This window comes from Doryrhamphus excisus, linkage group LG9 (assembly GCF_037039965.1).
Source record: "Doryrhamphus excisus strain RoL-2023G ecotype Guam linkage group LG9, RoL_Dexc_Guam_v1.1, whole genome shotgun sequence".
NCBI classification, from domain to species: domain Eukaryota; kingdom Metazoa; phylum Chordata; class Actinopteri; order Syngnathiformes; family Syngnathidae; genus Doryrhamphus; species Doryrhamphus excisus.
In genome coordinates, this window is record NC_136365.1 from 16,039,792 (window position 1) to 16,280,616 (window position 240,825).

Sequence of the window (240,825 nt, forward strand, 5' to 3'; positions counted from 1 at the left end):
CTTGGATCTCCTAGCTGTGAGGCCTGCGCTCTAACCACTCATCTGCCGTGCAGCCCTAGTACGTCTTACTTATTTTATATATATATTGAATTGATTATGTAGTAATGGGTGATGGAAATTATTAGAGCTGCAACAATTCTTTGATAATTATTCTATGAACTGTTTTGGTATTTGATAATGTTTCTTTGATTACAAATATCCTCTGATTTCAACCTCTCAAATGTTAATATTTTCAAACATTCCTTCAGACTGATTATCTTTATGTTTTAGGCATATTTAGTGCTGAGCATTTAGTTGCTGACCAAACCACAAACTATTTGTGTTCATATTAATTTGGTCCGTCTGGGGTTTAACCGATTAGTCAAAACACTTCAGATTAATCGACTGGGAAAATAGTTGTTAATTGCAGCAGTAGAAATGATACAACTTTGGAGATAGTGGTTTTAATTCTATCGCCCTATCAGAGTAATGCATATTGATGAAGTAATATAAGTAAACATGGCAGAAAGCGAACAGCAAAAACAGGTGAAAAAGACTAGTCCAATATCCATCATTTGGACTTGGTTCGGATTCAATCAGCGGAAAAATACACAGTGCAGTAGCAATACCAGCAAAGAGTAGTAATCTGACCAATTTTTATGTCTCCAGGATGCTTCCCTGGGGGGGCGGGGGGGGGGTGTTCAGGGCAGGTTCGACCGGTAAGAGGCCTTGGGGTGACCCAGGACACATTGGAAAGACTATCATGCTGTCCACACGGAACGTTTTCAGGTCAGTAAAGTATTTCAGCCTTTCTTCCACACGGAAACAGCATTCTGGGTGGCCTGAAACTGTACTTTTTAACATCTTCCAGAGTGGGAAAATCTGAAAACGCTGACATATCGTTGCAGTGCTGACAAGTCACATGACCAGAAGTGACAAAATGAAAACACATCTGAATACTTTGAGTGGCATGACTCAACCCAGTCGATATTCTCCTGATTTTTTTTTGGTCTTATACCCCAAAGTAACTCATAGAAATTATTCAACTTTGTCATCTAGACATTTTGGTGTCATGTGGTTCTGTCTGCTAATCTTTTTAGAGTGCTATAGGTACATGTTTCTTATGTATTATATCATTTTCACCCAGTGACCCATTCCCTTCTGGATGTAACAATTTACTAATTGAACCTTAATTTTTTCTACTCTCCAAAAAAAAGACAAAAATCCCAGGAACGTTTCCGTGTAGACAGGGCCTATGTCTCTCGGGAGGCGTGGGAACGCTACAGGATCCACCAGGATGAGCTGGATGAAGCAACCGGGGAGAGGGATATCAATCTCAGATAAGCGGAAGAATTTAGATGGGATGAATAGACCTTAAAAAGAGACACATAGTTGACGGTAGGGTTATTTTTAATTATGTGGGTAAAGGTTTGTAGCTTTTGATACAAGAAACATATAACCCTAAACATATCATGCTAAGGTCTATGTCGCCCAACCCTAGTTGACTCTAAACAAAAATACTACATTTAAAACTAAAATTACCGCCGACTGCACTGTTTTGCACTTTTTGCTTGTTCTGAACTCCTATTATGATACCAGAACAAGACTATTTCCCCTGAGGACGTCATGTACTTCATTAGACAGCAAACCGGTAGAGACTGAATCAACAGCGTAACACACTCCATTTTGACTCAGTTGCTTCAAGATGTGTTTAATCCAACGAAGCCAACCTTTCTGAACCCATGGGCCGGCTCGTGTCGTGCCAACCTCCTGACGGACAGTGTTGGTTTGGCTCATTAGGAAGTGATAACCGCCGTTTGGCTCACAGGACCGCCGTGATGGCATGCGTCCAACTTTGACCCCAAAGTGACATCAGAATCAGAAAGTATACAAAAAATGTCCAAATTTGTTTAAATTTGATGTAGTTCTTATACAAAACCGGTGGTTTATTTCAAGTTTAAAATAGCGAAAGTCATGGACAACCTTGGTTCACCTTTCAAATGCAATCCTTTATACCAAGGGTCTCAAACTCAATTTACTTGGGGGCCACTGGAGCTAGGGTCTGGGTGAGACTGGGCCACATCAGGTTTTCAAAAAAAACCCCAAAAAAAACCGCATTTATTAAAAACTGAAAAATATACAAACTTTTTCAGTGCTTTGGTTCCGATTTTCTACAAAAAAAGCGCTGATAAAACATTTCACTGTTCTCAAATATATTAATTTTTACTTTTCTGCACAAAATAAGATGAAAAATAAACAAATCAAGAATAAAGAAAATCAATCAATCAGTAATAAATAAATATAATAATAATAATAATAAAACGGCAAATAATAAAAACTTAAGAAACCACATATAGTTGGTGGGTAGACAAATTATTTTTTTCAGATTAAAATTACCAAAGCATTATTAGAGCCCTGTAGACATGACAAAACACGACTATAGTCACATTTATACTCTTTTTATTTACAACATATTGCGCAACTGCAGGGTCTTGAGACACATGCTATCTCGCAAACTAGAGATCTAGCGACCTAAACGGTAGCCTCCAAGTTATTTCCTTTAAACTTAAAAAAGCAAAAACTTACCACTTCCACACGGATAGGGAGGATAACTATTAACAGTTATTTAACCTTTAACATGAACATTAATCAAACGTAATATTTTTTTCTGGGTACATGATACCATACAGCATCCATATCAAAATTATGTGGGCCGCACTAACATTAAACTTTCATATCAAGGTGGGGGCCTCAAACTATTGTCCTGCGGGCCGCATGTTTGAGACCCCTGCTTTATACTGTATGTCGGCGCATGCAACTTCAAATATGAATTTCATTATTGAATGCAAGCACTTTTAGACACATCATTCATTCTGATTTGGGGTCATATTAGAGGCCCTTGTCTCTCTAAATGCGGCAGTGAACAACCTCCTGCAGGAAACCACTGTTGGCTTACAAATGTTAACCTCTCCAAGAGTCTGGAGTGGGAATGTGATGGGCTGGCAGCAGTCGGATGGGGGGGAAAAAAAGGGCACCCTCCATTTCATTCTCCTGTGCCAGGGTCGAGCATTCCTCACCCCTTGAAAGGCCGCTTAGCAGCTTCTCTTTATTTCCTTTTTCTGCTGCAATTTAGCCTTCTCATTTTGCGCCTGCACTTGCTATATGTGTATTTCCTCTCTTCGCTCTAGTCCACAATTGCTGCTGCTGCTGCTGCTTTACTAGCATAGCCATGGCGAGCGTGCAAAGGGCCTCCCTGTGTCCATCCAGGCCAACATTTGGACATTTGTGATGCTAGACAACACTTGTGCACTGTGCCTGCCCGCCTAGCCCACCGCTAAAACAAAAAGGGCCTTGTTTATCCTCTCATACCTCTTATTGCACTCCTCACACGTAGAAGCAAACATCTTTTAGGCCTATTTTGCCTTACTATGTTGCCGAATTTAAAGGCAACACGCTGGCCATAAGATTAGGTACGGTGCTGATCTGTATTAAAGAAAAATCTGTCTTAACAACAAGAATAATGCTCTCTTAGCATTACCACTTATATGATATATGAGCATATTTTAATCCTCTCATAAAGGTAACCTAAATATTATTTTGTAAATATTTGTACATGTATGATGTGCCCCTTTACTACAATTTTTCCTGTGGTTTACAATTTGTGGATAATTTTGCCACTTTATTTATGCACTCCCATAACATTATTTACATCAGTGCATTGAGAAAGGAATTATTGCTGCACTTTCCCCCTCTATATTACTATACATAATCACAACAGAAGCCATGTTTTGATTTAATTTCCACCCTATGAATATCTGACTTATTCCAGAAAAAGTGAATTGGAACTTTTCTAATGCCTCTTGCTGCAAAATCCCCTCCTCTTCTCGCCCCAGTGAGGTCTGATGGGGTTTGTAGGCCACATAAAACTGCTGCCTGCTCTTTAAAACAGCATGCCTTTAGAAGCTTTATGCTGTGGTGTGATGAAGTGCTTTACATTTCTTGGGGTGAATACTCTGGACTCGTTCAGGCAGCACATTTCACCTCATAAAGCATGCCAATCATTCATGTTATTTTAGGTTTTTATAAAGAGCCCAAATGTCATTTAAAAATGTATTATTTAAAAAAAGGGCAAATCAAGCAGGATTATTGTATATAATTGCATTTGTATGTTTTTATCCACATATGGTGAGGCAGCATACATTATTATTTAAGACACATTCATTGACAAAGAGTGTGTCCTCACTTTTTCGTTAATGATCCAATTTAATGTTTTAATAAACACATTTTTCTAAAGTTAGCAACACACTTTTAATATTCAAATCAAATAGTTTGTGTACTATGATGTTGTCATTTACACCCATTCACGTAACCCTCTCTGCACCATCAACTGCGACTCTATTTATTCATTTTATTGAATTAAACACATTACATATTTCACTTTTAGTTTATGTAATATCATGTATAAAATAAAGAGGCTTATTTAGATTTTTTTTTAAAGAAAGAAATAGTTTCACCTGAGATCCCTGGGCCTTCAGAGGCACACACAACTCATTTTTTAAAAATCTAATAAAAAAATGCTTGAAGTAAAAAAAATGTTTTTATGGTTACACCTCTTTATTTATTACACGTATTAAAAATGTATAATGTTATTCACGTTTTTTTTCTCGATCAATTGGTAATTCCTCCAAACAGGCCAATGTCCATGCAGCAGCTCCCAGTGCCTGCAACGACACAAAAATAGCATTATTATCGAATAATAATAATAATACAGTGTATTATATTATACAATTGATTAAATTTTTAAAATAATATATATTATTATTATTTATTATTATTATTATTATTGCCATTGAATTCAGGAAAATTAAAATTATCCGCTACGAACGGGTTTCTTATATTTTGTCATTACTTAATCTGTAAAAATATCAAAAAGAAAGACAGTTGAAGGTAAAATATCACACCAACCAAAAAAACGACAATATAACGGATTGGGATTGTGTATTTGGCGGGAAAAGACGTGTAGATTTTAATGTGTTGTCTTGACAAAATGCACATGATGATGCTGTATTATTGACACTTGATCTGAATTACATAATATGTCATTTTAAAATGAATAAACATAATCCTATAGCTTTGGTTTTTGTAAGTGAGCTCAATCACATTTTAAAGCTGGATAAGTCTGAAATGTTGCGTGTATGGAGTGTGTGAGTGTGTGTGTGTGTGTGTGTGTGTGTCCATCCATGTCAAATTGGGCCATAAACCAAAAAAAGCAAATAAAAAATTCTATTAGAAAATGAATAATTGAGATAACCAAATGCGAGGGGAGGCCATCGGTGAATTATTCATACATTCATACATCCGTCATATTGCAGGAATGTAACAGACAACCACACACACATCAATGTATAGCTTTTAAAGTCGTTTTAATTACATTTATTTCAGATGTCATCATGTGTTTTTAATATGATTTATTATGTTGCAACACTTTGTTTCCGCTTTTAACACCGACTTTGTGTGTGTTTTTGTGCACTTAAATAAACTAAAGTACGGTGTTGACCTCCTTACAGGTCATGACCCCCCCACACCTTCAAACCCCGGGACAATATTGTTGACATTACGTTCCCGCCCTCATTTATATGAGAATTTCACGTAACATGACCAATAGGCTATAACTTTTGTTTTTTTTTGTGACATATTCTCTTTATTGCGCCACATTGGACCATTCCAGGCGCGCGCACGCACGCATACACAGAATAGAGGTATAGTCTAATCCCCGCCGTCCGTGATTTAACCCCCCCGGTGCTAATAATGCCCCTAAAGCCCCAGCTGCTCTCGGTGGCCGCTCCACAGTCTGCTCACCTCGGCTCTCTTTATTAATAATTCACCCCTCCCTTTATATACATACAGTGTAAAATAATAAAATATAGGTTTTGTGTATATATATGTGTGTGTGTGTACGTGCTCCCTCGTGTGTGCTCTTTTTTTTATGCACTTGAAACGGTTCATTTTACGCACCGATTTACGCATGAAGTTCAGATTTGGAAGCTCTAATCATCTTTAAGGTGGAGGCAGTGGAGGCAATAAGCCCCTCCACCCTATTTCGTCGACTGCGCGTTTCGATACACACACACACACACACACAGAGAGAGAGAGAGATTGAAGAAGCGAGAGAGAGGGAGTGAGAGAGAGAGAGAGAGAGTAAAACAGATCGGACGCACGACTCGCGAAGCAGCCAGCACTTGTTATTTTTTTAAGCTGGCGAGAAGCAGCCAGACAGAAAAAGAACACAAAGGGAATTGTACTTACTTTGCATCCCGTCCGCTTGTCTTCAACGTTTTTTTTTGTGTGTGTCTGTTTCGTATGTGAGAGGGGAGTGAAAACGCGAAAGCAATCTGCAGGACAAGTTTGGCTCTCCTTTTGGACACTTTTTGGCGCGGACGTCTCCGCAGAGCATGGCGGAGTGACGTTAAAAGCCCGAATCAAAAAATCAGAAAAAGGAGCTTTCCTTGTCGTCTTTTCCTGCGATCTTGCAGAGTGGACTCACTTTTGAGAGCGGCTGCTGTTTTTGTTTTGTTTTTTTTTTGTGCGTGTGTGTGTGTGTGTGTGTGCGCGTGTGTGCGTGTGCTTCCGGCAACAGCCAAGAGAGCAAGTCTTGCTCCCTCTCTCACTTTTTTTTTGGGAAGCTGAACTTTTAAAGGAAAATGGGGCATTGAGAGTGTTGGCAGATCTCCTCACACTATAATGGTACGTGCTGTGTAACTCAATAGTTTGTCTTTTGTTGGCTGCATTCAGTGTGTGTGTGTGTGGGCTTGTGAGTGTGTATTAAACTCACTGGTGTTTGCTCTGTTCAAGCATAGCAGGCAGTAAATGCTATAAAGTCTGACATGATGAGAGCTGCATGTCTTAAATGACATTTTCTGCAATGACTGATTTTTGTCTTAAACACAAATGCAGCATGCATGGACCTTGCATCCTCAGCATCAACCTTTCTGGCATTTTTAAATATAGCTATATCAAGGAGCGCTCCATTTGTGAGGCACCGAGTCGTTGTAACCTCCTAAAAAAAATTCAAAACCTCTCCCGAATTATAGATTTGTAAAAATCAGTGTAGCCCAGGGATCATCCCGCACCTCAATTTTCATTTGTACTGCGGTATAACTCAATAATATTTAAAAGTTGTAATGTTACAAGAACTGTGATTGGCTGGCCACCAATCCAGGAGGTACCCTGCCTCTCGCCTCAAGTCAGCTGGGATAGGCTCCAGTATAAGGTTGAAATATTGAACCATACCATAGCTAATTAGTAAGGAACTTTCACATTTATCATTTTATGAAAGACAAAAAAAAAATTGAATTCATGTCAAATTGTATGGTTGAATGAAGTCCTGACAAGAAGCATCACATGATGTTGAAATGTTTATTTATATTTAAATATTTATATAAATTAATATACATTTATATATATTTATTTTTATATTTATATGTTTATTTTATTCATTTTGTTTAAAAAGGACTCATTTATATGAAATAAATCACTGTAATATGGCATGTTTCCAAAATGTTGATCATTTTCAAGAAATACTGTAATCAACAAAACTAGACTGTTTACATAATTCCTGCCATTTTTAATATGAATGGTCTTCTTATCTTTTTGTTGCCTGTATTTGCTATAGATGGCCTCATCTATCATCTAAAGTCAATCAAGACACCAAAAACAGTAGAGCCTTAAAGGCCAAAAAGTTTGACCTCTGGTTTGTTCATATTTAAAATACATCTTCCCATTAGAAAGAGTTCAAATGGAAAATAATCTGTTCCAGAGTCAAACTGCCGCTACCCTAAATCTCTATTAACTCTACAGGCAGTGTTTAAAGTAACAAGCGATGAAAAAGTTTGATGTGAGTGGGGGTGGGGGGGTCTCCAAACATGTCCGGTAAAACCAGAAAAAGTCGCTACTTGTGTTACTTGTTACTTGTGTTTTTTTTGGAGTCACTAAGCCTGGAAACACTGAATTCCCTTTTGCTACGTATTCTTATTCCCTGGCAGATCAGGTGTATGATATGCGTGTTAAGAAGCAGTGTTATGATGCCTATATTGTACGGAGTTGCAACGACATGCTAGAATGTAGCATGTCATTACTCTTTGTCATCACTGGTTAAAAATATGGAAAAAGCCAAAGAAAAAGCAACATTCACTTAATTTCATGGTTGCTGACTGAAGCTGAAGTCACATGCATGTCTTGTCTAGACCTCCCACGTTTTTGTACAATTTTTGATATATTTCCTTAAACTGAATGAGTCTCGGGGCTCCATGGCGGTCGAGTTGTTAGTGCGGAGACCTCACAGCTAGGAGACCCGAGTTCGATTCCACCATTCCATTTCTGTGTGTAGTTTGCATGTTCTCCCCGTGCATGTGTGGGTTTTCTCTGGGTACTCCGGTTTCCTCCCACATTCCAAAAACATGCTAGGTTAATTGGCGATTCCAAATTGTCCATAGGAATGAATGTGAGTGTGAATGGTTGTTTGTCTATATGTGCCCTGTGATTGGCTGGCGACCAGTCCAGTCCAGTACCCCGCCTGGGGCATCCAGCACCCCCCCCCCCCCCCCCCCGCGACCCTCGTAAGGATAAGCGGTAGAAAATGAATGAATGACTCTCGCTAAGCAAAGGTTGGATTAAACTGGACCGTACCATAATGTGTACACAGTGGGAAATACACTTCTATATCCCACTGAAAAATCCAATCGACCATCAATAAACACTTAGCAATATCATTTGTATCACCATGATTGACTGGTTCACTTAACATGAATTCTTTAAATTCCAGTATCCAATACAAGACGTTTTGTGTCTGCATACCAGAACGTCAACAAGAGCATCTGTAAACTAGTCATTTGTAACATCACCCCTCCAATTATCTGTCAATAAAGTCAAGGTAAACGCACCATTACAACGACTGTGTGTCATCGGCAGTGATTTTGCTCCCCGTGGTTGTGTTGTGATTGTACGTCTACGATTTCACACTTGGTTGCACCCACCGTTGTTGTCGAGAACCAACCGCTGAACTTCTCAGGCAAGTGGAGGCCAAGATGTTGGTTGGTGCCAGGGCCGGGAGTGGGTTGGAGAGGAGTGGTGGTGCGTTATGGGGAGGGCGCCACCTCCCCTATTACATAGGATTAAATAAAAGAGTATTGTTTCAACTAAGATGTAATTGAGTGGGACATTTGATACAGGCTTAATGACTTGATTTACTTAGTCGTGCTCTCCGTACGTTGTAATGCAATTCCATGCTTCCTGGCTGTTGTGGTTAACTCTGCTGTATTAGAAGCATAGCCGCAAAAAAAAAAAACACCCCTAGTGACACAAAGGACTGATTGTACCAGCCCCGACCTCATTGTTAAAAGCACTCTGAGGCCGTAGCGGAGTGCGGTTTGGCCTGTGAAAAGGCCCGAGTAAGGCCACATGGAGAAGTAAGGAGGTATGAAGTTCAAGCGGTGTAGTAAAAAAAAAATTTTGCAGCTTAGCTGGAACGCTTTGTGTTTCAATTGGCATGCTATTATCTGAAGGCAGCAGTTATGGATGAGCCTGTCGAGCAAGATCAGTATAGTTTACAGGCGGAGTGCCAGTCTGAGCTGATGTTCAGGTGTGTCACAATGCATGCAAACTTGTCTCCCTGTCAGTTTGGTGAAATACTGCATGTCTTTATTACATTTCGCTTGGAAAAACAAGGTCGGCACAGGTACCCTTTACTGACATCCACTCATAGAATTTACATTTGGTATTTTACACCCCTAAAGGGAAAGTGCAGTCTCTTTAAGGTGTGTGCAGCACAAAGCAGTTTAGTAGGCTCCATGAAAAGGTTCATCCAGCAACATTGCAATAAGAGACATGCTGTACTTGGCACCAATGGCTTTCTACAAATATGGCCGTCATCATTCAGCACCAAAATGCCATATTTAGTCACAAAACTGCAACATTTTGCACCCCTTAAAACATTCTACCTGGAAACTTACAAGCTCTTTTGTTTGTTTTTTTTGTACAATAACACATAGTATCAAAATGAATGATTACAAAATGGATTATTGTTATCTGCACCACAATCCACAGATATGGCCAAATTAGAAACACCACATATTGCCTTAAACAACTCTATTTTGACACACAAATTCACACAAAGGGCTGCACAGTGCTCAAGTGGTTAGCGCGCAGGCCACACAGCTACGAGACCCGAGTTCAATTCCACCCTCGACCATCTCTGTGTGGAATTTGCATGTTCTCCCCGTGCATGCATGGGTTTTCTCCGGGTACTCCGGTTTCCTCCCACATTCCAAAAACATGCTAGGTTAATTGGCGACTCCAAATTGTCCATAGGTATGAATGTGAGTGTGAATGGTTGTTTGTCTATATGTGCCCTGTGATTGGCTGGCCACCAGTCCAGGGTGTACCCCGCCTCTGACTTGAAGACAGCTGGGATAGGCTCCAGCAACCCCTGGAGGGTTACCCTCGCAAGGGTAAGCAGTAGAAAATGAATGAACGAAAATTCACACAAAAACATTAAAATTTGTGATATTTTCTTGTGTAGAATGACGGAAATTATATAAAATATTTACATCTGAATATTTCAGCATAGTGTTTCTAAACTGTCAACATTTTATTACCAGAAATTTGTGGAAAATCTCACAAAATGAGCACAGACATTGGTCCAGATCCGGACTCAGTGATGGCCCTTTACGGACCCGTGACCAATTAAAGTGAATGGGAACTATACCGTATTTTCTGGACTATAAGTCGCTCCGGAGTATAAGTCGCACAAGGCCAAAAATGCATAGTGAGGCAGAAAAAAAACATACATACAGTGAAGAAAATAAGTATTTGAACACCCTGCTATTTTGCTATTTCTCCCACTTAGAAATCATGGAGGGGTCTGAAATTTTCATCGTAGGTGCATGTCCACTGTGAGAGAGATAAACTAAAAAGAAAAATCCAGAAATCACAATGCATGATTTTTTAACAATTTATTTGTGTGATACAGCTGCAAATAAGTATTTGAACACCTGTGTATCATCTAGAATTCTGACCCTGAAAGACCTGTTAGTCTGCCCATTAGAAGTCCACCTGCACTCCATGTATCATCCTGAATCAGATGCACCTGTTTGAGGTCGTTAGCTGCATAAAGACACCTGTCCACCCCATACAATCAGTAAGACTTTAACTTGTAACATGGCGAAGACCAAAGAGCTGTCCAAAGACACCAGAGACAAAATTGTACACCTCCACAAGGCTGGAAAGGGCTACGGAGCAATTACCAAGCAGCTTGGTGAAAAAAGGTCCACTGTTGGAGCTATCATTAGAAAATGGAAGAAGCTAAACATGACGGTCAATCTCAATCGGAGTGGAGCCCCATGCAAGATATCACCTCGTGGGGTCTCAATGATTCTAAGAAAGGTGAGGAATCAGCCCAGAACTACACGACAGGACTTGGTCAATGACCTGAAAAGAGCTGGGACCACCGTTTCCAAGGTTACTGTAGGTAATACACTAAGACGTCATGATGTGAAATCATGCATGGCACGAAAGGTTCCCCTGCTTAAACCAGCACATGTCAAGGCCCGTCTTAAGTTTGCATATGACCATTTGGATGATACAGAGGAGTCATGGGAGAAAGTTTTATGGTCAGATGAGACCAAAATAGAACTTTTTGGTCATAATTCCAATAAGCGTGTTTGGAGGAAGAAGAATGAAGAGTACAATCCGAAGAACACCATCCCTACTGTGAAGCATGGGGGTGGTAGCATCATGCTTTGGGGGTGTTTTTCTGCACATGGGACAGGACGAGTGCACTGCATTAAAGAGAGGATGACTGGGGCCGTGTATTGTGAGATTTTGGGGAACAACCTCCTTCCCTCTGTCAGAGCATTGAAGATGGGTCGTGGCTGGGTCTTCCAACACGACAACGACCCGAAGCACACAGCCAGGAAAACCAAGGAGTGGCTCCGTAAGAAGCATATCAAGGTTCTAGCATGGCCCAGCCAGTCTCCAGACCTGAACCCAATCGAAAATCTTTGGAGGGAGCTCAAACTCCGTGTTTCTCAGCGACAGCCCAGAAACCTGACTGATCTAGAGAAGATCTGTGTGGAGGAGTGGGCCAAGATCCCTCCTGCAGTGTGTGCAAACCTGGTGAAAAACTACAGGAAACGTTTGACCTCTGTAATAGCAAACAAAGGCTACTGTACCAAATATTAACATTCATTTTCTCAGGTGTTCAAATACTTATTAGCAGCTGTATCACACAAATAAATTGTTAAAAAATCATGCATTGTGATTTCTGGATTTTTCTTTTTAGTTTATCTCTCTCACAGTGGACATGCACCTACGATGAAAATTTCAGACCCCTCCATGATTTCTAAGTGGGAGAAATAGCAAAATAGCAGGGTGTTCAAATACTTATTTTCTTCACTGTATGTCACAATTTTGCAGGTAATTTATCTTACAAACTACTTGACCAAAACAGACATTACGTCCTCTTGGAAGGCAAGTTCTAACATTAATAAAAGAATAGATAACAGGCTGAATAGGTGTAAGATATGCTAACACAATGGTTATTCAGCTACACAAAAAATAAACATGAACAGAAAAAGATGTCCAGTGTTTATTTAATATAAACAGTTTTTTCATTTATAAGTCGCTCTGGAGTATAAGTCGCAGGAACAGCCAACCTATGAAAAAAAGTGCGACTTATAGTCCGGAAAATACGGTAATATAATCATGCATGCTTTGCGGGGGCGTGATTACTGTACTTCAGTTATCATGATGACAGCACACGCGTTAAAATGAGCCATTGAAATCGTCTTTATGTGCTTAGCAAATGAATAACATCCATCCGTTTTCTATGTCCCTTAGTTCTCCAATAGAACCATGGCTTGCTCAAAGATAATAACAGTTAATCGAGAAAACCCGTCATTTAAAAGTGACAGGATGGACCAATATATGTTCATTCTTTCAGAATCCAGTGCCAAATGGCTGTGTCTCATGTACTCTGAAACTGTAGAGCCCTGAATGTTTTCCCTGAAAATCTTTGAGTCACAGCACATTCATTTACAGCACAGCAACGTGCAAATGAGTCTTCACTAAGGATTGTATGGATATTGGAGCAACACAACACAGTTGTGGAGCGCTACTGTTGCACAGATCTATCTCAAAGGTAAACAATGTGCTGTTGCAGCTTGTCTGTTGTTAAATTATTTGATATTATAATTTTCAGAGCAACCGGATCAGTTTTATTTAACTTAAAAATAAGCCTTTTGTGTTCATTCATTTCTTGTGTAGTCAACCTTTTTATTATTTTTGGTTTATTTTGAATATTGTAGGGCTGTGGTTCTTGGTTATTTTCTGTCATGCCCCAACAGGGAGACAGAAATATGCCGCCAATTTGAATTAAAATGTAGAAATATAATAATAATAATAATAATAATAATAATAATAATAATTGTTATTATTGTTGTTATTATATAATAATAATAGTTATTATTATAATAGTATAATATTATTAATAATAATAGTTATTATTATTATTATTATTATTGTTATTATTAATATTATTATTGTCTGTACGGAACAGACTGAACTAATATTGAAACTCCTCAGTTTACTTCGTCCCCACTAGTGGGGCCCGCCCCGCTATTTGAAACGCACTTCTTGTCGGGTGATGTGCAAGGTTTCATTACATTTACATATTCAAATGAGCCAGTCTAGTTGACACAATTAAAGTCAAAGTAAGGTTCGGACTTTTGCTGTGGGAAAAAATGCATAAAATGACTTTATTTATTTTTAATTAAAGACGCCTGACCAGAGTTTAACTATTTATTACAATTAGCATCGTTTTGGCATCATTTCAAGCTGAACTCAGCTGAACTGAAGATGCTGATTAGACAGCATGCACAGATGTAACCTAGGTTGGCCACAATAAAAGGCCACTCCAAAATGTGCATTGTTATTACACCGCACAATGGCACAGGTGTCTGAAGTATGGAGGGAGTGTGCAGTAGGTATGCTCACTGCAGGAATGTAAACCAGAGCTGTTTACCAGGAATCGGCTCTTCACTTCTCTACCAACGGCATCTCAGAGGAAATATTCTCAGGGCAATGAATCCGTCACAACTAGGCCGTTCAGGTTGTCTTACAAGATGTTTCGTGTCTCTTCCGAGCAGTCTTCATCAGTTATTGCTCAAATTAGACTGTCCTATCTAGTCTGGATGGTGTCCCACTTAGTGTTTGAGCATGAACTGGTGGTGAAGCCTGGTGAAACGTCTTCTAAGACAGTCTGAACAGTCCAGTTGCTATCGATTCAACCCCAGTTCCCTGAGAATACAATGACCTAGATCAAGGGTCTCAAACTCACGGCCCGTGGAGGCCTTGATATGAAAGTTTAATGTTAGTGCGGCCTGGTCTGTTTGATATGGATGCTGTATTGTATCATGTACCCAGAAATGACAGCTTAAATTGTTTATTAATTTTTTCATCTTATTTTGTGTAAAAGATATTTGTGAACAGTGGAATGTTTTATCAGAGCTTTTCTTGGAGAAAAGCACTGAAAAAATGTAAGGTATATCAGATTATATTATAAAAATATAAATAAATATTATATAAATAAATTATAAAATCTAAATATATAATATTATATACATTATTATATAATATTCTATAATAATTATTATATATAATATTATTATATAATATTATGCAAATTGTATAAATATAATAATAATAATAATAATAATAATAATAATAATAACAATAATAATAATAATAATAATAATAATAATAATAATAATAATAATAATAATAATAATAATAATATTTATTTATTTTTCTGTTTTTAATAAATGTTTTTGTTTTTTTAAACCTGATGCGGCTCAGCCCCACCCAATGGCCGCCAGGTAAATTGAGTTTTAGACCCCTGACCTAGATGAATGAAAATAGTCACAGGCTCAGGGAAAATACATACCAATAAATGCAACACTGTACATTTTACCGTGTTGCATTTACTGGTATGTATTTTTCCTGAGCCTGTGACTATTTTCATAATAAAAGGCAATAAATAAGGCCAAAATGGACAGGCCTTTTATTGTTCCCAGGACACTTGAGTATATTATGTAGGATGATTCGTACACTCAACAAAAATACAAATGCAACTTTTCTTCATCTTTGTGTGATAAACTCAAAGATGTAAACATTTTAATATAATAAAAGGCCAATTTCTCTAAAATATTTTTCAGAAAAATGTCTAAATCTGTATTATTTAAAGGCCTGTTCAAAATGGCCTTTTATTGTGGCCAGTCCAAGGCACACCTGAGCAATCATAGTGTTGTCTCACACAGATTTAGACATTTTTCTGAGACATATTTGAGAGAAATTGGCCTTTTATGATATTACATGTTTACATGTTTGAGTTTCTCGCACAAAGATGAAGAAAAGTAGCATTTGTATTTTTGTTGAGCGTACGAATCATCCTATATGGAGGATGGACATTTAATATACTGAAGTGTCCTGGGGAAATGACAATAAAATCTTATGTACTTACTTTATGAACTTGAGTGAGTAGGGAGGTTGATCCAGCATGGTCATGTTCTTCTCGGCCAGGAACTGTTGGATACTGTTTGATGAGTCACTAGTCATTGTGAGCAGCCACTTGTTGTCCTACCTCCTACCTCAAGATCTCTTTGTAGCCGTACTGGCTGATCGTCTGGTTCTGTGGTAAAAACTGTCAGTGGAACGTGATCACCATGAACAGTCCTAGAACTTTTCTGAAGCACCTCGTATCAGCTAAACAGGATATGGCTGTACTCCTAACCCTAAGACTCACAAGCGGAGCAAAATAATTATCTATGGATCCATCTACACTTTTTCATTCATCCCTTCATCTTCTTTTTTGCTTAATTTTGCGCCCCCACCCCCTCTAGAAATGGCTGTGTGGAAAAATAGTATTTTTCCACCATTTTTCCCTGAGGTAGCTTTGGCAGGCGCTCACACGGCGGCCATGTCTGCCTTTCATACGTCCCCTCGCACTCGATGGAACAGATCGCCGGTGCCGCCCGATGTCTTTTGAAGAGTCTGCCATCTCTCTCAGGTTGGCTGGACTCTCTTTTTTTTTTCTCCATTCCTCCATCCTTACCTTCATTTTTAATCGTGTACCTGAAGCATGGAAGTTTTATGTTCATGGCTAACAAATCAGGCTTCTACGACCAAAATGGTGGTGATGTTAATCGGAGTTTGGTGGATTTGTAGAAATAACAATACTAATTGTAGGCATGTGTGTTGTCCTTTATGGGGAGCATGCATTCATACGTTGTCGTTCATGTGCTTTAAAATGGAGCAATGTATTGGAAAATGTCCCAAAAGGTTCTTCAGTACACATTGCTCTGGCTATTTGGCCTTAAGTGGTCAACACAAAAAGGCAGAGAGGACCAATAAGCCAGGCAGTCACTGTTGGAGTGTAAGAAGCAACACAAATTGCAGTGTCTTTTTTTTATATAATTTGCACTTGAGCTCTGTGAGAGTGCCCCACTGTGAGACTGCAACAAATAACATAAAAGTGCCTAGTCATTTCTTCTTATACAGTCGTCCCTCCTATATGGTGGCTCTTGTCTTGTCATTGTATTCTAATGGGAGCTTGAAATGGCTTTACACTTCTATTACCTAAAGTAGTAGACACAAGTAGAGTAAATAAGCCATTTAAGATCTAAATAAAGCTCCACCTCGTGTGTGTCACAATAAATGTGTTCCCTGGCGGACAGGAAGTGACGTCGGACGCCGACGTTTTAGGTTGTTGTGGGTTATAGCTCCGACAGTATCCCATGTTGTTATTATAATTCTTTGTAGGGCTGTCAAATGATTAAACATTTTAATCAGATTAATCATGTGTTCGAAATGAATTAATCATGATTAATCATGAATATTTTCTGAACAGAGACAGGATTATATATTACATTGTTATATTTTGCCATTGTGAGAGTGCAAGAAACAATGCAAATGGGTAGAATTTTGCATTGGTATTTTGCTGTTATGAGGTATTCAGGTAAGAAATAACTTACAGTAGAGAGAAACAAGAAACAACCTGAGAGTGTTGTTAGCAGACCTTAGTGGCGGACAGGAAGTGAGGTCGGAGCTTCAGAGTTGAGTTTTAGGTTGTTGTGGGTTATGGCTCCAACAGTATCCTATGTTGTTATTATTATGATTCTTTGTAGAGCTGTCAAATGATTAAACATTTTAATCTGATTAATCATGTGTTTGAAATGAATTAATCATGATTAATTATGATGTCTGAATTTTTTAGGTATTTTATGAACAGATACAGGATTATATATTACTTTAACATATATTATGTTATATTTTGTCATTGTGAGAGTGCAAGAAACAATGCAAATGGGTAGAATCTTATTTTGCTGTAATCAGGCATTCAGGTAAGAAATAACTTACAATTGAGAGAAACAAGAAACAACCTGAGAGTGTTGTTAGCAGACCTTAGTGGCAGACAGGAAGTGACGTCGGAGCTTCAGAGTTGAGTTTTAGGTTGTTGTAGGTTATGGCTCCAACAGTATCCCATGTTATTATTATGATTCTTTGTAGAGCTGTCAAAAGATTAAACATTTTAATCTGATTAATCATGTGTTGAAATGAATTAATCTTGATGTCTGAAATTTCTTTTAGGAATTTTATGAACAGAGACAGGATTATATATTACATTGTTATATTTTGCCATTGTGGGAGTGCAAGAAGCAATGTAAATGGGTAGAATCTTATTTTGCTGTTATCAGGCATTCGGGTAAGAAATAACTTACAGTAGAGAGAAACAAGAAACAACCTGAGAGTGTTGTTAGCAGACCTTAGTGGCAGACAGGAAGTGACGTCGGAGCTTCAGAGTTGAGTTTTAGGTTGTTGTGGGTTATGGCTCCAACAGTATCTCGTGTTGTTATTATGATTCTTTGTAAGGCTGTCAAATGATTAAACATTTTAATCTGATTAATCATGTGTTGAAATGAATTAATCATGATTAATTATGATGTCTGAATTTTTTTTTAGGTATTTTATGAACAGAGACAGGATTATATATTACTTTAACATATGTTATATTTTACCATTGTGAGAGTGCAAGAAACAATGCAAATGGGTAGAGTCTTATTTTGCTGTTATCAGGCATTCAGGTCAGAAATAACTTACAGTAGAGAGAAACAAGAAACAACCTGTGAGTGTTGTTTCTTCTTTGGTTATCGCTTTTGCCATTGTGCAAGAAAAATGAAGTTTGGTGTTGTCTTTTGTTATATTCAGGCACTTGAGAATGAGAAACAAAATATGTATACGTATTTATTTGTGTGTGTGTGTGTGTGTGTGTGTACATATATGCGTTATACTCTGCACCACTGAATATTACGCTTGATCAGATGGCCTAGACAAACAACAAAAAAAAAGTCCAATCGCATCCCTTGCATGTTTGCGGAGTGGGAAAATCTGTCTCAATTAACACATTTGCATGGGGCGATGATGACGGACTCCAAATAGGTCACTGACTGAATCTCCTGCCTCCGAATCTTCCCTCTAAAATGTTAATTAAGGACTTTGAGAGTTTTCTGCTCAGGGCTGGCCATATGGGCTGGGCATATGTTATATATATATATAGTACAATCTATAATTCATACACTGCTGCGGGAGGGAGCGTTTGAGGGCCTGGAGTTTTTTTTTTTGGGGGGGGGGGGTGTTACTACAAAGGGAGTCAGTATGTTCTGGCCTCCCAAGTGGCAGGTAGCAGCCTTAGCCTATTTATTAGCTGCATGTTGTTCACTGTTTCACAATGGGATCAACACCTGTTTCTTTGGCTGATGACTTAAAAGAGCATTAGGATGTCTGTGTGTTGCTTGGTTAATAGGAAATGAATACAAATCATCTATTGTTTTGGTGTCTTTTCAATCAGATTACATGATGCTCCATTAAAATCTATATAAAGCTCTCTATGGGCATTTGACTGCACTTCCTCTCATTCTAATCACGAGGCAGAATTGCTCTCTGAATGTTTCCAACTCCTTTTTCAGTGTCATTTTTCTATTATATATTATGATATAGTAATAATAATGATTATGAGTTTGGATGTGAGAGTATTTTGATGGTGTTTTATAGCAGGACTTCCATGTATCATATTTATATTAGTCTTCCAGCGCTGAGATAGACTGGTCGTCATGTTCGACAAATTCAATTCTGTTCTGGGTTATTTTATATTAGCTATATTATTAGCTATTAGCTATATTAGGTTATATTAGCTGCCGTTTGACTGATGATCACATCGTGAGCTTCGAAAACTCAGCATACTGCGTCAAATTAAACCTTTTTAATGTGCTACTTAAAGAAAAAGGCATTTTGCGGCATATGCTTTTTCACGGAAATCAGCCGATATTGATCGGTGGCCGATCGATTTGGAGCATCCCTAAAATAAATCTATTTATACACCACAGTTGCAATTTATACAATTATTGAAAAATGACAAAAAAAATACCCCACTAATTGCAATGTTGTGTCCCAAAACTTTTGTCCTAATCATGTTTTGAAAAGCATGTTCCCTTCCACATGTATTCCCAGTTTAAGCCAGTTGTCCCTGGCACACCCAGAGCCCACATTAATCATCAGAACGAGCCAATGGAAAACATCCATTTTGGGCTGCGTATCAACCAATCAGACAATGCTTGCATGTGCACCTGACCTTGTCTCCGGCTGAGAAAAGCCAATGGTAGAAGCTGCAGCACACCTGACGCGCCGTGCTTTCTTTGGCTGGCGTCAACTCCTGCACAGGTGCCATGCATGCAGGCGGCCAATCAGATGCAAGACACGTGTGGCCCGGCAGAAGAATATTAGTGTTTCTATGTCACTGTCGCAATACAACATCGACTGAACAATGCGTAGTGTGTTTTCCCCTAAAGCAATGTTTACGGACTAATAAAGATGATTAAAGATCACACAATGGCATAAAAATGGAAGGTTTGCAAGTGCAGATTATCTGTAATAAAACGGCAAGGGGAAAAGTGTGTGTGGGGGGGGGGCGAATGGGAGCTTTAGCCGAGGAGGCCTCTCGTTGCAAAGGATATGAATAGCCTTTGTTTTCTCCACAACTCAGGGCTGTGCGGTCTGCCAATGTCTGGCTCTTATTATAGAGTTTGTGTCTGTGCGTCTGCTTAAGTGACACACGTGTGTGTGTGTGTGTGTGTTGCTATGTGTTTTTGGGGACAGGTGATTATATTTTGTCAGATTGTATGCACACATTTAAACATATGAAACACTGTTTTCTTTCCCTGCTTGTATTCTTGCTGAATAAATGTGTCACGGGGTCCCGGGCTGGCACAAGAGCACGTGTTTGCTTTTTTATCCGTTAAAGTTGTGAAATGAAATAGGATTTTGCAGAACGGCGTGGCGGCGGCGGCGGCGGCGGCGGCTCTGGGATTTGGGCTCCCTTCGGCTCAGCAGAGAGGGATAGCTTGATCCAATCAACGGCAGAACTGCGAGGAGAGCCCATTTCACAGCTCCGGGCTCTGCCAGAACCCTGCCTTGCTCGAATTAGAATACAAATGAAGCTCGCTCAATGCATGCGTGTATGTATACAGAGCGTGTGGCTTAGGATGGGCCTTTAGGAGAAAATATACACTGGGTTATCTTTTTTTTTTTTTTTGTAAGGTTGTCTACATTAAAAGAGAAGAAGCTTATTATAATTATTATTAGTATAATAGCCTGGACTTATATTCTTCTAACTCTGTTTTTTGTGGATGTTTTAACAGAAAATTGTACAAAAACAAAGCACTGTGCTATGTTCATGACGGCACTATTTGTGTGCGTAATCTCCATGCTCACACCACCCCCCAAAAATGTTGACTACTCCTGCAACACTTGCACAAATATAGCTTTCAAAACACAATATTTCGACACAGAAACACTAGATTTTGTAATTCTTCAAAAGCATTTTGTGTTCTCAAAAAAAAAAAAAATACCTCAAACAATTCACTATATCATTAAACACAATTTCTCTCTTCTTAATATTCTGCACTTGTATGCCAGTGTTGTATAAAGCAGACTAATGCCGCCTGATGGAGTAGTGCCATGGCTCAACGGTGCATAGGATGGCTTCATGTTGTTCCTCTTTTAACTACAGACTAGCCCACACCGCATCAACAGCGCCTCTGCTGGTTGAAGCCATGCAATGCACTATTTTCTTTTTTTGCTTCAATTGCTTCACTACCTCCACTGAATAGATAATAAATCATCCATTTAATCCTCTTTTTCTATTTTACAGGCTACCGACACTTACCTGGTGAACGACGATCCTTCCAGAGGCCCCGGGGTGCCAGAATGTTTCCTTGTGTCCGATACATACAGGGTATATATACACACACACACACACACACACACACAAATGGATGGCAGGTGATTCATTTTGTGGTCAAACAAATGTCCATTAAAATGAGCCATTGTAGACTTATGGGTGTGTTTTGGAGATTTTCTATTAAAATAAAATAAGAAATAATGACAATGCTAATGCAGGTTGATGTTAAGCACAGTAACAATAACATTTGATATGGAAGACTACATACGAAGAAGAAAATTAAAAATAAATAGATACTAAACACTACAATTGGCTGGTGACCAGTCCAGGGTGTACCCGCCTTCTCGCCCAAAATCAGCTGGGATAGGCTCCAGCATGGGACGGATGGATAAATACAGTAAATACAGTAAAACAATAAGCATAAAACCATGTACAGTTGACAGAAGTGCTTATGTGCTATAATATCAGAACCCGCTGATACATATTTTACATATTTTTGACATATTTCTTACACACAAAAAATGTGCCACATAATTATATATATATTTACTGTACGTAGTGAGAAATAGGTTGTAATTTTATGAGATTTGTATGAGATTAAAATCACATTTTAATTTTATTGTAATTTTAAAAGAGAAAACAAAATGTCCAAGGTTTTTTTTTCTCATAATTTGGGTATTTTTCTTGTTTTTTGTAACCCAAATACTGCGATATAATTCATCAAATGTACAGTTTTACCTCTTAGATCAGAGGCGACCATTCAGTTTTTCAAAAACGTTTTTACATTTTAAAAACACAGATTAAACAAGATTTGTTTTAAAGCAGTATTCAGTACAAGAATAAGGATGAAATAAAATGAAAAGGAAAAAAATAACATAAATTGTAATATTTTAATAGTTTTATTGTCATTGTAAAGACAAAAAACAAAAAAAAAACAAAACATCAACTGCTTTATAATAATTTCTAAGTCAAAAGTATCAGCAATACTTGGCCTTCCTTACAGTGTTGCCCACTGCATTTCTGCATGGTTCTGCTGTTTTTTTCCTCTCCTCATTAGTAACACTTCTACGTCTGACTTACGCGTCTCTCTTTGTCTCCTGGAGTCGGGCCTAAACGGCCATCTCAGTATTCAGCACAAGTGCGCTAGCAGGCCAAATAAACAAACTATAGCAACCGCAGGAGGACTTGCACAACACAAAGCTCAGGTTTACATCATAAACTCCCCTTTTCCTACCTTAGACCCCCCCTCCCCCTCCTCGATTGCAATGGGTTTTGGCGGTTTGTGAGACTGTTTGCCACACAAGAAAAACCGCATGGTGTGACAACACTTCAGTGTGTTGTGGTCTCCCGTTGACATGCGCCGCTGGCCACATTTTCTGTTTACCATCTCCTGTGGTCACGCTGTACATTAAAAGCCAACGCTGATACTGGGATTAGGGCGCTAAATGTGCGAGACAGGTGGTTGTGGCTCTTTTTCAAGAGCAAATATTGCTTGAATAAGATGTTTATGTGGGCATGCTCGCCACTTACAGTACAGTACAGTACAGTACAGTACAGGCATATGCAGTCAGACTGGCCGCTATGGTTAACAAGCACGGCCTGCACAGTGTCAAACACCAGAGACGCTATGGATCTGTTTGCAATCTCAGTGTGTGTGCGCCAGCGTGTGGAGCAACGTGTTTGGCCTGCTGCTTTTTAAGTGTTTACTGTGTGCAATGGCAGCGCACATGCTCACTTGGCCTGCTTTAGATTTCCCACTCTGTGCCATGTTTACATTTTAACAGGAAGGAAATGTATAGATCTTCATCTAAGACAGGGGTGTCTAAACCTTTTTCCACAGAGGGCTGCATACAGAAAAATCTAAGCATTTTATTTTTTTAAAACCAAACAATGTCGATATGATCAGACGTTTCTGTATTTAAAGAAAAAAACAGCCTGCATCATAGTTTTGTGTTATCGTTGACACAGAGTATTATTAGTATACTGGAACTTTTTCCTCTTATATTACACTTTTTTACCATCTTTTCGAATTTATTCTCATGATATTCTCTTTTATTTCAATTTCTAAAATAAAAAAAACATTTCTTCCCTTTAATTCCATACAAAACATACATAATGTTTTATATAAATATAACAACATGTAACAATATGAACAAATATGAAAAACACAGATAAAGAGAACTGAAAAATATCAACCTCATTACGCGAATATCCATCCAATATTGATACTAGCCCTCGGTTTCGATGCTATCGATATTTGGATCAGTACGCCCAACCCCTTCATGTATAGCTCGGGTCCTCAATAGGGAGTGCAGTCTACATCTACAAGTAGATACTTTTTTATGCTTATTTTTTTAAATAAAGATTTGGATTTGGATCACACAGACCAATCACATGCATGGTAACTCCTACGTTTTGCGAGTGGAGCTAGTGGGCGAGTGTGTGAGAGAAGTTCAGTATAAACAGATGATTTAGGCCATAATAGAAAAAGGAATTACATTTATTTATAGTCAATCACCTAAAAAAAAGGTGTATATATTTGTAATGATAGAATTACTTTTTTTTTTAGAGAAGTTTTTGCACGATTGCCCGATAAAAGGGTTAAAACAAGAAAAATCTAAGAAAAAATCTTGACTGTATCTACAATTTTGGCTTGTTTTTTTTAAACATTTGTATATTTTTCATACTAGTCAATTCAAAAGCATATCAATTGTTTACACATCCTTAGTGTGAAAATATAATAAAATAAAACCTGAATTTGTATTTGTTTTTTATGCTTTGTGACGACGGTGATACAAACGTTCACCCCGATTAAATATTTTAGGACTGGTTTGTATTATCGTATTTACAACCTTGGCATGAATACATTTTCCTGGACTGGACCACTGTAACTTTTTACTTGAATACTTGTGATGTAGACTGAAAAGGGAGAAAGACTTCGAAAAGGAAAATGTAAAAGGCAGATAAAGAGAAGGGGGGGGGGGGTAGAGGCTGCACAAAAGGTTTGGGGTTTGGACCTGAGCCTTACAGGGGTGTGGTTTGGACGGAGGAGCGACTAATGGAAAGAAATAGACTCAATATCCTTCACCTTTTTGCCTCCCCCCCCCCCGATTTTTCCACTGTTGCTTGCCTGCATGTGTATCTTTCAGCACAACTTGTGTGTGTGTGTGTGAGTTGTGGTGAGGTTGCAAGTATCCCACATAGACTGAGGTCTCATAAAGCCTCGTACCCCCACTGCCCCCACTTCAAGAAAACTTGGCATTGGAGCAACAGGGGTGACTTCAACCTCCAAGACCGCACCCTATATAGCACGCACACACTGGTGCTTCTTGCACAATGTTATTCACACACTACACAATACTCACACACACACACACACACACACACATATACGGGAGGCATGCACAAGGCAGGGGCTTATGTGTAATTGCAGGCACTGCGCCTGCATATATGAGTTTGATTAGGCCAAGAAGCAGGGGAGCGGGCGAGGATAAAGCCAAGCCTGATTAGAACCAGAGAGTATCACTTGCATACAATAGGAGTCACATTGAAATGTAGACCACTCGCTCCAAGTTCAGGTATCAACTGTCTGCCTATACATGCATAGCGTGCAGGAATAGGAGCAAGGCAAAGTCAAAAAGGGGGGGGCCGGGGGGATAAATTACAAGCATCCAAAAAGCGAATGTTCTTTTCACTGTAGAATTGTGGACTTGTTGGTTTCTTCAAAGCATGCCAGAAGGTCCCGTAGAAATAGTTAGAAATTTTTTTTTGTATTTTTATGATATTCTAAATATGATGCGGTGGCGTTGATGACATATACAGACGAAGATAGCGTGGCTCCTCAATCGCCTGGAAACCACGTTGTAAAGTTAATTCACTGCAAATTTGGGCAATGTTAGAGCCAGCGTTTCCTGCTACTGTATGTCAAACGCTGTTTGCTGGTTATGTTTGAACTGAAAGAAAGTTTACCATGGATAAAAATACATTGGCACTTCTAAGGTCAAACGCCATCTGTTTCCCGAATATGCTCAACCTCTGATTTGGTCGTTTTTTGAAGCATTTTTCCAAATACATGTGTTCCAGGCTCAAAGAAAACCTTAGCCAATGTTTCTCTGCAAGTGCATGTTCTCCCTGTGCATGCGTGGGTTTTCTCCAGGTACTCCGGTTTCCTCCCACATTCCAAAAACTATTAACATATTATTAATTAAAACATATTAATATGGCTGCATGGCGGACGAGTGGTTAGCGTGCAGACCTCACAGCTAGGAGACCCGAGTTCAATCCCACCCTCGGCAGTCTCTGTGTGGCGTTTGCATGTTCTCCCCGTGCATGTGTGGATTTTTTTCCGGGTACTCCGGTTTCCTCCCACATTCCAAAAACATGCTAGGTTAATTGGCGACTCCAAATTGTCCATAGGTATGAATGTGAGTGTGAATGGTTGTTTGTCTATATGTGCCCTGTGATTGGCTGGCGATCAGTCCAGAGTGTACCCCGCCTCACGCCCGAAGTCAACTGGGATAGGCTCCAGTATACCCCCGCAACCCTAATAAGAATAAGCTGAAAAAAAAACAAAACAACCTTAATAGTTTTGCCAGCCTTGCTACATGGACATTTGCATTTGCATTCACAAACAGGCTGCATGACAAGAGGGTTCACTACTGGGTGCGTTGATTCTGTAGCGAACTGAATGGAGTGAGTGTCCCAGTTGCTTTGTCCCAGTGGGGAGCGGCATGGCGCACGCTACTGGCTAGCAAGTGCACTGCTTGCTAGATGTACATGTCGTGTGCTGCATGATCAAATATTTCCTTCTTGCCTGTTGTCTATAAAACACATTCATTCATTTTCGACCGCTTATCCTCACGAGAGTGCTGGAGCCTATCCCAGCTATCTTCGGGCGAGAGGCGGGGTACACCCTGGATTGGTCGCCAGCCAATCACAGGGTCGCCAATTAACCTAGCATGTTTTTGGAATGTGGGAGGAAACCGGAGTACCCGGAGAAAACCCACACATGCACGGGGAGAACATGCAAACTCCACACAAAGGTGACCGAGGGTGGAATCGAACTCGGGTCTCCTAGGTGTGTGGCCAGCGCGCGAACCACTTGCTAACCAATCTGATGTTAATTTCCACCAGTTTGCGCATCCACGTTCTGTAACATAAAAAAAATCACCTCATTGTGCAACGGATTTTAGGTTCTTATAAAACAGCAGTGCTTTCCTCGCATGTTGTGACACCGACTAGCTTTTTTTTGCAAGAGGTGACAAAAAACTGCATATCACTCCTACCATATAGAGGATCTTTGACGATAGCTTTTTTGCAGTCAGTTCTTAAAAATAGCACAGCCCCCTGTTATAGAGGGTTTTTCACAAGTGTTTTTGGAGTAGGTGATAAAAAACAGCAATGTGCCCTTGTTGTATTGAGGATCTTAATGTAGCTTTTTACAATAGGTCCTCAAAAACAGCAGCGTGCCCCTGTCATATTGAGGATCTTTGCCAAGCAAGTCGGTTCTTAAAAACAGCACAGCCTCCTGCTATAAAGAGTATCTTTGACTATCTTTTTTGCAATAGGTGACAAAAAACAGCAGATCACTCCTGTCAAAAGAGGAACTTTGACGATAGCTTTTTTTCCAGTTTGTCCTTAAAAACATCAAAGTGCCCCTGTCGTATAGAGGACATTTGACTAGCGAGTAGGTTCTTAAAAACAGCTGAGCTCTCGCACATCATCGACACTTCCTGTCACCAAAAACATTGACGAGTGTTTTTGCCGTAGTCGATTAAAAAAAAAAGAGCTCCCCTAATTTATTATCTTTTTCGCAATATATGATAAAACACTGCAGCTCACTCTTATCATAAAGAGGATCTTTGACAATTTGATTGATTTTGCAGCAGGTTCTTAAAAATAGCAGAGCACCCCTGTCATATAGAAGAACTTTAAGTAGCAATTTTCCAGTTCTGCTGTTTCTTAGTAATCTCCTGTTGTATAGAGGATCTTTGACTAGCTTTTTAGCAGTAGGTGACAAAAAACAGCAGATTGCTCCTGTCATAAAGAGGATCCTTAAAAACAGCAGAGCACCCCTGTTATATAGAGGAACTTTAAGTAGCAATTTTCCAGTAGGTTCTTAGAAACAGCAGAACCCTCCTGTTATATAGAGGATCTTTGACTAGCCTTTTAACAGTAGGTGACAAAAAACAGCAGATTGCTCCTGTCATAAAGAGGATCCTTAAAAACAGCAGAGCACCCCTGTCATATAGAAGAAGTTTAAGTAGAATTTTTCCAGTAGGTTCTTAGAAACAGCAGAACCCTCCTGTTATATAGAGGATCTTTGACTAGCTTATTAACAGTAGGTGACAAAAAACAGCAGATTGCTCCTGTCATAAAGAGGATCCTTAAAAACAGCAGAGCACCCCTGTCACATAGAAGAACTTTAAGTAGCAATTTTCCAGTTCTGCTTTTTTTTTAGTAACCTCCTGTTGTATAGAGGATCTTTGACTAGCTTTTTAGCAGTAGGTGACAAAAAACAGCAGATTACTCCTGTCATAAAGATCCTTAAAAACAGCAGAGCACCCCTGTCATATTGAAGAACTTTAAGTATCGATTTTCCAGTAGGTCCTTAGAAACAGCAGAACCCTCCTGTCATATAGAGGATCTTTGACTAGCTTTTTGGCAGTAGGTGACAAAAAACAGCAGATTGCTCCTGTCATAAAGAGGATCCTTAAAAACAGCAGAGCACCCCTGTCTCATAGAAGAACTTTAAGTAGCAATTTTCCAGTTCTGCTTTTTTTTAGTAACCTCCTGTTGTATAGAGGATCTTTGACTAGCTTTTTAGCAGTAGGTGACAAAAAACAGGAGATTGCTCCTGTCATAAAGATCCTTAAAAACAGTAGAGCACCCCTGTCATATTGAAGAACTTTAAGTATCGATTTTCCAGTAGGTCCTTAGAAACAGCAGAACCCTCCTGTTATATAGAGGATCTTTGACTAGCTTTTTAACAGTAGGTGACAAAAAACAGCAGATTGCTCCTGTCATAAAGAGGATCCTTAAAAACAGCAGAGCACCCCTGTCTCATAGAAGAACTTTAAGTAGCAGTTTTCCAGTTCTGCTTTTTTTTAGTAACCTCCTGTTGTATAGAGGATCTTTGACTAGCTTTTTAGCAGTAGGTGACAAAAAACAGGAGATTGCTCCTGTCATAAAGATCCTTAAAAACAGTAGAGCACCCCTGTCATATTGAAGAATTTTAAGTATCGATTTTCCAGTAGGTCCTTAGAAACAGCAGAACCCTCCTGTTATATAGAGGATCTTTGACTAGCTTTTTAACAGTAGGTGACAAAAAACAGCAGATTGCTCCTGTCATAAAGAGGATCCTTAAAAACAGCAGAGCACCCCTGTCACATAGAAGAACTTTAAGTAGCAATTTTCCAGTTCTGCTTTTTTTTTAGTAACCTCCTGTTGTATAGAGGATCTTTGACTAGCTTTTTAGCAGTAGGTGACAAAAAACAGCAGATTACTCCTGTCATAAAGATCCTTAAAAACAGCAGAGCACCCCTGTCATATTGAAGAACTTTAAGTATCGATTTTCCAGTAGGTCCTTAGAAACAGCAGAACCCTCCTGTCATATAGAGGATCTTTGACTAGCTTTTTGGCAGTAGGTGACCAAAAACAGCAGATTGCTCCTGTCATAAAGAGGATCCTTAAAAACAGCAGAGCACCCCTGTCTCATAGAAGAACTTTAAGTAGCAATTTTCCAGTTCTGCTTTTTTTTAGTAACCTCCTGTTGTATAGAGGATCTTTGACTAGCTTTTTAGCAGTAGGTGACAAAAAACAGGAGATTGCTCCTGTCATAAAGATCCTTAAAAACAGCAGAGCACCCCTGTCATATTGAAGAACTTTAAGTATCGATTTTCCAGTAGGTCCTTAGAAACAGCAGAACCCTCCTGTTATATAGAGGATCTTTGACTAGCTTTTTAACAGTAGGTGACAAAAAACAGCAGATTGCTCCTGTCATAAAGAGGATCCTTAAAAACAGTAGAGCGCCCCTGTCATGTAGAGGATCTTTGACTCGGCAGAGTGCCCCGTCTTATAGAAGAGTAGCGATTTTGCAGTTGATTCTCAAAAACAGCAGATGATTTTTGACTCACATATTACTTGTAATGTAAGTGATGACTTTATTGAAGATATACTAGCAATTTAGTGAGGTAAAAGCATGATTTTTTCTAAATACGCATAATAGTGACAGTAAAAGTCAGTCCCCCAGTCTTGAGCTTTGTAAAAATGTGGTCTCGAACACTTTAGTTGAATAGCCGTCCCCTATACTGTACAATTATTGTTACATAAACACATGTATACATGTAGAATCATGATGGCTATACTTTATGCATGCAATAGGAAATGAAATGACATCTTTGGCCATGTGACTATTTGTTTTTTATTCAGGCATTAAGCCTTACCATTGATTTATGATCTATACATGCATTATTGTATTTTGTATACATAATTGCTAAAGTGGTGGGGTGTTTTGTATACTTTTTTAATGCAGTGCGTTCATTTTCATACATCAATACGTGTATTCGTTTTGCTCAAAAGACGATTCTGTGATATCAACAGCATATTTATAGTAATAAATAAGTATAATGTACAGTTGCTGGGAGGGCGAGTGAGAGAGAGGAAGGGCGCTAGGGCGGGAGGGAGGCAGTGCAGGGAAAAAACTTTCCCCTAAAAGTTGTTGCGGAGCTTGGCTGCACTAGTGAGCGAGGCGGGGTTAGAGCCTGGACCGAGCCACACCACCGATCCTCGGCAAGCCTTTGCAATGCGGCACCGGAGCGAACCTCCATCCAAGTTAACTCGCTACCGCTCCGACCGTCAACTGTAGACTCAGCCATGTACTCACCTTACTGCTTGACACAGGTAAGCACTTTTTGTGTTGTTGTTTAAAAAAAATATATTTTCATCGCATTGGGGCTGCCCTTCTTTTCCGGTCTTGTGCGCCTGTGTGCAGTGTGTACGCCGGGTACAGTATGCAGTTGTGTCGCTTCTTTGCTTTTAACCAAGCTGCTTTCCCACTCATATTCGCATATTCTACTTGTTCGTCATAACAATATTTAACATTTCTTACTCTTCTCTACTGTTCTTTTAATGGCGCTATTCTTGCAGACTTTCTAACACGCTGCAATGCCGCGAAGAGAAAATGGCGCTTCTGCCGAATGTATTTTATATAAAAGTACACTCGGGGCAGTGTTGGCGGTGTTAGTACAACTCGTCACGTACAATAACGTGTACAATAAACACAAAACAAACCTAAATTTCAAACGGACTTGTTGCATTCACGGACGACACCACCACGCCACCCCCCACCCTTCAGCTTCGCACTGCCGAGCTCGTGCTGTCGTGGTGCATTCAGGGTCACAGCGGACGCCTGTATAAACAACTTACGTGTATTTAATTCAATATAATTACAGTTTTAACCTGGATCTTTGTGTGTTATTGTGTGAATAGGTAGGGGCGGTGGTGCCTTGAGAGATTGATTGATCCAAAAATAAAAAAAAAATACACTTAACCTCTATTTGCAAATGCGATACTTAAAGCGTTTTTAATTCGCCAGCAACTCGCTTTAATTAAACACGTCAATATAATCGGCATGATTTATTTATTTGTTTATTTATATGCATGCCATTTCCCAGATAAATTATGTTTAATTATGTTTTTATTATAGTTATAAGCAATAATAATACGGAATATATTTTTTTGTGTTCTTACACATTCACACTGTTGCATTTTGCATGGCTTGGAATGATTATTTGACACAAAAATATATTTTTTTCAAAAACACTGACATATTAAATAATGACATTACAAAATATAATGCGTTTATTTGAAACAAAAGGGGTCAAGCTGCAGTAGCTGTATTGTTTTATTTCACCATTTCAAAATATTTGCATTATTATTTTTTCTAAATAACATACAAAACCCCTGCTTGTTCCATTGTCAATAATAACTGTTATTAAACAAGAAACATCACAATCTAAATGATATATTTATTTTAATTCCGCTTTTTTAAACATCTGACAGTAACATGCTAGAAAAGTGGCGTTGTGATGCATATAAAAGAGAAATTATGATATATGAATGTGTAATTTGATGTGTATTTTGTGTCGAGGCAGTAAATGGCATTATTAAGGTAATGCGTAGTTATTGTATATTTATTAAAGCACTAGTTTTGCACTGTAAGACCACAAGCACATCCATCCATGCCGTATTGTTTTAAAAACATACATATATAAGCCTATATTTATTTGTTCTTTGAATGGTTCAACATATATTTCATAAATCCGAGTATCTGTGATCACTTCTCTTTTTAAATAGGGCAGTGTGTGTGTGTGTGTGTGTGTGTGTGTGTGATCCATGATGGAAAACACGTGGATTTCCTCTCAGGCCTTCCAAGCAGACTTTTAAAGAAGTTTGCACAAGATGCTATAGACAAAAAAATAAAATAAATACACACTCACACACACACACACACACACCATGACTTGTACGTGAATGCATCACATTGCATTAAAACGCCTCCATGACTTCTTCCACGTCCCTTGACCTTTCAGCCGCCTGTCACATTGGCAAAAGTGCGTGTGACACATTTCCTAATCAGTATTCTATTACATTTTTTTGCTTCTGTAAAACGAATCCAGCTGCATATTTAGTGCAGATGATTTTCCAAAGCTTCTGGTGTCAATGTCCGAGTTCTTTCCATTGATGAAAATTAATTGTCAGCAGTCCACGCGCATGCTCCTGAAGCTCACTATCTATCATAATGTCTGCAGAATATATACAAACATATTTAAAGTACTTTAATTCCATTTTTGCGTTTCACCCATACATGCACACTGGGAGTTTTTGTCTTCATTCCTCGATCTCAGCTCGTCAATAATTAATATTTCACAAAAAAACGATGTAAACAACCTAGAATGCATTATTAATAGCGCTAAAAAGCTTTTGTTGCAATGGCCTGGCATGTAGGTGCACGCCAAAAGTGGAACTCTGGCAATGATTCACACACCCTTGTGACGGCATAAAGTATTTACATAAAGTTTTGATGCGGTATGAAGGTTGCGGGGGCGTCTTTAATTAAAACTTTTATGTGCAGCGTTTTCAAATCAATTATCTCGGCTTCCAGTGAAGTCCCCGCGAAAGCTGCCAACTTCCGAGGCTGGATGCAAACTAATGAGATGTTCAACTTGGTTGCCGGAGACGCTAAAAAAGACCGCTTCTTTCGCAGTAACTTGCAGCAAACGTTGATTTTTTTAATATTCTAGCCCATTAGTTTTTTTATAATGTCTAGTTATGATGCGTTTTAAAACATTTTCTTTTTTTAATGAGGTTCAAGTTCTACTTGAAAGCATGCAGCCATCAAGATGCTGCAGACAACCATGCTGTTGCATGCTCCCATCAGGTCAACAAAAGCACTGTTTGAGAATCAGTGTTAATAAGTTAATAAGCATCAAATGTTGCAATATGTGTGACAGATATTGGCCTAAATATTCCAAGAACTGAATCTCGCCTTCTTCCTCTGAGGCTACTTTTTTATTATTCTGTTTGTCCCTCTTTTGTCACACAGACATTGGATTCTGGGCAGAAATGATGAAATGAAAGTGCTACTAAACACATGCATCACAGCATGCCATAGCAATCCCATGTAGCTACTCTACTATACATGGAGTGGGGATGTTAGCGGTATGGATGCAACATATCATGTCTATAATATTGCAGGAAAAAAGTAATAACTGGAGATTGAGCCAAGCAAAAAAAGTGTAATAATAATAAAAATAATAACATTATAATTAACTATATCAACATTTATGCATTATTGATTTGTTTGATTTTAGAAAAAAGACATTGCAGCATAGATGAATATACATTTGGACAATGTGCAATAATTATGTCTCCGATTATTGCTGTTTTTAATTCAATTTTCCTTATTCAGCATGCTTTGCTGCTATTGCAGATACTTTCTTGCGTGCTGCAGATGGTCTTACTGCTATTGGGACCTCATTTTTCTTGACGGCACACGCCCATGGTGTCAATAAAGTTCTATCTAATCAAATGTAATGTAATGCTTGTATCTCAGAATTTATTATTATTATTATGATTTTTGGCACAGTGCAATGGAAATTTGAATGTTTGACATGCAATCCAGACATACTTCACTATGATTGTCTCTTAGCATTCATGCAGTTTGTTTTGGTGCACAAGAAAGCACCAGAAGTGAGTATTTTTGTAAATACACACAGTAAAATCAGTAAACATCAATGTATTTTTTTGTAAAAATTTGAATGCTTGCCTCTAAGCATTCACAGATACATATGAGACACACAGCAGCATTAATATGAATGCTTGTCTTTTAGCATACATTTTCTACAGTTCTCTTTGTGCTCTGTGTGCTTGCTTGTACCTGGATATTGACACCGTGCAGATTTTTGGCTAACAAATGCAGGATTAAGTGTGAATCTCCCAGCAAGTAGACAAAAAAAGTATTTTTGTCTGCAGCAGCATTCCTCTGAATGCTCAATTATACATATTATGACGCTTAATTATAGATTTATGGATACACCATAGCCTGTTTGGACAACAGTGAAGTTGCATGTGCGTTTCTCAGTAGTTTTGGGGCATTTTTTTGATAGATTAAAAAATAAATAAAAGGTTCTATGGTACACATTAATGTGAATAACTAAGTATTTTTGTTGAGAAAAGCCCGTGTGAATGCTTAATTTAAAACTATATTTTTTGACACTCAATACAATTTATGCAATGCTTGTCTTTCAGCACGGATGGATTTTCTGATTTTTAAAATGCTTGATTTACCCAAAAAAAAAAAAAATTCTCAGTGATTAAGCAGTGTTGACATAGCAAAATGATGACACTCACAATTCTAATGACTTCGCATTTACACATCAAAGTGTCATTGAGCAGTGCTTAAAAATAATACTTTGACTCAGATGACTAAAGTAAAAAAGAAAAAGCATTTTTTGACTGCTTCATTCAAAAATCGAGAGTGTTCCTTAGCATCGCCATAGTTTGAATATTTCATTCTTAAATGAAATATTGTGAAACACAGGTTGTCGTACTCATTTCCCATTTTGGGGCTGATGTCTCTGCTTTTGTTAGGCCTCGTATAAACCAAGGTTGGCATACCAAACACACACTGTTGCCTGGTAGGCCCTGCAAATGCAGGGAAGAATGGGTTTGCTGTAGTGGAAGCAAGGCCGGCAGAAAGTGGCTAGGCGGCCATGCCAGGATGCCAGGCAGGCGGTGGGATGTAGTCAGGCAGGCAGGCAGGCAGGCGCGACCCCAGGGGTACATTGTGTTCTTTTATTTTATTCATCCTTCCTTCTGGAAGCAAACCAGGTCCACCTTATACTGCTTGGCCCCCTAAGTGAGAGCTGTTGGGCCGTGATGAAGGGATGGAGAACGACACAAACATGTCACTTAAGCAGATTCGTGGGGAAGCCTGATTTGCCGACAAGAGTTGTTTGGTACATTTTCCAACAAACGGAGGCAGGATGTCTTGGTGTATGTGTGTGCTCATCATCCCTTATCAGCACTGTCTCCCTGACTGCCCATTCAAAATGGATTTATCCGGCTTAACTGAGGCACTTGGCACTATGGAGTAATAGGTAGCTGTCCCTTGTGTGGATAGACGAGGGGTATATGTGTGTGTATTGAAGTTGTGTATGCAGTATGTGTGTGTGTGTGTGAATACAGCCTCCTTTCTTGCCTCCCAGTATGGATTAGGCTGATCTGTGGCCAGTGGAGTCAGGCGTCCCCTATAGCAGTCTTATGTTGTTTTGTGATATACTTGTATTGAGCCGATGCATATGTATTCTAGCATCATGTAAAATTAGACCGAACCACCACATATGTTGCAGACAGATAGATAAAAGTGAGAAAGACCCCCCCCCCCTCCTTTGTTTTAGTCATGCAGCTTTTTGTTATAGTCTATGAAACCACCAAAGCTGACGAGATACTGGTCATCTTCCAATTTGTTGGATATATATTTTTTAACTTTTTGAAATGTAATTCATTGCACCGAATATAATACAGATTCTGTCACTCGTTAATCCAAATTCAAAATATGCCACTTTATTGCAGGTTTTGATAATTTCGTAATAGATACAACGATTCCTAACACAAGCTACTGTTGCGGCCGTAATCAACGACAAACTAAAACTCATCTCTGAACCCCTGACGTCACTTCCTGCCCAATTCCAACTACCACCAGAACACATTTACACCAACACACACAAGCATGGGTCTTATTTTTTTTGTCTTGATTACTTTTTGAATGTTATTATGTCTACTGTATTGGATAATATGAAAGTAAAAGTTAAAAATACAGTTTTTCTTTGTTCATCTTTGACGAGAGCATATGTGTCAAATCCGCCCGGTGGAATAGTATGGAAAATATCCCGCCTTAAGATAGATAGATAGATAGATAGATAGATAGACTCCCTTTATTGTCATTGCACAAAAACACAGTAGTGAAATTGCCAACGAAATGTCGTTGCCTGGCTCCCATATAATAACAGACACAAAAGAAGATAAGTAATAATAAATAATAATAATAATAATGTGGAGAATAAATAGATAGAATAGACACCAAATATGAACAACATAATGTAAAGTGCAGCGTGAACAGTAAATTGCCCAAATAATTTAAATAATTTAAATAAATAATAATAATGTAAGTAAAGGTAGAGCAATTCTTCCCGTATAAACCGTATAAAATTGGCATATTGATTTTAAATGTGGAAACAATATTGTATATATAGCATGAAACCATTCATAATATAGGTGCCAGATTCAGACCAAAAGTCAAAATAATTTATTTGTACATGACTAAAATGGCAGGACTTTAACTATATCATCCTGTCTGTACAAAATAACACATTAAAAAGGCAAAAGACAGTCAAAAGTGATAATTTTAACTCTAGCAAAGCATGCTGGGGAGTGCGTAATCCGCTCATTCCACAGACTCAAACACTTCCAGGTTACACACCTCAAGGATTGTGATGTTTTTGGTCTGCAGACCAAATATTAGACAAAATATAATTAGGATCAAAAGGCACTTCGGAAATTTTGATGTTTAACTCGCCTTATATGTCAGTACAGGCTACAGGCTACATATCTGCGATGCTAAGCGCCGGTTGCAAAAGTGGCGACGCAAACCTCATCTTGCAATGAATTGTTACTTTGGGGCCCATTTTTTGGTTGGGCTCCTTTCCACGTTGGAGTATCAAAAGCGGGGCAGCTCGAACTTTCATTCATTAATTAAATATATCAGCAGCAGATAAGATGATGAGATGGCGGAAACGTGAGTAGCCCACTCCAGTTCATCTCTCCTCTTGCAGCTGCTGAGGGCCGACACTACCCCTCACCTTCGTCCTCCTCCTCCTCCTCAATTAGCTCCCCCCAAAAGAGGAGTGACGGTTACTGCGAGATAGGCATTGTTGTTGTGTTGTTGTTTGTCTCAGCCCAGCTCCTGTTCCTCCTGTCGTCGTCCCCCCCCCAATCACCTATTGGTGTGTTTTGCGCTCCTTTTGATTTTCTCAGAGGGTCTTTTGTGGGGGTAACCCTGCTGAATGGGACAATGCAGCCTAGCGTGAAATTAAAGCTCTTAGTTAGTTTGGAGTTGCTCAAAAGACGATTTTACACATGCATGCATTCATACACCCTCCCATACGCTATAGATATAGCTAATTAGAGGAAGTACGCCCTATGTCGAGCATCAAGGGCCCAATTAAAAGAGTACCTCTGTGTTCAAGATCTAGGCCAAAGCAGCTCTGTGAAAGCATTTCTATGCTGTGTGTGTGTGTGAACCGTATGTGTGCCTTCTTAATCCCGGCGGGAAGAATGTAGTCCAGGCTGATATGAGAACTTTCATTAACATATGCATGCTTCGCACTCGGTAAGTAAGAAGAGATTGCGGTGATGACAGGCCAGCGTCTGATTGGAAACAGACACCCAAGATGTCTGCCATGCGTGCACATTATAGACTTTATGTTGGTGATTTCGAAGTTCCAGTGCAGTTGTGTTGGACGGCTTCTCTGCTTGGTCAAATGATGTAGCATACAGCCAGAGAACATGTTAGAATATACAGACGATACAGTATGTGGCTGTTATTGACTCAATAGCCACGTATACATGGAACCAAATATTCCAATTGCATTCGGTTTATTTGCTTCAAAATAATGTAACCTTTGTATACACCTCATTCCAAAAAAAAAGTGCCAATCCAAATGAATATATAATCGGATTCACAGGGTTGGAATATTCCTTTCCCCAATCCGATTGAAGTATCTTGTACCCGTTCAAACCGAAAGTTGTCAGACTGCGTTCTTTTTCATGGTGTTTTTCTTCTTCTGTTGTTTATTGGCGGTTGGCAAGCAGCTTTCGTGTGCATTACCGCCATCTGTGGAACCGAATCTAAACCCTTCTATACGCCATTCACAAGTCCAGTTTTTCTTTAAAATATATATCTATATAAAACATGTCCCGAGTTTAATTATAAAATATTAGCAAAATTAAATTTGATCTTGATCCCGGGTGAGTTCTTTTAGCGCATGCTCAAATATGACGTAACACGCAGATCGAGACGTTCTTCAGTTTTCAAAATGGAGGCAAGCAATCGCCACTGGACTGCTGCGGAAATTTTGATTTTGATTCAAACTAAATTTCAAGACTGGACGAAGGAAAAACTGGCAATACGGAGTTATTCCAACAAGTGAAAGAAAAACTCCTGGAAGTCGTTATCACATGATGTTGGTGTTTACGCTTTACTGCGCATGCCCCATTGACTATTCTGGTTGATTATAGCGGCGCATGTAGACACGCGATTGGAATATTCCGTTCCATGAATACCATGTTTTTAGAAAGGTCATTCGGAAAGATTCCATTCGGAAAGAGAAAAACTCTTCATTTAAACGTGGCTGTTCTCAGCTTTTACTTATATTGTTTGTTAATGTTCTTGATTGATTGATTTATGATGATGATGTTATGTTATTTTTGTCAGACATTGCATATATCGATGTTGTTCTTCTCCATATCTACATCCGTTGATTGTAGAAAGATGGGCAAAGTTGGTGTTTGGTCCATGCGTTCTCACAGGAAGTCACATCACTATTGTGGCCCACTATGTGTGAGCGACATGAAGAAAAGCTCTGACTCACTCTGTATAAATCTTATCGTAAAATGCTCATTAACATTAATAAGCGGCGTAAACACACTCATCCAGCCTGAGTCGCACACACACACATCCGCACTAGCATGATCTGCTAAACTAAGCTAACCCTAGTAGCTTTCATTTTGCCAAAATTTTGCCAGTAAACAAGCTAGTATTTGTGAATCTGCCATGATTGAGCGATCGGTTAGGGAAATACTTACCCACACAAATGTTCTTTCTAATCACAATGACAGAATGTCAAATTGCGATTCTCCCCTGAATAACGCTGGCCACTGGTTAATGCTGGAACAGATTATTTCCTATGGGAAACGTTTGGAAATCTGAACAAATCGCTCTGTATCAACTTTAGCTGTTCTTCTATCTTTTAATCAAAGCCTGTGCTTCCCCCTGTGTGGAATGACTACCTTAGGTTATTTATTTTTTTTGCCTGGACTGTGTGGGTGTGTGTTTGTGTGTGTAGCAAAGAGAAGCCAAGCAGAAGCAGCAGCAGCAGCGGCGGCGGCGGCTGTCCACACACCCAACCCAAGGGAGGCGGTGGCTGAAATATCAAACAGACCTCATAAATGTAAATGATAAAACTCCACTAACCAGCGTGTACCAGCATGTGTTACTCCCAATATTATGGAGTGATTCACAAGAACGCATCATTTTCCTACGCTGTAACTGGGAGGCCAGTTGGTGAATCGGACATTGTGGAACAAAGTGTGCTGCTCTCTGATCCTCCCCCTTTCACTCTCTCTCCTGTTGGGAGTGCTGGCAGCTGGCCAGGGGTGGAAAAATCTATAACCCGTTGCGTAATATATCATATCTTTACCTCGGCTGAACCCTGTGTAAGATCCACAGTTGTGGGCGCCTGTGTGGTTGGTGTGTCACACACGCACAACAGAGAGCGGCTTGTCTCTGTGGGCCTAGTTAGAAACACACATCCTCATATTAACAGTATCACACCACTTTGATCAAATGTTGCTGACAAATGGTTTCAAACATAGAGTGGCGCTCACTGTTGCATGCCTGCAGGCGAGCAATATGAGACTCTGTGAATGTTATCTGTATTTGAGGCCGTTAAAAAAAACAAAAACATGTGAAGTTTTGCTGTAATGACATGTAAACCCCATGGCAACACAAGTGGACCTCCAAAGCCAGTGGCGTCAGTTATATTCCCAGCAGGATTTACCCAAATCCATGCTTATGAGTAGAAATGAATGTGCAGGGACCATCACAAGAGTAGCATACCATGGAATATATATATATATATATATATATATATATGTATACCATATTTTATGGACTATAAGTCGCTCCGGAGTATAAGTTGCACAAGGCCAAAAATGCATAATTAGGTTGAAAAAAACATACATAAGTCGCATTTTTTGCGGGTAATTTATTTGACAAACTATTTGACCAAAACAGACATTACGTCCTCTTGGAAGGCAAGTTCTATCAATAATAAAAGAATAGAGAACAGGCTGAATAGGTGTAAGATATGCTAACACAATGGTTATTCACCTACACAAAAAATAAACATGAACAGAAAAGGTGTCCAGTGTTTATGTAACATAAACATTCATTCATTCATTCATTTTCTACCGCTTATCCTCACGAGGGTTGCGGGGGGTGCTGGAGCCTATCCCAGCTGTCTTCGGGCGAGAGGCGGGGTACACCCTGGACTGGTGGCCAGCCAATCACAGGGCACATATAGACAAACAACCATTCACACTCACATTCATACCTATGGACAATTTTGGAGTCACCAATTAACCGAAACCGGAGTACCCGGAGAAAAACCCACGCATGCACAGGGACAACTCCACACATATATGGCCAAGGGTGGAATTGAACCTTGGTCTCCGAGCTGTGAGGTCTGTGTGCTAACCACTTGACCACCATGCAGCCTGTAACATAAACAGTTTTTCATTTATATGTCGCTCGGGAGTAAAAGTTGCAGGAACAGCCAACCTATGAAAAAAAGTGTGACTTATAGTTTGGAAAATATGGTATGTATGTATCATTCATTCATTCATTCATTCATTTTCTACCGCTTTTTCCTCACGAGGGTCGCAGGGGCTGCTGGAGCCTATCCCAGCTGTCTTCGTGCGAGAGGCGGGGTACACCCTGAACTGGTGGCCAGCCAATCACAGGGCACATATAGACAAACAACCATTCACACTCACATTCATACCTATGGACAATTTGGAGTCACCAATTAACCTAGCATGTTTTTGGAATGTGGGAGGAAACCGGAGTACCCGGAGAAAACCCACGCATGCACGGGGAGAACATGCAAACTCCACACAGAAATGGCTGAGGATGGAATTGAACCCTGGTCTCCTAGCTGTGAGGTCTAAACACTCGACCACCGTGCAGCCTGTAACATAAACAGTTTTTCATTTATAAGTCACTCTGGAGTATAAGTTGCAGGAACAGCCAACCTATGAAAAAAAGTGTGACTTATAGTCTGGAAAATACAGTATATATGTATCATAGTAAGATAAAATGTATACTTTTGTGGGAATGTAGCCTACTTTACTAACTTTCTAGTGTGTTTTGATACTGTATCAGCTGCATTTTTGCTCTTATCTCATAGACACACACATCCGCACTGACGCTGCTACTCCAACAGGTACAGATGTACAGTAATAATCCAGACATGGCAATATGATCCCCACGGCAACCCGAATATCACATCACATGCTTGGGCTGATTCATTTCTGATGGTGGTGATTATTATTATTAAATGGTCTGTAATGATAATCCTCATGTGCAGCAGAGCATCATGCCCTTGGCTAGCAGGCAATTGTTTGTTAACGCTCCAGTGAAAGCTAAAACACATGCAGATGTTTTGTGGCACAAAACCGCAAGATTGATGCCATCGCATGCTCCCGCTTGATTTTTACCAGCCCCGCTTATGGAAACTTTACAACCAGCCTTTTAGCGCCCGTGCTAAACTCATTTAGCCCGCCTCACGCTAAGCCGCGTCGTAAAGTGTGTTAGTGTGGTTGTAGTGGTTTTGGGGGCCAGTTGTTGAAGAACAGCTGCACCAGGGAGCCTAAGCAGGGTGGGAAAAGGGATGTGCCGCATCACTTTTACCTCATGTACTGTACATTATTTTGCAAGTACGTGTACAGTACCTTACAGGAATGTTTATGTTTATTGACTCAAAGAGAAAGACCGTGGCGGCGTACGGGTGGCAGGGGTCCAGGCTTGGGGTAAACGTGTGTGTTTAAAGTACACGCAGGCCTAATTATGCTGATTTAAGCATTCTTGTGGTTCTCCCAATGGCTTGTGGTGAGTTAACTGGCACAAGGGGGGGCGTCCAGCGGAGAGAAAGGCGTGGTTAAAGATATAACGAAGGTGAAGACAGCCATAGCTGATGCTTTAAAGAGTAGACGGCGAGCTGCAATATGTCGCCCAAGACACTGATACAAGTTGGAAAAACATACACTCAGATACCCCCCCCCCTCCTCTTTCTCACTTGAGGGTAAAGCCCGTTCTGCGTATTTATTTTTATATTCAGATGTTATGGATAGCTCCGGGAAAAGGTCGTCCCTTTTCCCAGCAAGAGGAATTAATACTGTTTGAATGTTCTCTGCGGAGTCTAAAAGGATGAATTTTGCAATGGCGTTTGGGAGGTTTCTAAGTGAAAACCCAACCACTGCTAAATAAACAAACTAGGCATGATTCAATTCGACCCTTGTTTGTTGACTCTGTGTCCTGGCCTGCTTGTGTACACCTGTCTCCTCCATTTTTTTTTTTTTTTTTTTAACATGTGCATGCATGCACCCTGCAGGTAATGTATGCATACTCTCAGTAAAGGCCAAGAAAACTAGAAATGCATAGTAGATGACCACAATACATCCCACTTTGCATCCTCTCTAATTGTTTTTCATACTATTGTTAACCAAGAAAATTAGTGTAATATATATTAATATGGCTGCATGGTGGACGAGTGGTTAGCGTGCAGACCTCACAGCTAGGAGACCCGAGTTCAATCCCACCCTCGGCCATCTCTGTGTGGAGTTTGCACAGATTTTTGCATGCTAGGTTAATTGGCGACTCCAAATTGTCCATAGGTATGAATGTGAGTGTGAATGGTTGTTTGTCTATATGTGCCCTGTGATTGGCTGGCCTCCAGTCCAGGGTGTACCCCGCCTCTCGCCCGAAGACAGTTGGGATAGTCTCTAGTACCCCCCGCGACCCTCGTGAGGATAAGTGGTAGAAAATGAATGAATGAATATATTAATATGGCTGCATGGCGGACAAGTGGTTAGCGTGGAGACCTCACAGCTAGGAGACCCGAGTTCAATCCCACCCTTGGCCTTCTCTGTGTGGAGTTTGCATGTTCTCCATGTGCAAAGGTGGGTTTTTCCGGGTACTCCGGTTTCCTCCCACATTCCAAAAACATGCTAGGTTAATTGGCGACTCCAAATTGTCCATAGGTATGAATGTGAGTGTGAATGGTTGTTTGTCTATATGTGCCCTGTGATTGGCTGGCGACCAGTCCAGGGTGTATCCCGCCTCTCGCCGGAAGGCAGCTGGGATAGGCTCCAGTACCCCCCGTGACCCTTGTGAGGATAAGCGGTAGAAAATGAATGAATGAATATATTAATATGGCTGCATGGTGGACGAGTGGTTAGCATGCAGACCTCACAGCTAGGAAACCCGAGTTTAATCCCACCCTTGGCCATCTCTGTGTGGAGTTTGCAAGTTCTCTGTGCATGTGTGGATTTTTTCCGGGTACTCTGGTTTCCTCCCACATTCCAAAAACATGCTAGGTTAATTGGCGACTCCAAATTGTCCATAGGTATGAATGTGAGTGTGAATGGTTGTTTGTCTATATGTGCCCTGTGATTGGCTGGCGACCAGTCCAGGGTGTACCCCGCCTCTCGCCCCCTTGTGAGGATAAGCAGTAGAAAATGAATGAATTAATATACTGTACCTCATAATAGCGGATTCACTTTTGTTTCAGATTATATTAAATAAAAATAAAAACAAGCAGAAAATTGCCCCTGGGTCACACGTTAGACACCCCCGCCTTTTCATGTTTTCATGAACTGAATGACAGAACGAAAGCCCTCCAGATCTTTCTGGATAGCTCTCCGTGTTCCTTCGTCACAAGACAGGATCAGACAACACCAAAATTCACATGCGCTTTCCTCGGAAAACATGCTCTGCTTACCTAACACCTCCCTGCTTCCCATCTCCTTTTATTATGTGCTGTCTTATATTTGCCTGCACAATCTCAGCTCCCTTCTGTCTCCCTTTGGCTTCCCATTTTGTCTTTTAATTCACCCTCATTCCTTTTTAGCCTCCTCCTCTTTCATTCCCCAAGAAAGCCCCAGTCTTATCTGGGATATGTTGGATTTAGTAGGCTTAAAAGCCACTTTACTTCCTACCTGCCCGTGCTGTGTAGAGCACAAGCTTTCTAAAAATCGCCTCACAATTCAACCGCTTTATTCCTGTTTAATTTGGATGTTTTTTTTATCTGTTTTGTATTCGTCTCTGCTGCCCAGCTGACTAAAATCTTTGGTTTATATTGGGTTTCTTTGATGATGTGAAGGAATGCTAATGCCTCAAACTTGTAATACAGCCCCTCAGAGGAAGCAAAGGATATCTGGAGAATCAGCGTTTCTTTATCCCATACCTGTCATTTTGTTATTCCTCTTCTGGGGGTCATGAAGCTTGAATAATAGTGTTGTTATATGTAAAAATAGATAGTTGATATATGACTAAAAGAGGATAAATTATATTCAATCAATTTTTTTTTTATAAGGAGTGTCAACGGAATGGAATGGAATGGCCTTTATTGTCATTATACAAGATGTACAATGAAATTGGAGAGCTTCTCTTTTCAGTGCAGTATCCTGTGATACCTCAATCATATTTATTTATTTAACAACCCATTACAATACATCATTATTTGCACTATGACCCATTGATCATTGCACTAAAATTAATATATCTGCTCCTGCATATGCTCCTGTGCAATACTATGTGTATATTTTGGATATCTTGTATATATCTTGTTAAATTGTCTTTTTTACTCTACTTTATATACTTTTTTGTTTTTTAAACTTGACTCTACTGCCAGTGTCAACGGCTGAGTGTAAAATCCGTAAGAATTAAAACAGGATACGTGGAGGACCGGGCCGTGCCCCCCTCTGACATGTGGCAGTGGAAAAACGGAGCGAGGGATTTGCTGGCTTTATTATTAGGGCCTGTGAGTGTTGTTGATGGAGCGGCTCCATGTACGTTGACTCACACAGAGACAGCGGTGAATGCTACACTGAGCAGAGGTGTCAGCCTTGGCTGCTGACTCTATGAAAGGCAAACTCTTTAGAAGTCCATGCACGTGTGTGTGTGTGTGTGTGTGTCCTGCACTGACTTGTGTGTGTGTGTATGTGTGTGTGTGTGTGTGTGGGTTTAGTGCTGACGGCCAAGAAGCCTCGGCAGCATCTGACGTGGCAGCTCTTTGCTGCTTGCAGTCCAGCTCGCTCCTTCTGGCGCACTTTCCTGTGATACTATCTTTTCATACAATCACATGTTTATAAATGGAGACTGACTGGTATGTGGCTATTGAGAACTGATAAACACAGCACCATTCACTGGGAAATGACACTGTGTGTCCAAGAAATGCATTGCATAGATCTTTTTTTTTCCAATTAGACAGGAGAAATGTAGATACTGACACATTCTTTTCTTTTTTTTACATTTTGAATGCTATAGCTATTTGATATTTGTCTAGTTGACTGTTCTTTTTATGGGCAGGCCTTTTATACGGGTGGGTTTCCTCCGTTTTCATGTCCTTTATGAGGAAATGTACTTGAGACCGTCTCCCTGTAGTGCTATGGTGCTCCTGAGGTCGGTAGTTTGGGTCGGGGAAGTCAGTCACAAAGAAGATAACGTGACACCCAATCATCCCATCAGTGTCTTGTTTTGCTGCGCAATGTAAGTCTAAAAGGAGAAAGTGATGGTTTGAAAACAAATGTTTCAAAAAGGACCTAGTATTTATACACTGGTGCATGCTGGGTGGCATATATTTGTCTGCATGCTCCGTTCATTTCGGCCTGGCTTACTTACTGCTTGCTCCACGGGGAACGCCGCACAAAATGGACCGATCGACCTTTAACCTGCACACTGCCAGCTCGAGACACGCTGCCATCAAGATCCCCGTCTCCCTTTGACCTCACCCCACTCGAGCTTAACAGAGATTAAGAGACAGCTCTCCGAGAGCCATTTGAAACAGACACCTTATAACCCTAATGGGATCAAAGTCGGCTGGGCGGCTGGTCGGGAGTGACCGCCTACTTTAGAGTCATAAAGCCTCCAACTCGTCACAGACTGACAGACAGACAGACAAGGCAGAGTGCACAGGCAAAGACCCAGCTCATATCATGCCACAGGGAGTGGGCACTGGTTAACCCTCGTGGCGCCAACCCCCAGCAGGCGAGGCTCCAGCTCACATGATAAGCAGAATTAAATCTGCAAGCTTCAGTGTCCCTGATAGGACGCTCTCGCCATGCTCGCATGGTTGGCTTCTCATCTGCTTTGTGAAAAATCACTTACTGTAACATACACTTTTGAGCGGGCGGAACTTGTGGAACTGTAATTGCCATTCAACCTCTAAATGTCCTTGGATTTAGACTCAATTTTTCATAGGAAACATAATAGGTATTCAGTTAATCTGTTCCAAGGTCAAACTGTGGGCATCATAGACCTTAACAATGTCATATAGGTGGGGGGTGGGGGTGTACCACTTTTCATAGTAAAATTATTATTTTTATTATTATCAACATGTTGTTTCTGAATGAAGTCTCACCAGATATGCATAAAGGCAGTTTGAAATATGGGTTTTTAGACAAATATACAAATATGTGTTCACATAAGTATAGTTGAATTACACTTTGCATGAACGTTTCTGTGGTTTTCACAGGAATTTGGTATTTTTACAAGCATTTGGGACATTTTACAAGCAAAGTCATGACCTTTAATGATGGAAAGGGCCAAATTTATAAAATTAAAGTAATTAAAATTATTTTTTTATTATTATCAACATGTTGTTTCTGAATGAAGTCTCACCAGATATGCATAAAGGCAGGTTTGAAATATGGGTTTTTAGACAAATATACAAATATGTGTTTACATAAGTATAGTTGAATTACACAGGAACCTTTGATGACGCAAAGGGCCAAACATATGAATGTATTTAGACTATAACTTATTATAAACAATATGCGTCATCAAAGAAGGTGGTGATTTGTTGACCCGTCAATGGATCTGCTTTACTTTGACTTTCAAAAGTCTGCATTTACATGTTATTTGAGAAAGAAATTTAAATAAAATGGATTCTCAGTCTCCTTTAGCAATAATTGCACTTAAAATTTTTTGCCATGCCTCTGTTACAAAAAACAGCCACTCCAATGAAAAGCACACAACAATAAAAACAATAAATCAAACGGAGTATCAAGTCTCTGTAAACAAAATTGCACTTGAATAAATAATGAACATTGGGTATTATTTCTTAACAGGCTAACAAAGGTAAACAAAAAAATCTGCAGACTTGCCACAGGCCATATGCAAATCCGTAGCCGCTTAATTCTGAGAGATTCCGAGCAAGGAAAACCAACATGTTGACCGTGTATAGTTTAAGGCAGGATCTCTCTGGAGTAGCAATGTAGCAAAAACCAGCTGTGCTAAATATTATCTCAGGGCTGGTGCTTGTGGTGCGAGTCGCTGTTTGTGAGAGGTATGTTCTCCCGGACAGTTTGTACAGTCTGTCAAACATTTCTAACACTTCCTGAAATGTTGGCTTTTTAATTGTATCCAATGTAGCGAGCGACACTGTCTGTGAGCGTGCATCATTTTGTGCTGTTTTGTTTATATTCACTTTGCGGACCAAATGCCTCAATAAGTATTGAATGTCGTGACGAAGGCTCTGCTCCACCTTAATCTGTAGTTTTTTTCCCAGTTGGAAAAACTGGACAGGATGATGTATTGCCCTACTTCCTCGTCACTACTTTCAAACAAATACAACATCGTTTCAGCAGTGTTCACATGCTCACTTTGTTCATTCTGGTTAAAAACAAAATATTCCCACACTGAGACTTTGACATTATATTGCTTTTTTGCCTTTGTTCATATTTGCATTTGCTTGCTCACGATGCTGGCTTACAGAACTCAAGTCGCAAGTTGCCCCGCCTCCAAATACTGAGACAAAGATGGTGAATCTCTGAGAGGAGGTTTCACTCTCAGATGAAGAGTGAACCCATCTTGTGGAAAACAAACACGCATAACAATAACAATTCATAGAGGCCGGCAAAATTAGCAACTTTGTTATTTATTTAATGAGCGATAAAGTGATTTATTGATTAGTATGACAGGTCTAATGCCAGGCCAGTAGTTGGCGTTGTTACTTTTTTGTCCTTTTTTTTTTAATTATTATTGAATGACCAAAACGGCTCTAGTTTCAGTTAAAAGTGGTCCCATATAAAAGGCCTCTCCCTCTCAGTGCATTTCTTTGGGGAGTAGCAGTGCAGGGAATAAAAGTGCAAGTGAGCAGAGTGGGATATGTTAGAGCAGGGGTCTCAAACTCAATTTACCTGGGGGCCACTGGAGCTAGGGTCTGGGCAAGGCTGGGCCGCATCAGGTTTTCCAAAAAAAAAACTAAACGCATTTATTAAAAACAGAAAAATATACAAACTTTTCAGTGCTTTGGTACCAATTTTCTACAATAAAAGCTCTGATAAAAAATTCCACTGTTCTCAAATATCTTAATTTTTATTTTTCTGCACAAAATAAGATGAAAAATAAATAAACAAATCATGAATAAAGAAAATAAATAAATCAGTAATAAATAAATATAATAATAATAATAATAATAATAATAATAATAAAACGGCAAATAATAAAAACTTAAGAAACCACATATAGTTGGTGGGTAGACAAATTATTTTTTTCAGATTAAAATGAACAAAGCATTATTAGAGCCCTGTAGACATGACAAAACACGACTATAGTCACATTTATACTCTATTTATTTACAACATATTGCGCAACTGCAGGGTCTTGAGACACATGCTAACTCGCAAACTAGAGAGCTAGCGACCTAAACGGTAGCCTTCAGGTTATTTCCTTTAAACTTAAATAGCCAAAAACTTACCACTTCCACACGGATAAGGAGGATAACTATTAACAGTTATTTAACCTTTAACATGAACATTAATCAAACGTAATAATTTTTTCTGGGTACATGATACCATACAGCATCCATATCAAACATTAAACTTTCATGTCAAGGCGGGGGCCTCAAACTAGTGTCCTGCGGGCCACATGTTTGAGACCCCTGTGTTAGAGGCAATGGTGATGAAGTACGCAGGCAGTAAGGCCTCAGTGGGGGACTTTAGTAACAATATTTTTTAACTTCAGTAAAGGAAAAAGTGTTAAACTCTGACATGTTTGAGGTGAAAGAAAGAAAGTTGAAGGCGCTGTGCACAGACTGAACGTGTGAGCCCGTCACATTTTTTTGAATAAAAGGGTGAGGGCACTCTGCCCGGCTTTGGAGAGAGGTTGGCATCCGGCCTTGCCCACAGACAGAATGAGGAATAAAAGAAAGGGGGGGGGGGGAGAAAGTCTCTCAATAGTGCATCTCTTGTCTGACGAGACGCGGTCCTCGCCTGCTGCTGCTTGTTAGGAGCTGGGGGGTGTATTGGGTTTCATTATCTGTTTCATTCTCCCAGTATTAGCTAACTATGAGGTCCAAGACCTCAAGGCCCACGGTGCTCAAGCCCGCGCCAATGCGGATGTGGTGTTTGCAACATGCCCTGTAATTGACAGTGAGGCAGAAAGTGTGAGACCAAAACAGAGGCCCTCCATGCATCCATTTTCAATACTAAATATCCGGTTTTAGGGTCACAGAAGGGGTACCCCAATTCTTTATTTTTATGTTTACACCATATTCTTTGTCAAAAAGGTTTGCTCTGCAGAATTAGTTAGCTGACTATTGATTAATGGAGGGAAATTTACTTCTTGACATCTCAATGACTCGGGTAGGCTACAACATTATCCAATAACAATCAAGTTTTGGTGTCTGACCCGGAATATATCGGAATGACAGCTAGCATTGGCTCTATCCATCCATTTCCAATGTGGTAGGAAATGGATGGATAGATTCGAATACATTAGCAATCATGTCATTTTTATAATGTTTTACTTTAAAATGTGAGTTAAAAAATATATTTTATTGTGTTAAAGGTGAACTGCACTTTTTTTGGATTTTTTTCTCGTCATTAGCAATTCTTATGTGAAACATAAACACTATTTCTTTCACTTTTCTGTGCATTATAATGCCAGAAAACAAGTTAATATGAGCTAGCTAACAACGCTGTCATTGGGATACACCTATTTAGACTACAAAGCCCTCTAGCAGTGTTTTATCGTTTTATACGTTGACTGTGATCATGCAAGAACAAGTACGTCGGTGATAAAATGGAATTACTTACAGTCGTTTGCTGTATTTTGATGATTTAAAACATTACAGAAACGTCTTAGGCGCATTGATTTCACATGTGTTTGCTACTTCTGTCAATAACAGCAGCATCGATACAGACTGTACAGGATAGCTGTGTCTTCCAGCACGTGTGCTCCAGTTGGTTATTAAAGAAGTCTTTTATAGTCTATTAAGTCTATTATAGAAGATATATGGAATATTGTTTTGAGTTTTTTTGTGAGTGCTTTAGCATCAAAATGGGTACTTGTCATGACGTCCATTGTTAGCTAGCTTATATTGACTCATTTTCCCATGCAAGGATGCACAGAAAAGGGAAATAAATATGTGTTCATGAATTGTGAATGATGGGCAAAATATTTGTTGCATGGAAGAGCCGTCATTTATCCACCTTTGCCTTTCACACAGAACGCAGGATAGTGACCAGCATCTGACAATTACAAACACAGCAGTGAAGGTTAAGTGTTGAAATGAACAGGTCATGCCAGCCTGTACTGGCAGTGTGAATTAAAACCTTTATGATTATGATTACGAATTGTTCCCATGCCACAGAAAGTACACGACATTGAAGCACTACGCTAGCAATGGCAGAGCAAAATAGCCGCCCCTCTCCCTTGGTAGTGCATCTTTCCGAGGCAACACGAAAAAAACGGAGCATAATGTAATGCAATGTAAACACACATATGCATGTCTGTATGCATTCACTTATATTGTATATACTTTATGTAATGCAACACCAGCAACATCTTTTATTAAGTTGCTTGCAACATGCCGCACCATAATCTCCTCATAAATCTCTAACATTGCCCAGTTGTGTTTGTAAAAAAAAAAAAAAAAAGATACCATCGAGCCTTCAAGAAACACTTCCCTCTAATCTACCGTCCCGCTATCAAGATGAGACGTCAGTTTTGCATTACTGGCGGTAAATGTGTAACATTTCGCTGTAGTCGGCTATTCGCTTCCCACAAAATATTTGGGTGTATAAAGTTTTGACTTTCCATCCACGCAACCAAAGTCAGAACCCCCCACCTTCTATTTATTTAACGATGGTTGCAGATAAATACAATGAAAATATGCAGGCTTATGCTTATAATTAAGTGTATGTGGTGATATTTATGCACAGTAAAACCACACTAACCTCATAAAAAAAAAAAAAAATCCATCGGAATAAATCTGGATGTATGAAAAATGACAAAGCGTGCTTGATCTTATCTTTGATGTGCCTTTCAGAGCGTGCGCTTGCACAAATACGGAATATTCCAAAGTGTGGGGTTACGTAGGGCAGAAGCCGAGGCTTGCTATCACTCCTCGCGCCCCCCCCTTTCCCCTTTACTCCCCACCTCATGCCACAAATGGCTTCCAGACTTTCACACATAGTAACGCTTTCAGTGTTTAAACACGTGTAATTACAAACAATGCGCCGACACACAATTAACATCAATCTGTGCTGATGGGAGGAAGAACGGGATGCTTTTTTTCCCCCTTCCCGTACTTCCATGCAGGGAATTGTATGAATAGGTCGGAACTGGAAGGAAGTAGCGGTGTTAGTAGTGAGGCTAAATGTGTTTGTAGAAGAATAATGTGGAAATGGGGCTTGGAGTGCATAGCAAGAGATGAGAGAACGTTGTATTTCATAAGAGTTTTCCAAAGCAGGAGCTTATGTCAACTTGTCTGTGAGGCCTAAGGCTGTTAAACTCCGGTCGCCATTTCACTGGCCTGCTCAAAGCACACCTTACTTTCCCTGCTCTCCTCGCCGGGAAGACAACATGGAAACTTTGCACAGCCCACAGGAACTTGTTTTTTTTTTTTTTTTTTTTTTCAATCAGGAAAGACTGGAATAGGCCTGCGTTTGTGCTATGTTCCAATGTCCAATGACCCAAGGTGCCTGTTTTATGTGAAATTAAGACCTCATTTGGTGTTCACGTTTAAAAAAAACAAAAAGCTTCCCTGATATCAACACAGCACTTCTCAATATGTGATTTTACGCAGCAGATGTCAAGAGATAAATTCCACTTATCACATGCTCTGACACGCTGAAACCCTCATCAACGATCTGTGTGTGTGTGTGTGTGTGTGTGTGTTTTCAAACTTTGATCTTGATCAGGAGTTCTAATTTTGATCAGTGTGTTACAATGGAATAACCATCCAAGCGTAATAATAACATAGCAAAGTGAAGCGAAAGAAAGTCAATTAGTTTTATTTAAGTAGCAAAAATATAATTAAAAAAAAATATATATTCCAGTGACATATATTGAATCCAAAATAGCAATAAATAATGTTAATAATATGTCTTACACCGACATATTAATGCATTTCACACCTACATATAGTTTAAAATGGCTGCTGTTTTTTTAAGCCTTTTTTTAATATATGTTGTTACACACACACACATATAAAAATGTAATGCATTTTAAAAGACAGATGTTTGCAATACAGTTGAAGTCTGTGAATGCATCATGACTCGGGGAAATGGTGTCTTTTTTTTTTTTGGATCCACTTCACAAGTCAATGAAATGATTTGCCGACAGCGTGCAAACAAGTGCAAAAAAAAAAAAAAAATTATATGTATTTTGGATTTTACATTTTCAAAGTTGTGATAAATTTTAGCCATTTTTGGGAGGCACAATTATGGACATGATCACTAAAATCACCAATACTTTTTTTCCAGGCGAGTAATTTGGAATTTTTCTTTGCAAATGACAATTTTTGTGCTTATTTTAGCAAGTAACGAGCTTGACAGTCATGCAGACACGCGGGTCCGCAATGCTGATTAATTAACGTGCCCCCAGGTCAATGCAAACACAGCTAGCAGTTGTTCAAGTTAGCTAAAACTATGCAGGGATTATGAAATATTTATTTTTTTCCTTGTTATTATGATTATTATGATTATTACGATTAACGTTGTCAGGTTTGACATTGAATGTGCAGAGCAATCATACAGTTTCAGTGAAAGGTCCTGACCGCTTTTTTTTTTTGGTACATTTCTGCATGCGTGCCACCATCGATCTGACTTTAAAAGTGTTCCCACTGTTGCAACCGACACCCGGTATTGGTCTTTGTGGTCAATTTATCATATGACTGTTTATTTAGTTTGCTTTATAAAATAGTAAAAACACCACCACCATCTTTTAATATTTCTCCCAGTGTTGTTCTTGGCTGCTCCCAGTCCGGTGCCTGTGGTGCTTTTCATTGCTTTTCAAGCCTCTGCTCGGCTCTGGGAGTTGAACCCTGTCAGGGCAGGAGGGGAGCTTGTCTTGGCCGGCCTGGTGAACAAAGGTCGTCGTTTGGTGAAACACTGAGCGTGGCATGCGGAGATAAGATGAATGCACCCTCGCTTTAATTAATGCCAAGGTTGCAGATCCACGCAGCCTGCAGTGGTGGAAGCCTGACAGACTGCCACCTGGGTACACAGAACCCTCATGAGGAATTTTTATATCATGAAAAGTCAATGTGCATGATAGATATGATAGGTATGACATTATGATATGATATTATGATATTAATAACAATTCACTATCATTATTAATTAAATTGAATGATAATATATCACTGAAAAATATCACTGTAAATGCAATAGTGAATTTCCTTAGTGATAATATTTTTCCTTATTATATTTTGCCATCCCATTCCCACCTCCATATTCCAAAATAAATGTGCGCTATTTAACACCATTTTTCAAAGCGCCTTTTTTTTTTGTTACGGCTCTCATTCCCAAAATGCAGTCCTCCAGCAAGACTGTGTCGGCAGCCATACGCTAGCTGAAACAATCGGCACGCATCCCGCCTCGGCCCGGTCCAGATGGGTGTATGCGCCTTCCCCTCCCTCCACCTTGCCCGTATTAGCAAAGACGAGCCAGTCAGCAATCCGCCAGCTTGCTACCGACCCAGTTAGCCAAGCAGTCATCCACCCCGCCAGCCAACCAGTCAGTCAGTCAGTCAGTCAGGCAATGGACTGGACCCGCTTGTCCAGACATTCAGTGAGGGAGCAGGGCCAGGCTAGCGCTGACGGCCCTGGGCACCACGGAGAGGACTTTGGACTTTTGTAAGGTGTTCACACAAACACACAGGCAGTCCCGTTGCCCAGTAGGCAACTTGGACCCAAGTATGAAATGTCTGGGCTCTCAACTTTGCCACATGACGAGTTAGCTGTTTGTGTCCGCCCCAGCGCAGAGATTCCCATTCATGTCGCTGTAATCTCTTGTCGACGGAGCGTCACAGCTACACTCAAAACATACTTTTGTCAAAGTTGTTTAATTAATTCATATTAAAAGCAAAATTGATTCAATTTTTTTTAATGTCCAACAGTGATGACAAGAAAATAAGTTGGAAATTTGGGTCAAAGTGGTATATTGTACTTTTGGGCAGGTGCAGCAGCTTGAGGAAAATAAAGAACATATTTTGAAAACGTTTTAACCTAACTTCAGTCATATTCAAAACAAAATGCATTAGATTTGTTATCTCGTACGGTGATCACAAGAAAAAAAATGTAAAATTACATGTCTGTATTGTATAGTACTTCAGCAGCAGCTTGACAAAAATAAAAAAAAAACATATTTTTCACACCTGAAGTTCAGTCACATTAAAAAATATAATGAATTTGATATTTTTGATGAGATTTTTTGGGGTTCTACAGTGACTACAAAGTAAAGGAACGTGAATATAACAGAATACTTCAGGGTAGGTGTGGCAGCTTGAGAAAAATAAAGAAAAAGCAAGAAAATTTTTTTTCAAGAATTGAACAACAAGCTTGAACCAAAACATAAAAAACATAGGCGACATCCAAAACTTCGGCGATATCAGTTCGTACCGTATAGTTCTTTCTCAAGGTCAGACATAAATGTTTGTCGAGTCATATGAATGTGATGAGTATTCACGATAGGCTATTTCACTAATATTTCGTAATTGCGGCATTTTTTTAAAATATTTTTTTCCTGGTATAACGACAATATTCTTGTTATTGTACAGTTTTATACTTGTAAAGGTATTTTTGCAATAACTTTATGCTCATAACATTTTGGCTTAATTTTCGCAATACTCTAAATATGTCTAAATTTGCATAATTTTACATATTCTCATAAAGTTCAGGCTTCTTGTAAAAGTACATTTTTCCATCATATAATTCTAACGTTATTGTAAACATACGTACAACTTTAAGCTAATAAAATTACTATTGCAATATTTTGACCAAAATAGCGCGATTTAACTTAATTTAATAATTGGTGGACTTTACTCTTGAAAAATTATGTTTTTTTTCTGCAAACACTGACATTATTTTCTAAAAAAAAAAAAATAAAGAATATGTCTTCATTCTTCCAATATTTTTTAAAATTTGGCAACTTTTTTATTATGCAGTGGTGGACGACTTCATGCTCGTAAAAGTGCAACTCAATTCTTTCAATATGTTATTTAGTGTAGTTCTTTAATACTGAAGGTACTTTTTAATACTTCTTAATCACAACTTTGTAATGGTAATTGACTTGTATTCCATTACTTTTTTTTTTACTATTTTTGTTACTTTTTCATAGAACTTTCACTACATTTTTTTTATGTTATATGTTTTTCCCATGATGCAATGGGCACCGCTTGCCCTCTCTAGGTTTGTGAGTCAGCCAATGAGCACAAGACAAGCAAATTAATTCCAGGATATAACCTTATTTCACATATAAATTCTATATGCACATGATAATTTCTTAAAAACACGACAAATATTGAAATGAACATGTTGAGGCTAATCACACAAAGCCAATACACATTATTCCTCCAAGCAAATATAGCATCAATGGAATTTTGATGGAATTTTGAATATGGAGGTGATTCAAGTGCAAAAAAACAAACAAAAAAAAAAGCAAGAATGAGTGTTGTTTGGAATAGAGTGTAAGGAGGAGGTTTGGGGGGGTGCAGACATTTTCACCCCCCTCACCACCCCAACCCCCCACTTCGTCTCCTTGTTTGTGTGGCAAATCCAGGAGCAGCTGCTGGTCTCAGGGTCTAGTGGGATTTTGGGCCTGTGTTTTCTCATGCCATCCCATGCCAAGGTGCTGTAATGCGAGTGCAGAGGGTTTGGATGGGGGTGGGGGGTATTCTGGAGAAGAGGGGGTTCAGCTGGGGAACACACTGGTGACGAAGGAGGGGCGGTGGGGTGGGGGGGGTGTTTAGATCCACTCTCGATATAAAAAGATGACATCCTGTGGACTTGGCCTTTTTTTGCAGCAGATTGGAACTTGTCTATTTAACAAACGACACACACACACTTCGCTTGCAACTTGCACAAGAACCTCCTTCTCTATCTCTCTCCTTCTCGCTCTACTTCCACTACCAGCCACCAACCATGCACGATTCCAACCCCCCCCCCCCCACACACAACCCCCACCTGTGCCTTTTTTGCTTCTGCCCCTGCCATTCCTCTTCCCTCCCTTTTCGGTGCGGGGAGCGTGCGTATTGGCTGCGGCACTGGTGACTTGGTGCCAAATAGGTGGTCCCTCTGCATGTTGGCACACACTCAGTCAATGGTTGGAGGAGCAAAGTGAGCAGGAAGAGAGAGGCAGAGTTGGAGGGAAAGAGGGCGAAAAAAGAAGCGTCACTCGGGTTTGCCAGCGGTCGTGCGCTCTCTTCCAACACTAGAGTCCGTCCTCTTGTTTTTTTTTTTTAACCCCCTTGTCCAGCTCTCTCTCTCTCTCTCTCTCCCCCTCTCTCTCTCACTCTCCCCTGCTGCGTGAATCCTATGCAGATTCTACTCAACTGAACTCCACCTGCTTAGAATTTTTTTAATTTTTTTTTTTTTTTTGGCTCAAGGTATTTTTTCTACACTTATTTTTGCAGGCAAACTGACAATTTTTTGACACTTTTATTTTGAAATTGATTTTATCCATATTTTTTTTTCATTTTTTTAGACTGAACTTGTCAACTCTCTCCTTCTGTTGTGCTCTTGAACAACAGCTCTCCAGCTACACTACCGCCTGTGTCCCTGTGCTGGTATTACACTGCACCTACTTTTTTTTTTTTTTTTTTTTTTACTGGACACTTTTGCGTTTTATTTTAATTTTTTTGCAATAAATGCAACATTTCTCCACTGCACACTGACTTAGCCTGTGGTGCATTTTAATAGTAATTTTTTTTTTTGCAATCAGCGGGGTCATTTTATGATGACAGAGGAAAATGGTAACTATCAGTATTTATTTTGTATTTTGCTGTGTGTGTTTTGATTTTGAGATTTATTGTGTTGCTGAAAAATGAAATAATATTTAAAATTGTGTTGCTGCATACACACTTGTGTCCACTAATGCAGTGTTTACACACCCCAGGAAAAGATCATTCATTCTCACCTGCTTACCTGGCTGGTAGTGTTGTGCTGAAGTGTGTCCTTCAATGTGGTGTGTCTGTTGTGTATATAAGGCTCTCTCTCTCTGGCTCTCTCTCTCTTTCACACACACATACACACACACACACACACTCTTACTCTCTCGCTCACTCTCTCTCTCTTTCGGCGCCTCTCGTTCATTCCCTCGCTCCGCTCACACGGAGCAGGCGCCGCTCCTCCATGCTGCGCGCCGGTGCTAACTGCCTCACCTCTCTCTTCCCATCCTCCCCCCCGCTCCCTCTCTCCCCGTCCTTCTCTCCCCCGTTCTCACCCTCCTCGTCCTGCTTCCCCCCCTCCTCCCTGTCCTCCTCCGCCCTCCCCCTGTCGTCCTCCCTCGTCCAGGATGAATTCCACCCCTTCATCGAGGCCCTGCTGCCCCATGTCCGCGCCTTCGCCTACACCTGGTTCAACCTGCAGGCCCGCAAGCGCAAGTACTTCAAGAAGCACGAGAAGCGCATGTCCAAGGAGGAAGAGCGCGCCGTAAAGGACGAGCTGCTCGGGGAGAAGCCCGAGATCAAACAGAAGTGGGCCTCGCGCCTGCTGGCCAAGCTCCGCAAGGACATCCGGCCCGAGTTCCGTGAGGACTTTGTGCTCACCATCACGGGGAAGAAGCCCCCCTGCTGCGTACTGTCCAACCCTGACCAGAAGGGCAAGATCCGTCGCATCGACTGCCTGCGCCAGGCCGACAAGGTGTGGCGGCTGGACCTGGTCATGGTCATCCTGTTCAAAGGCAGCCCCCTGGAGAGCACGGACGGGGAGCGCCTGGTCAAGTCACCGCAGTGCACCAATCCGGGCCTGTGCGTCCAGCCGCACCACATCGGGGTATCCGTCAAGGAACTGGACCTCTACCTGGCCTACTTCGTCCACTCGCCAGGTATGTGGGCAACTCACGTTATAAATGGTGCCAGTGTGCGTACACGTGAAAACGGTAAAAAAAAAAAAAATGGCACACACTCTAACATGCCACGCCAAAAAACCTTCCCGATAAGAAACAAATGAAAAAAATAAAATTATTAAGTCTAAATATCGCAAAAATACTAAATAATATAAAAGAAGCTTAAAATTTTTTTGCTTGTCATTTTTATATTTCCCCCTCTCTTGCCTTGTTTGTTTACATGGCAACGTAGACTCAAAAGTAATAAAAAAAAATTGTGAGTGTGTGTGTGTGTGTGTGTCTCCAGGGCAATCGGCCAACATGCCCAGGCGAGGCCATGCTCCTTTTTTCAAGTGAACCATTTGCCCCCTTATATAAACACAAGTTATGTATTATATCATATATTATTGGACATAATGTGCATGCCTGTGTGTGTGTGTGTGTGTGTGTGTGTGTGACAGGTTTTTACAATATCGCGCTTCCAAATATTTTCATGTGAGGAGCTGTTCACAACAAATTTGTTCTAATTCTCACAAAGTGCATGTGCCACGATAAGGCCATTGTAGCCAGGGATTGTCATTTGGCTACAGCCCAGATTGTGTGTGTATTTATGTGTGTATGTGTGTGTGTGTGTGTGTGTGTGTGTGTGTGTGTAAGAGCCATGAGTCTCCTGCTCTCAGGCCGCAGGCTGCTGCCGCCTTCACCGTCTGCCTGAACGCCTGCGCTGCCTTGGACCCGGCTGCCAAACACACACACACACACACACACACACACAGCCAGCACTCTTGCAGCCACCTTCACACTCCTACACAAACACACAGAGCTAAAGTAGGATACACACATTTTGAATTAGGGGAGGGAAAAAAAAAAAAGAATAGACAAACAACTCATCTTTGTAGCGTACTTTCACACGTCGAGCCAAACATGGTTTTTAGTCACAACTGCGTACACACACACACACACACACACAGTGCTGCACACGCCAAAGACCATCATAGATACATTTTGATACAGCCAAAGTGTGTTGTATCGCAGCCACCAGGATGGATACACACACACACACACACACACATTCATTCAGCCAAACACTGCTCACTGTAGCCTACCGTGCGCACATTTTACAAATACACACACTCAGCCAAAATACTGTGCCGTGTTCTAGTGTTTTTCCAACATTACAATCACACACACACACACACACACACACGTGTGCATACATGAATCACATTTCACAGCCAAATCCTCCAAACACACGCTAACTACTTCACCATGCTACATGCAAACATGGGCTCATGACCTAATATTATTTCAGCTGGATTTTTTTGGGGACACACACACACACACATACACATACACACTTTACTGTTTGCACAAATACACACACGTGCCGAAACAAAACTTGAATGGGGTCACTAATATGAAATGTAGCCAAATACTATTTCAACCTTCTATGCATATCTGCCTTTCTTCTGCTTACACACACACACACACACACACAAAAACGCAAACACACTCGCACAGACCCACAATCTCAGCCCAGGCCAAACCCCTCATGCGGGCCGAGCCAAACCCTGGCAGCTTTGCTCTGTTGGTTTATTTGTGGTGTGTGAGGAAATCTCTCTTTTGCTTCATTTTTATTTTAAAATGCGTCTGTCTTATACAAAATAATACAAAAACTGTATTTTGTGTTTATTAAAAAAAAAACTACTTTTAAAAACTTAATAATCATCATATAAAAAGTTAATACAAATTATGTGTTGGGTAATTAATAGTATAAAAAAATATAAATTACATGTACAAGTACACACATTGTTGAGATTAGTACGACAGTATAGTAAAAGTCGGGGGTACGCCTCATTTGCTGAGCACTTCCAGCGTGCCTCAGCACTTCCCTTTCCTCCTCCATGCAGTCCAGCCCGAGTCGGAGAGAATATTTTGGGGCCTGCAGCGAGGGATGAAAGGGAAGACAAAGGGCAAACTGCTGTCTTCAAACCTGCCCAAAGGTCAAGCGTTTTATAACACTTGGCTCCAGGAAAGTATTTGATGGCCAAAAGTGGCGTATTTGTGAGCCAGGAGTGTTTTGTTTTTTTTTCTGCCACGTTCATTGCATTTTTCTTTTAATGCTTTACTGTCACAATGAATGACACTACGTGCTCATTGTGTGTTTTTGTTTGCTTTGCATTTTGTTGGGCTTTGGCATCTGCGCCTTTGCTGCTTCTCTTTGATCCCGTGCACGCTGTTGTTTTGTCTCCTTAAACATCAGCCGTTATTGTTGCTCTCGCAAAGGTAAAGTCTCTGTTCGTCTCTTTTGTTTGTATTATGGAGGAGAGAGACAGAGACAGAGACAGGGCGAGCGTGCATTTGTGCGTTCGTTCGTTGGGAAAGGAGAGAAGGCTGCGATCGTGATTGTTCCATTTGGCAGTGCCCGAGCTCGCTTGGTGTGGGAAGAAGAGAAAGACGTCTTGTGTTTTGTTTATGACAGAGTGGCAAAAAGCTGCCACGGGGAATCTCCGTGGCTCTCTGTCAGGCTTTCTCAGGCTGTTCTTGAGCCAGCCAGCCAGACAGACTTCGAGATCCTCTCTGTTCCGTGACGGAACAAACCACCACGCCATGATACGCAGAGCACTCGCTTGTGTTTTTAGGCACTTCGGGTGGATAAAGGAACATGTCTTTGAATGGAGTACTGGAAATACTGGTTGGTGGTGCTGCCAAGCTCAAGGAGGCCATTTTTTTAAAGTATTTCCTAGTTTAACTCTTCAAAATAATACCCAGAACTTCACCTGGAAGTGCTTCCATTTTCAGTGACCAGACCAGAGATGGACATAAATCATTTTATCACATTTTATTTAAATTTATTTGCACATTGATTCAATCGGCTATTATGTTTTTTGGCATTTTTATCCCAATAGAACCCTTATGACATATTAGTCAACAAATTACATTGCAGTAGAACCTTGGTTAGTCCAACTCTCATTGATACGCATATTTCCCATAAGAAATAATGTAAATCAAATTAACCTGTTCCAGTAAGCTAACAATGTTATCACACAACACATTTTTATTGTTCTACATGCATAAACAATTAAAAATACATATGGATGATGAATGAAAAGGATACATGATCATTTAAAGTTACTTTTACCTTCATGAATACGGGTTTTTTTTTTTTTTTACATGACTTAGGTTGATCTCGCAACCATTGTGTCACATCTAAACTGAACTAAATGATAATTTATCCATTTAATTTGTCATTTATATACATTTAGGAATCATTTATGAATGTAAAATGATCATCACAGATGGGGGCGAGGTAGCTTCCACTTCTGGTTGCTATTTGGGTGCTATCAAGGAATGTCATTTTGTGATAAAAAATAAAAAAATGCATGATTTTTTGATAATTAAATTAAAATTAAACATCAATATGATATGTGGCGTTATGCGTCATGGTCACATGACATGAAAAGCCTGTATGTAGTATATTACCATTAAAGATTTCGAAGTAAGTCATTTATTGACTTAGTATGACGGCAGTTGATATGTCAACTAATTTGTTTACTACTTTACTTTTATTCCCAAGTGGTATTATAACTAATATGCAGAAAAATGTGAATTGTTTGGAAGTAGTCCGGATCATTATAAGGCAAATTACTGCCGCCCACAGGGCTGGAGTGGAATACCATTTATTGTTTGTTTGTTATTTTTTTGTTATTTTAGTTGACAATTTGTCAAGCCAGGTAATCCAGCTACTACGGCAGCAGCTAAGCTCGGAAGGAGGAGTCTATAACTATCTGGCGCTATTGTTTGGCCGCAGCCGAGGTCTGCTACTGAGTGATCCTGTTAATCCTCAGACTGTTATTATTATAATGGAGATAGTGATCTTGGCCCACAAGTGCCAACGTTCTGCATAATAACCACAAACTGGCTCAGTTCCTGTTAATGAATGAGTGTTTGCTCGGTTGGTGTGCACTGACAACTGCAAAGGTGGGGTGCGCATTATCAGAAGAGCAATCCATTTACCGCTCGCTCTAATGTGTTTGATTTGGTTCATAAAACAATATGCATATTTTGCTGTTTTAGATTAAACGCAGCACATTCATCACTTGTCCAAGCATGGAAAAAAGAGCGATTAAAAAAGCATTTGTCAGTCCCTAAGTTAGCTCATTGCACTTACTCATGCTTTGGAACTCGCTTCCCGTCTTTTATTCCTTCTGCGCAGCGAAAGTGTGATTATGAAAAGATGTTTCGAATGTGTTTCCAATCAAAAAAGTGCAGCACAGGAAATTTGCAGTCACTCCGAGGGAGGTGTGAAATGTGCGCACTGTGCCATTTTTTGCCGTGACCGCTCCACACTGCACGCTCTCTAGTGCCAGATCCCGCCTCCCTCGCGCCGGATTCCCGCGTGGATGGCGCTTGTGAAGAAGGCCGGAGAAACCCCCGGCACTAAAGCCGGCCCCCTGCCTCACTGACCACAGGAAGAATTCCTAAATAGAGTGTTGTGGATATATTAAGGAAATAAATGTTGTTGTCGTATCGTCATGGCTAACAATGATGAATGTCTCACAGCGTGGTGTAAGTTTACTTACGGATTCCACAGCTTCCCACTGTTTTGTCGATCTGTTTTTATTTCTCTGTGAAAGTAATCTGTCCTTAATTACTCCCTGATCCTCTTCTGCGGCTCCCATGACATCACATGACATGGAGTGGCCCGTATACATTTCCGTATGTTACGGCGACCCTCAGCGGTGTGGACTGAATGAGGTCCCAACACTGAGGCAGTCAGTCAGTCAGGTCTGAGGCTTTTGTGTCATGTGCTGTGGGAAGCGGGCCCACCCCGGCTAAGAAAAGCTCTCCACATGCAGAGTGGCTTTGGCATCGGGGAGTGTTCGCCCGGTGGCCTCCGTTCACCAAGGCCTATCCTCTTTTACGCTTCTGGAGCGTGTCGAGGTGCAGCGCGTATCAGGTCTGATAGACGGCGATAAAGGGGGTGAAGCGTGTCACATTAGAGAGGGAGTCTCGTTTCTCTATGCAAGGCCGGAGAAGAAAAGTCTTGCATGGGGTACTTATATGCAATTAACCCTAAAACATAAGCAAACCTTAGCATAGCAAGGTGGCGTGTTGCACGATGCAGTCTTATTGTCCTAGAACGTTTGTGGAGATATCCTGCAAAGGGATTACATTATTTAAGGCAGTAGGCAGTTGCTTTTTTTTTTTTTGAATCCATCTCTTTAATCTTCTGTTGAATAAAGTCAGTTGTCAGATCCACATTTCCCCTTAAGGCTAGTCGATGTTTACTTTAATGGAAGACGGCGATTTCGGTTCAACGAATGCCACATTAATTATTATTAAATTGTTTTATTTACACAGCATATCATTTGGTGTGCGAATGAAAGGTATTTGTTGTTGACAATTTACTCCCACCGCTGTATGAATACATGAATTGAAAAAATTCCCAAATGTTCTCTTCCATATTTATGTGAAGGATAAATTGCTTTCAATTACATATACAATACAATAAAGACATATATAATTAATAATTATTTGAATATAATAATACCCACCCCAAAGGGAATGTATTTGTGTAGTTAATTGCCTGACATTTTGTGCTGCGAGAGGGTGTGTTTACACACGGCGGAACCCTGTTTAATACCTACTGATTAGATTTAATTACACATCAAAACACTAACAATTGTCAAATAAAAATGGGTTTAGGCGATGCTAAGCATTATTGATTAAAAATATGCATTCATGACTTGAGTTGAGGAGGCTTTTTTTTGGGTAGTTTTTAATACGGAACAAAAAGCCTAGAAAAAGAGTGGGGGGAGACAGGAGACAGGAGAGTCAATGGTAAGGAGGGGGTGGTATTGTCTGTATTAATACGGTGTCTTCCCAGTGCCGGCTCTCTTTTCAGGCTTTTGTCGCCGCTCCAACCGTGTAATGTGTCCCGTCCCTAAAATCCACATAGCCGCTCCGGAGTGTTTGCCAGCGTCAGCAGAGGCACAAGGGAGGAGGAAAAAGAGTGCAGTGGGTAATGCTCACGATCAGGCTGGCCTGAGCCAGGGAGCATGGCTTATTCACCAGGCTGCACTCACAAGCGAGGCCCTGGCGCTGAATGCTATACCTTCCTACAACATAGTCCTCCAAATTCAAATCATTTATCATTAAATCCAAAGTGCAAAAATACTGAAAAATATCACTCATTTTATTTTGCACATCTGGCTTGCCGTGTTTTAAAAGTAATAATAACGTGGGCAAATTCAACACAGCAAAGGAGTCTGATGTTCTGAAAGTGAGAGGGAGGATTGTGTCGGCGGCTGTCTTTGGCACGCCACTATCACTTGGACGCAAGATGCCAAATTTTCATATACACCCTCTGCCAACCTCCTCCCTCTGATCCTCGCTTTCTTCTCTTGGCTCTTCTTTTTTTTGTTTTTTTTTGCTTTCCTCCTTTCACACATTCCCCTTTTCTTTTATTCCTCTTAAGGGTTCAAACGAAGGCCCTCCCCTAGCCTCATTAGCACCGAGGATTCCTGTTTTGGAAAAATGTAAAATCATTTGTAAGTGCAAACATTTTAGCAATCAATAGGACCATTATCTATGTTTTTATTGAACACCGGCCATCGCCAGGCACTCACTTTGTTTTAGAATGAAATAGTTTCCAATAATGAATACAGTCACCGCGGCCTTGATTGCAACTTTGATATACAGCAATCCCTCATTTATTGCGGTGAATTGGTTCCGCACTCAACCATGATGAGTGAATTTTCCACAAAGTAGGATTCCTGGAATAAAAAGCAATATTATATTATATTCATTGTTCGAGCATAGAAAATCTATTTAGATCCTTCTAAATATGGTTTCTAAAATATATTAGAGCCTTCTGGACATGAAATAGCACCCCTATATTCACATTTACACTGACATTACCAATATAGTTGGCAATTTAATAGTATAAAATATAACATTCTATTATTGGGAGAGTTCAATTTTTTTCATTTTTACTTTTTTACTTCTTGCAGTAGCTGATGTACATTACTTATACCAAGTGACCAGTGTCAAATATGTCTTTCAATGCATTTTCTGAATGTCTTACATTTGTATTTTAGTTAATTTTGTCATTTTTGTGCTGATTTAGACCAAAGATATGTAATATTTGCTTATAACATATATCAAAAAACTGCGCTACAGTGAAGCCGTGAAACTTGAAACACTCTGACACCAACTTGGTGTTTTGCTATGAGCTATTTCTTAAATTCCAACATGTTTCTCACCGTCTTCATCAAAAATGCTGGCACTTATTTTGCAGCTGTATTCAATATGAAAAACAGAGACGTGTTGTGTAACTGTGTTATAGCTAGCAAAGAACTACGGAGCCAGATACCAATAATATCATAGACGGACGACAAAGCTGGGGGACAATGATGTCCAGTTTCAATGTGCCATATTGTACGCTAACCAGGACATGTACTCGTTGACCTACATTAACCAAGGTATCCACTGCATTAGAAACTAAGTCAGTGAATTTTCCCCCTGATATGTACATAGTATGTTGGTTTTCTATTAGATTGTTATCTGACATTTGCAATTAAGTTTAAAATGAGTTTGTTTGTGGCGCCGGGCCCCCAGGGCTTCATGAGGGGCAACCATTTGATGTTCCTGACACCGCTCGTTCCGAGAAGAGCCGTTTATAGAAGACGGACGGGGTATCGGCGAATGAGAAGCACAACAGAATGCAGAGAATCAAATTTGGCATGCGTCCGTGTAAGCAAGTAAGCTTCAAATCATTTTGGACGCAGATCTAGGACACTAGACGTGGAGAAGAAAGAGGGATGAAACGGGATGGTGGTAGAGGTGGGGGTGGAGGGATGGAGGTAGATGGGTGAGACTGAGTGGGGTGAGGCGGGAAGGTAAGGAGAGAGTCCCTCAATGACGACTTGAAAAAAAACGACGCGGTAAATAGAGTGGAGTGGCGGTAAACAAGGCCTCGGCGCTCCATCAAAAGACGCCATTCATGTTTTCGAACAGGAAAGTCTCTCTTTTCTCTCGAGGAGACGCAGAAAGGAAGCCAGTGACGCTGACGAGAGGATGGCGCTTGTTTAGATAACAGGATGAGTTTGGAGGGGAATGGCATTCGTGTGCGCGTTCTTTTTTTTTTTTGCAGAGGGGGGGGGCAGAGCAGATGGAAGGTGGACTCAGACTTAACGAGTGGGGTAAGGTGGGGGTGTGTGTGTTTTTGTTTGTTCTTTATCACTAGTGTGGATTGGAGAGGGAGTAGACTAGACCAATGACAATATGTGCAGTGTGTTGACGACTAAGTAGTGCAGGGGTTTGTGCGTTTTGGCAACACATATATATGCGACTATGCATGCACAAGTGTTTATAATAGAGAGAACATATGTTCATCCACTTATTATATATTTTTCTACTTTGCCTAGTGTCAGGTTCCCAGGGACATGCCGGTGAACCGGCCAAACCAAGCCGCTTTGCCACTTTCCCCAATGCAGACCTCCATAATGTAAAAATAGATTCCTTTAGTATTAAGATGACTTTCCATATAAACTTTTCAATTAATTCCCGGCAATTTGAATCAGTATGGAGTTACTTCAAAGCACTTAGTGTGTTCTGACTGAAAGAGAACGGGCACACAAGCCAAGGAAGTGGCACATTTTAAAAGCTTGAATTGAGTCAGTACTCATGCAAATGTAAACTCATTCAATTCAATTTAACTTAAGATGCAAACACCTTAAGAGCACTTTGTTGATTGCAGTAGCCTTGTCAGCTCCTTATGTGATCTTTATCTGTCACTTGGGATTTTTACCGATCTGAAAGCTGGATAATAGTGTTGGTTCATCGTTTTATTCGCAATGAAAAGAGCCGTTTTGTGTGTTATCAGCGGCATCCAGCGTGCGCCTACTATCAATTCTTGCTGTCTTTTGTCGGTTATCAAAAATGTCACTTGTTTATCTGTCCAGTCATACATGGCGATCAAAACAGGTTCTTTATTTGCCACTCAATATCCACCCTCCATGCGTCCTCTGTCTTGCCACCCCAAAGAGCGCCCCTCCCAACCCTTCCGCCGCCTGTTCCCCTCACATTTATTGGACCCAAATTTGGCTGGCACCATGGCAACCATGGCTCCCAGGGATCCTTTGCCTGGGTACAATCCAAGGCACCTCCAGGGTGGCACTGGCTGGTGTTGTCTGCATGCATGGGCTGCGGGCACAGTAGGTTGCTACAGCAAGGCCATCGTGGCCACTGACCTCACCCTCACCCCCCCACCCCCCATCCTCTCGTGTCAATGAAGTAACGAGCAGCTAACGTGACCTGCCATATCCAGTCATATTAGCCACCGCTTCCACTGCTCCAGGCATCGGTGACTGCAGCAAAGCATTTTACCAGTACACATATTGATGTGGTATGGCTTGGTGCCCAGTATGTCTCCCACATGAGAGACAGATGAGAGAATGAGGGGAAGAAAGACATGATGGGGGGTGCATTTTTTAAAATGTATAATATATGAGCATGTATATATTTTCTGAACGATACACTTCTTCTCGAGTGTGTGTGTGTAAATATTTAGCGGCACACTCTTCATTCTTTGTGTCCTGATATCTAAATATGTGATTATGATGCATGCAACACTGTTGCGTCTGTTGAGACAATATTGTTTCACAGCGGTCGGTTGATGGAAATTGTGAAATAGATTATGAGCAGCTGATTTGCATTCTGCTTGCATTCTAGAAAATGCATTCTAGATCCCCGCTTTATGTATAATATGGTGGCACACATTTAATAACTATGCACACAGCAACTATGATGTAAAAAAATGTAGAAATCTCAATGCTCAGCAAGAAAACATTATCAGTAACACATAAAGACATACACATGTAAAAAATAGTCCCACAATATTAGTTTGGAAGTGTTTTTGTTGGTCTATAGCTGTAATGCTAATGAGTATGCTAATGCTATTTTTTATATAAATGGCATTTATGTATCCACTGTAAAGGATACCGTATACAGCAGGGGTGGGCAAACTTTTTGACTCGCGGGCCGCATTGATATGACAAAATTTACGGGGGGGGCAGACTACATATTTTACACGTAACAGTCCACCTGGTATTATTGTATCTGTAAAATTGTCATGCAATCTGCTATTATTAGTTATTATTTTATATTTATATTTAAATATTTAAAAAATAATAAAATATTATAATAATTACAATAAAATTAAAATAATAATTATATTATTATTATTATTATGTAAAATATGCAAATATAACAATACTATTTTATATAATTAATATAATAATTAGCATTAATATAATAATTATAATAATCATAATAGTTCTAATAATAATTATAATAATAATAATAATTATTATTATTATTATGTGCTTGTGTCCCTTTTTTCAGGAGCACTTTGTAAACAACAGACCATGTCAAAAAATAAAATTGATAAAACCATCAAAAGGTTGGCTCAGGCCATGATGCCAGGTTGTATGTTGAGTTTAAATGAAATACTTTGGAAAGATTGGGCGGGCCGTATTCAAACACTTGGCGGGCCGGATGTGGCCCCCGGGCCATAGTTTGCCCACCCCTGGTATACAGGTATCACAGACAACAACGCAACATTAAGGAATGGTATTATAGAGTGCATACAGGAAGTGGGGTGCAAATTACAAGCTCTTCAGACTGTCTAGTCTCTACTCTACTAAAAAGATAAATCACTGTTTTATATCATAAACTCCTATACCATCTATCAACTCCAATAAAGTTGGGTTCGGCAGCTATCCGGAAGTCTTCGTGAGCACTTGGGAGTGTGACCAACCACAGCTGAGTGACAATGGGTGCAAATTCTGGAAGATCTAGAAAGGATCGCAAAGTGAGTGTGCGCAAAGTGTTAGCAACATTAGCATTGCTATGTGATCTACAGTGCGGACGTTACAGTACACTCACATTTTAGCAAAAAATATCATGCTAGGTTGCTGTATTTGCTGAAGAAAAACGTGTTGATAAAATATAGAGCTTGGGGCTGCACAACGGACGAGTGGTTAGCACGCTGGCCACACAGCTAAGAGACCCGAGTTTGATTCCACGCTCGGCCATCTCTGTGTGGAGTTTGCATGTTCTCCCCGTGCATGCGTGGGTTTTCTCCGGGTACTCCGGTTTCCTCCCAAAATTCCAAAAACATGCTAGGTTAATTGGCGACTCCAAATTGTCCATAGGTATGAATGTGAGTGTGAATGGTTGTTTGTCTATATGTGCCCTGTGATTGGCTGGCAACCAGTCCAGGGTGTACCCCGCCTCTCGCCCGAAGACAGCTGAGATTGGCTCCAGCACCCCCGCGACCCTCGTGAGGATAAGCAGTAGAAAATGAATGAATTAATTTTACATTATATTGCATCTTTTTTACACATAATCCGTAGTGTTGTTAGGTAAACAAACGGCCAAAACAACAGTTTTTCAATGAGATTGTTCAAAGATGGCACCTAAATGTCACTTGCTCCTGCTGGTGTAGAGAGCAACACTATTCCACCGCAGGGAAGGATTGGGAATCTCATCACCGTGCTTACTGGGAGTATGAGTCAGTATCCGTGATAGGTCATGGGCCAATCTCTGCAGCAGCAGGTCTTGTATTTGATGAGAGTAGCAGTAGACGCTTTGACTGAGCAGGGATTCACATCAACAAACCAGTTTGCTGAAGGATTTATGGACAGTTTAATCACACTGGTATTTTGACTTGTCTCCTGCATGGTTGGCTTTGTTAACCGTTTATTTGCCTGGTTGGGATCCTTTTACTCGCTTCATGTGGACAAAGTCGACACGCACTCATCAGTGAGTGCATTGGTCATGCGAGGTGTGCAAGGAGATATGGTGTGTGATGTATGGTAGTGCTGGCAGCAGCGTGCACGCTCCAGGGCTGCCAATTTAGGAAACCGGCCAGCAGTGGAAAGTTGAAGCTTAAAAAATATGTTGTGTTTTTTTTTTTTTTTTTTTTAAGTCAGTAAATGGGCAATAGGGTATTACATTTAGCATCTTTGTGTAGTCTCTATGTTCCCCCTGACCTGAAATTGGGGGTTAGATTGAGGATCGTGACGGACTAATGAGCCGCCTTTTCCTGCAATTACCCTCGTCTCCTCTATTTGCTCTCTTTCTCTCTTTCGCTCTCATTCTCTGGTGAGCGTTTTCTTTTTTCTCTCATCTTTTCATACGTATACTCATTCAAGAATCGTCATTCTTTCTCTGCCTGCTTTTTAATGTCCCCTAATTTAAGAGTTGTAGTATATCAATGTGACCAAACACAACACCATGGTCAATTGGAAAGAAATCTGCTCCTAATTTGTGGTAGATTATCTGGGAAGCAATGTGGAAGTGCTGCTTGGTTCCGACTTTATAGTGAATTTACTTGCTGAGTGATAAAAAAAAATATGAAATGAATATTTTTACAATAAATTGTTGATCCTGTTTGATGCACACCGTGCCATATTCCCGATACAGTGGCTACAGGCATTTATTTACTCAACTGCAGAGAACACCAGGTGGTTAGTAGGCTAAAATTTGAATTGGCAAACACATGTGCATAACAAACGAACATAATAAAATAAAAACACTGTTTGGCAATGGGTTCAAACCAGCGCCCTCTACTGAAAAGCAGCAGCTGTACCATTACACCACTACAGATGGGCAGATGCATATGTGAATTTTGCAATTTTCTTCTCTTATTCTACTGCGTGGTGTCAATCATTGTAGGGTGGAAACTGAAAAATGCATGTGTTCTGCATTTAGGGAGTGGCAGCATTAGCCTGGAACTAACAAAATGCACCTGTTTAATATTGCTTAGATTGTTAGCCACCGGGTAAGGTGTTTATTGTTAAAATAAAATGGTAAAAACACAAAAAAAAGCCATCTGCTGTAGCAACTCAATCATAATCAGGAAAAAAAGACGAAAGAAACAAACTGTATCTTGGAAACTATAGCCCAGGGGTCAGCAACCTGCGGCTCCAGAGCGCGCATGTGGCTCTTCAGCCTCTTTATTGTGGCTCCCTTTGCGATGCTTGAATATTTTTAACACCCGAGTGGGGAAAATGCACGTCTTTTGTAATGAGTTTTAAAAAATCCAACTTTGTCTGAGACCATGAATGCATCCTGAGTGAGTTCTGACTGCTATCCAGTTCAGTACATGAAGAAAAACAAGTAATACTTACCTACAAATCTAAAAAATAAATTCGAGATAATTTAAAAACAGCGGCATGGGAACTTGTTTTTACGTTTACAGTAGTTTACATATACATTTATGTAAGTTTATCTCCAAAACTAGCAAGAGTACTCCAACTCGTCTTTTCTTATCTGAACTACTTTGATACCCCCAAATTCCCTCCAATGTTGTTTTAAACATAATATATGTTTTGCGGCTCCAGGCTATTTTTCTTCAGTGGGCATTGGGTAAAATGGCTCTTTTCATAGTAAAGGTTGCCGACCCCTGCTATAGCCAATCTGTACTTCTGACTTACTTTTTCTTTATTAATGACATCAACCAAGAAAAATTTTTACTACTTTTGTTCCAGAAACATTTTGCTAGTTAAAGCATAGACAACCTGTTTAGGCACTTCTAAATACGATTTTTAACATGATTGCAGCCCTCCAGACATGAAGTAACACCCCATAGCCACCTTTACACTTGTATTACCCATATAGCACACATAATAAGAGTAAATAGGCCAACATGTACCCATGTATGGGGATTGAACCCCACATTTATTGAAGAGAACTTTTGTTTTTTAAATAGTTTTGTCAACTTGAAGGCAAGGGCGGCACGGTGGTCTAGTGGTTAGCGCACAAGTGGTGGTTCAATTCCACCCTCGGGCATTTCTGTGTGGAGTTTGCATGTTCTCCCCGTGCATGCGTGTGTTTTATCCGGGTACTCCGGTTTCCTCCCACATTCCAAAAACATGCTAGGTTAATTGGCGACTCCAAATTGTCCATAGGTATGAATGTGAGTGTGAATGGTTGTTTGTCTATATGTGCCCTGTGATTGGCTGGCCACCAGTCCAGGGTGTACCCCGCCTCTCGCCCGAAGACAGCTGGGATAGGCTCCAGCAACCCCCGCGACCCTCGTGAGGAAAAAGCAGTAGAAAATGAATGAATGAATGAATGAATGAACTTGAAGGCATGTGAACAAACCCCAAATTTTTTGTTTTTTCAACGCCATGGCAGTGAAACAGAGCATAAAAAAAGAAAAGAAAATGGTAATTTTTTATAATAATATATTAATAATACTATAAAATAATTATCACGTAACCTTTGACCTCACTGTGACAAAGCAGCTAGCGTAGGAATGCTTTACAGGGGATCAGTTAAGCTTGACATAATGAGTAAATCCTTGCATAGCTCTGTGGATAGTAAATGCCCCACACCGCTGTTAATGGGATGCTACCTCTAAGCTCAGTGCCAACTGCCGCGCTTCTTATCTTTCCGTCTTGTGCCAAGTAAAAGTCTCCCTGCACAAGACTATCAAGTCCCGATCTCGACTCAACCTTGCTTGATACCGAATCTTGCGATCAGAGGCTAAAATCCAGTGCCTTTTACCCCGTTACCTCGCTGTATGTGGAAAACGTGTCGCTGTTGTTGATTATAAGTTGCTGCTGTAATGGCGGGGCTTAGAATGCCAGGTGGTGGATGTGCTCTGCTAATCTCCTATCTAATGTCGAGGTCCAGGGGTGAAGCTCTTAATCCGTAACACACACATACGCTCCCACACAGTCTTACACACATATGGACACAGACACAGTGCACCCCCACTACCAACCCCGCCCCTCCCCACTAACACATGTGTCTGTGAGAATGTATTCTCATGAAGTTTTGTTTTTCATGTCCAAATAATCTAATCCATGCTATGCACATGTGAATAGTTTGGAGGCGCACCCTGCAGATTCTGGTGTATCTCTTTTGTTTTGCTTGATGAGCCAGGGTGCGCTCCTGATAGAGGATGTTGTCTGAGTGACAAGATAAGAGCCTTGACTGGTTTCTCCAGTCTTCACCCCACGTCAACTATGCTTTTTCTCGATGCGGTCGATGCTATCTTCATTGGTTCCTTTCTTCGATGTATTGGTTTTAGTCTATGGAATAATTCATAACTATGGAATAACTGTACAGGCTTTTAAAAGTATGAAGTATTTTTTCTTTGTTTGGCGTTGTTTACTATTTAGCGCAATTAGGCTAAATTGTGCCATCTATTCCCTCTGGGCTTTTGTTGTTTTTCCTCTCATGGTGGCAGGTGTGGTGGCCATGTGTTTTAATTTAACTGTGTGTTGCAGTTTGCAGATCAAGCTAAGAGCAGGAGGGAGCGAGCGAGGGAGGGAGGGAAAGAGGGAGGAGGAACGTGTCGCTCCGGGGCATCGGGTCATCTGAGGTGAAGTGTCTCTGCAGGCATGTGGGTGGGGCATGAAGAAGGAGGAGGGAGGAGCTACAGGAGGAAGCCTCAGTTGAAAGTGTCATTAAATATTATGAACTGTTCATTCTGGAACTTTGACTGTAGACTGGCGTCCAATGGAAAGCATCAGGTATGAGAGAGGGAAGAAAGGAAGGAAAGAGCGTCTGATAAGTACGTATACAGAGAGGTGCCTTTTTAGAGAACGTAAAAAAATATACCATCGGTTCCCAAAATATGAGGAAGGAGAGAAACAGAACCACGAAGGGTTAGACCAGGAGGCAGAGAGTGCAAGCGTCTCTGCAGGGCGGGTTTTCTGAGGTTGCAGTACTGAATATCGCAGAGGAATGTGGAATGCTGACATGCTGCCAATGCAAACACACCGGCTGCACCACCACTCTGCCCAATGGCTGTCAAGGCCTGCTTTATATACACACACAAAGACGCACAACATACAGTCACATGTATGTCTGAGCATAATATGAACAGTCACACAGAATGTCCGCTGCAAAAGTAAACAGACCGCAGTGATAATCAATTGTGCACAAATTGGCGTGGCACGCATGCACGCATACTTCCACTTGTACAAACATCTGTGCTGTCAGCACCTTCAGACGACACGACGACTCTCGTAACTGTAGCTTGCTAGCTCACGGTGCTGGTGATCAGCACCAAAGCTGAGGTGTCTTTTAGCACTTCTGCACTGGTACTAGTCAGATGGGATCATTCTTACTGCCGCAACTTTTTGTGTGTGTAAAGAACATGCACATGTATGAAAAAAAAAATGTTTAAACAGACTTGCATTTGTAATAGATTGAGTGTATTTCTATTATATTTTTTTGTTAAGTAGAAATGAAAAAAGTTTCTCCTCTCGTTCCGTGTGGAAGTGGTAAGTATTTGACTTATTCGTCCTTCTTCCCCACTCCATTTCAAACACTTTCTTAAGTAAATTATAGAGATTCGTTTAGCTCGCTTGTGGTCAGCGTCTGTTATGACCCTTCGGTGATTCTGTAGCCTGCGCAGATGTAAACAAATAATGACAGGATTGGCAAAGTGACTATTAGGGTGTTTGTCAATGTTAAAATCAGTATTTAAAAAGTCATAAACAGGTTTTCTGTGCTCATACAGAAAAATTTATACATTTTGTGTTGTAAAAATGCGAAAACCAACCCAGTGTAGGTGAATGCATGCTAAGCTATCTGAATAAAACATCATCACCATGTTTGCTTTATGTTATAGGTGACAAAGCACATTTGTGTAAAAGCTAATTAATATATTCATTCATTCATTCATTTTCTACCGCTTATCCTCATGAGGGTCATGGGGGTGCTGGAGCCTATCCCAGCTGTCTTCAGGAAACAAGGGTACACCCTGGACTGGTGGCCAGCCAATCACAGGGCACATATAGACAAACAACCATTCACACTCACATTCATACCTATGGATAATTTGGAGTCGCCAATTAACCTAGCATGTTTTTGGAATGTGGGAGGAAACCGGAGTACCCGGAGAACATGCAAACTCCACACAGAGATGGCCATGGGTGGAATCAAACTCGGGTGTCCTAGCTGTGTGGCCTGCGTGCTAACCACTCGTCCGCCATGCAGCCTGTTAAGTAGAAATGTTGTGTCTAATAAAGACCCTGCCCAAAGATACTTCTTCATGTATTGGCAGGCCGATTTATAATTTATCACGGATTAATCAATATCGATGAATATGTAACCGATATAGTAAATGTCTTTGCTCCGCGGAGTTTCCCCAGTACTTGACCACGCCCCCCCTGCACACAGATAAAGCAACAAGTATGGCGTCAGCTTACTAGCAAAAGAGTGAGCGAACTACATAAAAACAAGCATATAAACTGAAACTGACGAAGTAAAAATAATACAGTGGGGGTAAAATCATTCTTGTGGATGCATAAAAAAGTGAGAGGACGCACAAAATTAAAATGTTTGCTTACTTTTGCAAAATCACTTCTCACTTTCTGATTCCGTGCTCGCTCACTTCTGCTTCTTTGAGCTACGTACATGACGTCACTGACTTGTTATTATGATATTTTTACCTCTTCAGTTTCAATTTATACGCTCATTTTAATGTAGTTGGCTCGCTCGTACACACTCCACTACAGGAGAGGAACACAAACGACTTTTTTTTTCACCATGGTAAGCAAGTTTGCATGCGAATTACAGTGGTTTTTTTTTTTTTACAAAGGCTGAACCACCAGTTGCTCCTGATGCTGCGTCAGCCGTCGGTAAAAATGCTAACAGTGTCAAAGTGCCTTGGATGTGGAAAAGCCCCCCCCCCTTGTAGAATTATAGTTTTCCATGCATTGTAAAAAAAAAGATTATGGAAAAAGACGGGCGTGTTTTTGTCATGCATTCACGGTGTTTATGAGACCTAATGAGTTATTTGTGTGCCCCCATTCATTGTCCCTGTAAAACTTAACATGACAAATTGCCATGTCTATTCTAGCAGCTCTTCCTTGTTGTAAATTTAGAGGCTCTAGTGTGTATACCACTTCATTCTCTGTGTGTGTGTGTGTGTGTGTGTGTGTGTTCTCCGTCATCCTCCCTCTGTCTTGGAGCATGCCGGGGTCACAGGTCAGAACAACTGAGTCGCTCTTTGAAGTGGTTCGCCACACACATGAACTCACCCCCCCCCCTCTCCTGCACACCCCAATATCAAGTCAAGACAAACAGTATTCTCTCTTAAGGTCTTTGCCACTGTTTGCTCTCGTTTCCGAACACAAACAGGTCAGGTCAGCTGTCAGCCATCATGCACATGATACAACGTAGTTATTTATTATCTTAGCGCACCGGTTGTTTGTTTATACATGCCTCCATGATATCACTCTGTGGGAGTTTATTTTTTTATTTTTTATTTTTTATCCCTTTTCATAAAAGCTGAACTTGGCACAGTTATTCTTAAATACACTTAAATTATGAAAATAATATTAATCAGGGAAAGTTAGTGAGAAAAATATATTATGCTCAAATGCAGGGGAGTCCAAAGTAAAGCCAAGGGGCCATTTCTGGACAGTTATTTATTTTTCTATTGCCCCTCAGCATTATTGTAAAAATCTGCTAAATTAATTATTGACGATATACATAATTAAAATATTGCTATATATTAATGAAATACATGTATTAATTATTCCAAAAACATGCTAGGTTAATTGACGACTCCAAATTGTCCATAGGTATGAATGTGAATGTGAATGGTTGTTTGTCTATACGTGCCCTGTGATTGGTTGGCGACCAGTCCAGGGTGTACCCCGCCTCTCGCCCGAAGACAGCTGGGATAGGCTCCAGCATCCCCACGACCCTTGTGAGGATACGCAGTAGAAAATGAATGAATGAATATATTAATTAGCTTTTACACAAATGTGCTTTGTCACCTATAACGTAAAACAAACATGGTGATGATGTTTTACTCAGATAGCTTAGCATGCATTCACCTACAGTGGGTTGGTTTTAGCATTTTAACAACACAAAATGTATCATTTTTTCTGTATGAGCACAGAAAACCTGTTTACGACTTTTTAAATACTGATTTTAACATCGACAAAGGAAGGACAAATAAGCCAAATACTTACCACTTCCACACAGAATGAGAGGAGAAAATTTTTTCATTCCATCTCAGCCATGACATGTTGTCTTGGTCTCCATGCAGTGTGAAAGATAATGTCATGCCTTGCCATGTCTAATAATAAGACACCATAGTAAACCACAAAACAGCGATCATTTACTCATTAATTACTTTTTGGGAAAAACAGTGATATACATTGTGAGGGAGCGGTATTTTAACCATGATATAGTGAGGGACGACTGTAATAATAATAATAATAATAATAATAATAATAATAATAATAATAATAATAATAATAATAATAATAATAATAATAATAATAATAATAATATGGAGTAATTGACTGCTTTATGTGTCAAAATATCCCTCCCTTAATTTTTTAAAAATATTTAATATTACTCTGTAAAGAACATCAGTGCCTGCTGTCAGACAGTTTCATTCACTTGTTAAAATTACGACTTTATTCTTGCAGGAGTTTTTCTCTCTGCAAAATCCCAACTTTTTTACTGTGCAATATTCTGACTTTATTCTCGTAAAAAAACGTGCATTCCCCCGCTCGTAATTCGACTTCTCAGTGTAGCTCTAATACTCACACTGTGGCAGCACAAATGAGCTCATTTAATTGGTCCCGGTGTTTGTCCAGCATGCACACATGTATTTGTTTATGTGGTCAGTCACAGTCATGTGCAGCCAACATGCATGTGTGTATGTGTTTTTCATTCTGTCCACACCCTGTCATCTCCCACCTTCTCTGTGGCCGAGAGAGAGAGCGAGAGAGAGACATAAGTCAAAAGTGCAAGTGTGCCGCTCGGCTGATGAGTCACTGCGAAGCAGCCCCCCCCCCCCCCCTGCTATTTGTAAATATGCGGTTACCCTAATTGAACGCAGCTCCAGTTCCCAACAACTTTCATTTTTTCTCCTTTATGTGTGGCCACCCCTGGGACTCACACACTGGCATAAAGATCCACTGACAGGCACACCTTGGATCTAATTTATATTATGATGAGAATGATGGAACACACACACACACACACACACACACACACACAGTGACTTCAACGTGTCTCCATAATTACAGGCAGTGAGAGAGGTTGCGGTTTGGCTCCCTCTCCTCCCTTGCTGTTAAGAAACTGAGCAGCGTGTGTCATTCAGCACTCGGTCGGCTCCTCCCCAGAGGTGGCAGCAGGGGGGCGATAAACGTGTACACTGCCACACACACACACACATATTGCCACACATGTAGAGGTGTTGGCAAGGGGTCAGTCAATGTTTTGCCTGAGAACCCGTGTGGGTGGCACCGAACATGGCGGCTGCCAGCAACCGCAACTCATCTTTGACCGTTTGATCTCAACTCTTGATACATTTGACTCATTTTTTTTTTTGTATTTCATTCGCTTCAAAAAGAATGGAGTAAATCAATTTAATTGTATGTGTTTGTGACTGAAATAACCGCGGTTCGCCAAAATACAAACTCAACTGCCAGCACTCTGGAGATGTTTATTTCATATTTTCCCTCCTTGTGTGTGTTTCCTTTTTAATCATCTGGTACAGGACTGAGAATTTGTCAGACCTTTTGTCACGTACAGTATTTAAAATATGATTCCAACCTTTACTAATGTGCACTGATCAACACTTACCACATTTGACTGTTTACCAAATATAAATTGTATCATATATATATTTTTTAATTGTTCAGTTTGTTGCTTTTGATGTTTTTAGTAAAGCTAATAGTCAATTTCTGTATGCTCTAGAACAGGGGTCTCAAACACGCGGCCCGCGGGCCCCCACCTTGATATGAAAGTTTAATGTGCGGCCCACGCAAGTTTGATATGGATGCTGTATTGTATCATGTACCCAGAAAAAATTATTACGTTTGATTAATGTTCATGTTAAAGGTTAAATAACTGTTAATAGTTATCCTCCCTATCCATGTGGAAGTGGTAAGTTTTTGGCTATTTAAGTTTAAAGGAAATAACTTGAAGGCTACCGTTTAGGTCGCTAGCTCTCTAGTTTGCGAGTTAGCATGTGTCTCAAGACCCTGCAGTTGCGCAATATGTTGTAAATAAAAAGAGTATAAATGTGACTATAGTCGTGCTTTGTCATGTCTACAGGGCTCTAATAATGCTTTGTTAATTTTAATCTGAAAAAAATAATTTGCCTACCCACCAACTATATGTGGTTTCTTTAGTTTTTATTATTTGCCGTTTTATTATTATTATATTTATTTATTACTGATTGATTGATTTTCTTTATTCTTGATTTGTTTATTTATTTTTCATCTTATTTTGTGTAGAAAAATAAAAAGTAAGATATTTGAGAACAGTGGAATGTTTTATCAGAGCTTTTCTTTTACAAAATCGAAACCAAAGCAAAGTTTATTCATTTTTCTGTTTTTAATAAATGTGTTTTTGTTGTTTTTTGGGGGAAAACCTGATGCCCAGTCTCGCCCAGGCCTTAGCTCCAGTGGCCCCCAAGTAAATTGAGTTTGAGACCCCTGCTCTCGAACCTGCCGAAGAATAATTGATTGTCTGATTTATTGGTAGAGGCAAAATGGAGTGCACATCATGGCTACAACCAGCAGAGGCGCTGTTGGTTCGGTCTCAGTTACACTTCCTGGACAAATAAAAGGTCACAATCTGATTTTAACAAGCAATCGACTGCTAATCGTCTGGCCCGATTATTGGCACTGCTATTTGGCATTTGACCCCGCCAGCTATGTGGCCCCGCGAAGTATAGAAAATGGACGGATGGATAGTTTTAACTAACCAAATTGGTAACAGTCAGACGCCTGTTACACGATATTATAATCTGGGAAAATTCTGGACAATATAGGATATCGGATCCATCCATCCGTTCATTTTCTATGACACTTATCCTGACCAGAGTCGCGGATGTATGCTGGAGCCTATCCCAGCTGTCTTTGGGCGAGAGGCGGGGTACACCCTGGACTGGTGGGATATTGGTACCGAAAAAGACAATTTCCTCTGCTTTGTAGCCTTAGCGCATTCATTCAATTCATTCTGGTGCACCCTGGACTGGTGGCCAGCCAATCACAGGGCACATATAGACAAACAACCATTCACACTCACATTCATACCTATGGACAATTCGGAGTGGCCAATTAACCTAGCATGTTTTTGGAATGTGGGAGGAAACCGGAGTACCCGGAGAAAACCCACGCAGGCACGGGGAGAACATGCAAACTCCACAAGGGTGGAATTGAACCCTGGTCTCCTGGTCTCCTAGCTGTGAGGTTTAGACATCATTTCAACCTATTTGACTTTCCCACCTGTTGTTTATTTCAGCCGTAAATTTACGTTTGAATTGGCGAGAATGTTTACTAAGCCAAAATGAAAGGCTTCACCCCAAGATTTTGTCTCATTGACGTCAGTCTCTGCAAATCTATGCAGTGGTCTGTGGTGAAGAATCTTACGTGTTTTTTTTTTTTTTTAATGCAGTACCTTCATCCTAAAATGATGGCTTCAGTGACAGCTCATCATTCATGGACATATTCCACTTCCAGTCAAATGTGAGCTTAGTTGTGCTTACAATGTCAGCCACATAATTGAGATACAGTAGTTTGAAGTGTTTGTGATGGCGTTATGACGTATATATGCATACAGATGCTATTTCTGGGAATGTGAGAAGTGACTCCAGGCCAAAATGTGTTTTTTTTCAATAATCCGTTTGACCTATTTTTCCTGCATGAAATAAGCGTAGCGAGACTCTCACCTGTAGCTCCATCTGTACCCTTCAGTGACCTCCCGTTCCCCTTGCATCTAAGTCCAAACTGATTCGATTTACCGCAGTTGACTCTTGCCTCAGCCAAACATTTTCGGGTCATGCCGCTTTCAGCTTTAGCGGTAGTCTGATCTGGCTGTAACCCTGCAAACCCTGACTTAAACTGCGTGTGCATGTGTCAGAGCCATATTAGCGGTAGACTCTCTGGCCGGGCCTGCGTCGGTAATGGCCGATTAATCGACTGGTGACATTATCAAAGCTCCCCTCAGTCCCAAAGCAGCTTAGCCTCTCCAGGGCCCGGCCAGAACACCCTGTTTTTTGTGTGTGTTGTAATGCAGTGGATGTGTTTGTATTAAAGCTCCAGTGTTGTCATAGACCTCCGCATAAAAAGAAAGAAAGTAAAACACAGAAATAACCGTTCCCGCCGCTGCTGCATGACACCAATAATTCCATCACATTCAGAAAAGGAAGCCGTGCTGAAGCCCGCTGTATAATTAGTGGCATGTGATCGAAAAGCAATATGGACAGCAGAGTTAGTGACAGAGGGGAAACAGAAGCAGCTGTGCCGGCAGACTCAAATAAGCACACACAACGGCCATGAGAGTAAACACAGTTTAAATCCACTCTGGGATTACAAATCCACTTATAGTGGGTCAACTTGACTATGTCAGCTGCAGATCCCACACTGATCCCACAGCCTCTCCACACTGCTTCATGTTACATATGTGAAAAATCGCAGATGAATTCCCACTTGATTAGTTGCCATGTTTTGTTTTTTTTGTTTGTTTTTTTTTGCATCATGCACGCACATCCTGACTGTACTTCATTTCAGCCAGTCCACTCCTGCTGTGGGTCACTTATGTTTAGATGTTGCCGTCTGTTGAGCATGTTTTATATTCCTCTACATTGAATTTAACTGGCAATAAATGAATGTAAATGGAAGAGCAAATGAAAGCATGGCTGCCAAAGAGCAGAATGTGTCTGCATGTTTTTGTGAATGACTGAAGGACTGCATCGTCTGTATGAGTAATGGCACATATGATATTGACTTTAATCACATCTGTTTATGTGATTTCATCTCTCTGTGTTCCCATTGGACCTGCGCGAGTTCTTGGAATGGACTGCAGCCCGGCCTGCCAAAAATAATCGCTTGTTTGCTGCTATTTACTTAAATCTGTCAAAGAGGCACTGTTGGAGCCTGCGCTGTTATGCTTCTCCCTTTTAGCTCCGTGGTGTAATCGTGTCGGTGCAAGGTTGTGCCAACGTGTACCATGTTCTATACGCTTCTCTCAGTTGTGTGTTAGAGTCCCGCGTCTCCATGCGTCTCAAGCCAGTGAGTACGCCGTCTCTCTGACACGCACAGCCAGCTCAAGAGTGTGAAACGCCTCAGTCGAAAGCTGGCATAGACGAGTGGATTCATCTCTGTGCGAAACCGGAGGACTGTGAAATAGAAAAATATGCACACATACTAGTGAAAAAGTGTCACACTGGTGTCTCCGGGGCGGATTTGTATGGTGGGATGTTTGCATTTGTAACACGAGAGATGTCATTATTCTTCCTCGTTGACTTGGAGTGGAAAGGTGGTGGGCGGTGGCCAAAGAGCATGCAAGGTGAGATGATGCCAGGCAGATCTCAGCTCACACGTCCCCTCCCGTATTTTTTATTTTTTCTCTCTCGGTCAGTACTCCCTCTCTTCATCATTTCTCCCAACATCTTTTTTTTTTTTTTTCCCTTTCACATGGGGTCGGGAGGCATGACAGACCGCTCCCAGCTGGAGCGAGCTCTGAAAGCATCCAGGGATATATCGGTTATTATTAAACCTGCTCTCAGATTGCCAAATACCTCATCACTCATGTATGCACGCATACTCATATGGACACATTCAGGCACCACCTGGCAGAGGGACACAAACGCCTCCCTCCCTGAAGATAGACTCTAACAAAGAGGAATAAAAAAATAAGTTTCTGATGAGAAGTTATGGGGAGGTTGTCATAAATCTTCCCCTCTGTGATGGCTAAATGGCAAACACATGTCAATGATGTCTCCCTGGATGTTAGCTTTGCAGCCTTTGTAGAAGAGTTAGTGTAATTCTTCCGTTTCATCAAGAACAGCCATGCATATAGGGCCCATGAGAAACTAATCACATACCATACTGATTCTGTATGAATATAGCACCTTGCGCTAAAATGACGCCAGATCGCAGACATCCATCTGGTCCAAACCGTATAACTCATGACAGTCTGAACCAAACTGTCCCACTTTTGCAAGCTTTTTTCACCACAGCTCCATCTGCTGGATCTGCTTTGTCATTACGGCCCCAAAGCAAGACGATGGCAAAAGTGACATTTATGCAAATGCTAAAAGGGACCTGTTATGCTCATTTTACGACCCTTTGTATTGAATTGTGGACTCCTATAGAGCAGCTACACACAATAACCTGCACCTCAATAACCTCATTTTACGACCCTTTGTATTGAATTGTGGACTCCTATAGAGCAGCTACACACAATAACCTGCACATCAATAACCTCATTTTACAACCCTTTGTATTGAATTGTGGACTCCTATAGAGCAGCTACACACAATAACCTGCACCTCAATAACCTAATTTACGACCCTTTGCATTGAATTGTGGACTCCTATAGAGCAGCTACACACAATAACCTGCACCTCAATAACCTAATTTACGACCCTTTGCATTGAATTGTGGACTCCTATAGAGCAGCTACACACACTAAGCTGCACCTCAATAACCTCATTTTACGACCCTTTGTATTGAATTGTGGACTCCTATAGAGCAGCTACACACAATAACCTGCACCTCAATCTAATTTACGACCCTTTGCATTGAATTGTGGACTCCTATAGAGCAGCTACACACACTAAGCTGCACCTCAATAACCTCATTTTACGACCCTTTGCATTGAATTGTGGACTCCTATAGAGCAGCTACACACAATAACCTGCACAGAAAACTTTTTAGATTTTGCAGAATCTGCACCTATTCCAGCTTTTCCTTGCCAAAACGGTCTGTTTTAATTTATTCCACGCATGGCTTTTCTCCAAGCATGGCCACTCCACTGGGATTGGTCACACACCCAAAGTGCTTCCTAACTATGAACCATATAAGGAAGTCTGCCCCTCTGTGACATCACAAAGGGGCAGTTTGAGCGTTTTGAACCATCCCATACTTCTTTCAGGGCTCACTTTCAAATGCGCAAACCTCATGATCTGAAACTTTGGCATCGTTTAACACGAGAATACAACATTCTAACTACATCTTTATGAGGGATGCCTCTGGACTGAACTTCATAAGCCTGCATTTTGTTATCAACCATCCACTGAGAAATTGAGAGCATTTTCCAAAAAAAGCCTGGTAATTTTAACAAAATGAAAGCAAAAACAAATAATCTTGGATCAGCACCAAAATTGAATGTGTTTCTCTTCAGGTCATGCCCACCACTCAACATTTTTTGTGAAAGTCAGTTAAGTAGTTTTTGCATAACTTTGCCAACTAATGAACAATAAAATGGCGGTGAAAACGGAACCATTTGGCGTTGGTTAAATGTAATCTTAAGCCATCAAAGTGGAGAAGCAGACCTTGATTATGACAGAAATTTTTGGCTAGCGTTGTTATGCAAGGTAATGCGGATTTAAAAAAAACGGCAGATGTCTTTTACTACCTGTGTCTAAACAGTATCAAATTGAGTGTCTTTTTCTTTGTTTTTTTCCCATCAGTCCTGAAGCTATAGACCACGGCTAATCAATTAGCCATTAGCGAGACCTGCAAGTTCAGTTCATAGCGTGGTAGCAACTAGGAGCATGACAATATGGCTAACTATGGCGATATTGCGATGGATTATCGATGCACTCTCATCTATTATTCTTAAAATCTAGACACTAGAAAACACTGTAAATATCGATAATTGCAGTACCGGCAGAACTCACAATTGGACCAAACCAAGTTGCAAGTGTCAGGACTTTAGGATTTTCAGTGACGTTAAATGTTCATTTAGCACTTTTATTTGGCATTTTAACTACTTTAAAAAGTGTTTTGGGTGTGCAGAACTGATGAATTGTATTTGTATTATTTCTTATGGAAAAAAGTATTTTTCCGTTTGAGTCAGACCTTCTGGAATGGATTAATGACGCTAACCAAGGTTCCACTGTATTATCATGATTGGGACCAAACTTTTTCCATCTTTTTCCATTTTTTTTTTATTTTGTAAAAATATGCTCTGCAGTAGAACATACAACAGTACATTGTAGTGCTATTATTCCTTTTCCTCCAGTGTCGCATTTACCCACAGTTTAATAGGCCTCTAAAGGGTAAAGAGCTTTGCTTCAACATTGAACTTGAAGCTGAGCCTGAACTTGAGCTAGACTGGGTCAATGCCAGTTGGAAGCCGCCTCCCCCCCGCCCCCCTACACACACACACACACACACACACACACACTACTAGTTGCGCCCTCGCCCTTTCTCTCAGTGTCTGGATTAAGGAGCAGTGGCGGCATCAAAGGCCTGTCACCACTGGAATTAATAGAGCGCCACACGTGCATGAAAGCAAGGTTGTGCAACTTGAGATGTGGCGTTTGGGAGGAGGATGGGAGGCATTTGGAGATTTGACATGGGGGTATTAACAGTATTGAAAGGGAGGCAAGGTTGTTCCAGACAAGGTTATAGGGCAAGCAAGGGAAAGCATGTGTGAAAATGAAATATGGTGTGGTTTTCAAGCTCCGTGGGTGGAACTTATACATGTGTTGAAAAGCCGGGGGCAAAGAGAGGTTATGTTTAAAGGTCAAATCCTTTGAGGGCACATGGGGGGAAGTGTTCAATCAGAACAGGGAATGAATAGAGGCACTTAACACAACTTCAAGCCGAATGTCACGCTTGCTTACACTTCACATGGTCGCTCATGCTTGCTTATCTATATTTTCATCATTCAGACCCACACGGCAAAGAGCCTTACTTTACTTTTGACTCCATCGATGTTTAAAATGGTTCCTGAAATATATACACATACCTCAGCACTCTCACGCATAACGACAGGGGGGGTTCTGTCGCGCTCCGGATCATACAATAGCAGCTCTATTACAGCAGAGAGTGACGGGATGGGGGTGGGCAGAAAGATAGAAAGTGCACTGAAGAAAAGAATCCGTGCGATCCTCTTACATGCAGGACATGCCTTCAAGCCCACACTGAACGATATTTAATGACCTCATTCTGAAATGCTACCTACAAGGAAACATAAAGACGCTCATGGAATTCAGTGATGTATACACATGAACAGAATGAGCCTATGCAGGTTATACCAGTACAATTGTGATAAAGTACAGACCTCCTGTGAGGACGCAACCTCTGCTAGGAACAAGCCACCCCTGTGTTTCCCCTCCTCCTGCATATCCTGCTTGCACCGTCTCTCCAGGAAACGCTCCTCCTCCCTTCCTTCCTCCATCCCTCCCTCCTTTTTCACCCTCCTTGACTGTTGTCAGGGTCTTTATCACAGCTCTGCCCCCTTCCTCTTTCTATCTGTTAGGATGAAAGAGCCAGTGAAGTCCCATTGAGTATTATTCTGTGTGTCGCAGTGTGTACATATATATATGGTTGTCAGTGCAAATGTTTCTTTGTACAACGGGGGACTTGCTAGCTAGCCGTGTGAGGGCTCCCATTGAGTCAGAGCAGGTGGGCTCCTGCTCCTACAGTTCTGTTAATCACTCCTTTCTCTGTGAGGCTGACTGGGTCAGGCTGAGGGCAGCCGGCATACAGACAGCCCACTGTTAATTCCCGCCCGAGCGAGGAGAAGTCAATGGATGACGAGGCGCACGGTGCGCTTATTAGCCTATGTAGGACTGCTTCAGGTCTTGCCTGTAGGGGCAAAAGTAACAAGCCATTGCCTCGCATTCATTCACATTTTTTCATCATCGGTGTGTTTCTTTTGCTTAGACTGTCAACTGATCATCATACCTTGTGGTTTAATTGTTTTTCCTTGTTTTCAAAGGATTGCAACACTTGTTTTGATTCGGTTTTGCTCAAATTCACGCCAAATTTTTGTTTCCGTACACTGTCGGTTGGTGTATAACATTGTGTGTCACAAACTAGTTCCTGTACTGTGTCATGAAGTGGAATTGAGTTGCATTACTACTAAGTAACCCACCATGGGGCCAAAGAAAGTAGCGAATTCCAGCAATTTGATAAAGAAAGTAAGAAAAACTATTGAATTCAATGTCGGCATGGTTTATTATCACAAATAAGTTTATTCCTTTGGTAATTTAGAATTTATATTTATTATTGCATTTTTTTCTCCATTCCAGTTTCCTCCCACATTCCAAAAACATGCTAGGTTAATTGGCAATTCCAAATTGTGAGAGTGTGAATGCTTGTTTGTCTATATGTGCCCTGTGATTGGCTGGCGACCAGTCCAGGGTGTACCCCGCCTCTCACCCGAAGACAGCTGGGATAGGCTCCAGCACCCCCGCCCCTCGTGAGGATAAGCGGTAGAAAATGAATGAATGAATGAATGTTTTCTGCATGTAAAACTCTAATTATTTTCTCAAAAATGTATTTTAGAGATGGTTTACATGATGGGGAAAATTACTTCTACCTTTGTATGTGTCTTTGTATGAAACATTTTGGAACAAAAATAACAAAAACCTAAGCATCACTATATAATAATTCTATATTAAATGTATTTTTGGTAATGTTTTTGTGTGTCAAGGTTGGGTTAACCTTTTGGGTTGACTTTTTGGAACAAATTAATAATGAATAATGAATCAATAATGAACCGAGGTGCCACTTTATGTTCCCATGTATGTTACAAATCCAATTTGTGATGACCGAGTGTCTTGTCGTGTCAAAATTGTTATAAAGTGGATATACATCGTTTTCATAGGACAGCCACCCTCTAATTTAGAGTTTATACAAAAGCAATTTGTTTTTTTTTTTGCCTTGTTATTTCTGTATTGTGTTTTATTGTGAGCTTTGTCAAGGTAGGAAACAGAGAATGTGACAAATTGGCAAGTCTGTGAAAACTTTGATCACTGGTCAAGTTGACTTCCGAACAGTCATACAGGTTGTCAACCCTGCAAGGAATAATAAGTCACTCAGGGTTTCTTTGCTGATTCATTAGTTAGTCCCGTTGCAACTTTGGAAGGAAAATAAAACATTTGTGGTGGTTCCTAACCACTTCGACTTTGTTTGGTTTTGCAGAAGTCCGCTCCCAACAACAAGTGAAATACAACTAAGGTTAAATGCGGCTATAACAGCAGGATGTCCATTCAACACAATATGTCCTGTGGGACATACGGCTTAGGTGGCCGGCCCTTCACATCACATGTGATGTCCAATTTGGTACCTTTTATGATTGACATTTCTAAGTATATCTATAGCTGAGGTATCAGGCTGTGGCATATAGTTTCACCACTTACTGTAGCCTGCGTAGTTCAATTCCTGGCCTGCATCCAGTCTAAACTCCACATACACCAATCAGACAGGTCATCGCATTAACGGTGAAACGTGATCACCGCTCATCTCTGATTAAAAAAGGAAAAGTTACATAAAGTATTGTGAGATGCGGAGTACTATTTCAGATACTTTGGCTAGCAAATATATAAGACATTTCTAAATCCGGATGGGAGTGCTGTATGTGTGTGTGTGTGTTTACAGAGGGTTCATTGTGTCAGGGAACAATTACTATGCAAAAAACAGGTGAATGCATACCTTCCCAAAATGGCCTACATAGGAATGTTGTAGAAAATACAAAAGTCACTGTATTAAGTAGAAACCCACCTCCCGTTTCTTGCATCCTTCGCTTCTGCATCTCCCTCCTTCCTTCCTGCATTGATGTTTTCTTGTTTAATGTTCCTCTTCTCCCCATCAGGCTTAATGCCTACTTATAGCTCCATTTAGGATGCATGCGTGGAAATTGGGTAGGGGATCGTGTGGGTTTTGTGTCCTTGGAGATAACCAGTGAGTGGGAGGTGACAAAGGTAGCATAAGCTGTTTGAGTGCATGCTTTAAGTGCAGGAATAGATCTCTGACAAACGAAAGTGCGGAGGGGTGCGCATTTGTCAGTGTTGTTTGAAAAGCCAGAGGAGAGCTAATCTGCACGAGTCACTCCACCTTGTGTTTGATCAACCCGTCATCTCCGCCTTGCCTGGATGTTTCACTCCACTATCAGCAAAGAACCGAAAGGGGGAATTTAACATTATCACCTAGAGCAGTTGTGTTAGCATGCTTCCAAATGAGATTTTTTTTATTTGTAAGCTACTAAAAAGCGTTTAAAAATATATATTTAAAAGGCTCCTCATTGTGTCAATTTCACTTTTTGAGAGTTGTCCACCCCTGTTGTACTGCAATGGTGTCAACCGTGACTCTTCCTGTCCAAGTCAAGATCAGTAGGACTTTCCAGCACAGTGCAGCACAAAGGCTGACACTCTGGGACTTGTGGACCCGGCTGATCAAATTTTAGTGAAATCACCTTCAGTTGGCCCAAACTTGACAGAAAATTGGATTAATCTATGCCGAGTTTTAGGGGATCGGAAGGTTTAGTTCAAAACCAAGCAAGGAAGGTTATATGGAATGAATTCAGGAACACCACCAGTGTATTTTACCAAAGAACACTATAAAATAACATTGTACAATTTAAAAATATATATTTTTCATAAATAAGAGTTAAACTGGATGATTGCTTAGCACGCAGGCGTCACAGGTAGGAGACCTGAGTTCAATTCCACCCTCAGTTTCAGTTTATATGCTTGTTTTTATGTAGTTTGCTCGCTCTTACTTTTGATAGTAAGCTGATGCCATACTTGTTGCTTTATCTGTGTGCAGGGGGGGCGTGGTCAAGTACTGGGGAAACTCCGCGGAGTAAAGACATTTACTATATCGGTTACATATTCACCAATATTGATTATTCATTCATTTATTTTCTACCGCTTTTCCTCACGAGGGTCGCAGGGGTGCTGGAGCCTATCCCAGCTGTCTTTGGGCGAGAGGCAGGGTACACCCTGGACTGGTCGCCAGCCAATCACAGGGAACATATAGACAAACAACCATTCACACTCACATTCATACCTATGGACAATTTGGAGTGACCAATTAACCTAGCAAACTCCACACAGAGATGGCCGAGGGTGGAATTGAACCTATTGAACCTCCTAGCAGTGAGGTCTGCGCACTAACCACTTGACCGCCGTGCCGCCCCGATATTGATTAATCTGTGATAAATTATAAATCGTCCCGCCGATACATGGGGAAGTATCTTCGGGCAGGGTCTCTTATTAGACACAACATTTCTACTTAAGAGGTAGAAATGCGGTCGAGTGGCCACACAGCTTGGAGACCCGAGTTCGATTCCATCCTCGGCCATCTCTGTGTGGAGTTTTACATGTTTTCTCCGGGTACTCCGGTTTCCTCCCACATTCCAAAAACATGCTAGGTTAATTGGCGACTCCAAATTGTCCATAGGTATGAATGTGAGTGTGAATGGTTGTTTGTCTATATGTGCCCTGTGATTGGCTGGCGACCAGTCCTGGGTGTACCCTGCCTCTCACACGAAGACAGCTAGTATAGGCTCCAGCACCCCCCACCACCCTCGTGAAGATAAGCGGTAGAAACTGAATGAGTTAAAGTGTATAACAATTGTCATGAATGTTTCTTCGGGATGAACAAAAGAGCTGCCTGGTAGAGGTGATACTGTTGTTATGATTGGCGATACATGAATATACGTTTGAATATTGGCGCTGCAATCAGTCCCCTCGAAGGACTAAAATGATCCAAGGCCCTTTTGATGCCCCCACACCCTATTACGTCTATCCCAAACTTTTATAGTTTCCTTAGTGACTGTATAATGTAACGTAATCTGAAGTGTAGCCGTGACTATTCTACCAGGGGCCCTGTTTAACCCCCCCCCCCCTCCTCCCCTTGTAGTAAAATGAAATACACTCTGTTTTCTATTAATTGATACCTCCCCTCTATATTTCCCCTAATCCTAAACTGCGCCCCTGTTAAATCTATACCTCTACTATCCCAGTAATGATCTGCTTGGCGTTATTATCAGCTCCATCGCCGTCATCCTTGTTCCCGCATCCTCAGCAAGGTAATCCTCTCTAAACAATCCCTCATATCCCAGATCCACTAATAATCCTTAATAATCACTATTAGCTATTAAGCAGCCAAAGTAGGGGAGTTGCCAGCACAATAGATCATATCAGGCCTGAACGGAGCATTTGCCATGAGTGAGTCTTGTTGATCACGCACATCGATGTTGTATAATGATAAATGGAATGCCTTTGTGTTGCACCTTTTTTTACCCTAATGGTATTTAATGGTACTTAAGCACTTTACAATCTTGCCTCATTCACTCAGTCACGCTCATATTCAATCACCGATGGCTCATCAGGAGCAATTAGGTGTTCATTGTGCTGCTAAGGACCACATCTACTTGGGCTTTGATGGAGCTACGCCGTCACGTGTAATACTGGGGTGGGGATACGATTTGGAAGGAGCTCTAACACGGTGTCATAAACGTTTTACTTCACACGAATCCCCATTTTTTGTTTCCGTGTGTTGTCTCCGAGGAGAGACAATCAAAGGGGGTGTCAGTAGTTTTGCCACAAAATCACCCCTCTCTCCTGAGTGGATGACATCACCACGGTAATGATGTTGCAGGTCACGGGTCATTCACATGTTGTGACTTCACGGTCATAACTTTGTAGTAATATTAGAAACAGTTGTTAGCAGCGAGCCACACACAGACACCTTTTTAGTGATCTTTTCCTTTACTCTCTCAGTTTGGCTTTTACCGCAGCCTTAATGCGTGTTAACTTGTGAAGCAAACAGAAATTGAGTAAGGGGCCGCCGACACAGCTGGGCAGTGATTGAGGAGCAAAGAAAAGAATTATAAGCACGGGGGGAGGGGGGGGTAATTGCAGGAAAGGGGATTATTAGTTTGTCACTATCCTCAGTCTAAAAGCTCTCAGACCAAGGCCGTGGATAAGTGAAATCATATGGCGCTCTCATCACGGAACAGAATAGGGAGAGTGCGTAGACGATTGTAGAGCGTATCGGCGTAGCACGACACAACCATTCAACTGGGCTCATTAAAACATCAGCTAACTCATTTATGCTATGGTCCATATGGTACTGTGAAATTGGGACGTGTGCCAGTGCTTGCATCTCTACTCTGACGCATTGTGCATATTGCAATGTTATTTTACCGAGCAGAGACATGGTGGATGCTAGTTTGTATCAAATAATCAAAACAACATGAATATGTGAACAGAACTCATTCATTCATTCATTCATTTTCTACCGCTTTTTCCTCACGAGGGTCGCGGGGGTGCTGGAGCCTATCCCAGCTGTCTTCCGGCGAGAGGCGCCAGCCAATCACACGGCACATATAGACAAACAACCATTCACACTCACATTCATACCTATGGACAATTTGGAGTCGCCAATTAACCTAGCATGTTTTTGGAATGTGGGAGGAAACCGGAGTACCCGGAGAAAACCCACGCATGCACGGGGAGAACATGCAAACTCCACACAGAGATGGCTGAGGGTGGAATTGAACCCTGGTCTTCTAGCTGTGAGGTCTGCGCGCTAACCACTTGACCACTGTGCCTGCGTGAACAGAACTATGTTAAAAAATGTCAGTTCATTCATTCATTTTCGACCGCTTTTTCCTCACGAGGGTCGCAGGGGTGCTGGAGCCTATCCCAGCTGTCTTCGGGCAAGAGGCGGGGTACACCCTGGACTGGTCGCCAGCCAATCACAGGGCACATATAGACAAACAACCATTCACACTCACATTCATACCTATGGACAATTTGGAGTCGCCAATTAACCTAGCATGTTTTTGGAATGTGGGAGGAAACCGGAGTACTCGGAGAAAACCCACGCATGCACGGGGAGAACATGCAAACTCCACACAGAGATGGCTGAGGGTGGAATTGAACCCTGATCTTCTAGCTGTGAGGTCTGCGCGCTAACCACTTGACCACTGTGCCTGCGTGAACAGAACTATGTTAAAAAATGTCAGTTCATTCATTCATTTTCGACCGCTTTTTCCTCACGAGGGTCGCGGGGGTGCTGGAGCCTATCCCAGCTGTCTTCCGGCAAGAGGCGGGGTACACCCTGGACTGGTCGCCAGCCAATCACAGGGCACATATAAACAAACAACCATTCACACTCACATTCATACCTATGGACAATTTGGAGTCACCAATTAACCTAGCATGTTTTTGGAATGTGGGAGGAAGAAAACCCACGCATGCACGGGGAGAACATGCAAACTCCACACAGAGATGGCCGAGGGTGGAATTGAACCCTGGTCTCCTAGCTGTGAGGTCTGCGCGCTAACCACTTCACCACCGCGCCACCGTGAACAGAACTATGTTATAATAATGTTAGTTATAAACAAAAATATACTGTTTATTATATCGTATGGCTTGAAACAATTGAGTCAAAATGGAGTGTAGTACTTAACTGCAACCAGCAGAGGCGCTGTTGATTCAGACTCAACCACAAAGAGGAATAACATAATATCCGATACAGTTACAGATGATGATGTTTTAAGTGTGCTAACATGTTAGACGTGTTTCTTGCGGTTTACCCGATCTCTGTGCAGCAATCTCGACACACCCACTTTGGATTTTGCCACCGTAATATTAACAGGGAAACTAAACAGGAAACCGTATTGAGATGGGATGGTTTTCCAGCTCAGGCTTCTCAGTTGCGTTTGCCGTGATGCCATCTGTCACGCCTGCCAGCTACTTGCCTTCCTCCCCCTCTGTCAGTAGTGTCCGACACTCAGAGACGTCCGTGCAGAATCTCGCCCAAGACTTTAGTTCTGCGCGGAGCACTTAGGAGCACTCTAGTAATAAATTTAATGAGAAAAATAGCACACAATATATTAAAAAAAAATATGTAAGTGGACCGAACCAAACATGCAGAACTGAAACAGTGTTACACCTTTAGTAAAAATGTATTTCCATATGATTCAACAACGAAATTGGTTGTCAAATCACACGCCTCCAAATCAAATCGTCTAATAGTCGACTAAACTAGAAACTATAAAAGGTGTTTTGTGTTCTGGAATGATTTCTTATGGGCCTGCACGGCGGTCGAGTGGTTAGCGCGCAGACCTCAAAGCCAGGAGACCTTGGTCCACCTCTCGCCTGAAGACAGCTGGGATAGGCTCCAGCACCCCTGCGACCCTTGTGAGGATAAGCAGTAGAGAATGAATGAATGAATGATTTCTTATGGGATGCTAAACATCCATTTTGGTTAGAGTACAAATGAATGACACTAACCAAGGTTCCACTGTAAATTAGAAATAAAACAATATAATATATTCCCAACACCTTATTATTATTATTCCCTTTAGCAGTTGTAGTTGTTGTATGTGTGTTTACTTACCTGTTACATGCCTTTTCTGGCGATTATACCCGTGATTGTAGTCAGTGTAATGCCTAGTGACCCCCTCGGATTGGCTATTGCTTGACCAATTAAAGATTCAATTTTAGCCTGTGAGTTTGAAAGTCCTGATGCACTTCCATTCACGTTAATAATAAAAGCATAAGAATGTATGAATGCATTTTTGAATCTTTCAAGTAAACAATAATAAAAAGATAAGTCGCACTGCGCTATAAGTTGCTTTTTTGTATGGAAATGTTTTTTTTTTTAATAAAATCAGAAACCAAAAACAGACATACATCTTGAAAGGCAAGTTATAGTAATAATAAAATGTAGACGAACAGGCGAAACAACAGAACATAGCTAGTTTACTTGCAGCTTATTGTTTGCAGAATATGATTTTTTCTTTGCGGACATTTGTGTTCCGTCATAAATTGTTATTAGTACAGGAATGATAGAAGTAGCAGATACTTGCACACAAGCCTAGAGCGCCCTTTCCTGACTCTCAGTGTAATATATAAGTCACATGACCAGCCAAACCATGGAAAAACAAGCATCCTCACTTGCACATCCTCACGTTGGTCTCCACCAATGAATGTGGGGGTGGGTGGGTATGCACTTCACTTAAAATGTAAAATATTGTCTGTTCAGGGTCTACCCTTCAGGTATGAGCTCTTGTGACGTTGCCTCTTGATCGCCATCTGCATGCCTCCTCTGCCTCCACTCCATCGTGAAGGTCCTCGGCTTCAAAGCATCACACGGCCCTCACAATCGAATGTAACACTTATAAGCTGAAGCCCAAACACTTCAGCATGGTATTTCTCAAGAAAGCATCACTTGGGGGGGGCTGATGCTTCAAAAACACAAAGAGCTGAATGAAAACGTTGAATGATGTATTTGTCGGAGATTGTATGAAGACTGTCAGCCTTTGAGATGATGAAGAAGACTGTAACATTGACTGTGTGTGTGTGTGTGTGTGTGTCTGCGTATCTTATTCACTGAGGCAGGTTGATTAGTTTGTGCGGAATGTGAACATTAAATAAGGCTTCACAAACATTAACTCCCGTCATGTACCATTGACTTATCATTGTAGAATTTTTTTTATTATGAGCAAACACCATCTAAAAGGTAAAACTAACAACCATTTAAGCTTAACAGCCTCTGTAGCCGGTGTCTGATATAGCTTATTTTTCTGTCATAATCCTCTTAAGCCATGCATTTGCTCTGTGTGACATGGGAATTAATCACCGTGAACTTGGCCGCTGTATTTTATTTGATTAGTGTCCGCTTTAGTTCATACATAAGAGCAACTGTCCTTCTGCTCTGGTAATACTGCCTGTTATTAAATTAAAGCAAATGCTGTACAAAGTAGTAGCATTTAAGAAATAACTAGCTTTTTTGACATTCATCCATACAAATGATTGATATATCCATTAAGGGTATTTATGTTTTGGTAGGTAAAGAGCCTGACTGGATAACAACATTCCCTTTCTTTCTGTGCTTTCATTTAACCTCTACTTCCATGATATGAGCGTTTTGCCGGGCTTTTTTGGAGCCGAATTACTCAACATCAATCCAGGTCGGACAAGTGAAATGCCGTAATGAGTCAAATCCCTACAAAGCTGTTAGAACAGGGATAGTCGGGGCTTAAACGCCCCAGGGGGGTATACTGTACATGGACTAAAAAGGTGCTTTATTGATTTCAATGGAAATTCACAAGAAGAATTAATGGAGCTTACACCCTCAAGAGGTATTATTTGCGCTCATAAGTTTATGATTATTCTTTGTCTTAATAAGCCCCTCTACCTGCCCACACGCAAAACTTTAAATTATTATTATTTATTCTAAATTATTTGTACAAATTACTGTTTACGCTGTACATTGTTCATATTTGATGTCATCTATTTATTCTCCACATTATTATTTATTATTTATTATTATACGGGAGCCAGGCAACGACATTTCATTGGCAATTTCACTGCTGTGTTATTGTAAAATGACAATAAAGGAAGTCTATCTATAAGCTTAGCCCAATGAATGATGCACAAATGTTGCATGAGTACAATTAGGTGGGACAGCTACACACAATACTCCTGTAGAAGCTAACCAGATGTGAAAATCCCTGTTGTAAATGAGCGAGATTAATCTGAGATAACTTAGTCAGCCACATTAATCATTCATGTTAGCACTGCAGAGATTGTCGATTAAATAATACGCTTTTATCCTTTCCTTTTTTTATGTTCAATTGTACACAAAATCATATAAAATACACATCCAACCTGAATGATGATATGTAGAATTCTACACTGGTTACCTAGGGGTCAGTAATCTTAGGTGAGACACACAAGCACCAGACCCGATTGCCAGGACAACAGGCTTTTGTTGCAGGTTAGCTCACAGCAGGCACAATCATACCTAAAATGAGCTACTAATGCAGATGTAATCCACTTTAAGCTGAAACTCAACTCTGAACTTCCTGTTTGTCCGCTACGCTAATTCTTGAGGAGCGCATATGTGTACACCTATGGGGTGTAGACATAGACGAATGTAAACATGGACATACGTAGGTGTGATTCATTTCATGTCCAGATGGGGTTTAAGGACTATAAAAATATTCTATTTACATTATATTACATTATACATTATATTTTACATTATATTCCATTTCACAACACAATATTCAATTTCCATTTACAAATAAGAGATCATATTTCATGGAAATATATTCGTCACCTGTAGTGGCTGTCGTGTTTCTCACCTTCTTTATCAAATTGTTGATACTCACAACTTTCTTTGACCCCATGGCGGGTTATTTAGCAGTTGCACTGCATAAAAAAATGCATGGATAGTTCTTTATTTAGAGCAAATAAACTAGTTTGTTAAGCGCAATATTGTACGAAAACGGAGGCAAAATGTTCGTCAAAAGACAAGGTCTGACATAATGTGCTGATGATTGATTCCACTCTCCGCCATCTCTGTGTGGAGTTTGCATGTTCTCCCCGTGCATGCGTGGGTTTCCTCCTACATTCCAAAAACATGCTAGGTTAATTGTCCATAGGTATGAATGTGAGTGTGAATGGTTGTTTGTCTATATGTGCTCTGTGATTGGCTAGCCACCAGTCCAGGGTGTACCCCGCCTCTCGCCCGAAGACAGCTGGGATAGGCTCCAGCACTCTCACGATTTGCTGAAAACAATGAAAAATAAGGCCCATTGGGACCTAATCAATTAAATTTTGTTCTTAATGCAGTAATTAATTATTGTATGATGACATTTCTCCCACATTATAAGGTTTTATTGCATAAAGGTCAACTTGAGTCTGACGGCAGATAATTCCATTACAAAAAAAAAAAAAAACATTTCTGTATGGGTGCACAGATGACCTCATTAGATGTTAAAGGTGCCATCTGACGTTGCACGTGTGCAGTACATGGATACATGGATACGTGTTGCAGATGTGGATGGAATCATGAGAGCGATAACAGTTATATAGGGACGGAGTGGGCGCTTGTGGTGTAGTATTAATAAATGAAAAGCACATTTTGATGATTTCATTCCCGTCACACTGACGCACCGCTCGCTCCTTGTCCCCGTGTGTTTATTTTCTCCCATTCCCGCTTCCCTCTCTCACTCCTTCATCCGTCTCTTCTTTTCTGTCTGTCAGTTAGCTCATGTAAACTTCTCTCATTGTTTTACTTACAGAAACTGGTTTTGATTAAGACTTGGGTGACTTTAATACCTTCTTTCCCAACACACACAGTACCAACATGACATGTTGCATTAAGTGCATGATGGATTGGAGTTTGCATGCAGCCGGATTCTTATTGACTCCCCATCTGTCCCTCTCTTGTTACCTATAGGGTGTTTCTTTTTGTCCCTGTGCGCTGTATGTATGCATGCAGAGATGACATAATAACCAGTTTGCACATGCATACATGTACATGTGAACACGCGCAGGTGCTGCTATGGGTCGTGGATGGCAGCAGCACCTGTCCGCCAGCTGTTTGTGGTCCCTTGAGGGTGTCAGTTGCTTGACTGACAGGTGAGGAGGACCTGGGCTTGGAGCCACAACACAGCTGGCCTTGTCCAGATGCTGAATTGGGACAGAAATTGTGTGTGTGTGTGTGTGTATTTCTTCGGCTTGCCTCATTAACCCTCACCTCCACTTCCACCTCCGACCCACCCCCACCCGCCACCCCCCGATGGGGCTACAGTATAATTCATTGTTGCTGGGTTGTGTACAGGTGAAATTGTTTGTCACTTGCCAGCATCGTAAAGTAAGACACTTTGTCATTTTTCTTAGTCAGACACTCACGCCCCCGCCCCCCGCCCCAAGAAAACATATAAAATCGGGGTCCATTAAGCATTTAATGTAATGCACTAATATGTTTTGAATCTCCTTGTAAGTTACAGGCCCAAAGAATCGTTAACTATTTCCTCCCATTTACGGCACCCCAGCCTCCCCCATGTCACCACATTTATTCTCTTCTTCCTCAACCCCTCCCTCGGCCCGACTCTCCTTCCTTCCCTTGTTGCCGTTCTTTCTCCGGTTCCCTCCATCTCCCCTTTTCCACATAAAGCTGTTTTTCATAGAAGCCCATGCAGCCTGGAATAGCATTCCCCCGGGCGCTGCACGGTGAAACACTAGACTTTTCTGAGCCCCAGCCAAACAGATGCTAGCTCTTGGAGTCCCACCAGAAACAGGCCTTCGTGCTTTTCTCGTTTTTTTTTTTTATCCCATTTACCCCTCAGTCTAGTTTCTCCTCTCTGCTACTTTCATGCTTTTTGTCGCTCTTCTTCTTTCTTCCCTACATCTCACATCATCTTGACATTCTTGTCCCTCCTCTCTCTGAAGCAACCTCGGGATTGTCCAAACTTTAGCTTTAAAACTCTTAACATTCAGCCTCCATTAAAGCACTGAAAAGTGGGACAATAAAGACTTCTCCCCGTTTTCGTTCCTTTTGTGTTCTGTTTTCTCACAAGTCTTGACCCAACTCTTCTACTTTTCTCCGTTTCTGGCAGCGCTTGCTTGCCTTGCCTCTTTCATTCACGCTCCCCCTATAGCTCATTCGTCTACCCCCCTCTCACACACACACACACACACACACACATACACAACCCGCCCGCCTCCTTTCTTGTTCCATCTTTAAATTTGAACTGAACTCAAGGACCCTGTCTGTTACGTAAATGGGTTAAACACAGGCACACATGTGCACACATACAGTATGAACTCACTCATGTCTGCACATACAAACCCCCTTTTCATGACACATGTACGCACACACACACGCACACACGTGCACAAACGCCCAGAGAACTATAGGGCCAAACTTGGCTTTGCAGATTTTGGCAGCCGTTCAAATCTCTCCCGGTCTCCACTATCGCTCACTGGCTGATGCAGTGTTTACATGAGCTGCCAGTCACAACCAAATCAAAAGCTTTTCCCTCTCAGCGAAGAACAGTTGGGGGCCGAGGAGGTATGCTGGGGGGAGTGGGAGTTGGGGGTAACGTTAATACTCACTTAATGCAGCCATTTTGTGAGTGCTTTTTCATTGCATCAACTCGGTGTTGAATAAAAAATGCTCCTTCAACCATGCAAATAATTAATAAATATGATTTATGGTGCCTTATTATTGACTTATTATTGACATTGTTATACATTAGCTTCCTCTAAAGTAGCAATTCATGCCTGAAATGAACCCTGTCAACCCAAAAGTACTTAAGCCAGTTTTAAGGTTATGTAACATATTATGGTGGCTGCATCGGGCATTACGTCACTGGTTAGATTACAGGGGATCAGGCCTGCTCATATACAACCTCTGCAGCGCCCTCGCTTTCATAGCTCCATATAGTGCGGTTACAAGCCCATATGTCAGTTTAATGTGCTTTGGCACATTTGGTAATGAGGACAGTAAAGCCACGTAGGTGTTTTGTTCATGTGTGAGGGAGGGGGGGGGGGCAATGGATTGAAATAAAAAGGGTTCTAGGTGGAAGCTCTGGCCACCACGTGTTGAATTAGATATTTAGTGTTTTTGTAGCTTATCTGTGAGGATGATGTGCGAGGTGATTGTGTTAAGGAGGTGAATCAGATTTAGAATTAGTGTGGAGATGTTAAGCAGGATGGGCTTAGCAGCTAAGCGCCGGGATGCGATGGGGGCAATGTGATCTTTATAGAAACACTCTTGTACCCAAAATCATAGGCAGATCAATAGACGAATGTTATCTGAATGGCTTTGGGAGAAGACTTCAAGTGGCGTGCACAAACTTCCACACACAGGATTATCATCCAGATTCTAAAAAGATGGCTGTGGAGTTGTGGTGCAATTTAGATCAAAATTAAATGAACTCTCTGACACTTTACACAGAACACATAAAGGTCATATCAAAATCTAAATATTAACAGGAGGAATATTAAGAATGCAAGTCAAAAAATTAAAAAGTAAGGTTGCCATTCGATTGCTGCATAAAGTCTGATTAGAAGGTGCAGCACCTCTGCCCTATGCACATCGGCAGCTGATGTGTGATCTGGAATTCCTGACCTTTTTCCTTGGCGGCATGATGTGATGGGAAATAAGGCGACACTTCAATGGTGAGTTTTACGTGATTATGCGGGATTCCGAATTAAATCCGGACTAATTTGAGAGACAATTCAGACATTTTGACTACATTTGAGACACATTCAAGTGTCTATGGAAAGATTATGATGGAATTCAATTCAAAGTGCATTCCAGCGGAATTTTTTCAATATCGAAATATATTCCAGCAGCAAATTAGATACAGTGACTTGTCATTTCATAGGCTCCAGCACCCCCCACGACCCTCGTGAGGAAAAAGTGATAAAAAATGAATGACTTGTAATTTCGGTTCTCCTTCAAATGCAATCAGAATGTTTGGAAGGCTGTTAAAATAACGTAAGAATATTTAGAATGCAGTCAAAGTGCGGTAACAACCATATTTTACCACTTTGAATGCACCTCAAAGGTTTTTAGTAGGGGTGTTACACAATAAATGATGCATCCATTTTCTGTGCCGCTTATCCTCACGAAGGTCGCGGTGGTGCTGGACCCTATCCCAGCTATCTTTGGCGAGAGCCAATCACAGGGCACATATAGACAAACAACCATTCACACTCACATTCATACCTATGAACAATTTGGAGTCGCCAATTAACCTAGCATGTTTTTGGAATGTGGGAGGAAACCGGAGTACCCGGAGAAAACCCACGCATGCACGGGGAGAACATGCAAACTCCACACAGAGATAGCCGAGGGTGAAATTGAACTCAGATCTCCTAGCTGTGAGGCATGCGTGCTAACCACTTGACCCCCACCGTGCAGCCCACAATTAATAATAATACATGTAATATGGAAGTGCAGGCAGGATTGGAGCCGCACATTAACTGCTTTACGCACACTATACACCTTGCACTCCAGCCTACCTCGGTGTTCCCAGCATCACTCATCACTTGGCAGGACATGTCAAAACATGTGATACCAGCGCTACTTCAGATTCATTCACTACTTCCTGGTATTGCACTGCAAGCATCATGGGAACTATAGTTCTTTTAGTGTGACCATAAACATAATCTACTATACTGCAATCTGCACTCCCTTATTTTGTCTTTTTTTGTGATACCCTTAAATTTTTAGCATGAGCTAAACATTCGGACTGGCCGGAATATTTGGAATGCACTTAGAATTGAGTCAGACCAGGAGAGCTGATGAGAGCTGTGGCGTTCATGTTCACTTCCATGGTAATGGCTTTTCTTTACCGTGGTGTATTGCCTTATGCTTGGGAGACATAATTAAGTGCAAAATGTTAATTAATAAGAGTGATTAAATACCAACCAAATTTCATTTACTGTGTACCTGTAGCCTGCAAAATAGGAAATTGACTGTGATCTATAAAAGCTGTTCAGAGAGCCATAATTATAATTATAAATGTGTAAGTACTAAATTAAAATCCCGAGACTGTTTTTCTATGTGTGTGTGTGTGTGTGTGTTTCCACATTTCCACACACATACACTGACCTTATGTGGCAGGGATGCAGCTTCCTAATGAGTGCCAATGCCAGCAGACAGATGGTGGTCCGCTTTACTGTAGATCTATATCCTGATTGGTTTATCTGTTTGTCTGTGGAGGTGATACATCTTGTTTGTGCAAAGGCCAAGCTGTTCAGAATAATCCAGGCTGTGCACATAACCACAACATTTATGGAATAAGCTTGTTGATGTACATAATGTGTTGTAATAATCCTGTTTTCATATATCCTTATACTACAGTGGTGTCCAAAATGCGGCAGTATGTGCCTCATTTTTTTATTAGATTTTTTTATTACTAATATCAACACAAAGCCTCTTTAAATACATACAGTCAAACCTCGGTTTACACTTAACTAATTAGTCCTTATGCCTCGTAGTGGAATCAAGTGCCTAAACTGACTCACTGTCACTGTGCATTTTTTGAGTGTGACTGATAAATAACCCGCCATGGGGCAAAGTAGGAAAATGGCGTCTCAACATAAGTCATCAGTTATCCATTTTTAATTATTGTATATAAATTTCCATCCCTCCACTTTCTATGCCGCTTATCCTCAGTAGGGTCGTGGGTATGCTGGAGCCTATCCCAGCTGTCTTCGGGCGAGAGGCAGGGTACACCCTGGACTGGTCGCCAGCCAATCACAGGGCACATATATGCAAACAACCATTCACACTCACATTCATACCTATGGACAATTTGGAGTGGCCAATTAACCTAGCATGTTTTTGGAATGTGGGAGGAAACCGGAGTACCCGGAGAAAACCCACGCATGCACGGGGAGAACATGCAAACTCCACACAGACATGGCCGAGGGTGGAATTGAACTCGGGTCTCCTAGTTGTGTGGCATGTGCGCTAACCACTTAAGCGCTGTGCAGCCGGCTCTAATAATGTTACAAAAAAAGTTTTTTCAACTGTCATTGATATTGAATCCTACTTTGCGGAAATTCACCAATTAACCGCATACATGACAATTAGGCAATATAGTCATTTGCCTACAGGGGGCACCAAAAATCTGGGAGAATTCACCTCCAATATCCATCCATTTTCTACCGCTTATCCTCACGAGGGTCACGGACATGCTGGAGCCTATCTCAGCTATCTTCAGAGGCGGGGTACACCCCGGACTGGTGGCCAGCCAATCACAGGGCACATATAGACAAACAACCATTCACACTCACATTCATACCTATGGACAATTTGGAGTCGCTAATTAACCTAGCATGTTTTTGGAATGTGGGAGGAAACCGGAGAGGAGAACATGCAAACTCCACACAGAGATGCCCAAGCCTAGATTGTGTTGCCAACATGCTAATTCAAATAATAATAATAAATAAATATCAAAGTGGCTCCCCGCTTGCTTTCATTTTTTTCCAGTATGAGGCCCCCTGCGTCAGTTTGGACAGCCGTGCTTTCGTACATTGAAAGAGGCAAGTGATGGTGTCCTAACAGGCTGACCCTGTTGGTGTTTGTGGGTTGACCTCAGGCTGGCTGTTGCGCCTGGCTCCATCTCCCTCACATGACCTCACCCTTCACAAGCCTCCCCATCTGTCCTCACCAATGCCATACAATGGACAAAGACTGTCTCATCAGTGTGTGTGTGTCTCTGTGTGTGTGTGTGTGAACATTAGCGAAAGCCATGTCTTTCTAGCACCCTTTTGGAGTGTTATTTTTTTGCGGTCTAACTGTTTACTTCATGAGCCAGACGCTCTCTTTAATCGTCAGTCTGCGTAGCAACCCTCAACCACACTTTAAAGACACGCTGACAAAATAAGTTCACATCAAATCTCGTCAGCCTCTACTCTACTTTGCATTGGTCCATATAGTTTGCTTTCATAGCCGTGTGTGTGTGTGTGTGTGTACTTCCAAACACACATCCAAACATACATTCATTAGCACAGCTTCCGCTACTTCCTGATGGCCTGCTGGCATCATCTTCAACGGGTGTATGTTGCCAAAAGGTCAAAGGTGAGCACCAGGCTGGCAGTCCTTCCAGTTCTTCCTATTGTATGTTTGTCAACGTGACAGCATGATCGTATTGATCATGTTTGAACTCCTGGAGCTTTCCTTTACATATATGATACGATGCCTTGTGTGCTTTTTTTTTTTTTTACTTCCTTCCCTGCTAGTGTCCTCTTTTTCTTTTGATCATCACCCACCAACCCTCTGTCCTCTTGGCATACGTTGATAGGATGGAGTCATACGTCGTACTTCTCCATGGGACACATGCACATTGTGTCAGCTCAGCCCAACAGGGTGCAGAGATGTCCTGATTCTTATTTGGTCACCATGAAAACCGTCTAAACAACCCAGCCCTATCTAAGAGTGGCGCCCGGGGCGAGATTTTATATGGCACCCCCCCCTCCCCTTCACGACGATTTACATAGGCCTATAAAAGAAATTGAATGGTGTTGTTTTTACCGTTGTTAATGTGTCACGCAAAAATAGTCAACAAATAACAATATGCTAAACTGTGTACAAAATGATGCATGGGGAGAGTTATTAGTTATTAGTTATCATCAGTGTAGTCAAATGAATAGAGTATTGCTTTAAATTAATGTTAACTGGTCCACTTTCATTCATTCATTCATTCATTTTGTACCGCTTTTCCTCACGAGGGTCGCAGTGGTGCTGGAGCCTATCCCAGCTGTCTTCAGGCGAGAGGCAGGGTACACCCTGGACTGGTGGCCAGCCAATCACAGGGCACATATAGACAAACAACCATTCACACTCACATTCATACCTATGGACAATTTGGAGTCACCAATTAACCTAGAATGTTTTTGGAATGTAGGAGGAAACCGGAGTACCCGGAGAAAACCGGGACACACAGAGCTGGCCAAGGGTGGGATTAAACACGGGTCTCCAAGCTGTGAGGTCAGCGCGCTAACCACTTGACCGCCACGCAGCCAGAATCCAGTTTAATATAATCATATTGGAGGGAGGGCTGCATGGCAGTCGAGTGGTTAGCGCGCGGGCCACACAGCTGGGAGACCTGAGTTCAATTCCACCCTCGGCCATCTCTGTGTGGAGTTTGCATGTTCTCCCCGTGCATGCGTGGGTTTTCTCCGGGTACTCCGGTTTCCTCCCACATTCCAAAAACATGCTAGGTTAATTGGCGACTCCAAATTGTCCATAGGTATGAATGTGAGTGTGAATGGTTGTTTGTCTATATGTGCCCTGTGATTGGCTGGCGATCAGTCCAGGGTGTACCCCGAAGACAGCTGGGATAGGCTCCAGCATGTCTGTGACCCTTTCGAGGATAAGCAGTAGAAAATGGATGGATATTAGAGGTGAATTCTCCCAGATTTTTGGTGCCCCCTGTAGGCAAATGACTATATTGCCTCATTGTCGTGCTGGTTCTAAAGCTGCGTAGTTATTGGGATTACACTGTTCTCATTTTTAAATGAAACAACTTAATTCATATTCAAATTTAAGTTGTTTTTCTCAACACAGGGTTTATGACTTCTACGCATTCCCCAACAGAATGATCATTATTTCCGAAAGGACGCCTCCTCACTTGTATTGGATTTCTCCAGAGGAAAACATTTACGAGTTCCGTTGTAATTGGGTCTCTTGCTTTACAGTTTGGTGCGTTCACCCAACTGACTTATTGATGCATTGTTATGTTCATAAAGTGGCACATTTGCTACGAGTTTTCATTGAAGTCTTCCTCAGGAGAGACAGACTTGGCTGCGGTAAGAATGTTTGTTATCGCGGTTATCTCAGCGGAGCTTTTGGAGGAGTTGGCAACCTTGCTCTGTATCACTTTGTGGATGTGCACGGAGGTATGCGTGTTTGTGTTGAGGATGTTTTCTCATTCTTATCAACATATCCTCGGCTGTCGAGCGCGCCGGCGTTCTGTTACTGTAGTTCACTTTTCTTTTATGTGTCTTGCAAAGAAATGCAAAGAGGGTTGAAGCGATGGAATCGTACCAGGGGAATAGGCTGCTCGCTGAACAAATATCATGTGAGAAAAGCAAGTGGGCAGAGAACAGGTGGTCAGCATTGTTCAAGCTGACATTACTAAGAAAGAAACTTAATGAGCATATGGAGACAAAGATGGTTCCTATCCTAGAACATGAACGAGGCTTACCTTAAAGAACCCCACTGTTGGCCCAGACGGGAAGCGTGTGTCTAACAGGACTCAAACAAAGTGTCTCTTTGGGCCTGCAGGGAGAAGTACGAAGGAAAAAGAAATCGGAATCCCAGCTCTTACTTGTCCACTTGTGTTTTGACACAGATTCACTACTTTGTACACGGTTACTCCATTTGTTTCCAAACATTGTCAGGGTCATATTTCATATTTATGCTTCTATGTACTCCCTTGACTTCGTACTACTGTCTTGTATTCCTCTCATGGTCACAAGAGTTACACCACAGGAGATAGTGATCTGATTTATGCTGACCAAGTCATTCTGCAAATGCCGTGTTTGTAAGCTTCTCATTCTTTAGTCGAATTTATAGCGGTGCAGTTCAAGGACACGGTCATCCTCTATTTTGGTTGGGGGTTTTTTTCAGTGTAAAAAGAAGTTAATCCCTATTCAACAAAACTGTACATACATGTAGTCTGTTGACATAAATTATACTTCTTAAATGTTACACAGGCTGCACGGTGGTTGAGTGGTTAGCACACAGGCCTCACAGCTAGGAGACCGTAGTTCAATTCCACCTTCGGCCATCTCTGTGTGGAGTTTGCATGTTCTCCCCGTGCATGCGTGGGTTTTTTTCCGGATATTCCGGTTTCCACCCACATTCCAAAAACATGCTAGGTTAATTGGCGACTCCAAATTGTCCATAGGTATGAATGTGAGTGTGAATGGTTGTTTGTCTATATGTGCCCTGTGATTGGCTGGCCACCAGTCCAGGGTGTACCCTGTCTGGGATAGGCTCCAGCACCCCCGCCACCCTCGTGAGGATAAGCGGTAGAAAATGAATGAATGAATTGTCACAGGGCTGCACGGCGGGCGAGTGGTTACCACACAGACCTCACAGCTAGGAGACCCAAGTTCAAGCCCACCCATCTGTGTGTGGAGTTTGCATGTTCTCCCCTTGCATGCGTGGGTTTTCTCCGGGTACTCCGGTTTCCTCCCACATTCCAAAAACATGCTAGGTTAATTAGCGACTCCAAATTGTCCATAGGTATGAATGTGAGTGTGAATGGTTGTTTGTCTATATGTGCCCTGTGATTGGCTGGCGACTAGTCCAGGGTGTACCCCAAAGACAGCTGGGATAGGCTCCAAGCCCTCCCCGCGACCCTCGTGAGGATAAGCGGTATAAAATGAATGAATGAATGAATATTGTGCAGCAGTAGAGGTGTGTTGACAGGATTGAGTCTCCTGTCCGGCATATTTAAAATGAAGAGTGCTGCCATCTGCTGGCCACAACATGTAAGAACATGTTTTATATTGAATAGACATGTAGTTCAGCTAAGGAGATTTGACCTCGAAAATTATGTGTGACTTTTAAAAATTGGAGAATCGGTAGCTTGTTTGGTTGTTTCAACTTCAACGGTTCGAGTTCAGACTACAGTATGTGTTGGATCTTGCTATCTCGTAGCAAAATGCGGAAAGGATAAGCCCCTGCTCGTTTGTCAGTATCATTCACGGCTCCATATTTCACATTTCCTTCTTCTTTCATGTCTTTGTCTGCCTTCTCTCTTGCAGTCTAGAGAGAAGTCTGAGCTAGCCAGGCGTCTGGCCCAAGGCCCTGTTGCTTTATTTGCATTTCACCATGGGGCTCCTTGTGCCAGAAAATTGCCACCTGGTGGAGATAATCCCTCACTGCAGCCACACCTTTAGTATGTCACGGTTGTTTTTAACCACGGAGAGCTATGGAGGTAGCAGCATACCCTCTTCCCCTACTCTTTTCCCTTTCCGGCCTTTGTGCGGCTTTTTTATTTGGGCTGGAGCAAGACGATGTAGAGACAGCGGTCCTGAACACGCTCGGGGGGCCCCTGCCCCAGTTGACTTCTTTAAGCTGAGTAGATATGGAGGTTGACAGGGTAATAATGCTGGTGTCAACACCACTTAGGGGACAGTTATATCAGTATCAGCTCGGCGGGGGGACTTTCACACTCTGTTAGGCTGGGTCGTGAACTGTGCTGGGGGCCCCCGGCCATTGACACACACACACACACAAAAACATGCAGGACACTCAGCTTCTGAAAAAGAAGATAATTCTGAATCAAAGTTACTATTTCAGTCTAATACAGGAATTAATTTGAGTTAATATTTACTTTCAAATCAGATCTTTAAGTTGTGTGCTCGACGGTCTAGTGGTTAGCGCGCAGACCTCACAGCTAGGAGACCGAGTGTTCAATTCCACCCTCGGCCATCTCTGTGTAGAGTTTGCATGTTCTCCCCGTGCATGTGTGGGTTTTCTCCAGGTACTCCGGTTTCCTCCCACATTCCAAAAACATGCTAGGTTAATTGGCGACTCCAAATTGTCCATAGGTATGAATGTGAGTGTGAATGGTTGTTTGTCTATATGTGCCCTGTGATTGGCTGGCGACCCGTCCAGGGTGTACCCCGCCTGAAGACAGCTGGGATAGGCTCCAGCACCCCCCGCGACCCTCGTGAGGAAAAAGCGGTAGAAAATGAATAAAAGTTGTGTGCTTTTACACATCTTAATAAAAAGAATACTCGTGTGACATTCAAAGACCTCGGTTGAAAAGTGCAGCATGGCCCAAAAATGAACCCATCGACTTTTAGGCCAGATGTGTTTTAACATAGCGGAAAACTGCATTTTTTATTTTCTTTACAATGTTCCGTGTCAGATGTATGCGCTTTATAGAGTAACCCCTCTGCTTTCATATACTCTTATTCAAGCAATCACTGCATGGTGCATTTGTGGAGAACTCAGTCCATGTTTCATTTTTTTAAGCATTCATAGCATAGTTTAGGTGTAAAAGTAAACAACAGACACTGGAACCTCGGTTTGACAAAAAAAAAAAAATTCGCAAAAGAAATATTTTTCAGAAATGTACTTTCTTGAGAATAATTCTAGTTTTGCTCAAGACTAACTTAACTTTAAAAAGTGACCTCACTTGAACTTTATTGTAACCGTTTCAGCAGCAAGTAGGCTAAAATCATCTTTTTCACGCTGGTATGTGTCTCTGTTAAATAATTCCCCCCTGCAACTAGTGTTAATTAGCAGCCTTTCCATCCAATCCTGTTGGAACAGACGCTACCTTTGTACTTTGCTATGAAATCCTTTTTAAATTCGATAGTGTTTCTCACCTTCTTTAGCAAAGTTCTTTCACTTGAAGTTTTATTTTGCAGCTGACCTAAATAAATGGATTAAAAAAAAAATCACTCAAACACTAAGAAATACACAGGAAGGAAGTGTTGTTTGTTGTTCAGTGTGCAAGTCTAAAAGAACCAGTGTCAGTTAGTCACCAGTGCTGGGATTCTTTATTTGGGCACTCGACTACTTTGTTTGGCTGGATGATAACCGAGACAGTGTACTAAAATATATTTGTATGTGTGGCAAAACCGAATCCTTTGAAACCAGGATGTACGAAAAGCGTGGATCAATTTACCAACTTCAGCACGGACTAATAGGCATGATGGACAAGGAACATTCCCAATGATAACTGTGACTTATTACTTACTTATTATTGCTTATCATGTCAACTATATTGGGTAATACTATCATAAAGATCACTATAGGGGTGTTATTTAATGTTTACAGGGCTCTAATTCATTCATTGTCTACCACTTATCCCCACGAGGTTCGCGGGGGTGCTGGAGCCTATCCCAGCCGACTTCGGGCAAATGGCAGGGTACACCCTGGACTGGTGGCCAGCCAATCACAGGGCACATAAAGACAAACAACCATTCACACTCACATTCATACCTATGGACAATTTGGAGTCGCCAATTAACCTAGCATGTTTCTGGAATGTGGGAGGAAACCGGAGTACCCGGAGAAAACCCACGCATGCACGGGGAGAACATGCAAACTCCACACAGAGATGGCCGAGGGTGGAATTGAACCCTTAACTGTGAGGTCTGCGCGCTAACCACAAGACCACCGTGCAGCCTGGTTCTAATAACGTTACAAAAAAAGTTTTTTGACAGTCATTGATATTGAATCCTACTTTGCGGAAATTCAGCAATTAACCGCGATACATGAGGGATGACAGTAATGATACTGTAGTTAGGCCTGATCAAATTACTGTTGCAGATCGGTATACACCATTTTCCGAGTGACACTGGCAGCCCCACAGTCATGAGCACTGATGAAGACAAGACCGAGTGGTGGACGGAGAGAGAGGCGATGAATAAAAAAAGAGAGGGAGGGACCGGCAGGATGGAGTGAAGCGGGATAAAGAAGGGAGGGCATGTATGGGCATCCAGCCAGCAAGCCACACAGCCCCACCCCCCACCCACCCCTAAAAAAAAAAAAACTCCACTCCCCAACCCACCCCCATCCCACGCCACCCGTTCCCTCCAAGTTCATGTATACTCTCTGGACACCCCTCCACCCACTTTCTTTCACCCTTTTTTTTTACTCTATCCTCCTTACTCCTCGCCTTGTAATCTTCCTGTCCTCCCAACGCTCTCTGCTCCTCCTTCCGTCCCTCCTCCTCCTCCCTTCTCCTCCCCACCACCCATCCCTCCCACCCTCCCCCATCCCTCAGCATCCCTCTCTCCTGGGTCTTCTTGCTGTGGTGCGGCGCTGTTGGCAAAGCGTGGGCGCAGGCGGCACACAGACGGCAGCACAGATGGGCAGCAAGCTGCGCAAGGCGGCCTGGCACACCTGCTACACAAACACACACACACATACACACACATACACACACGCACATATATACATAATACAGAGCCATACTCTGCCACCTAGCCAAACAGTCTGCCTGGCTGCGACTGGCACAGTGGCACAAATGCATACATCCATACGCTAGTAGGTTCACCTGAATATCCACATGTATGCACAACAAATTGGTGGTGTTTCTCATTTTATTGGGGAACAAAACACTTTATAACAAAATCCATGTGAAATATATACTTACATATAACACTACACTGTAACTTGAATCCAAGTATACTTACATGTATTTCAGAAATGCAAGAAAATACATATCTATCAATAAAAATGGAAAAAATAATGAAATAACATCCAATAAAAGAGCGGAGTGAAACATCTGTGTGGGATAGCCAGGGGGATTAGGAGGTTTTGGAACATTTTAAGCGCATTAAGGATTAAAAAAAAGGTCAGAATGTTTAGCAACATACCGATAAACCTCTTAAGCGAAACCCAATTGGGAGGCTGTACAGCGTGATCCTGTGTTTTGGGGTGGAGACGAGCAGAGTGGAGGAGGAAGAGGAGGGGGAAAACGAGATGACATTTGTTCCAATGATGGGGAGGGAAGTCATTGAACCGACACATAACCAGGCATGCCCACGCAAATGCGGAAAAAAAATCAAACTTGATGCAACTGTAAGACAATATAAAAAAAAATATAAATAAATTATATATATATAGATAGGTTTTTTAAATATGTATATTTTTTAATAAAAATATATAAAATATTATAATAGTATATAATAATATATAAAAATATATAATAAAAATATTAAAAAAAACAACAAACAGGTAATTATAATAGCTTGCTACAACATATTGAAATGATGAGCATATTTTCATTTCTCTTGCTACACTTAGTTAATGTTTATTGTGTTTTTAATCAAGCTTTTAGCCAAAAAAAAATTAAAAATTCTTGTAATCCTGAGCGCTCTTGTAAACCACACAATCCCACACATTACTTTACTCGTTTCAATAATTGACCTTGGTAATTATTTTACATATTTGCATTTGGAGGACCCATCATCGAGCATGCCTTTCACAAAAAGTTAGCTGGGATGGGTTCCAGCGCCACATGACCCTGAACAGAATAAGTGGTAGATAAAATAGGTGCATAATTTTACTGCCTATGGATTCGTTCAATGGGGTTTCATCTAAGCCAGGGGTCTCAAATGTGGCCCGCAGGACACTAGTTTGAGGCCCCCGCCTTGATATGAAAGTTTAATGTTAGTGCGGCCCGCGCAAGTTTCATATGGATGCTGTATGGTATCATGTACCCAGAAAAAATTATTACGTTTGATTAATGTTCATGTTAAAGGTTAAATAACAACTAATAGTGATCCTCCCTATCTGTGTGGAAGTGGTACGTTTTTGGCTATTTAAGTTTAAAGGAAATAACTTGAAGGCTACCGTTTAGGTCGCTAGCTCTCTAGTTAGCGAGTTAGCATGTGTCTCAAGACCCTGCAGTTGCGCAATATGTTGTAAATAAAAAGAGTATAAATGTGACTATAGTCGTGTTTTGTCATGTCTACAGGGCTCTAATAATGCTTTGTTCATTTTAATCTGAAAAAAATAATTTGTCTACCCACCAACTATATGTGGTTTCTTTAGTTTTTATTATTTGCTGTTTTATTATTATTATTATTATATTTATTTATCACTGATTGATTTTCTCTATTCTTAATTTGTTTATTTATTTTTCATCTTATTTTGTGTAGAAAAGTAAAAATTAAGATAGAACAGTGGAATGTTTTATCAGAGCTTTTCTTGTAGAAAATCGGAAAAAAGCAAAGTTTATTCATTTTTCTGTTTTTAATAAATGTGTTTTTTGGTTGGTTTTTTTTTTTTGGGAAAACCTGATGCGACCCAGCCTCGCCCAGACCCTAGCTCCAGTGTCCCCCAAGTAAATTGAGTTTGAGACCCCTGATCTAAGCATTTTTCCTTCATTCTGATCTTTAGTTTAGTTGACAGACTGGCATTTTGTGATCTAGAGTACAGTAACTAGTAGGACAGCATAGTAGTTTTACAGATTATTATTGGAGTTCATAGAATTACAGGAATGAAAAGGCTTTGAGAGGACCATCATGGCTAAAAAAAAAAAAAAAAAAAAAAACGATATGGAGGAAACTGCAGTACAGATGGAACTGATAAAGCGGAAAGCCACAGAAATATGTGAAAGTTGACAGGAGGGAGGTACAGTAGTCTGTAGAATCTTTCACACAGTCAGTCCGGAATGTTACACTGCTGCTGAGCTTCACCGCCTTGCATGAAATACACAGAGACACAAAGGTGTAAGACAGTTTTACACTAATTATACACGGTTGCAGAGGTACAATAGTTGGATCTATGCATCTATGAGTTCCTAACATTTTCCCAAAATTAATTTTTTTTTTCATTGCATGCTCCCATCTGACTCAGATTTTCATTTTATCATCCTATAATGGTTGCCTTGACCTGCAAAACTGACAGCAACAAGTCATTATAGTGTAGCATAATTAATAAAGGTACTAATAAAGTACCCCTCTAATTTACTAATCCTGGGTTTTCTCCGGGTACTCCGGTTTCCTCCCACATTCCAAAAACATGCTAGGTTAATTGGCGACTCCAAATTGTCCATAGGTATGAATGTGAGTGTGAATGGTTGTTTGTCTATATGTGCCCTGTGATTGGCTGGCCACCAGTCCAGTGTGTACCCCGCCTCTCACGGTAGAAAATGAATGAATTATATATAACAGCATAACAATACAGTCTAACAAACTGACTCACACAATCAAAACCAACCAGAACTTGGCTCAGGGGACAAGGTGTGGGGGGGATGTTAAACAACTCCATGTCAAAAAAAATCCCAACTATGCCTTTAATAGTTTTAGGCATTTTATTTACAGATTGGTGTATTGTTCATCAATATTCATCTTACGCCTTGTCATGTGATCTTCTTGTCTGAATCTGAATTTACTGTTATGAAGAGACCCAGTGTGGTGCTGAGACGTTTACTGTTAGCAACGAGGGTGTTACTGGAGGTTGAGGCGCATCTGAGAGGCCTGCAGAGCCATGATTGGAGGTGCTGAGGGCAGCGCTTTGGGGGTCTGGGGCGGCAAGATAAAGCACCGGGTGCGGGTTTAGACGGGTTGTGGCTGTTATAGACTTGAACTGGCACGGTAGCGATAAACAGTCAGCAGACCCCCTCAACACTTTTCCTTCCCCAGTAGTGTCATGACTGTGTTGCTTTGCATTGAAAGTGATAGTAGCGTAGCAGTGTACTGCTACAGTAAGGATAATTCTAGAAACTAATTACAGTCTTGTGAGTGTGCCCACATCAGGCGGCTAGCCCTGAGGCTGCTGTGTGTCCAACCAGTGTTTTCAAGGTATGAGAAAGGTAACATTTACAATATTGTAGAGCCTCATGACCAAATACTCCACGCAGTGAAGTCGGTTTGTTTTCGTAACAGCTTTCATTGGCAGTCGCATGTTTACCCTTGAGTGTTTATGCGTGTATGAGGCTTTCAATGTAATTTGGGTGCGTGCGCAGCCTCGTATGTTTGTAGCGAGTGCCGTCAGTTACCTGGAATGCGGAGCTACCGCCAATGCTAAGATGGCTGCCAAAGCTCTAAGATGGCTGCCAGGATTTACATGCAGCCCGTGATGGGGAGACAGCGAAGAGCGAGGGATTCTGCATGCGAGCGGAAAGGAGGTCTCTTTGCTTTTCTACGTTCTCACCGTCTGTCTTTCGCTCTGGCCCCTCGCTCTCTCTCTCTCTTTTTCTCTCGCTTCGTCGTCAGTGAGAGAGGCCAGTTATTTTTCCTGCTCAGTAGGCTAATCTGTGGCTTACTAGTAGAGTGGCTGCAAGGAAAGTGTTGCTGGCAGGAGTTTGTGTGCTCTGTTATCACCTACACCATGTGGATAAACACCTCTTTTAGCTAGCTTGCTAGCTACTTTGCTCCACGTTGACGGCCAGTCACATTCGACCCCTCAACCACCACCCTACCACACCCTTCTCCTCCCATCCTCCTCGACAAACAAACCGAGACACATGGTCAACATAATCACAAACAGAGATTACATATTATTATTATATGTATATTATATGTATAATATGATCATACATGATGGAATGGAATGGCCTTTATTGTCATTATATAAGATGTACAACGAGATTGGAGAGCTTCTCCTTTCAGTGCACTCCTAGTCAAGTTTTAAAAAAGTATATAAAAAGTAGAGTAATTTAACAAGATATATACAAGATATATACAAGACATCCAAAATCTACACATAGTATTGCACAGGAGCATATGCAGGAGCAGACATATTGCAGATATATGAATTTTAGTGCATTGATAAATGGGTCATAGTGCAAAATGATCTCAGGGAAGAACTACATTTGAAACACTTATATGCTAGGACTACGTTAAAAAGCCATAGCATTTCAGTATGTGGAATCAAACTATGGAATGGATTGAGTAAGGACCTCAAACAATGTACAACGATGAGCCAATTCAAGAATACAAGCAGTTGATGTTTGCTAAATACAAGGATGAAGAGTCTTGAACCAGTCATGATGTGCTATATATATCACTATATTGACACTTACTATGGTACCCATTATGTCATTGGATGCTCATATCACCTCGTACTTCGGTACGTGACAAAAATAAATGTAAAAATTAAATTAAATTACAGGGCTCGACAATAACGATGTACCGATGGCCCGGGGCAAGTTAAAGCAAAATTCAGGCTAGTAAATCCAATCAGTGATATTCCCGTCGGGCAAGTGCACTTTGGCATGCCATACTGACGAAGAGTTTTTTTTAAAAGTGGTTCTTGTTGGGCGTTGGTAAAACACGGACTGCGTAATTCCGGTAGTAATTTGCAAACCAATCCTTGCAAATCTTGAAATGGACCAATCAGAATCGTTTATTTAGACGGCGGTCCGCAGTCCACAGTCCGCGTTTTACCCACACCCATTCTTGTTCGCGATCAACCAATCAGCGATCGTTTGACTACGAAAACATCTATCATGGCGTCCCTGCCAACATCGTCTAATTCTTCAACAATTTTTGAAGGAAAACACCAAAAACTGATGAAACATTAATGAAACTGATGAAACATTAATTTTCCCAAATTAAATTAAATTAAATTAAATTAAATTAAATTAAATTAAATTAAATTAAATTAAATTAAATTAAATTAAATTAAATTAAATTTGTGCCAATTTAATTTAATTTAGTTTAATTTAATTTAATATAATTTATATAATTTTAATATAATGTAAGTATAATTTAAGTATTTTTTTAATTAAATTAAATTAAAATTGTTGTGCCAATTTAATTTAATTTAATTTAATTTTTAAAAAATACTTAAATTATATTAGGAAAGCAGGAAGAGAACAAATGTAACAGTTACTGATTGTAAAAGTACCAGATGGAGGGGTAGGATTTAATAAGCTTTGCTTCTTCCTACTCCTTTTGGACATGTGTAACTGTGAACTGATTATGTGATGCATTCAATTGTAATCTGATTCAAATGAAATAAAACCATTACCATTACCATTACCAACATGAACACAGTCACAGACACCATGTGACACCATTTCCATACGCTCCCTTTTGGACACCCTGGGGCTCGTATTACTAAACCTTGCATCTCTCCACCTGCAGCTTCTCCGTTCCTAAATTTGTTCCTTTGTTGTGCCAAGGCTTGGCGTTCATGTGATTGCATTCATAGGCCAGTCATAACAGGTGTGTGTGTGTGTGTGTGTGTGTGTGTGTGTGTGTGTGTGTACATAGATTAGCACTGCTTGTTAGCCTCCTTGGGGAATAGTTTTACTTGCAACTAAAACACACTCGGCAGGCGTAGCTAGACTCCCGTGGTCAGCTATCTTCCAGAGTCTGTTTCAACGGCTATGAAACAGAAATTAGAAAAAGAAACAGATTGCGAGTGCACATGCTTGTGTGGGTGTACGTTCCTGTGCGAGTGTGTGTATTGCGGAAGGTGTTCTGTTTATGCAGACTAAATCCCGAGCAGCAAGAAGGTATTAAATAGGATTAGGGTGAGGGATATGATTGCGTAGTAAGATACTTATTGGCATAACAGTAAACTGTATATCATTGCACCTTCACTCAGCAGGGAGAAGCGAGCTTTACGGTAGATATAAAAAAAAAAAAATGTGTGACTTGTCGTACACAAATAACTTAGCACATACTGTAAATTGTTCTTGTTCCATCTCACACCTCACGTATCACACTTCAGCTTATGTGTCTATTAAAAGTAAGCTTCTCATGATTTTTTTTTAGCACCAATATTAACCATTTCTACCTTTTGTTTTCATTTGTGTGCAGAATCTGGACAATCAGACAGCTCCAGCCAACAAGGGGACACGGACATTAAACCACCGCCCAATGGTAGGTATATTTACACGCTAACACTGCAATTATACTTCATTAACTACACTTTAACTATACTTGATCATTTAGATTCGATCAATGCTATGTTGTTAGTTGCTAGTTGCTAGTTTAGGTCAAAGAACCACATCACCATCCATTTAAACACCTCCATTTAGCATTGAAACAGGAGTTCAGAATATTCAAAGCTAGATTCTCACATGGCTTTAAAAATACGACACTAGCCACGTTTACATGAGGAGTTTTTCTTTTTCCGAATGGAATCTTTTCAAATGACCTTTCCAAAAGCAATGGTATATATTGAAAGGAATATTCCAATCTCTTGTCTACATGCGCCGCTATAATCAACCAGAATAGTCAATGGGGCATGCGCAGTAAAGCGTAAACATCAACATCACGTGATACCGACTTCCTCGAGTTTTTTTTTCACTTGTTGGAATAACTCTGAAATGCCAGTTTTCCGTTCGTCCAGTCTTGAAATTTAGTTTGAATCAAAAACAAACTTTCCGCAGCAGTCCAGTGCCGATTGCTCGTCTCCATTTTTTTTAATTGAAGAACGTCTTGAGCTGCGTGTTACGTCATATCTCAGCATTCGCTGAAAGAACGCACCCGGGAACAGGAAAAGATAAAGTTCAATCTTGCTAATATTTTATAATTAAGCTCGGCACATGTTTTATATAAATATGTATTTTCTTTTTTAATAAAACATGACTTGTGAATGGCGTATACTAGAAGGGTTTAGATTCTGTTCCACAGATGGCGGTAATGCACACGAAAGCTGCTTGCCAACCGCCAATAAACAACAGAAGAAGAAAAGCACCACGAAGAAGAACGCAGTCTGACAACTTTCCATTTGAGCGGGTACAAGATACCTCAATCGGATTGGGGAAAGGAATATTCCACCCCTGTGAATCCGATTATATATTCATTCGGATTGGCACTTTTCTTTTGGAATGAGATGTATACAAAGGTTAGATTCTTTCCATTCGAGCAAATAACCCGAATGGAATTGGAATATTTGGGTTCATGTATACGTGGCTAATGGAACACTGGTTTTTGGAACACAACATCAACCTCAGTTTTGGTACACTGTCTCGGTTAGTGTGTCAAACTCAGACCCAACGGCCAAATCCGGCTCACATTGTAGTGACTCAGTCTTATTGTGTTATTAGTACACTGTATGAATCCAACTGTGACTTATCCTTAATAGAAAATGTGTTATGTTTTTATTATTGTGCCTGTTGTGAGATAGCGGTAATTCAAGCCTGCAATAAAAGCCTGCTGTTCCGGCAATCAAGTCTGGCACTCATACCCTTTTTTTCTTTCGTTCAATAGGAAAACGGCATGATTTTAATCAAACTATTGTTGTTTTTTCTTTTTACAGGACACCTGAGTTTCCAAGATTGCTTTGTAACCTCAGGGGTTTGGAATGTGGCTGAGCTTGTCAGAGTTTCACAGAGTAAGTGAAAACAAAAATACCGGAAATATATGAAAGATTTTTGGGGGAAAAAAGAAAAGAATGAAACCAGTAAAATAGTAGAGCACTGATTATTGCCAGATTGTACACATACAGTACGTAGATATCCACCTAAGATGGAATTGCTTCATGTCATCATTAATATTTATCAATTTTTAACTGGCAAATTAAGGGTGTGTTCACACTTTTAGTTTGATATTCTGATTCAGGGCTTTACCAACCATCACTTGGTGCCTCTGGCATTTGTTGACCTTATTATCCAGTGTTTTAGTGCTTTTAGTGCATGGAGGGGCAAGTATTTGGACTCATGGGCCACATTGAGTTAACAAAATTGTATATTTAATACACACACACACTATTTTATGCTTATAATTTTCCTTGAAATTTGTTTAATTTTATCTGTAAAAGTGTTATACTATCAGTTTGTTCTCATGGCCCTTTTTTTCAGGAGTACTTTAAACATCAGACCACATCAAAATATGTCATTTAATTTTGCAGTTTTGTTGTTTTTTTGGGGGGACGCTTTCTGAGTATTTTAACTTTTAACATACAAACTGGCAACATGACTTGCAAATCGGATGTCTTATTATCAAACACCTGGTGGGCCGCATGTGGCCCCCAGGCTGTAGTTTGCCTATCTCTGCTTTAGTGTCTTCAGTTTGCAGGTGGACCGAGACCCATTTCTGGACTGCGGTCACACCTGACCAAACAAACCATTCCAGCAGTTCTTGTTTTAACTGTAATGTGACCAAACATAAGTATGAATGCACCCTAACTCTTAAAATATGTTGCAGTTTCAAAAATATAGTATATAATAAAATATAATATAGTAAAAATATAGTTTCTCCTTCACTAATTCTAAAGCATTAATGTCATAACCGCTGATGTTTTAATGTTTGGTCATTATATTCCTGTCTGTCATCCCTCTCGTTTCCTGTTAGCTCCGGTCGCCACAGCGTCAGGTCCGAACTTCTCATTGGCTGACCTGGACAGCAGTCCCAGCTACTACAACATCAACCAAGTGGCCCTGGGGCGACGCTCCCTCACCTCCCCTCCCTCCACCAGGTACGCGGTCCACCCCGTGAACAGTGAGATGGGTTGACGTGATTTCATCGCCTGATTTAGAAGTCTTCTTCTTCACCCTTTGCCCTTAACCACGTGTCGCTGTTAGATGCTTTAAAATGCCACTTTTCCACTGCAAAGTACCCACTCCTCTCGACACGATGCTAGTGTCTTTCTCTCTCCATTTTTCCATTGGCAAAACCAATTAAAACAAACTCTACAGTTATTCTCCCTCATTGTTGTTGTTTATAAATATGACGACTTCCAACCAATGCGTTCAGTGCCATGTGATATTCATAGATTTTCCATTTGAAATGGAAAGTTAGGCCAAAATGCTACTTTACAGTGGAAAAGCGCTAAGTTGCTCTGTCTTTGTCTTTCTTAAATTCTCTTTTCCTTTCTTCTGGCCTCTTGTCATCCGCCGTCACTTTAGGTCTGAAGTGGAACTGTACGCAAACCTTCCACGGAGGTAGTTAACGAACACAAACAAAAACACACTAACTTATAGCACATGCACAGAAACAACACGCACAAACTTCCGGAGAGCACTTCCTGACTGTGTTTGCTTGGACTTTCTGACATTTCTTTCTGTTTACTAGTCAATCATTTCTGGTTTTAATGCCTTATACTTGTTGGGGTTTTGATCCAACATGTGTTAATATCGCTTCTACTTAGTAACTTACTGTTTTTACTACTGGTTTGCTTCCTAATCAAAGCATTCCCTTCATATCCATACCCACCCCCAGCTCCACCAAGAGGAAGTCATTAGACGACAGTGAGCTGGAGAGCCCCACAGATGATGTTTTCTATCCTGGACGCTCGCCTGCTGCCAGCTCATCCCAATCCAGCGCATGGCCCAATGACATGGATGCAGGTACCACCTTGTTTCCTACAGAGTACCTGTTTTACCTCTTGCCATCACCAGTAGAATCCTAATAGACGCCTCCATCTAACCCCTTGGCTCTTCATTCAAACTAATTCATAATAATAGTAGAATTATATTCTCAACCATGTACTGTCACTGCATCACTACAACCAATGAAAACATGTTTCATTACACTGTCTATCTAATATCGCTTGATTCTCAGAAAATACTTGTTGGACTAGATGCTGGAATGTCTGTATTTAACATATTTTCCCATAATTCAAAGCATACATACTGTATTTATACAGGTGGTCCTCAGGTTCCGCTCAAGTTACGTTCATGTTTTGGTGAAAGTCGGCTAATTCATTCATTTTGTACTGCTTATCCTCACGAGGGTGACAGGGGGTGCTGGAGCCTATCCCAGCTGTCTTTGGCTGGGCGAGAGGCGGGGTACAACCTGGACTGGTGGCCAGCCAATCACAGGGCACATACGTATAGACAAACAACCATTCACACTCACATTCATACCTATGGACAATTTGGAGTCGCTAATTAACCTAGCATGTTTTTGGAATGCATGCACGGGCAGAATATGCAAACTCCAAACAGAGATGGCCGAGAATGGGATTGAACTCAGGTCTCCTAGCTGTCAGGTCTGCGCGCTAACCACTTGACCACTGTGCAGGTGTAAGTCGGATCTTATACCTAAATGAACTCTAAGTCGCTGACATTGTCCACAGAACACACGAGGAACATCATATAAAACAAATATTAAATACAAGAAATAAATGAACCCACAGCAATTCATGTTTGTTACTCTGTTGCGTTTTGGGAGGAGGATGTAGAAGCGGCAGGAGAACAAAAAAAACAATAGACAGCAACAAAACAACAGATCTTTTAACATTGTGATGTATACGCTAGAACTAGTTCTCAAGCCACTTTACAGAAAAACAATGAAGTGTCAAAAAAAACTTATTATGGAAAGCAGGAAGTGAACAAATGTAACAGTTACTGATTGTAAAAGTACCAGTTGGAGGGGTAGGATTTAATAAGCTTTGCTTCTTCCTACTCCTTTTGGACATGTGGAACTGTGAACTGATTATGGGATGCATTCAATTGTAATCTGATGCATGTTCAAATGAAATAAAACCATTACCATTACCAATTAATCAATATGAGTGCATAACCCGAGGACCACCTTAAGAAAATACACTTTAGAATTGAATATTGATTTTGTGTCATTAGTCCCACCTCATCCATCCAACAATCCAGTTACAACGACTGATCTCGACCTAATAACTTATTATGACGTGATAATTTAGCCAATGACGTGTCAGCGATCCATTGCTCGTCACACATCCATGAAATACAATGCTCACTCTTAACTCTTCTTCACTCCCCCAACCCATCTACTGTCTCACTCTCTCTCTGTCTTCCTTTCTCATTGTTAACAATACCCTTCTCCACTTTCAGTGCAGCACCATTTGGCCAGTGTGCAGGAGAGGAAGATAAAACATGAAAACGATGGCGTGCAGTTTCCTTACCATGGTTAGAACAACATTGATTACACTTATGTACTATTTATTAGCATACTCATTTCTCTGTATACAGTATTTATCTATAATTGTATGTTTATGTTTGTATGGTGAGGTGAATGAAAGAAAAGAGACCAAAATAATGCAGTCATTATAATGTCCTTACTGCTGATCAGCCATGTATTTTTTCCCATTTTTCTCTGTAGTTAAGTGGCAGGATTTCCCCGGATTATCCGCTTTAAATTGGACATTCTTTGTCACACATGCACAGCTCACCTAAAATCCCTGGCTTTTTTCTCTCCAAAGTCCTGTCTGCCCTCCCGGTGCCATTTTAACCAACAGATGTCACCACGAAAAAAAAAAAAAAAAACACTGACAACACCAGCAGGCACGCACATGCATAGAAGTTACTCAGTCATGTATAAACAGACCTCCACAGGTTCAGTGTCGTGCTTTCACGCATACACATGCATAATCTGTGCATGCACAGATGCCCGCCAACACCCGCACACTTTACACCCACCACCCCCCCACCCCACCCTCAGTCGGCAGCCATTCACACATTCAAACGCCCGTGCTTACCATGCTCCCCACCCTCGCAGGTGTTCAGGTGCTTGTGTTGTTTCCACTTCTCTGTCCCGCCATCCCTCCCTGGCTTGAAATCCCTCATTAAGACGCTTACCGTCTGTGGATCAGAGGTGTAAAACCCTTCCTCCTGCATCTTTCCGCTTCCCTTCCACCCTCCATCCCAGTCTCCCTTCTGTCTAATTGAAAACATGTACAGCAGGGAAGACTCTGGGGGTGGATGCAGCCAAACGTACTGGTTAAGTTTCTCACTGGAGCCTCAGAGGCTCCTGCTCCACTTAGCTGTAAATGTAATTAAGAGGCTGCTCATCAGAGCCACACCAGAGGTTATTGCCTGCCTTTGCGGACTGTTATGTCTGTGTATCACTCCCTGCTAGCGATGTGAGGAAACACAGACCTTGTAGCCAATTACAGGTGGCCGTCAGGTTCCGTTCCTAGATGGTTTTGGTGTAAGTCACAGCTCATACGTATAGTATAGCTAAACTAAGTCACCCACATGGTAAAGTATAATGACAAATAAAAGCAAAGCACTAGTGACTGTTCTGTAATAACGTTGTCTAGAATGTTGTTCTATAATAACGAATGTTCTAGAATAACTGCTACACTGCTAAGTTATTAACAACATATTCAAAGATAGTAGCCACGTATACATGGACCCAAATATTCCAATTCCATTTGGGTTATTTGCTCAAACGGAAAGAATGTAACCTTTGTATACACCTCATTCCGAAAGAAAAGTGCCAATCCAAATGAATATATAATCGGATTCACAGGGGTGGAATATTCCTTTCCCCAATCCGATTGAGGTATCTTGTACCCGCTCAATCAGAAAGTTGTCAGGGTGTGTTTTTTCCAGCGCATGCTCAGCTGTGACGTAACACGCAGACATCTCTCAGGTTTTGAAAATGGCGGCAAGCAGTCTACTGGACTACAGCGGAAAGTTCGTTTTTGATACAAACTTTAAAAATTTTACGCAGGATCGCATGGGTTTCAAGTTGCTGCTTTAAAAAAGCATAGCAACTGTCCCAACAACCGTGGTAATCACACTCTCGTCCGCCATCTTTGATGAATCACATGATGTTCTTTACGTTTTACTGCACATGCCCCATTGACTATTCCGTTTGATTACAGCGATGCATGTAGACAGGAGATTGGAATATTCCTTTCCATGTATACACTGTTTTTCTGGTACGTCATTCGGAAAGATTCCATTCGGAAAGAGGAAAATCGTCTCATGTAAACGTGGCTACTGTTAGAGATTTGTGATTTCAGAATGTCTGTGAACATAACGTGAGTTCTTACTGTGTGTGTGTGGGCGCAGCAGGAGGAGAACGGCTCCATGCAGATGAGTTGAGTTTGCTGATGTTGTTTTGCCACGTTTGCGGAAGACAAGCCTGTTTTTGCAATAAACCACCCGCTCGTCGTTCTTACAGCATCCGAGTAAAAATTACAAAACGATATTTATCCTTAATGATGGTCGCAACAGCGTGAACCACACGTTGTGTCTTGTTTTCACGGACCAAAATTACATTTTTGATACGCTAAAACTCGGAATGCTGTAAACCGAGTACCACCTACACCTCAAATGGTGGCCCGCTTGGTACTACTACATAGTTGTAATAACTGATAGTATTATATGCCGCTGTGGACGCCTTCTCCACAAAACAGGGCATCTGTAAAGCTGGAGTTACTGATTGTTTTTAAAGGGAACATGCAGCAATAAACATTCATTCATTTTCTACCGCTTATCCTCACGAGGGTCGCAGGAGCCTATCCCAGCTGTCTTTGGGCAAGAGGCGGGGTACACGCCGGACTGTTTGCCAGCCAATCACAGGGCACATATAGACAAACAACCATTCACACTCACATTCATACCTATGGACAATTTGGAGTCGCTAATTAACCTAACATGTTTTTGGAATGTGGGAGAAAACCCATGCATGCATGGGGAGAACATGCAAACTCCACACAGAGATGGCCGAGGGTGGAATCGAACTCGGGTCTTGTAGCTGTGTGGCACCGTGCAGCATAGAGTCGGGCATTTGAGTCCAATTAAAAAAAACTATTTTATGTGTATATTTAACTATAAAAGTTGGGTTAGAACAGCAAACTCCACACAGAGATGGCCGAGGGTGGAATTGAACCCTGGTCTCCTAGCTGTGAGGTCTGCACGCTAACCACTCGGCTGCCGTGCAGCCCTGCTGCAATCAACAGTGAATATTCATTTATCATTCGGGGGTAAATCCATCATCAAAAGTAGTTCAAATGTAGGCCTCGTCTCTATCCAGCGCCTTACCCCAAATACGTATCTGGTACCCTGGCATATAATTACAAACGCAGGTAATTTGATACATTCAAGTAGCCAACTACAAAGATTTTGGCTTTAGTTATTTAAAAAAAAAAGGACAGAGATTAGGGGGTATGGTAAACAAAGGGGGGAAAATTCTACTCAATGTTGGATGGTAGTATGGTGTGTATTCGATTTTCCCAAGCTTCCACCTGCCAAATACTAACTCATCTGGGAATTCCTGTCCAGGTGGGGACAGTGTAAACACACACACTAGGATGCCATGTGTATGAATGGGGGGGGGACCCACCATACACAGACAGGTGTGCCTCGGTGTGTGTCTGCTTTCAGCACCCTTCTTCTTCTCTCAATCACCACTACAACACACATACACACACACACACTACACACATCTATCAGGCACATTCATACACTGTCACATTCAGATACACACCATAGATTTCCACGCACAGACATGCGCCTGCACAGCTGAAGCATGCTCCCAGATGGTGAATGACTGTGTGTATAGCCTTGGGATCCAGGAGGATGCTGGAGACATCTGCTCCACATGGGCACTGAGGGGCGGTAGGCAAAACAACCATGATTTTTTTTGTATTAGCTGCAAATGATTGTTAAATATATCTTAACACCGGGTGGGCTTCTCAGAGATGGACGTAGATACATGGCTTGGAACCTCATAGTTCCCTCGCTGTCCTCGACTTAAGCATCCCACTTTTTTTTTTTTTTCCAGAATTGTATAGTATGTCTGTTAGTGTGTCTGTGTGCTTCAGAGGCGCATCTGGTGGCAGGCCTGTTAGTGCAAAGAGACAGAAGGGTCATCAGGGGAGCGCTTGATTGGTTGCCAGTGGAGTGCCGACGCTTGCCAGGAGAGAAAGAGTGCAGTTGTGGCAGAAGCGCACATGTAAACTAGATTGGCAGACTGCGCCGTCTCTGAAGTGCTGAGACATTTTCTTTTTACATCCTCCTGATGGGAGCGGCAGCGCTTTAAGGGCCCAGATGTCAGTCGTCAGCATGCCCCCCCACCCCCACCCCCCTTGTCTTCCTTTGTTGTCGTCAGCTTCATTGACTGCTAAGCACATACTGTAAATACGGCTTGTCTCCGCTCCTATTCGTACCAACGTGTCATAGCCATCACTGCTGGTGTCAGAAGCGGGATCCACGGTTGCGTTCATGCTCGGAATTTATCTGACAGTATAATACTCCCACAGACTTTTGCTAGGGTTGGTTTGTGGGGGGGGGTGGAAGAAAAAAGAAATATATGTCTACTGAAGACATAAATGGTTCACACATATTCACTCCCACCTGCCTGAGACTTAACTATTTCACACCGGGAGGGAAGGTTTTGCACGCCCCCACACTTAGCATCCACTTTCACACATCTCCAGCTGGAGGAAGAATCGTATTTAATGCTCTGTTTGATGCGGAGGGGTCACAGAAATAGACCACAAAACCGTAGCTTGAAAGAAAAAAAAAAAGTTTCATCACTCACTCGTCAGGAAGATTAGAAGAAGAAATGTCTTATTTTTTTGGTCTATTTTTATGTTGTTGCATGGGCTGCTTATGTGTTCAGTCATTGTGTGTGTGTGTGTGTGTGTGTGAGCGAGTGTGTGCGCGCCAGATAATAACCATATTTAAACATCTTATGACATCCCAATTTCATACGTGTCGTCAGAGCAACGCATCGGAAAACAACAACAACAAAAAAAAACACTGCTGCATTTCTCACAGGTTCTGCTTTGCTCTCTCACTCGCTTTTGCTCCCTCGCATATTTTCATGTCTCCCACGTGCTTCCCGCCTCCCTCCTTCTCCCCTCCCTCTCCTGACTCCTCTGTCGGTTTGCTTGTCTTTCGCACTCAGCAGCTGCCGCGTCCATACTGTACAGTTTGTACTATTTCTGAATGAAGCCCTCTTCTCGTGCAGCCAGCCTTGTGGGCCTCGCGGCGGCCAAACCGCAACTAGCTGACTGTGGCTATAATGGCGGGCCACGTTTTTGGCGTTGGCACCTAAAAAAGACAAGGCGAAACCGAGAGAAACAGAGACGGAGAAAACATACAGTGGCACAGTTAGAGGTTATTATTGCTACAGATGTGCCTTGGCTCTCAAACAAAGACAAGCTTCATATTGGCTTCAGTCATTTTCCCCCGTTTTTTTTTTTTTTTTTTCCTCTTCTTTTGAAGACATGCTCATAATATATTGCCCGGCTCATTACTTCAAAGTGAGGAGCTGGGAATCCTCTTTCTAAATGAGTTATTACAGAAACGGGAATCACAGAGAACTATGATCTTTTTTCATATATTTGTGAATGAGGCAGTCAGGCAGTATTGACTCATCTGATTCAGTTGGAGTGAATCACCCAAAATCTAAGGACTAAGTCCCCATAAATGTAATTAAAAATGATGTGGCATAGTAAAACATAAAGAAATCAATAAGAAACAATTCTTTGATTAAAACCACCTCTCTCTTTTCCACCCTCTCCTCCCCACTTTTTATTTTATTTGATTTTATTTTTTTTTGTTTTATCCCATTTTTTTATTTTTATTTTTATTTATTTTTTGCCAGGACTGTCCTCGCCTGGTTCACTTAAGAAGCCGGGGAAGTTTGATTTCAACGCCCTGACTTCCCAGACGAGGTCCCCCCGCATGGCGTTCACACACCACCCGCTGCCTGTGCTGGCAGGAGTGAGACCAGGTGAGAGCCCCCCCCACCACCACCAAACCACCCCCCCCCCTCATTTTTATAGTCTGAAAAAGAGAGAGAAGGAAAGACAGGTTGCCAAAGTTGGAACCCCAAAAGTGAAGCAAAACAAAAATGAAACTTTTCAGTCTCGCAGTGGCAAGTGCTGAGTTTCACCTGTTCAGTGTTACTGTTATCGTCATGGCTTGGCCTAAGTTTCTCTCTCTTTCAGTCTATCTTCATCCATACATTGTTTTTTTATAACCATCATCGTTGTGCTTGTGTGTTTTAATACTGTCATTGCATGGAACCATTGCTGACTCTGTGCCTTTTGTTTTAATGCTCAAATGATCCCTGAGTTACATGTTTGACTTGTGACTTAGTAATCAATACAGTAGTCTTTCAATTCTCAGACATTAAACTTGATGTACAGTATTGTTATTAAGTCCGAGGGCACCATTAGATCTGTTGTTTTAGAAATATAATGGCTAGAATTTCACTTAGGATGACTGACAGACAGTTCTGTTATAATGATTTCCCATACCACCAATAAATTTGGACCATCACAGACAGAATTTCCATTACCTGTTGAAAATTATCCATAATATTCAGTTTATATGCATATAAAATGCTAATATTCTTGTATTCATGTATTTCAGAGACTCATTCATTCATTTTATTCTACCGCTTATCCTCATGAGGTTCCAGACGAGAGGCGGGGTACACCCCAGACTGGTCGCCAGCCAATCACAGGGCACATATAGACAAACAACCATTCACACTCACAATACATGTGAGGAGGCGTCCTTTTGGAAATAATGATCATTCTGTTGTGGAATGCGTAGAAGAACAACTTAAATTTGAATATGAATTAAGTTGTTTCATTAAAAAATGAGAACAGTGTAATCCCAATAACTACACAGCTTTAGAGCCAGCACGACAATGAGGCAATATAGGCATTTGCCTACAGGGGGCACCAAAAATCTGGGAAAATTCACCTCCAATAGCCATCCATTTTCTACCGCTTATCCTGGCGAGGGTCACGGACATGCTGGAGCCTATCCCAGCTGTCTTCGGGGTACACACTGGACTGGTGGCCAGCCAATCACAGGGCACATATAGACAAACAACCATTCACACTCACATTCATACCTATGGACAATTTGGAGTCGCCAATTAAATTAGCATGTTTTTGGAATGTGGGAGGAAACCGCTTTGAGGCCTGCATGCTAACCACTCAACCGCCGTGCAGCCCATTTCAGACACTAAACCATGTAATGCACCGTGCGTGCACTTCAAAGTTCACAGTCCATCGAATGACTTTTTGTTATCGAATCAGAGTGGTCAATAATACAGTTTTAAATCAGTTTTATACACAACACTACCCATTGGCCTTTGCTCATAAACACATTGTAATCATTAATAATAATAATAATAACAATAATAATAATTTTCCGGAAAACTTTTCTTATTTTCAAATGCAAATATAGCCTCCCTAAAAACGGCATGTTCATGTATATTGGCCAATTATGCAAATTGGAGGATGATGTCATCTAGTACACACATCCAAAGTACACCACCACGACCACAAATAGATGACATTCCTTTGGGAAAGACTGTGCTAACTGTAGCTTCATAGCTCTATTTATTGATGTCAAAGTAACTGATCCTTCACTCAGCACAACTTAGTGGCTGTGTGAGACTTTTACAAAGTACTCTACATGTAGTCTTTTCCAAATGTTCGCTTTTGTCCTTGTTTTTTAGTTTTAACGAGAGCAGATTTTCACTGAACGACATAGATTCCTTCAGTGTGTTTCCAATGACGTCTTTTGATTTAGGCACAAAGGGCAAATTGTCCTCTGGGCATTTTGGTCCAATAGCATATCCGACAAGGTTTCTCAATCTCCACTCCGAGAATTCCCAACGTCCCTCGATTCTGAACTTTGCCAACAAGTCCCTGTAGGCTGGCAGGCTCACTTTTCAAAGGCATAAATACGTCCTCCGCTCTCATTCCATTTGACTCTCAAAGGGATGGTTTGGTCCACGGCCAAACCGCACCTACCACGTAAAGGTCATTTGCACTCAATGCCCTCGCCTGGAAGCGTATTGAATTTTACTCTCAGCTCTCCCTACGGTATATTTAGAAAATATACCAGAGGCCGTGTCTTCAAACCATGACGCTGTGTTGTTAAAAACAACATTGCATTTTTATTGCGTTCCAAATTTGATCATGAGTTCTAGGAACTAGCCATATGTTTGAACAGTTCGCTAAGTGGCTCCGTTGTAATAATGAAGAAGTGTTTTGAGGTTGTCTATTAGTTAGACACACATGTATGCGAAGGACTGTCAATGTTACAATGGCTGCAGTCCAAATGGAATGTCCCTTAGAGGCCTCTAGTTGTATAAAGTGCCTGGAGGAAGACGTGCATACGGGGAAAAGATACTTCTCGTTACCATGGCCCGCCTCAATTGCAATGAAACTGTTCGCTCCTCTTGTGTAAGTTTAGTGTGAGAGTGTGAGTGTTCAGGGGTAAGTGCTGGATTGTTTATGTTCCGTTGTTGGCAGTGGACTGACATGGAGAGCTGCCAGGCAGACTGTTGTCTGATTATGCTTGTCTGGAGGGACCGCCATTGTGGCTGCAATTACACGCACACATAACCAATGCGTGTACATTATAAGGACCCACGATTTAAGTTTAAAGGCAAAAAAAAGTTTGACCAACTCACACTGACGCCCTTTGTGAGTTGCGCCACACACAAGAGACAGTGGTGACAGACAAAATCGCAGATGCTTGTTCGCCAGTCTCCCCCTCACCTAGCAGCTTGCCTCGCTTGTTTGGTGTGCCAAATTGCCAAAGCTGTACAATTGTAGGCGAGGACAGACAGTGGAGCTGAGCAAGTGTGTCTGTGTGTTATGCTTTTTCCTGCACTTTGGGGCCAAAAGCATTTTGCGGAAAAGGGCATCTTTTAGCAACGCGACTCACTGATTGAGTGAGTTTGATGCATTAGCTGACACTTCATGTCAACATGTTTTTCTACATGCGTATGTGTGTGTGTGACAAATGTCTCCGGAAGGTGTTTTGTGGTCATTTCTATCAACTTTCAAATTCCTGAGGAGAACCACACATTGCCCATTGATTACCGTAAATTCCGGACTATAAGCCGCTACTTTTTTCCCAGAAGTCATAAACCCTGTGTTGAGAAAAACAACTTAAATTTGAATATGATTTAAGTTGTTTCATTTAAAAATGAGAACAGTGTAATCCCAATAACTACGCAGCTTTAGAGAAAATTCACCTCCAATATCCATCCATTTTCTACCGCTTATCCTCGCGAAGGTCACAGACATGCTGGAGCCTATCCCAGCTGTCTTCGGGGTACACCCTGGACTGATCGCCAGCCAATCACGGGGCACATATAGACAAACAACCATTCACACTCACATTCATACCTATGGACAATTTGGAGTCGCCAATTAACTTAGCAAGTTTTTGGAATGGGGGAGGAAACCGGAGTACCCGGAGAAAACCCACCCATGCACGGGGAGAATATGCAAAGTCCACACAGAGATGGCCGAGGGTGGAATTGAACTCTCTCTTGAACTCTCCTCGCTTTGAGGCCTGCATGCTAACCACTCGTCCGCCGTGCAGCCCATTTCAGACACTAAACCATGTAATGCACCGTGCATGCACTTCAAAGTTCACAGTCCATTACCGTAAATTCCGGACTATAAGCCGCTACTTTTTTTTCCCAAACTTTCAAGATTAAGACCGGTGGAATATATGCGTCAAGGAAGACTGCAACTTCTTGTCTTGTGCATAAATTAAATTAGCGTGAACATACCCTCATCATGGAAAATGCAAAAAGAAAGGCATATGATGCAGCTTTCAAGCTAAAAGCAATCGAGCTGTCCGATAAAGAAGGAAACAGATCTGCTGCACGTAAACTTGGCATAAACTAATCGATGGTGAGACGCTGGAAACGGCAGCGGGAAGAACTGGAGCAATGTAAAAAAGACGAAAAGAAGACGGCTTACCGTGATTTTTACCAGTATGTTCTTTATACCAGACCTGTTTTACCAGACCTGTTATACTGTGTTGCTAGCGTGTTGTTACCATGTTGCTACCGTTTCACTGCCGCGTCACAGGCACCGTTTGTGAAGAAAGTTATATTATTATTATTAAGTTATATTATTAAAACTTTGAAAACTCTCTCTGTGTACCGTCTTTTTTTGTAAATATGTTTACATGTTTTAATGTGGGCACATGCGGCTTACATACAGGTGCGGCTTGTGTATGTCCAAAATCGGTTTTCCTCAAAAAATGTAGTGGGTGAGGCTTATAATCAGGTGTGCTCTATAGTACGGAAATTACGGTACATTTTACTGACAATCGATAAAAAGTGTGTGTTTGTGTGTAAGGCTGATATACCTTAGTGGTGTGCATGGCAGCAAAGACACACATAGGATAGGATATGTCTGTGGAATAGTGTGAAAAGGTGCCAGTCATGGAGACGGAGCTGTCAGTGCCTGATTTATAAAGTGAGTGGGGGCAGATGTTGCGCAATACTGCAGCTATGGATGGTATACCACAGAACAGAGCAGACAATTATAGGTCTTAGCGGCACAATTATACATAATGGCTGCTGCTTAGTTTAAGTACATGTCATATATGTAACTCGCATGTACTAAATTGTTATATCTAATGTGATGTATGTGTGTTTTATCTCTTGTCCTGTCGCAAAACTCACACTTCTCATTCTCTTCCCCTACTTCCTGGTCACTTCCCCTCTGCAGGAAGCCCCCGTGCCTCAGCCTCAGCCCTGCACTTCCCCTCCTCCTCAATCATCCAGCAGTCCAGCCCTTATTTCACCCACCCTACCATACGCTACCACCACCACCAGGACCCGCTTAAGGAGTTTGTGCAGTTTGTGTGCACCGACAGCACAGGACAGCCGAGCGCACAGGTAAGTGAAGGAGGCAGTGTGTGAGAAGGTTACATAATAAGCAAGAAGGAAAAGAAGTACTGCAAAGGGGGTTAGATACTGCATTGCAGTTGTCATTCGGTCAAGCTAAATAGTATTATGGGTTGGATCAATATAATGTCAAACGCCAGGAGAAACATTTTGGTCATCACAATAATGCAAATCAGTCATACAGTGGAACACGCTTAGGTCTGTCCCGCTTGAACGGACAACCCGTCTATGTGGACCAACTTATCAAACCCCTATAGACTGTTTAAGTTTAAGTCGGCATTGACAGATACATTACATGGTCGAGAACTTTTGTCGAGACCCAAAGGGGTCATTTCTATGAAAAATCTGTCTAAGCCAGGTCCCCAGAATGACTGTTGAGAGTGCGAGCCATCAAGCTAAAAGCCAGAAACTGTCAACTGAATATCCAGCGTGACTCTTAAAGCGCTTCTCCTTCACATCGAGAGGAGTCAGTTGAGGGGGCCTCCCGGACGCCTCCCTGGTGAGGTGTTCCAGGCATGCCCGGCCGGGAAAAGGCCCCGGGGCAGACCCAGGACACGCTGGAGGGATTATGTCTCACAGCTGGCCTGGGAACGCCTTGGTGTCCTCCCGGTGGAGCTGGAGGAGGTGGCCTGGACCCGGATAAGCGGAGGAAAATTGACTCTTAAAGTATCAGGGACTGAGGTTTACCAAGCTGGAAAAGCTAGCATTTGTTATACTCACCCCCCCTCTGTGAACCTCACTCTCACCCGGGTCACGGCACCAATGTAAACCCATCTGGGCCACCCCTGCACACGCCAGGGACTCCAACCAGGGTCTGCAGAATGAGAGTTGAGAGCGCGAGTGAGTCGTTTCAATGTCCGGTGCCACTCTTAAGATGACTTCTGGCAACAACTTCCATAGGTTTAAAACTCCTTTTGTGGTCATTCAGAGGTCGGCAACCTTTCCTATCAAAAGAGCCATTTTACACCCCCCCCCCCCCCCCTGCTCGCTAAAGGAAAATAGACTGAAGCCGCAAGCGAATTGTGAGTCTCCCATGATTTTGATTGACTACCAGATTTAGAAGGAATTTCAGAGGAGAAAAAGCGGAGTACTCTTGATCTTGCTAATATAGAATATAAATGTCCATAAATATCTGTGTAAATTAAATGTAAATTCTGTTTACATTTGTTGACAAACATGTTTACTCTGGCCCCAACAAGTTTGGGTGTTAAATACTTAAGCATTGCGAAGGGAGTCACAGAGCCGTGGGTTGCTGACCCCTGAGTTAGGGTCTGTTTTGATGATGTCGACAACCGCTTCTGTCGATATCAGTTAACCAGTCCAAGGGTTGTTGACATTAGCAGGCCCCATGTTTCTTTACAACATGACATTGCCAACTATGACCTGCCATGCATGTTACAGCGTTTTTGGGTTGTTTTTGCAGATGTTTTAGGGGCTTTGCTATGACAACTTTGTGAAACCTTCAAGAAAAACACAAAGAAATCAACTTATGTTTAAGAAAAATACATACTGGTTGTATTGCAAGAGGGGGATAAAAGCAGGACAAAGGTGTTTTTTTTCTTCATTTCAAGCCGGATGCCAAACCTGGTGTTGTGGTCAAAGCCACTTTGACCCAACAGTGTCATGGGAGGATGCAATAAATGTAGCTCATGCAGGGGGGGGGGGGCTCAGGCTGAGTTAGCAGCAAAACCGCAGTGGGTCAGATTTAACTTTGTTTAGCAGAGCTCCATAAACGGCCATGGAAACACTGAAAATTACAGTCGCATTCCAGCTGTCGCTCTATGTGATGCGGCTCTGCTGTGAACAATGAGACTAAATCACTTGCAGGGAACATCGTATTTTATGCACAATACAGGGTGGAGGATCAAGATTAAGTCCCAAAGCACCTATGTTTTATTTTCAGTGTCCTCACATGACCTGGTTCAGCGTGCTCTAGCCTTTGCAGGATGCTTTTAGTTTGCTTAGAAGGATGGTGTTTGATTCTGTACACCATTACTGTAAACTTGGCCTTCATGTTTGAGTCTTTGCTTGATGTCGTAGGCCCAATACATGGCACCTTCAAATGAATATTCATTACTCGTTATGCATTAGACACTCCCACACTGTAATGTGCGCATATTTTACATGACTCACTGATGAAATGGGAACATTGTACAATAATCTCCTAAGCAGACAACACAGTACATTTAGCACCATTTATTCTTATGTATTTCATTCTTTTTGACCAGTCTGATCACTGTTAGGTTTGTGTGTGTGTGTGTGTGTGTGTGTTGGTAGTGTACACGGTCCTTCTTGTGTGCATGTTGTCGCCCTCTATGGGTAACTGGGTAAGTGTTGGATGTCACTCTTTTCCGTCTGTGATCTCGGGGGGTGTGTGTGTCCCGCTCACCCTGTCTATATGGTCCGTCTGCAGCCTAATGGAGGCGGCCAGAGCAAAATGCCGGGCTCCTTCCTGTTGCCCCCGCCACCCCCAGTGGCACGCCCTGTGCCCCTCCCCATGCCCGACTCTAAAACCATCAGCACGCCCACCGACGGTGGACTCAGCTCACCCGCATCTCCGTGTAAGTCACTCCCACTCCCCCTCCACAAACCCCTATTAATGCCCCAGCCTCCCCACAGAATTATCATAGAAGCCAGTCCAAAATAAATTCTCCCAAAGGGCAGCTTAATTCACGTTATTTTACCTGACTGGGTGTGTTAGCTTCATTATGCACATAGGAGTCGCAGGTTTTATGTGCCGAGACAATTATGATGGCTACTAGGGGTGTAAGAAAATATTGTTTCGGCGATATATCGCGATACTTCGTTCCATGATACTGTATCGATATTAAAAAGTACGATATCAATATTTTTTGGCATTTATCATAGACTGTATATGGTATTTATTCAAGTGCAGACACTGATTTTAATTTAAACCTCCGATCGTTAGGTGGCAGCACTTACGTAATCAATTAGGCAAGAACGTTGAACGAGATTCACAAGTGAAACGTCCTTACACATAAACACAGTTCAACATGGCCGAATGCGAGCACATAACAGCGGCCCCTGCGGCGTACAAGGCTGAAGTGTGGACACATTTTGGATTTCTACACAAAGTAGGGTTTGCAAAAATTGACAAATTGTCGTGCCTGAATAAAGTATTCGGGAAACACAACAAATCTGCGAGTCCACTTAGCGAGACACCATGAGGACCTGCCGCTAGCAAGCAATGCGAAGGTCCTTTTGTATACTACAAAATACATTGTCATATTGCAGGTATTTTGTTTTTCCAAATTGATATCACTATTGTGTTAAATAATGGTTAAAATAAAGCATCCTAAAAGGACTTTTTTACTGATGTTAGTTACTTTGTTCCACAAAAATACTGTTCTGATGGTGGATAAGTCAGGGACTGTATACTCTGCATTTTTTCACAGTTAATAGAATGTGAACATTTGAGCAGGATCTTGAGACATAATTTAATTTATTTGTTTTTTATGTTTTTTTTGTAAATTTAAAGCTGGACCTTAAAGCTTTATTTATCCAAATGCTACACTTTTTACAGAGGAAAGTTTGTAAACATACTGTTCTAATCGAATACAAATGTGTTTAGTCAGTGCATATTGCTGGTGTAATTCAGTTTTTCCAGGAAATAATCTTTAACTACAAGAAAAACAAAAAAAATATCGCCTTGTTAACAGTATCGTGATATATCGTATCGTGAACTGAGTATCGTGATACGTATCGTATCGATTCTTGCCAATACACACCCCTAATGGCTACTCCTGTCGTTTTTCCTAATGCGGCCAAAAGCTACCCATCTGCAATCCCCATCAGCAGCCCCTGGAGCTACACCACTTGTTGGACTGTACTGGACTATAGTAGAAGGTCCAAAGCTGTTAGGGCAGATGCCACGCCTTTGCCGTAGCAGAGATCCTCTCTCCATCACTTCTGTATCCCTTTCTCTCACTCTGAGCTTCAGTTTTCTTTTTCTCTGCACATGTCTTTGCGTCCATTCCTATCCTTTTTTCTAGCTTCTCTTGCTCTCTAGTGTCGGGCTTCATGCTAGCACCGCAAGAGGCAGTGTGGTCTTCCCCCCTCTTCTTGTTGGGTTTGTTGAGGGGGTGGGGGGTGGTTAGAAGGGCAAGCAGAGCTGGGCCCCTGTGCACGTGCTTCTGTAGCCTTTGATCAACGCAGGCCCTGCATGTCTGCCTAACAGAGGCAATACCGCCCATTTCTCTCATTTCTTTTGTTTGTTTTTTTTGCTTTCTTTTTTCTTGATTTGATATATTCTCAGTTCTTTGTTTCCTTTTTTCCTCTTTTTTTCTTTTCAGGGGAACAAAATTAGGGCGGTTGGCGTGGACTCCAAAAAAAAAAAAAAAAAACATAAAAAGAAAAACTTACATGCCCCAATTATTTCTCACACCCAATTCCCTTGTCACTTGCACACAAATCTCACAATAATTAAGACAAAGCAACATGAAAAAATTCAGAATTTGTCAAGAATTAATAGTCACTGGGGGAGCAGGGGAGAGGAGTGTTTAACAGGGCGCGTTGAGGTGTCGGTTGGTTGCACCCACACAGGTGCAGTGGAAGAGTCGGGCCATGGGAGAGGCACACCAAGAGGGGGCGCTGGATGGAGCAACTGGGGGCACCTTCTCCTCCTTTTTGTTTTGACTTTCTCTCCTCCTGTCCTGTCGTCCTCTCTCTCCCCACACACACACACACACACACACACACACCCCTTTCCACGTGTCACTTCATTTTACTATTTATTTATATGAATATATAAATAAATATCATGTCCCCCTTTCTTCTCATTCCAGTGGCTGTTATCACTTTTTATTTTTCCCTTCATCTCCAGTTATTAATGATATTGTAATTGCAGTTGTGAACACACGCAAACATTCTTAAATCCCTGTCATTGTTATCCTCACACCCTGCACCCACCCACCCGCCCACCCATCACAACCTCAGTCAAGTCAGGGACAAGTTCCACGCTGGAGTCCAGTGAACACAACTGCCCTAAATTTGATCCTGTGACACCCCCGCCTGGTGTCACATGCTCCTAAAAGTAAACAGAACATCATTGCCACCGGTGAAGAATCCGCTTCCTCTACTGGTCAACCTATGATTATGTCGACAGTGGGTCCTCAGTGGTTTTGTATGATTACGGGCCAGGGGCTGCTGAGGATCATCAGTGACTTATTTGAAATAGCTTCCTCATGTTAGCACCATTCATTACAGACTGTACATCCCCTGTGGAACCGCAGATTACATGGCTAAGTGAAGGGAAATAACAATTAAGTCGCCCGCAACACGAACAAATCAGCCATATGACTAAGAGAGCATCAGTATCACCGGCCCTTTACTGTCTTTTCCCAATAGCTTCTTTGACAGTGATCTATTGCCCTGCACTGAAAAATATAAATATATATAACTCATGATGATGAGAGCATCAAACTCTAGTATGAGCTTGGTGTGTATGCATGTGTATAAAAGCATGTACACACTTGTTTCTCTCTGTTTGTAGCATACTCCACGCCAGGCTCCACAGCTCCCAACCGGTTTGTCGGCATCGGAACACGGGACAACTTTCTGAATATCCCCCAGCAGACTCAGGTACCCTGCCAGCCTCCCTTCATCGAACTAACAACCCACCCGCCCATCTCTTTATCGCCTCCGCCTCTGTTTTCTGTGTCACCTCATCACTCGCTGCAAGCATGCACACCGTGACACTGAGTCGATGGTACTTCAATGTCTACAGGAAGGTTTATTTAAGGGGACAATATTTACATTAATATGTATTTATTTGATATCAGATCATTAGCTGTGCCACAATTCAGGGACTATTTTTTTTTTACAAAGTAATACATAAGCAGATAATATTGTATTTTCTGGACTATAAGTCGCACAAGGCCAAAAATGCATAATTAGGTCGAAAAAAAACATACATAAGTCGCACTGGAGTATAAGTCGCATTTTTTTGGGGTAGTTTATTTTCCAAACTACTTGACCAAAACAGACATTACGTCATCTTTGAAGGCAAGTTCTAACAATAAAAGAATAGAGAACAGGCTGAATAGGTGTAAGATATGCTAACATAATGGTTATTCAGCTACACAAAAAATAAACATAAACAGAAAAGATGTCCAGTGTTATGTAACATAACAAACAGTTTTAATTACAGTAACATTTATGTTCTGTCATTCTCAATTCTCTTTGGAAACTAACGTCTACAGTTTAAATATTGAATTGTTACGGAATAGGAGATATCAGTGAAAAAGTCTATAGTGCCCTCTTGTGGCTGTCTGTGAAATTATATATATATTTTTTCATTTATAAGTCGCTCTGGCGTATAAGTCGCAGGAACAGCCAACCTATGAAAAAAAGTGCGGACTTATAGTCCGGATAATACGGTATATTGGCGGACTGGCAGAGTAACACAAAGTCGTTGTTAGCTATTTAACTAAGTTTATCTCCATTATGACTCCCAAAGGCAGCGGCAGCGCATAAAAGTGAAAGTCATAAGAAATCGACATGCCCTGTCCAAGCTTTTGAAACGCGGCGACCATCATAACTGATGAAGAAGGTATTCTCGAACATGAGAAAGTGTAGCCGGTCTGGACTGGCACTGGCTGAAATTGAACTCTGTGTTCTTTTGGTAAATAGATGAGGTGGGAGGCTGCAATTTCTTCGTGAAACGTGTAACATATTCATATTTTATATGTAATTAACAATCGCTGCCACCGACTAGCATACCTCGTCCTCAGCGGTCCAAAAATGCGACTGAAGAGGAGCGCGCCAGAAAGGCAGGAAGTGACATCACACAGTGTCAAAGTTTACACAACAAAAATAAATGCAAATAAAATAATTTTTTCGCATTAAAGCGACAAATACATACAAATAAATAAAATTCGGTTACAAAAGCATCTGCTCCTCAGAAATGGATCATGATAACAGCATAAGCAGTATAGTGGACTCATTATTGAGACCCCCCCTTCCCAGTCTGTTATTCCTTGACAACCACAGGGATAAAAGTAAGATTTTTTTATGATATCTCTGTAATGTGTTCTTTAAGTGACATCAAACTCGACTCACAGTTTAGGAACTGGAGCAGCCTACTTCAACGCAACCTTTTTTCCCCCATTTTTTTGGGACGATGCACCGCTACTTATTTTTGCTGGCCTGAATTGGGACACAGCTAATGTTGTGCACAACCGTGAGCTTTCAAGTGAATCACACTGCAAGTCACCTTGAAGATGGCTGCCTGCATGCTTGGCTGTTTTTAATTAGGCTGAAATCTGTGTGATCTAGTTCAAAGTTGTCAAAGTTCTTGTCGGTCGACCTTTCTTCGGTTTCTACTTTTGGTGCCATGTGTTCACAACACTTTTGTCGCCCAAAACGATCTTACGAGTTCAGACACGGTGCTTGTTTTGCATTGACATCATAGCTTTTCCACATCCAAGCCATTGCCGTGAAATACCCGCTGGGGGATATTCTAATGAGCTAGGAATTGGTCATCGCCCACCTACATTGATTCATGTTGTGCATGTATGAAGGCCTTAAGTTTCAGTACTGGTTTACAGTTTCTGTTCCACAGTAGTTTCCCCACAGTGAATGTAAACAGCGCCAGTTAGTTTGAGCTTCAGGAGTGTTGATTTATCTCCACAAGGCCCCACAGTGTGTATTAGTGCAGCGTGTGAGGCCACCAGTGTACTACATTGTGGTTTTCGCCTTGGCTGCGCTCTGCCGCTGGGCTGCAGTGTCTTGGGCCTCCTCCATCACCAACACAACTTTTCTCATTAGGGGCTAACCACACCTGCCTGCAGCCAACTGGGCTCCGCTATGCTCCCTCCACACACATGGAAGCAATCAGCAACCCCGCAAGCTCCGCTCTGCTGCCACAGCACGCCCTCCCTCACTTTCCCCTCCTGCTGCTCCCTCCTGTATTTTCAGGCTCCCCCACCTGCACCTCTCGTACACAGATGTAGCCCTGGCACAGAGGGGACATTCAAACGTCGTCCAAATGTGTCTGAGCATGCATGGAACACACGCATGAACATGTAACGCCGTGCCAAAAGTCTCGCTCCTCGTTTCTACCCCCACTGACAACAGCTTGCATCTGTTCTAGAGCGCTTATTACCGCTTGAAATCGCTTATCAAATATTCTGCACTGGTGAATTTAAAGCATATTTCACAGTAACCTGAGTGTTGGCCTCCGAGGCCAATCAAGAGCGTGAGAGAGACTTAACAAGGGAATCCTGCACACAGTTGCAATGGTCGAACTGCTGCGGAGAGAAAAAGTGGTCTGAGGAGCTCTCTGGTGGCGAGACAAGAGTAGTGCAGCTGAGGGAATATTCAGAGGAGAGAAGGCTGTCCAAAAGAGAGAGGGACGGAGCACTAGCAAGAGAAAAAGCAGCGAGGGAGTTAGTTGAAGCTCACTGCACTCCACAGTCATGTCCTGGCTGTCTGGTTGCTCTGGCAACCAGACATGATGTCATGGGCTGTTGGACTTGGATGAACACGGGGAGGGGGTCACTTTCCACTGCCAAGGATTACACTGGGAGGGGAGAGGAAGATAGTAGGGGGTTAATGGAAGTTGAAACCAGGAGGAGGAATTGTCTACAAACAGCAAAGAATCATGGGAAGGTAAAAGTACGGTTGGGGAAACTTTTGAGAGGTTTACACAAAGTGGGACAACATGGCTTAGTGATTTGCTGCACTTCCCAGGTCGAGGCCTACGGAATGTTAGCAGACGCCAGAGCAGCTCAGCCTGTGCCAAAAGTGGAGTCTTCGCCCCAGCACTGTGCAGTAGCACACGGGCATCAGACCTTTCTTATCAGAAGTTTTCAGAACTGCTGCCCTGCTATTTATAGCCGCTAAACAACACGTGTTTTTAATGAGAAAAAGAGTCGTTTCTCTTAAAACAGCAAGGGGTAATGTTGACATTTCTAGTTTGTAGCACTGCTGAGCTCAGCAAATATTCAAAACAGGGCTAGGAAATCATGCAGCACCACCGAGTAGTTGAAGAAAAAAATCCCAACAGAAAATATGGACATATAACAATGTGTGGACATTCCATACCCAGAGCAAGAGACAAAAATTAAATGATGTTATTTTTCATGGTGGAAATAACAAGATTAACATGTGTCATGTGAACTTTCTGACCTATAAATGTTTTTACAATGTTCTATTCTCCTGTTAAATGAGGTTTGCACATTGGAAGTGAACCCTGAAAGAGGTTTGGGATGGATCTCTACGCTTGGTTTTACAAGTTTTTTCGAACACGGAGTTCTACTGATGTCAATGCAATCCACACTTCCTTTATATGAGCTGCAGATTGCCTGCACTCAGTAAACACGGATCTACAAATCAGGAAGTCCTCAGGAGCGCGCGGGAGTGGGCGTACCTCGAGGAAGGCCACAGTTGAAGTAAATTAAACAGACCATTTGGGTCGGAAGCAGGAAGTCCATGGAAACACTTTAGAAAGAGGTGCAGAATCTGGAAGGTCTAGAACAGGGGTCTCAAACTCAATATACCTGGGGACCACTGGAGCTAGGGTCCGCATCAGATTAAAAAAAAACAAAAAAAAAAACGCATTTATTAAAAACATAAAATTATTAAAAACATAAAAAATTCTACACTTTTTCAGTGCTTTGGTTCCGGTTTTCCACAAGAAAAGCTCTGATAAAACATTCCACTGTTCTGAAATATCTTAATTTTTATTTACTACACAAAATAAGATGAAAAAAGAAATAAATCAAAATAAAGGAAAAAATCAATCAGTAATAAATAAATAAAATAATAATAAATAAATAAAATAATAGTTAACAATAATGAATAAAATAATAATAATAAAAGCAAATAAAAAAACTTAAGAAACCACAGTTGGTGGGTAGAGAAATTATTTTTTTCAGATTCAAATTAACAGTATTAACAGTTATTTAACCTTTAAGATATGCCTTTATTCGTCCCTCAGTGGAGAAATTTGTACTTTGACAACAACATTAATCAAACGTAACCATTTTACCCAATTAGCAAGTTAGCATCCTTACATCTGGGAGCAGCATCGTAACTTGCAAAATTGTCAATTGTATCCGGTGTGCACACAGCTTTAAGCTGTCATTTCTGGGTACATGATCCCATACAGCATCCATATCAAACTCATGGGGGGCGCAAGTTTGAGACACCTGGTCTAGAAAGTTTTCTGTGCGGGTTATATTATGTAGCTGCTCTATAGGAGTCCACGGCTCAATACAAAGCGCAGAAAATTAGCATAATATGCATAAAAATTGGGGTTGCCTTAACAATTAAACACAGCTCACTTTGTCGTGTACGGTCTGGACGATATTGGCTAAAAAATAATTGACATCACTTAATATCTGTATTGTTGATACTTCCTTTCATGTTTATTTCATGCAGCGTTCATGTGTGACGTGGTGAATGAGCCCAGTTTAGAATGTCACTTATTGTATTAGCCTGGGGTTCCATACTTTGTTCTTCCAGATGTTTGTGCCACATAGAAATGTGCAGCTTTTTACTTTGGATTGTTATCAACATTATTTAATTTGATTCTTATTTGTGATTTCATTAAAACTAACTCGTCTGACTTAGTAGGAGAACATGCAATTTTAGCCCAGGTCCATTTCTGGTTTTGTATTCATCATAATTCTTCTGTTTGCCATCAGTGTTATGTTTATGTGGTCGCGTCAAAAAACAAACAAATCCAAATAAAAGGGAAATTGGTGGGATGACTCTACAGAGGTTTACTGAAAACAACTTTTTTTGAGTAACTTTTGAGGCATAATATTTGGGAAAAGGTAGGTTTAAGCTCTGACAGGTGTGTAAGGTTACTATGACACTTGATACAGTGTGCTTTGAATAGAACCGCTGCGGGTTTAATTCCTACCAGTAAAGCAAGTCATCACTAAAAGTGTTTACCTTCTCTCTTCCACAGTCCTGGTTCCTCTGACAAGGTCTCGACGAATCAACAGCTAAAACCGTGTCATGACAATTGGAAAAAAAAAGCATCACGTCACTGCTGATCAAGAGCAGACTGCTGACACTAAAATGTTCCCCCTCGCCAACGCTATCCAGTACGACTACAGAACCCGAAAGGTCCCACGCCACCTTACCTGGCCCCCTGATCCAACCCAATTTGAACTGGAACGTCCGTGTGTTGTGTGTGTGTGTGCGTGTGTGTTTGCGTGTATGTGTGTGTCCTGACCACCCCACCCCCGAAAAGGCTGGAGGCCTCAACGAAATGGAATGGACAGACTGGGAATTCCAGGAGGAAGATGAGGAACTGTTGCACGCACACCAGGAAACGTTGGAAAAGAAACACAAATACGCCAACCTGGCAATTGACCAATTTTTACATTTGTTGTTGTTTTTTTTTTAATCTTTTGTTACTTTTGATCCTTTTGTTGTCTCCACCGTGAAACTCCATGCATTGGCTGGGACATCCAAAAACAAAAAATAGTATGAAAAAAAACAGCAAGGTCAGATGATCGCCACCCAAATTGCGCCACCAGGTAGCCAGGTGACATCTACCTGACAATCCCTCCCCCCTCGCCACCACCAGAACCGCAGCCGCAACCCTGTATGCCGCACTCGTGCACCTCATTCGCTCAGCCCTCACGACTCATTGATTTCCGATTGGCCAATCATAGTGACGCCATCAGATGGTGTGACAAATATGCACTAAGTGGCTGGTCTTTTGTTTACCTGTCCAAGTATCAGGGCACTTTGCTGCGGGGGAGGAGAAGAAGTGTGAGCCAGTTTGAAAGAGTTGAAAACACTAAAAAGGCTGCATGTGATCTTTCATCCCCTCACCTATGCACTATTCATTCTCCTTAAGGATGAACAAAATTGCACATGACAGCCACAAGAGCGATGAGAGGAGGCAAAGTGGAGCGTCACTTTACAGAGGTGTGGCTGCGTTCGTGGTCATTTAATCCTTCACGTGCACCACACACATACACACACACACACACACACACATACACACACACACACACACATACACACACATTTACGCATCACCATTTCCCCCCAAATGAGTCAACATTCAGAATTAGGGATGGGCATAGTGATTGATGAATTGATGATTGATTGTCCATTGATTGACGTTAAGACGGAGTACGCTAGTTTCAACTAAGCAACAAGAACATGTTGAGCTATATTTTCCCATTCTACTCAATCCTGCTTTGAAACAGGAGTTCAGAACATGCGGGGAGAGAGAGAGATTCGCTCACCCAGTGCTCACCCCCCTTGAGGTGGTGATGATGTGACGCGTCTTTATTCATTCTTATACAGTGTTTTATACAAATAAATATGGAATTAATAATTAAATATTAATTAGGGAGGGTGTGAAAAATTTTTGTCCCCCCTCCCATGACGGAAAATAATTGAAAACAACTGTTCTAACCCAACTTTTATAGTTAAATATACACATAAAATAGTTTTTTTTAATTGGACTCAAATGCCCGTCTCTATGCTGCACGGTGCCACACAGCTAGAAGACCCGAGTTCGATTCCACCCCCGGCCATCTCTGTGTGGAGTTTGCATGTTCTCCCTGTGCATGCATGGGTTTTCTCCGGGTACTCCGGTTTCCTCCCACATTCCAAAAACATGCTAGGTTAATTGGTGACTCCAAATTGTCCATAGGTATGAATGTGAGTGTGAATGGTTGTTTGTTTATATGTGCCCTGTGATTGGCTGGCGACCAGTCCAGGGTGTACCCCGCCTCTCGCCCGAAGACAGCTGGGATAGGCTCCAGCACCCCCGCGACCCTTGTGATAATAAGCAGTAGGAAATGAATGAATGAATGAATGCCCGTCTCTATTCTGAATGTTTTACAGGAAGTCACACATACACACAGCACAAGCTTCATATTATTAGCTTTCATTTAGCTTGTAGGGTTTTTTTCCTTGTGATCTCATTTATTGACAGATTTGGTTTTTGGTTTTGTTCCACTTGGATTGTTTTTGCATGTCATAACACCTTCCACCGTAGTTTATATAGAACGCTTTCAGACCACGCCCTGGACGTCAACAAAACAGTGCAAACCTCTTGAATCTCTCGCGTACGGACAAGCACGGTAGCAAGAGCTCATCACACACAAAACTGCGTTGCTTCACTCTATAATCCCTTAGCCCAGTCCAATGAACACACACACACACACAAACAAGCAGCTGTCAAATTATAACTTTGTTATCCAAAATGGTTAATCATTCACTTAATTTGACTTTTTTTTAAATAAATACATGTAAATGTTCATATTGAAATTTTGATGACATGACAATATCCAACACAAAAAAAGCCAACCTCAAAAAATAACTGGACTGCCTTGGTTCTGTTTTTTGCAGGGATAGTAAAAGACTAGTAACATTAGCTCTATGGACTAAAACATATATCAAAACTATAACAATAACATGAAAGTGCCTCTGTATTCCCTTCATGCAATTAGTATCAAACGTCAGGTTCTTTTCCTCTGCGTGGGAGTTCAAGCAGGATGCAAAATTGGTCTAGACCAGGGTTTCGCAAACCATGCAGGCATCTGTTCATGGAAGCTGGAGCCTATCCCAGCTGATCCACACAATTCACATCAGTTGTATGCATCATGTAGGATTGGGAATCCCTAGCCTGGTCTTTATAGAGCACTGCAAACTTTTTTTTTTGTAAAGACAGAGAAAGAGAGAGAGATCTTATACATATATATTTATGCTATATGCTCTTTTTACTTTTATTTTTTTGCTAAATGAGCTGCTTGGCAGTCTAGTTATTTTCTGATCCATCCCTTCCCCAGTCAGTAACAAATCAAACACACACACTTACACACATATGAGCAGCATCGCAACATTCTAGTACTTTTAGGTGAACATGTCGACAAATTTGAACTGTAGGATTGAAGAAGAAGAAAAAGTGTTTTTTTTTTTTTTGATGGAAAGTATTATTATTGAAAACTATGTGTCGATTGAGCCACGTGCAATGCATTGGGTAGATCATTGTGTTTGTCTGTTAGAGATTTTTAAGAAAGCTACGAGAAAAGAGAAAAAAAAATGTATTTGTCTCAAGTCCACAAGCTCCGGGACTCTAAACTTAGAGGGCCATGAAAAAAAAAATCCTAGTCTTTGTAAGTTGGGGGTATTGTTTTTATTTCCTTTGTCTCTTTATTTTTTAATGTTTCTGTGTAATCATTTGTTTATAAAAAAATATTAATAATAATGTGGGAGGGCTGAAGGAAAACAAACGACACAACTTCTCTATCATCAAGTGGAAAGCGGTGCTCCTATTATAAACAAATGGTAATGAACAAAAAAATAGCAGCATTACTCCTCGCTATCTCTCTCTTTCTCTTTCTTCCTATTTGTATTCTTCTATTGAGTGGGACGGGGAGGGGGGGGATGGCAAGACAGCAAAGTAGCGCCAGAAAACTTCACCCCAGCACTGCCTGAAACTCACCAGCACAGCGATAAAAACCAACACAAACCCTCCCAGGCCCAAATACTCTGAAACGGAACCCGAGACTTGTCAAACAGGTAGCCATGTGAGCCTACCCCCTCCCCCCCTCGTCGCCCCCTTCTGTCCCCTCTGTAAATGACTCTTCTAGTGCTTGTGCTGTAGTGTATAGTTCCCCAGCAGTTAAAAAGTTGTCCCTTAAAAGTGCCTTTTGTTCACAAAACTCCATTTTGTATTTTTTTTTTTTACGTTCTCAGGTTGTGCACGAGAGCCTCTGCTGTTGCACTCATGCACAACTCCCCCTTTGCAAATGAACCATAGTTCCTCCCGTATATCCTCTCTTCCTTTTCTTATCTATATGCTTTTATCTACATATAGATATAAAAGGTGTGAATTTATAGATTTTTCTTTTTTTTTTTTGGTAAAGGCAAAAAAATGTGTTATTGTTCCGCTGTTGCTTTTTTTTTCCTTCCTTACCCTCTGTCTCCACTGTCTGTTTTCTCTTCGACACTGGAGTAGTCTGTAACTGTGTGTCCGTCACTCTCGCTCGCTCGCTCTCTCTACAAAAAAAAAGAAAAAAAATATTACTGAGAAAGTTGTTTTGTCTTGAGCAGAATGCAGTTAGCTCACATGTTATTCTTGTCTGTATGCTTCACATTGTATCGCCCATACCCATCACTTCTGCTTCTCCATTCAACAGCTAATGTAAGTGAACAAATGACGCTGACGGGCTTTTGGGGGTGTCCTTGTGGTGGTGGGGGGTGGGGGGTTAAAGAAGGGACGAGCGGGATCAGGAGTTTATTTTTTTTGTTTGGTTTTTGCGTTGGGATAGAGAGAGCTGATGAACTGATTCAGGATGTTGGAAAAGGGGCTGCTCGGACTACAGTTTGAGAGTTTGCTCTTTTGTTTTGGCTATTTATTGTTTGGCTTTGTTTTACTTCCCCCGCCCTTTTTTTTTGTTCCCTTTATAATTTGGATTTTTTTTTAATATTTGTTATCAGGGTATGCTGTGTTTAAAGGAAGCCTTGGACTTAAAATGAAAGCTACAAGCACCTTATTATACCGGACTTATCCTGCATGAGGTTGAAGGGAAGGGTTACATTTTCACCATGTTTTCCCTTCCAATGAGTATTACAGTATTGACACAGTAACACTCTCAGCAGTATTAGCTACTTACACCGCACCAAGCAGACGCACCAGAGGTCATAACAAGCCCCTTCTGACCACCTCATGCTGGACAGCTCCAGGTCTTTGTTGCTCTTGTTTGTTCTTCAGCGTGTATGGTTACCGGTGTACTAGGCCTCCCCACCCTCCACCCCCCTTTCCCCGGCCCCAGCAGCACCCTTGGCCACCCCCACTTCCTCCCAGCTCCTCTATGCCTCTTATCGACGCCCTCAGTGCATCACCACTTCTTTGTGAGAACACCCCCAGAGCTCTAGGTGAAATGCATGTGTTAATTACAGTTTCTTTTCCATAAGAAGAAAAACAGTTTGAGAAGAGCAGCACCTGATTGAATAAAAAGGATGTTCTTGACTGTACCGGCCTGCTGTCACATGATCTTATTTCTAGGACTGCAGTACACACCTCAACAGATTTATAGTATCTCACTAAAGTGAGTACAGCCCTCATATTTCTGCAATCATTTTTATTACAGTACAATAGTTCCCTGCATATTTTTATCTATATCTAATTCACCATAAATCGGTAATCATTTATAATTACATGGTAACACTTAAATGTATGGCATATGGGTACCACTGTTAAAAATAGTCCACAATTTTAACGTGTTTATGTCTTTCTGCCTTACCAATAATGGTTTGTCGTCAAGTCAAGGACTTAAATTTTCCATTTTGTTATGGAATATTTACACACGGTAGAACCTCTGTTAGTGTAAGTAAACTTTATCCCATTCATTCGTCATTTATATCACTATGGAATAGTTTTATGAGCTCTACATTCTTCTCCCATTCAGACAAATGCTACAAAACACATTTGGGTCCCCTAATGAGGTAACTGTGCGGTATTATATTTCTGTCTCCCAGAGGGGGCATTTATATTTATACGTACGTTTCTTAAGTACACCCATCTGAGAACAAGTATGCTAGCTTCTGGAGTTGGATGGTTCTTGTCTTTCCCTCTTAAACGATACTTCCGGTTCAGGCACCTTCAAAATAAAAGTGATAGTATTATTTCTAATTCGGGTACTCTGAATTCGCTATGAGACGCACCGCATAAAATATGGTATACATACATTTGTAAAGAATTCATTGCTCACTTTTAATTTTATTCGACACCTGCGATTCTGAAAGTCCCAAATTCTTCTGTATAATTTAATGATATTTATTATTCTTTAAGTTAAGTGGATTTATAGTCAAGAATTACTGTGTATAGAAGCTGCAGGTTGCAAAAAATGCAATCTTTAGAAGCGAGGGGAGGCTACTTATTCTCATGCGGAAATAGCTCAAACTCCCAGACGACTACTTCCGTTCTACATTTTGTAAACAGAAGAATCGGGACAGAAAAACAAGTTGGTTGATCGGTTTCAGTTTGTGCCACTAGCTATGTATTTGTTTCATGATTATTCACATTAACGACGCGGAAGGTGTAGTCGGTCAAGACCGTGGTTCTTCTTTACCTCCTCGGAAAGAAAGACGACAAAGAAAAAAGCTAGCTAGCAGGAGGAGCGTCCTTCTTCATGCTGCTTCTACTTCAATGGGGAACTGTCTGTTTTCACAAGGAGCAGATGATCTGTCGCTGCTGAACGAGTCTGAGGGGGGCAGCCTGCCCGGAGAACCACCGCCGCCCTACCAGGTAAACAATTTGACCTCCTGGTATTTACACCCAGTGGTCACAACATTGGCTACACAATGTGGCTGCTGCTATGTAAAGTAAACTTGGTACTGGTCCTATATCACATTAATTAACAGTACAGCAACAATAATAAGTAGTTAAATTAATATGACAACTCCAATAATTAACATATTGTTAAATGAATACATCATTGTTTCCAGGCGCGCCCTCAACCTTTGCCGGTGTACCATCCCACCCCTGGAGAGAGCCGTCTAGCCAGTCAGCTGACCGAGGAGGAGCAGATCCGCATCGCCCAACGTATCGGCCTCATCCATCACCTGCCCAGAGGCATCTTTGACCCGGGCTCTGACCCTTCAGACCGCAAAGTGAAAGAGTGAGTTGGGGAGTGGAATTGCCCTGTTGTAATTTGGGGTTTTGCGGCAAGCATAAGCGTGAGCACAGTCAGAGTGGGAGGCATGACCATTTCACAGTAGGTCCTTAAAAGCAGCAAAACACTCCTGTCATATACTATATTGTAACACTCTATTTATAGCGTTACTCTATTGTAACGCTCATCCAAACACCAAACCAGGCAGGCGGAACAACAGTCGGTGTTTTATTAAGGTCCAGAACCATCCCTAACAAGGGCTACTGTCACAGCCGTAACCCACGCCTACAACTCTCTAACATACAGGTTCTGCCTCACTTCCTCTCCGTCACCCCTTTTCCATCCCAACCCCGGAACTTATCTCTCCATTGCAACACATGCGCAAATACAACACATAAAACATAATACCCCTAAGGGTCATTACAATATGATCTTTGAGTAATGTTGTTGCCGTAGGCCCTCAATCTATATGCTCATGACGCATAGATGATCTTTGACTAGCAATTTCTCAGTAGGTGCAGTGTTTGGTAGTGGATATTAGTTGTTTTTTTCACAGGTTTATAGGTGCTATGTTAGTGCTAGATCATAACATCTATGAGTAAAACTTTAAAACATGACAATCTTTCTCAATTTGAGAACTAGGCCTGCAAAAATAAAATAAATGAATCACACAATAAATTAAACTCAACAATTTTGCTGGCCTCGGTATATTGCCATGTCTGTTTTCTTTGGCTCCCGCCTCCAAACAAGCAGAAGGAGACTTCATTGGGTAGCGCACATTGGCACATTTGTTCCATCGAACAAAGTGAGCCCTTTTGTCGGTGATGCAGATATACAGTAGTAGAAATTAAATTAGTAGATTGGAATATAGGGCTGCACGGCGGTCCAGTGGTTAGCGGTGGTTTTGTGGTTCAATCCCATCCTCGGCCATCTCTGTGCTGAGTTTGCATGTTCTCTCCGGGTTTTCTCCGGGTACTCCGGTTTCCTCCTACATTCCAAAAACATGCTAGGTTAATTGGCGACTCCAAATTGTCCATAGGTATGAATGTGAGTGTGAATGGTTGTTTGTCTATATGTGCCCTGTGATTGGCTGGCAACCAGTCCAGGGTGTAACCTGCCTCTCACCCGAAGACAGCTGGGATTGGCTCCAGCACCCCCGCGACCCTCGTGAGGATAAGCAGTAGAAAATGCATGATTGGAATATACTGTATTTATTTTACAGACAATACAATATCCTCTCATCATATCCAGCTAATTTATCCTGTGCTCTCTGTCTCCTCCAGGTGTGTGATCTGCATGATGGATTTTGAGTACGGGGACCCCGTCCGGTTCTTGCCCTGCCTCCACATCTACCACATTGACTGCATCGATGCCTGGCTCATGCGTTCCTTCACCTGCCCCTCCTGCATGGAGCCCGTGGACGCGGCGCTGCTCGCCACGTACGAAGCCAACTGAGTGGGCGCGGGTGTGGTGTTCCTGCTTTGAAGTAATTGCACCTTTTCTTAGTCCAAACTGTCCTAGCTGCTCCAGGTTATGTGACGTGAAGCACATGTTCTAGGAAGCGTAGAGAAACTGTACATTACAGTTATTTCTTGGCTCTAATTGGTCGGGGACGCTTTGGACAGTGTGGCAAATCAAGCGAAGTAGCAGCAGAATATTTCCTTAAATTTCACATTTATAAAGCTGACACTCGCGCTGTTAGTGCTTCTTTACGTCTAGTTAAGAAGTCACCAATGTCACTGATGTCATGTGCAATGTCATAGATACAGTAGGCTCGGGATGTCCAAAGTGCAGCCCACGGCTTGTTTTTTATTGGCTCTCATTAGATGTTACTCCCTTTCGTTATCACACATAACACAAAACCACGTCATGTTTTGTTCAGATAGCTTAGCATATAGTGACAAACACTGGATCGCTTTTAGTGTCTTTAAGGTACCAACAAAATACATCCAAATGCCTGCATCCGTAGATTTTTCTGCATTTGGCCCTTAATGGAAAAAGTTTGGACACCCCTGATTTAAGTCTTCCCCCGGGTTTATAATGAACCCTTGAAAAGGAAGTTAATCGATTAAAAGTGTCCTGATACTGGCATGACATAAACGATGTGAAGAGCACAATAGAATCAAATGTTTTGTGTTTCATATTTGCTTTTTGAAACTAACAAAACTGGCAAAACAATAACTAGTCTTCTTATTGAATACAGTAGTATATGTTTAGTCTCTTATTTTCAGGCAAGTGATTTGGTGTATTCAACGGTGTGTTACCTAAATAGCAATACTTGTCTTTAAATAGGAAACTGAACATATACTGTAAATGTACTGATTATTATGGAATTAATTGCAAACTAAAAACAGCAAAAAATAATGCAACACATTTTTATATAATAAGGATGAGGATGCGGTGCAATAAATGGGTCGCACTAAACAACACAACAGGCCGTACTTTGCCCTCCCCTGTTTTTTTTTAAGTATTAGAGCCACATGGAAAAGAAAAGAAATGATACAATTGAGAGAATAAAGTCAAAATGGTATAAGGATGATTAATTTATTTTCAATAATAAATTGTTGCTGCATAGTGTCCTAGTGGTGAGGATGTTGACCACACAGTCAGGCGATCTGTGTGGAGTTTGCATGTTCTCTCCCCGTGAATGCGTGGGTTTTCTCCAAGTACTCCGGTTTCCTCCCACATTCCAAAAACATGCTAGGTTAATTAGCGACTCCAAATTGTCCATAGGTATGAATGTGAGTGTGAATGGTTGTTTGTCTATATGTGCCCTGTGATTGGCTGGCGACAAGTCCAGGGTGTACCCCGCTTCTCACCCGAAGACGGCTGGGATAGGCTCCAGCATACCCCCGTGACCCTAGTAAGGATAAGCAGCATATAAAATAGATAGATGAGCTGGATAAATAAATTGGTAATATTACCAGTAAAAAGTTGAAATGTAAATATTTCCCCACAAACTTAAATGTAACAGTCGTGACATAATTGTTATGAAATTATCAATTTTAAAATCTTCATCCATGCACAATTATGACCTTTTCTCTCAATATTGAGATTTAATTGCAAATTTCCAACTTAATTCTTACACAATTTCAATTGTATTCTACTACTATTCACATGATATTTGACTTTTTGAGCAACATATTGCTACTTTCTTTTCTGGTAATATTAGGATTTTACTAGTTGTAAAAGTAGGACTTTACTCATCTAAAATTGTGATTTAACTATAAAATAAACTATTGGAAGGGCTGCGCGGTAGTCGAGTGGTTAGCGCGCAGACCTCACAGCTAGGAGACCAGGATTCAATTCCACCCTCGGCCATCTCTGTGTGGAGTTTGCATGTTCTATTCGTGCATGCGTGGGTTTTCTCCGGGTACTCCGGTTTCCTCCCACATTCCAAAAACATGCTAGGTTAATTGGCGACTCCAAATTGTCCATAGGTATGAATGTGAGTGTGAATGGTTGTTTGTCTGTATGTGCCCTGTGATTGGTTGGCGACCAGTCCAGGGTGTACCCTGCCTCTCGCCCAAAGACAGCTGGGATAGGCTCCAGCACCCCCCGCAACCCTCATGAGGATAAGCGGTAGAAAATGAATGAATGAATAAACTATTGGAACCTATGAAGATTTGCCATGGCAATATTGCGATTTGATTCTCATAATGTATTGTCATGATACAACATATTTGTCGTTATTTTGGAATTGTACATTTCCCCTTTCAATGTGGCTCTAACACACCTTTATATAACGATTATTGGGATCGGTTAAGTTATCTTGTAGTATTGTGTAGAGGGATTTGAGTTTGCTTATGTGTCTGTGTGTTTTGAAACAATGTTTTGGACTGTTTTGCCTTCATGTTCCACAGTGAGAACAACATCACCATTTGTTAGTCTGCTTTCTGCCAACAGTAGAGTTGAATGTAAGCATCAGTGACATCTTTGTATTTCCTCCGGCTGCCGTGCCTTGTTTTTTGGGAAGTTGAAGATTCTTGTGACGTACAATCATGTCGGCTGTGTTTTTTTTTAGTAATTGTCCACTAGGGGGAGCCAGACACCAGCACTCTTGTTTGTGTCACCGTGAAATAGGTCCGAGTTTTTTGTTTTGTTTGTTTGCCCACCCTGGCTAATGCTGCTGCTGAGAGTAATTTTCTGTTTAATTTATATGTTATTTTGGAAGCTTGTCTAACCATTATTAAAGCTGATAATGCGTTAACACCGTTGTGTTATTGGCGTCATTGAAGTCGTCTAAGAGAAACTGTCGAGTCACGTGACCGTCTGGTAAATAATACTAAATGTCAAACAGCTGGACTGAATGTCAGCAGAGTGTAGCCAACATGATAAAACGGGACACATTTTAACAGGAGCCAACAAACCCAGGCTTGCAAACTGTTTTCAACCTTTTCAACATTCTTTTATTACAAAGTCATCAACATGTGAACAAAAAGTACAGTGACAGAAAAAATACCACTTATCTAGATTTACACATTAAGAATACAGTAAAGTATGACATCACAAATTGACTACAGTACAATTAGGGCACACATGCTTACATTACAAAAGGAGTCATCGTTCATTTTAAATTGTTTCCACTTAATGGGAATGCTGAAGGGTGTCAGGGGCTGTTTACATGTGGCCTTTTGTGACTGAAAATGGTTCCAAACTATTTTCATTTGGCCATTTTCTTACATTAGAATTGTGTTTTGAAGACATATGAAAAAAGTACCACATGCTGGATATTCATTCATTCATTCCTTTTTCTACCGCTTTTCCTCACGAGGGTCGCGGGGGGTGTCCTATCCCAGCTGTCTTCGGGCGAGAGGACTGGACTGGTGGCCAGCCAATCACTGGCCACATATAGACAATCAACCATTCACACTCACATTCATACCTATGGACAATTTGGAGTCGCCAATTAACCTAGCATGTTTTTGGAATGTGGGAGGAAACCGGAGTACCCAGAGAAAACCCACGCATGCAAACTCCACACAGAGATGGCCGAGGGTGGAATTGAACCCTGGTCTCCTTGCTGTGAGGTCTGCGCACTAACCACTCCCCCGCCGTGCCGCCCCACATGCTGGATATTTTCTTTGTAAATGCTTACAATGGACTAAGTGCTGAGTTGAAACCACAATGGCGGGCGGGCCACTGCTGTTTTACTGTCTCTTGCATAGTGCATTCATTTTGACTTCTGATACCATCGTGATACCTGAATTTAGATATCTCCTCATACCAATACCAGAGCTCTATTTGCGTTAAAAACAATATCAGCAAATGTAGCTTCACAGAATGCTTAACATTGCATATAACATATAAGGCTCATCTCTACAGGAACGTATGAAATTGTAATGACCAGGAAGTTTTGTCTCACTCTCTCTGTGTGGCCTTGAACACGTGAGGCCGAGCACTTGTGCGTGAAGACAGCTATGTTTGCTGATAGTATTATAGCTACATTGGCTCATAGGTTGAAATTCGGTGCATCGTTGATACCGTCAATTTCCAATACATTACACTGCTAACAGAACCCGATACAGATCCAGGTAGTGGATTGGATCACCCCATCCAACTTCAAGCACACATATTTATTATACACAGACAAAAGGCATTGAATGGATGATGTTGCATGAAGCAGGCTGTTGGTTCATAAGTTAAAGTGACATCACCGCATAGGTGAGTCTGGCATGTATAAAGTATTACACTCATTTCATTCTCCATGCCTCAAAAACGGGGGGATGGACGAGCTAACCGTATTATTATAGTCTCTGTGCCCTAAAGCATCCAGATTCCCAGAGTGACGATGGCCACAAACATTCCAACAACCATCCTGAAGAGAGGAGCACCCATGGATCTCACCCAAGTGTTCTTCCCGTATCCTGACAAGGAACTTATGTGTTGCTCTTCACCCACACTCAGCATCTTCTGCACACCCTCAAAAACCTGCAAAACAGTGGATCCATGAGCTGTTTGAAGGCCGAGTGGAGGTCATGTGACTGAAGTCAAGAGCTCCTACCTGAATGTTGTGTTCAAAGGACCTCACGGCTTCCTCCAACACGCCGTTCCTCTCCTCTTCACTCAGCTCCACAACATTCATGCGGCTACGGTAGAGCTGCTTGAACAAGTTAGGACTGGAGATGCTGGGAAAAGTGAAGAAAGACAGACCCTCGCTGCTCTTCAGGCCCATGGACTTTTGGGCGATGCGACCGAGGACCTGTCCTCCAGAGAGGTCGCCGAGGTAACGGGTGTAGGCGTGAGCCACCAGGAATTCTGGGTTTTCTTTCCCAATCTGAAGAGAGAAGGAGATAAGTGGTGGTATCTCATGGAGATGTGTTGCATATGTCACCACACAACCAACCTGCCGGAGTCTTTCGCAGTAACGTCTCGTGGCCGCAGGCACCACCATCATCTCCTTCCAGCCTGGACCGTAGAAGTACTCCAGGTCTTTCTCGATGGACTCCAGCCTGGCCAGCTCAACGGGGAAGTAAATAGGCTCCACAGCTGGGTGCTTGGAGTTCCTCTCCAGCTCTTCTTCCAAAGTCTGATAGATCGCATGGAGGGAACTGAGGAGCATCTGAGGAGGAGAGATCGTCATCATAAAAATGTTGCAGTTGGATGTGGAAGGTTAATTTGGAGAAATGAAGAACCGGCCTACCTTGTACTGTGGCATGGTGACTTGGCCCTTCTGGAAGCTCAGCATTAACTCTGTGTTCTCTGCCCTCATGTGGCTGTCCAGTGTCACCTTTTTGATTTGCTCTGATAGATCCCTGTAAGAGACATAATACAGTTTTGGAGCATGCACTTTGGTTTCTTTAGTCCACATTTAGTCCTGATTTTTTTTTAAGTTTTATAGCTAATTTGGTTCCTTTGCATGAATGTTGAATGTAAACAATCATTCAAGTGTAATCAACGGCAATGTGTTCCTTGAGCTGGATTATGAGCACCAAAACTCGAGCATCCTCTGCCATGATAGATAGATAGATAGTAATAATATTCATTCATTCATTTTCTACCGCTTTTTCCTCACAAGGGTCACGGGGGTGCTGGAGCCTATCCCAGCTGTCTTTGGGTGAGAGGCGGGGTACACCCTGGACTGGTCGCCAGCCAATCACAGGGCACATATAGACAAACAACCATTCACACTCACATTCATACCTATGGACAATTTGGAGTCGCCAATTAACCTAGCATGTTTTTGGAATGTGGGAGGAAACCGGAGTACCCGGAGAAAACCCACGCATGCACAGGGAGAACATGCAAACTCCACACAGAGATGGCCGAGGGTGGAATTGAACCCTGGTCTCCATAGTAATAATAATAATAATAATATAATAGTAATAGTAATAGATAGTAATAATAAATAATAATGTGGTGAATAAATAGATAACATCAAATATGAACAACAATGTACAGCGTAAACAGTAAATTGCACAAATAATTTAAATAATTCTGAATATCTATTACTTTGGACAAGTGCAGTGTTAAAAGGGTCGATGTAAAAACTAGCACTTCTTGGAACCACACAATTTCAGAAAGGGGTATGAACAGATGCAGCTCATTAGAATTAAAGCTACAGACACATAAAATAGTCCGGCTATTTACAGTACGGCTTATCAAAGCACTTTTAAACTGTCAAAGGCTAACACACTTCCCATAATCTATTACGGGGCCTCTGAGACTTATTTAAAACACTACACTGTAAACCCGAATGTTCAAAGTACTTTTGAGTACATTTTGAGTACTTTTAACTAATATGCTTTGATTAAATTGAACTATGGCTATATTAAGTAAGATTAACTTAAAAACATTGATTACATACAACTTAAGACACTGTAAATCCGAATGCTCAAAATAATTAATTGGTATAAGTAAAGTTAACTTGAAATTTTCTTTAAAGTTCTACTTATAAATATTGATTGCCAGTTGCATTATCTGTCTTTTCAGTTTATTTAACTTGTAATTTTTGATTAATATGAACTTTTTGCAGATTTGTGTAACGTACTTAAAAGAATTTGTAGTTACTTATAAAATAAAGTATCTATTAAACATGAATAAATCAAACCAAGAATAAATTAAGAATAAATCCATTGCATCAGATAGATTTGTACTGCGTAGGTTACACATGCACACCTTCTTCCTATGGAAAGAGTTGAAATGAGAACAAAAATTAAAGAATGGAGAATGCATGGCAGAGAGAATGTGAAAAAGAAAACTATTTCTCTTTTCACACCCCATTTTAAAAAAGTATATCTAATATCAACTCTAAATATTAAAGCTCTGATATGCGCAAATGTTTGAGTTTATGAACTCTTTTTTTGAGTTCTGCTAACTTATTCAAGTTTACAGTGTATAATATGGACCTTTACAATATTGTGGTTATATTATATCACTTGGTCCAAACAGTTTTGATTATATTCTACCTAAAAGGTAATTCCTAAAACATGAAATTACATCTGAAAGTCAACAATTTCATAACGTTTCCCTTTATAGTGGCATATAAATGCAAAATCAGATGATGCAGGTCACAATAAAGGACTCCAAGGTGCAATTGCGTCTTGTAAATGGTATCATAATGTTTAACGCAGCAAAATGAGTATCGCAGTACTGTGCAAGCCTACATTTACCTTTAAATACAACCCAAATACATAAAAATAAACATAGATTCTTACATTTCTGCTGTGTGTGTCTTCTGTGCGTCCATTGTGGTGCTGAAAATAAGCAAAGTAGATGAGTAAGATGTGGCAGCAAGATAATAAACAAAAAGGCAAGAGTTCTCACCAGTTGGTTATTCCGGTACTTTAAAGCTGCTCAGATACTCTCTGGATGTCTTGCAGGGATTGTGCCATTGTGCTGTGCTTTTATACCGGCCTCCTCTTCCCTCCCACTAGTGGGATGAAAACAGGAAGTCTGCATCACGCAGCCTCCATGCAAACAGCTCAGCACAAAGCAGATTGGTCTGTGTGGAAATAAGCCTTACCGTGATTCAGCAACAACTCAGGGGGGAGGGAAGTTATGCAATGTTTGGAATAACACAGCTATAGGAGGAGGGCCCAGGCCGAAACATGACACAGCACAGTTGCATTGCACTTACTCCAAACATGACTAAGGCTTTCTGAGGATGAAGTAGTTGGAAAATCACATGATTGTGTACTTTAATAGAACACCAGCACTTTGAACATAAGACTTGAACTAGTTTAATTAATCACATGTTTATCACATGTTTTTCTCTTTAATAAAAAAAAAACACCTACAAAGCCACTTTGAAAAAAATTATAGTATAAAGACAATCTAATATCTAATGCATTATGGATTACTTATTTACTAATTATTTTTTCTATAGTACCAGACCGTATAACATAAATAAGAATAAACTGTAAAAATATTGTACAATAAAAAAAATCACAGCCTCCTTTACACATTATGTGTCATCAATCCTTTTTTAAATGTATGATTTTTTTTTTATATGTAATAGTACTGATTACTATTTGCAGTTCATCCACCGGTTTGCACACATTATCTAAATAAGTCAAACAGGCAGAGAGTGAACCTGTGACGTTTGAGTTGTTTCTGGCAAGCGGCATCCTGGCGGACTGACCTGTGACCAGCCACAAGTAGTCAGCGCCTACCGTGAATCGGCAGAATCAAGCTCCCTAAACGTGAGTCAGCACACTTTCTTCCGCAAAGTTAGTCGAGGTTTCATGACTTGCATTTAATCCGATAATGTTTTAATTAAATCAGATTTTGGATTTCAAAAGAATAAACCTACTTACTTTTATCAAAGTAGATACATTTGTATGTATTTTTGTCAGGCACTTCAAGTGGGCAGGCGTCGTAAAACTGCACTTGAACCACGGCGGCAAGGACCCCGTTTTTTAATCAGGCAATGACAGTGGCGCGCTAGTTTGGAACTTTGAAATTAAGGTAGACGTCACTCTGCTTTATTGAGTCAGAATACTTTCTTCCGCAAAGTTAGTCCAGGTTTCATGACTTGCATTTGATCCGATAATGTTTTAATTAAATCAGATTTTGTTTTCCAAACGAATAAACCTACTCACATTTATCAAAGTAGATACATTTGTATGTATTTTTGTCAGGCACTTCGGCAGGCGTCGTAAAACTGTGCACTTGAACCACGGCGGCAAGGACCCCGTTTTTAATCAGGCAATGACAGTGGCGCGCTCGTTTGGAACTTTAAAATGAAGGTAGACGTCACTCTGCTTCATTCAAATGTATACTGTTACATCTTCCTAACCAAAGTAGATATACCGCTTTAAAGTGGTTTAAAACTCTTTTTTTTTGCCATTTGTACCATCTTAATTATCATTATGTGATCGTGCCTGTGTCATCATATTGAAATACTACACTTTAGCTAACAATTACTTGAATCGTTCGAATTGTGTTGAATTATTTTTTTCTCTCCAATGTTTCTCTCCTTCTTTCACTGCTCTTTGCTGTTCAGTATGGATGAACTCAGGATACCGTACAAAGATGTTCACATGGCTGTGGAACATTTAGAAGGGTCAGAATTGTGTGTTGATGAGTGTAACGCCAGCATGCCTTGCAACGTGAGTTTTTGCCGCTGCACCATTATCTTCATCTGTTCCTTGACATGTACTCCATATGCCACTGGATGCTGTTTAGACTTTTGGACTCCGCTTTGGGTCAGTTTATGGTCATTCATGCCCATAAATGGTCATTCATGACCATAAACTGACACAGAATAAGCCATTTTACTCTATAGTCCTTCTTAAAAGGTTGATATTTTGTACTTCATGAAATAGTCCCTGAAATGAGTTGTATTATTTTCTATGTGAAGCTCCACAATCATTGTCAATCAAGTTTTTTATTTATTTGAAACTGAATGGATTTTTTACCTTTTGTAGGAACTGACGGTGCAACAATGGCAGTATGGTAAGGACCCTTACAAGTGGTAGTCTAATCATGGGAATAATAACCTTAAATGTAATTATGAATACACAATTGATTACAGACAATGGAGAAGCCAAGTTGGTACCTTGTGGAGTGGGGTCGGTCTGCTCTGTCCTTCTAATATCCCAAGACGGATGCAGGAAGAGAAATCAGGTGCATGATCACAATATTTTTGCTTTTCCTCAATTAATTATTCCAGAGATGTCTTGATAGTGACAGCGACACTCATTCTAGGATGCTGATGGATTTGTTCAAAGAGAAAACAGACAAGGATAATCAAAATTCCTCCATTAGCTATACAGGCATTTTTTTTAATTACATTTTTTTTACACCTGATGAGACTGCAACGTACATGCATTTGATAAGAGCTCGGCATGGATTATTTGCATGTATTAACACACTCCACAGCAAGGAGGAAGTGAAAGACCATAGAGGAGGTTAAGTGTTGTGTCAAAGTGAAAGTTAGCTAGTGAAAGTTGTTTTTCCTCCCTTTTCTTGTTGGGAACTGATATACATGAAACTTATCAATGTACTACTGCTGATAAGTAAAGCACATACAAATGTAGAAACATGAGACTTGAACGAGAGTCTAATATTTATTTTGGTAGGTGTCATGTTTATATAGCCATAGAACACAATATTCTGTGTGCAAAATGGTCGGTACTGAAGGGGTTGTCTTTTGAATATTTCCTGGAAACACATGTATACCACAACCCCGAACTACACGGCTACAAGTGTTTGTCATTGTTTACTTGACTTCCAACATTGTGACACTTCCGGATTGCACAACTTCAAGGCTAATCGACTTTTCCACTGTATTTACACTAGAGGGTAGCGTTTTCTCTTTCTGCTCGAGCCTACATTCTTTCTGCTCTGCTCAGGCACAACCAGGTTCTGTATCGGAATCCCGGGAGTGTCACAACCATCAAGACGACAAGCCAGACTGTGGCACAACCTCACTCCCCTTCCTAGCTGCTCCTTCCTCAGCATCAGCTATTACTTTGACTGTGAGCTCCATACTGAATCCAAGTGTGCCCAAGCCCATGACCGACACCGCTGGTCTCGCTGGTTCTACATGCGGGCCTGTTGGCACAGCTTGGGACACGCTCGGATCTGCGAGGCCTGCCTGCTCTGATCCTGTCTGTGCCGCTGCTCACCTACATCTGCTTGGAGAAGCCCTGTCTCTGATTGGACACCTTCTTAAGGGGACAAATGTGAGAACATCCATAGAGGACGAGCCCTTCATATGCTGTGTAGTGGCTATTTGTTCTTCAAAAATAAACTTAACTTAAACTATAATCAAAAGGCCACTGATGCACCACGGGTTGTGTTTTACGCAGGCAAAAGAGTCATTGTCCATACAACTTTGTTCTGTTTCTTCTTATTTCTTTTTATTGCCAAGCAAGCAAACTAAAAGGGAACAAAGGCATTGTCCCCTTTTGCCTCTCTTGCTCTGGTACTAAAAAGAAATAAGAAGAAACGGAACAAGGTTGTATGGACGATGACTCTTTTGCCTGCGTAAAACACAACCGGTGGTGCATCAGTGGCCTTTTGATTATAGTTTAAGTTTATTTTTGAAGGACAAATACACTACAAAAGTACAAAAACCATAGGCCCACCCTGGTGCATGCTGGTCCTGTGAGCACTGCCTACATAAATAGATTGCAGGTGCCCAGGGTGTTATCCAATGAAATAAACTACTAATTAACCCCAACAGAATATGATAAACAAATAAATAACAAGAAAATATTATCAAGTAATCCAAACAAAACAACAAAAAATAAATCAACAGATATTAGAAACCTAGGAACACACTACTAAATAGCTCCTAAATGCTGGATTTTCTGGTCACCAACGTGTTTCCAAATGTATGTCCACAGAAATCAGTGTGTGTCTCCAGTAGCTTGTTTCTTCTGTTGGACTCTCTACTGTGTGCCCTTCCTCCACTGATGTCCCTCACCTCACAGATACCAGAGCTGCATAGCTGTACAGATGTCCCACTGGTTAGTAATGTGCAACACAAATTTATATACACTCACATGCTATTGGCCTTCAATGCCGTTTTTTATTATAGGCTTCTGCTATGGAAAACATCAGCTATATGATGCCAGGTTTGTGAATGACGGCTGATGACAGTACCATGATGTATATAATGAATCACTTACTTAAACAACACTGTCAATTAAATTTACTATATTAGTGCTTCCATTGCTTGTCGTTGGCCTTCTTCAAGGAGCAATGACCTCTGAAAGTCTAAGGAGAACTGCAACATTTTCCAAATATTTATAAATGCACAGGGGTCATACTCCAGCAAAGTAAAACAATATTTTTTTTGATGTTTGGTTTAAATCGGGCCATGACAGTGATGCACTGCAGAATGCATCCTTTGCACATTTAAAGAGAATGCGCCCCCATTGATTGTGGGGCCCTATGAGGACGGCCTTGACTACATCACTTATCTTCTCTCTGACATCCAATAGGGTTCTTTTTCCGACTGAGTAAAATAGTTCTGAAAGTGTTTTGTAAGTTATAAAAATCTATTCCAAGGTACGGGAGAGAAGGGTATGGCCATTAGTCGGACCTCGGTTACAGGAGGTGCAATGTGGTTTTTCATCCCAGTCTCGGAACACTGGACCAGCTCGACACCCTTGGAAGAATACTAGTGGGTGCATGGGACTTTACCCAACCGGTACCTTGTGGTTCCTCTGGTGGGTGCTCCGGGGGTACGTGATTGGTGAAGCGCTAGTAAATGCCATGCAGTCCTTGTACAACCACACCAGGAAGCTGGTTTGCATTGCCACCAGTAAGTCCAGCCTTTTCCCAGTGAACGTTGGCCTCCGCCAAGGCTGCCCTTTGCTACTGATTCTGTTCATAATTGTCAGTGACAGAATTTTGAAGTGCAGCCAATGCATCAATAGAGTCTGATTCGCAGACCTGAGTGTCTCATCTCATATTTGTAGATGATGGTCCTGATGGCCTCATTGGGCTGTGACATTCACCTCCATATCCGGGGCCATGGGCCTCAGTTGGAAAAGGGTCAATTGCATTCTCCAGGTTATGAATGAGGTCCTGCCCCGGGAGGAGGAGTTCAAGTGTCTCAGGGTATTGTTCGCGAATTAGGGAAGGTTGAAGTGTGAGGTTGACAGGCAGCGGTGCAGCGTCTGTCGTATTGACGTCACTGTACCTGTGCCGCTGCTCACCTACACCTGCTTGGAGTAGCCCTGTCCCTGATTGGACACCTTCTTCAGGGGACAAATGTGAGAACGGGTACAAGTTGCTGAAATGAGTTTCCTCTGTAGGGTGACTGGACTCACCCTAAGAGAGGATGTGGAGCTCAGTCATCCCTGGACAGTCCAGCGTGTCCTTAGATTATGTCTTACAGCTAGCTTGAGAACGTGTTGGTGTCTTCCCGATATAACTGGAAGAGGTGGCGGCGAGCCGGAAAGTCTGGGCTTCTCTGCTTAGACTGCTGCCCCTGTGGCCCGGACCCGGATAAGCTGAAGAAGATGGATGAATGGATGGATGTTCGTTGTGCTGTAGCAATGAATAAGTGGTTGTTCATTGTCAATGCTTTGCTGGTGAAACTATGACTAGACTACTGTGGTATTGTTTGCGCAGTACTGTCGTTGTTAGCATCAGCTGTTAAGCAGACATTAGAAACTAACATCCGCAGGTCTGAAGTGGCTTAAGGGTTGGCTCCACAGTGTTGAGAAAGTAGTGTACACATTTTGTGAAGGCAAACACACTCATTAAATTAATCAATAGAACATGTAATGTTCTTCCACCAAAAATATAATTCAGTCCTATACTACAAATTAAAACCTTCCCCTTTGCATTTTCTAATTTCCATTCCACAACAAGCAACTTAAAAACAGCCATGCAGGCATGTTGTTCTCTTCTGGGTGTGGAGAAAGTGCCCCGGGACACTCCTCCGTCCGCCGCCCTATGTAGGAATGCTAAGGAGCCTGCAGACAGTAGAACCTGTTATACACACAAGAATACCCAAATAAGTGTACTCATTTATGTGTGTTCTCTACATGGGGAGCGGCAAGAGGGCCAACGTGCGATAACTGTATGACATAAGCGCATTTTTTTTGAAAACCGTCAGATAGGAGTCGACACATGCTGAGCCTATGTGGATGAGAGACACTTTTCGGTAGCAGCGGGTCCAAGCAAGCACCCAGAGAAGATCGAAGCTTCCAAGATCTGGCAATAAAGTGAGTGACATGTTATGTTGTGCTTGAAAGTAATGATACAAGAAATTATTTTGCAATCAATGATTAAAAGTTTGTTCGATGAAGTATTAGACCTGTTTAGAGTTGAAGCTTTAGTACCCGAACCCCCACTTCAATTGTGTCAAATCACATTATGTGTACATTCAAGTAATTCATTCATTCATTCTCATGTTTGCATGAGAAAAGTAGAATGCAGTCAGGCAGGACTGGCAAGCTGTGGGATATTTTACATGATCTTAAAATGTTCTAAGAATAGTGGAGCAAAATGAAAACGAAAGGCTGAGTATTTACATCATCTGTGAGAGGTGAAAGAAGAGCAGCAGCTAGGAAAACAAAAGATTCACCTTGCAGTTCTACAGCGGTGTTCAAACTGCGGCCTGTTTTACATGGTAGACATACACATCGAGTCATTCCTCGTTTATCGCGATTAATTTCAGACTCGACCGTCCGTCAAAAGTAGACCTCATAGTCACATTTCCACTCGTATTACACAATACTGTTCAGAGTTGAGTTTTACCTTGTAATAGGTTATGGCCGCATCTGTGCCCTGTGATTGGCTGGCGACCAGTCCAGGGTGTACCCCGCCTCTCGCCCGAAGACAGCTGGGATAGGCTCCAGCACACTCGTGAGGAAAAGCAGTAGAAAATGAATGAATGAAGGTTATGGCCGCAACAGAAGCCGGCATTGTTATTATCATCTTAGCTCATTTAACCTGCAATAAAAGACTGTTGTTGTGGCGATCAAGTGTGGTACTTGTCTCACTGAACAATTACTTCTTGTTTTACTTCTTGTGTCCCAAGATGATTTGACTCCCAGGTTTTTCTCATTTCTGAGGCATTTTTTTTCTTGTAAGCCAGGGGTGTCCAAAGTGAGGTCCAGGGTCCATTTTTCACTCACGCTTTGTTTTATTGGCCCTCAGAATATTAAAAATATAAAATAATTATTAATAACATATATCACATTATCAGATTACAGTAATATCAGTGTGCTTTCAATTTATTATTATTTTTTATATGTAGCCCTTGATGAAAAAAGCTTCAACACCCCTGGTGTAAAAGTCGACACACAACCTGCTAAACACGTCCTGAGAAGCTTATAAATAAAAAAAACAAATAGTGTCACAGACTACAAAACTCTCTCTCTGCTCTCTCCCTCGCCCAGTTATGAGTAACCACATGGAGCACTACGGCTTCAACCCACCAGAGGTGAGGCTGGTTCTACTGGGGAACATTGGATGTGGCAAGACGTCGTCGGCCGACACCATCCTGGGCCAGCTGTCGGACATGTCCTCAGCGACCCCCAGAAAGAGCCAGTTGCGCCAGGATTTCACAGAGGACAGGAAGGTGACCCTGGTGGAAGCGCCCAGGTGGTACTGGAATGGTTTGGAGATGGAGGAAAGCGTCAAGAAGGAGACGGAGCGAGCCATGACCTTACTGGCACCCGGTCCTCATGCTTTTCTGCTGCTGGTGCCTGTCAGTCAGTTCACAGAGGTCAGTCCAACTTTCATTATAAAAAAAAAAAAGACTTTATTTGGTAACATAACATTAACATTAGCAAAACTGCTCTTGTGGATTTTTCAGGGGAAAATAACATTTTACCTAAATGGAGTATACCATTTAATATGCAATATATTAGAATAGAATAGTCCTTTATTGTCATTGTAACAAGTACAACGAAATTGAAAAAGTGCCCAACAGTCAGTGAATCATTCGTATATCAACTACAATAAGAATAAATAAGAAGAAGAAGAAAAAAATAAAATAAATAAATAAAACACTCAGTCAAGCATATAATTCAATTAATAATTAGCTAATGCACGATGTTAAGGATTAAGGCATTGAGGGTAGTTACTGCGGTCGGGTAAAAACTGTTTTTAAGTCTGTTTGTTCTTGATTTCATTAACTTGTAACGTCTACCTGACTGCAAAAGTTCAAATATGGAGTGACCAGGATGGGACACCCTGGACTGGTGGCCAGCCAATCACAGGGCACATATAGACAAACAACCATTCACACTCACATTCATACCTATGGACAATTTGGAGTCGCCAATTAACCTAGCATGTTTTTGGAATGTGGGAGGAAACTGGAGTACCCGGAGAAAACCCACGCATGCACGGGGAGAACATGCAAACTCCACACAGAGATGGCCAAGGGTGGAATTGAGCCCTGGTCTCCTAGCTGTGAGGTCTGCGCGCTAACCACTCGTCCGCCGTGCAGCCCCAGTGAGGGAATAATTAATGATAATTAATATAGTACAGTCCTTTGCAATACCGCAGTTTGTGTATCGTTCCCCTCACTATATCACTATAAAATAATTACATTCAATTTCTAGAAATGGTGACTGTTTCATGGTTGACTATGGCCTATGAGTAAAAAAAATAATAATATTTAAGAAAATTTTACTTATTCTTGGCCTCAATTAAGCATGTTCAAGTTTTTAGCTTTAGTTTAGTTTATTTTGAATATAAAAAGTGTTAATGTTTTTTTTTTGGTAACATTATTTAAACGTTGAAGGCATTTTTTTTGCTTCTTCTGAATAGATGGATGGCCGAGTACCTGCACAGCTGCAGCAGGTGTTTGGACAAGACGTGTTGGAGCACACGATGGTGCTACTGACGTGTGGGGATTATCTCATGGGAAGAACTGCAGAGGTAAGGACAAACTTGGACTGATGAAAAAAAGCCTTGTTGCAAAGTAAACCTGAATGTTTTGTATTGTATAAAAGATGGTTTTATTTATTTATTTATTTATTTTTGCAGGAGTATATTCAGAAGGAGCACCCAGGCCTGAGACGAATAATTGAGCTCTGCGGGGGGCGCTACCATGTCATCAATAACCGTCACCAGCGGGACCGGGAACAGGTGCAGCAACTTCTGGACAAGGTAGGAGTTTCATTATTGGTGTCATTATTTTTGGGATTTAGTACCGTTATATAAGAAAGTGCAATTTTTTTAAACATGAAGTGCATGTGAAAATGGAAAGCAAAACATAGTTCTCTTTTACTGTATGGTCATTTTTTTAACAAGTGTATTGCTCAACACAGCAGCAACAGAACCAGTGTTGTAATAGTGGTAAGAAGCAAACTGCTCAGCCAGCATTAATACTGCTGATGAGGAAAAAACAACAACAGTACGGCAAATAAGCAAGCAATGGCTTCTAAGGTGCATTAGTTTCAACCAACATTTTAAAGCAGGGGTCTCAAACTCAATTTACTTGGGGGCCACTGGAGCTAGGGTCTGGGCGAGACTGGGCTGCATCAGGTTTTACAAAAAAAAAAAAAAAACGCATTATTAAAAACAGAAAAATGAATAAACTTTGTTTTGGTTTCGATTTTCTACAAGAAAAGCTCTGATAAAACATTCCACTTCCACCTCAAATATCTTAATTTTTATTTTTCTGCACAAAATAAGATGAAAAATAAATAAACAAATCAAGAATAAAGAAAATCAATCAGTAATAAATAAATATAATAATAATAATAAAACGGCAAATAATAAAAACTTAAGAAACCACATATAGTTGGTGGGTAGACAAATTATTTTTTTCAGATTAATATTAACAAAGCATTATTAGAGCCCTGTAGACATGGCAAAACACGACTATAGTCACATTTATACTATTTTTATTGCGCAACTGCGGGGTCTTGCTAACTCGCAAACTAGAGAGCTAGCGACCTAAACGGTAGTCTTCAAGTTATTTCCTTTAAACTTAAATAGCCAAAAACTTACCACTTCCACACGGATAGGGAGGTTAACTATTAACAGTTATTTAACCTTTAACATGAACATTAATCAAACGTAATAATTTTTTCTGGGTACATGATACCATACAGCATCCATATAAAACTTACGCGGGCCGCACTAACATTAAACTTTCATATCAAGGCGGGGGCCTCAAACTAGTGTCCTGCGGGCCACATTTGAGACCCCTGTTTTAAAGCATACAGAGGTACAAACCAACCATGTTCTTTCAAATGCAGGTGCTCCCATCTAATTAAAAAAAACTACTATCAGAAGGTTGCCTAAAGCAACAGCTGTCTTTGACACTGGTGGTTATTTGATTTTGTAGAACGCTCCCCCGGCGACTATACAGTAGGAGACTTAGTGATTCATCGTATAGAGGCGTTAATTGGAGCATTTACTGTAGTATCTCAACAGAGGGGCGTCTAAACCAAAGTCAAGTGTTTCTGAACTGAGTTCCTGGTGAGCTTTTTGACATTCCTACATTGCTCAACAACAGTCTAAACCGGTTTTGGTTTTCTTGATAAGGTTTATCTATTATGACTGTAAGCATGGTTGGCGCTTGGAATTTTACCGTCATTTGAACTGAATACATTATAATACATTTACTCTCTTTCCTTGTTGAAAAAGGTGGACGATATGGTGAGGAAAAACGATGTGCACTCCATCAAAACAAGGCAAGAAAGGGAGCTGGAGGAACGAGTGCTGCAACGAAAGAGAGAGCTAATGGAAAGTTTCCGAATGCAGCAAGAAGCGAAAAGAGAATCTCTGGCATCCACTTATACACGAAATACGAGCATGTCGGAAAGGAGTGTCGACAGAGCAGAGTCTTACAGAGATGTCTGGGAGAGGAGCAGGCAAGATGAGATTGAGGGCATCAATGGCGGAGCTTCTGATGTGCTCCAGTCCAGTCCGACCGTTTCAGCACCAAATCGATGGCAGCCCGGCATAAATGATGATGGCGCATATGAAAGGCGCTCATTTAGATTGAATGCAGGTGAGGATGGAGAGAATGAATTTGTTCATCATTACACTGTTAAGATAACACTTTGGACCAGGGATGTCAAAACCTTTTCTACAGAGGGGTTACATTTTGAAAAATTAAATCATTCACCAGCCACTTTCATATTTTGTAAAGGAAGTTATATGTCACCAAAAAATGCTTGTTATCCTTGTGATATCCATGTGAAAACCACCATTATTAACCACAAACTTTGCTTTTTTTTCCCCAAAAATATTTCAACTTTCTTCTTAAATAATCTTCATCAATTTCATAAAAATATTATGACTTATGTTTTACTTTATTCCCATATTAAATTATAAGCCTATCTGATTTTCCAAAAATACACCATTATTTATTTTTTCTTCAATATTACTACTCTAAGCTGCTAAAATTATATAATTTTTCCTCACAATATTATGATTTATTCGACTTGTTGTGACTTTTTTTCTTGTTAGACTCGGACTCCTTTGACTTAATATTTTGACAGTTTTTTTTTATTTCTGAAGAGTTTTTTTTCAACAATTTCAACTTTGTTTTTGTAAATTTTCTTCTTGTAATATTATGACTTCCCTCTCATAATATTTTGACTTCATTGCCGCAATATTATAGCGTATTACCCAACCTAATTTTCCTAATTTGATTAATTAAATTAAGTTATGTTGAAAAACAAGGTTTTTTCCTTTAATATTTAATCTTTGTGCCACTGAAGCGATATTATGACGTTATGATCCTAAATTATGCCTTTTTCTCATTATATTACAACAACTTGGTATTGACTTTTATTCTTGTAAAATTACCGCTGATATTTATATTTTTGCTGTGTTGCCAAAAATGATCCCTCGGCCTCACTTTGGATCAAGTTGTTGCAGTTCAAACCTCACATTAAGTTCTTCTTGGGACACAAACTTACTAAAATATATTGTGTATTACCATAACAAGAACACTTGAACTTGAAATGCTCTTACTTTGCATACTTTTGCTTTATTTTGCACATGATCCAACCTCTGCGTCTCTGTGTCCTCTAGATGGAGCCAAACTCTCACAAATGTTGGAGGAGAGCCCGACTACTAAAGTTGTTTCCACCTGTGAGTTAGTAGATGCTTACACACACACACACACACACACACACACACACACACACTTTTCCCCCTCAAAATATTTGATTTAGATGATGAAATATGAACCCTTGTTTTATCTCTTAGTTCACCACAGAATCAACAGCTTTGAGGAGAGATCCCCTGGGCCCTCCCCCACCTCCTCCTCTCACTCTCCTGTCTTCCCCCCCGACCCATCCACACTGACCTTCACTGCATCCCCCGCCACATTATCCTCGCCATCCTCACCAGAGCTGCGTCTGATGATGCTGGGACGATCTGGCTCAGGGAAAAGCGCAGCTGGCAATGCCATCTTGGGGCGTGCTGAGTTTGAGTCCCGCCCGGACAGCCTGGTCGCCATTACGCAGGAGTGTGCCAAGAAGAAAGCAGTGGTGGCAGGGAGACGGGTTTGTACCATTCATGTCATGGCTCTGGGTTTCGCTGCCTTTTTGTGTGGAGTTTACTTGTGGTTCCCTGAAGACGGTCTGGCTTCACCTCATATAGTTGCCTCCACAATTTTAAACTGTCCAAAGCCTGGTCCCCCAAAACTAGAGTTTTTCAATTATATAAAGTCTTAAAAGTTGATTTCTGGGATGAAGAATTAACTATACAGTAGCCAACATAGTTGGCGCTCTTCTCACAATACAGGTTTTCTCCAAACCAGCGAGAAATTTCATGTTTTATGAGGAGATCTTGCAACACCCCTACTGTTACCTCATTCACCTACTGATACACAGAGTACTTAAACATAATCATGGGGGCACTGAGGATTGAACAAGCAACCTTGGCCCGCACGGCTGAAGGCCTCACATTCCCGGGTTTGGGTGAAGGGGTGCCATACAGTGGGGTGTATTGGCACACCTACTGATATCTTGTTCACCATGACCAATATCAATATTGGCTCTTCCCTCAAACTATCCATCCATTTTCCCATTTTCTTCCGCTTATCCTCATGAGCAGGGGTCTCAAACTTGCGGCCCGCGAGACGCTAGTTTGAGGCCCCCACCTCGATACTAAAGTTTAATGTTGAAATGACAGCTTAATGCTGTGTGCACACCAGACACAATTAACATGATTTTGCCCCGCCCATACTGTTACCCTACCCTGTTACCCCGCCCTGTTTTGCTTTGGATTAGCAATGAAGCTAAAGGCTTATGACGCTGGGTACAAATAAATGCAGGAAATGATTTGGAATAAAACGGAAAATACACGTCAAGATAAAGCAACTCGTCAAACATGTTGTTAAAGTTACGATGCTAACTTGCTAATTGGGTAAAATTATTAAGTTTCATTAATGTTCATGTTAAAGGTTAAATAACTGTTAATACTGTATATTTGAATCTGAAAAAAATAATTTCTCTACCAACTGTATGTGGTTTCTTACGTTTTTCTTGCTGTTTTATTATTATTTTACTTATTTATTACTGGTTGATTGATTTTTTGTCTTTATTCTTAATTTGTTTATTTATTTTTCTTATTATCTTATCTTATTTTGCGTATAGAAAAATAAAAAGTAAGATATTTGAGAACAGTGGAATGTTTTATCAGATATTTTGGTGTGGAAAACCAGAACCAAAGTACTGAAAAAGTGTAGGGTATAGCAGAAGCAAAAGCATTGAAGATCGTTTTTTTATTGATTTTTTTCCCAGTTATTAATTAATGCGTTTTTTGTTTTTTTTTTTTAAACCTGGTGCAGCCCGGCTTCACCCAGAACCTAGCTCCGGTGGCCCCCAGGTAAATTGAGTTTGAGACCCCTGCTCATGAGGGTCACATGTATGCTGGAGCCTATCCCAGCTGTGTTTCGGTGTGAGGCGGGGTACACCCTGGACTGGTGGCCAGCCAATCACAGGGCACATGTAGACAATCAACCATTCACACTCTCATTCATACCTATGGGCAATTTGGAGTCGCCCAGCAAACCCAGCAAAAGACCCGCAACTCACTGAAAATGAGTCTCCAACCCACTTTTGAATTATTTATAGAAAATAGCTAGCTTAAAAGCCCCATGTCTACACGTGTTGACTATTTGCACCATTCCCTCTCCCCCTTTAGGTGGCAGTAGTGGACACCCCAGACTGGTTCCACTCTGAGAGTACCCCAAATGAGGTGCGAGCGCAGATCTCCTCCTGCGTCGCCCTGTCCAGCCCGGGGCCCCACGCCTTCCTTCTTTGTGTCCCAACAGACCAGCCAGCCAAGGTGGAGCTGCAAGCCCTCAGCACCCTTGAGACTGTCTTTGGCCAAGATGCTGTGGAAAAACACACACTGGTCCTCTTTACATATGCAGATCGCTTGAAAGAGAGTGGAAAGGCGGGAACCGACAGTGTAGAAGCGTACATCGCCAGCCAGCGTGGGGATTTGTTAAAGCTGGTGGAGAAATGCGGGGACCGCTACCATGTAATGGAGCGAGACGGCGGGAATGTGGAGGAGCTGCTGGAGAAGGTGGAGCAGATAGCAGCAGAGGCCGGTGGGCAGTGTTATTCGTGCCCCGCTTTCCAGGAGGCTGAGAATAGAGTGAGGGAGAGACAGGCTGAGATCACGAGGGAGAGGAGAAGGAAGAAGATGGAGGAGGACAACTTTCGGACCGAACGGCGTTCTCTCTACCCGTACATGCAGACTGTGGCCGAGGCCGAAGAGGAAGTGAGAGAGGAAGAGATTGAGAAAACACGGACCGAGGCGGAGCTCAGCGTCAGCACCATGAATATTGAAAGCCTCCCACCTATCACGATGGCCAATATGTCCCCTTCAATGTTCCAGTCTGTGATGGAGAAGGTGCAATCCAATGTCAAGATGCTTCCCCAGCTGTTGTCAGACAGCTCTGTGTGGGTCAGCGACGGAGCAAAGAAGGTGATGAGCAGTCCAGTCTGGGGCTCAGTGGGGAGCGGAGCAAAGAACGTCCAGAAGGTGGTGGCGGACAGTCCAGTGTGGGGGAAGGTTGGAGCTCAAGCCGGACATGTCTCCAAGCTAGTTGGAGATAGACTTCCCAAGGTGGTGGTGGACAGCTCGGCATGGGTCGGGTCTGGAGCAAAGGCAGCAGCATCGAGCCCTGTGTGGGAGAAAGTGGGCTCCAGTGCTAAAATGGTTGCAGACAACTCTGTACGTGTCGGATCTGGAATTGGAAGCAGCGCTAAGAGTGTAGCGCAGAGTCCCGTGTGGAGAAAGGTTGGATCTGGGGCCAAGTCTGGTGCTAAACTGGTGGCTGATGGCTCCGTTAGACTTGGAGCCGGACTTGGTGCCGGTGCAAAGAAGGTGGCACAGAGTCCAATGTGGGGGAAGGTGGGCTCGGGGGCCAAAACGGGCGCCAAAATGATCAGAGAGAGCTCAGTGTGGGAGAAAATGACAACAAACGCCAAAAAGGTTCCAAAAGTTGTCATTGGCGGCGCCTTGTTAGGTTTAGTCTTGGGTTTGTTTTTAGGGGGAGCCATCGGCGGGGCTGCAGGGGCTGTTGTCGGTTCTGCTGCAACTGAAGTAGGAAGACGAAAGTTTGCCAAGAAAAGCACACTAGAAAATGTTGAGACGCAGCTAAACGACGCCATGGATTCTCTGGTGAATCAAGGAGAGAAAGTGATGAAAACAGAATGATCATACACACAACAGGAAACACTAGAAGGACAGTTTGTTTTGGAGCAAACACACTCATTCACTCATGTGATGTCAAATTACATAACCATTTTTCCTAATCTAATATAAGCATCTTATTCAATCTGGAATTTACATATTTAAGTTTGACCATTCTTGTCTAGCTGCATATTTCAGTAAGCAAATGTGCTTGAATACATTTGAAATAAAAGAACATTGAATATAACATGATTGTTTCCTTGTCACAGTCACAAACACCAATAAATGATGGGTGGGTTTAGCCTTGTTAGCCTATAACCACTTATCCTACTTGTAATAATGTTTTTTTTACTCAACTACAGAGAGTAATGCATCCTAATAGGATATTATTTATCATATCATCAATTATCATTAATAAGTGACAGGAGAAGCGATCACATTGATTATGTGACATGTTTCAATTGCACTCTGTTTATTCTGTGACTGCTGCTGCTGCCGCTCTGTCTTGCGTGCAGGTTGGAGGCCATGAACGTCACACAGAGGTGGAGGACCGGAGGCCTTATCTGAGAGAGCCAGTCTTGCAACCTTCACCCTGCTCGGCCTCTTCCAACCAGCAGTCGGAGGTAAACACCCCGCAATGCTCAACCCCATTTTTCACCCTGATTAATAATTAATGGCTTTATACTCTACTGTGTCACTACAGCGCCATCTTTTCAAATATTTTACTGTTGTTCCCAGTTAGTAATCCTCATGGTGGCTTGTGGTGCATGACAATTGTGAAAGCGGCTCTTCCTGTCATGTGGTTCTTAAAGTAGGTGCGCAGGGGTTCCTAGAAACACCCTGGGACCGTTTTCTGTCTTCCATGTAGTTGCCACCCTAAACGTCCAACCACCTTTACAACATAGAGAGAATACATAATAAAACAACCCCGTTCCTTTCATGCCAGGAAGCTCATCGGCCATCGGCAGCAACTGTAACAACAATGCCTACACACACACACACATATATATATATATACACACACACACAACAGTCCTGCCCAACACCGAATCCCATCTTGAACCACATCCTACATCCACCCTCTTCATATATTACCACATATCTACAGTTGCTGTGGTTACATAAATCCTTGCTTGTTGTCAACCACCACAGACACACAAACACGCACACACACACACACACTTGCACTTGATCATTAAAATACCATTGAAAAACACAATGGGATTACCAAAAAGACCTTTTTCCCAAGGCTTCCATTGTCACAACATATTGTCAGCAAACTGTAACATCCGGCTTTTCTTTTTTTTTTTTAACCTACTGTTTATGACCCCTATTATTAATCCATCATCACCAGGGGAGCACGGGAAAGGTTTCTGAGCATATATAATCTGTTTTCTCAAGAATTAAGGGAATATGCATGAAAAAAAATTAAGACAACTTGAAATTTGGGCGTAATTAAGTATAGCTAATATACAGCCATGACAAAAACAATGCCATTTATTTTGAAAATGAAGAATCACGATTGTAAATTAAATTTGTGGTGCCCCCTATGGGTTGTGGAGTCATGCTTTGGGAGATATGGTAGCTTGTAATGCAGATATCCTTAAAGTTTTACAATTATTAGACAATTTTTTTTCACAGATCTTGCTCAAATTTGACATTCAGGTGCAAGAATGGATTCTGCTTCCCTGCACATGAGAACGGTCAAACATTTAGATGTGTTGCGACACACTGGATGCTGACAAAGAGCAGTGTTTGGAGCAGCAGGAGAGGAAGAGTGAACCAAAACACTTTATTTCATGTTACAACATCCGTGTGGGGCCATGTTTGTCTGACAGCAACAGATGGAATGCATGTCATTTGTTTCATCGCAATATAAAATAGAAAGATGCTGATTAGAATACAGTAATTGGAATTGGAAAACTGTCCTAAATGTGTTTTTTTGTGAACATTTGTGGCTTTCTGGAACGGATTCATTGGAATTACATTATTTTAAAAGTCATTTTCAGTAAGTGCACAATGACGGTAATCGATTTGGGATGGCACAACATTGTCAAAATTCACACGCTGAACAACTAAGTGCACAGTGTACACAGTATACTTAGTATTGAAGTGCACTGATGGTACTATGTACTATGCTAATTTGTGACACAGCGGTGGACGAAGGGCAGTTCATGGATGGTATAAACACATTTTCTTGCAAACTGGTCCTGTTTTGCAGTGGGAATCACCCCTGATCTCCATTGAAGGATATACGACTGGAGACGTTATATATGTCACATGTCACTTTCTTGGCTTGACTGCGTGTGTATCTGTTTCCCATAACATTTTCTGGCAGTGACGTCACCAGGCTCCGAATTTGTCAGATCCCTATCTCCATGATATCGGCTCATCAGAATGTCTGATCCATTTTTGATAGTTGTCCTCATCTTTCAAGCAAACCCAGCCATCATCATCATTGACAAATAGAGCGATGAGATGAATAGAAAATATTTTGGCTTTTGAGGGGGCACAGTCATTATTCTGAAGTCAAAAATTGGTATTTTATCACCCTTTATTTCTTTTTGTAAGAAATAAAAATTCACAGATTTCTACAGTAGAACCCGTTTATGTCAACATTGGTCAGCCAGTCTGAGGGGCATGGTTATCAACATTATTGAAATTGAAATCAAAACTACCCAGGATAGAAGGCAAACAGTCAATAATAATAGGTTTTTTAACCTATTGAAATTTGACATTTCTTTCATTTGGGCACATTTTTAATTCAGTGCTGTTTTCATTATATATTATACTCAATAAATAATTGGGGAAAAAAACTATTCATTTAGTCATTTAAATGTGTTTATATGTAAATTGTAGTATATGTAGTATTTGTATTATTCTATATAATCATATATATGTGTATTCTAGTACAGAACAACAGAATGAAAAATGCTCCCATGGAGGTTTACTACTTATTAAAATCGCCGATTTGCTGTCAAATCAAAAAGGGATTCCGCCTCCGATCAGCCAATCATCATGAAGAAGCCGAGTGTTCGGGTCAGCTCACTGCCATCAAACTCCAGCTTCCCTAGGAGTCAATCGCCACTGATAAATAGACCCATTTTATGTTGACCATGTACTATGTCGGCACTGAGTATGGTGGACCAGGACATGATGAGTTAGTCCACATAGATGTGTTGTTGACATAAGCGGGTTCCACTGTATTTGTGTAAATAGATGTACCGATAAAAACAATACTTTGTTAATTATTGGCTAAAGAAAACATTAGTGAATGCCACAACAGGGCTCTTCTATGGTATGTATGAGTGCATGAGGGCTATTGTTTGGGTACACAGACACAACAAACTCTTTGGACTCAAACACTTTGGTATCCCATTCTTTACTGTATATCCCATCCGGTTTGACTTTTGTCATCAGCGTTCATCATTCGTAGCTGCCACCATCCTAATCTGACCCCTGACCTCTCCCATAATGCCATGCGTCACCACAGAGGCCTTTGCCCCAAAGCTGTCCTCACTGTTCGTGTCACTGTCACAACTGGAACTTCCCGACAAAGCGGCGCGCGGTACGACTGATTCCGTGGAGTCTCGGTCCTGCCGGGTGGTTCCTGCTAGAGGTGGGGAGGAACTGTGGGACGGGGGAGGCGTGTCACACTGAAAAAGAGGCTCTATTTTGTTGTCCAGCCCAGATGAGTCAATGTTCTGGATCTCCTCCTCATCATCATCAGACGAGTCCTTGCTTGTGTCCCGGGCCTGGTCGTTGAGCAGCGTGACCAGGAAGTTGATGTACTTGACGGCCAGACGCAGAATCTCGTTCTTGCTCAGCTTCTTGTCGGGCGGATGCGTGGGGATGAGCTTCCTCAGTTCTGAAAAGGCGCCGTTCACGTTTTGCTGGCGCCAGCGCTCACGGCTGTTAGTGAAGACTCGCCGAGCGATTTTCTGAGGAGGACCTGCTGGATGCACACACACACACATTGTGTGAGCTGGTGGTGTCATGGCAGTATTCACTATGTCCTCAGACAAGACAAGCCGTCACAGTAAAGTACTGTATTGACCTGAATGCATGACCATTTTTCCCCTAGGAAAAAAGTTTTTAAAAGACATCTTTCTTTCAGAGCTTTTCTTCCTGTCACTCACACTCTCTCACTGACATCTTCTCTCATACTTGGCAGTGAAAAATGTATGCTGGAAAACTACTTCTCCCCAAGCCAGAGCAATTCAGAGCTTTTCTTCCTGTCACTCACACTCTCTCACTGACATCTTCTCTCATACTGGGCAGTGAAAAATGTATGCATGCAAACTACTTCTCCCCAAGCGAGAGCAATTCAGAGCTTTTCTTCCTGTCACTCACACCCTCTCACTGACATCTTCTCTTATACTGGGCAGTGAAAAATGTATGCATGCAAACTACTTCTCCCCAAGCGAGAGCAATTCAGAGCTTTTCTTCCTGTCACTCACACTCTCTCACTGACATCTTCTCTTATACTGGGCAGTGAAAAATGTATGCATGCAAACTTTTTCTCCCGAAGCCAGAGCAATTCAGAGCTTTTCTTCCTGTCACTCACACTTTCTCGCTGACATCTCTTAAACTGGGCAGTGAAAAATGTATTTATGCAAACTACTTCTCCCCAAGCGAGAGCAATTCAGAGCTTTTCTTCCTGTCACTCTCACTCTCTCACTGACATCTCTTAAACTGGGCAGTGAAAAATGTATTTATGCAAACTACTTCTCCCCAAGCGAGAGCAATTCAGAGCTTTTCTTCCTGCCACTCACACTCTCTTGCTGACATCTTCTCTTATACTGGGCAGTGAAAAATGTATGCATGCAAACCACTTCTCACCAAGTGAGAGCAATTCAGAGCTTTTCTTCCTGTCACTCACACTCTCTCACTGACATCTTCTCTTATACTGGGCAGTGAAAAATGTATGCATGCAAACTACTTCTCCCCAAGCGAGAGCAATTCAGAGCTTTTCTTCCTGTCACTCACACTTTCTCGCTGACATCTCTTAAACTGGGCAGTGAAAAATGTATTTATGCAAACTACTTCTCCCCATGCGAGAGCAATTCAGAGCTTTTCTTCCTGTCACTCACACTCTCTCACTGACATCTCTTAAACTGGGCAGTGAAAAATGTATTTATGCAAACTACTTCTCCCCAAGCGAGAGCAATTCAGAGCTTTTCTTCCTGTCACTCACACTCTCTCACTGACATCTTCTCTCATACTGGGCAGTGAAAAATGTATGCATGCAAACCACTTCTCACCAAGTGAGAGCAATTCAGAGCTTTTCTTCCTGTCACTCACACTCTCTCACTGACATCTTCTCTTATACTGGGCAGTGAAAAATGTATGCATGCAAACTACTTCTCCCCAAGCGAGAGCCCTTCAGAGCTTTTCTTCCTGTCACTCACACTCTCTTACTGTTAGCAAACATTCATTCAATCATTTTCTTCCACTTATCCACACGAGGGTCGCAGGGGTACTGAAGCCTATCCCAGCTGTCTTCGGGCGAGATGCGGGGTACACCCTGGACTGGTCACCAGCCAATCACAGGGCACATATAGACAAACAACCATTCACACTCACATTCATACCTATGGACAATTTGGAGTCTCCAATTAACCTCGCACCTCCGGGAGTTCCCGGAGAAAACCCACGCATACACCGGGGAGAACATGCAAACTGCATGACAGCCAAAGACAGCCGAGGGTGGAATTGAGCCCGGGTCTCCTAGCTGTGAGGCCTGCGTTCAAACCACTCGACCACCATGCAGCCGTGTTAGCAAACAATCTCATGGAATACCCATTGGTTTCTTGTAAATATAGTTTTCTTCTGACATTTTCTTATGGAGTACTACATGAATCTTAACATTAAAATCCAAACTATGAAGGTGCTGATGAAAAGTATGAAAAGTGTACTTGACTCAGGACCATATTCCAACAGAAGAAGCTCATCAGACATTCAAGAATCCTTGGAAGCCGCCCACTTTTAAAAATAGTAAGTTTGGCTCCAAAATGCTCAAAACTGCTTCATTTCTACAAGAAAGTATTTTTGTTTTTCAAGAACATATCCTACTCTGCTGTTAACTTACATTCATTGATCTCCATCTCAAAGTGTGATGAAGGTCTCCTCTTAATTCGGCTGCTGGTGATGACGCCATAACTTCCTCCTGAGGTACCCAAGTATGAACTGAAGGAACACAGTAAGTAAACATAATGAAGAACAAAGTGCGTGTGTGAGTGTGATTAAGAGTGCATGTAGAGCATGAGGCTAGTCTAATTAAGAGCAGTTTGAGTGCACGACGGGAGGATGAACAAGATCAATGCCTCCTGCTTACAACACACACTAGACAGGAACACGCTTCCGGGACAGGTGGGGAAGTAAAACATGGAGATCATGTGGACTACCACACTTCTGCTGAGAGCACAAATCCTTTTTTTGGAGTGGGGAATAGATGCACAGTTGGAGGGCTCGGCTACAGCGGGGTTGCCAGTTGCAGGCACATATAATGAGGCGTTTAAGTGCGTAAACGTCACTGTGTTTCCTAAAGTGTACAGATGAAATGCAATAGTACATCATTTTATATATTATTTTTCATTCATTTTCTACCGCTATACCCCACGAGGGTCGCGGGGGTGCTGGAGCCTATCCCAGCTGTCTTCGGGCGAGAGGCGGGGTACACCCTGGACTGGACGCCAGCCAATCACAGGGCATATAGACATGTCATATAGACAAACAACCATTCACACTCACATTCATACCTATGAGTCGCCAATTAACCTAGCATGTTTTTGGAATGTGGGAGGAAACCGGAGTACCCGGAGAAAACCCACGCATGCACGGGGAGAACATGCAAACTCCACACAGAGATGGCAGAGGGTGGAATTGAACCCTGGTCTCCTAGCTGTGAGGTCTGCACGCTAACCACTAGTCCGCCGTGCCGCCTATTATTATTATTATTTTTGTGAATTGTGAAGCACTGTTATATGTATGCATGTATAAAATGTGTCTATCAATCTACCTTATTTATATATTTATTTATTATTTTTAACTTTTCATAATAGACTAGGAAATTAAGTGTTGTCTAAAATATAATGAAAAATAATATTTCATTTTTAAAATGTCAGTATACACACAGTACGTGGACTATGTATTTTAATTGTTTTTTTTAAATAATAATTTAACAATACAATTAGGCGTTATAAAATATAATCCAAAATAATATATGTAATTTATTTCATTTGAAAGATTGACAGTTTCGAAAATAATAAATGCTAGTTATACAGTATAGTTCTATGAAATTCTAAAAAAAAAGGTCATTTTGATATATACTGTAGCTAACATTTTATAGCTGTTTCTCATATTTGGAAGTCATTATCACAATAGGAATGGTTCCTGTTATTGTTTCTAATAATAATAAAGATAACAATAATGATGGTGTGACTGGGAAGGGCCTGCATGTGTGTGTGTGTGTGTGTGTGTGTGTTGTTTAATAGCCATCTTTCAAATGCGGATATAAACATACAATGGTAAACATCAGCATTGTTCTACTGGACATTTCTGTTTGTCGGGGTAAGCGCGTTTCCTCGTTATCCAAATCATGGTCTTCTTTCAGGGGATTTCCAACCAAAATAAAAAGTGGTCTCACCTGGAGAAGAAAGGATGAGGGGGCAGGTACGTCTGAGCCAGCATCGGTCCCGGTGAGACCGCAAGTGGTCCCCCTGCAGAGCCAGCAGACCCCCCTGAGCTGGACATGTGAAAACACGGCACGTGGCTTCGGCGGAGCTCCAGGTGAGGGTGTTTTTTGGGGATGGGGTGCAGCGTGGTTAGAGGTGTGTTGGGAATAGCGAGAGGTGGCTTGCTGTGGGCCAGACTAATTACTGGAATGTGGGGAGGAAGAGGTGAGCCTGACGAGGCTGCAGTAGAGGAAGGTGGAGGCGGGAGTGAGCCCGGGCTTGTCTTGGTTGGTGCTGAGAGGAGCGGCGGCGGGGAGGCAAGTGCTGGAGATTTGGTTCTCGGTCCTTCTTGGTGTTCCGCTGTCTCCATGGCGACTGACTCAGGTGTATCTGAGGTGCTCTTCTGAGTGGTTTTGGTTGCCTTAGCTGAGCAGGTAGAGGGGACATCTTTGTCTTCTGTAGCTTCCATGGAAGAAGCTAAAAGTGGACTTTGGTGCTCCTCAGATGTACATGATGGTGAAGAGGGGGCAGGGGCCTCTTTGGGGTTAATCCTCTCCATCATGGTGGTAAATGAGGAGAACACGGCTTTTCCAAACCTCTTCTATGTGCGTTGGTGTCACTATGTATCAATCACCCTGATGCTCTCCATAAGGCTTGAATGCTAGATTTTTTCACGTTTTTGCATTTTTACACCTCTTCCACGTCAACTTTCTACCCATCGCTCCCCTTTTCAGGTTTTTCTGTCGTGCAAGACATTTTTACACTCTTTGCATACAATGTCATTCCTTACTGCAGCTGACCTTTAATGGATGTTTAAGTACAACTTGACCCAAGGTGGATGCCAGTATACACACATCCTGCATGGAGGATTCTCTGTTGTCTCCAGTGAGTGTGTGTTTGTGTGTGTGCACCGAGGATGTGAGTCAAAATCCTTTAAAGCGTTTAAAATGTCCCCGGCTGGCGAAGATTGGATCCGTATCAAAGAGACTGTGAAACAAAGGAAAAAGGCACATGGGATTTACTGTATAGTTGGCGCATATTTACACAGGAATGTACAGCATGTCACCCTTTACACGCCAGCAACACTGATTATTGACATATAATACATACGTATAGTATACACATAATGTATACAATTGTTACTTAGCAAATGTGCTTCTTGCAAAGAGAGATATTAGTGTAGGCTCTGAGTCACCATCTTTTAGGTTTTGCAACAGCAGTGGTTCCTGTTTTGTTGCCGCTTTATGGTCATGACTTTTATTTTGGACAGTTCCCTCTTTCACAATGATTAAGAGGTCAGAAACATGCTTGTTTTGTTTCAGCTAAAACCCTATCAACTACATTCATCTCAAATAAACACATACATTTATGAATGAACACAATTGATGGATTATGTTTTCTCCAAATTTTCATACATAATTAAAAATACAATGAAATAAATTGTCATTTATATTGTATTGTAATGTATTATTGAGACTATATTAAATGCATACAACTAAGTGTATTACGCATAGGATATAGTATAATAATATATATAAGAGTAATATAGATATAAATAATAAAATATGAGTGTTTGAATAAAAACATGCTGTTTTTAATGTATTTTTATGTATAGTAAAATAAATTAAGAAATTATATATTACACATAGTACATATATAGTATAATAATATATATACGTAAAAGTAATATAGATATAAATAATAAAATATGAGTGTTTGAATAAAAACATGCTGTATTTAATTTATTTTTTATGTCTAATAAAATAAATTAAGAAATTATATATTACACATAGTATATAGTATAATAATATATATAAAAGTAATATAGATATAAATAATAAAATATGAGTGTTTGAATAAAAACATTTTGTTTTTAATGTATTTTTTATGTATAATAAAATAAATTAAGAAATTATATAAAAATATATAAAAATGCAGTATAAAATATACTATGTATATAAATATATTGTATTTTATAAAATATATAAAAATATATATAAAAACAATATAATAATAATAATCTGGTGTTTAAAATATATAAAAGTACAATAACAGCTTAAAAACTGAATTTCAGAATTCAAATTATTTTTTTTTTATTATTTAAAAATTCAAATAAACATATTAAAACCAAATATTACTTACAGGTCGACGACGACCCCCGTATGTCTTGTCTTTATGTGACAGTCGTTGTCACATGTGGTATCGTGTCAATGTTTGGCCAATCCTGCTACCGCCTGTCTTTGGAAGGGAAAAAAAAAAAGTGTCTGACACTTTGTTACAATGTCAGCAACAAATAAAACAACCAAAATTAAAAAGCAGTGTGGATCCTGAAGTGGACTCCAGAATACTTTGGTGCTGTCAAGTAAGAGTCGAGGAAGGCTGGATGTTGACACTTCTGTCATCCTTCAAGTCTGCATGTCTCTGTCATTTGCTCATTCGTCTCTGTACTGTCTGACTGTCTGTCTGTCTGACTGTCTGTCTGTCGCTAGGACAACACAATGCTGTAACTGGTTGCCGGTGGGAATGCTGGGATAGAGTCAGAATGTGATGTGAGGAGAAGAAAGAAAGGTGTGGGTATTGAGTGGGGTGGATTAGGTGGCTGTGGGGTGGGGGGTGGGGGTTGGGGGGGGGCATGTTGCGAGGAGAGTTTTCCGCTCCCGGCTGGACAAGAGGATGTACTGCTACAATATGGTGGCTGCTGATAAGAGCCTCAAAGTCGCCTGTGGCCGTGAGATAAGGAACCTACACTGCCCCCTAGCCCAACACCCCTCCACCCAACCCCCTTGTTCACCTCACACACACACATCATTTTCACAACAAATCTCCAGCTCATATATACAAGCAGCTTGAGGCATACACACACACACACACACACACATGCATAGATACATGCATCAGGATCGGTCTTGGGTTGGCCACAAACAGACCAGATGATACCTTTAATGACTGAACATCTTTCCACACTTTGAATCAAAACCTAAACTTACTGCATGTTAATCTGTCGTTAGTGAGTGTAAAAACAAAAATAAATGTAAAATGGATTTTATGTGTACGCTAAAAGAACTACAATATCCATGATGCTTTCAGTGCCAGAACAGAAAGTACTGCATTTCTGATATCAAAGCTAATATCGCATGTTTTGAAGTCTTATGCAGCAATTGTGTTTTGTTCTGACAAATCTTAAGTAAATTTGATCAAATTCTTCTGCTTGGACATTAACACCATGGACGTTGTTCAACTCCAATGAAAAAAAATGCACCTGCTAAGTGAAGAATGCTGGTAACACTGAGGTAGCTTGGATTGCAAGGTTTATAGTTTGCCATAGCACTTAATGTAGGGTTCCAATCCTGCCTCATGTACTGCCGCTTCCCAGAAAGCTGGGATAGGCTCCAGCATACGCACGACCCTAATGAGGATAAGTGGTAAAATGAATGAATGAATGAAAATGGTGTTGGGAAAAGAGCAAAGAGTGAAATTCATACTAATTTCATACTTTTTTATTATTAATAATAATAATGATAATAATAATAATTAGTTGCAATAACAACAGTTTTTTGTTATAATATCAAGTCATAATAATAATACTTTAAATTTAAAATAATAATAATAATGATAATGATGATGATGATGATGATGATGATAATAATAATAATAATAATAATAATAATAATAATAATAATAATAAATGTGACACTGTTTTAATCTTTAAAAAAATACTTGCGATAATAAAGTTACAATGAAGACTGCACACATGTGACCACCCCTTCCCCCCCAAAAAGGCCCCACTCCACCAAGTGGGCTCCATGGCTGTATTTCCTCCACACTGTGTAAACACTATATAACAATAATAATAATAATAATAATAATAATAATAATAATAATAATAATAATAATAATAATAATAATAATAATAATAATAATAATAATAATAATAATAATAATAATAATAATAATAAGTATTTTTCACCCATATCACAACGCAGAGATGCTTTTTTTATTTTATTTTTTAATATAAATAAGGTATTGGTGGTTAGCGTGCAGGCAACACAGCTAGCCATCTCTGTGTGGAGTTTGCATGATCTCCCTGTGCATGCGTGGGTTTTCTCCGGGTACTCCGGTTTCCTCCCACATTCCAAAAACATGCTAGGTTAATTGGCCACTCCAAATTGTCCATAGGTATGAATGTGAGTGTGAATGGTTGTTTGTCTATATGTGCCCTCTGATTGGCTGGCGACCAGTCCAGGGTGTACCCCGCCTCTCACCCAAAGACAGCTGGGATAGGCTCCAGCACCACCGTGACACTTGTGAGGATAAGCAGTAGAAAATGAATGAATGAATAAACTAACTGTTAAAATGTGCAAGAGAAATGATGAATTATTACTACTAAAGAATTTTATTTTTTTCAACACAGCACCGTGCACCTGTTGGGGCACTGCTGACTCCAATGCAAAGTTATCCATTATCAACATTATCTTCTCCTTCACTGTACACCAGTATTAGCATGAGAGGTCAATGAGTGCATACAGTATGACAGGATGGAACATTCCCATTCATTGCTCTTGTGATTCGGGATGCAGTGACATTGCAGTGCACATCTGTGTCACTGATGACCAATAAGAGAGTCGTCATCATGGCCACTTTCCTCACGGCCTTCCTTCCTCAACGGGTCTCACGCGCCTGCTCTTTGTTCTCCGACGAGCGGTCGTTGTCTGTGGGTGCCACAACCTCAGGGTCAGCACCTTTTCTTCTCCATTCGCTCAGTCGTTTCCTCCTCAGACGCTCTCTCTTACTCTGACTTTACAGTAATGTGACCTTCAAGGTCCTGGGAAAGCGAATGCTTTGCTGAGTAACTGTTCAACAAATCTGTCATCATTCTTACAATGTTTTTTTTTACTGGGTCATCATCATCATCATCATCATCATCATCATTGTGGCTGCACACAAGACTGAATATGCAAACTAAGAATTTTCCTTAAGTCACTGTCTACTGGTCTGTCACCTTGGTTTGCATCCAGCAGCTGCGGTTCCACTTCAATGACCTCTGAAATCATATAGAGTATATGACAATGTACAAATACCATACAAGAAACGGCGATGCAAACCTGTAATGTTTAATATGTTTCCACTAATCCACTGGTCATACAGTATAACATCAAATCATGCAAATAATAATAGTGTATCCATTCATTTACTGTGCCGCTTGTCCTCATTAGACTCACAGGTTATTTAATTCATATATAATAATAATAATAATAATAATAATAATAATAATAATAATAATAATAATAATAATAATAATAATAAACAATTAATAATAATAATTAATAATGATGGTTAATAATACTAATAATTAAGTGATAGAAAATGAATGAATGAATAATTAATAATCATTTATAACAACTAATAATAATAATAATAATTAACAATTATATTAATATTAATTAATAATAATGATGGTTAACAATACTAATAATTAAGCAGCAGAAAATGAATGAATGACTAATTAATAATAATTTATAACAACTAATAATAATATAATTAACAATTATATTAATATTAATTAATAATATTGATGGTTAATAATATTAACAATTAAGTGGTAGAAAATGAATGAATGAATAATTAATAATAACTAATAATATTAATAATTAACGATTAATATTAATAATAATTAATAGTAATAATTAATAATAATAATTTATAATAATGGCCTGCACGGAGGTTGAGTGGTTCCATAGGTATGAATGTGAGTGTGAATGGTTGTTTGTTTATATGTGTCCTGTGATTGGCTGGCCACCAGTCCAGGGTGTACCCTGCCTCTCGCCCCGAAGACAGCTGGGATAGGCTCCAGCACCCCCGCGACCCTCGTGAGGATAAGCGGTAGAAAATGATTGAATGAATAATAATAATAATAATTAGTTGCAATATCAACAGCTCTTGTATTATAATATCAAGTCATAATAATAATACTTTTAATTTAAAATAATAATAATAATAATAATAATAATAATAATAATAATAATAATAATAATAATAATAATAATAATAATAATAATAATACATTTTATTTTTACGATTATGTCTTTTTGGAATGTTATTAGTGTTATTATTGTTACAGAATATTGGCATGGAATATGGCACATTCAGACTCATTCAATCTAAGTGTGTATCCCTAAGTCCAATAACATCACACCGTACAGGTTCAGGTTAGGGAGGCTGTTCCTCCCAATCAGGCCCCTCCTGGTCACACTGTCATTGCCCGCATGGGCGTTGAGTTACAGTAAAAAAAAAAAAGTGTGATACTGTCTTAATCTTTAAAAAAAACTAATAATAAAGTTACAATGAGGACTGCACACATATGACGACCCCTTCCCCCCCAAAAAAGGCCACACTCCACCAAGTGGACTCCATGGCCGTATTTCCTCCACACCGTGTAAACACTATTGTGTTCATAGTGATAGTGATCACTGGGAGCTAATTGTTTCAGGCAATTCATGGAGAAAGTGACAAACAATGTAGTTCATGCACACGCTGGCCAGGACACATACGCTCTGCTGACATCTAAACACACATCAGCTACTCTTTATTGGACTCATTGTCCAGGACTGCAGGCACCCGGCACAGCAGAAAGAACAGTTGACCCTTAAAATATGATCAAGAGCACTTTGTTACACTAAACTTCACAAACAAATTGACTGTATTAAAAATGCATTCATTACAATACATGCAAATGATAGTGGGACATCCCTGAAAAGAAAAGGCTGCTTATATTGGGGGGTTGACAGAGATGCGTCATTTTGACGGGCTGCACGGTGGAGGAGTGGTTAGTGTGTTGGCCAGGAGATCACAGGATCAGGAAGGAGATCAAGAAGGTCTGGGTTCGAATCTACACTTGTGTGGAGTTTGCATGTTCTCCCAGTGTCATTTTTTGTTAGGTGAGGGAGTGGTTAGCGTGCCACACAGTTTGGAGACCCGGGTTCGATTCCCCGCTCAGGTATCTCTCAGGTATTTTCTCTGGTTTCCTCCCTCATTCCAAAAACATTCATGTTAGGTTGATTGGCAACTCTAAATTGTCCATAGGTATGAATGTGGGTGATGAAGACTTCAGGCGAGAGGCGGGGTACACCCACTGGTCGCCAGCCAATCACAGGGCACATATAGACAAACAACCATTCACACTCACATTCATACCTATGGACAATTTGGAGTTGCCAATTAACCTAGCATGTTTTTGTTTTTGAATGTGGGAGGAAACCGGAGTACCCGGAGAAAACCCACACATGCACAGTGGGAACATGCAAACTGGGTGGAATTGAACTCCGGTCTCCTTGCTGTGAGGTCTGCGCGCTAACCACTCCTCCGCCGTAGTAGTATTTTTTCTTGTAAAAAGAATAGACTAGACTTTCTTTATTGTCATTGCACAATAACACAGCAGTGAAATTGCCATAATAATAAATAATAAATAATAAATAATAAATAATAAATAATAAATAATAAATAATAAATAATAAATAATAAATAATAAATAATAAATAATAAATAATAAATAATAAATAATAAATAATAAATAATAAATAATAAATAATAAATAATAAATAATAATGTGGAGAATAAATAGATTACATCAAATATGAACAACAATGTACAGCGTAAACATGATTCTAATCCCGTTATCCTGATTTATTTATGTATATAAATAATGGTATTATGATTATTTTGATGGTGTCAGCATGCACCCAACAGTGCATGCCGCATGTGGATGGTCACACATCAGTCCGTTCCCAGGATGCACCTGGTTTGGGCGATGGAGCGGATGCAGGCCACAGCTGTTTCCCGTGCACACTTCCTGGTTTGGGCTTTAAGAGTCTGGTGCGGGGGGGGGGCTATTAGTGTAGTTGATAAGGGTGGAGGGTGGATTACGGTGCTTTCCACATAGGATACGTCTGCTGTGGCTGCAGGTGTTGGGATGGCATCACTCACTTGTACATTATACTGTACATGTAAACATAAAATGTGTGCATTCTAGGAGATGTTTCAGATGCTCCCGCTTGTGGTAACCCTCTGTTTGACCTTTGACTCCCTTCCATATGAACTCTTGTGCACGTATCCAAGTGAGATGGGCACTGACAATCGACTGTGCATGTGTGTGTGCACGGCGAGTGAGCTTACTCCGAGGTCATGATGACACTGAGTGGAACAACAGTGTATTGTGTCTTTGGCGCTCATATTTCGCATCCTCTGCGCTGCCACCATACAAAATTCCACTGTTGTCTTGCTGTGGACCCCCCCCCCATCCTGTCATAATAGGAAACAACGCATCACTTTCCAACTTTCTCCCACATGCTTCACTGCCTAGATCCGTTCTGCTCTGCGATAAAGTGACAACTGGTCTTTAAAACCTATAGGAAGTGAAAACTAGCGGAAATATTCAATAGTCATTCTGACAAATCTTAAGTAAATTTGATCAAATTCTTCTGCTTGGACATTAACACCATCGAAGCTGTTCAACTCCAATGAAAAACACCTGCTGAGTGAAGAATGCTGGTAACACTGAGGTCGCTTGGATTGCAAGGTTTATAGTTTTCCATAGCACTTAATGTGGGGTTCCAATCCTGCCTCATGCACTGCCGCTTCCCAGAAAGCTGGGATAGGCTCCAGCATACCCACGACCCTAATGAGGATAAGCGGTAAAATAAATGAATGAATGAATGAATGAATGAAAATGGTGTTGGGAAAAGAGCAAAGAGTGAAATTCATACTAATTTCATACTTTTTATTTAATGTATTTTATTATTATTATTATTATTATTATTATTATTATTATTATTATTATTATTATTAATAATAATAATAATAATAATTATTAGTTATTCATTCATTTATTTTCTATCGCTTAATTGTTAATATTATTAACCATCATTATTATTAATTATTGTTAATATAATTGTTAATTATTATTATTATTAGTTGTTTTAAATTATTATTAATTATTCATTCATTTTCTACCGCTTAATTATTAGTATTATTAAGCATAATTATTATTAATTATTATTATTAATTGTTCATTATTATTATTATTATTATATATTAATTAAATATCCTGTGATTCTAATGAGGACAAGTTAATATTATTATTATTATTGTTATTATTAATAATAATTAGTTGCAATATCAACAGTTTTTATTATAATATCAAGTCATAATAATAATACTTTTAATTAAAAATAATAATTCAACTGCTGTCTTGCTGTGGACCCCCAACCCCCCCCCCCCCCCCCCATCCTGTCATAATAGGAAACAACGCATCACTTTCCAACTTTGTCCCACATGCTTCGCTGCCTAGATCCGTTCTGCTCTGCGATAAAGTGACAACTGGTCTTTAAAACCTATAGGAAGTGAAAACTAGCGGAAATATTCAATAGTCCTCGGTCATTGATATTAGACCTGAGAGCGCACCATCTCTGGTCTACTTCATACCAAAAATGTGTGATGCCTTTAAAGCGGACCTTTTATGCTCATTTTTGTGGTTCTGTATTGAGTTGTAGACTCCTACACAAGAGAACCCTAACATAAGGCTTTATAGATCATCCAGAGTCTGCACCTCTTCCTGCAGTGTTTCCATAGACTTCCTGCTTCCAACCCAGTTTGTTTAATTTACTCCACTCCCGGTCCTGACCTGGGTCGGCCCATTCCACTGTGATTGGTTACACTCATGCCCTCCCGAGGACTTCCGGATGCCTAAGTCCGTGTTTACTAAGTACAGACTGATGAGCAGGGCTCACTTATTATCATACCTCATTATGTGATGCTTTGGTATTGTTTAACACGAAAATATAACATTGTGACAACATTTATGGGTCAGAAAAGTGGAAAACTGTCTTTTTCTCATTTGTGTCCTAATTGTGGTCTACTCACCACTTTCCATTGAATCAATGTGCAGATCCTGATTGCTGGTGCTGTGTGATGTCCTCAACCCTGATAGCATGCCGAGTCTACTACACAGGGAAGATTTGGTAAGTTTTCATGAATATTAAATTCCTCAAAAAGGTGAATTAGTTGCTGAAAAAGTAGTAGTAATAAAGAACAGTAGTACTAAAGAGAAAAAAAGAAACCTTTGTCACCACAAACCTGAGATGTCGGCTGTTTTTGTTTTGTATTTACAATATATAATGACTCAGCATTTTTAGATATATATATATTGGATTTATATTACAATGTTTAATGATTGTGAAAAGTGAATGAAAAGTGGCCTCCACATCCTTCATTTGTCGGCACTTAGTGGAAAAAGTATGCAATACCTTTTGTTGTAATGTAGTCTTTTGGTCTCTAGAGGGAGACAAAGGTCAGCATCAGCCTCTACGGTGGCACTTTTGGAATGCACTGGGCACCAGTAACAACCTTAGTTTGGGCCAAGGATGGTCCGGGTCTTGATGGACAGCCAATTAGATCTTCCGACTCAAGGCATTTTTTGGGGGGGGAGGGGGGGGGGTCTACCACTTGACGTTTTTGTTTTCGAAGTCTCAGAATCTTTTACGTGTCATGTCAATGATCAATTCTAAAATGTCAATAGTGATTATACATTTAGTACAAGTACCTAATTCTGAGTGTTTTTAGATTTTGGAAAGGCCACATATAAAATGTGTAAGAAAATGATACTATTTGACTACATTTTGCATTTTTCTCAATTTTTCTCCCAAGTTCAAAACAGATGCCCCTGTGAAATCTTCCCCTTGCCTGTGCTGTGCTGGTGGGCCGTTCAAAGTGCGGGTGGTCCAGTCCAGGTGCAGGAGGCAGAGATTAGCACCACACAGTGCCTGAAGGTGAGAGAAAGAGTAAACAAAAGATGGACGTGAAATTAACATCTGTTCACCACGTGTGCAGAAAGATTCCAGTACTTGAAGAAAAACAATGAAACCAGCCTTCAATTCTTGGCTGGAATTATTTTTTGTTTATTTTGTACAATAACGCAAACACACCGTTATACTTTTTTATAAATTACACTGGTGAATTACAGAAAAACAAGCGATTGAATGTTTTTATGCTGACTTACAGTACATCGCTTGTCCAATAAAATCTGAGAAATCTCAGGACAATTTAAGGAAAAATCCACAATGCGTCATATTTTTAGGTATTTTTTTTTATTTTATTGGCTCATGAACAAATCACACGTGAGTGTGAATGGTGGTTTGTCTATATGTGCCCTGTGATTGGCTGGCGACCAGTCCAGGGTGTAACATGCCTCTCGCCCGAAGACAGCTGGGATAGGCTACAGCAACCCCCGCGACCCTCGTGAGGAAAAAGCAGTAGAAAATGAATGAATGAATGAATGAATGAATGAACTAATCACAAACTATAAGGGAACTCACAAAGACCAACTTGCTCATGAGCTCCCTCTGGTGGACACAGGCAGTTGAATTAATCATGGCAGCCAACAGACTGCTCTGCTTGGTAGAAATGCATTATGAGAAGAACTTTAAATAGTTCATTCATTCATTCATTCAGCTGTCTTCGGGCAAGAGGCAGGGTACACCCTGGACTGGTGGCCAGCCAATCACAGGGCACATATAGACAAGCAACCATTCACACTCACATTCATACTTTGGAGTCGCCAATTAACCTAGCATGTTTTTGGAATGTGGGAGGAAACCGGAGTACCCGGAGAAAACACGGGGAGAACATGCAAACTCCACACAGAGATGGCCGTGGGTGGAATTGAACCCTGGTCTCCTAGCTGTGAGGTCTGTGCGCTAACCATTTTCAACTCTTATTGGTACTTGTATTGGTACTTGTATACTTGTATTGTATGGTATTGGTCTTGTATATTTCTAAGCTAACTTTTAAGTGTTAAGTTGTTGTGTGATGACTTTAGTGTTCTTTGTCAGATGACACCGTGAGTTAGTATGTGAGCTTTTTCATTGGTCATGATTGGCCTCTGTCAATTAAAAATCTTCCTGGTCCTCACGGACTCGTGCGTGCCACAATGTGACATTTTATGACCTGGACACGTGTGGCTCAGGTAAAAATTGCTGACAGCAAAACAGGCTTCTTGTTGTGTCTTCGTAGGAAAACTTGGACTTGAACTCTGGACTTAAGACTGAATTTGAATTTAGAAAGAGCTGTTATTGACTTTGAATCATTACAGTTATACATTTGGCCTGTGAATGTTCACCATTAGTGTGTGTGTGGTTTGCAGTTGTTTACAGAGCTCAGCAGTAAATAATCTTACAGAATCAACTTGTGGTTTGTTGTGAAACTTCAATTGAAATGGCATGTCTTCTTGTTTGCAAGGGTGCAATTTAACTACTTCCTACTGGAGGCCCTCATCTGATCCTCCATTTTTGGATGTCAACGGTGGGACGCCGGCGTGGAAAAACAAACATGTGGGCAGCGTTAACGTGAGGCCTTGAGGTGAGTTAAGTGTTGTTTTTGTTGACGTTGTGGTTATATTTACTGCGATTAGCATTCATTCCACCCTGCGTGAGTGTGTGTGTGTGTGTGTGTGTGTAAAACAATGTTGCCATTGTGTAGCTCACTGGGCTAATGTTATTTATATAGAGCAGTAAATGTTAGGGAAATGGGGTGTCTGCACTTGTTTATAAAGTGCTCTTTGTTATCTTGCGTAATTAGTTGGATCCTCAAATCTGAGCAGCTTACTGACAAGGAGAGGGTGCGAGGGCCACACACATTCTGGTCGCTACATTAGGTACACATGCATCCAATGAGATACAATACGAAAGATGTAAAATACAAGTCACAAAGATAATTATGCAACTATTTTTAATAGAGATCTTTAAAGATATCAGAACATGTCATGTGATGTTAATTTAAGTCCAGTCCAGGGTGTACCTCGCCTCTCGCCCGAAGAAAACTGGGATAGACTCCAGCATACCCGCAATCCTGGTGAGGATAAGTGGCATAGAAAACGGATGGATGGACATACCTTATCAAATGATCAATAGTGAGTCAGCAACACACAGGGTGCTTTGCTTTGGTATTCAAACAGACTAATGTGTTATGTGCAATACTGTACTGAAACCAAGAAAGTGTATGTAAACTGAGACAAAATTTTCAATGAAAACTAAATCATACAAAAGCTGGGGTATACAATAACTGTGGTTTGATTGTATTTGTGTTAGCATGATAGCTTCTTATCTGATGACATTTGAAGTGCGACATCGTAAAAAAGTAACTTGGTGTCATTCCGCGTAGAGACGTGGTGTAGGTGAAGATCGAAGCTTGGTTCAAAGGTGGAATAGAGGCATACACGTTCCATCTCTTAGAAAGGGGTGACGACAAAGCAGGACCAACAGTTCTTAAAGATGGGGGGCCTGGCCCAACCATGAGGCTGCTGGGGTGGTGGCACATCTCAGTTCCCTGCTGGGGGGCACCAACCCTGTTCCGTCCAGGATGAGAACTTGCTCTTGCCTTCACAGCCCTCCAGGGCAGGTGTTGCCTTTTGAAGCGTTTCCTCCGCCGAAGAAAGCTCCCGTTTGCAAACATATCAGCTGACATGGGGTCCAGAGTCCAAAAGTTCCCTTTCCCGGGAATGCCGGGCTCCCGCGGGACCTTGATAAAACAGTCATTGAGGGACAAGTTGTGTCTGATTGAGTTCTGCCAGCCAGGAAACTTTTCCCGATAGTAGGCAAAATTGTGGCTGATGAAGTCACAGATCTGACTGAGGGTGAGTCTCTTTTTGGGACTCTGCAGGATCGCCATGGTGATGAGGGCAATGTAAGAGTAAGGAGGCTTCACCAAGGAGGTTCCATCCTGGAGCTGGTCCATTAAACCCGAGTCAAGCTCTGTGTTGTCAGTAGCTTTGTGGTCCAAAGTCATGGTCCTCCGTGTGTACAGGTCCGTTATGGTTAAAGACAAAGAAAAACTGGTTTAGCGGATTCATTTAGCTGACTGCAACATTGACGGTGTTTGGCGTTTTACATGCGTCCTCCTCTTACTCCTCCTACTCCTCTTACCTAAACAGCACCACCTCATTCAAACAGAGAGAAGAGTCCATGGTTTGTTCTTTATGATGCTTACACTCACTGGCCACGCCCTGCATAATCCAGTGGGTTCCAATAAGAAAAATCCATGCTGGACTGAGTCTCATTAATACACACTACTTCCCTTAAACTGGCATGTACACACATTCTGTTGATATACTATATATATATATATATATATATATATATATATATATAGAATTATCACCCCGCCTTTTACATGACTAAACATCTTCTTTCAACCTGAAAAAACAAACAAATGGAAGATATTCACACATAATTTAATGCCAAGACCAAAAACCCATTGTTATATTATCACACAAAAATATCCTCACAAAAACACTCACGCTAATAATATAATAACTATGGCCCAAAAAGAAAACAGCCCAAACACTACAAGACAAAACATATAAATCTAAAAATCGGCAACATAAATAAATGGCACCTCTTTTAAACATTGCCAACATTACAACTGTATGCACTTAGTTTTCATATTTTCATAGATATTTCTCACACAAATAACCGACATTGTTTTAACCACCACTGGATGTGTGTGTGGAGTGAGTGCATGTTCTAAGATGTGTGTTTGTGCTGAGTGGAGGTGATCCTCACAAAGTTTCCACACTTGAGGCAGTGTGAGCTGGAGTTACTTTCTTTTCTTGGGATGTGCCAGCAGTTGTTACAGCGTACTCTGTACTTCTTGTACCTTTCAAGACATCATGATGAAGAAAAAAAAAATGTTTGAAAAAATGAAAAAATACAGTATCCACTTAAAGTGGAGTGTGCCTCGCAGCCATAATGTGTGCAAGTTGATGTCAATAAGGACCAAGTACCTGATGCCACAAGCGTTGCAGAGAGGGGTCCCATCCTCTGCATCTCTCCACATGGGGGTCTTTCTCGTGCAGCATGATGCACACATTTTGATTCCTAGTGAGACATTGAACAGTACATTAGTAGTTGGTGTGGTGGATATTGGGACTATATTGTAAAACCCTCCTCTTACGCAACTCAAGGAAAAATTATACAATGTTTGCTGTTTTATTTTTTTGTACATGCCCCCCCATTCCATCACTGCATAAGCCACCTACTGCTACACATTATCATTTTGTCTCCTGATTAGAAAATGATGACACACTTCAACACATAATTGAGAATTCAGTACTGTAAAAGGCAGTTTTCCATGTGTGTAACAGCGCCCCCCTGCGGGAAAAAAATAATTCACACAACTCTATATGACTAAGGCTCCTAATAAACATCCATTCATTTTCTACCACTTATCCTCACGAGGGTCGAAGGGGGGGGGATGCTGGAGCCTATCCCAGCTGTCTTCGGGGGAGAGGCGAGGTACACCCTGGACTGGCCGCCAGCCAATCACAGGGCACATATAGACAAACAACCATTCTCCTACTAATAAACAAATGTATAGTATTACACACTTGATGTAGTGTTCGTCTCCTCCTCCGAGCTGCTGGTCATCTCCGAGGTTCGAGTCCTTGTCCTGGGTTTGCGCGCACTCTTGTCGGGCTTCTTGCTGAGGTTGGAAACATATCACACTGACAATATGAACCACAGTGTTGTTTTCAAGAAGGGTTACGCATAGGACTAAGTAGAAATACATGGTAGACAACCACAGCATATTCCACCAGGCATCCCTCCTTTGTTTACTATACCGTATATGTACTGTGCCATAACATCTCATGGAGTATATTGTGGGGTATATACGCCACTACTAGTCGCTCATGCTGTGAACCTCTCGCGACATCTCATTTTGTGCTTCATGCGCACACCCTCTAGCAACAGTGTTACAGAAATCTACCATCACCAATGGGCTTCAAAAGAGCCAGACTACTGCATGATGAAGAAGACAGCACAAGCTCAAGGGCTAACATCCGATATTACCTTTGAGATTTTTCTAGTCCCTTTATTACAACCTGCTGACAGACAGAAAATCTCAGATCTCGGAGAACATCCCATTTACAGTCTCAGAAAGGAAACTGTTGATTGTTAGGTGTCGTCTTGGTCTCATGTCAAAATGCTCTACACCCTTGTATTAGTTTATGGGATGGAACCAGCGTCTGGCCAAGTGTGTCCTCACCTATATTTGGAAGTTATCAGAAGCCGGCAATTTTCCCTGCTGTCATCCAACTCTGCGTCTATTCGGAACGTCACTCCCTGCAAGTGTGGGTTTTGGATATCGACGCTGCGGCTGGGATTAGGTTGTTTTCGTGGAATTCTGGTTCTCTCAGATGACTTGGATGAACAGTGACATGTTACTGGGGGATCATTTCCTTCTTGACGTTTTGCTTCAATGGGAGCTGCACTCTCTGATTTAGATGAGTTTCTGCCATCTGGTTTTGAGTGTTGTCCGCCAATCATCCACGTGAGGTTTGCATTGTGGTCAAGGGTGAGAGCTGGCTTTGATAGATCCACAATGTTTAAGTCAAAATCAGTTTGACTACCAAGAAATACTTTAGGAGTGTGCTGAAGTGACACAGAACTTCCACTGGGATGAAGATATTCGACAGAGGAGGCACCTTGTTGCCCCTTCAATGACTTCTCAGCACTGGTTTTGGTTTCCTTAGACAACGATGGAGGAATGTCCTTTTGATTGATGGATTTTGACTCTTTGACACAGCTCTGAGGTTTAGAAGCCAAGAACTCTTGCTCATTATTTATTGGAGTGATACAAGCGGATGCTCCCGCAACAGGTCTTGGTCTCCAAGCATGCTCAAAACTTTCAGTTTCTGGATAGTTTGCACCTCTTATGGTGGACGATAGTGCCCTTATATTTGGTTCCACGTGTCCTTGATCCATGAGTCTCTTACACTGCAGGTTGATCAGACTCAGCACTCTCAAAGGGCTATGGCCTCCACCCACCTCCTCCCCTCTCAACATTGTCTGCATCTTTGCTTTTGTCAGCATGGTCTCATCACGTTCAAAGGGTGACGAGGACAGGGTGTTAGAGGTTTGACACAAATCGGCATCATCACTCTCCTTTTTAACACTTTGCCAGGAGGACAGTGTACTAGCGTCCATTACGCTGTCGTGCATGGGGGACCCCAGTTTGGAAATTTCCTGGAAAAGGTAGAAGAGCGCAGATTGTGATGCATCTTGTTCTGTCGTCTGGGGTCCCGCCGTTGAACCTTGACCTGTGCTCATGTTGAAGCGATGTCTGCATGATGGACATAAACGGCTGTTAGATCTGTGCTAATTTCCTCCAAATTCCATTTTACTTCAGAGAGTCTTGTACAGACTAAATATAATACAGGTGGACTCTCCCTTACCATTTATAGAGCATATTTTATGGTGTTCAATTTTGTTTTGTGCTACTATCTACAACTAAGACTTAAATATTATGATTTAAAATGTACAATAATACAGGTACAAGTGCCACAGTAAGAGTTTAGTTAATTATTTTTAAAATTCTAGTTACAGGGCCTTTGGTAAAGAGCGCACAGACTCACACAAAGCGCAATATAAAGCATTTGCATAGACAAGCCCCTAATAACCTATAATAATAATAATAATAATAAATCATTCTAAATATAAAGCTCATATTATAGTGTCAATAAAGATGTGGCTAATGAGCATACAGTATATTAAAATACATTAATATATTTTCCAGCTGCTACTGTTACTTTTAGAGTACGTTTGGGAAGGAGAGACTGAAACAATGATAACCTTTAAACCTTTAAACAGAATGTAATAGTTTTACGGTTGCTTAACACTTTAACATTTTCTGTGTAGTTAACAATTCCAAAAAACTCACCAAAACAAAGGTGGCAAAACATTCAACATATCCGTTCCATGTTGAATAAATGAACTTTTCGAAGTAGTTTCTTTACCCCCCCAGAGATAAATCGGCGGCGGTCGTTTGATCTCCATCGCCTCACGTGAGCGACTGAAAGTTCAAAGAGTTCTGGACATTTTGCGTCTAAAACGACCAAATGTGCTAAAAAATGTTTTTTTTTTTTAAATATATACATATACAAACGAGGACTATTTTCGTCGGTCTTGCTCACCTTACATCACCCTCATCCGATGCACTTTTGGCCGGGAGACTTTTGCACCAGTCGGCGCTCCACAGGTGATGCTGCTTAACGTAATGGCGCTGCCATTAATTTAAACGTCACCATAAACATAGCCTATAAATTTGGAATAATTTTGCACTTTATGTACACTATTGGACAAAAGCTCATCATATTTTAAATACAGCATCAACATGCAAAAACAAGAAACAACAGGAGCAAGACAAAATATGATATATTTATATTGAGACCAATGTAGCATTGTTGACCATAAATCCTAGATGAGAAAAATCTATTCAAAACAACTTTAAAATGTACTTTATTGAACAATTTTAAATAGTTATTTTAAGGACACAATATGACATATTGAAGTGATATACATGTGTGCATAAATCGAACAGGTACATTGGAATTAACAATTAAATGGGTCTGAAGTGGCGATGCTAACATGGAGCTGGTTTGAATCACAGTTACAGGCGGTCCTCAGTTCACAGCGTTCGGTGTTCCGATGTTTTGTGGTTTACGAATGTGTTTAATTCAGACTATTCGGTAACTAGATACAATCGCTCGACTGTCGCGACCATCGTTAGGCATTAAAATGGTATTTTTACGTCTACCCGGCCATTGTAAAGACGATGAGGAGGCGGTCTGTCAATAATCCATGGCACAAACACACGCTCGCGCACACACAGTACAGAACTAATGCTACGTTCACGACTCCACAGAGTGTCAGAAATCACACAACTCCTTAACGATATACTTAACTGCTAAATTACTACAGTATTTTAAAGCATCTGAGGGATTTAAGTGTTAGGTATGGCTTCAGACAAGCTTCGTTGCAACCCGAGGACCACCTGTGTTTGAACCAACTGCTCAGAAAAGATTTGACGTTACACTTCCAACTTGGATGTGTTTTGAAATGTTTATAGTGTTGCCAAAGTTGGACTCAATTGAAAGCAGCCACAAACCCTATACAAATACAAAAGAAACACACAAAATTAGGTCATATTTGACAAGTGAAATATGATGATAAAGATGGTGGCAGTGAAATGACAGAGCATTCTCTGGCAATATTTGTGCGTATATGAGCTGTAACATGGAATGTTCCATTCTGCACACAAAAGGAGTATTATAGGGACACGCTGAAAAATGGAAGGGTGTCCATCGCTTTCATTGTATTCTTAAAAGGAGTCCATGACTGCAAAGAACCGCTGCTCTAGAGGACAGCATCTGATGCTTTAGCATGCATGTAGGTATTTGGACATTTGCTCACTAAAGTTACGCCTTTGTTCTCCTAATATTAATTTTTTTTCTCGTAACACAGTGAATCCCCACTTAGTCACGGTATGGCATTCACCGCCTTACATATTTGGAATTGTTCTGCTGCTTTAAATTGTGAATAAGATTTTTTTTTCATGGTGAAGTGTTTTGATCAGTAAGGGGAAAAATGTGTGCTGCTAATTAATCCAGCAGAGGGCGCTGTCGCTGAACGTTGACCAAAATCTCAGAAATCTTATTTTAAGAAAGAACCTTGTGTGACTGAGCCGGCCTGAGGACCTTCCACATAAAAAATAGATGTAACCATTGACTTCATTCTGTTCTTGGAGAGTCCACCTCAGTAAACACTAAATTTGTCAGTCAAGAACTTTTAGAGTTTCTATGGACTTCCCACAAGCCATGCATTTCCTTGCTTGTGCAACGGCGTCGAGTTTGTAGCAATCTCGCCTTTTCTTTGTCTTCTCAGTGAGGTTTGGGAACATGGCCGTCCACATAGAAGTTTCTAGTAACTTTGGGTAAAGTTATCTCCATGCCCTCCTGCTCTGGAGTGAGAATGAGCTGACATCCCAGCCGGGAGTTCTCCTGGAGCATGGCCGCCATGTCCAGCATGTCATCCTCCCTAAAACAACAACACATAGATTTTCTGTGTTATTCATAATATTTTATATTGTAATAATTCTATTAAAAGTCATGCCTACCTTTCGAGGGGCTCGGGCAGTGTGTCAAGATGGTCGGCGCTTATATACACATGGCATGTTGAACAGGCAAGCGATGCCTCACACGCCCCTGAAGAGCAATATACAGCACATGCAACAATTAGCTTCAATAGAGTGTCCAGCAACACAAACTATTATATTACATTTGTTAATGTTAGGTTCTTAAACCGTATAAGACCCAGGAGCAGCATAGTAGATAGTGGTTAGCATGTCCTGTGATTGATTGGTGACTAGTCCGGGTTGTACCTTGCCTCTTTCCAAAAGTCAGCTGGAATAGTCTCAAGCTTACATGTGACCCTAATAAGAAACGGAAATGGCTGCATGTATTAGTACCCACCTTCAAGTTCTATTCCATTCTTGTGAGCCAAATATAAAACATTGTCTCCCACTTTGGCTTTAATTGGAATCCTCTGGCCCGATCGGTCTATATACACCACATTAACCCTGAAAGAGAGTAAACACATTCACATCAAAAGTAAAGCAGATGAAAATATATTAGGAAAGGCAACATTACAAATAGCCTTTATTCTTTTAAATGACTGACTTCTTGAATCTCCTGAACTTTCACTATTTAATATGTATGATTTAATTTGAAAAGTGATACCTAACACATTAACAAAATGACGTTTACTGCCAAAATGATAACCACACTTCCGCTGTCAATTGCGACACCCAAAAAGTACAATTTCCGTTCATTTCCACAATAAAAGCATTGCAGACTTACACGTCTTCTGAGTTGTCTTCATCGGAACTGTTCTCCTCGTTGTGGTACAAACCTTAGCAAAGAAAAGAGGACACAAGACCACAAAGTACTTCTTGTCAGGGCGGTGAACAAGCCATGAATATATTTGACTTATTACTCGATGTTTCACAACGTCATTTATTGAGGTTACACAAGCGTCACTAAGCGAAATGTTGATTTTGCTGACAGATTGGAACGCAGCAACATTAGCTACGAAGTGTCAGCAAAAAGGCGTTAAAGTAACAAGTAGATGCTATAAGACGACATAACTTAGCCAGCGACGCAAAACAATTACACTGGGTGAAACTAGCAAGCTGATTTACTCACCTGTACTCGTCTGTAAGTATCGATTGGTGGTGCGGAAACTATCCGCGGAGTCTCTCCTCTGTAAATAAGACATATAGGTCTTTAACCTGGACAGGTGGCATGTGATGCAGTCTGGTATAACTCGCGAAAGTCTCAAAGTCAGCCCCATGCTGGAGCGAACTGCAACGGAGGCCGCCATGACTGTGTTTTGATCACGTGGACAACATCGGCCAATAGGAAAATACTTCTATAAAAGTGAAGTTGTTTGGTCACTAGAGGGTGCTGTAACTCTAATTTGGAATCAGGCAACTACTATATACTGTCATTTGCTGATTTGCACAGGTCAGGCCTGGTCAGGACCCCCAAAACTCAGCCATTGGAGATGTCCAGTGCCGGTCCCAATGCAGAATAAAATCAGAGGGTTGCATAAGGAAGGACATAGACATAGACTTTCTTCCGCTTGCTTTTATAGTCAGTATAGTTACTCTAGACCCCATTCACTGTGCAATATCTGATCAACCTCCATGTGCAATATTAAGGGCTCTAAATGCAATATACTAAGTTCTATGTGAAGTATTTCTATAATGCCTCATATTAACTCATTAGCAAGATCTCAGTGTATAGACTGGTCATATATCTCATCTTGTTTCATATTATCTACATACTGTATTGTACGTATATAACTCTGGGAAAAACTGTTGATTTTGTTAATACTTGGGTTGTTTATATTGTTTATTTTTCTATATTGTGTATTTTGTACTGCTTAACTGATTCTGTACTCTTGCTGCTGTGCAATGCAAATTTCCCCACTGAGGGGCGAATAAAGGCATATCTTATCTTATCTTTATTGTCATTGCACAATAATACAGCAGTGAAATTGCCAACAAAATGTCGTTGCCTGGCTCCCGTGTAATAATAAAATAAAAAATAAAAAATAAAAAATAAAAAATAAAAAATAAAAAATAAAAAATAAAAAATAAAAAATAAAAAATAAAAAATAAAAAATAAAAAATAATGTGGACAATAAATAGATTACATCAAATATGAACAACAATGTACAGCGTAAAAGGACACTCTTTGTTCAAAAGTAAGCCAACTAAACATACGGTTGACTTCCAGTGGCGACCACTTCTTGGGAAAAGACACAAAAAAAATTGCAATAAAGTATTTTGATTTTAGCTGCTATGCTGATTTATAATAACATTTCTCAAAACATGGTTACCTATATGTACCCTGTTATTGAGTGAATAAATGTATGTAAACAAATTCTTTAGGCAGGACTTAAAGCTGTGATGATAGAGTGCTCTATTTGGATGTGTTGACACGTGTCGCTGTTGCTACTGTAATACGTTCAAGCTGCAGACATCTGTTCAAAAACTGTTAGGCAGATGTCTCTGTTTAAAGAAGCATATGCAGCAAGAAGGAAAACAAAATACTCTATTACTCGCTGATTACATGCATCAGTCTAAACCTGCCTTACTTTGTTTTCATCTGCTCCAGAGGGAGACAAACCTAAACAAGAGCTTTGATGCAGGTTGGCCATGTAGAGCAAACGGTAGTGTGTTTGACTCCTGTGTGTGGAGATGGAGAAGAGATGTTTTGTCTTGAGGCTCTTGAGATTCATAAGACAGAGAGAAAGAAATGGGGTTATTCTCCAAAAAGAAACCGATATGCTATTAGATGCCTTGAGAGAGTAGCAGTAAAACTCAGAAGAGCATGATGTTGACGTTTTCCTCCAAGATTTATACACTTGTGTGACTATAATGACTGACGAGCCGTCCCACTGGGATCACACTATAATTTCTCTTTCTTTTCTTATCGTGCTTTTTATATACAGTATATAATAACTTGCACTTCAGGGACAAGGCCTGTCTGAAAGTTGGTTTTGAGGAATATACTTACTACCTCCCATCTGGCCACAGAGGTTCCTCCCAATGTGGAGGGAAAGACGTCACAAATTGGACGCTCTCATGTTGACATTTGCATTTAATAGCAAGCACAGGAATATGAATCATTGCATTTTATGTTGCACCTGCACGGGATGAGTGTCCAGGGACAGTTTACCTTTCTATGAATGTGAAGCACCTGTATGTCATTGAGCTTTTTGTACTGTGCATGTGTGTGTAGGTGTGTGATGGGTGGAGACCGTAACACATTTGGATATAAAGTGACCCCTGACTGCTGTTTTTTTTTTTTTTTCATACATTACATCCTTACATCCTGCTCACTATGCCTCATAGTATAGCTCACACCCCTACACACAAACGCACATAGTCCATACCTCCTTCAGCACATCATTCATGCAGCTTTCAGTGAAAGATATGTAAAGTATGATAAAGCCATCAACTCAGTCTCCCCTGGAGAACACACCGTGTATGTACGTACATGCTGTATACTATATCAACCATTTTTTTTCAGCAATGTTTCAAGTAAGACCTGAGTTCAATTCCACCCTCGGCCATCTCTGTGTGGAGTTTGAATGTTCTCCCCGTGCATGCGTGGGTTTTCTCCGGGTACTCCGGTTTCCTCCCACATTCCAAAAACATGCTAGGTTAATTGGCGACTCCAAATTGTCCATAGGTATGAATGTGAGTGTGAATGGTTGTTTGTCTATATGTGCCCTGTGAATGGCTGGCAACCAGTCCGGGGTGTACACCGCCTCTCGCCCGAAGACAGCTGGGATAGGCTCCAGCACCCCTGCAACCCATGTGAGGATAAGCACTAGAAAATGAATGAATGAACGAATTAATATTTCAAGTATTAAAAACATGAGGAAAAGACAGGAAGCAGAACTGGAGGTAACAGAGATGAGGATGCTGAGGTTCTCATTGGGAGTGACCAGGATGGATAGGATCAGGAATGAAAACATCAGAGGGACATTACATGTTAGAGGCCTTGGAGATAAAGTCAGAGAGGCCAGACTGAGATGGTTGGGACATGTCCAGAGGAGAGATAGTGAATATATTGGTAGAAGGATGCTAGGTAGGAGGCGTAGAGGAAGACCAAAGAGGAGGTTTATGTAGTGAATGAGGGTAGTTGGTGGGAGAGAGACAGGGTTGGATGTCATCAGTACGTCCATTATTCTCTTTTACCCAGAAATTCTTTAACCTCTAGGACGTATTTTGAGTTTAGCTCATATGATGTCATGATATGTGACAATGTGCGCAGAAGCTTTGCTTAGTCTTTGGTTTCGACATGATAGTGCTTCCCTGTCGTCGTTTGCGATAAAAGACAATGTCCTTGCCGAGGGATCTTAGATAGTGTTTCATGCAGGACTGTAATCTATATGCGGTGGTGGATTGTGGCATTGAGGGAGTAGCAAATTGGATGTGACGCAAACACATGGAATTAGACTGGATGCTGTGGAAGAAAATGGATGGAGTCTCAAAAGCGGTGTAAACACTTTCTAAATATAGCAACATACTCGCTAAATTGGCTGCCTCCATTCTCTGGCAGACCAGGACAGGCGATGCATACCGCCACTTACTGTGTGGCGTTGTAATGACAAGCTTCATTCCCAGACAGTATTATTATACATAATGTGTTTGTGAGGACGTGTGAAGAGGTAGCACGAAAATCACAGTATTTTTGGTGGCCCAAATTTGTTTAAATGAATTTATGGCAAACATCGAGATGTGTGTATGCAAACAGTTTTATATATATATATATAGTATATATATACATATTTTTTATTTTTGTACCGTCATATCACCTCGTACTTTGGTACATGACAAAAAAAAACCTTCAACTATATTAGGAAAGCAGGAAGTGAACAAATGTAACAGTTACTGATTGTAAAAGTACCAGATTGGAGAGGTAGGATTTATTAAGCTTTGCTTCTTCCTACTCCTTTTGGACATGTGGAACTGTGAACTGATTATGTGATGCATTCAATTGTAATCTGATGCATGTTCAAATAAAATAAAACCATTACCATTACAATTAAAAGTCAGTTTTCTAAAATAACTCTCCTTTTGTCTTTATGGGAAATGACATTCAGCATAGTAAAAAAGTAGAACATTTTCAGGGGAACCTCCAAAGTGGGTGGAAGGATAAATCTGTCTCCATCTTAAAGAATTTATTTACCGTATAGAGCAGTGGTCTCAAACACGCGGCCTGCAGGCCAAATGTGGCCCGCAGGACACTAGTTTGAGGCCCCCGCCTTGATATGAAAGTTTAATGTTGGTGCGGCCCACGCAAGTTTGATATGGATGCTGTATGGTATCATGTACCCAGAAAAAATTATTACGTTTGATTAATGTTCATGTTAAAGGTTAAATAACTGTTAATAGTTATCCTCCCTATCCGTGTGGAAGTGGTAAGTTTTTGGCTATTTAAGTTTAAAGGAAATAACTTGAAGGCTACCGTTTAGGTCGCTAGCTCTCTAGTTTGCGAGTTAGCATGTGTCTCAAGACCCTGCAGTTGCGCAATATGTTGTAAATAAAAAGAGTATAAATGTGACTATAGTCGTGTTTTGTCATGTCTACAGGGCTCTAATAATGCTTTGTTCATTTTAATCTGAAAAAAATAATTTGTCTACCCACCAACTATATGTGGTTTCTTAAGTTTTTATTATTTGCCGTTTTATTATTATTATTATATTTATTTATTACTGATTGATTTTCTTTATTCTTGATTTGTTTATTTATTTTTCATCTTATTTTGTGCAGAAAAATAAAAATTAAGATATTTGAGAACAGTGGAATTTTTTATCAGAGCTTTTATTGTAGAAAATCGGAACCAAAGCACTGAAAAAGTTTGTATATTTTTCTGTTTTTAATAAATGTGTTTTTTTGGGGGGGAAAACCTGATGCGGCCCAGCCTTGCCCAGACCCTAGCTCCAGTGGCCCCCAGGTAAATTGAGTTTGAGAGCCCTGGTATAGAGAATAAAATTGAAAAAAACATTGAAAAATCTATTCTAAAATGCAAGTTACATAGTTTCCAAACTGGTATGCAGTTGTTGTCCCAAGTGTGCCATTGTGTACGATAATCATGTCCATATTTTTATTTCCCCTTTTTATAACGTTGTGTCAGCTTTACTAGAAGTGCATTATCAGGTGTGGCCATCTATTACATGACTGACTTGCATTAGAGTCGTTATTTAATTCGTCTCAGTTGTTTTACGGCTCTCCTTTGGGCCTGCTTAGAGCTGGATGGATGTCAGATGGGAAGTTTTAGGGGAAAGCAGCCAGGAGCGAGAAGGACACAGCCAAGGGCATACATATGTAAAGACTTCAGACACTAAAAGTCCATTTGGTGAGTTTCCTTTTTGTCTTCATGCCCGCTTTTTAACTGTTAAGACAATATTTAAGTTTGCTCAGATGACTCAGACAAGTTTTTAATAAGGAAGCTTGTCAAATAAAAGCTTGTTCCTGTGCAGACAAAAAAGGATACTTAGCATCAGCGTGACTAAGCAAAGCATCATGGGAGCTGTGTGCTTGAACCATCTGAGTCAAACTGTTGTGATGTTTATGTGTCATCCATCAGACACTTTCACTATTGTGTGTTACGTATGTAAACGTCCCACTGCGGCCCGGGCATTGTTTGTAATTAATGACCTTTTTCCCCTTTAGTGGTTGATGGTCTGGCTCTGAGACCAGTGTGTCACGATCGTGTTGCCTTTGACAAACAGCACTGACCACTCGTTGTCGACCTTTAGCAGAGGGAACGCTGCAGAGAGGTCACAGCCTGGAGGGCACGGGGGTGCTAGAAATCACATAAGCACACAAAGGAAGTTGTAAATCTTCTGTATTTCTTGTGGTTCTATTTATTTTTCTTCCTTCCTCTTCTTCTCACAACACCTCTTATTAGCCATGTTTACATGGACCCAAATATTCCAATTCCATTCGGGTTATTTGCTCAACGGAAAGAATCTAACCTTATATACATCTCATTCCGAAAGAAAAGTGCCAATCCGAATGAATATATAATCGGATTCACAGGGGTGGAATATTCCTTTCCCCAATCCGATTGAGGTATCTTGTATCCGCTCAATCGGAAAGTTGTCAGACTGCGTTCTTTTTCATGGTGTTCTTCTTCTTCTGTTGTTTATTGGCGGTTGGCAAGCAGCTTTCGTGTGCATTACCGCCATCTGTGGAACCGAATCTAAACCCTTCTATACGCCATTCACAAGTCTAGTTTTATTAAAAAAAGAAAATACATATCTATATAAAACATGTGCCGAGCTTAATTATAAAATATTGATTGAACTTTATCTTTTCCTGTTCCCCTAATGCGTTCTTTCAGCAAATGCTGAGATATGACGTAACACGCAGCTCGAGACGTTCTTCGATTTAAAAAAATGGAGGCGAACAATCGGCATTGGATTTTTTTTTGGATTCAAACTAAATTTCAAGACAGGACGAAGGAAAAACTGGCAATACGGAGTTATTCCAACAAGTGAAAGAAAAACTGGAGGAAGTCGGTATCACGTGATGTTGGTGTTTACGCTTTACTGCGCATGCCCCATTGACTATTCTGGTTGATTATAGCGGCGCATGTAGACACGCGATTGGAATATTCCTTTCAATATATACCATTACTTTTGGAAAGGTTATTCGGAAAGATTCCATTCGGAAAGAGAAAAACTCCTCATGTAAACGTGGCTAATGAGGTTAGTCTTTGGAATAAGTGTCACAAAATGGCCAAGAAAAGCAAAACACACCAGTAGAGTTAATCCAAACTTTGGGACCGATTTATTTTGTACTGCTGTTTTTGGTAGAACATCAGCTGGATAAGGCACATTACAAATATATATATATACATAAGCAACAGTTCATTGAATGCAACTGTGCGGCTCGTCTTTTTAGTTTTCGGACCACCGTGGAGGTCAGTTAGCATTACAGCTGGATTTGATCATTTGATGTGTTTTTCTGGGCATAATTGGAATATTGAATATCATCTGTTATATGACTGATGGGTTGCCATGTTCACCACCTACCAATGCTTTCTAATAGCCAATAGAAAACAATCTCCTTGGCAAGCACTCTTGGCAACATCTCCGACCAGGTCTTTTAACCTAACAAGACCGGGCTGCATTTTAAATAAACTGTGAGGAAACTGTTACCGGGCTTTTTAAAGGTCATGGAACATAACATTCTGCCTGTAAAGAGGCAAGACTATGCCCCGTTGGGAAACTTTATTCCAATGCAAGGTTTTGAAAAAAATGTTTCTGACTTAGTGGCTCAGTCCAGACTGCTTTGTTTGAGGCATTGTTAATTCCTTACTTATATAATTGTGCAGTGTTTTGACATTAAACATCAACACACTGTAACATCCAGGAGATGTGTAAACTCCATAGTGCTGCTCTGTTTCCATCTAGTAGTACAATCAGATTCAGTTCAGTTTAGTATTTTTCAACATTTCCATTCTAAAAGGTCCCAACCAATTAAACCCATACAAGACTTTCTTTGTTGTACCAGGTAATGGTAATGGTTTTATTTCATTTGAACATGCATCAGATTACAATTGAATGCATCACATAATCAGTTCACAGTTCCACATGTCCAAAAGGAGTACACTTCCTGCCTTTCTGATATAATTTTTATTTTGTCATTATTTTGTAAATAATGGTTGCAGTAAATAAAGGTGGGAGTAGTATGTTTGGTAGATCTTTCTGTTGATTGTTCAATAAAAAATGACAGTTGCTAACAATGAACTGATCTACCATTTGGTAGTAGTGTGGAACTCCATTCCATCCATCCATCCATTTTCTATGCCAGAGCCTATCCCAGCTGTCTTTGAGCGAGAGGCCGGGTACACCCTGGACTGGTCGCCAGCCAATCACAGGGCACATTTAGACAAACAACCATTCACACTCACATTCATACCTATGGACAATTTGGAGTCAACAATTAACTTAGCATGTTTTTGGAAACATGCTATTCCATCAAGAATAGCTCTTAGTGCTGACCTTTGCCCTTCTTTTAAATGTCCAGACTTGCCAACATGTATACATTTTTTGTACACTGCACATATTTTGATGCATTTGTACGCTTCAACGTGCTGAGGTGCGTTTTGCTGCATTTTGTTGGTTGTCTGTTTTGATTTCAGTTTTGATTTCAGCCTCCTTGACATGCAGCAACACTGACAGGAGGCTGTGAAGGCTGTGATTGGTCAGCTTGTAATACATTATTTCCTCCTTCAGAGGGTGACCCGCCCACCTCTGTGAACGTCTTTTCCAAATGATTTTGGGTAACCAATTGCAATAACATTCCCTTTTTCTCTTTAATTACCATTGCTCGCTCACGACAGGAAGCTAACAAGCTATATCCACATAAATAGCAGGGTTTACCAAAAATATTCCAGTAAAATTCCAGTATTAGTGCTAGATTTTGGACAACAGAATCAATCACAACAGTCCTCATTCTCTTCATGCAGAATTGTCACATCTTATATTACCATGGAGTATTCCATAAGAGGGGTTTACCACCCTGTCAGTCACTTGTGGTTATCCATGGAGGAACACTGGCCTACTTGGAACGTCAAGCCACCAGACAGCTAACCGCAGGCCTTCTAGTGTTGTCACGGCAACAGAATGAATGATGGCGGCCCAAGTGTTGGAAGTCATAGAGAATGACATAATAAACACCAAGCCACAATTGAGTATGCATGCTTGTGCAAATGCATCTGTTTGGCTTCATTCTTAATTAAAATGATTAATTGCCTGTGTGTCGTGTGGAGTTGGATTATGACTGCAGCTGTAATTGATCGGTCGTGGTCCAGACATTTAGTCCAAAACGTCTCTCTTGGGACAATAAGGTGTTAACCTTATGTCAAACTGCACTCTGTGTTAATGCAATAGGATCCAAGATGTATCAGCTATGAATTATATTAGATTTATTCCGAAAAATGGAATAAACAGGAGTTACTAGCAAGACGTAACAGTCTATTTTGAGGATTTTTTTTTTCTAAGACCATTATGGAGGGGACAGTCAGTAGTTCCTTATATGGTATCGACTGTGCCATGACTGATTTTCAGCTTGTTGACGACATTGTTTTATCTCCTTGTTGTTGCTACGGTGATGACGTGTGGCTCATTTCTGCATGTCCTGACACACTGCATCTTCATCTTTCAAATGAACCCTCATCCTCGCTGCGCTTTGTGACCAAAACACAACACAGGCTTTCTTTCTTTTAAGGAATCACACTGGCACGTCTACAGATTAGCCAGTCTAAACAGTATTATCAGTGCTGCTGGCAGACTGGGACAGCCCAAGGAGACGTGAGACAGGAAGTCTGTTTTACGAGTATGGCTGGTTTACTGCTGTGTAGAACGATGCAAAGCTGTGTTTTTTTTTCCAAACGTTGCATAATCATGCATTATGTCTTTCCAAGAGGATTCAGCCACAGAGTTTTTTTTTTTTTTTGGATAATACGTTTAGATGCAGGGTTTTACTGTACTACGGAAATTCCAAATGCAACCATAACTGAGAGGTTGGCACTGAATGGAGCGCAGACATCTTCAAGTTGTGATTTGTTCATGAAATATGATTTCTTGTCTGCATTAACTTGACTTGATCAGAAGATATCACAGGTTTTTGAGTTATGTCTGCATTGCAAAACTGATCCTAATCCAGATTTCGGATTTAGATCATGATCCAAAGCGAATGACTTAGCCCCGATACAGATAATGATCCGAAGTTAAGCATTTTTTTTTCTTAGATCACATTAAAACTACACACAAAAACAATCAAAATCTGTTATAAACTTTTTGTCACATTCATGTCCCAAATTCCACTATCCCTATTTAATCAGAATTAATTTTCTGAGGTACTAATTAATTAATCACACGATAAATTAAAATAAATGAATTAATTTTTATAATAAGTTGCCATGTGCATTTGTGTCTGTTTTCCTCATCTCCCACTGCCAATCAGGCATTGGTTCCATAGAATAACGGCATGAACAGAGCGAGCTCTTTGTCTAGGTGGGTGGAGGCGGGGCCAATAGCATACACACAGAGCGTGGAAGAGTGTAATGGAGTAGAAATTATAGATTAGATTATATGTTTTGTAGAGCCATTATGTCTTCCAAGCGTGACTCAGACTCTTCTGATAAGCAGTGTGTCAAAGAAAAGGAAAGTAAAAAGAAAAAAGAAGTGGACTTGCTCACAAAGTAAAGGAAGGCCAATCAACATTAGCTGCATGCCTGATCCAAGCTTCTCGAATGCTGCAATCATCATGAGGGTTAAAGATGGCATGGTTTCCATGTTGGTGGCGCTGTTTCCTGTGTCTGCATTGTTATGGTCTGGAGCTCAGGGCTTTATCTTTTCTACAGCCACGTTGATAAGGCATAACTGATATGAAATGTTTTTGGCATAGTCTGGGACGTGTGTCTGACTATAATGGTTTCACACCGCACCTTTTAGCGCTACGTCATCCTAAAATAACATATTGTTCTATTCCTGCACAATTAATTCATTCATTCATTTTCTACCGCTTATCCTCACGAGGGTTGGGAGCCTATCCCAGCTGTCTTTGGGCGAGAAGCGGGGTACACCCTGGTCTGGTCGCCAGCCAATCACAGGGCACATACTATAGACAAACAACCATTCACACTCACATTCATACCTATTGACAATTTGGAGTCGCCAATTAACCTAGCATGTTTTTGGAATGTGGGAGGAAACCGGAGTACCCGGAGAAAACCCACGCATGCATGGGGAGAACATGCAAACTCCACACAGATATAGTCGAGGGTGGAATTGAACTCGGGTCTCCTAGCTGTGAGGCATGCGTGCTAACCACTAGACCACCATGCAGCCTGCATTATCACAATGTGAAATATAACCTTAAAGGTAAATGGAACAGAAAAATAATCACAGGATTAATTGTGAATTAACTAGAAAACAATTAATTAATGATGTTATGAAAGTAATTATTCATTCGTTCATTTTTTTACCGCTTATCCTCACGAGGGTCCCAGGGGGTGCTGGAGCCTATCCCAGCTGTCTTTGGGCGAGAGGCGGGGTACACCCTGGACTGGTCGCCAGCCAATCACAGGGCACATATAGACAAACAACCATTCACACTCACATTCATACCTATGGACAATTTGGAGTCGCCAATTAACCTAGCATGTTTTTGGAATGTGGGAGGAAACCGGAGTACCCGGAGAAAACCCACGCATGCACGGGGAGAACATGCAAACTCCACACAGAGATGGTCGAGGGTGGAATTGAACTCCTAGCTGTGAGGTCTGTGCGCTAACCACTCGTCCGCTGTGCAGCCTGCATTATTACAAGGTGAAATATAATCTTAAAGGTAAATGGAACAAAAAAAATAATCACAGGATTAATTATGGATTAACTACGATTAACTTTCACTTTGACGCTACATTTATGCAATAAGATCTTTAACATAAAAACTTTTTTGCATTATTTCACATTAGACAACAATGACTGTCTACTTCCACCGATGTGAAAATGTCTGAAAACAGTAGTTGGTAGTGTCACTTTTTAAAGCAACACTGCATCCATGTGTGCCAATTACTTGTGTTGTGCTAAATTTGACTTAGGTCAAATGCAACCTTGGCTGGAAAAGCACAAATACGGTCCACCATTGTTGGGGTTGTGAAGTATTTGCCATGCCTCCATTTTCACTGACGACCACTTTTGACACAATAATGACTTATGTGCCATCCGTTTTCAGTTAAAAAGTGGGCCACATATAGGCCTCTAAATCTTTCACCACAACATCAGATGGCGTCCTTCACTTTATCGCTTACCACGGTCCACACCGTCTTGTGTGACCACATGGACACGCATGCACTAGAGCAGGCGGATGATGATAAAGACTTGACAGGTGGCAGTTGAACAGTCTGGCGTCGCCTAGAACAGCAGCACCCGGTCCAGGATAGGCTATCTGCAACAGGCATCATTGAGCTGTTCCTACTTTGGGGTTTCCTGAGACACACACACACACACTTGTAAATCCACGATACATACATTCAATGTACTGTGACAGCATACAAACCACAAGGATTTGAGTCAGTTTATTACCTACGATCCTGAATGGGACACTAGTGCAGGTGTCTGCGCGGTACAGTGTCTGTACAGTATGCATCATAGCCTGTCATCAGGGGGTAAAACCAGACAGTAGTCGGGGTGATGTCGTGATGTGAACAGGTGTGTCACAATTTGCTGTCTCATCGAAAAACGTGCGCAGTACAGCTTTAGTCACACACATTCCAGGACATGAACGCATCCAAACAAGTGAGCAAACACCTAAAAGACTAATTAGACTACACACACAGGTTGTGTATTAATATGTAGTGGTGTACTCGCTGGTTTAAAAATGTGCACTTCTTAATAAACTTGGCAATACAAGCAAAGGTACTGTATAATGACTGTAATTATCCCGCTTCTATAAATTTACCTCATCTCTTCTCCACAACACCTGGCCACATGACTTCATCAAGACTGAAATAGAGCAACACGTTGAAACTAGAAGTCAAACTACCGAGGTGATTTGTTTACAGGACTATAAAGATGCATATACAAGAGTGCCACCCAAACCATGGCAGTGGACCCTTGAGCTACATATATATATTAATAATTTCATTATAATTTATATATTTTTTAATCTATATTTTTTATTTTATAATTTATTTTAACATTTATATTTTATTTATTTTATATATACTATATATATATATATATATATAAATTCTAATAAAATGATAAATTATAATATTTTTATAATATCACTAAATATAATATTATATATATTGTTATTAATTATAATTTTATATAATATTATAATTCATAACTTTATTATAGTTTATTACTATTAATTTTTAATATAATAATTTATTCTCATTAATAATATTATATATTTATAATATAATCACTGTTAGGGACTGTATAGGCTCCAGCATATATACGACTGAAATTAGATGGATGGATGTTCACATTGATTGATAAATTAGTTTAATCATATTTCTACACAGTTCATTCATTCATTCATTTTCTACCACTTATTTTCACAAGGGTTGCGGGGGTGCTGAAGCCTATCCCAGCTGTCTTTGGGGGAGAGGCGGGGTACACCCTGGACTGGAGTCGCTAATTAACCTAGCATGTTTTTGGAATGTGGGAGGAAGCCAGAGTACCCGGAGAAAACCCACACATGCACAGGGAGAGAGGGTGGAATCGAACTAGCTGTGAGGACTGCATGCTCACCACTCGCCCGCCATGCAACCCTTATAAGGGACCTATTGTGCAAATTTTTCGACCCTTTGTACTGAGTTTTGGACTCTATAGAGCAGCTACACACAATAACCAGCACAGAAAACTTTCTAGATCTTCCAGAATCTGCACCTATTCCAGCTGTTTTTGTGTGGGAGGAAACCGGAGTACCCGGAGAAAACCCACGCATGCACGGGGAGAACATGCAAACTCCACACAGAGATGCCTGTGGGTGGAATCGAACTTGGGTCTCCTAGCTGTGTGGCCTGCGCGCTAACCACTCGGTCGCCGTGCAGCCCTTCTACATAGTTTTGCATATACATTTTTGGATGTATTTTTATACAGCTTGTGTATTGTTCATTTTATTACATTTTTGTATATACTGTAGCTATTGCATAGTGTAAATATAGCCTACATATAGTTATATGTTGATTGTTGTATTTATGATTTATAACTATTATTATTTATTCACTAATTTACAGAATTATTATTTTTGAGCATGTCGCATTCAATGAATGGGTTATATTTTCCACCACCTTTTGAAGCAAGTCTATTAATAAGCGATCATAATGTCTTATAGGCAGCAATTCCATGTCCCACACTGTCCGTGCTTTCTTTTTTGTAGTTTATGCCTTCTTCCTGCTTTTTAGTGGTGGTGGTGACAGTACAACAATAATGCACGTTTGCACTTAAACTGTACATGGCTTAGGTGTAAATTGGTCATGCGGGAAGGTGGCATTTTGCGCCAATGAACGCCATTTGCGTAAAGAGTGCACAACCATGGCAAACATTGCCATGACAAATTGCTGGACAATATGGAGGCAATGCAAAATGCCGTTGTCATGTAAAAGACAACAAACAGAACTCGGGAGAAGGCTGTTGTCATGGAAACAATAGAGCATGGGAGGTATCCACAGTCTAATGGCAAGGCGGTGCAGTGAGACCCAGCCAATAATACCAAACATGCATATTTGCTTTATTCACTTCGGCTTCGCCGTCTCTACGAAACACTTTCTTGACACACTTTATGCCTTGTGTATGTTTGCTACAACAAAGAGTCCATGTGTGAGAAATTCCTCCTCTTAATGATTCATAGCCAACCACAGAATGGGAGGGATCCTCGCCCTCCCTCACCGCTCTGAACCGTCGTCTTGTTCTCCTTCCAACTCCCATTCCCACCGACTGTTTCATGTTGCTGTGATTCACACTTGAAAGCCGTTTGCGGGAAAAAACCCCTGTGAGGACTCACCATAAAAATGCAGAAATCAGACAATTGTCCTTTGCTCTGTCTTTTCTTCACACCACGACTCCAGCGAGACAATTTCTGTGTTTTTTATCCATAACTTGAAAGCATCGTCCATCACCGTTATCAACAAAGACCTCCTCTAACGACCCTCCCACACACCAACGAGAGTTGTAAATGTTCTCCTTTAACAGCGTGTTTGCTCCTTATCTGTCCTTATCTACTCATCTATTTCATCTTGAAGCCACAAGAACTTTCTGGGCTGTTCATGCAATATGCAATATGCAACAATACATACAATATGTATGTATTGTTGTGGTCATATGCCCCTATGTTCAGTTCAATAGGTTCGGTCTGTGTGAGGTAAGTCGGTCTTCCAGTGGGCCGCACCCAAAAACCACACTCTCTCCTAGAACTGGATCGGACCCCCTTTTGGGGTACAGAACAACTAAGGTCTGTTTTTGTTTCCTGTTTTCCTTTGGCAAAGCTTTTGCTTTCTTTCACACTCCTACCTGACAAAGGAAGAGAAGGAGGAATAAGGGGGGTATCGGGCAAAAAAGAGGAGCCAAAAGAGTGGGCCTCCACCTCCGTGACGCCTACGGAGCACTCACTAACCCCAAAACCACAAAGAATGAGCTTTTTCGAAGAAAGCCAGAACAGGACGATGGAAGTTTTTTTTTTCCCACTGAAATGACTGTGGAGAAAAGCAATATTTAATGAGTAGATTGCCTTGCGTCATTGTGGTGGCTGCTAATGGTTCCAGTTGTCTTAGAGGAGAACCAAACACTACACTTTGTTTACACAGAGTAGCGTGACCTGCTAACTAGGCTCTCTGGCCGCAAATCTCATATATGACGAAACTGTTGATTGGCTCAGTGGTTTCTTGGTTTCTTTTTATTGTTTAACCCCCAAAAAAGACAACATACCAATTGTTTACATTATTACGTAATATTACTGTTTATGCTGAAAAATATGCTACAGGGGCAGTCGAGTGGTTAGCGCAGGTAGGAGACCCGGTTCGATTCCACCCTCAGCCATCTTTGTGTGGAGCTTGCATGTTCTCCCCGTGCATGCATGGGTTTTGTCCGGGTACTCCGGTTTCCTCCCACATTCCAAAAACATGCTAGGTTAATTGGTGACTCCAAATTGTCCATAGGTATGAATGTGAGTGTGAATGATTGGCCGGCGACCAGTCCAGGGTGCACCCCGCCTCTCGCCCTAAGTCAGCTGGGATAGGCTCCAGCACCCCCACGACCCTCGTGTGGATAAGCGGTAGAAAATGAATGAATGAAATATTTGCCATTTTCATTGTTATTTTTTTAGATTGGTTATTCATGTCCTTGATCAATACAGCTGGAATAGGTGCAGATTCTGAGAGATCTAGAAAGTTTTCTGTGTGAGTTATTGCACTGCGTGGATTTGCTGTGCGTTGAGAATGCTGGAGTGTACAGTTTAGAGGGAATATTGTCCATGATACTGATAATTCGGAATAATCTACTTATCTTCTAGCAGAAAACTCAACTCTGAACCGCTGATGTCACTTCCTGTCCACCCTCTACTCAGCTGCCCGAGCACTGGAACAGATTTACAACAGCATGTGTCTTATTTATGTCTTAAATGGCTTATTTTCTCTACTACTATGTTGGATAATACCAGTAAAAAGGTGACTATAGGGGAGTTATTTCATTTCAAGAGGGCTCTAATAATGTTAAAAACTGCATTTAGAAGGTTGTACACAGGTTTTCTATACTCCAACTACAAAAATATTATATTTATAAATAAGAAATTCTACTTCTTGGGAATTCACTTATCACATTTGGGTCTGGAACTAATTAAACCACGATAAAATTTGATTATGCCTCCTGTAACCATATTCTGGCCAGCTGTTAAAATGTCGCACGTGTAGTCAGTATAGAAAAGAAAAAAGTCATGGAAAAACCCACAGCATGTACTTAATAACATATGCTCCATCTGATTAGCGTTAGCACACATTATAGGCGACCAGTCCAGGGTGTACCCCGCCTCTCGCCCGAAGACAGCTGGGATAGGCTCCAGCACTACCACGACCCTTGTGAGTATAATAGGTAGAAAATGAATGAATGAATGAATATGCTACTGGCTATCATGCTAGCCTGTTTGTAATCAACAGGAACTTTTAGGAATAGGCATAGAAATACACTTAATAGCGAGCAATGATTTAAACTTGTTACAGCATTAACTCAGTAAGATTAACTACTGGGATGTCAAAGAAGATTTATCCACATGTAACTAAGGCTAACAAGAATGCAGACAGCAGACTCTTCCTTTCTCAGTAAAAGCTCCATTAGTGGACACATCTCAAGTAAAGTATAGTCCCTTAGTGTGTTATAGCAGCTGTGTCTTACAATATCTTACATTAAGTCATTAAGTCAACATCAGCAAACATAGCTGGATTAGTGAGAGAATACTGTTTTATGTAAACCAAGGCTCCTGTGACATCATTGCGGTGTCATTCGGCTTTATTAATGTCGGACACAGTCAAAGGTCATTCGTGACCATGAGTGTCACTGCCCAGGAAAACCCTGTCTTCACAACGAGGAGGGGAGTGAAAAGAAATGTTGTGTGGGACTTGGAGTTTGGAATGAGTCTTGTCATCCGCCAGCATCAATTGATATACATACATAGTAGCACTCGTGAAACTAAGTATATGGAATTAATTACACCACAATCCGTTTCTGGGTGCTTTGTGATATGTTTTGATTTAGTTTGAATTTAGAAATTATTTTTGTATACCAGTAGTAAATCATTCATTTTCTACCGCTTATCCTCATGAGGGTCACGGTGGTGCTGGAGCCTATCCCAGCTGTCTTCGGGCGAGAGGCAGGGTACACCCTGGACTGGACGCCAGCCAATCACAGGGCACATATAGACAAACAACCATTCACACTCACATTCATACCTATGGACAATTTGGAGTCGCCAATTAACCTAGCATGTTTTTGGAATGCGGGAGGAAACCGGAGTACCCGGAGAAAACCCACGCATAAACTGGGAGAACATGCAAACTCCACACAGAGATGGCCAAGGGGGGAATTGAACTCGGATCTCCTAGCTGTGAGACCTGTGCGATAACCACTCTCGCACCGTGCAGCCAGTAGTAAATCATGTAAGTAGAAATAACTGTTTCCATTGTGGAAATGTTGCTATCATAGCAGCTTTCTTAACTCTACAGACAATTGTTTACAATTGTACATCTTTTTTCTTTGTTTATTGCCTCCTTCCTGCTCTTTGCACATTCTTGTTCTGTAATTATGAGATAATAGCATTACCTTTTTTGTCTTGTAGGTCTCGTCAATGATTACTTGTGTTCTGCACTTTTATTTTGGTGTTGATGAATGAGAGCTAGAGTCACAGGTAGAGACACAGGTATAGCAGTGGGGTCAATCTGACCTGGTAGTCTTTGTTTGGTCGTTCTCCATGCTGTTACTCAGACGTTTTGGCTCACTTACCAGAACTTCCAGGCATATTCTCTTTCACTTTTTGTTGCCTGTTGCCTGCACAACTGTGAGTACCTGCACCAGCTTGTACATACCAGGGGTCCAGCATCATAACACGTCCTTTGCAAACACAGGAATCAGTTTGAGGTGACCCCTGCTGTTGTGTGCCGTCACATGGGACCGAATACTGACATAATTGCTTCGTATGTGGGTACTGACAAGGCATAAACATGTCGGAACAATGCACTTTGCACGTACTATTGTTGTACACGTAAACAGTACTTGCAAAGGTGTAAATGTGGAAGTGGTAAGTTTTTGGCTATTTAAGTTTAAAGGAAATAACTTGAAGGCTACCGTTTAGGTCGCTAGCTCTCTAGTTTGCGAGTTAACATGTGTTTCAAGACCCTGCAGTTGCGTAATACAGTGCATCCGGAAAGTATTCACAGCGCTTCACTTTTTCTACATTTTGTCATGTTACAGCCTCATTCCAAACTGAATTAAATTAATCTCTTACCTCAAAATTCTACACAAAATACTCCATTATGACAATGTGAAAAAAGTTTTTTTTGACATGTTTTGAATTTATTAAAAATAGAAAACAAAAAAATCCCATTTACATAAGTATTCACAGCCTTTGCCATGAAGCTCAAAATTGAGCTCAGGTGCATCTTTTTTCCACTGATCATCCTTGAGATCTTTCTACAGCTTAATTGGAGTCCACCTGCAGTAAATTCAGTTGATTGGACATGATTTGGAAATATAATAACTGTCTATATAAGGTCACGATGGTCACTCTGTCAGAGCTCCAGCGTTCCTCTGTGGAGAGAGGAGAGCCTTCCAGAAGGACAACCATCTCTGCAGCAATCCACCAATCAGGCCTGTATGGTAGAGTGGCCAGACGAAAGCCACTCCTTAGTAAAAGGAACATGGCAGCCCGTCTGGAATTTGCCAAAAAGCACCTGAATGACTCTCAGACCATGAGAAACAAAATTCTCTGGTCTGATGAGACAAAGATTGAACTCTTTGGTGTGAATGCCAGGCGCCATGTGTGGAAGAAACCAGGCACTGCTCATCACCAGGCCAATACCATCCCTACAGTGAAGCATGGTGGTGGCAGCATCATGCTGTGGGGATGTTTTTCAGCAGCAGGAACTGGCAGACTAGTCAGGATAGAAGGAAAATGAATGCAGCAATATATAGAGATATCCTGGATGAAAACCTGCTCCAGAGCGCTCTTGACCTCAGTAGACTGGTCATGTACCTTGACCATATAGACAGTAGACATTAGCACACAGCCAAGATCTCAAAAGATTGGCTTCAAAACCACTCTGTGAATGTCCTGGAGTGGCCCAGCCAGAGTCCTGACTTGAATCCGATCAAACATCTCTGGAGAGATCTTATTTATTTGTTTATTTATTATTTGTTTATTTATTTTTCATCTTATTTTGTGCAGAAAAATACAAATTAAAATCTTTGAGAACAGTGGAATGTTTTATCAGAGCTTTTATTGTAGAAAATTGGAACCAAAGCACTGAAAAAGTTTGTATATTTTTCTGTTTTTAATAAATGTGGGTTGTTTTTTTTTTTGGAAAACCTGATGCGGCCCAGCCTTGCCCAGACCCTAGCTCCAGTGGCCCCCAGAGACCCCTGGTGTAAAGGGTATTCAAGGGACAGTTTCAAATGCGATCCTTCTTCTGTGAAGGACCCCATATTTTGGAAAGGAAAAGCAGTGGTTGAGGTTATCTGCTGTCTCTGCAATGACTCATCATCTAATCTCAATTAGGAGTCTTCTCTCACAGGAAATGACCCCAGATTGCTGCAATTAGGGTGATAACAGTCAATCACACCTTTTGATAAAAGGCAAACCCCTGTGTGTGTGTGTGTGTGTGTGTGTGTCCTATACAAGCACATCTGGGTTCTGTGTGTTATTTCACCGAGTGCAGACAGAACCAGCCTGCATGTGGATGGTTGAGGTTTCCATTCTCCGTAGGAGACTGTGGTTCAGGTCACCCAGCACATTATTGGTGATGTGGTCTGTTTCTCTTGGCTTGGCTGCGGTTCAGTGATGGAGCTTTTTTGGCGGGTGGTGGAGAAAGGTGTGGAAGGGTGGCCGTGTAGGGGGCGCAATGTTTTCAATCCAGCACTGGTAGACTATGGGCTTAATTACATCCAGATTGGACTAAATGGTTTTGAATGTGATAGCAAAAGCATTCTCGTTCAGATTTACGATGATGAATTCATTCCTGACATGCCACCATCAAAACACAATGTTAAGTATTAGTGTTCTAATCCATACTTTGCTACATTTTTGCTGCCTGTCTATTCTTTTTCTACTGTTATTTTACACATTTTTGCAGATGTACACTATGGATGGAGATAATGAAGTGATCTAAAACAACATACTAAATGATGGTTTTCACAACGGTTGCAAAATACTGACAATTTCAATTCAATGAGAATTAAAATATGTCAACTTTAAATTTGCTCTATTGTAGGTTATCCTGTAACAGTACATTTAAATGTAAATAATAAACATTTCAGGATCATCTCCCTGCATCCGTTTGCATGATTCATAATCTGGTCAAATTTGGACTTTAAATTAATTTTTATGAATTAATGAATTTTAATGAATTTATGGAAATTAAACAAGAAGGAAACAAAACACTGACATATTAGATTATTATTCACAAATATTTACCACGGGCTGCACCGCGGTTGAGTAGTTAGCATGCAGACCTCACAGCTAGGAGACCCGAGTTCAATTCCACCCTCGGCCATCTCTGTGTGGAGTTTGCATGTTCTCCCCGTGCATGCGTGGGTTTTCTCCGGGTACTCCGGTTTCCTCCCACATTCCAAAAACATGCTAGGTTAATTGGCGACTCCAAATTGTCCATAGGTATGAATGTGAGTGTGAATGGTTGTTTGTCTATATGTGCGACCAGTCCAGGATGTGCCCCGCCTCTTTCCCAAAGACAGCTGGGATAGGCTCCAGCACCCTCGTGACCCTTGTGAGGATAAGCGGTAGAAAATGAATGAAATATTTACCATTTTCATTGCTATTTTTTTTAATTGGTTATTCATGTCCTTGATCAATACAGCTGGTATAGGTGCAGATTCTGAGAGATCTAGAAAGTTTTCTGTGTGAGCTATTGCACTGCATGGATTTGCTGTGCGTTAAGAATGCTGGAGCAGTGCACGACTACGCAAGCGTACAGTTTAGAGGGAACATTGTCTATGATACTGAAGAAATCTAGTTATCTTCTGGCAGAAAACTCAACTCTGAACCGCTGATGTCACTTCCTGTCCATCCTCTACTCAGCTGCCCGAGCACCAGAACAGATTTACAGCAGCGTGTGTCTTATTTATGTCTTAAATGGCTTATTTACTATGTTGGATAATACCAGTAAAAAGGTGACTATAGGGGTGTTATTTCATTTCAAGAGGGCTCTAATAATGTTAAAAACTGCATTTAGAAGGTTGTACACAGGTTGCCTACAAAAATATGACATTATTACATTTATAAATAAGAAATTCTACTTCTTGGGAATTCACTTATCACGTTTGGGTCTGGAACTAATTAACCACGATAAACGAGGTTTTGTTGTATTTGATTATCCCTCCTGTAACCATATTCTGGCCAGCTGTTAAAATGTTACACGTGTAGTCAGTATAGAAAAGAAAAAAGTCATGGAAAAACCCACAGCATGGTAGGAATCATACTTAATAACATATGCGCCATCTGATTAGCGTTAGCACACATTAGCCCGTCACGGCTGGGGTCACATTTCATCAAGTGGTGATTTGGCTCACAATTTTGGAAAAACTTCAACTATGCAAGATAAAGTACAATCTAGCCACTTTATATGCATGCTGATGTAATGGCATGATGTAATCAAGTGGGACTACACCAACAACGTAAACGTCCTTACATCCATGTCATAATGTTAATAATCAAATGAATGCCTAATCAGCTTTGCACATTTACTTACATGAACTTTAACAGCACCTTCGGCCTGCACGAAGGGCACACAAAAGACATTTTAACCACTCAGCCACCATAGTGATCCCTGTGGGACGCTCTTTTTGTGTGAACGATTCCTGCTCTGTTTCTTTTTGGCCCCTTGAAATTCCATCTCTCTTCCTAAAGAGAGAAAAAAAAAACAGGCAGTAAAGAATGTAAATGAATGCCAGATCTCTCAGGAACTTGCTGTGTATCCCAGAATCATATGTAAAGCTGAGACGACAATAAGGTGTGAGTTAGGAAGAAGACCATCAGACAAGCACAGGCATTAAGACACGGTTTGTTATTCATAATGATTTCTGACTCTTTTTCTGCCTTTGACTTCCACATAGACTCTAAATTGTCCATAAATTATGTCATTATGTCATTGTATGGTCATATCACCTCGTACTTCGGTACGTGACAAAATAAAAATTAAAATTAAAATTAAAATTAAAATTAAAATTAAAATTAAAATTAAAATTAAAATTAAAATTAAAATTAAAATTAAAATTAAAATTAAAATTAAAATTAAATACATAAATAAATGAATGAATAAATGAATACATGAATAAATGAATAAATAAAAATAAAAATAAAAATAAAAATAAAAATAAAAATAAAAATAAAAATAAAAATAAAAATAAAAATAAAAATAAAAATAAAAATAAAAATAAAAATAAAAATAAAAATAAAAATAAAAATAAAAATAAAAATAAAAATAAAAATACAACATGAAATATAATAACCCTAAATAAAAAAAATAAAAAAACTTAAACTATATTAGGAAAGCAGGAAGTGAACAAATGTAACAGTTAGTGATTGTAAAAGTACCAGATGGAGGGGTACCATTTAATAAGCTTCTTCCTACTCCTTTTGGACATGTGGAACTGTGAACTGATTATGTGATGCACTCAATTGTAATCTGATGAATGTTCAAATGAAATAAAACCATTACCATTACCATAATAATTCTGAATAAAACACATTTTTTGTTCATATTTTTGATTGTTTGAAATTTGCTTCATGAAAAAATAATCATATATCGTATCTATTGTATTGACAGTTACTATGCTACCCATTATGTCATTGTATGGTCATATCATTATTAAAAAAATAAAAATACCTGGACATGTGGAACTGTGAACTGATTATGTGATGCATTCAATTGTAATCTAATGCATGTTCAAATGAAATAAAACCATTACCATTACCATAAAAATTAGGATCTGGCATTATTTGACGCGATATATGGCAGACTACTAAATCAGACTACAGACTAAATGAGGCATTTTGGACAACACACTTCCAATACACTATTATGGGACCTCTGGAACTTGTTAAAAATTGTTGAAAGTCAATATGAGACCTTTAATAAGGCACACCTGCATCAATGCAGTGTCTAATTTGCGATATCGGTTTGGTTTTGGCTGACATCCCGAATCTTTGAGTAAGTCTATTAGTGCTCTGATGTCTTTGAAGCTCTGCAACCAATTACGTAAGTCGGGTCCTGGGAGTTTCACATTTATATAATTATACTCAACATCCTTGTCACTTTCTACGTCCAGCACCACAACCACGGCTGCATCACAAAACCACATTTCCATTACAAGCAAGGAGATATCAGGTCACATACGCTCCAGCAGCTGGGTCCAGTTTATCCGTGCTGCATTGACGAGAAGTTAAATGGAGTACTTTGAGTGCACAAGCAGATACAAAGCAGCTGGCCTGTTTTTTTTTTAATTCTATATTCCGCAATGCAAAGCGAAAAGGAATTTTAATTTGCCTCGGAAAGCATTTTCAATATCAGCATCAAGTTTTTTCCACTTTCACGTTGAGTGATTGGCAGTGTGATTACATTAGCTTACACTTTTACATGTCAAGACGTGCACACACACACACACACACACACACATACACATTCCTCTAAAGCCATTTTGGACTTCTCAATTTTCCGCCGTTGTGCCTGAGTAGATCAGAAATAGACTCCTTTGGCAACCAGAGGGGAGACACCAAATCTCAAGAGTCAAAAAGTTCCCAGAGAAACAGAAATGTGATGAAAATCAGCAAACTTCTTATATATTTCTTTAAAAATACTTTGCTTTGAATGAAAGTATGAGCTACACTCAAAAGGAGAAAGGATTTTGTTTGGACTTGCCTTTGCTAAACGTTATATAAACGCTATATTTCATACAATGACTGCTTCTTTCTCTTATCAACATACTTTGTACTCCCATTCATCCTCCTAAAATGACAGTAGTGATATTGCAGTTTTGTTTCAGTTTTTTTTCCTTTGTAATACTGCAAAAAAATATATATATATTCTTTTTATTACAACTTTATTTTATTTTTATTTTGCAAAAACGACTGCTTTTCTGGGGGCTGCATGGCGGTCGAGTGGTTAGCATGCAGGCCTCACAGCTCAGAGACCCGAGTTCAATTCCATCTCTGTGTGGAGTTTGCATGTTCTCCCCGTGCATGTGTGGGTTTTCTCCGGGTACTCCGGTTTCCTCCCACATTCCAAAAACATGCTAGGTTAATTGGCGACTCCAAATTGTCCATAGGTATGAATGTGAGTGTGAATGGTTGTTTGTCTATATGTGCCCTGTGATTGACTGGCCAATTTTCTTTTTGGGCTATATTATTATATTATATTATATTATATTATATTATATTATATTATATTATATTATATTATATTATATTATATTATATTATATTATATTATATTATATTATATTATATTATATTATATTATATTATATTATATTATATTATATTATATTATATTATATTATATTATATTATATTATATTATATTATATTATATTATATTATATTATATTATATTATATTATATTATATTATATATACAGGGCACATATAGACAAACAACCATCATATCATATCATAATAATAATAATGCTTAACTGATTCTGTACTCTTGCTGCTATGCAATGCAAATTTCCCCACTGAGGGATGAATAAAGGCATATCTTATCTTATCTTATCTTATTGTATACTTTTTCTGTCTTTTTAATGCTCCTATCACGTATTTGGGTTTTCGATTAAACTGTTCCGAAATAATTGCGATCGCCACAACTGCTCAAGAGATCACATTACTTGGAGATGTCTGTCCTAACCAATAAATCTCACAGTTGTTACGTTTTTTTAGCAGTAAAATGCAGCTGCAACCGAAGATGTCGTCGGAACTCAGCTGAGACGCCTCCAATCAGGCAAGCTGCGGCCCCTGAGGCCCGCAGAGGTTAACAAAACATACCGGCACTGATGAGATTACACGTCATTCCCACAAAGACTTTGCCAAGTCTGGCATGGTTTGGGCCAAACCACTGAGCTTCATGTTGAACTCCAAGAAGGTAACAAATATGCAAAAATACCCGTACCAAATTAGAAATGTACTATATTTCATTTGTCTGCAGTGTTGCAATAGCTCAAAATCGAAATCTTAGCTCAGTGTTGTTGTGTTAGAATCCCTTTGAAAGAGGTATTTTATCTTTCCTCAACACTAACAGACTTCCTTGTTTACGGAAGCTCAATTATATGAGCGACTGGGCTGCCTACTGCTGCCAAATGAGTCCCTGAAGGCCACCTAATGGCGAACTAACTGCTGGAGTTTGGTGCAATGGCCGTCAGCTATTTTTTACTTTAACACTGCAGCCACTGTGATGGCTTTTTGTTTGTATGTTTAATGTGCGGATTGAAAGGGACCGAGCTGAAACGAGCCATTGGGAAACAGATTTCACAAGCTTCCCGATGTACCTCTGACTGTCCCAATGGGAATGTCATCCAGGACCTTTCCACCTATAAATGGAGAGATTGCCAAAAGCAATTTGGGGGTACAAAACTGCACAGAGAGGAACGGATACTTGACTTGACAATAAAATAATGCAGGTAAAAATCATCATGTCCATTGTGGAATAATGCTGGAAAGTGGTCACTACCAGGGGTTAGTGTAAGAAAAAGAAGAATTAATAAAATAAAATAAAATAAAATAAAATAAAATAAAATAAAATAAAATAAAATAAAATAAAATAAAATAAAATAAAATAAAATAAAATAAAATAAAATAAAATAAAATAAAATAAAATAATTAGGAGGAAATTGATTTCGATGAAAAAAATAAAACTAAATTGAAAGGAAAAAATAAAATAAAATAAAATAAAATAAAATAAAATAAAATAAAATAAAATAAAATAAAATAAAATAAAATAAAATAAAATAAAATAAAATAAAATAAAATAAAATAATTAGGAGGAAATTGATTTCGATGAAAAAATAAAACTAAATTGAAAGGAAAATATAAAATAAATATAATGAATAAATACACAGTAAATAATAATAAAAATGCAATAAAATAAAATAAGAAATGTCAATCAAATAATAAAAATTACAAAAATGCCATAAAATAACACAAAATGTAAGACAAACAAAGCAGGAAACATTTTCCTATGAAATAAAATAAGAAAAATGAATTTGGATAAGGGCTGCACGGTGGATGAGTGGTTAGCACAGTGGAGACCCGGGTTCAATTCCACCCTCGGCCATCTCTGTGTGGAGTTTGCATGTTCTCCCTGTGCATTCGTGGGTTTTCTCCGGGTATTCCGGTTTCCTCCCACATTCCAAAAACATGCTAGGTTAATTGGCTACTCCAAATTGTCCATAGGTATGAATGTGAGTGTGAATGGTTGTTTGTCTATATGTGCCCTGTGATTGGTTGGCGACCAGTCCAGGGTGGACCCCGCCTCTCGCCCGAAGACAGCTGGGATAGGCTCCAGCACCCCCGCAACCCTTGTGAGGATAAGCGGTGGAAAATGAATGAATGAATGGATTTGGATAAATAAAATACATCAGGAAAAAGCCTGCATACATTTAACACGGACTATCTGGATGTGGACCAGAGCTACTGCTTTGGTCCCCGTTTAGCAAACACGTGAAGTGCATGCTGCAAAATAAGCCACTGACCAAAAACCCACAGGTTTGATTCTCCAGGTGTTGAAAAGCTGCACAGTGCCTCTAAAAATGTATGCCGCGGCCATTGAGATGAGTTTACATGTCAACGTTTACTCAGTACATTCAGTGTTCCTGAAAAGGAATTGTACTTTCAAGTCGTTTACACTGAAGAGATAAAACATCTCTTTTTCTTTTTCTTTCCTCCCAACTGTCCTCACTCTCTAAATCCTGCCCACATAAAACACGAGACGTGAAACATCTGCTCGTGCACATCTGCTCCCATCTATTGGACAGGAAAACGTGAAATCCTGTGAAAGAGTGTCGGTGCATCTTTGACAATGATGTGTTTAATGACCTCGGAAAGACAAAAGCAGTCAGAGAAGTCCCTGGTTGAAGTTTGAGGAGTTTGAGGCACGGCCATAAATCAGCATGTTCATGACGGCCTTTGCAGCTGGTTTGGTATGTATACGTGTTCTTGATGCTTATCGACTGAGGGAGGCCTAGGGACTTTAGAGGGTGGAAATAGGGTGGCATGTGTTTGGATGGGGAATTCTTCTCCAAGTGAATTAGCTCTCATTAGCTTTGACTGTTTATTGACTCTTTGGTACTTCCGCTTTTTCCTTGCCTGTTTCTCGACCTTCACATTCTGTCTTATAATCTCCAAGGCCTGTTCTTGGGGAAATTGTTTATTTTCTCTCATTGCCCCCCAAGATCTCTCATTGAGATCTTGCTCATTCATTCATTCATTCATTCATTCATTCATACATTCATAAAGGTCACATGTATTGCACTTTTAAGTTGGTCAAAATCTAGTCCTAGTGCTAGAATGGAGTTTAAAAGTATTCCTAGTACTTGGTCTTATAATTTGTTCCAGATCCAACCCTGACAAATTCATATCTGCAAAGTAGAATTCCTTATTTACAAAGTGAATATTTTTGTAGTTACACCATAGAAAATCTGTTCAAGACCTTCCAAATAGTTTTTAACATTATTAGAGCCCTCTAGACATGAAGTAACACCCCTATAGTCACATTAACTGTTGTATTACTCAATAGAGTAGGCATAATAAGATAGAAGTAATCCATTTAAGAAATAAAATATGACTAGTACTTACGTGTATTGCTGTAAATATGTCCCTGACACGAGTGGAGCTGAGTGTGGGGTGGACAGGAAGTGATGTCGTGGATTAAGTTGAAATAAGACTCCTTTCGTTACCATTACACTCTTCGTATTCATTTTTGTAGTTACAGCATAGAAAATCGGTTCAAGACCTTCCAAATTGTTTTTAACATTATTAGAGCCCTCTTGACATGAAGTAACACCCCTATAGTCACATTAACAGTTGTATTACTCAATATAGTAGACATAATAAGATAGAAGTAATCAATTTAAGAAATAAAATATGACTAGTGCTCGTGTGTATTGCTGTAAATATGTCCCCGACGCGAGTGGAGCTGAGTGTGGGGTGGACAGGAAGTGATGTCGTGGATTAAGTTGAAATAAGACTCCTTTCGTTACCATTACACTCTTCGTATTCATTTTTGTAGTTACAGCATAGAAAATTGGTTCAAAAACTTCCAAATAGTTTTTAACATTATTAGAGCCCTCTACACATGAAGTAACACCCCTATAGTCACATTAACAGTTGTATTACTCAATATAGTAGACATAATAAGATAGAAGTAATCAATTTAAGAAATAAAATATGACTAGTGCTCGTGTGTATTGCTGTAAATATGTCTCCGACACGAGTGGAGCTGAGTGTGAGGTGGAAAGGAAGTGATGTCGTGGATTAAGTTGAAATAAGACTCCTTTCGTTACCATTACACTCTTCGTATTCATTTTTGTAGTTACAGCATAGAAAATTGGTTCAAAACCTTCCAAATAGTTTTTAACATTATTAGAGCCCTCTACACATGAAGTAACACCCCTATAGTCACATTAACAGTTGTATTACTCAATATAGTAGACATAATAAGATAGAAGTAATCAATTTAAGAAATAAAATATGACTAGTGCTCGCGTGTGTTGCTGTAAATATGTCCCCAACAAGAGTGAGCTGAGTGTGGGGTGGACAGGAAGTGATGTCGTGGATTAAGTTGAAATAAGACTCCTTTCGTTACCATTACACTCTTAGTATTCATTTTTGTAGTTACAGCATAGAAAATCGGTTCAAGACCTTCCAAATTGTTTTTAACATTATTAGAGCCCTCTACACATGAAGTAACACCCCTATAGTCACATTAACAGTTGTATTACTCAATATAGTAGACATAATAAGATAGAAGTAATCAATTTAAGAAATAAAACATGACTAGTGCTCGCGTGTGTTGCTGTAAATATGTCCCCAACAAGAGTGGAGCTGAGTGTGGGGTGGACAGGAAGTGATGTCGTGGATTAAGTTGAAATAAGACTCCTTTCGTTACCATTACACTCTTAGTATTCATTTTTGTAGTTACAGCATAGAAAATCGGTTCAAGACCTTCCAAATAGTTTTTAACATTATTAGAGCCCTCTACACATAAAGTAACACCCCTATAGTCACATTAACAGTTGTATTACTCAATATAGTAGACATAATAAGATAAAAGTAATCCATTTAAGAAGTAAAATATGACTAGTGCTCGCGTGTGTTGCTGTAAATATGTTCCCGACACGAGTGGAGCTGAGTGTGGGATGGACAGGAAGTGATGTCAGGGCTAAAGTTTAAATAACACTCATTTCGTTAACATTACACTCCTAGTATTCATTTTTTTACCCTGAATTTCACAACTATTAAGCTACAGGGACTCTAGACGGCTGCTAGCTACCAAGCTAGGAGCTGAGTGTGGGGTGGACAGGAAGTGATACCGGGGATTAAGTTGAAATAACACTCCTTTCGTTGCCATTACACTTCTAGTATTCATTTTTTACACTGGATTTCACAACCATTACGATACAGGGACTCTCGACGGCTCTCTATTAAGCGAGCAAGATAACCAGTTAGCCTTGAATTTATTTCTTCAAAACATAACAATGCAAGAAGGACAAAGAAAGAAACCTCTAACTTACCACTACCACACAGAATGAGAGGAGAAAATGTTCACTCTTCATCCATGGCTGGCAAGGTAGGGTAATGCTAGGGTAATATTGTGTTTACCATGCACATATCCTCTCTACAACATGTCCAAGAGTTTGCTTTGTTTTTCTCTCTGGAGTTTTTGGTATTTTACAGACGAGAATAATAGCAAGAAAGGGGGCCAAAATAAACAGAGGGTACAATTCCTATTCAGGCTCTCTCGCCACAAAAATTATGAAAGGAAATACTGCGAGTTTTGTATCTCATATATGTCAAATGAGAAGGAAGAATAATATTTTAGGATGTGGTTAGATTTTTTTCTAGCATAGCGCACACTTTCCTGGACAAAAATTGACTCTTGGCTAGCTAAGATTTTGGAGATTAAGGATGTACATTCTCCAAATGTTACTTTATACTCGAATGGGATATTTCTTTCCATTTAAAAAATCCATCATAGGCAATACTGAACTGTAAAGATTCATTCATTCATTATTCATGATTACCGCTTATCCTCATGATGGTCGAGAGTCTGGCTTCTCTGACTTTATCTCCAAGGCCTCTAACATGTAATGTCTCTCTGATGTACTTGTTCCTGATCCTATCCATCCTGGTCACTCCCAATGAGAACCTCAGCATCCGCATCTCTGCTACCTCCAGTTCTGCTTCCTGTCTTTTCCACAGGTTTTTAATACTTGAAACATTAATTCATTCATTTTCTACTGCTTTTCCTCACAAGGGTTGTGGGGGGTGCTGGAGCCTATGCCAGCTGTCTTCGGGTGAGAGACGGGGTACACCCTGGTCGCCAGCCAATCACAGGGCACATATAGACAAACAACCATTCACACTCATTCATACCTATGGACAATTTGGAGTCACCAATTAACCTAGCATGTTTTTGGAATGTGGGGGGAAACCGGAGTACCCGGAGAAAACCCACACATGAATGGAGAGAACAGGCAAATTCCACACAGAGATGGCCGAAGGTGGAATTGAACACGGGTCACCTAGCTGTGAGGTCTGCGCGCTAACCACTCGTACGCCGTGCAGCCTCACCTGTAAACATTCATTCATTCATTTTCTACCGCTTTTCCTCACGAGGGTCGTGGGGGGTGCTGGAGCCTATCCCAGCTGTCTTCGGGCGAGAGGCGGGGTACACCCTGGACTGGTCGCCAGCCAATCACAGGGCACATATAGACAAACAACCATTCACACTCACATTCATACCTATGGACAATTTGGAGTCGCCAATTAACCTAGCATGTTTTTGGAATGTGGGAGGAAACCGGAGTAGCCGGAGAAAACCCACGCATGCACGGGGAAAACATGCAAATTCCACACAGAGATGGCCGAAGGTGGGTCTCCCCGCTAACCACTCGACCGCCGTGCAGCCCCACCTGTAAACATAAAACATAAAAACTGCCATATGACTACCATATTCAACTCCTCACTATTGCTCTTCCAGTGCAACAAGGAAGACCAATTATATTAGTGTATTATTCCAATTGGGTCATTTATTGTTTCGGCTTCTTTCTAATTGCAGATGTGATTTTCCAATACCTCCTAAGTGGTTTTGAAAGATATCCACTCACAGTGGGTGACCCGTCATGTTTCTACAGGAAAGGTTTCTTATTTCCTACCTTTGCCCCACTACAAGCTTGTCTATTTGCATAAGTTTAGGTATGTTTAAGACAGGCAATACCACTGCCTCAGGCCAGAAAAGAAATTCCCAGGGAAGAAAGTATCTGTTGAGTTTTGACCTTTAGCTCCTCATGCTGATTCCTGCCAGTTTGCTTTCATTCTTTGCATATCCACCCCCTCAACTTTCACTCTCGATTTCCCTACCCACACCCAAGCTGTGGCTCCCGGTGTCCCATTCTTTGTTTTCACATGTGACCAGTTGTTTTGCTCTGTCGCAATGGCCGGCTTTTCTCTGAAGTAACCCATTAACATCAATTTACACAATGAAATCAGAATGCGTGAAGTGTTGGCACGTTGGTGCTGTCCTGCCAAAGATGTGTCACTGAGCCAATAGCAGCTGCTGCTTAGAACATGTTCACATGTTCCATTAGTAGCCAGCAGTAGATTGACTGGCTCCAGATGTGCGGCGTGGCAGTCAAAAAGCCTCACAGGATACAACACAGGAGATGATGAGATGTGTGTTTTGTCTCCAGAGAGGCATGGGAGACATCTTTGGTGATTTAAAATACCTTAAGAGGAAGTTTGTTTGCATCAACGGTCATCGGACATTCCCTCTTGGACACATCCAAAGGATCTGTGGTTGGGAATACATCACTATTGCGATAGACGGATGTTAACAGCTTGTAATGGCTGAGGTCTGTTTGTCTCGTGGACATGCTGTTGTCTCACAACTATGCTCAGAAATGAATTCATCAGTGTTGATGAAATGTAAATATTTCCATGATTTGCCTTCATAGAAATGTTTGTTCATCCAGCTGTACTCTCAAGAGAAGGTTACTATCATCACTTTCTGCTTCAGAGGAAGCAGTAGTGTTTCCTACATAGACCAAGTGCTTATCTTTAGTACTCATTCATTCATTTTCTACCGCTTATCCTCATGACGGTTGCAGGGGGTGCTGGAGCCTATCCCAGCTGTCTTCGGTCGAGAGGAGGGGTAAACCCTGGACTGGTTGCCAGCCAATCACAGGGCACATATAGACAAACAAATCCATGCAGTGCAATAGCTCACACAGAAAACTTTCTAGATCTCTCAGAATCTGCACCTATACCAGCTATATTGATCAAGGACATGAATAACCAATGTAAAAAAATATAAATAACAATGAAAATGGCAAATATTTCATTCATTTTCTATTCATTTTGCTTATCCTCACGAGGGTCGCGAGGGTGCTGCAGCCTGGACTGGTGGCCAGCCAATCACAGGGCACATATAGACAAACAACCATTCACACTCACATTCATACCTATGGACAATTTGGGTGTTTTTGGAATGCGGGAGGAAAGTGGAGTACCCGCAGAAAACCCACGCATGCAAACTCCACATGGCCGAGGGTGGGATTGAACTCTGGTCTTCTTGCTGTGAGGTCTGCACGTTAACCACGAGACCGCCGTGCAGCCCCAATTGCTAGTACTATGTACTTAAATAAAAACAGGGTGTCCATGAAGAAATAATTGATTTGAATACACAAATACAATGTCACTGCAAACTTTGATAACAATGGAGTCCAACCAACCATCCATCCATCCATTTTCCACCTTTTACTTGAGGTTGGGTCCCAGCAGGAATGCCCAGACTTCCCTTTCCCTGGCCGCCTCATCCCTGGGCATTCCCAGGCCAGTTGGGAAACATAGTCTCTCCAACAGTCTTCATAGTCCTCTGTCTTCCTTTTAGCGGTTGGAAGTGCCAGGAGGAACCGCTACTCCTCCGCATTGAGAGAATCCACCTCATCTGGCTTCTGTCAATATGGTGGAGTATCGGTTCTACTATGAGTTTCTCCTAGATGACAATGCTTCTCAGCTTATCTTTAAGAGAGCCCAGCTGAAGACATTTTAGCTGCTATACCCGCAATCTTGTTCTTTTGGTCCCTACCCAACCCTCATGATCATAGGTAAGGGTAGGAACATATATCGACTGAGCCTTTCGGTCCCAGCTCTCTCTTCACCACTACGGTCCGATGTAGAGTCTCCATCACTGCAGATGGTGCACTAACCCGCTCATCAATGTGGTGTTTCACAAGACCCTGAGGTACTTAAACTCAACTTGTGACAGGATCTCATCCCCAACAGGTAGATGGCACTCCACCCTTTTCCAGGTGAGAACCATGTACTCTGACTTGGAGGTGCTGATTCTCACTCAGTGAGAGTTGAAGTTCTCAGCTTGTTGAAGCCAGCAGGACCATCTGCAAAAAGCAGAGACCCAATCCTGCAGCCACCAAACCGGAACCCCTCAGTGCCCTGTCTCAAAATTCAGTCCATAAAAATAATGAACAGAATCAGTGACAAAGGGCAACCCTGGTGTAGTCCAACCCTCAGGTCCGCCTAATTGCCGGCAATGCAAAGCAAGTTCTGACATTGGTCATACCGGGAACAAAAAGCCTGAATTAGCTGGTCCTGCACCATATACGTACTCACAGAGTATTTCCCACAGAACTCCTCTGGGAACATGGTCAATCCTTCTCCAAGTCTACAAAACACATGTAGACTGCTTGGGCAAACTCAAGGACCCTGCCGAGAGTGTAGAGCTGGTCCACGGTTCTGCAACCAGGACAAAAATCACACTGCTCCTCCTGAATCTGACATTCAACTATCTGGCGGATCCTCCTCTCCAGAACCCCTGAATCGACCTTACCAGTGTGGTTTCACGATAGTTGGAACACACCTTCTGGTTCCCCTTCTTAAATAGTCACACTTCCTTGCAACCTCTGCATGCATGATTGATGTATGGAGTTACGTATGTCCTGGTTGCTGCAGGTCACAGAGGTCCTCTGACCAGGACTTGTTGATTACATGCTCAAGGCTAAGCAAACATATGTTGCAGCTTTTCCATTCCCAGCTAAGTTGCCACCATTTATTGTAACTGATATCAGTCAATACGGGACGCTAACGGCTTATCTTGTCAGCAACGCGTATTAGTACTGGTGTAACGTTACATTCTGTATGCAAAATGAACATAATAACCGAGCCTTGAGAATCAGTGGAAAACTCGCTATTTTGTCCCAAAGGGAAAATGTTGAATAATTATTTCTTAGTCTGACATTGAGATTTTTCTATTTTGTTGCCAGAGGTTTCTTCTCAGTCAGGCAATGTGGTTTCTACAGACCCATCTTCTCATCTGGGCTTGGTTAATGCTGGTCGTGTTCGCCTGTGGTATTCCATTCCATATTAACGTGACTCTGATCTCCGCTAGCTAACGGCCCCTTAAGGAGTCAACACAACAATGAACTCACAACTGTATTCTTGTGAAGTCATGTATAAAGTAGTACATCATGGAAGGGATATGGATCCTGTTGTATTCATCCATATTCGCTTAAAGGGGGACTGGACTACTATTTGCAACTTTTCAGAATAGTATGTTCAAATGTTGTAGTTTTGTTCTTCATGATGTGGAAGAGCCATATCATGAGGTTGTGTTTTTAAGTTATCCCGGGTTTAATTCTTAGGCCACTCCTATATTTTATTTCTTATTCATTCAATGCCAATTCAGTTAAGGCTCGGATGAGGCTATGTTGTGGAATCTGTGGGAAAGATGCCATTACAAACAATACCGTGGTTTTGTTAGTTGAGACAATGTTGCTGTACATTTAACATTTTAATCTCGTTTACGCCATCCCTACTTTTTGGAACAGCACTTTTTTCCGAATTTTCATATTTAGATTCACAAATCCCATTGTTTAGAGTTTTTAGTTAAAGTACTAGACACAGTATTATACATTCTTAAAATGATTACATTGTTTTTGTGTTATTTTAATGTTTTCGATAATTTTTTAGAAAACATATCGTATTCGCCCAACGGAGCTTTGGCTAGTGTCTTTAATTCGTTCCAGAAAGTCCAACTCTAACCAAAACATACATTAACCGAATCAGTTTCTACCATTAAAAATAATGTAAATATTTAATTAAATTAATCTATTCCAGAAAAATGAAAATGTTTAACAGAAACCTTGTTTTTCATAATTTTCGAAAAAAAAATTAAAAATGTATAGAAATTAGGGGTGACAAAAGGGGGATTCTTTGCCATCGCTGCCCCCACCTTCTGGAACTCTTTGCCCCAATTCACTCCGTGCTTGCCCCGACCTTGCCACCTTCAAAAAACAACTCAAAACTGTTTAAATCCGTTTTTAATGTCTAACTTTTTATACCTGACTGCTGCGCGCCGCCCCGCTTTTAGCCTTGTTTTAGCTCTGAATGAATGTTTGAATATTGTATTTTAATGCGTGGTTTACTCTGGTTTTACTCTACTCTATTTTTATTTCTTTTTTCTTTACTGTAAAGCATCTTTGAGTACTCTGAAAATGTATCGATCAGAAAAAAAATGTCTCACGGGCACTCAACCTTTGCCGCTAATGTATTGATTAATTAATCACACAACAAATGAAAACGGACTTGATAATTTTGCCAGCCTTAATACAGTGCCATGTGCATGTGGTTCTCCAATAACTAGCCAGGATGACCCAGTGGGGGCATGTACCACCACTAACCAACTTGGTGTCTATGTCAGACAATGTGATCCAATACATAATCCCAATCTAAACACCCAATGAGTGTGGAGACCAGTGTGGAAAGTACAAACCACATTCATGAATATGCTAAAAACAAAATAGACCACCAGAAGTAAAAATGGCGAGGAATGCTTTCTTATCGCCACAGACGGTAGACCGGGCGGGCCAACCTGATGATAGGGTCTTATCAAGGGTCTTGGACAGACAATTGAGTGCTGATGGAGTCCAGAGGGAGCAGGCCTCAAGGCCTCAAGTGTTTACGTCATGAGGAGAAGGACTGAAGAGACCCCAGTATAGATAACCACACTCTACATTATATAAATGATTAATGTGAATAAATAATTACTTATAATACTGTAATTTTATCTTACTCACTCAGAGGTTGGCCCATGAATCTTCATTCTTCTTCTTCTAACATTGTGGGAACATTTGGGGAAGCATGTTTGGATATGTTTGGTGTGCAAGAACTTCACCTCGCCTTCCAAACAGTATAAGGATGTACTGGCTTATAATAGAAACTCCATAATTTCTTTAATTTTCACTTCCTGTAGGATATAATAGCCATAAAGTGTATTTTTGCCTGACAGTTAATTGGGGCCTTGAG

The 240,825-nt window shown here is 40.8% G+C and overlaps 8 protein-coding genes and 1 long non-coding RNA gene across 27 annotated transcripts; 5 read left to right on the top strand and 4 right to left on the bottom strand.

Moving 5' to 3' along the window:
• The first annotated feature begins 6,202 nt into the window (after positions 1 to 6,202).
• On the top strand, positions 6,203 to 149,162 carry nfixa (nuclear factor I/Xa). 14 transcript variants are annotated; one of them, XM_058065531.2, is made up of 14 exons: positions 6,203 to 6,723; positions 21,296 to 21,379; positions 57,751 to 58,282; positions 117,636 to 117,698; positions 119,083 to 119,157; positions 120,117 to 120,240; positions 120,671 to 120,706; positions 120,984 to 121,111; positions 122,576 to 122,650; positions 128,091 to 128,219; positions 133,000 to 133,169; positions 135,592 to 135,739; positions 138,691 to 138,779; positions 144,118 to 149,162. In XM_058065531.2, exons 1-14 carry the CDS (start codon positions 6,721 to 6,723, stop codon positions 144,130 to 144,132), a joined length of 1,671 nt encoding a protein of 556 aa, XP_057921514.1. In that variant the 5' UTR covers positions 6,203 to 6,720; the 3' UTR covers positions 144,133 to 149,162. The 14 variants fall into 14 exon arrangements, with proteins under 14 accessions (XP_057921514.1, XP_078649624.1, XP_078649622.1 ...); XM_078793498.1 differs by lacking the exon at positions 128,091 to 128,219; XM_078793496.1 differs by lacking the exon at positions 122,576 to 122,650.
• Positions 138,787 to 142,797, top strand: LOC144899822 (uncharacterized). The gene is made up of 2 exons (XR_013628131.1): positions 138,787 to 141,809; positions 141,891 to 142,797. It is a non-coding gene; the product is annotated as an uncharacterized LOC144899822 (long non-coding RNA).
• A 917-nt stretch (positions 149,163 to 150,079) lies between the features above and the next one.
• On the top strand, positions 150,080 to 155,012 carry rnf11a (ring finger protein 11a). The gene is made up of 3 exons (XM_058065540.2): positions 150,080 to 150,435; positions 150,636 to 150,808; positions 152,086 to 155,012. Exons 1-3 carry the CDS (start codon positions 150,199 to 150,201, stop codon positions 152,255 to 152,257), a joined length of 582 nt encoding a protein of 193 aa, XP_057921523.2. The 5' UTR covers positions 150,080 to 150,198; the 3' UTR covers positions 152,258 to 155,012.
• Positions 155,013 to 156,225: 1,213 nt separating this feature from the next.
• hmox1b (heme oxygenase 1b) lies at positions 156,226 to 160,703 on the bottom strand. 2 transcript variants are annotated; one of them, XM_058065537.2, is made up of 8 exons: positions 160,561 to 160,703; positions 159,768 to 159,902; positions 159,569 to 159,674; positions 159,460 to 159,498; positions 157,446 to 157,557; positions 157,149 to 157,364; positions 156,807 to 157,079; positions 156,226 to 156,733 (listed from the first exon to the last, which is right to left on the bottom strand). In XM_058065537.2, the coding sequence occupies exons 4-8, from the start codon at positions 159,489 to 159,491 to the stop codon at positions 156,566 to 156,568; spliced, it is 801 nt and encodes a 266-aa protein (XP_057921520.2). In that variant the 5' UTR covers positions 159,492 to 159,498; positions 159,569 to 159,674; positions 159,768 to 159,902; positions 160,561 to 160,703; the 3' UTR covers positions 156,226 to 156,565. The 2 variants fall into 2 exon arrangements, with proteins under 2 accessions (XP_057921520.2, XP_057921521.2); XM_058065538.2 differs by lacking the exon at positions 159,768 to 159,902 and having other exon boundaries at positions 159,569 to 159,746; positions 160,561 to 160,656.
• On the top strand, positions 160,654 to 163,914 carry hmgxb4b (HMG box domain containing 4b). Of its 2 annotated transcripts, XR_013628130.1 has the most exons (6): positions 160,654 to 160,711; positions 161,250 to 161,355; positions 161,674 to 161,701; positions 161,781 to 161,872; positions 163,600 to 163,722; positions 163,794 to 163,914. XR_013628130.1 is itself a non-coding variant. In XM_078793489.1 (5 exons), the coding sequence occupies exons 1-5, from the start codon at positions 161,212 to 161,214 to the stop codon at positions 163,836 to 163,838; spliced, it is 432 nt and encodes a 143-aa protein (XP_078649615.1). In that variant the 5' UTR covers positions 161,012 to 161,211; the 3' UTR covers positions 163,839 to 163,914. The 2 variants fall into 2 exon arrangements, 1 of the variants encoding a protein (XP_078649615.1); XM_078793489.1 differs by lacking the exon at positions 160,654 to 160,711 and having other exon boundaries at positions 161,012 to 161,355.
• A 1,790-nt stretch (positions 163,915 to 165,704) lies between these two features.
• LOC131124023 (uncharacterized) lies at positions 165,705 to 175,421 on the top strand. Of its 2 annotated transcripts, XM_078793491.1 has the most exons (9): positions 165,705 to 165,936; positions 167,116 to 167,444; positions 168,497 to 168,607; positions 168,716 to 168,838; positions 170,327 to 170,338; positions 170,444 to 170,693; positions 171,725 to 171,784; positions 171,902 to 172,200; positions 173,846 to 175,421. In XM_078793491.1, exons 2-9 carry the CDS (start codon positions 167,118 to 167,120, stop codon positions 175,370 to 175,372), a joined length of 2,709 nt encoding a protein of 902 aa, XP_078649617.1. In that variant the 5' UTR covers positions 165,705 to 165,936; positions 167,116 to 167,117; the 3' UTR covers positions 175,373 to 175,421. The 2 variants fall into 2 exon arrangements, with proteins under 2 accessions (XP_078649617.1, XP_078649616.1); XM_078793490.1 differs by having other exon boundaries at positions 170,327 to 170,693.
• Positions 175,422 to 176,993: 1,572 nt separating this feature from the next.
• lyl1 (LYL1 basic helix-loop-helix family member) lies at positions 176,994 to 185,572 on the bottom strand. 3 transcript variants are annotated; one of them, XM_078793492.1, is made up of 5 exons: positions 185,373 to 185,572; positions 185,167 to 185,262; positions 182,997 to 184,011; positions 181,440 to 181,537; positions 176,994 to 179,303 (listed from the first exon to the last, which is right to left on the bottom strand). In XM_078793492.1, exons 3-5 carry the CDS (start codon positions 183,584 to 183,586, stop codon positions 178,765 to 178,767), a joined length of 1,227 nt encoding a protein of 408 aa, XP_078649618.1. In that variant the 5' UTR covers positions 183,587 to 184,011; positions 185,167 to 185,262; positions 185,373 to 185,572; the 3' UTR covers positions 176,994 to 178,764. The 3 variants fall into 3 exon arrangements, with proteins under 3 accessions (XP_078649618.1, XP_057921519.2, XP_057921518.2); XM_058065536.2 differs by having other exon boundaries at positions 176,994 to 179,300; positions 185,167 to 185,572; XM_058065535.2 differs by having other exon boundaries at positions 185,167 to 185,572.
• An 11,999-nt stretch (positions 185,573 to 197,571) lies between these two features.
• Positions 197,572 to 200,189, bottom strand: zglp1 (zinc finger GATA like protein 1). The gene is made up of 4 exons (XM_078793493.1): positions 199,117 to 200,189; positions 198,458 to 198,552; positions 197,855 to 197,948; positions 197,572 to 197,727 (listed from the first exon to the last, which is right to left on the bottom strand). The coding sequence occupies exons 1-4, from the start codon at positions 200,178 to 200,180 to the stop codon at positions 197,595 to 197,597; spliced, it is 1,386 nt and encodes a 461-aa protein (XP_078649619.1). The 5' UTR covers positions 200,181 to 200,189; the 3' UTR covers positions 197,572 to 197,594.
• Positions 200,190 to 201,323: 1,134 nt separating this feature from the next.
• fdx2 (ferredoxin 2) lies at positions 201,324 to 204,307 on the bottom strand. Its single transcript, XM_058087560.2, has 5 exons — positions 204,113 to 204,307; positions 203,768 to 203,819; positions 203,381 to 203,487; positions 203,026 to 203,113; positions 201,324 to 202,946 (listed from the first exon to the last, which is right to left on the bottom strand). Exons 1-5 carry the CDS (start codon positions 204,288 to 204,290, stop codon positions 202,790 to 202,792), a joined length of 582 nt encoding a protein of 193 aa, XP_057943543.2. The 5' UTR covers positions 204,291 to 204,307; the 3' UTR covers positions 201,324 to 202,789.
• Between the last annotated feature and the right edge of the window lie 36,518 nt (positions 204,308 to 240,825).

Bases quoted from the DNA above. Each gene is read 5' to 3' on its own strand.
- zglp1 (XM_078793493.1), bottom strand. From the start codon at position 200,180: ATGAGCACAGGTCAAGGTTCAACGGCGGGACCCCAGACGACAGAACAA. The intron at 198,553-199,116 runs GTGAGGACACAC...TTCCAACCTCAG, and splicing joins CTGATAACTTCCAAATATAG to CAAGAAGCCCGACAAGAGTG. The intron at 197,949-198,457 runs GTGTGTAATACT...ATGTCTCACTAG, and splicing joins GGAGACGAACACTACATCAA to GAATCAAAATGTGTGCATCA.
- hmox1b (XM_058065537.2), bottom strand. From the start codon at position 159,491: ATGGACGCACAGAAGACACACACAGCAGAAAT. The intron at 157,558-159,459 runs GTAAGAATCTAT...TGTCTCTTACAG, and splicing joins AAGACACACACAGCAGAAAT to GGATCTATCAGAGCAAATCA. The intron at 157,365-157,445 runs GTAGGCCGGTTC...TCTCCTCCTCAG, and splicing joins TCACCATGCCACAGTACAAG to ATGCTCCTCAGTTCCCTCCA.
- rnf11a (XM_058065540.2), top strand. From the start codon at position 150,199: ATGATTATTCACATTAACGACGCGGAAGGTGTAGTCGGTCAAGACCGT. The intron at 150,436-150,635 runs GTAAACAATTTG...CATTGTTTCCAG, and splicing joins AACCACCGCCGCCCTACCAG to GCGCGCCCTCAACCTTTGCC. The intron at 150,809-152,085 runs GTGAGTTGGGGA...TGTCTCCTCCAG, and splicing joins TCAGACCGCAAAGTGAAAGA to GTGTGTGATCTGCATGATGG.
- nfixa (XM_078793494.1), top strand. From the start codon at position 57,589: ATGCTGCGCGCCGGTGCTAACTGCCTCACCTCTCTCTTCCCATCCTCC. The intron at 120,241-120,670 runs GTACGCGGTCCA...CCGTCACTTTAG, and splicing joins ACCTCCCCTCCCTCCACCAG to GTCTGAAGTGGAACTGTACG. The intron at 135,740-138,690 runs GTAAGTCACTCC...CTCTGTTTGTAG, and splicing joins CAGCTCACCCGCATCTCCGT to CATACTCCACGCCAGGCTCC.
- fdx2 (XM_058087560.2), bottom strand. From the start codon at position 204,290: ATGGCGGCCTCCGTTGCAGTTCGCTCCAGCATGGGGCTGACTTTGAGA. The intron at 203,114-203,380 runs GTGGGTACTAAT...ATTGCTCTTCAG, and splicing joins GAATGGAATAGAACTTGAAG to GGGCGTGTGAGGCATCGCTT. The intron at 202,947-203,025 runs GTAGGCATGACT...TTGTTGTTTTAG, and splicing joins CTGCCCGAGCCCCTCGAAAG to GGAGGATGACATGCTGGACA.
- LOC131124023 (XM_078793490.1), top strand. From the start codon at position 167,118: ATGAGTAACCACATGGAGCACTACGGCTTCAACCCACCAGAGGTGAGG. The intron at 167,445-168,496 runs GTCAGTCCAACT...TCTTCTGAATAG, and splicing joins CTGTCAGTCAGTTCACAGAG to ATGGATGGCCGAGTACCTGC. The intron at 170,694-171,724 runs GTGAGGATGGAG...TGTGTCCTCTAG, and splicing joins CTCATTTAGATTGAATGCAG to ATGGAGCCAAACTCTCACAA.
- lyl1 (XM_078793492.1), bottom strand. From the start codon at position 183,586: ATGATGGAGAGGATTAACCCCAAAGAGGCCCCTGCCCCCTCTTCACCA. The intron at 181,538-182,996 runs GTGAGACCACTT...GTGTTCCTTCAG, and splicing joins CCTCATCCTTTCTTCTCCAG to TTCATACTTGGGTACCTCAG. The intron at 179,304-181,439 runs GTAAGTTAACAG...GTGTGCATCCAG, and splicing joins TGAGATGGAGATCAATGAAT to CAGGTCCTCCTCAGAAAATC.
- hmgxb4b (XM_078793489.1), top strand. From the start codon at position 161,212: ATGTTTCTCTCCTTCTTTCACTGCTCTTTGCTGTTCAGTATGGATGAA. The intron at 161,356-161,673 runs GTGAGTTTTTGC...TACCTTTTGTAG, and splicing joins ACGCCAGCATGCCTTGCAAC to GAACTGACGGTGCAACAATG. The intron at 163,723-163,793 runs GTTAGTAATGTG...TTTTTATTATAG, and splicing joins GCTGTACAGATGTCCCACTG to GCTTCTGCTATGGAAAACAT.